This window comes from Melozone crissalis, unplaced genomic scaffold, assembly GCF_028551555.1.
Source record: "Melozone crissalis strain CALT ecotype California unplaced genomic scaffold, PUWL_Pcris_2 ptg000057l_1, whole genome shotgun sequence".
Lineage (NCBI taxonomy): Eukaryota > Metazoa > Chordata > Aves > Passeriformes > Passerellidae > Melozone > Melozone crissalis.
In genome coordinates, this window is record NW_026535835.1 from 6,285,986 (window position 1) to 6,567,691 (window position 281,706).

At 48.2% G+C, this 281,706-nt stretch overlaps 9 protein-coding genes and 1 non-coding gene across 13 annotated transcripts; 5 read left to right on the forward strand and 5 right to left on the reverse strand.

Annotated features, from left to right (window-relative positions):
• Positions 1-890: 890 nt before the first annotated feature.
• MMP28 (matrix metallopeptidase 28) lies at positions 891-19,024 on the forward strand. The gene is made up of 8 exons (XM_054287354.1): positions 891-980; positions 10,474-10,553; positions 12,087-12,232; positions 14,346-14,567; positions 15,736-15,981; positions 16,392-16,541; positions 16,959-17,126; positions 18,630-19,024. The coding sequence occupies exons 1-8, from the start codon at positions 891-893 to the stop codon at positions 19,022-19,024; spliced, it is 1,497 nt and encodes a 498-aa protein (XP_054143329.1).
• A 2,986-nt stretch (positions 19,025-22,010) lies between these two features.
• Positions 22,011-26,956, forward strand: GAS2L2 (growth arrest specific 2 like 2). Its single transcript, XM_054287503.1, has 9 exons — positions 22,011-22,232; positions 22,308-22,677; positions 23,277-23,518; positions 24,163-24,270; positions 24,821-24,917; positions 25,219-25,465; positions 25,630-25,806; positions 25,879-26,553; positions 26,635-26,956. The coding sequence occupies exons 2-9, from the start codon at positions 22,320-22,322 to the stop codon at positions 26,954-26,956; spliced, it is 2,226 nt and encodes a 741-aa protein (XP_054143478.1). The 5' UTR covers positions 22,011-22,232; positions 22,308-22,319.
• A 3,456-nt stretch (positions 26,957-30,412) lies between these two features.
• On the reverse strand, positions 30,413-38,527 carry RASL10B (RAS like family 10 member B). Of its 2 annotated transcripts, none has more exons than XM_054287204.1 (4): positions 37,965-38,527; positions 34,678-35,004; positions 32,039-32,163; positions 30,413-30,683 (listed from the first exon to the last, which is right to left on the reverse strand). In XM_054287204.1, the coding sequence occupies exons 2-4, from the start codon at positions 34,891-34,893 to the stop codon at positions 30,413-30,415; spliced, it is 612 nt and encodes a 203-aa protein (XP_054143179.1). In that variant the 5' UTR covers positions 34,894-35,004; positions 37,965-38,527. The 2 variants fall into 2 exon arrangements, with proteins under 2 accessions (XP_054143179.1, XP_054143180.1); XM_054287205.1 differs by lacking the exon at positions 37,965-38,527 and adding an exon at positions 37,192-37,237.
• A 1,556-nt stretch (positions 38,528-40,083) lies between these two features.
• On the reverse strand, positions 40,084-121,072 carry AP2B1 (adaptor related protein complex 2 subunit beta 1). 2 transcript variants are annotated; one of them, XM_054287090.1, is made up of 22 exons: positions 121,016-121,072; positions 116,737-116,794; positions 114,280-114,385; positions 112,232-112,367; positions 109,879-110,124; positions 97,706-97,896; positions 95,615-95,836; positions 94,485-94,605; positions 92,313-92,408; positions 87,439-87,554; positions 85,858-86,023; positions 85,340-85,438; positions 82,285-82,544; positions 77,634-77,826; positions 68,418-68,459; positions 66,584-66,727; positions 65,159-65,304; positions 62,618-62,747; positions 53,352-53,436; positions 52,352-52,438; positions 43,935-44,089; positions 40,084-42,239 (listed from the first exon to the last, which is right to left on the reverse strand). In XM_054287090.1, exons 2-22 carry the CDS (start codon positions 116,771-116,773, stop codon positions 42,165-42,167), a joined length of 2,853 nt encoding a protein of 950 aa, XP_054143065.1. In that variant the 5' UTR covers positions 116,774-116,794; positions 121,016-121,072; the 3' UTR covers positions 40,084-42,164. The 2 variants fall into 2 exon arrangements, with proteins under 2 accessions (XP_054143065.1, XP_054143066.1); XM_054287091.1 differs by lacking the exon at positions 121,016-121,072 and adding an exon at positions 120,959-120,989.
• A 155-nt stretch (positions 121,073-121,227) lies between these two features.
• PEX12 (peroxisomal biogenesis factor 12) lies at positions 121,228-125,881 on the forward strand. Its single transcript, XM_054287265.1, has 3 exons — positions 121,228-121,353; positions 121,706-122,250; positions 124,067-125,881. The coding sequence occupies exons 1-3, from the start codon at positions 121,228-121,230 to the stop codon at positions 124,464-124,466; spliced, it is 1,071 nt and encodes a 356-aa protein (XP_054143240.1). The 3' UTR covers positions 124,467-125,881.
• Positions 125,882-127,526: 1,645 nt separating this feature from the next.
• On the reverse strand, positions 127,527-127,623 carry LOC128944322 (Z30 small nucleolar RNA). The gene has a single exon (XR_008483797.1). It is a non-coding gene; the product is annotated as a Z30 small nucleolar RNA (small nucleolar RNA).
• A 2,182-nt stretch (positions 127,624-129,805) lies between these two features.
• On the reverse strand, positions 129,806-139,664 carry UNC45B (unc-45 myosin chaperone B). Its single transcript, XM_054287281.1, has 19 exons — positions 139,503-139,664; positions 139,197-139,233; positions 138,752-138,927; positions 138,082-138,171; positions 137,492-137,659; positions 137,101-137,269; positions 136,666-136,836; positions 135,669-135,840; positions 135,131-135,431; positions 134,866-134,960; positions 134,068-134,209; positions 133,498-133,638; positions 133,196-133,323; positions 132,708-132,774; positions 132,285-132,398; positions 132,081-132,196; positions 131,637-131,754; positions 131,390-131,545; positions 129,806-130,286 (listed from the first exon to the last, which is right to left on the reverse strand). The coding sequence occupies exons 1-19, from the start codon at positions 139,662-139,664 to the stop codon at positions 130,020-130,022; spliced, it is 2,790 nt and encodes a 929-aa protein (XP_054143256.1). The 3' UTR covers positions 129,806-130,019.
• Positions 139,665-142,689: 3,025 nt separating this feature from the next.
• Positions 142,690-150,274, forward strand: RAD51D (RAD51 paralog D). The gene is made up of 10 exons (XM_054287088.1): positions 142,690-142,798; positions 143,459-143,520; positions 143,670-143,788; positions 144,016-144,097; positions 144,579-144,713; positions 145,744-145,839; positions 146,023-146,113; positions 146,883-146,953; positions 147,587-147,754; positions 149,328-150,274. Exons 1-10 carry the CDS (start codon positions 142,717-142,719, stop codon positions 149,403-149,405), a joined length of 984 nt encoding a protein of 327 aa, XP_054143063.1. The 5' UTR covers positions 142,690-142,716; the 3' UTR covers positions 149,406-150,274.
• A 2,172-nt stretch (positions 150,275-152,446) lies between these two features.
• RFFL (ring finger and FYVE like domain containing E3 ubiquitin protein ligase) lies at positions 152,447-181,566 on the forward strand. Of its 2 annotated transcripts, XM_054287086.1 has the most exons (8): positions 152,447-152,530; positions 156,177-156,260; positions 171,035-171,219; positions 175,619-176,023; positions 177,512-177,583; positions 177,919-178,126; positions 179,320-179,343; positions 180,397-181,566. In XM_054287086.1, the coding sequence occupies exons 3-8, from the start codon at positions 171,040-171,042 to the stop codon at positions 180,576-180,578; spliced, it is 1,071 nt and encodes a 356-aa protein (XP_054143061.1). In that variant the 5' UTR covers positions 152,447-152,530; positions 156,177-156,260; positions 171,035-171,039; the 3' UTR covers positions 180,579-181,566. The 2 variants fall into 2 exon arrangements, with proteins under 2 accessions (XP_054143061.1, XP_054143062.1); XM_054287087.1 differs by lacking the exons at positions 152,447-152,530; positions 156,177-156,260 and adding an exon at positions 165,075-165,437.
• Positions 181,567-183,018: 1,452 nt separating this feature from the next.
• LIG3 (DNA ligase 3) lies at positions 183,019-197,643 on the reverse strand. The gene is made up of 20 exons (XM_054287130.1): positions 197,573-197,643; positions 196,767-197,314; positions 196,170-196,286; positions 195,204-195,401; positions 194,679-194,830; positions 193,662-193,828; positions 192,963-193,040; positions 192,701-192,869; positions 191,884-192,039; positions 191,352-191,483; positions 190,535-190,614; positions 190,034-190,121; positions 189,035-189,112; positions 188,660-188,783; positions 188,237-188,379; positions 187,408-187,482; positions 186,151-186,297; positions 185,023-185,197; positions 184,285-184,376; positions 183,019-183,613 (listed from the first exon to the last, which is right to left on the reverse strand). Exons 2-20 carry the CDS (start codon positions 197,293-197,295, stop codon positions 183,374-183,376), a joined length of 2,940 nt encoding a protein of 979 aa, XP_054143105.1. The 5' UTR covers positions 197,296-197,314; positions 197,573-197,643; the 3' UTR covers positions 183,019-183,373.
• Positions 197,644-281,706: the final 84,063 nt, after the last annotated feature.

Here is a 281,706-nt window from a genome sequence, read left to right on the forward strand (position 1 = left end):
AAACATCCTTTTGCTTTAGTCAAATTAAAACAAAATAGTCAAACAAAACACTGCTGTGAGTAAACAGAGCTGTTGACTTGTCACTGCAGCCCTCAACATCATCAGCTCTGGGTGAGCTGCAGGAGAGCTGTGACACTGATGTGCAGCAAACTCCTCCTGGCTCATGGGCCACCATGTCCTGTACCTAGGAGGGAAATTTAAGCGGAAAGAGTGCAAACCACAACCCTGAGTGTGTAAAACACAACCCTGAGTGTGCAACCCACAACTCTGAGTGTGTAACCCACAACCCTGAGGGTGTAAACCACACAACCTTAAGTGTGTAAACCACAATACTGAGGGTGTAAACTACAACCCTGAGGGTGTAAATCACAGCCCAGAGTGTGTAACCCACAACCCTGAGTGTGTAACCCACAACCCTGAGGGTGTAAATCACAACCCGGAGTGTGTGGTTATCGTGTAGAGCCCGAGAGAACACTGCTCTGATGTGTGGATTTTGCCAGGGCCCTGAGGAGGTACTGTACTCCTGGCCCAGCCTTCCGTGCTCCTGAGCTGTGCTGGGCCACGGATGAACACAGGCTCAGGAAAAGCTGGAATTGCTTTCTCCTCTTTCCACAGCTTCCAGCCGTGCAGAGCCACCGTCCCACCTGGCTGAAGGGGACACGCACGGGCAGGGGATGCTCCGGGGAACAGGGCACAGGGGACAGGGGACAGGGCTCATCCCCCGGAGGGTGGCACAGGAGGCTCCCCCGGGCAGGGCCAGCCCCCGGGCTCGGTGCTGCAGCGGAGCCCGGCCCTCGGCCGGAGCCGGGGCTGGGGCCGCCCCCGGGGCCGGAGCCGGGGCCGGGGCGGGGAGAGGCGGCCGGGGCGGCGGCGGAGGGAGCGGAGCGGGGATGGCAGCGCCGCTGCGGGCGGCCCTGGCGCTGGGGCTGCTGGCGGCCGCTCAGCCCGCACCGGCCCCGGCACAGCGGCGGCAGGCGGAGGTACGGCCGGCACCGGGGCTGCTACCGGCACCGGCACCGGGGAGGGCGGGAGCGCGTCCGGGCTGGGCGTCCCCCGCGGGTGCGCGTGTTCCTGGTGTCCGTGTCTCTGGTGTGCCCCTGGCCCCGTGCCCCCGGTGTGCGTGTCCCGTGTGGTCGTGGCAGAGCTGTGCGTGTCCCCGGTGTCTGTGTCCCTGGTGTGCCCATGTCCCCGGTGTGAGTGTCCCCGGTGTGCCTGTCCCCTGGTGTGTGTGTCCTGTGTGGCTGTGTCCCTGGTGTGTGTGTCCCTTATGTGCCCACATCCCCGTCCCCGTGCCCCGACTGCGCCTGTCCCCACTGAGTCCATGCCCCAGGCGTGCCCATGACCCTATGCCTGTGCCATAGGTGTGCCCACGCTCTAGATGTGACTGTCCCTGGTGTACCCACATCCCTGTGCCCCAGCTGTGACTGTCCCCACTGAGTCCATGCCCCAGGCGTGCCCGTGTCCCTGTGCCTGTGCCATAGGTGTGCCCACGCTCTAGAGGTGACTGTCCCTGGTGTGCCCATGCCATAGGTGTGTGCATATCCCTGTGTGCCATGGGTGTGTCTTAGCCCTGAGTGTGCATGTCCCTGGTGTGCCAGTGTCATAGGTGTGGCCGTGTCCCAGGTGTCACTGTGTCCCTGGTGTGCCCGTGTCCCTGGTGTGCCTGTGTCATAGGTGTGGCCATGCCCCAGGTGTCGTTCTGTCCCTGGTGTGCCCATGTCTCTGGTGTGCCTGTGTCATAGGTGTGGCTGTGCCCCAGATGTCACTGTGTCCCTGGTGTGTCCATGACCCTGGTGTGCCCGTGCCCCAGATGTCACTATGTCCCTGGTGTGCCTGTGTCCCTCATATGTCCATGCCCCAGGTGTCACTGCGTCCTTGGTGTGCCCGTGCCATAGGTATGAGTGTGTCCCCAAGGTCCATCCCCAGCACAGGTGAGTGTCCCTGAGCTCGTGACCCCTGTGCCAGCCCCTGTGCCCTGGGCACAGCAGTGTGTGTGGCACAGGTGTGTGGCTGTGCCAGCTGGGGATGGATGGGGCTGTGCCACAGGCTGGTATTGGAATGCCAGGGTGTGTGGCCACCTGTGCTGTGTGGAGCTGTGGCAGAGAGTCACAGACTGGCTTGGGTTAGAATGGACATAAAACTCATCCCATTCCACCCCTGCCATGGGCAGGGACACTTCCACTAGCCCAGGTTGCTCCAGCCTGGCCTGGGACACTTCCAGGGATCCAGGGGCAGCCACAGCTGCTCTGGGCACCCTGTGCCAGGGCCTCAGCACCCTCACAGGGAAGAATTCCTTCCCAAATCTAATCTAAGTCTGGCCTATTTCAGCTCAAAGCCATTCCTCCTTGTCCTGTCTGTGCTTGCCCTTGCCCAAATTCCCTCTCCAGCTCTCTGGGAGCCCCTTTAGGCTCTGCATGGGCTCTGTGTGTCCCTGGAGCTTCTCTTGTGCAGGATGAGCAGCCCCAGCTCTCCCAGCCCTGTCCAGGTGTCCCCACAGGTGATGTGCAGCTGCAATCCTCCCCATCTCCCAGCATTTCATCCCCAGGAGAGGACAAAACCCAGTCCTTCCCCTGCCTGCCTCTGCCCATCACCTGTTTGGATTTCTCTGTTTGTCCTGCTGTCATTGTCACCCCGTGCCACCATCCATTCCTGTTTGTTTTGGGAGGACGAGGTATGAGATCTGGCTGGTGAACGATGGTTCATATTGGGGATTTTTTTGTTGTTTAGGCCTCGATCCAGTGTACATTTGTACAAATGCTTAATTTTCAACCCCAGCCAGCAAGTTCTGGTGAATTAGTTGGGGTTTTGAGCCCATGCTCTGAGAGGAAAAGGGCACAGGAATGCTCAGAGGTTTGTTTTGATGTGCAGGCTCTTTCTGCTGGGAGATGCTGCTCCAGAGAGGTCATTAATAGCTGTGATTTTCCCACTGTGCACAAACCTCAGCCCAGGAAACCAATAATTCAAAATTCACTTTAAAAGGAAACCAACTGATTGTGAAAAACTGGTTTAACAACCCAAACTGCCTTTCCACCCCTCATCGGTGACTTCTGAGCTCTTTTCCCTTGAAGTTTCAGAGCAGATCCCAGGATTGTGGCAGATCCCTCCTGAGAGAGTTCTGGGCAAGGCACTTTCCTGTCTCCCTGCCTCAGTTTCCCCAAGGGGATGTGCTGGGCTGCCCAGGGGCTTTGGGACAACACACACACAATGGAAATGCAGAGAATGGGCTGTGGAACTCGTCTAAATAAACTGAGCAGTTAATTTTCTCTCAGGAGGAAGCTGAAATTCTCACATAACATCAAATAGTTCTGGTGATTTGTGGCTTTCAGAGCACTTCCAGGCTTTGCTTCTAAAGCTTGGCTTTTTTTTTTTTTTTTGTTAATTCTTTTTAAAAAGCCACAGTTAGCAACAATATGTTGTGTAAACTTAGATGCATAAGACTGTCAAATGTCCAGTTGTGTGCTTTTCCTGGCTGGTTTCCATGTTTTCACTGCATCTGTACCAATTGCAGTTAAACAAACCCCAAAAAACCCCAAAAAAAAACACCCCATAAAACCAAACCAAAACAAAAAAAAACCACATTAAAAAATAAGGAAAATTCAAAAATTTAATTTGAAACATTTGTATGTGAAATCATCTTATCATCCACAGATAAGAGAGGGCCCAGTGCAAGAGAGCACATTGTTTGGCAAAGCTGGGTCTGGCTGGGCTGTGCTCAGACAGCAGCTGGAGGGTGGGAATGCCCAAAATTCCCTGATCCCGAGGGAATTGTGTAAAACACCCGGGGCATGTGAGATCCCAGCCCATGGTGGGAGTGAGGGGCTGGACAAAGGACAATGAAATCCCTGCAGAGATTCATGTGAGAAGCTCCAGGTGACATAAAAACTGAGGAGCATTTTGATAAAAACTGAATGGGAACAGAGAGCTGGGCTAACAGATTGAATAATTGTCATTTTGGAATTTTTTTTTCCAATTTTTTCACCCCTGTCCTGCCCTTCTCCTTCCCATCTTGCAGTATCTGGATGCTTCCAGATATGTTCTGATATATTTGATATTCTTCCCCTTATCAAACCAAGGTCTCAGATTTTGGGCTGGGAGATGCTCCGGCATCTCTGAGCTGCTTTAGGAGCAGGATGCTGCTGGGATGAAGGATGATGAGCACAGCTGGGTGCAGGGAGGCTCCTGGCACCACACAGACCCTGTGGGGCACAGAGCATCCCATATCTCCTTCTGAAACAAGGAGGAGAAATCCTCCTTCCTGTAAAAAATCCCTGCTGTGCAGCCTCAGCATGAAGGGAGGGAGGTGGAGATGAGGAGGAATTCTCCTCTGAGGCATGGCCGGGCTCTGCATCCCCCGATCCCGCGTCCCGGAGCCGCGGGTGCGGATGTGGGGAGCGGCCCCGGGTGCCCCGGGCATCCCCGGTGTGATTTCCACGCCGTGAGTCACCAAAGGCAGCACGAACAGCTCCGCCTTTCTTCCCGCTGCTGCCCCAAAACAATCCCCGCTTGTTCGGGCAAACCTCGCCCGCCGGGCAGGGGCCGGGGCCTTCTCCAGCTTTTTCCTTTCCTTTCCTTTCCCCTTTCCTTTCCTTTCCTTTCCTTTCCTTTCCTTTCCTTTCCTTTCCTTTCCTTTCCTTTCCTTTCCCCTTTCCTTTCCCCTTTCCCTTCCCTTCCCTTCCCTTCCCTTCCCTTCCCTTCCCTTCCCTTCCCTTCCCTTCCCTTCCCTTCCCTTCCCTTTTTCTCTCCCCTTTTCCTTCCACCTTTTCCTTCCCCCTTTCCCTTTCCTTTCCCTCCTCAGACACCACAGCACAGCCAAGCTGTGTGACAAACTGGTTTGTCAGCCCCTCTGGTATTCACAGGGGAAGGTTTGGCCAAGCCAGGTGTTCTTCCCTGGTTTCCCCAAGAGTTTTGGGTCACATTCAGCAGTTTTGGTGCTGCAGCCCATCAGGTTTGGGGTGCTGGGGCAGAGCTGCCATCTGCTTCCCAACGAGTTAGCACTGATCCATGGATTGGTTTGGGTTGGAAGGGCCTTAAATCTCCTCTCATTCCACCCCTGCCACACCTTCCATTAGACCAAGTTGCTCCAAGCCACATCCAAGCTGTTGGTGAAACCAGGAGGGGTTTTAGCTAGGCCAGGCTTGCTGCTTCTCACCTTTAGAAGATTGAGAGTTAAAATAAATGGAGTTTAGAAGATCCCAACTCCACATCTTTAGTGGCAAGTGGATTATTTGCTGCTAAAAAGTAGATTTTAGGAGTGGTGGGCAGGGCAGGAGGTTCCTCCAGGACACAGCAGGGGAATATCCCAGCAGCCAGGGATGGGATGGGATGGGATGGGATGCTTGGGGCTTTCACCACGCTCCATCCTCAGTGCAGGGAATCAGCTGAGATTTCCCTGATCCATCTCCAGTGTGGGGAATCAGCTGAGATTTCCCTCATCCATCCTAGTGCAGGGAATCAGCTGAGATTTCCCTGCCCATCCCCAGTATGGGGAATCAGCTGAGGGCTGAGGTTTCCCTGCCTTTCCATCGGGAGCCCTGCCAGGCTCTGTGCTGGCTAATGCCCCTTCTCGTGTGTCCATAGATGCAATATTTATAGAGATACTTACACACACACTTAAACAAAGGCGGCGCGGGGGCTCTGCCTGAGGCTTTGCAGGGATGAGCAGCAGCAAATGAGCGTTTTTAATTGCTGTGCCATCTCCTGGAGGCAGCAGGGAGCCCATGGGCAGGAGGAGCTGCTGCTCCCTCTGTGACCACGCCAAAACACACCAGGAGCCAGTTCTGCCTCTGTGTGTGCTGGGGGAAACTGAGGCTGAAAAGCAGGAGCTCTGTGCCCCTTTGGGCCTTGAGATGATGTGGGATGAGCCTGGGGATGCTGGAACCAGGGTTTGGGATCCACCTGGTTTCAAACAAAAGACTTTAAAGGTGCAGAGTGTAGTGGCACTGCCTGTAACCATGTCACAAAACGCCTGTGTCAGATTAAGTCTTTTTCTGACCCAGAGATGGAGTAACTGAGAGGCGTTTTAAAATTTTTTATTTATTCTTTATTCTATTTTATTCTATATTCTATTTTTTAAAATTCTATTTATTCTCAGTCTCATGAGAAGAGTGAGACAATACAGATGTTACAACCCACCCCATCACAATCAGAAGCCAACTATTTCTCAATCACAATACATTATAAGCAATTCTTGGCCTGGCCTTTGGCAGGGTGGGATCCCCTCCCTGCCCTGCCGGGGATGGAGGGGAGGGATGGGGTTTGTACCCAGCAGAGCAGGGGGAGCACGGTCAGCAGGAGCTGTGCGAGGTTTCTCCGGTTCTCAGGGGCTGGAAAGCAGCCACAGCTGCAGGGGAGGAGCCGATCCTGCTGTCTCGGCACTCTCCTTATCCCGGCTTCCAGTCAGAGTTAATTGTGTTTGCTGCTGGCTGAATTCCACCCGGGATGCCTGTGGTGGAGGGCAAGGTGTTTCCTTGGCTTTGGCCAAGGCAGAGATGATTTCAGGGTTGTAACAGGCTCCACATCAGAGCCCTGAGATGGGAAGGGTCCCTCTGTGTCCCCCAGCCTCCTCCCGCTGTCCCCAGAGGTTCTCTGCTCCATCCCTGCTTCCCAAGCAGCCAAACCCCTGCTCCTCTCCCTCCCTCGTGCACAGCGGGAGCTGGGCATATTTCACGTTAATGCTTCTCTTGGTTTCCTGCTGTTTTTCTTTTCCCATTGTATGGAATAGCGCATTTCCCCGTCTGGGGCGGGAGGGAGGGGGTGTTCCCAGCACTTTGCATTGCAGCCTCTGGAGAGGTTTGGATGGGCTGGGGCCAGATTGCAGCCTGGCTGGGCTCTGGGGGGCTCTGCAGGGCTGGGGGATGTGACAGCGTTCACAAGGATGAGGGAAGGGACGAGGATCTGACTCCATGTTTCAGAAGGCTTGGTTTATTATTGTATGATATATATCATATTAAAACTGTACTAAAATCATAGAAGAAAAGGTCTCATCAGAATAGAATAGAAAGGAATGATAACAAAGGTTTGTGGCTCAGAGAGCCTGAGCCAGCTGACTGTGATTGGCCATTAATTAGAAACAACCCACATGGGCCAATCACAGATGCACCTGTTGCATTTCACAGCAGCAGATAATCATTGTTTGCATTTTGTTCCTGAGGCCTCTCAGCTTCTCAGGAGGAAAAATCCTAAGGAAAGGATTTTTCATAAAAGATGTCTATGACACTGGGAGCCTTCAGCACTGGTTTGGGCACAGGATGCTGTGGCAAGGGGCTCTTGGGTTCCCCTGGATCCCAAAAACTCCCTGGATTTGTATGCTCTGTGTTGGATAAATACCTGACAGAGATCAGCACATCCCTCTCCTGCAGCTCTGTGTTTCCAGGACCACCATCACCCTTAGCTGACAGCAGATGTGTCTAGAGAACACAATAGAATTTCTCCTGATGGTTTTGCAGCCAGAGAGTCGGTGCCTGTGTGTGAGAACCTCAATGTGGCACAGGCCAGAAACCACAGAGAAAATGCTGCTTTGCTTGGGCTTGCAAAGCTCAGGGAGCTCTGGGCAGGAGTGATAAAGCCAATAGTGGCCTCTGTGCCTTCTGGTGCTGCTCAAGAGCAGCTGCTGGGACAGGGTTGCTTTTTTCACTGTGCACCCTGACGTGTCCAGATGGGGTTTCAAGCCTCCATGAGATCATGGTGAGGAAAAAGCATTTTCATGCTTTAATAGTGGGATTATGTTGGGTTACAGGCAAGGAAGGAGCTTCAGGTTGTGCTGAGTGAATGCAGAATTGTGTTAGACAAGGTTCAGACTGTGCTATGAGAGCCAGGACTTCCCATCCAGGTGTTCAGTCCACATTTATCTGCACTGATGTCACCTCTGGCATCTTCACCCTGTAACTGGTGATTCACCCTGTAACTGGTGATTTTGTGCTTCTGGAGGAGGACTTTAAGAAAATACAAGCACGGGGGAAAAGGATGAGATCCCTTCTCCTCTCCAGATACTCTCAGAGGGCTCCAAGCCATTCCATGCTCAGGATGTTCCTCCATTCCTGCATGCCCATCCTGAGCTGCTGCTGGGTTTTGCTCCTGTGAGGGTGGGTTATCCCAGTGTGGCTGGGGAATGGCAAGTCCAGGCTGGATGGTAAAGCCTGGGCAAAGGTGTTGTGGCTTCTCCTGACAAACAAGTCACTGCTCTCTGTGACCGTGCTCACAGGGGTTCTTGGATGAGGGAAGAGATGAGGATCTGACTCCATGTTTCAGAAGGCTTGATTCATTATTTTATGATATATATTACATTAAAACTGTACTAAAAAAATAGGAGAAAAGATTTCATCAGAAGGCTGGCTAAGAATAGAATAGCAAAGAATGATAAAAAATGTTTGTGGCTCGGCTCTCTGTCTGAACAAGCTCACTGTGATTGGCCATTAATTACAAACATGGGCCAATCCCAGATCCACCTGTTGCATCCCACAGCAGCAGACAATCATTGTTTACATTTTGTTCCTGAGGTCTCTCAGCCTCTCAGGAGGAAAAATCCTAAGGAAAGGATTTTCCATAACAGATGTCTGTGACAGGTCTCCCAGCCAGTGTGGCACTGTCCTGATTTACCCTGACCCACTGTGAGGTGTCTGGGTGACCCTGGCCACGCTCAGGCTCCTCCTGCTGCAGCCTGGCACTGCTGGGACGAGCTGCTGGTGCCTCCAGCTGAGACAAGGCAGCTTTGGTGGGAAAAACATCCAAAATTCTTTGTGTGGGGCTGGGTAAAGAGCGTGTCCAGGCAGGAATGTGTGCTGGGGCTCTGCCAGAGGGGGATGCTCCAGGTAGAGGGGGTGTAAAGGAGGAGATGGAGCTGGAGGAGATGGAACTGGAGGAGATGAAATGGAGGAGATGAAATGGAGGAGATGAAATGGAGGAGATGAGGGCTGCAGAGCACACGTGGCTGTGCAGTGACGTGCTTGGGGATGACATGAGGGTGACTGTTCATGGCAAGCAGGAGGTTTGGGCAGGAGGAGGAGAGGGAGAGGCCCTGGCACAGCTCGGGGCTGCCACATCCACAGAGCATTCCTGCTCCCTGCCTGGTGACAGGGCCCTGGCAGAGCTGCTGCCTCCTCTGCAGGGAATTAAAGGAGAGCTGGGTCACCACAGTCAGGAGCAGCACTGAGAGGAGATCACCACTCCAACCCCTTCCCTTTCCCAGCCCCGAGATGAACTGGAAGGGAAACAGCTTTAAAACCACCCCGAGGGCCCCAGCCCTGCTATCCGGGCCATCCCTGGCATTCCCGGTGCTCATGGGATGCAGAGAGGGGAATCCGCCACTTTCACTTTTTATTATTATTATTCATTGCCGTAACTCGGGCTCTGCTGCACTAACAGGATGCTGGGCAGCTTGTTTGTGTCCCGCAGACATCCCTGGCGGCGGGCGTGGAGCATTCCCGTGTGACCCCGGCTATTAACTCCTCCAAAAAGCAGCCCGAGCCGTTTATTTTCTTTAACATACAATTTAAGCGCTGGAGCGAGTTCAGAGAGGCAATCTCCGTCCGTGTCGGCGGCCGATAAGGAGAAGAATGGTTTGGCAAAGCAAATTGCACCCTGAGCATCCCCACTTTGCAGCAGCACATCCTGGTGGGGATGGGGATGCTGAGCCTGACCCCGGCTCACCCTGCCCTACTCGTGGCCATTCTGGCTTTGTTTGGATCCCTGCCTGGAGCCGGGGCGATCAGAGCTGAGGGTTTGGTCGCCTCTGGCTGCGGATGGGACGGCAGCAGAGGATTTTGATCTCTGTATTTCCTCCTACGCTTCCATCGTGGCCAAAAACCCCGAGAGCCAAATGAAATGATGGGGAGGAGACACACGGGAACGTGTATGGGCACGGCTGCTTGAGATGCAGAGCTCCCAGGAGCAAAACAAGTGGGCAGTTTGGGTTTGCAGCACTCAGCTCCTTTTTCCCCCTCTTCCCAAGCCAACACGTGCTCTGAGCTGCACCTTTCCCATTTTTTCTTGCAGCTCTTCCTGAGAAATACAGCTGCTCCAGGGAGTCACACAATTTACCTGCAGTGATGTCACCACTGGTGATTCACCCTGTAACTGGTGATTTTGTGCTTCTGGAGGAGAACTTTAAGAAAATACAAGCACGGGGGAAAGGATGAGATCCCTTCTCCTCTCCAGATACTCTCAGAGGGCTCCAAGCCATTCCATGCTCAGGATGCTCCTCCATCCCTGCTGCCCATCCTGAGCTGCTGCTGGGTTTTGCTCCTGGTACCCCCTGTAAAAATGGGAATATCCCAGTGTGACTGGGGAATGGCAGGTCCAGGCTGGATGGTGAAGCCTGGGCAGAGGTGTTGTGGCTTCTGCTGACAAACAAACCAATGCAAACCAAAACAAGCGGGAAGTTTGGGTTTGCAGCACTCTTTGCCACTTCATCTCCTTTCCCCATCTTCCCAAACCAACACATGCTCTGAGTTACACCTTTCCCATTTTTTCTTGCAGCTCTTCCTGGAGAAATACGGCTATTTCAGGGAGCAGGGGGCCAGCACACACAGCCCAGCCGAGTTCAGCAAGGCGCTGAGGTAGGAGCCTTTTATCCATCCAACGTTGCCCTCCAACCTCGGAGCCTTTTACCCAACACTGCCCTCCAACCTTGGAGCCTTTTACCCAACACTGCCTTCCAACCTTCGTCTGCAGGGATGCTGCCAACACCCCGAGGGTTTTTTTTTACAGCCAGAGGGGCCTTTTTGCAGCTGGAGGCTCTGTGTCTCACAGTGCACAGCCCGTGTTTTTTGGAGAGGCGGGTCCATGCCTGGTTCCCCAGCTGGTGCTGGCTGTTGGCACCCGGCTCTCGCTGCTTTATTCGCCTTTTATGGCCCTGAGCTCGCCTGTGATAAAATCTGTGGGAGGCCGAGCTTGGGGAGGGCTGGGAGATGTCAGAGGGGGAGAGCTGCCAGCTCCTGCCTGGGCTTCTCCTAAGGACATCACCTCTGGGAGCTTCCCGGGCTTGACCCTGTGCAAAGCCAAATGCAAAGTTAAATGTGAAAGGCAAAAAACTGGGGTTAAAAATGGGAAAAGGCATTTTTAGGCTCCATTTTTAGGCTTCTCTGCCCTGCTAGGAGGTGACTTACAGGTCAGCTGTGCTTGCAGAGCCAAATCCTTCTTGTTTTACCAGCTGGGTGAAGTTCCGATGCCGGGGTGTGAAGCTTGTGGGGTGAAAATCCTGGCTTGGGTCAAACCCCCAGCACAAACACACCCAAACCCCAGCAGAAACACACCCAAACCCTGGCACCAACATACCCACACCTCTGGCACAAACACATCCATACCCTGGCACAAATATACCCAAACCCCCAGCACCAACGCACCCAAACCCCTGGCACCAACATCTCCAAATCCCCAGCACAAAAATACCCAAACCCCCGGCACCAACATCCTCAAACCCCAGCACCAACATACCCAAACCCCCAGCACACACACATCCAAAAAACCTGGTACAAACATCCCCAAACCCCCAGCACCAACACACCCAAACCCCAGCACAAACTTACCCCAAACCCTGGCACCAACACACCCAAACCCCTGGCACCAACATCCTCAAACCCCCAGCACCAACATACCAAAACCCCCAGCACAAACACATCCAAAAAACCTGGTACAAACACACCCAAACCCCTGGCACAAACGTACCCACACCTCTGGCACCAACATCCCTAAACCCCAGCACAAACACACCCAAACCCTGGCACCAACATCCCCAAACTCCCAGCACCAACATACCCAAACTCCTGGTACCAACACACCCAAATCCCAGCACAAACATACCCAAAACCCTGGCGCAAAAATACCCAAACCCTCAGCACAAACATACCCACACCTCTGGCACAAACATCCCCCCAACCTTTGTCACAAACACACCCAAACCCCCAGCACAAACATCCCCAAACCCTCAGCACCAACATACCCAAACCCCTGGTACAAACACACCCAAACCCTTGGCACTTACATACCCAAACACCCAGCACAAACATCCCCCCAATCCTTGGCACAAACACCCCCAAACCCCACCACGGCGGGTCTGGATGTGGCTGCTGACACCCCTATTCCTCCTGCAGGGATTTCCAGCGTGTGACCCACCTCCCTGCCAGCGGGGTGCTGGATGCCCCCACCCTCCATCAGATGGCCCTGCCCAGGTGTGGCACGGATGACGGGCACGGCCGCGCTGCCCCCGCCCGGCGCCGCCGGCGCTCGGCACAGCACGGTGAGCACCGGGGGGCTCCGGGGGGGTTTGGGGTCTGGGATGCTCGGGTTTCCCATCCTGGACTCGTGGGGAAGCTGCTGTGGGTGGGAGGTGCAGGCCCACAGGCACAGCATCCAGCCCAGGACTCGCTTGGAGGTTGTTTTTAAAGCAGTGATTAGAGATTCAGCTCCCAATTGGGGAATTCGCCTCTCTTGGGGTGGTTTTACTGCTTCTGTGGGAGCCAGGAGATCTCCCAGAGAGCACTCAGGTCACCATGGCCCCACACTCAGCTGGGCTGGCATGATATGCAGAGCATGAGCTGGCACACAGTGAAGTTATCTCCAGGTTTTGCTGACCTTTGGGACTCCTAATGCCTCTTAGGGGCACAGCAGTACCCAAAAACCTGCCAGCACTTGGCTGCCTGACCCAAGAGTCATTTCACCCATGTTAAGGGGTTTAACTCTGCTCCAAGCATCCTTCTGTGTGTCCAGGGCTGGGCCTCTTGTCCCCTGTGAGCTCTCTTTGGGCTTGCAGATGAGTAACTGGATTCCTGGAGAGCGAGAGGGCCAGCTGTGCTCAGGACATGGGAAAAATGAAAGGGAGATTAAGAACAGGCTCTGTGCCGTGTCAGGCTGTCTGTGCATCTGGCAGGGCTGGCCATGCACAGCCCCAGGAGAGAGCCCTGTCATGCTCCTCCAGGCTCTAGATTTCCTCCCAAAGCCCCAGCATGTGTCCCTTGCAGGAGCCATCCTGTGCCCAGGGCATGTGGGCAGTGAGCAGAGCAGGAAGGGCATAGAGCAGGAGGTGGGCAAACAGGAGCAGCCAGTGCCCTGTGGCTCATGGGGCTCCTTTTTGGGCATCAAAAAAGTGGCTGGGTGGCAGGAGATGCCCAATGGCTCAAGGATAGGGCAGGAAAGGGCTCAGTGTGGTTATTGCTGTGGTGATCTGATGTCACAGGCAGTGGGGATGGGACAGCACCACATCTGTACCCAAGGGCTGGGTGGGAACAGGGGGTGCCTGCAGATCTGGAGGAAGGCTGGGCTGTTTATCCTGCTTGGAGCAGGAACCCCTGGCAGCTGAGCCAGCTCAGTGCTTTGTTATCCCCTCATCCCAGCAGGATCTCCCCTGTGTCCCTCATCCTGCTGGCTTGGGGCACACCCAGAGCCCAGCACGGGGCAAAGCCAAGCTCTCCTCTTCCCAGGAGCCAGCCTTGCCCATCCTCCTCTGGTGGTGGATGTTCTGCCCCTGTGGAGAGAAGGATGGGATGCCAGGCTTTGTTTTAGGGCTGCTTTTAGAAAAGGCTCTGTGCCATGTCAGGCTGTCTGCTGCCAGCTGTGTTCCCCCTGTTTCCCTGCACATCTGGAGCAGAGGCAGAGGCTGGAGCCTGTCCCCACTCCCACGCCTCAGCACCAGCTCTGGCACCCACATCCCCCCAGCGCCCCACGGCTTTTTCCTGCTCCCTCCAGATAAATGTAATCCCAGGGCTCTGGGGTCCCAAACCCCAGCACCAACACGCCCAAACCCCCAGCATCAACATACCCAAACCCTGGCACAAACATACCCAAACCCCCAGCACAAACATACCCCAAACCCTGGCACAAACATACCCAAACCCCCAGCACAAACATACCCAAAATCCTGGCTCAGGTGAAATCCCCAGCACAAACACCCCCAAACCCCCAGCAGAAACACACCCAAACCCCTGGCACCAACACACCCAAACCCTGGCACAAACATCCCCAACCTCCCAGCACCAACAGACCCAAACCCCCAGCACAAACATACCCCAAACCCCCAGCATCAACACACCCAAACCCCTGGCACCAACACACCCAAACCCTGGCACAAACATCCCCAACCTCCCAGCACCAACAGACCCAAACCCCCAGCACAAACATACCCCAAACCCCCAGCATCAACACACCCAAACCCCTGGCACCAACATCCCCAAACCCTGGCACAAACATCCCCAACGTCCCAGCACCAACACCCCCAAACCCCCAGCACAAACATACCCCAAATCCTGGCACCAACATACCCAAACCCTGGCACCCTTTTAAGGAAGCAATGTGGCACAGATGGAGCCCTGCTCACCCTTTCTCCCTGCCACGGGGGTGGCCTTGTCCCCGCACAGGAGGGCGGTGGCCGAAGCGGCAGCTGACGTACCGCGTGGTGAACCGGCCGCCGTACCTGCCGCAGCACGGCGTGCGCCTGGCCGTGCGCGCCGCCTTCCAGCTCTGGAGCAACGTGTCCTCCCTGCTCTTCTGGGAGGCACAGGATGGTCCCGCCGACATCCGCCTCACCTTCTTCCATGGCGACCACAACGATGGACTCAACAACGCCTTCGATGGGCCAGGTGCTGGTCGCTTCCCCCTCGTAAGCTGCTCTTTGGAACGTGGGGTCTTCCCCCAAAGGGAGGAGGGATGGGGGTGGTGGAGGCTCTGCAGTGTCTCCAGCCCAGCTTGTACCAGTTTGGTGTCTGATTTGGGGTCTGAGTTGCTGTCTGATCTGGGGAATCCCCTCCCAACTCCTCAACTGAGGTCTGCCAGCAAGGCGGCTGAGATGTTCCTCAAGGAGCCCCACAACACCCTCCAAACATGGGCTCCTCCAAAAACAACTAAAACTGAGTCACATTTGGGCAAACCAAATCTGCATGTTGTGGCAATGTTCCTCGCTCAGGGCTCACCCAATGTGGAATTTTCTTGACTTGGTGTCACCAGTTGTGGGAATTTGCAGGCAACCCCGACATGAGAAGAGAATATTGACTCCATGTTTCAGAAGGCTGATTTATTATTTTATGATATATATTATTGTGGCAGACGTCTTTTATGAAAAATCCTTTTGCTAGGATTTTTTGTCCTGAGAAGCTGTGAGGCCTCAGGAACAAAATGTAAACATTGATTGTCTGCTGCTGTGGAATGTAACAGGTGGATCTGTGATTGGCCCATGTTGGTTGTTTCTAATTAATGGCAGAGAGCCCAAGCCACAAGCCTTTGTTATCATTCCTTCTTTTTCTATTCTTAGCTAGCCTTCTGATGAAATACTTTCTTCTGTTATTTTAGTATAGTTTTAATATAATATATATCGTAAAATAATAAATCAAACCTTCTGAAACATGGAGTCAGATCCTCATCTCTTCCCTCATCCTCAGATCCCTGTGAACACGGTCACATATTATATTAAAAGAAAATGATATATTAAAAGTATACTAAAAGAATAGAAGAAAGGATTTCATCAGAAGGTTAGAAAACAAAGGTTAGAAAAACAAAGGAATGGAATGATAACAAAATCTTGTGACTGACCAGAGAATCTGAGCCAGCTGACTGTGTTGGCCATTAATTAAAAACAACCACATGAGACCAATCACAGATGCACCTGTTGCATTCCACAGCAGCAGATAATCAATGTTTACATTTAATTTCTGAGGCCTCTCAGCTTCTTAGGAGAAAAAAAATCCTATCAAAAGGATTGTTCATAGAACGCCATGGTGACATTGCGGTCCCTGCCGGCTCTCGTGTCCCCAGGAGGTGCCCTGGCCCACGCCTTCCTGCCCCGGCGAGGAGAAGCTCACTTTGACAGCGCTGAGCGCTGGTCCCTGCACAGTGGCAAGGGGAGGAACCTGTTCGTCGTGGTGGCCCACGAGGTGGGGCACACGCTGGGGCTGCAGCACTCGCCCGTCAAGAGCGCCCTCATGTCACCCTACTACAAGAAGCTCAGCAAGGATTTTGTCCTCAGCTGGGATGACATCTTGGCCATACAGAGTTTGTACGGTGAGCCTGGCTTCTCTGAGCATCCCTGCGTTCCTCCAGGGTTGTTCTCTGGGGTTCTCTGGGTTCCTCCAGGGTTGTTCTCTGGGGTGAGGAGTGAGCAGTACGAATGGGAGCAGGTCCCTGAAAGGGGAGAGGACTGCTGACACATGGGCTCCATTCCTGTGGTGGCTGGGAGGAAAATGCAGGAGAGGTGGGACAGGTGCCAGGGCCTCCAGGGCAGGGAAGGTTGGGTTTGCTGCCCACTTGTCTGCTGGTGCATGTTTTTTTGGGGTGCCCAGGGATTTTTGTCACTATCATGGAATAAGAACGAGACATTGGGACAAGGGGTCTTGGGAGTCCCAGCCCTGTGCTTTGGGAAAATTTGTTTCTCTGCTCCTCCTCTGGACTCATCACCCCTTGTTCCGTCCCAGGAAAGCCCTCCAAGGGCTCGGCCATCCAGCTCCCAGGAAAGGTCTTCACTCACTTCCAGGACTGGAACACGGACCTTTACAGCAGGGACCGGCAGCAGAGGAGCCTCAGCACCTACTACTGCCACTCCTTCTTCGATGCCATAACCTCTGGTGGGTGCTGGCCAGTGTAACCCCCTCCCAAACCTGCACCCCACCCCTTGTTCCCGTGCTGCTGCAGCTCCCAGGGGAGGGAAAGCTGGGTTTGACTGGTCCACAGCCCCTGGCACTGGTGGTGTCACTGATGCACAGTGAAGCAGTGCACATTGAGGGCACAGCGATGTGCCAGAAACAGGGAAAACGCCCCAAAACCTGGGCCATGGAAAGGATTAATCACTGCAGGAGCTCAGCTGTGCAAGATAAGCCTTGAGCTGTGGTTAGACTTTATCCTTTCATGCCTGGAGGGGAGAAAATGGATTCTGGAAGGTGGAAGGGCAGGGGGAAGCATCCAAACCCCAAAGCACGGGGAGGAGATGGGATCTGGGTAGAAGGGAAGGGTTGTTCAGTAACATTTCTCCCTCTGCCTCACAGATGGGGATCACAACCTCTACATCTTCAAGGGCAGCCACTACTGGGTGGTGTCGGGCAGTGGCAACGCCAGTGAGCCCCAGGCTCTGCAGCCGCGCTGGCCCGGCCTGCCCGCCGGCATCGACGCCTGCACCTGGTCCCAGAGCACGGGCAAGTTCTACTTCTTCAAAGGTGGGTGAGGGCGCAGGGGGCTCCCCTCGGGGCTGCCACTGCTCCTGCCTGCAGGGTGGAGGTCCAGGCTTGGCTGGGGTCGCACAGTTCTTGTTTGTGTGAGCTGGGGCGTTGCTGCGCCCTGGGTGTGCAAAGCCCTGGGCTGGGTGCCCTGTCGTGGGTGAGCCACGTGGCCCTGGCAGCCACAGCACCGCCTCGTGCCTCAGTTTCCCCATCAGGAGAGCACTCACTGGTGTGTCAAAGCAAATCCAGGTGCAGTGGTGAGTGTTGGGGAGAAACTGCTCCCCAAAACACGAGGGGCAGGGGAGTGCGTGGGGGTTTCATGGGGCACTGGATCCCTGGGCTGTGCCTGGGGCTGAGCTGCCCTGGGAACTGGGATACCATCCATGAGCTGCACCAGGAGTTGGGATGCCATCCATGAGCTGCCCTGGGAGCTGGGATCTCATCCCTAAACTGACCTGGGAGCTAGGATACCATTCCTAAATTGCCTCAGTAGCTGGGATACCACCCATGAGATGCCCAGCAGCCAGATGGGGAGAGGAAGGTCAAACCAGGCAGCCTGGCTGCCAGGGTCAGCCCCAGCTTTAATGGGAAGCAGTCCCTGGCTGCTCAGAAAAGGGGCTTTGTGCTGCAGCTGGGTGAGAGCCAAAGCCCCTCTGCCTCCCCAGCCCTGCTGCTCCCTCTGTCCTCCCCAGGGCTGTGCCTTGTGAGCAGAAAGGGGCTTTTGTCTGCCCTGTTGTGGGGACAGGGTGCTGTGGGGACAGCCAAGCCGCCAGTCCCCATCACAATTCCTGCTGCAGGGCTGGGCTTGGATGCCCCAGCTCCAGCTGGATCTGTTTCTGTCTGTCCCATTCGCTGTGCAAGGCCAGGGGGGAGGCTTGCCATAAGCAGCATGGTGGTGGCCTTGCTCTGTCCCTGTGGTCCCTTTCCATGCCTTCAAACCCCTGAGCTGCCGTGCCTCAGTTTCCCCTGTGATGGTGTTCACAGGAGTCTGAGGATGAGGATGAGGGAAGAGACTCCATGTTTCAGGAGGCTTGATTTATTATTTTATGATATATATTATATTAAAACTATACTAAAAGAATAGGAGAAAAGGTTTCATCAGAGGGCTAGCTAAGAATAGAAAAAGAAGGAATGATAACAAAGGTTTGTGGCTTGGACAGAGAGTCAGAGCCAGCTGACTGTGATTGGCCATTTATTAGAAACAACCACATGAGACCAATCACAGACGCACCTGTTGCATTCCACAGCAGCAGATAATCAATGTTTACATTTTGTTCCTGAGGCCTCCCAGCTTCTCAGGACAAAAAACCCTAAGGAAAGGATTTTCCATAAAAGATATCTGTGACATTCCCCCCAGCCTGCTCCTTGGGGCAGCCCCGCAGTGCTCACCAGCGGCATGGATGTCACTGACATGTGGTCCTGTGGCCGAGTCTGGCCACATCTGCAGCTCAGGCTGGCAGGGTCCCCTCTGGGCTGTGCTCTGACCCTCCTGTCCCGCAGGTGGCCGCTGCTGGCGCTACGCTGGCTCCCAGCTGGACGCGGGATTCCCCCGCAAATGCAGCGCCCTGGGGCTGCCCCGGCACCCGGACACCGCGCTCTACTTCCCGCAGCTCCGGCGCCTCGTCCTCTTCAAGGGGCCCAAGTACTTCGTGCTGGGCGAGGATCCCATGGCCGTGGAGCCCTACTACCCCCGGAGCCTGCGGGACTGGGCAGGGCTGCCCCCGGGCACCGCCGGCGCCCTCGCCCACCGCGACCGCGCCCTCTACTTCTTCAGGGACGATCGGTTCTGGAAATTCGACCAGGACAAGCTGCGGGTGGTGGCCACCGGCAAATGGGCCACGCAGCTGGCCTGGATGGGCTGCTGGGATGCCGACAGTGAGCAGGTGCTGTTCTGAGAAAAGGGGGTCTGGACCTGGATCCCTCTGTGCGTGACTCTGGTTCCTGTCTGATGGTTGGGCAGGGACCGGCTGCACACTGGAGCCTTGGGATGGTGGAGCAGTGACCCAGCAGAGCTGGGATGGAGCTGGGACAGAGCCAGGTGTGCCACAGCCAGATGTGCCCATAGCCAGATGTGCCACGGGCCGGTGTGCCATGGCCAGGTGTGCCATGGCCAGGTGACCTGCAGGCTTCAGGACTGTATTTTTTATAATACCACGGGAAAAAAAATGTATCAGCCATGGAGACTGCAAACACATCCATTTCTGTTCATTTTCAGGATGTGTGCCACAGCCAGGTGACCTGAAGGCTTTGGGACTGTATTTTTTATACCAAGAAAAAAAATGTATCAGCCATGGAGACTGCAAACACATTTTTGTTCACTTTCAGGATATTGTTACACACGTTTTTCAAACCAGGACCGGGGTTTGATGATACTTTTTGATATATTTGTTGATATCTGTCATTTTCACACAGTCAGGCAGAGAAGTTTCTCGTTGCTGATTGATTTGGGGTTTGGATGGTTTTCAACAACAGACTGAGAACATCTCCTGCTTAAAACTAAAAGAAAGGAGACATTTGGACAAAAAATTTGGATCCATGTGGAGCTTTGCCCCTGCTGTTTGTTGAGACCCTGGGGTATGGAGGGTTGGGGATGCTTTGCTGGGCTGTGCTCACATCCAGCTGGAGACACCAGCACAGGGGATTTTGGGGCTGAAAGCAGCAGGGTTTGGTGTAGGAGAGAAAAGGGGGGCTCAGCTGAGCTGCTGGCCACAGGCAGCAGGAGCTTGGGCTTTGGGTGGGTTTGGGGTGCCTGGTGGGCTCTCCTGGGTTGTGCCCACCTGGCAGCCCTCACTGTGTGCCTGAGCTCCGCTGCCTCTGCAAGGGACAGGATCAGGGAATTTCTGCCTCCCTGGGCCCCACCCGGGTGAACGGGGGTGACAAATGGCTGTGGGAGGAGGGGAAGAGGAGAGGTGAGCAGGACAGAGGGACGTGTCTGTGCATGCAGGCTGCAGGGACAGTGTGGCTGCACATTCCTCATTCCTTCCCCAAGGCAGGCTCTCCACCTGGAAACGCCTCTGGCTCCTGGGCAGGGTCACCAGTTTGCAAAGGGCCAGGGTGTCCCAGGGCTGGGGATGGAGCTCAGCTTCCCAGGGCTGGGATTCTGAGCCATTGCTGCTGGGCAAGCCAGGGCTCAGCTTTATTAAATGATTGATTGAAGCCATTTGTGCAGTGGTTCTGCCAGAGCTCAGAGCCCAGCCCTGCTCTGGTCCTGCTGTGCTGTCAGGGTGCTGTACTGGGTGCTCTCCTGATGCCAGCAGCTTCAAGGATTCCTCTTTCCCTCATTTTTGCCATTTCTAGACTTCCTCTGCAAAGCAGGGCTTGCCCTAAGCAGGGCAAGGGGTTTCAGTGGTACCCAGTGCCAGCTGAGCTGTGGGTTTGGCAGGATGGGGAGCCAGCATCCTCCCATTCTCCATCACACTTGTGCTGAGCCCTTCATGTGCAGACACACACACAGGGGCTTCATCTGCCCAAAACCTCAGGGGACTTTCCACATTTCCAGAGAAACTCACATTTCCATAGGAACTGAATGACAATCAGGTGACGTGGCCTGCGGGGAGTCCCAAGGGCTTGGAGACCTGACAGCAAATAAAACCAACCTCTGGATGTGTGGTGTTGGGGTTTGTGCTTGTTTTCCTGTCACACTTCGCGTTTGGGTTGGGTTTTTTAAAGCAAATCTCCAGTTTCCTGACAGGGCTGTGTTTCAGATGCCTGTGGGTGTTTGGGGTTGGAGAGGGGGATGCTGGATTTGGCCTCAGCTTTCATGCTGGCAGGATCAAAGAGGGGAGGTGGATCCCACTGAAAACTCACTGATGGTGATGAAAGCATGGAAATTCTCCTTCTTACTTCAACCCCAAATTACTGAGGATTTTTCCATGCTTTGGAATGTGTTAATAGGTTTTTTCCCCAGGCTGAATTCATTCATTATCCCTTTTCCTGTCCCCTTAGGAGAAAGCCAGGCATCCCCTGTGCTGTGCGACTGGAGGATGGGACTAAAATCCTCTCCCTTTTTGGGTTTTCCATCTCTTCCCTGGCCTGCTGCCATGTGTTTCCTGGGGCTGTGTTTTGTGGGATGTTTTGGGGCCCTGTGATGCTGCAGAGGCAGCCGGGGTCACTTTACTGTGTCCCATCACTCTGGGGGGGGTCTGGGGGAGCTGAACTCACACCCTGAGCCTTTCACCCACTCCCCTGGGTGCCCTGGATGGAAATCCAGCTCCTCAAGGGTTCTTTTCTCCTGCTGGGCACATCAGACTCCCCCAGCCTGCCTCACATTCCCCAGACAGAATAGCTGGGATTCCTGCATTCCCTGCCCCAGAATGACCCCGGCTGGACACTGAGCTGCACTGGCATCAGCAGGGACAGGATGGGTCCCCACCACAGCAAGGAGCCCCACAAAGCCCAGGAGAGGCTCTGCTTTGTCCCCGAGGTGTGAACACTGCCCTGGTAGATTTGTTTGGGTTTTGCAGAGGTACCTGGGTGCTGTGGCAGCTCTGCAAGGCCTGGCCTAGGGGGGGAGTGTCCCACATTCCCAGAGGTGCCCACTCATGGGCAGCTCTTTCCTTAAAGCCCCAACTCCTGGAGCCACTCCATCCCTGCAGGAGCTTTTCCCAAACTCCTCGCTGCTGTGGGCAGTGGGGGAAGGAGTTTGGGAAGGAGCACAGAGCAGGGAAAGCCCAAAGGTGGGTGTGAAAATGAACCCTCCTCACCTTGAGGTCGCCCTGAAGATGCACCTTGTGGCCCTCCTGTGCTGGAGGTGGGTGTAGGGGTTTTGGGAAGGGGGAAAATCCCCCTCGTGTGGCTGGGAGCATCTTGGGTGCTGAGGAGCTGCTCTCCAACTCCTTCCTGCCCTGGAGCCAGGACCTTTGGGGGAAAACCCACCCCTGGCGTGGCTGGGGAGGAGCAGGGCTGTGAGAGAGCAGCGGGTGCTGAAGGGTTAACAGGGAGTGTTTGCAGCCAGTCCCTGGTCACCAAGGAGAAGCCATCAGCGCTTGGGAAGGAAACAAAACACCCAGCAGGGCGATTTCCTCTCCCCAGCACCACTGCAGGGCTCGGGGCGCCAGCAGGACACTGCCACCACCCCAGGTGGCAGGGAGCAAGAGGCACCAGGTGAGTGTGGCTGCCGGGGAGGTGACAGGGACAGCACAGGGACAGCCACGTCCCCACCATCCTTCTCCCTCCCAGTCTTATGGCAGAATGTGGGGCACCCCGGGCACGGGGACACGCAGCATCCGTCCCTACCAGTCCAGCGGGCAGTACCTGTATGCCATGAAGGAGGACCTGGCAGAGTGGCTGAAGGAGCTCCATGGCCTTGACATCGAGGTGGGCACCTTCCTGGAGGTGCTGGAGACAGGGGCTGTGCTCTGCTCCCACGCCAACCACGTCACCCAGGTGGCAGGGGAGTTTGCCCAGGTGTGCCCCGAGGTGGCCAAGCACCTCCACCTGCCCTCTGCCGGTGTCACCTGCAACCTCACAGCACAGCCTGGCACCTTCCAGGCCAGGGACAACGTCTCCAACTTCATCCAGTGGTGCAGGAAGGAGATGGGGATCAAAGGTAGGATGCCAGGCCCCAGCTGTCCCATTTCTCTGTGTTTCGCCGTGTGTCCCCCAAACCCAGCGCCACCCCAGCATGGGACAGCACTGTGTGCAGGCATCCCTGAGCTGGCATCCCTTGTGCAAGGTCCTCCAGGCTTGGCAGCAGCTTTGCAGGGTGCTGGCACATGGCTGGAGGGTTTGCTTGGGTGTAAATAGGCACAGGAGGAATGGCAAAGGAAAGGGTGGATGGCACAGATGATGCCAGGCATGGCATGATCCCAGCCCTAAGGACAGCAGGAGAAGTCCTGGCTCCGAGCAAAGCATCTGTCACCCTGTCCTACCCCCATGGATGCCCAGGGAGGGGAGTGGCACAGACTAAGACATCCTCAGGGCTCCCAGGCACTGAGTTTTGTGCCTTTGGGATGCCATGAAACAGCTGCAGATGCCCAAAAGGAAAAGCTCTTCCTCCTGTATCCCTTATCCCAGCTCTTGTTGAACCCAGCCGTATTCCTGGTGGGATGGCTCCAGTGAGGAGCACCCTTTGGGTGGGTTTTGCCTCCATCTGTGCCCCCCATCTGCTCTGTCCCCATCCCCATGTGGATGCCCTGCCCTGCCCAGATGTGCTGATGTTCGAGACAGAGGACCTGGTGCTGAGGAAGAACGAGAAGAACTTTGTGCTGTGCCTGCTGGAGCTGGCCCGCCACGCCTCGCGCTTCGGGGTGCGCGCCCCGACCCTGGTGCAGATGGAGGAGGAGATCGAGGAGGAGCTCCGGCAGGAGATGGAGCTGCCTCCCCCAGAGCCCAGCCTGCCCTGGGCACCCAGGAGGGCACCACGGGACCTGCAGAACCTCGACCTGATGGTGCCAGGGGCAGGGGGGCATGGGGATGGATGGGCATGGGAATGGATGGGGAGGAGCATGGGGATGGATGCAGGTAGGAATGGGGATGGATGGAGATGGAGATGGGCATGGAGATGGATAGGGATGGGATGGGATTGGGGGGGGGCATGGGGATGGACATGGAGATCAATGGGGATGGCTATGGAAATGGATGAGAATGGGCATGGAGATGGATGGAAATGGAAATGGAAATGGAAATGGAAATGGAAATGGAAATGGAAATGGAAATGGAAATGGAAATGGATGGGGGTGGGGATGGGCATGGAGATGGATTAGGATGGCATGGGGATGGATGGAATGGGATGGGGATGGATGGGATGGGATGGGGATGGATGGGGAGGAGCATGGAGATGGATGGGGATGGATGAGGATGGGCATGGGCATGGAGATGGGCATGGAGATGGATGGGCATGGGCATGGAGGTGGAAGGGGAGGGACATGGAGAGAGATTGGATGGGCATGGAGATGGATAGGGATGGAATAGGGGGGCATGGGGATGGGCATGGGGATGGATGGGGCTGGGCATGGAGGTTGATGGGGATGGCATGGCACCTCAGGACCTTTCCCAGCAGCCCTGATGGAGGACCCATCCCTGCCACCCTCAGGTGCAGCACCTGGTGAGCCGCTGTACCTGCCCTGTGCAGTTCCCCATGATCAAGATCTCCGAAGGGAAATACCGAGTGGGGGACTCTGACAGCCTCATCTTTGTGCGGGTGAGCCTGCTCCACCCCTGCTCTTGGGGGAAAAACATCAGGAATTCTGCTCTGCTGCCATGACCCCATTTCCACAATCCTCCAAAAAGGGTCTGTGGGGGAGTTTTGATCACTATTCTCAAAGCAGGGGAGCTCAGCCCTGTCACAGATGTTGGTATGGATTTAACCATCCATTTGTGTGGGACAAACCCTGACACCCCACAGAGCCACAGCCTGCTCCCACCCAGCTGTGGGAGCACTGGGATGCTCTGAATCCATCCCCAAGCCTGGCCAACGAACTCAGCACACCACAAGGGACAGGGATTTTCCAAAAGGATCCCTCATCCTCCTTGTGGTGACAAAATAAACCTGTCGGGATGGCCGCAGGAGCTGAGCCAGGGACGCAGCCGCCCTTTGGGACACCTGGTGGCACTTAGTGCCAGCCACAGTCGCCCTTTGGGGACACTTGGTAGCACTTGGGGCCAGCCCATAACTCTCGAAGCCCGGCCGGGGGTGCCACCCCCAGGCTGCTGCCGGTGTCCCCTGTCACGGACATTCCCGATGTCCCCAGATCCTGCGGGAGCACGTCATGGTGCGGGTCGGGGGCGGCTGGGACACGCTGGAGCATTACCTGGACAAGCACGACCCGTGTCGCTGCACGTCGCTCTGTGAGTCCCCGCTTCCCCAAACCCCGCGGCTGGCTTAGGATGGGGTCTGTGCCTGGTCTCGATGCTTCTCGGAGGCTTTGGTACAGCCTTGCCGAGAAATATCGGGTTTTGGGGACTTTCTTCGGTTTTGGTGGCCACTAGAGGTCATGGAAGACTTCAGGATGGAGCCGCACCCCCAAAGCCGCTTTGCAGGGAGCACAGGCCCCCTCGGGGGGCTGGATGCTGACCCACGGCTGGGTGCGCTTCCCCGCGGGTGGGTGCATGGCACGGGGGCGCTGAGCCCCCCTCGCTGTCCCCGCAGCTCACAAACAAGGCCGGAAGGGCCGGAGCCCGCAGCAGCAGGTGCAGCACGAGGTGCGGCTGTGCCCGGCCGCCCGCAGCCCCCAGCCCGCCCTGCTGCTCATCAGCCGCTCCCAGAGCCCCCTGCCCGCCGTGCCCTGGGGGGGCCGCGTCCCCCCTGCCGCCCCCTCCCCGGAGCGCTGGGGTCGCCAGACCGGTGCCAGCCCTCAAACGGAGCCGGCACAGCCCCGGAGGGTCCCCTCGGGCAGGTAAGTGCTGCAGAGATGCTTCGTGCCCCAAACTACCTGGATTCAGAGCAGGTTTTGGAGCATCTTTGGAATTTTTTCACCTCTCCCGTCTGGAGGTGCCCAGCACCAGGTGGGACGGGGGGATGCAGCAGCTCCCGGCCCCTCTCTGCGGTCTGTCCCTGCAGGATGCGGGAGCCACCCGCTGTCCCCTTGGGGAGGCAGCCGCCACCATCCCGCTCACCGGCCCGATCCGGCTCCCCTGGGCTCGGAGCTCGGGGCCGGGCACCCACCCCGTCCCGGCTGAGCGCCCCGAACGGCGCGGGGGTGCCCAGGGCATGGCAAGGGACCAGCCCGGGGACATCATCCAGCCTGGGGACATCATCCAGCCTGGGGACATCCAGGCCGGGGACACCATCCATCCCGGGGACATCCACCCCTGTGGCACCGGCACGGGGCAGGCCCGCAGCTCCCAGCCCACGGACGGCACCGGCAGCTCCGAGGAGCGCCCAGCAAGGAGGAAAATCATCTGTGCGGGCTGCCAGGCCGCAGGAAACGGGGACAGCCACAGTCCGTGCCCCCAGTCCCCTCAACGTCCGTGCCCCCAGTCCTCCAAAGGTCTGCGCCCCCTCCTCGCACCGGGATGCTCCAGGAGACCCCCGGAGCCTGAAGAGCTCACAGGAAGGGAGGCAGGGAGCCCTGGGCCGGGGCCGACAGCCCTCACCCCGGAATTGCTCCAGCCAAGCCCCAAAACCGAACAGCAGCGTTAAACCCCCCCTCAAAGCCAGCCCGGCCCCCCGGCCCCCCACCCCTCAGGGCCGTTCTGCGGGGGGGTGCAGGGTCTGCGGTGCTGGGGACAGTCCCCAGGGGACAGGACAGCGCCACCCAGCCCCGAGCACAAGGGCTGGGGGCTCTGAGGGACCTCGGGGGGCACAGGATGGGGCCGAAGGGTTCCGGGGGTGCTGCGGGCACACGCAGCCCCCCGGCTATGCCAGAGTGCTGGAGGAGCTGTCCCGCGGCCCGCAGCCCCTGCGCCCCGTGGGGATGTGGGGCCAGGGCCCCAAAACTGCCCCAGGAGCTGCCCCGGAGCTCCCGGCCCCGGGGGGGACAGAGCGGCCGGGAATGGGGGGCCAGACCCCATCCCAAGGGGAGGCAGGGGGGCCGGGAATGGGAGGCCAGACCCCATCCCAAAGGGAGGCAGGGGGGCCGGGAATGGGGGGCCAGACCCCCCGGGCCAGCACCGCCGCCAAGCCCCGGCGCTGCCTGAAGAAGCCCGAGCGGGTGCCCTCCATCTACAAGCTGAAGCTGCGGCCCAAGGTGCGGCCCCGGCGGGACCACAGGCCGGGCAAGCGCCCGTCGCGCATCCCCACCCCGCTGGGGCAGCGCCCCCGGGGCCAGCGGCGACCCCCGGGCGCCCCCCGAGCCCCCCAGAGCGGCCGCGCCCGCCCCGAGCCCTCCCCGGGGGACAGCGGCACCGGGCTGAGCGAGGATGAGGAGGAGGAGTCGTGGGTCTGAGCCCAGCCCGAGGCACGGACAGACCGACGGACGGACGGACGGACAGAGCCCTCCCTCCGAGGGTGGGAGCGATGCTGCAGCTGAAGATGGAGCAGAACCATCCCCGGTGGGATTGCTCCCACACAACCCGGGGGGTTCCACCTCATTTTCACCGCTGCACCCCTTCCTTCCCAATGGATTTATTTTTCTGGTAATCCTGCTAAACAGGCTCTTCTGTACTGGAAAAATCCAGCCCCAAATCGATGCTTTCTGCAGGGGGAAGGGTTTAGCCACACCTGAAGAGGGGACACCCAATCCTTGACACCCATATAAAGCATCTCACACCTCAGTGCTCCCCATTGGCACCGGTGAGCCCCGTGTCTGACAGCTCCAAAAGCCTCCATGAGTGCTGGGGGGTCACAGGAGGGACCCTGTGGTGGCTGTGGTCCCCTCTCAGTGCTGGACGTCACCAAAACTCTCCAAATTAGGGTCACAGCAGGCACTGCTGCATCCCGAGCCCCCAGCAATGCTGTTTGTGCAATAGAAATGTGCCAAAACTCCATTTCCACTTCTTTTCTGTGTGGGTGGGTGGGTGGGGAGGGATGATAATCCTAATGTGGGCACAGCAATCGTCCCCCTGAGAGCCCCACAATGCCCAGGAGAGTCTCATTTTCCACGAGAGGATGGAGCCAGCCCCGCTTCCCTGCAGAGGAGCTGCAAATGTGAGCGCTGGCACTCGGGGGAACGCAAAACCTGCTGGCAAAAACACTCCTGAGGCCGGTACAGAACAAGGGGACAGACCTGATTTTTAATTCAATTTCAAAGAAGGAGGTGCAGGGCGTCACAGGCGGTGCAGACACCTCGGGAATCTCCAACAAGGAGCCCAGGGGGTAAAGGGAAGCCAAGTCCAGGCTTGGGATGCTCAGTGGGGCAGGAGGAGGAGGAGGAGGAGGAGAGGGGAGCATCCTTGGTGAACCCAGCATCACCCCCAGGAGCACAGGGCACAGAGCTGGCACTGCCCTGGGCACAGCAGTGGGGACATCCCAGCTTGTGCCAGGCCCAGGCTGCTCTCAGCAGGACCAGGGAGGCGTTGGGTGAGTGGTAAATCTGTAGTAAGGTGTGAGTAGGGCCACAGGGTGCTCGTGCTCCAATCCCTGTGCCTGGACAACTGGGATCTCCCTGCCTGCACCCCCCACCCCTTCCTGGGCTCTGGGGAGAGGAGCTCTGTGTAGCCCTCGCTCTTCCAGGAGCTGGGAAATGCTGTGGAAGCAGTGAGAGTTGTTGTTATTACTAATATAACTTCCTCTGTCTATAAAGTACAATAGAATATAACAATTATATTTATAACCTTTTTTTTTCTTCTTTTTTTTTCTTCAAAATACTAAATAGATGCTATAAAAACCTGTAACTAATTGTGCTATAAACTGCAGGCTACAGGGTTTTAACAAACAATGTATTGGCTTAGTCGTTGATATGTGTACGTGTGAGCACTTTAGAAATGCTTTATTATTATTAGCATTTACCAAGGAATTTCCTTCTCAGACAAATTTGGAGGGGTAAAGCTCTAGCCAGAGATCGGTAAGTGGACTTAGATGTGTTAATAAATCCTGTCAGGATGAGCTTGGACAGGGAGCCAGGTTTGCCATGAAGGCGAGGGACGGTGACAAGTGCCACTGCCCTTCCTGGCTGAGATGGACTCGTGTCCCCCCATTGCCTTTCCTAATTTTTTCCCTTTTTTTGTTTTAAATTTTGGAGCGAGGGGTTTGATTCCCCAAGCAGGGAGGGAGGAGCAGGATGCACGCCCAGCCCTGGCACAGGGATGGGGTGGTCAGAGGCACTGGAGCTCAGCTGGAGCTGCCTTTAGTGGGAAGCAATTCCAAGAGCACAGTGGAGCTGCGCTGGACACCGGGCTGTGGTGCCAGAGGGGATGGGTGTCCTGTTCTGATGAACCCTTCCAGCTCCTTGTGGCAGCAGGAATCACGGGGATGGATTTGCTGGAGCGTGGATCAGACTCAGATCCTGCCTCAGCAGGTGAGGATGGTGTTTCCCTGCGTCTCACAGGGACCAGCCATGGAGAAACCACGACCCTCTCGGCCTCTTGCTCTGCCTCCACCCCCCCATCACCATTTCCTAGCAGGGGCTGCCCTTTGCCAGCCCGCCCTGCAGGGCAGCACGCAGGCGAGCTGCGGCTCTGGTGCAAACACAAACCACAAGATTAAAAAATAATAATTAAACAATTAAAAAAAATAATTAAAAAAAAAAAAAACAACATGGAGGACTTAGCTATTAGGGATATGCAGAGAGAAAAAAAAAAAAAACAAAGCAGGAATTCAGCTGGAAGTGCTGCTCCAGCTCCCTTTTGCTGCCGAGGCAGCATCCTTGTGGGAAAACCCAGCCTGGTGGCACTGCCGGGGGCACAGGGGGCACAGGGGGGTGCCCACCTGCCTGGGACACCCCGGGGGCTGGGGTGCAGAGCTGGTCACCTGCTGAGCCCAGGAGCAGAGGTAGCAGAGGGGTGACCTGCCCCGCAAGGAGCGTTCCCGGGTTATTTGGTGCTCACAGCCTTCCTGTGCTGGGGCTGTGCTGGGGCAGAGGGGGGCTCAGAGCCCTGGGAAGGCAGAATCCAGCTCCTGGGGGTGTCAGGAGCAGGATTGGGATTTACTTTTTCCCCCTTTTTTTGCTTTCATCCAGAATATCCACCTGGAGATCTGACCTGACCAAACCAAAAGACAGCGCATGTAGCCCGGCTGCTCTGCCCTCCGTGGGGAGAAACCCCACAAGGGGAAAAGCAGAACTCCTGTTTCCCTGTGCCCCGGAGACAGAAACACCCCCAGAGCACCGGGATACAGGTGCTGGATAATTCCCTTCCAGGAGCAGGTGATGAGGCAGCACCAGGAGCTGCCCCTGTGCTGCCAGGGCAGGAACTGGCAAGGATGAAGGGACAGCCAAAAATTTGGGCACCTCCTCCACCCTCCAGTGGCACGTACAGCCCCCTGGGATGGCTTTGGCCTCAAGCTCTGCAGGCTCGCAGAGAGCTCAGGGCCATCCCTCACCCCTCACTGTCCCCCTGCACCCCCTGTCCCCAAATGTCACCTCAGCAAGCCCGGAGGTGGCTCCAGCACAGCTCCCACTGCCCGGGGAGCAGAACCATCCCTGGGTTTGCGGGGTCCTGGGCAGGGGGAGCTCACAGGATGGTGCAGCAGAACCATCCCCAAATTTGGGCAGTCCTAGGGTCCCTGGCAGGGGTCTCCTCACATGATGGTGCAGCAGAACCATCCCCAAATTTGGGCAGCCCTGGCAGGGGTCTCACAGGATGATGCAGCAGAACCATCCTTAATTTTGGGCAGCCCCTGGACAGGGATCTCACAGGATGGTGCAGCAGAACCATCCCAGGGTTCGGGGTGCCCCTGGGCAGGGGTCCCTGGGCTCACATGATGGTGCAGCAGAACCATCCCCGATTTTGGGGGGTCCCTGGGCTCACATGATGGTGCAGCGGTTCCTGCGCAGCGCGCCCTGGAAGCGGATGGTGGTGTGGACGTGCTTGCAGCGGGCACAGCCCACGCTCTTGAGGAGCTCGCTGAAGAGCAGCAGGATGTGCCAGTTGTACTTGGCCGAGCACTCGATGTAGCCGCACTTCCACGTCTTCTTCACCAGGTTGGAGACGTTCCAGCGCGGGATGACCCGGCCCCGCTGCAGGTCCCGCTTGTTGCCCACGATGATGATGGGCGTCTCCGAGGTGCCGATGACCCTGGGGAAGGCGGGCAGTGAGGGAGGATGGCAGGGAGGGACACAGAGGGACAGCCCACAGAGCTCAACCCGTCATCCCCAAAGGGCTCCTGGCTGTGCCTTGCCTTGTCCCCTCGTCCCTCTCCGTGTCCAGCCACCCCCCATGTGGGAATCTACAAAATCAGAGGGTTTTGGGAAAGCTGCACAAGGCAGGGCTCAGAGACAGCAGAACTGTGATTAGAGCTAAGCAGCAGCCTTGAGATTGGTCAGCAGAAAAGTTATTTAAACTGTAGAAAAGCAAGGACAAATACAACAATGGTCTGTGTATTAACGCTTGTCTAGAATAACTTTCTAAGCTATTTACATAAACTATTTATATAAACTTTTCTGGAAAGCTAAACCTTCCAGAAAAGTTTATCTAGCAAGATATTAGGAAGTCTGAAGCTTAATAATAGAGTTTTGTGCATTGTGTTTTAAAGCTTACAAGTAGGTCTTGTATTCAAAATAAGCAAGCATTGTTTAACCAAAGGTACATGGATACATGGATAGAACTACTGTCAATATGCTTTTGCTCTGTGTGATTGGTCAAAAAATTATAAAGTAAATTGTAACATTAAGTTCTTAGTTTTCTGCTTGAGATGGGAGCTGCTGGCATCTTCCCATTGTCATAACCAAGTAATGAGGCTGATGCTGGAAAATCAAACAGCTCAAGGCACGTTCCAGCAGTCCTGTCCCATTGGTGATTTGTACACAGCCCCCAGCTGGTGACACCCCCATGGCCCCTGCAGCTGCTCACCCAGGGCTCAGCCACAGGGGACACCTGCCTGGCTCATTAATGCACAAATCAACAGCCAGAATCAAAGCCAGATCCCAGCCAGGCTCCTCAGAGCTCTGCCAGCCTTAACCCTGTTTCTTCTCTCTTGGAGTGAGAGTGAGAGGTGTGGAAAGTGAAGTGAAGTGAAGTGAAGTGAAGTGAAGTGAAGTGAAGTGAAGTGAAGTGAAGTGAAGTGAAAGGTGTAGGATGTGCCGCACGTGTGGAATCTTATTGAGGGCAGCTAATCCTCTTTTCTTGGGAATTCTGTCAGGAATGAGGCAGGGATTTCCTCAGAGCCTTTGCTGGGCATTTTGCAGCTAGTTTTGGGGCTGGCAGCAGAGAATCCTCCAGCCCTCCCTGGGTTCCATGGAGCAGGACAGGGAGCAGCTGTACCAGGAATCCTGGGTTCAGAGGAGCCTGCCTGGGCTCCTGCTCCTCTCTTGGTGTTTGGGCTCCCATCCCTGCCAAAGGGGCTTTGTGCCTGTCTGGTATCTCCTCTCTGATGCCAGGATGTGCCCCCCTGGTGCAGAACTCCCTTGCCACCACCCCGGAGCCATCCGTACCTCGTTTCCAGGATCTGCTGGCGGATGGTTTTGATGTACTCGAAGCTGTCAAAGCAGCAGATGTCATAGACCAGGATGTAGGCATGGACACTCCGGAGCCCCCTGCAGCACACGTCTGCCCACTCCTGCAGGGGCACACAGGGGTCAGTCCTGGCTCTGGGCCTGGGGGATGCCCTGCCTTGCCCTGTTCTGGGGGCTGCACATTGCCCCAGCACCCCTCTCTGCTCTGCCCTGACCCCTCTGTGTGTGCCCCACAGCTCTGCAGCCTCCAGAGATCCCTTATTTCCCCTGTCAGCCCAGGGGAGAGGTAACAGGATTTATCAGCCCCAATTCCACTCCTGAGGGAGGATTGCAGCCTAATTCCAGCCCAGAGCTGAGCTGGGAGTGGGGTTGGATGCAGCCCCCTACCCTGGGAGTAAAAGCTTCATCCTCCAGAGCTGCTAATTAGCTGTGCTAATTAGTGATGCACCCTGGTTTTTGGGGCAGGGCGGGTGAGGAGGATGCTGAGCCCCATCTGAGGGTGATGCAGCAGCAGCTCTGTGGGTCACAGGGGGAAGGTGACAGCAGCTCTGTCTGGTGGGGACACGGGGACAGAAGAGGAGCAGAGGCTGCTGAGGAACTGAGTGTGTGAGAGCAAGATGTGGATCCAGGGCAGAGGCAGGCAGGGGTGGCCTCTCTACAGCCAAAATCTGGAGCTGGAAGAAATTAATGCTGTTAGGAAACCCTTGGGTTTCTGGGAACAACCGGATTTTTTTTTTTTTTCATGTCATGAGCGAAAATCTGCCTCACTTCAGGCACTTTCCCATCTCAGATGGGACTGGGAATGGCAGCCCCTGCAGGCAGCACTGCAAAACCCTCCTGGGTGCCTCTGGAGAGGAGAGAGACTCTCCAGGGAGGAAAGGCATCACTTGTCCCTGAGCAAACCCCCTCAGAGCCATGAATCAGCCCTTCCCGTGTTTATATCAGAATGAGGAGGGGAAAGGGGAGTTTTGGGATGTGGGTTGAGCTGGCAGGGCACAGAGGGACACAGCCCCTCCCTGCCCGCCCAGGGGAGATGCTGGAGAGACCCTGGGGCTCAGGGATGCAGGAGGATGGAGCAGCAGCCTCGGGGCTCCCTCTGAGCCCTGATACACCAGGGAGACAAGGAACTGCAGCTATTTCACCGTGCTGGGGGCAGCTGTGCCGTGTCAGGGTGGTTTTCCTCAGCAGTGCAGGTCTCCTGGGATGTTTGAGTGTTGCACTGCAGGAGCAGCACGTCAGAGAGGCACTGGCTCCTGCTCCCCTTGCAGGACAGCACTGCAGGGATGCTGCTCCTGGCACGGAGCTGAGTCTAGGATGTTTCCCTGCAGACAGAGCTTTATCCCTCTCCTTTCCCCTCAGAGCCACCCCTCTGATCACCCTCTGTTCCCTGGAAACCTCCATCTGCTCCCACTGGCACCTCCTCTGGGGTGCAGCAAGGCAGGGAGTTAATGGAGTGTGTGAGCATTGGCTGCTGTGTCAATAAATTACCCTTTGCTATTTCGGGCTCTTTCTCACGCTGACCTTTCCTTCCCTGCGCTCACCCATTAATTTTTAAACCTTCTCCTCGCCCCTGGAGTGCTCATTTCACCTCCTGCCTGATGGTACAGGTGCTCTTGGAGCACTACATGGCCCCTGTGACCCTGGCGCTGCTGGGGACAGGGACACTGTCACTGATTGAGGTGGCCTCACTGGTGGCACTGCCCTGCAGCCACAGCTGGGAACCTGCAGCTCCTTTCCCCACAGTGCTGACCCAACCTGTGCCCCTGGGGCTATGGCATGAGCTTAACATCCTATTTTCCTCACTAAATCCACCCAGAAGTTGTTGGCGCTGGTGGCAATGCTTTCCGACCCCACACTGCTTTTTGGGGGGGTTTGGAAGCACCTGAGGGGGTAGAGGGGGAGCTGGTGGGTTCAGAGCTCCAGAACAAGCCCAGGCAATGCTGGAGGGGACAATGGCCACTCCCAGGAGGGGACAGGCTCTGCCTGCCTTGGGCAGTGGGTGCATCAGGGCTCCAGGAACCCCTGGTGTCACCCACATGTTCTGCTGTTGGTCTGACACTGGGTCAGGCATAGTGGGGTATCTAATCGAAGTCTGGGCCCTGGCTTTCGTGCAGTTCAATTAATCATTGTTCTAAGATGTTCTTTGATGGGGAGGGGCTTTATTGGCATCTTGGGCTTGTGACAGCTCAGTTGCTTTTTAACCTTAGCTACTTGGATAGCATGTGAGCACTCTTTATGCTGTTATAAGGTTAATTTGGGTCTCCTGTATGACCACAGGATTTACCAACCCTAGATTTGCTATGGCTCAGTCAAGGACTGGATCCCAGTGCTCCAGGATCCCAGCTGTGGGCAATGCCAGAGCCACATCCTTGGAGTGGGATGCCACCTCTCTTGTGTTTGCTGTCACAAAAATTTAGAGCACACTTTATCCTGGATCTGCTCAGCAGGATCCATGAGGACATAACCCCTCATTTAGCAACTAAACCTTGACACCGAGAGAGAGAAACATCCCCCAAAAAGGCAGAGCTGCAACCCCACAGATTCCAACAGCAAAACCCCACCAACAGGGGGATCACCCAGACCCGCAGAGGTGGAGGCGCCCTGGGGTGCCCCTGTACCTGCAGGGTGTTGACAGGGAAGGCGGTGATGGGGGGAAAGTCCATGATCTGCAGGTCGTGCACGTGGCCGTTCATGACCACGGCGGGCAGGTAGACGCGGCGGGCCGTGGTGGGCACGCACACCTCGCTGAACTCGTTGTACAGGAACTGCCGGACTATGGCGCTCTTGCCCACGCCCTGCGCTCCCAGCACGGCGATCTTGAAGGTTGCCACCATCCCGCCGCGCTCCGGCCCCGGTGCTGCCCCCGCGGTGCCGAGGCTGCATATTCCCGGGCAGGGGGCCTCAGCCCCATTCAGGATGCATTTCCCCGCCGGGGCTCCCCGTCACTGCAAGGCCAAGGAGAAGCTGGTCAGCTCTGAGAGATCTCTCTGGGTGTTTACTCCAGCAGGAGCTGGCAATGTACCCAGGGGCTTTGGCATTGCAGGACCTCAGGGTTCTCCTTGGAGCGTCCCGCCCCAGCAGCCAAGGAGAGGCAGGATTCCAGGATTTATTCCAGGAATAAAGTGGACTTTATTCCAGGAAGGTTCTCACAGGCACATTCAGCCCTTCCAGCTCCACAACAAGGAAAGGCTCTGTCTTTGCTCAGGGTCCCAGGCTGTGCTGGGCCACTGTCACCAGCTGTCCCTTCCCGGTGCTGTCCCAAGCTGGAGAATCCATCTTCCCTGGGTTTGGACAGCTGGAATTACCTTTAGCGGGCGGGGGGACATCGCTGAGCGCCTGCGAGCGACAGCTTGAGCGTTTCCTCTCAGCCTTGGAGCGGCTGGGGAATTAACTTGATGGGGACTCATTCAGCAGCCAGCTGACAGGGTGAGCCCGGAGCCACCCCGGGGCAGGGCCCACGTTTGGGGGACACGGGGGGATAACCCACACACAGGGACGTGGGAGCTGAGCCTGAGCAGCCCAAACACCGCTGGCACCAGGAGCTGTGATGGGGACGGGTGAGGGATGGGCCCCACTTTCGCTGGCTCCCATCCCTGGGAAGCAGCTGGTGCTTCATCCCAAAGCGTGGATGCTTTGACCAATTTCTGATGCTCTGGCCCATTTTCCCTGCACCATCCCCGAAGCGCAGGGCAGCAAAGTGTCAGGTTCAAGCACTCTGTTGTGGCTGTTTGATGGAGATTATTTACCCCAGGGGGAGCCTGGGCACAGCGGTTCCCATTGCTGGGTGCTGGAGTGGCCGAGCTCCCCGGGATCCCTTCCCTGGGCCATGGCTCACACCACACTCACCTTCCTCACGCCAGGACCAAGGACCCTGTCCCCTCGTGCTGCTGGCACTGTCCCCGGGGTGCTGTCCCTGTCCCCGGGGTGCTGCCTGTCCCCAGCCCCGTAGTGGGGATATTTCTGTGCCAGATGCAGGGAAATGGGGGGTGCAGGAGCCCCCAGGCCCGACCCTGCCAGGGCTTTTCTCTGCCAGCACACAGCACTGTCACTGCAGGTCCCGGGGGCCACCCTGCTGCAGGGACAGCCCTGTCCCCACAAACCCTTCCTCCTCTGCGGGGCCGGAGCGTGATGGAGCCTCACAACTGGAAACCAGAGCCTCGCTGGAACTGGGGCACGGGCTGAGCCCGCTGTGCCCCAGCCCGAACCTCACTGCCCTCTGTGCTGGCCCGCGGGGACACTGCACCCCAAAAACATCACAGCCCGACCTGGTGGTGCCCGGCCCTACAGGCGGCTGCTGTGGGAAACTGAGGCACAGCGGGGGGACCCTTCGGGGCACCGCACGGAGAGGAGGTGGGGCAGGGACCGTCCCCGGTCCTCGGGCGCTCAGCACCGGGCTCAGGCCGGGCTCCGCGGGCTGCAGGGCCGGGCGGGGGCTCCAGGGGGCTCCGGGAAGGGCGGCCCCGGGCCCCGCAGCGACCTTGGCCACGCTGCCACGCCTGGGGCACTGCAAGGAGCGACCCCTGAGCCCCGCAGGGCGGGGACAGCGTCCTGCACCCCACATCCCGCACCCCACATCCCTCACCGCACATCCCTCATCCTGCACCCCACATCCCGCACCCCACATCCCGCATCCCACATACCTCACTCCCTATCCTTCACCCCACATCCTTCACCCCACATCCTTCACTGCATATCCCTCATCCCACATCACTCACCCCACATCCCTCACACCACATCCCTCACCCCACATCCCGCACCCCACATCCCTCACACCACATCCCTCACACCACATTCCACACCGCACATCCCTCACCCCACATCCCTCATCCTGCACCCCACATCCCTCACCTCACATCACTCACCCCATATCTCGCACTCCCTGCATCCAGACCCTCGCGGGGATGCTCCGGCCGCGCTGGGCAGCGCAGCACCCCCGGCCCGCGGCGTCGCTGGGGCTGGAGGGGATCGGGGGATGCCGAGGGGGGACGACACCCGCACCCCCGTTCCGGCGGGGGAAGGGGAGCGGAGAGCCCCGGCGCTCAACTTTCCCCCTTGTCCCCTCATGCCATCCACCCCTGCCCTGACCAGCGGTAACTTTGCCCCCGTCCTGCCCTTCCCGGCCGATCCCGTACCTGGCAGCGGCGGCCCGGGCCGGCGGCGCCCCGGCGGGCGGCGGAGCCATGCGGCGAGCCCGGCTGCAGAGCCCCGGCCCGGCCCGGCCCCCGCCCGGCGCGGCCACACCGGGGGGAGCGGAGAGCCCGGCCGGGGCACGGCGGGGGGAGCCGGGCAGGGATGGAGGCGGTGGGATGGCGGGGATGCCCGGGCGGGAGGCGGGCAGCGCCCGGGGAGCGATGGAGGGAGGCAGGCAGAGCTCAGGCAGGGATGCGGGCAGCGCCCGGCGAGGGAAGGAGGCTCTGCCCAGGCAGGGATGCGGAGGATGCCCGGGAAGGATGCGGGCAGTGCCCTGGAGGGAAGGAGGCAGCACCCGGGAAAGGCGGCAGGGAATGCACAGAGCGAGCCGCAGGAATCCAGCAGAGACACCGGCTTCTCCCGGGGCTCTGGGGAGGCGCCGATGGGAAAAGACCCTCCCATGTCCCCCCTGCAGTGTGCTGGGTGCAGCGGCGTCACCCCTTCCCTCCCCGGCGGCTCCGGGCTCTCATGCCCGCCCCGGACGGGTCCCCCGGGCCGGAGCCCCTCGGAGCAGGAGGGCAGGAGCCCTCCCGGGGACTCTTTCCCTCCTCCTCCGGCTGCCCGCTGTGCTCCGGGCACATCGCTTCATCTCCGGGGCCGGGGGCTGCTCTGTGCCCGCGGGTCCCTGAGCCCAGCTGCCCGCAGAGCCCCCCAAAGGAGGGACATTTCTGTTGCAGTGCCTGCGTTTTTGGGTCACCCCGCACGGAGCCTTTACCTGCGTGCTGGACAGAGGGAAGACGCTGCCTGCACCTCCAGGACCATGGTCCAGGCCCCCGGGACACGCTGCCGATGGAGTCCCTGCGCCCCTCTGCTGCTCGGAACAGCCCCAAAGGCCACCCGGGCTGGCTGTGACAGCGGCGAGCACCGAGGTGTCTGCACAGGGCTGGCGGCGATCGCACGGGCTCGGCCGGCTCCCCCCAGCCTCGTCAGCACCTTCGGCTGGGAGAAAACATCATCTCCGGGCTGAGGAGGGGGTGCAGGGGCAAACACAGCGCCACATCCCTCCTGGGGACAAGGGGACAGCACACACAGCCCCGCGGCTGGGGGCACAAGGACACTGGCACAGCCTCGGCACAGGCAAAGGGGGTCACAGCCCCGGCAGGGATCGGGGCGTTATTTCCCTGCAGAGATGCTCAGAGATGCAGATATCTGTCTGTCCCTGGGGTTCCCAGCAGCCCCGGACGCTGCTCCCCATCCCCGCACGGCCACGGAGCAGCGCCGAGCCCCGGAATGTCTCGGGCGGAGCGCAGGGACCGCGCTGCACATGAACTCTCCCGCACGATCCAGGCTCCAGCCTCGCGGCTATTTTTAGCGGTTCCCTCCGAGATGCTCTTCAGTTGCAGTTTAATGTGTGAAATTTAATATACGAGGAGCTGGGGGGAGGGGAGTGGGGCTGGATCCCGGCACGTCCCTGCTGGCTGCGAGGTTTATCCCAGTCTGAGCAACACGAGTGCAAGGCAAACCTCAAATCATCCATCCAAGAGTTCCTGTGTGTGCTGATGTGCAGGTGGCAGAGCTGGTGGCTGTGGTCAGCTCCTGCCTTAGCCAGATCCAAAATCCTCCCCTGAGTTCCCACAGCCCATCATGGGCGCAGGGATTGCTGGCACGGAGCAGGATGGGTGTGAGGCCAGTGGGAGCACAGGGATTTTGGGGAGCCCACCCAGCACAGCAGGATTTGCCCCAGCTCCAGCCAGAGCAGCCAGGAACAGCTCAGGAGGTCCCTGTCCCACCGTGTGGCCTCAGGAACAGGGAAAGCTGTGAGGACCAATCCCCCCTGGCAGCTCCCAGCTCAGGGAGCATCACCTGTGTCCCCTGAGCCCCAGGGGTGACACTGCTGATGACAAACCCAGCTCCCAGGGGGTTGGTGGGAAATCCACAGCAAATCTGCAAACCCACAGCAGCAGCAAAACCCAGTTTGTTCTCGAGGCAGACCAGTGAGGGAGGATGAAACCTTCCCTTTGCCACAGGACAGCAGCAGACAGGGCAGAGCCCTGAGATCCCACAGCAGGCTTTGCTCCTGTGGGGCCAAATGCTGCTCCAGGCCCATCCCCTGCAGGGAATGACGATCCCATCCCAAACCAGGGATGCAGGAAGGGACACAACAGCAAGATCAGGGACCCCAAGCCAGCCTGTCATTGCTGTTACCTGACACGTGCACCTGCTCCTAACACAAAACCACCCCAGAGCAGGGCCACACTGGCTGATGTGGTACCTGCCCTCCACAGAGGATGCAAGTTTCCAAAAATCCAGGGGCTGCTCAGCCAAGGCTGGGCAGGGTGAGGGAAAAGGCTGCCCTAATGCAGAGCAACACTCCCCAAACTTGCTGTGTGTTCTGCTGGATTTCTGGCCACTTCAGGTACTGAGCTTGGCTCTGGCCTGGCACAGAGGTTTTGTAGCCCAACCGATCTTGCTGGAGATGAAGAAATGGCAAAGCCCTCTGAAAAACAGCACCAGTGCAAAGCAATCCAAACACATCACTGACTCCCAGGATTTTACCATTTCACCACAGGGAAAACAGGTCACACCACACACAGCCCCCCTGGAGCCCCAAAAGGGCTAAATGGGTACATCCATCTTCTGTTCCTCATCTGAATCTGTCCCTGCTGCCCTCTTAGATGAGGAGAAGCAGCTGTTGGAGCACCAAGGAAACTTGCTGCCTCCTCCTCCTGCAAGCCCCAATTTAGGGGGTCTGTGCTGTAGAAGTGCCTGGTGGAAATAGAAGCCTGGTGAGCAAAATCTCCTTCCCAGCAAATGCAGCCTCCAGCCCTGGGCAGAGCCAGCATCAGGGGAATGGCTCCTCTCCCCATTCCCACAGAGCCACACGCAGCCAGAACCTCGTGGAAATGACTTTATTGACACGGAGGGCAGGGAAAGCCTGAAGAGCAACACGAACGGGAACACTCCAACGAGCAGGGGTGGAGGGAACGGCACCGGCCCCGCCCGGGCTGGCACACCCACCCCAAAAGCTGGGAAGGAATTTGGCAAGGGAAGGGGGCGCTCAGCAACCCCTCCCCACGTCCAAGCTGTGCTCTCCTCCCTGCCCCACACAGCATCAGGATTCCTTAATTGCTCTGTTAATGATTTTTACACCCCACCCGCAGGGCTCGGAGCAAATCCCCTCCCAGCACGCTGGGCAAGGCTCAAGGGCTGGGCTGCTCCAGCTCTGCCCCACTTTCCTCCCCCCAGCCAGAGCCCAGGGGTTCCTACACAGGCACACACCTTCCTCAGGGTCCTCTGAGGCTGGAGCCTCTCCCAGGACACTGTGACCTTTTCCCAGCACCGGGTTCTTGGCTGCAGCCAGTGCCAAAGCCCTGATGAACGATCTCCCACCGTGAAACATTTACTGACTCTGAAAGTGGCGTCTAAAAGGACAACAGGGGGGGTTGCTACACACAAGAGCTTTGTTAGGTGGGGTGGAGATGTCCAAGCATGCTGGGGAGGGAGAGGCTGGTCTGGAGTGGGGTTTGGATTAAGCAGGACAAGCTATGGATGGAGCAGGGACATGCAAGGAGCTTTGCTTTCACTGCTGGTGCTGCAGCACTGAGTGGTTGCAATGGGGTGACTCCACAGCTGTGGAATGGAAGGGAAACAATCCTGGCTCTAAGGGACAGCTTGGAAAACAGGGGCCAGGGCATGGGGCTGCTTGGGACTCAGAGCAGGGACCTGGCTGGCTCTGGCCACTGTGCTGGGCACAAAGAGTGGAGCTGCCAAAGGGAGAAACCCTTCCATGGCCTGCTCCACCCAGCCCAGCTGAAGCTGAGCGCCCCAGGCAGGCAGGGAGCAAACAGTGCCAGGCCCAAAGCATCTCCCACCATGCCCAGCCTGGGCTTTGGGGGCAGCAGGGAGAGCCACTGCACTCCCCTGGCATCCTGGGGCACCGCCAGCAGCAGCCCCTCTCCGTGGGGGCCTGGCTGATGCTGCAGCCCCACGGGGGAAGTGGCAGTGCCACATGTGGAATTGCCAGGGCCAGTGCTGGGAGAGGGGGGCACAGCTCAGGGATGGCTGAGGAGGCAGCTTGGCCTCAGCAGGCACAGAAAGAACGGGAGGCAGAGGGGCTGCACATGGGTGAGGATGCAGAGACCACACCTGGAGCCTTTTGCTCTAAGAACAGGCTCATTTCCTTCATTTCATCACCCCTGCCCTGTTACCCATCCAGGCCTGCAGCTCCTCCCCACACTAAAGCAGCCTCAAATCACCAGCTGATGAGGCAGGGAGATGGCTGGAATGAAAACACCATAGAAGCCAGCACAAGAGTAATAAAAACCCCTTCTTAGGGCTCCCTTCCCCTCCTAGGACCCCACTGATGGCTCTGTTCCTAATTCCCCGAGGCTGTGCTCACCCTGCTAGAGCCCCACGTCCCTGCAGGGCTCCCAAGACTTCCTTGCAATCACCTTCCCTTTAAGCCAATTACAATAGAAAAACTCAAAAAAAAAAAAAAGTATAAAAATATAAAATAAAGTGCAGTGTTATGTTTTCGACACTTTTGCCTTGTTTTAATCAGCAGACGTGTGGTTTTTGCTCGGTGTTTTTTTCGTTTTTCCAATGAGCAGTTATTTTACAAAATCCAAACTACACCTAAAGCCATTTAGAAAACACTGAACATTGGCACAAAATGGGAGAGAAGCCCACGAGAACGGATGAGTGAGGGGCGAGGGGCACATGGGAGTAGTCTGAAGCAGTGGTTACAAACTCCATGGACGCTAAAAATACCAAAGGGGTTTGTTCCCTATCATCATTAGCACGTGGATACTAATTGCTACCTTGTTTAATCAGTGCCTTTGACTGCAATCCTACACATGAATACAGCTGCTTCCAGTTAGGAGTGCTCTTCCCTGCGCTGGCGGTGAAGGAGGCTCTGGGGACCCCTTTTCCCCCCTCCTCCTTCTGCAGGGTGAGGCACAGGCTCCACCTCCTGTTAGTTTTTCAAGATGGCATCGTAGGCCTGGTAGATGTACTGGGACACTTCTGGAGCTCGGCATTTCAGGGAGAGCTGTGGAAAGGAGAGGAGAGGTTAGTGCTGGAGTTCCTGCCACAAGGGAATGGTTGGACATGGCTGCTGACAATCACACTGAATATTTGTCCTGCTTTCTTCATCATTAACCCCAAAGTGCCCTTTCAGAGCTTGCTGAAAGCAGGAGGAAAACAAAAGCAAACTCCCATTCTCACCAAATGTAGGCGGCCCCACAAGGCAGGAAGAAAAAGGGGACATGGTCCCAAACTGAGACAAGGGACCTGCGCTTGTGGCTGCAAATCACAGCACTAAACCCAAGGGCTTCTAAAGATCTCCTGCTCAGTCCTGATGGACACAAACTTGGCTGTCACTCCTCTCTAAAGCAAAGATCAGGCTGAGACCAGGCTTGCAGCGTCAAACCTTGTGCAAACACTCTAAATCACCTTCCAACGCTCACATCCGCCCCGCAGCTCCCCAGACCACACATTTCTCTTGGAACTCCTGGCACAGCTTCCAACAGGAGATAAATCCTCTAATAGCAGAGACACACAGGTCCCTCAGAAGGGCAGAGAAGTCAAAGACAAGAGTCACAGGGGTGCATGAAGCAGGACAGAGAGCACCTTCCCCCCAGCCCCGGGCTGGTGCCAGCACAGGGCCACAGACAGCCGGGAACACGGCGGGGCATAAATCTCCCCTTGTCTGTAAGGGGGGGAAGGGCTCCCTGGCAGTGCTTCCTTGCTAATATCTCTTGGCTTTATCTCTGGGTAACCTTGGCAAGTCACTGCCCATTGCTGAGCAGGCACTGGCCCAGCTCACTGGTGACAGAGCAGGGGAATTCTGGTGCTCCTCACTTTGCCCATGTTAAGCATCCTCACGCCCCCCCCAGGCAAATTAACAGCATCTCCCTCAGCACAGAGCCAGCAGGGAGGGAGGTGTCATTGTCACATTTTCTGGAAAAATCCCTTTGCCAGGATTTCTTCTCCTGGGAAGCTGAGAAGCCTCAGAGAAAAACGAAAACAACAATTATCTGATTCACTTCTCCTGTGTTTGCTGCTTTGGAATATGGTTTGGACACTGTTTACCAATTGGTAATTGATTGGTTTCATGTGAATTGTTTTAACTTAATGACCAATCACAGCCAGGCTGTGTTGAGACTGGAGAGAGTCATGAGTTTTCATTATAATTCTTTGTAGCCTTCTGTCTGTATCCTTTCTCTATTCTTTAGTATAGTATAGCTAATATAGTATAGTATAATATAGTATAAATAATAAAATAATAAATTATAATATAATAAATACTATAATAAATATAGAATAAAAATATAATATACTGTTAAATAAATACACTAATAAATATAGCATAATAAAGTATAAATAATAAAATAATAAAAAAATAAAATAATAATATATGGTATGACATAATGTAATATAATATACCTTATAATATAATATACAATATACAATATACAGTATATTCTATATTCTATAATATATATGTTATATATTAGACATTATATATTATATATTATATATTATATATTATATATTATATATTATATATTATATATATTATATAATTGCCTTCTAGAAGCAAACATGGTAGTCAGATTGATCATTTTCCTCCTTCATCCTGGGCGCCCAGTGAACACCCCAGGGAGGAAGGGCAGGCAGGAAGGGCTCAGGGTGTGTGTGAGCAGCAGGAGCCCAGGCTGTGCCCTGCCCTGAGGGCTCTCACCGTGTAGTTGGGGTTCCCGGGCTGGATGCGCAGCTCAGCCAGGATCCAGATGCCATTGGTGAGCTTCAGGGACTGGTAGAGCATGTCCTGCCCCTCCACGTTCCTCTTGGCAATGGTGTAGACGTTGTTGTTCTGCAGCTTGCTGGAGACAGTGTCTACGGAGGGAAGGGAGGAGAAAAAAGGCAGCTGTTAGTTCAGATCCATCATCTGCAGAGACAGGAGAGCCCTGGGGAGCATTCCCAGGATGCAAGGGCACAGGGAAATGCTGGCTGCTTCCCCGGGGACAGGAGCACACGTGACACAAGGAGAAAAACATTCCAGTTCTCTCCACGGACCCACCTCATTCCCTCCAGGCTGTGATCTCCTGGTATTTGCCCATTTTACAGGGCTCTCACTGCCCTGGGTCACTCAGGACTTGATCAAGGTGAGACTTCAAAGGCTGCTCAGAGAGGAAGAGAACTCTGCTTTCTCCACAACCCCCATCCACCTACAGGCTTCTGACTTCCAAAAAGTCAGAAGATGAAGGTGGAAAAGAACAAAGATCACAGCCTGAGGCGTGCTCAGGTTCTGAGCTTGTGTCCCAGCCACAAGAGCTCCCTCCTACTTTGCTCACACACAGACACTTCTGGCCAAATCAATGCCCTACAAGGCAGTAAAAATCCTCTCCCTTTTTAAAAAAGTAATTACTTGAAAGGGTAAACCATCCCCCAGGCACTGTCTCCAGACATCACAGGGCTGTGGTGTGGTTTTAACACACAGCCTGACCTCAGCCCTTGCACATGAGGTGTGATTTCAGCTGCACACCTGGATGGGTGTCATTGTCACACACATTATTTCTAAGGGACTTTTTGAGGAAACCAGAACAGGGACATCCACAGAATACAGAGCAGCCCTGGATGCCAAGGGATTCCTCAGCACAGAGCAAACATCAGGCTGTGGATGCGTGTAAAGGGGCACAGGCACACTTTGGGTGGAAGATCCTGATAAGCATCATTGGCAAATTCCCATTTCTGGTGCTCAACAGGAGAAATTTAACTCCCTGCAGGGGCAGGTGGAACATTTTATCTGTGCTGGGTCATTCAGAGCAGGCTGGGTCATTTATGACAAAAAAATGAGGGACAGAAACAGCCTTAAACCACCTTGCACTGAAAGGCCAGAGACTGGAAATGTGGAATCCACCTAAGAAGCACAGGGAGCAGAACAAAGTGACCACGCAGCTCTAATCCATCCATGGGGTGCCAGAGCTGACAGTGGACACCAGTCTGTGCTGAGGGACTGGACAGAGGACAGAGAGCCTGTTCATGCACCAGGGAATGGTGGGAGGAGCAAGAAAAAGGCAAATCCACCCCTGATGCAGACACTGGGATCCACTGCCTCTCCCCAGGGCACCTGGACCCTCTGTGCCCCCCTTTGCTCCCCAGAGCAGCTCCCTGCAGGCCCAGGATGGTTCAGGCATGCAGCCACCCAGACACACTCGGATTTAGGCTTCCTCTCTTCCCCAGTTACTATGGAAACTGGCTGATATATGTAACTAATGAGATCTTTTGCTTAAAACCCCTCATTGCCTGTCTCCTCCTCCCACCCATACTCCTCCTCCCCACAATAAACTCAGCCAGACTTGGGAAATGGGCAGTGCAGAGCAGTCCCCTGCTCACAGGGAGCGTGGCTGGGATTAATCCATGCTGCAAGGACATCACCCACCAGCAGTGAAGCCCCAATTCCCACATTCTCATGCTCCCAAGGCATCCACAGGAGCCTCCAGGCCTTTGGGAAGGCACAGAGCCCAACACAAGCACAGGCTCAGACAGGACATCCTTGTCTGAGAGGGTTGCTGGTATTAAATGGGATGTTTTGGACTCATTTTGACAGGCTGTGGTTAAACCTCACCCGTCTGGAAGGTGGAACTGCTGGCAAGGACTTTCTCCAGCAAGCCTGACACCTGCCACAGCAGCCTCCCCTCTGCTGGGAGGTGCTGTCAGAGTAAAGGCATTCCCTGGGGAGCAGGGCTGCAGGATTGGAATGAGAAGCTGCAATTTTGGCTGCTACCCCATACAGGGGTGATGGCAGAGCAGGGAAGCTGTGTCTAGGGAGCTCAGCAGGTGAGACACAGCCACAGAGCAGCTGCTCTCACACCAAAATCTTCATGTGGTGCCTCCTCTTGCCATGGAAACACCCCAGCCTCTGCTGAGGGGCAGATTCCAGAGCAGGAACGTGCTTGTAGGGGGATACAGGGAGGGAAAGTGAGGCAGGGCAAACCCTAGGAAGGTTTTTTACAATTTTCTGCTCCCCTGACCTCAGTTATCCTCCAAAGAGCACAAAAAGCCCCACCAAAAGATGCCCTGCCCCAGCCAGAGCAATGGTGAGCAGCTGGAGCTGATGCTTGGCTTGCCTGACCCTCCTGCCCCCAATCTGAGCACAGATTTGGGGAGAGCTGAGCCCCTCTCCCCCCAGGTAGCAGCTCCCATCCCTCCTGTGCTCTGGAGTATCAGCAATTTGGATTTTGGAGATCATCAGAGTTGCTAAGCAACAGTGGCAGGCTGGGGCTGGCTGAAGGCAGGACCGCTAATGCCATGTGACAGCACAGCCTTTATTAAAAAAAAAAAAAAAAAAAAAAAAATCAAAGAAACCCAGGCAGATCTTGCTGGGAGCAGGGAGGCCAGGGAGGCAGGAGCAGGGCTGGGTGACTCTGGGGACTCTGCAAAGCAGCACAAGGCACAGCTGGCCTTGCACTGCAACTTTCTTTTGTCTCAAGGTTTGTTCTCAGAACCCTCCTGAAGCACAAGGGAAGGACAAGGGAAGGGAGGTTTGGCCATCCCCAAGGCCAGGGAAGCCTCTGACACCAGCCCAGCTTTCAGGGCTGGTTTGTTTGGTTTGTTTTCCTTGTATTTTCCTTTCTGAACAGAATTTTGTGACCTCAGTCCCTCAGCCAAGCAGTGCACATGGAAACACAGGGAGGAGCAACTCAACAGCTCACAGGGTCTCCTTCTTTGCACTGAAGAGATCCAATACCTTTTTAACAGCACTTTTCTCCTGGGTAAAGCAAAGGATGAGCTCAAATCTTCTGCCCTACAGTGTAAGAACTTCACATCTGAGCTCAGAGAGCCAAGATGAGCACCTGGCAGGGGTGTGCACCAAGGAGAGGCACAACTCAGAGCCAACACTGACCACACACCTTGTCTGACCTCTGTGGCAATCTGCAGCAAGCACTGCATAGCAGAAAGTACAATTTAATGCTTTTATTTGATGCTGTGATAGCCCACAACACCCCTGTGCCATTTCTAGCAGCACCTGAATGGTTCTGAGCATCCAGCCAAGAACTGCATTCAAATACCAAGCACAGGCTGATCCAGTGGGGAGGCACTTGGGGCAATGTTCTGACACCACATTCATTTCCAGGACATGTAATATGCACCAGTTCTGTAATTTATTAAACTATCAGCTACAGGATTTGCACATTCAGAATAAAACAACATACCATGCAAGCTTGTGTGATTTCCCCCCAGGTTTTTTCATCAAAATAAAATCCAATTTACCTTTTTTCTGGCATTAGCAAATTATCTGGGGGAGAAAAACCAAAGTGACCACTGCATACCAATAAAGCCATGTTCAACTCAAAACAAGAAAGGTACCAAATTGTGCACCAGTGATAAACAAAACCAAAATTCCTGTGCTGAACAGCACAGCAAGTGATGGAATACCATTAAATGGGAGGAAATCTCCATGTGCAAGTCAGCTCATCCTCTTTCACTCTGTGGGTTTGGGTAAGCAGTGTTTAGGAAAAAGGAAACCATTTAGCTCATCTGATTTGCATATCCTAATGTAGGGATCCTTTAGAATTTAGTCAAACTTAGCATGTTGAAAAAATCTCAGTGTAAACAAGGCAAACTGAGCTTCAGTGCATGCTCAGTTACAGGGGAAACCTCAGCTGCACCAACAGCACCCAGAATATGTGAGCTGTAACAGTTAAGCAATCTATTTTCATGCACTAGATTCATGTATTTTCATTAAAAAAACCCCCAAATCAATTAATTTAGCACTGGATTAATAAGAGATGAGAATGCTGGGCTATAACCACGACCTTGTGTTTTCATTATTTCTGAATGAGGTTTTCTCAAGGGAACTTTCCCAACCTCTTCCTAAGAGGCTGATGCACAGAACAGATTAATTCGAGACGTGCAGGGCATCCCAAGCACACCTTGGCCCCATGGCACAGCTCCAGAGGGACTTGCTCCTCCACAGCCCTCAGGAACAGCCTCAGGGCAGGTCCATCTCTCACCACTGGGAACCTGAGCCCCAAATCCAGATCTAAGCACTCATCTCTCCCTGAGTCACTGGGGAATGGTGGAAGTACCTTCAAAGGTCCAGGATTTGCTTTTTTTTTGGAAGCAAAGATGGTGGAGACACAGATCAGCTCACAGATCAGACCCCACTTCCACTTACAGGTACCTGCTCCTCATCCCACAGCCTGGCACCTTATCCTTGGCTTCCCTTGCCCTGCTCTGGGCTACCTGCAGCAGCCAAGACTTTCTGGTTGCTCAGTGCTTTGGGATGAGCTTTTTTTGCCATCCCTGTTGCAAGCCACCAAAGCTCCAACCAATCCTATTTGGCTTGTGGGCACAGGATGGGTTTTTTACCCACAAAGGCCTGGGAGCACAGACTGCCACAGAAGCTTCTCTGCTGTCTGTCTGTGTTTATCTCCTTTTGTTTGAAGGAGGAAAAGCAATAACCTGGAGAGGAGTCTGCAGTTTGCACAGGAGGTGCTGTCAGGTGACTGTTGCACTGTGACAGACAGCTCTGGATGTACAAGGAACTCACACACTGCTTTTCTGACAGATCAAATCCCAGCCCCCAAAAAATCCCTGTTTCAAGCCTAACTCACTTCAGAGCAGTTCCTGAGCTCACAGCAGCATCCTGGCTCTTTCCTGCTCTTCCCTCTCCTCATTTCTTTCAGGTACATCCCAACCTCTTGGTTGCACACACGTGCTGTCATGTCTGTCACATTGCACATCAGCTTCTTCATCACCCACTCTTGTAATTCCCCAGCTCCACTAAGCAGCATTCTTCATTTTCACCTTCATTTCCTTATTTTTCACCTCCTTGATTAGTCCTGCCTCAGTTCAGACACTTTCTAGACAGCCTCAAATGGGTCCATTGCCTGCATCTCCCAAGATTCCTGCCATTCCCTCAGTAAAATCTAAATAGGAAATAAGTTCTGGGTGTTTAGAGAGAAAGAAACTCAAATTTCAGTTTCTCCACTGAGGAAGAGCAGCACCTCTTGCTTGACTGCTCTGCAGGGCCTCCAGGATGGCTGCACAGAACTTCAGCCCTGCTCCTCATACAGTACAGCAGATGTGATAATTCATGAAAGGAAAGGCTGTTTGCAGCTGGGAGGAGGAGAGCTGGGAGAAGGAGAATGGGAGAAGGAAAGCTGGAGAAGAACTGGAGAAGGGGAGAATGGGAAAAGGAGAGCTGGAGAAGGAAAGCTGGGAGAAGGAGAGCTGGGAGAAGGAGAAATGGGAGAAGGAGAAATGGGAGAAAGGGAGAATGGGAAAAGGAGAGCTGGGAAAAGGAGAGCTGGAGAAGAAGAGCTGGGAAAAGGAGAGCTGAGAGTAGGAAAGCTGGGAGTAGGAAAACTGGGAGGAGAGCTGGGAGAAGGAGAGCTGAGAGGAGAACTGAGAGAAGGAGAGCTGAGAATAGAAAAGCTGGGAGAAAGAGAGCTGAGAGAAGGAGAGCTGGGAGAAGGAGAGCTGAGAGAAGGAGAGCTGGGAGAAGGAGAGCTGGGAGAAGGAAAGTCAGGCCCTGAGGGTGCAGGGATCACTCCTGCCCAGCCTCTGCCAGCCCAGCTGCTCCACAGGGCTCTGAGTGGCTGTGGAGCTGTGTGAGGGCCCTGCTCTGGGAGCTGGGTATTTTTAGCTCCAGCTGCACTCACGTCACGGGGCTGGGATCAGCCAGGCTGAGGCATGAATGGTGTCTCAGCACTCACCACCTGGTGGGTGGGCTCAGGCTGGGCATGAATGACTGAGCCCAGCAGATCCCAGCAGGGAGAACAGCTCACTCCAAGGATCCAGCAGTGCTCCTGAGCTGTTCCCTGTGCACAAACCCAGCCTCTCCTCAGGTCTGGTGAGGAGCTGCTGGGATCTGCAGAGTTTTGTGCAGCTCTGCCACGAGTGCATTGCAAACCTGCAAAGACACCACAAGCACTGACAGCCCAAACTGAGAGCTTTATTGTGGTTACACATTTCCTGCAGGAACAGGAACCAGCCCTTCCTCCACAAGGATCAAGTTCCTAAACATTTTATGTGCAAACTTGCCTTTTTTTTGGAAGAATGGGTAGTCTTAAGCCTATTTTTAGTGTATTTAAACAATCAAAATTGTGAATCTTGAAAAATCATCACCCTACTGATGCACATGGCCAGGCACACACCCTTGCTCTGGTGTAAACTAGAAGATGGGCTCAGCTCCTGCCAGATTTCACCCAGCCTATTCTGCCTCTGCCCTAGTGTCTCACTTGCCATGCTGTGAGAAGCCTGCACCCCTGAGGATGCTGCAATTCCACACTCCATGGGTTTTGGATTTGGCTGATCCTTGTGCAAGCAAGGCTTGGTGCTCTTAGGATGGTCTGAGCTAGAGGAGGTTACTGCCTGGAGGAAATCAAGGTGAGCAGGCTGAGTCAGGGCTGCACTGGTTAACAAAAAAATAGAAAATATAGAAAAAATACAAGGGGGCTCAGGTAAGCACACAAGATTTCCCTGGTTTTCCCTCCTGCAAGCTCCTGGCTTGCTCCAGGCTCAAGCCCAGGTGGTCAAGGAGGATTGAAGAGGGAGGAGGTGAGGGCAGCAGAAACAGAAGCCTCAGTGGCTGGAAGTGTTTGGAATCTGTTTATGGGGTGAGACTCACTTTCTGCCAAAGAGGCTGCAGCTCCTGGCAGCTCCTGGCAGGTCCTGATCACCCCAAGGGATGGGCTGTGCTCTGGAGAGGCTCTGCAGCCACGCTCCTGCCTGGGAGAGGCTGCAGATCCCACTGAGAGGAACTGCCTGGTGCTCCCTGCTCTCCCTGACAGATGGAAACTTGTCCTCCTGAGCATCCCAGGCCTGGCTGAGCAGTCTGGCCCTGAGCTGGCAAACCCTTCTGCAATGGGGAGCATTCTGGCACTCCAAATTCCACAACATCTTCTTCCAGAGGGAAGAGGGGGAGGCCAGGCTGCAGGATTGCCGATCTTCCCGGCCACATCCCCTTCCAGGCAGCACCTCAACATCAAAATGAGCAGCTTCCAGGGCTCTTTATCTCCAATCAGTGTTTCTGATTGGAGATAAAGAGTCCTGGATGCAGCCAGGGCATGGCCAGGGCAGAAGGCAGCAGCAGCAGCAGCTCTGCAGTGCAGGGGGAGGCAATGCCAAGCTCAGTCAGGAGCAGAGGGAGGACTGGGGGAGGCACAGAGGTTTTTCTCATTTCAAACCCCACAGTGAAATCAAGTCATAAGGTCCAACAGCTGCTATTTTTCCCCTCCTCTTGCGTGCTCCAGCTTTTATATTCCAAAATAGTAATAATTATGAGTACAAAGAGACCCATGGTTTCTGTCTGCTATTGAAGCACGAGGGTGTTCATTGTGTAATAGCAGGCATGGGAGAATAAAAAGGTTACAGGGTTGGTAATCAATAGGGACACTTCTTTCATCTGTGAAACAGAGCAGTTTTTGGTAGAATCACTTGGCTCCTGTCCAGAACCTCCAGAACAGGAGCAGAGCTGCTGAGCTGGCCCCATTCCACCCTTTTACACTCCCTTATCCTTCAGCAGTAGTAAGGTCACACGTACAAGATGCTCACAGAGGAAACTCTACAGCCAAACAAACTGAACAGGACCAAACATGATGAAAATGCATCAATATCTCAGCTAACACCAGCACACCCTTCCCACCTGGCCTGTCCTCCTCAAACACCCAACACCCTGCAGTGTCTGTAGGGTTAAATCTTGCACGACAGAAAAGAAGAAAGAAGCTGCCAAAAGGTAGAGTGAGTGGCTCAGGGTGATGCAGCAGGGCTGGAACACTTTGATCACAACTCACAGCAGCAGGACAGGGTTGCTGAACAGCCCCAACACCACATTCAGCTCCATTTAAAGAGCAGCTTTGCAGGGAAGCAAAGTATAAAAGGGAAAACAAGAATACAAGGTCCAGAATGAAAGGAAGAAACAGACTGGTCAAATCAAAGACTTGGGATTTTTAGATATGCTTTTATGGGGACCCAGCAAAAGTTTTTTGACTGAAACAAGCCCTAGGATCCCAGGCTGTGCTATTCACAAGTGCAATACTTACATCTTCATCAGCCATCAGCTTATTTTACTAAGGTGATATTAATAAGGTGATTTTTAATGGCAATACATCAAAAGTGCTCCCAGCATGGCAGAATGAAGCCACTCACCAGCATTCAGGTGACAGTCTTTAATCTGGAACTGAAGCTCATTTTCATTTGGAATATCCTTCCATGTTGCAAGGAAGACCTGGCGCTCTAGAAACAAAAAAATCCCCTCAGCACTGTGGGATCCTCACAGGACCCCAGCATTAATTAACACACCACAGAATATTCCAAAGCAGACACACCAAAGGGCTTTTGGGAACTTTTTTCCCTGCTGGGGACAGATTTGTTCCTGGATTTACCTCAGACTCTTTGTAAAAGCAGCAAAGCTTTGATGGATTTTGGCCTCCCCCAAAAGAGGAATAGTCTTTGCCATATGAGCTGTTTACAAGCCAAGAATATGCAGGATTTGACAAGAAGGAAGGAGATCCACATATTTAGGATTATGTTAGTGAAAGCTGCTTTTCTAGCAACTTCCAGCCAATTCAAACAAAACTTTTATAATAAAGGTGACTAGGAATACAAAAATTCCAGTGAAAATGGTGACTAGGAATACAAATAAAGTGTGCAAAAGTTATTTGTGACAGCTGATTCCTGCATGACTACAGCTGTTTGCAAGGTGACATTTGATGTCATTCCTGAAGCCAGTGATGCAGTTTGGGAGGAATAAAGGTGACTAGGAATACAATAAAGGTGACTAGGAATACAAAAATTACAGTGAAAATGGTATGGGGGTGAATCCTAGACCCATTCAAGTGAATCAAACCATCAAAAAACCCCAAAACTACAACAGATCCAACCCAAACAAATACAAAAAAAAAAAAAAAATAATAATCAGCTTCAAAGAAAACAGATCCACCTGGCTGAGAGAATGAGAGGAGGGGACTTGGGTTCTGCAGCTGGAGGACAACGGGGACAAGGACAACAGGGACAACCAGACCAGACCTGCTGAGATGCAGTGGTTTGAAGGTCAAGGCACAGGTGAAACAGAGCCAGGAGGCACCTGCAGCTCCAGCTGGGCACAGCCTGGATGAAAGAGGCTCAGCACACACCCCAAAGCACTCACCCATTTTGCCATCCTCCACGAAGAGCACGTTGAGAGGGATGAGGCAGCTGAAGTAAAAGACATCAATGTTGTTCTTCACAGCCACCTGTCACAGAGAAAACAGGGAGGTTAAAGAGTCTCTCTCAGCTGGAAAAGCAAAGGGATCACACACAGTCTCACCACCCTGGAGTGCTCTCTCTGAGCAGAGGCCAGCTCTGAATGGGATGTACTGAGCTCCTGGGCTGTTTCAGACAAGGACCAGTCCCCTGCTCCATTTTCACTGAAAGCTGCCCAAACTTCTCCTGTGAACCTTTCATTGTGCTGCTTCAGAGCCAGCTCCACTCAGGGGCTCACAGCAGCATCCTGGCTATTTCCTGCCTCTCCCTCTCCTCATTTCTTTCAGGTACATCCCAACCTCTTGGTTGCACACACCTGCTACCATGTCTGTCACATTGCACATCAGCTTCTTCATCACCCACTCTTGTAATTCCCCAGCTCCAAACCCCTGAGCAGTATTCTTCATTTTCACCTTCATTTCCTTATTTTTCACCTGTTTGATTACTCCTGTCTCAGTCCGGACACTTTCTAGAAAGCCTCAAATGAATCCATTGCCTGCATCTTCCTTGCAGCATCTCCCAAGATTCCTGCCTTTCCCTCAGTAAAATCTAAATAGGGAATATGTGCTGGGTATTGATTCCTGGAAGAAGAAAGCCCTGCTAGAGAGCGATCAGGTAAAAAAAAACATCACTTGACAAAAGACTTAATTCTCAGTGTCATTAAACTCCACCAGCCAGGGAGTTTGCCCTTATCTGCTTTGCCTTTATCACACACACTTGCCATGTTCCCCACTAATCTCTGCTAACAGCCTTCCCCAGGCTGGGACAAGCAGGAGCAAATGGGAGGACTGAGAGGGGCAGTGTCACAGCACAGCTCAGGAAAAGGCTCCTCTGGGCTTTATTTCCATGCCTCTCATGCTCTCCCCACGTCAGCCCACACAGTTGGAGGCTGTCATGGGAGCACAGCTCAGCAGACACCTGCCTTAGCTGCAAGAAAGGAATCTTAAACCTTGTAAGAAAGACCCAGAATTGAGGCTGTGTGGGGAATTTCAGGAGCCATCTGAGCTCCCACTTTGTTTGAAAACCCCCAGAGGGAGTTCTCCAATTGTGCCACCCTGAAACACAAACCAGACCATGCTAAATGCTGAGCCAAAGGAATAAATTTGCTGCTACAAAGATTTATGGCAAGACAAACTTCATTGACATTAATAATTACATATATTGATGTCCTACTGGGAAAATCTATTGTCCTATAGGGGTAATTTTAGAAGGACACCCACAAATGTTGGTAAAAAACAACTGTGGATAGACAAGGAAGGGGAATAAAGCAATCAGCTGATGAAAGATGCATGCAAGCCAGAGACAAGTGGAAGGAGATCAAGCTCCCAAACAAACTCTTCTGGCAATTGTGAGTTCCCAGAAGTGCAAAGAACTGCAGAAAGGTAAACGTGACAATCTGTGGTGTTCCTACTTTTCAGCCATCACTAAAGGTAGCAGCTTATATTTAATTCCCCCAGTGCAAACCAGCTTAAGAAGGGATTAGTCTAAAGCCCACTAAAACCACACAAATGATGGTGCAACTGAGGAAAAACCTGGGATTGGTTCCCTGTAACAGGGACTTGCTCCATGCTCTGATTGCTGGCGTCAAGCTCACGAGTTGGAGTGCTCAGTGTTTGAACCAGAGGGGTAAAAGCAGATTGGTGGGTGGACTTCAGTGATTCACCACTGCAAAATATGATGGAACACATTGGGTGAGGAGCCAAAAATGCACTTCAGAGTCTGGGAGGGGAGAGCTGGGGGAGGGATAGCAGTGCAGCCATTCCAGATGCTGTGCTTGGATATAAGTCATGGAGATGAGCCAGGAGAGGGGAAATTTAGGCTAAATGTCTGGGAAAACCAACAGTGAGAATTATTAAGCAGCACTAAATTCCTCTGAGGATAAAAGAAGCTCCAGTGCTTGGACTTACAGTTAAAATCAGCCTTGACAATGCTCTCAATAAGAGGAACTGTAGGAAAACAACAAAGCATAGCAGGGACTACACTGCACGACCCAAGATCTTTTCCAAGTCTGATTTAATGATTAATTGCCTTGCCTTAGAACAACAGAGATTACTTAGCTTTTGTAGCTAATTGTTGTTGCCATACAACAGCAGTTTCTTACAAGAGGGGCTGGGAAGCAGCTCCCTCTCTCCAGTCACGGTTCTGGAGGCACACTCCAAATTAATATGCCAGCCCTGTCCCTGCAGTTATAAGGATGCTATAAAAAGGTATCTGCTGACCTGCTTCTCAACTCTGCAGAAACACACTGAGTAAGCTGCTTTGGCTATCTCTGGAGAGCTACCCAATTAAGATGCTCTGAAGTGCAATTTCTTCCCAGTAAAGAAAAATCAAGCCACATGGAAGCCTTCCTCCCAAACTGCATCACTGGCTTCAGGAATGACATCACAGTCACCTTGCAGGCAGCTGTAATCATGCAGGAATCAGCTGTCACAAATAACTTTTGCACACAGGGTGGAAAAAGCTCTCCTGAACCTATAGCACTGGGACATGAGTGAGGAGCTCCTCAAAATGAGCTTCTGTTGTTCACCACCACACACTTCCCCCAAACTGGGCTCCACAGGGTCTGGGCCAGCAAAAGACACCTGGATGGGGAAACTCACACAAGAAGAGGCCCCTGAGTTGGTAACAGCTTCCCAAGGTCATGCTCCACATCAGGAGCACCCAGTGCCACCTTACAGGCTACAAAAGCAGCACCTGCAAGAAGTTGAGCAGGTAACAACAGTGACTTTCCAAAAAAATCCAGTGCTCCTCAAGTGGGAACATTGTCCTGAGACAGGCAATGACATCTGATGTGACAGCAGGAGCTGAGAAGCCTCTCCAGGTTTGACATGCCTGTAAAGGAACCTCTGCTTGCATTCAATAAATTCTCCAGTCCAGACTAACTTTGCTCATGGCTCTGCTTTAACCTGCTGACCTGGACAAGACCTATTAAATCTCTAGCTAGACCTTTAGCTTCAGACATTTCAGAGTTGAAACAGAAGCATTTTTAATAAAAATGGCTTTCCATTTGTGATCTTTGAGAGAGGGGAAAATATATTAGTACCTTGTGAATTAAGTCAAGCAGCCTACAAAGCTCTGAGGGATAGAAGTCAAAAGGTGGCAGATTTTTGTGTGATGCCTGACTGTTGAAAAGGTGTGAGCCCACTAAAAATTGGCTCAGGGTTACAAATCACTGATGTCTTGCTCATGATCTGACTAGAGGAAGCAGCACCTCTAGAAATAACCCCTGGAATATATTTGCTCACCTTCCAGCATGAACACCCTTCTGAAGAGCTTTCCTGCAGTCCAGCCCTCTGCCAGCCCAGACATGGTATTTTGGGGAAGAAGCACCTCATAGGAACAATGTCAAGTTATTTTCTTCAACAGTGTAGGTTTCTGATGCTTTAAATCTCAGACTTGAGCAACAGAACTGACTTTGAAAGTCAAGTCTGAAAGCAACACAGATGCTTTCCATCAGCAGCAAGTACACAACATACCCACTTGGAATCCCATTAGCACCTACACTAAATTAAGGATTGACTTAAGTTGGGTTTTGCTTTAGAGCCTGGTAACAGCCAAACTGTTAAGGAAAGAACAAATCTCCTCTGCAGAGCCTTTTTTTACCTCACCAGGTCATGGCTTGCTCTGTGACAGTCTGCTGCTCTGCCCCAGGCAAAGCTGCTCCTCCACTTCATTTTGTGTGACAGCAAGGGTGTGGTGGTGTTCACAGGGGTCTGAGGATGAGGGAGGAGATGAGGATCTGACTCCATGTTTCAGAAGGCTTGATTTATTATTTTATGATATATATTATATTAAAACTATATTAAAATAATAGAAAAAAGGATTTCATCAGAAAGCTGGCTAAGAATAGAAAAGGAAGAATGATAACAAAAGCTTGTGGCTCGGACAAAGAGTCTAAGCTAGCTGACTGTGATTGTCCATTAATTAGAAATAAACAATTGAGACCAATCACAGATGCACCTGTTGCATTCCACAGCAGCAGATAATCAATGTTTACATTTTGTTCCTGAGGCCTCCCAGCTTCTCAGGAGAAAAAATCCTAAGGAAAGGATTTTTCATAAAATATGTCTGTGACAGGAAGGGCTCTCAGGATCCCAGAGGTGCCTGCAGCCACAGGTTTGTGCTTCTCCTCTCTGTGCTCTCCCCACAGGGCTGAGCCTGGAGCTGTGCAGGCACAGCAAGGGTTACACCAATGTCAGGGAACACAGAGTTACTGGGAGGGTTGTGCTCTCCTGTGCCTTGCTGCACTTCAAGTTCAAAATGTACAATTTATAAATGTGCTGCACCATGTGGCAGACGTGCTCTTAACCTCCAAACCAACAGCTTTCCACAGCTGAGTGAGGAACTGGCCACAGATGCCAAGCTGTGATCCAAGTCCTTAATTCAGAGTGCTCCCAGGAGGGTTCTTTGCTGAAATAAGACTCTCACAAGCAGAGACTGTTGAAGAATAACCCAGGCAACAAACCCAAGCAGCATCTTTCCCCATCTAGCTACCCACAGGTGTTATGTGGTGGCTGGTCAGGGATTCTCACCCATGGGCAGATATTGTGTCATTTATCAAGCAGGCTCTGGAGAGTGAACATCTGCTGGCTGGAATTGCTGCTCACAACGATTCCCATAGAGAGCTGGATGTGTGAAATCTGTCTGCAGGTTCTGAGTGCTGTGTTTGTGACCTGAGCTCCATTAACAGCTCTGATGAATGAGAGCTCCAGCAGTTCTGCATTGCCAGACACAGGAGTGTGGAGGAGCACAGGTGATGAGTTACAGCAGGAAGGACAAGCATCATCCACTGCATCAGCAACACTGATATTTCCTCAGTGAAGAAGCTGCACTGTCACCCTGTTTTTTTAAGATTTTCTAAGCCTTCTGATGTTGAAATTCTTGTAGTGAACTTTCTCACACGCTTTCTGTAAATAACTCCTTGTTTTGCATTCCTTTATGGAGGAGGAGAAAGTTGATGGACTGTTGGTCTGTCCAGTGTCATTGGAGAGGGGGCACTGTCACCCTCCAATCCACTGTCACTCTTGGAACACTATAAATGTTGAAGTCAGAAAATAAACTTCCCTTTTTTTCCTTCACCTTAAGAACAGGGGTGTGTGTTTGTGTTCTTTCATGTCCTATAGTGACACTGCACCTTCCTCCTCTGTCTCTGTAAAAAGGTTTTGCCAAACTAATTTCAAGCAATAAAAGTATCCTGCACATGACTTCTGTGTTTCCAAGTGCCCCTCCTCAGGGAGAAATGCAGCTGGCAGACCTTTCCCTTTCCACATTCAGATAATTTTACTGAATTAAATAAAAAAAAGTAGTTTGAAACATTCCAAATCATCCACTGCATCAGCAACACTGATATTTCCTCAGTGAAGAAGCTGCACCTTCCTCCTCTGTCTCTATAGAAAGGTCATGCCAAACTCATTTCAAGCAGCAAAAGTATCCTGCACCTCACCCTGCACAGACTTCTGTGTTTGCAAGTGTCCCTCCTCAGGAGAAATGCAGCTGGCATACCTTTCCCTTTCCCTTTATTTAATTCAGATAATTTTACTGAATTAAATAAAAAAAGCAGTTTGAAACATTCCAGATCATCCACTGCATTAACAACACTGATATTTCCTCAGTGAGGAAGCTGCACCTTCCTCTGTCTCTGTAAAAAGGTTTTGACAAACTCATTTCAAGCAGCAAAAGTATCCTGCACCTCACACTGCACACACTTCTGTGTTTCCAAGTGTCCCTCCTCAGGGAGAAATGCAGCTGGCAGACCTTTCCTTTCCACACTCAGATAATTTTACTGAATTAAATAATAAAAAAAGCAGTTTGAAACATTCCAGCTTTTTTCAGCTGCATGCTCTGTAGCGGCAGCAAGCAGGGCTGGCAGCTGCCAGCAGGATGTGACACACTGATGGTGCATTCACCCAAGAGAGTGGCTCCAGCCTCAGGCAGACTTGCTGCTGCTCCAGGAGTGCCTACAGCTCATTTTCACCTGCATTGTCTCCTGCAAGGGGCTATAATCTCACAGAAGAGATGATCAGATTTGTGCCATGACAGGCCAGGCCTGACTCTGAAACTCTGGCTGCAGGTTGGCCCCACTTCACCCATTTCCCAGGATCAGGGGAGCAATTCTTGTGTGCTCCAATGGGTGTTCCAATTTCACAGCATTTCCTAGCTGTTAAAAAGCCAATTATTAGGAACAGTGGATCTCTTTAGCATAGAAAAGCTTTCAGCCCAGGCATTTTCTAATTCCAAATTTGACTTGAAGAACTATCTGGAAAGACTTAACATTCCCACCAGTGCAAATCCCTGTTTTAGGAGGGTGAAGGTCTCACACATGTGGTGCCAAGGCCACCTCACCCAGCTGGCATGGCCCACATGTCACCAGCAGTGTCACCACCACTTTGGTTGTGAAAAAGCAACACTGAACAACTCCCAGAGGTGTCTCCATGGCCATCAAACACCCCGAAAGGTCAACAGAGCCTCTCATAGACCTTTGGGCAAGGGCTTGTTGTTATTTCTTGGTGCCATAAGCACCAGGCAGCCCCAAAAATGCAGACAAGGCACTGCAAAGGTGTCCCCCGCCAAAATTAAAAGCACACAAATACCTAAGTCAGATTTTCTGACTTAGGCACACTCCAAAGACAGCTTTCTAATCTGACAGAAGTGAAAAAGATGAATCAGAGAGCAGGGATTGGGGTTTGTTCAGCCCTACAGTGCTGTGTCCAGCCCAGCTTTACCCTGTGGATAAATCTCTGTTTGACTGGGGGTTAAAGCTGAGCCAACAAGTCATGGAAATGATCAGGATTATTTTGGGATGCAGGGGAGAAGCCTGGCATTCAGTATCACAAGATGCAAGGTGACTAGCAAACACAAGACTCTTCAGCTATATTTTACCTAAGTAAGCCACTGAAAATATTTCAGCCCTCTTCATCTTCTTGCAAAAATGTCTTTTTTGTTACCTTGTCAAATATTTTAGTTTCTCTCCATGATTACAAATGTCAAGATTAAGTGAGCTGTGTTGGGTGAAAGATTAGAAATGGTAATAAAAATAACCTGAACAAGACATGAATTCATTACTTCTGAAATAGTTGCCTAAGGAATGTACAACTAGTCTTTGAAGTGTATAATTAACATGACAAAAAGTTGAAAGCTATCAGTTTGGTTACTTCAGGACTTATTTTTCTTGTTACTAAAAACAAAAAACTCCCACCAGAATAGGAGATGAACATAAGGTCCTCAGGTTCAAACCAGCCCTACATCTGCTTCAATGTTCCCTAGCTGAGGAAAAAAAAAACCACATTAAGTAAATTCAACCTGATTAGTGTTTTGGTTGTTCAATGAACACAGGAACATTTGGATTCTCTACTCCTATATTATGCTGTAAATTGTTCCCTAAGTAGGTCACCAAGGCGATTTCTGAACGTTCCAAGACAAATCCTTTCTACATGAACCCACAAAACAAAACCAGAGCCTTGGCTGTCAGGGCATTGATAGATCTCCATCAAGCCCACTGCTGTCAGAAAAGTAAGGGGAGTGCTCTTTTTAACTTGGCATCTGCTACCATGATTCAACTCTTTGCAGAGAAATATACTATTACTCCATATGGCAGCTTCCCCAATTGTAAAAGGGCAGCCAACTTCTATGGCAATGAGAGCCTTAGCAAATTAACAACTGAGTCTGGCACTAATGAATGCTCCACTGTCTCAATAGAAAGTGGCTGGAGGTTTCCTCACATGTTTTCTCTGAGCTTTGTTCTAGCAGGAGATGCTACAAGAAACAAACTGTGTTCCAAGCCCTTGAGAGATTTAATAACCCAAATACTTCACTTCCCTCCTGATCAAAGGAAGCAGTGACTTGAGAGTGCCTTGTGCAGAGTCCCCAGTGCTGTGGAGGCCGACTGGGACTGTCACCTCCTCATTCCCCTCAGAGCAGGAGCCACATTTTACCACAGCTGACCCAAATGCCACCTCCTCAGCTTCATGACCTGGTTGCAGAAGGAATCCAGCTCTTCCAGAGGCTGGAAGGGCTCAGGAGGGTGGAAGGCAGGCCATGGAATTCATTCACTGTCTGCGCTCCTCCACTGCATGACTCTGCTTGGAGCCCGAGTGTGGGACTGCTCCTTTGAGTGCCAGAGCAGCTATTTCAAGCTGTTAGCCCCAAGACTCATCAATAAGTCATAAGGCCCAGAATGGAAGTCAAAAGAAGGGGGAAAAAACAGTTGCTGAGGCAGAATAAATAGTAACTTCCATTGCATCCTCTTAAACTAAAAAGAGAATGAGCTGCTTCACAATACTCCTCTCTATGGGCTGCTACACTGCAGGAACCCAACCCAGTTCCACCTCCTGGAGACCTGAGGTGAGAGAGGCAGCTGCAGTGCAAGGTAACTGCATTCTGGGATACTGGGAAAATCATCCTGGAGGACCCAGAGGTTATAAATATAAAAGTATTTAACTCCAGAGCAGAAGCAGGAGTTGCTGAGCTCCACTCCACAGCATGGCAGCAGTGGGGAGGAGCCTCCTGATGATTTCCAGACCACTGGAGACAGTCTCTGCTCCAAAGCAGAGGGGAACATCTCCCTGGATCTGTCCTGTCTTTATCAGATTGACAGCCCAATGTGATAAAGAGGCTCCCCCAGGGAGTGCTGTCCCTGCTATGCACCAACACCCCCATTAATGAAACATTAGCTGCTCACATCATTCCTCCTCTGCCTCTCCTGGAACACACACTTTGCCTTGGATGAAGCTGTCTGGGGCAGGGATGTGCCTTTGTGAAACACCCTGGAATTTAAGAGCACTGGAGAAATATTAATCACTCAGCAGCTGCCACCTTCCCTGCAATTCCTTTAATTGCCTCAGTTCTTACTGACAGCTCTCTGTCCCTGCTCCACCACAGGCACTTCCTCTGTTCAGACCTGCCCCAGTTCTCATGCCCAGTTTACAGAGCAGTGTTACTGCAAAAAAGCCCTTAATCTACACAGATGCAAGCAGTTTTTGAGAAGTCATAAAATTCAACAAGTTTCCATTTCAGTTTTTTCTGGGAGAAGCTTGGAAAAGGAAGAGCACTAAATTGTGGCCCAGATCCATGAGGTCTGACTGTTTACACATGGTATTGTGTGATTAGAGTCCTACCCACGTTGTTTTGGGCACCTGCTGAGCTCCGCCCTGCCCAGAACAAGACAATCCTTACCTGGAGGTTGTTCAGAGGCTCCATCTTCATGACTGGTCCCAGAGTGTTGAGGGGCAGGGAGACATCAATACTTTGGTTTGGCATCAGAGGTGTGTGAATGGCCAGGGGGGTGCTTGGGATGACTCCAAAGCTGGGCAGGAGAGAAACAGAGGTGATGAGAGCAGCCCTGCATTGTCCAAAATATAACGTTCATTTTGTCAAGCACCACCTGCCTCATCTTTCTACTACTCTCTGCTGAAGTTCCAGGGAGGGAACACAGCTCAAATGAGCAAAGTAGGACAAGGCATGGGAAACTCACTCATTTGCTGACAAATTCACCCTCCTGCCCCAGGGCCCAGCTCCTGGGAGCTCTCCCATCACCCACAGGGCACTGGTCTGTGTGCTGAGCAAGGAATGACCTGGACTCAGAGGCAGGTGCTGTTCCTCTGCTCCTGAGCTCTAGAGCACTGCAGCAGGGTGCATCACACACTGCATGGCTGCTGCAGTGGCACAGGGAGCTGCACAGCCAGCCAAGGAGGGACATGTGCCTTGGAACAGCACAGCACAACAAATGAATCAACACAACACATGCAGCTGCCTGCTCCTGAATGACAGCACCTGGCCCAGCTGCCTGCTTGGAGGCTCCTTCACACTGGGGATGTGTCCCAGCAATGTTTACTTGCCTGTTCAGTCCAAGGAACATTGAATTCCACACCTCTGCTGAGCATGGAGAAGAGGGAAAACATCCTACACTTAACACAACACTCCTCTACTACAGACCAGCTGCTCTCCAAAAGCAGATGGAAGCCTGGTGTTCTGGTGTCCACTCATAAATGCATTTCTCTCTAGCAGAATTCACATCAGCTCAGAGGTCTCAGGGTGTTTGCAGGATGGATAGGTGTGTGTTTTTATTTTATCCACTAAAAGCCTGATGCTGTCTCTGCACAGTCAGCCACATTTATCAGGTTTGTCATTCTTTCAGAAACCAATAAATGCCCCATTCTTGGTTCTCCTTAGTTTTCAGCTCTAGGAAGCTGAAATAGGAATATTCCTAGCAAGGGCTTAGCCACATCATTTGCCTTCTGCAGCCATTTCACTTGGAGGACACAAACCCTCCTGTTTTCCCCAGGACTCAGAGGGGAACCAAACTTGCAGTTGGTTACTAAGGGGCTGTGATATTACAGCACACCAGAGATTTAGCTTTCTTTTACTTTTTTTTAATGCTTTATCCCAAGACTGCAGTGAATACCATTAGCAGCAGTAGGAAAGGAGGGAAAAGCAATAGAAACTTCCCAATCACAAACCTTAATATTTACATTTAAAAAACCAGCCCTCTGCAGCTCTTTCTAATGCAGCAGGCACAGTGGAAAGCATTGACAGGAGAACAGCATTTGTAAAAGAGTAAATAAATTGTAGTAGGAGCTTGTGCTGCAAGATGAAAAACTGCTGGTTTATTGTACAGTATTTAAACTTTCTAGATCCTCAAAGCAGGTGTGGCTAAAATACAGCTTGATGTATGGGGGGAAAAAATAAAAATCACAAAATGCCTTTTGTTCCAGGCTAATTTGCATGAAACATTTGGATATAGCAGCTTAGCAAAACTCTCCAGAAAATATGGCAGTCCAGGGAGAACATTTACTAAGACTTATTTAGCATAATGACTTTTCTAAGTAAATCTTATTCGTCCCAAGAAATCCTGAATTTGCAGCAGTGAGATTAAAGAGATGGTTTCAGTGGATCTTCAGCAGAGAGAAGCCTTTTCCAGTGAAGTGATACTAAGGAATATAGAGAACATGTCAGTCACAAGGTACTCCTTGCAGTCTTGACAAGAAGTAGCCTGGTCCTTGCTGAAGCTAACACACAGTAAACCACAGGATAAGCTCTCTGGGAAGGATATTTGTGGGAAGACACCGTGGCTGTGCTGCCATGTCACGTCCTTTGGCTGAGATGGGTTTCCAAGAACAATCTGAATTCCATCAGCCAAGCTCTGAACTTTCAAGTGGCTGCTGCTTCTGACAGAATTGTTCTGCTGCCTATTACAGGGGGAACATGTGCCACAGGCTCCCAGCTTGCAGCTCCTTCAGTGACAAGCAGCTTTATTAAAGAGTCCTGTGCTTCCAGACAGTCTGAGGAGCAGCAGAGCAATTAAGTCAGGAGGCAGAGGCATCATGGGTTGATACTTGTGCAGCTCAGATCCTGCCTCTCTGTGCTCTTGCTTTGCCCAGGGCACTTACTGGCTATAAACTCACCAAGCTGCCTAACAGCTCATGAGGCTGCTGGAAAACTCCACTGAGGTGAAATGGGGCAGATGCTGTTTGAGAGCTGGGAGAAGGATGGCACTGTCTGCTGCCTGTTTCCTCTCAGATTCATCAGTCTGTGTTTTCAGCCCTTTCACACAACTTTGGTGTGATGGAGAGGTCAGGCTGTATCACCCAAGCTATTTCCATGACTGCATTATACACCTAAGCACAAGCCCTCCTTAAATTTAGCACTGTAGGCACAAACTCCTTTCCCAGGAGGATTCAATCTGTTGACCACAGAGCATTGCTAATTATTTCTTACCTGTTCTTATTGAACTGAATGGCAAAGTCAGTCATGTGCTGCAAAGCCTTATTGGTGAAGTTCATCTCCATGTAGATGTGTCCCTGCCTGTGGCTGAATGTGCCTGAGATCTCCAATCCTTTGGCTTTCACTGCAGGCAGCCAAACCTTGAACACAAGAGATGTCATTCAGCATGAGCAGCCTGGCCTGAAGATAACAAACAAGCAGAGTTTTCCAACAGAGCTCAGAAATCCACCTGGATTGGCACACTGAGCCCACAGAGGCTAAAGAAACACTGCAGGGAAGATGGGACATGGGTGTTGAAAGGATGGAGCTCAGCACTGAGGGATAAACTTGCTGCTCCTAATCCACATTTGTTCACAGCACCCATGGGAGAAATCAAATTACAACAGCAGTGGTGTGCACAAGAGCAGGGACAGCTTGTGTCCATCACAGCAGGATGAGACTCACCCAGTGTGCTGCTGGACTTCTCTGAGGGCTGGTTGGGCTATCAAACTAAAGTTTGAACCAAATAAAATCACAAGGCTGATACTATTATCTGTTGGGTTCTGGATTCCCAAATCACCTCTGTGGGAAAAACCCAGACTCAGATCTGAATGGTGCAAAATGAGCCAGTACTTAGCTCAAAACGACTGTAAAAAAATTGTAATTTACTGTATAAAAATTACTGCAAAAATTATATTTTACTGTATAAAAAATTATATATTTTTTAATATAAGGTGCAGTAATTGCAGGGACCAAAAATTTTGAGTACTGTCTGCAGTACCTCGAGATCCTCGATTTCAGAGGATGGTTTAAAATTATCCACCCATGGGGTGCTACTTGAGTGTTAATTTTTGTTTATTCTCTTTCAGGAGCCTGAGCTCCCTGTGGCTGCTCCACATCCAGTTTCCAGAACCATGTTCTGTGTCTCATGATCCCTCCCAACTCCATGTTTCAGCCAAAGCCTCTGTGATCTCTGTCACGGACATAACATTTCTCTGCATTCCACTGCAGCACCATCATGCCAACCACATGATTTTATCTCCACTGTCACGTTGGATTCCTCCAAATAAACAAACAAACCTGCTGGGAAAGTTGTTGCAAATTCTGTCTTGCCCTCAGTTTTCTGGGGAAGCTTGTTAAGAAGCAAGTCTGCAGGAAAGCTGCTCTGACACAGCTGAAAGTCTGGGATTTATCTAAGCCATTCTTTAGAGAAATGCTGCCACAGGTAAAATGAGGGAACTAAAATGCCAGGAAGTCTGTAACTAAAAATTAACATTAACATGTGGTTACTCTACTTGGGAGAAACCCAGGCCACCCCTAATGGGACTGAGTTAAGTTTTAGCACCAGAAACCCACAATAAATGGGCCAAGTGAGCAATGTCACATTTGTAGCTCAAGGGGAGGCAGGGAACTGGGGATAGTTTGCTTTTCCTTACGTACAGACTTGGGAGCCACATATCCTCCAGGAGCCATCCCCATGCCAGATGAGAGCTCAAAGAGGTCGTTGAGGCCACTGACCACTGCTGGGGTGGGAGAAGGGGCAAAGGTGGCTGGCACAGAGGAGGGAATGTAGGTCTGGCCCACCTGGAGGAGTCAAAAAGAACAGGCACTCATTAACATCACGTGTGAGCACTGCTTATTAAATAAACCATGAACTCGGGCAATATCCTAAATATTTTAAAGCCATTTGCAGCTTCCCCACTGATTTATCAATAGTGCTAAATTATGCATTTGAATTCCAAAGCTCTTGGCAGCTAATCCCTACACTCGGCTGTCACCTCAACCAAGCTTCCACATCATTTTTTATAGCTCCAGTTATCTATTCCCACTGTAGAGGAATCTTTCTTCTCCATATCTCCTCATAACACAACATGCTTTGTGGATCTACCCTACATAAACCCAGGGAGAGGAGCAAATTGCTTCAAACCTTCCCCCAGCTACGTCAGTCTTCAGGAATCTGCAAGATTTTGCATATCCAGAGATAGCAAGGGAGTCATGACCGTGTTGTGTACTCCCACCCAAAGCCAGAGCTCTGCATGCTCAGCACTCGGGCCCTAAAGGTTCATTACATGAAGCAGAGTCTGCCAGAGGAAAAACTTCCTGCAAGAAGGGCAATCATTCCCTCCCAGGACCTAAATGAGGGCATCAAAGCTGGAATATTAACCTTTAGGTGCCCAGCTTCAGATGGGACAGTCACACTCAAGTTACACTGCCAAATTCTCTTCCTGTGCTTGAGATCAGGATTTCCCTGCCAGCAGCCCAGAAACAGGCAGAGGGAGCAGGACAGAAATTCCTGCTGGGTTTTTGCTGGCCCAGGAGGGCAGAGACCCGGCTGTGTGGGTATGATCACCATGGGGAAGCACCTCCCATGTCCTGCTGTGGGCTGCCTGGCTGTACAGGAGTTCTGTGCCACCAGCTCTCCTCTGCCCTCGTGCTGAAGGAAGGAAGGAATGCCAGATTGGCAGGGAAAGGAGGAGAGAGAACGACTGCAGCCATAACAAGGGTCTCTGCAAAGCCCTCCCTCCAGAGCTGAGCTTGCTTTCCTCACTGAATTACTGGATCCAGAGTCCTGGGAAGAGGGATTGGAGCTTTCTAGGGGACACCACTTCTGGCTGTGGGTTGGAAGCACACTCCCTCCTGCCCACTGCATCTCCAAGCCATGTTTTATTCCCTTTCCACACTCTTCTGGAAAAGCTGCCATGAGCTTGAAGCCAAGGCTGCTTTAAGAGCAGGCTGAAACTGTCCCATGTCCTGGCAAGAGCTGTAGGCAGGAGGACACCCCCAAAGCACAGGCACAGAGGAGATGGCAGCACTGACCACACAGAGTAGGAGAACTCAGATCACTGGCCCTGATGTCCAAAAATCCTACATGGAGTTTGGGAGGAGAAAGCACTGAGGTCAGGCAAGTCTGTGGTGACACTGGGTTAGGGTTACAGACCTTTGTGAGTAGGGATAAACATCCTTGGCCTTTCAGCTGCTAAAGCAATTGCACAAGGATGAGGGTTAATGCTGCTGCTCCACCTAAAAGCTCTGAGGAAGAAGAGCTAAGCAGAGAGAGTGAACAGCTCTGGCCCTGGCTGCTCTCAGGAAAGCCCAGCTGGACTCAAATCAACATAGGTGGGGATCTGTGAGTTTCAGTTGCATTTCTCCATTTTCAAACACCTTCAGGGCTTTAAAAAGCACCTTCCAGCACGCAATGGGTGAGCTTACACTGAAAAACCCCTGAGCTTTGAGCAGCTTTGGAAATTGGGGAAAAAAATGGAATGGCACTTACTGCCGGGCTTCCTCCAATGCCCCCGCCAAGGTCACTGCCAAGCTGAAAGAGAGAAGGAGAGAGAGGAGAGGGAGAGGAGATCATTTCAGCCAAGTGTCAGCCAGCCAGCACAGATCACTCCTGCACAGGACAGATGGAAATGCAGTGCTGGGAAAGCTCAGGGAACAGAGGGGCTGCTTGCTGCTGTGGGAGCAGAGTTACCTAGAGAATGCTGCTATGTGAGCAGAGTTACCTGCATTTGCAGATGTTACACCTGACTTACTCCAGCCCTGGGCTTGGGCTCTTCAGCAAAGCCTGGAGTCTGGCAAGGAGCTCCCAGCTGCCTGCTCTGCTTGCTGAAAGGGTTTGGTTTGAGGATAACTACCCCATGCCTTCACTGTGATTAATAAGAATTAAATCCATCCCTTCTTGTGCCTGCTGTCTGCACCAAAACCTCCCTTCTCCACGTTTCATGCCTTGGTGCTCTCCCCTCCAGCAGGACCCAAGCAGCTCCACAAAACCCAGTGGGGTAACTGTGAAATGGCATAAAAATAAAACTGACAGGAAGGCTCACTTCCTGAAAGCTTTGGTTTTCCAGGGAACAGCCAGGAGGCACGGGCAAACACAATGCACCTTGGCTGTGTTCCTCAGACAGCAGCTCCTTTCAGCAATGAGGAGGAAAGAGAATGGGATCTGTGCTGCCTCTGACAACAGCTCAGAGAGGGGGGCTTTGAAGATGCTCCCCTCCCCCAGACAGGGAATAAACAGCTTCATCATCTACAGCAGAGACCTCACAGTGCACCAGGCTATCTCAGTTCCAATTTCTGCCAAGCTGCACAGTCACATCTGAAGTGACCCAAACAGCTCTCCAGAAACACTAAATCCTCTCTGGGGCTCTTCTGCAGCCCACCTAGAAGCTCTCCCCTCACAAGTTCCCTTTACAAAACATCCAGATCACATTTCCAGCGAGAAAGCCCATTTTTTAAACCTCCACATCACTCTGCATGCTCAGGAGAATTCAGAGATCAGGACAGGATCCAAGCCTTGGCTACAAACGCTGCTTGCAAATACAACATCACCACTGTGAACATTTAAAATGCACTTAACAGATAACCAGGAGGAAACAACACAGATCTGCAGAGGTCAATTCACTGCAGAGACGTCTCCAGCTTATCTGTGTCCCAGGCTTTGCTTCTGAAGACCAGGGTAATTTTTTTTGTCTAGAACAGGGGTTTTTTGGGGTCACATTCAGACAAGGAACATGACCTGACAACATCCACAGGGGATGATGCAGGGGGGAGGTAAGAGCCAGCCCCATTAGGAAAAGGCTGGGCTGGCAGACCAGAACATCAGAGATGGTTTCACTCTTCCATTTGATTAGGGTTTGGGGAGTTAGTCTGGAGTTAGTTTGCTTTTAAAAAAGCATGTGACCATCTGGGTCAAGGAAGGCTCTGGATATGTTGCTCAAGTAAGTGCTGGTGTGTCAGAATATTGAACAAATGCACCATATAGCTGAAGCAAAAGCTCCCAGGATTGCCTATGCTTAGAGCCAAAAAGGCTCTGACCTTTTTTCCCTCTGCACAAAAAACTTGGAAATTAACTTTGCTCAGATCCCCTCCAGCCTGTTGCCTGAGAGATCTCACAGCAAATGTGTTTTATGCTGGTCAAGAGACACCATAAAGCTTCACACCTCTCTCCATCAGAGCACAGATAAAAAGGATAAATTGCCCTGAGAAGAGCAGCAAAGGTGTAAGACAGTGACTTACCAGAAGATAACTAGCCTCCATAAAACCTGTAAAATGTGACAAATCCCTGTGCTTCCCTGGATCTCTCTCCTATTCCCAGGCACCTCTCCCTCCCCTGGTCCTCACAGGAGCAACATTAACCACTCCAAGTGGGTGTTAGGAAAGAACAAATCACACACAATTTGCTTTTTGTTAAGAGGCCTTAAGAGCTTTTTTCCTCTGTGGGACTCTACTTGAGGCCATGGTAGAAGCTGAGAGATTCCTCATCTTTTTCAACAGCCACCTCTCCACACAGCAGCCCAGGCTCTGGCTGTCCAGTTTTGCTTGGCTGACTTAAGAAATAACAGATAAAAGTGAGTGATTCCAAAATCAAAAGAAGGCTCAGTCAGAGACCAAAGGAAGCCAGCCAGAGGATGCAAATCCAATTAATATTGAGCTTATAAAATAAGGCTTATTACACTGTCAAGTCTCCCCCAGTGAAACAGTCTGACAGAGCAGAGTTTTGTTCTATTGACTGCTCTCTAATCCAAGCCATGGTTTAGATTAATATATCACATAATTTACATCTTGTTACTGGCTCACTGAGGAGTAATAAATGCAACTATTACACCTCATCCCTATTCATAGTCTTGCATGCAGATGAACTTCAAGCTTTATATTGACAGGCAGCAAAGTCTGGGGGAAGAGAAAGAACCCAGTTCATTGCCAGGTATTATTGTATGCACACAGGATTTCTGCTTCTGTTGTCTGCAGCAGCAGAAAGGCTGGTTTATCAAGCAGCAAGCATTTTACAAAGGGTATTATGGAAATGACTGAATAATTCTGCATAATCAAGCCAGATGTTAACCATTCTAGCATTTCCTACTACACTCATCAGAAGGAGCTGCAGGGTAGGAACCCAACCTCGAAGCAGCTCCTAAACTGATGGTGGCTGCAAGGGACAGGGAATGATATATTGGGGTTCCTTCAGCTATCCACAAGTCTTCCATTTTCCCTAAATGTCAGGCCTTGGGGGGGAAAGTAGAATGTGGATTTATTGCTTTAGTTAAGATTCCAGTTCTCATAAAAAGGAGGAAAAAAAAAACCCTGACTGGCTCAGAGAATTTACCAGGAGCCCCTGTGTGTTTTCAGACTGGACCCAACATCTCTTTTCCAAGGCAGGAAGCTCTGAGCTGCTGCAGCCCCTCTTTAGTGGCTGGAGGGCTCTGCAGAGCACAGCCTGAGCCTCTCCTGGCTCCTGAGCTCGGGCCCAAGCACTGCAGATGTGCTCCAGAGCTGCAGAAACAGAGCCAAGGAGCTGCAGCTCCTCCAGCTCCCTACAGGCAGAGCTGGCTCTGCCCTGACTGAAGAGAGAAGTTACAGGGGAAGTTAATAAAGAACTGATCAATTCCACATCAGATCTGAGCTGCACTTCCCATTGCAGCAGCACAAAGTCTCTTTTTCTGTTTTTCTTGCCTGTCACCTTTCCCATGGCAGCGATGCTTTCCCCGTTCAGGAACTGTAGGTCTGGTTTTCCTCCTGTGGGATGCCCAAATCATAACTTTATTCCAAACTCAGAGTGATGGAAGAGACTGTAACAGTGGTGTGTGTGTGAGTAAGAGGGAAGGAGGAAGACAGAGGGAACAGGAACCAATTACCCACGGAGTGTCCTCTCCCATCTGGAGTGACAGGCAGAGTGCAGAAGGAAAGAAACAGAGATTAGTCAGGCATGAAGTGCTGCTGAAGCAATTCCCCAGGACTGGCAGCTCTGGTTAACCATTTCCATGTGTCTCATGGGCAGACAGACAGGAGGACAGCCTGGATCTGCCTTACAGGAGAGTCAGGAACAGCCCCACAGAGGAGAGGACCATGTTAACACAGCTGCCAGCCACACTTACTGTGAAGGTGGGTGGACAAGGGCTGGCTCTTGATGGTCCAAGGGAGCTCATGGCACTGCAAACCCCTGATTCTGATCCCAAATTGGCAGCTTGGAGAGCACAAAGCCTCTGCTTCAGGATGAAGAGCTGCCAGCTTCAGGAGACGAGCAGAGGATGGACAGGGATAGCCTCAGCCCCCTGAGGCATGAAAGTTCTTCAAAGAGGAATTCTCTTTATTCCCTCCAAACCTATCCTGCCATAACAGCACCCAAGCAGCCACATGGGTTGAAAGAAGAGGCTGTACCAATAAAAGCAGTGCCAGCACCTTTTCCCAAACTGCATCAGCACCTTCCCTTTGCACAGGTTGGCTCGGCCGGTGCCGCAGCTGCTCTGCAGTTGGAGGCTCTGCCCTGCAATCCCAGCCCTGTGGAAGCAGTTATGCTGACTTATGAAGTGTAGCAGTGCTGGAGTTACTGCATTAGGAGGGTTTATTTGCATCTTAAGAGCAGCTTGTAATGAAGTGACTCTGCTCAAGTGTTCATGTGATCCTGAGGGGCTACAATCACTTTCTGCAAAATGACGTGAGGCTTCTGGAGCACCAAAAAATAACAGGGAGGGTGGAGCCAGGGACAAAAGCTTCAACAACCACTGCTCAGCAACTGCCTTGATTTGTGCCCACAGCATCATCAGGGCTTCCAGGGCAGCTGTGCATTTCCTGGACCATAATTCATGGCTTAACAGGGGACAATTGCCTTCGAGCTGCCTCACACCACAAGGCAGGAGTCAAGCAGCAGCTCGAGGTGCTGCCTGCACTCAGTAGGAGAGCAGCAAGGAGCACAAAGCATTTATCTAACAGGAATGGGGTGAGATGCTGAGAGCAGGGGCAGGCTAACCCTGTGAGAGAGCCCTGAGCTGCAGACAGACCATGCCTGGGCTGCAGGGATCTCACTGCAGACACACTGTGGCTCACACAGAGGCAGTTCAGTGCCTTGTCTGCTGCTGGTTTGTGTCTGTTGGCACACCAAGCCAGGATGGCAGAGCTCTCCAAACCAGGGACAGCTGTGTCAAAGCTGCTGGAGGACAGGTCACACTGCCAATACCACGGTCACCAGCTCCACTGCACTTGCTGCTAATGCTTTGTCCTGCTGAGAGATTTCCATCAGCAACCAAAGCTGAATCCCATCCATTTTCATTCTCCAAAGTGTAAAAAACAAGCTGCTCACAAAGCTCTAGCAGTCTTATGACTGCTACAACAGCTTTGAATCAGATATGAATGAGTGGCCCACCAAAATAGCTCCTTTCCCACACCAGCCCTGCCCCAGCAATGGATTTGTGTCCTTTGTCAGAAATCTTAGCAGATCCCTTTAGAGCTGATCAAACCTGCACAGCCCAGATGAAAGGAGTCACTCAGCTCCTTGTCAAAGGCTGGAGGAGCACTCTGGGGAAGGATCATCACATCCACTGCAGAAATGGATGTTGGGGCTGACCTGGCACAGCCACTCTCACACTGCAGTGCCAGGAAAAGGAAAATGAAGTAACTTTCCTGAGATTATACACAGCAAATCACTTGCAGAGCCAGGAGTGGAATGTGGCACCCCAGGGCACACAGAAGGTCACTTTGGGGCTTTTTTATAAAACATTGGTGAGTCTCTAATCAACCCCAACACTCCAGGGTGTTGTCCAGTGAGGCCAGGCTTTGAATTCTCCACTTGAAAGGAGTCAGTCAGGGAGGGAGGGACAGCAGCAGCCCCTGCTCACAGCCCTGAGGATGAGGCAGGCACTTCAGACTGCTGGAATAGAGATTTCCTCCCAGGCTGCTGAGCCTGAGGTGCCTGGAGCTCACCCCATCTCACTGCAGTAATGGGACACAGCCCTGAATGGTGTGGAACAGATCCTTGGGGTCAGACCCCCCTAAATCCATCCAGATTACAGAGAGGGGCACAGCCCCACCTGTGACAGCCCAAACCACTCTCAGTATTACAGAAAACTGTGGATATTCAGTGTTTATCCAGCAGCTTTTCAGTTTAGGACATAAATCAACCTGACCAGCTGCCAGTCTCGAATCAATAATATTCTTGTAGATGAGTGGCTAGAGCATTAAATAAAATCCTTACATAACAGACAATCCAAGCCTGTCCATTCCTGCAGATTTACTGCTCTGCCCTGGGGTTTCAAGCCAGCCTTTCTGGCTCCTGGCCACAGTGCCCTGCTCCCAGGAAGCACAATATGCACACAGAGCTCTCAGGCTCTGCGGATTTGCAAATAAATGAACACCCAGAAAGGTTTAAAGGTAAAAATGTCACATCAGCACAGACAGACATCCTGCAAAGCACTGCACCATTGCACAGGAGTTGGGTTAGTGACTGTAACCTGCATGAAATTCAGCCACTTGAGGGAAAACAGCATCAAACTCCAGCTCTTGGGATGAGCAGCTCTGCACCCAGCAATCTGCTCTCCCACATGTTTTATTTCTCCCCCATTAGTGACTCTGCTATGGCTACTTTACACTGTGGAGCTGGAGATCCCAAGCAGTTTTGTAAAGTGGGGTTAGTCACCATTTTATAGAAAAAGAAAATTGAGCAGAGAAGAACAAGATCTGCCCGTGGTGGCAAACAAGGGCCCAACCTGTTCCCTAGAAAAAGCTCTCCAGAAATCCTACAGCAAGTCTGCTCTGCTTATAAGCAATTCTCTGGTACCAAAGGCCCTTTTCCTCCTCTTTTTAATTGTTAACACATGCTCAGCATCTGTGCATGCATGTTACATTTAATGCCAATTACAGAACTCACTGTGGAGATAAAATAAGATTTACTCACTAAAGAAATTAACCTTGCAAGCAGCTGGAGTCTCACTAGTCATGGGCATAAATATCTGGCAGTGCTGAGGACAATTCAAATGAACAATATTAATTTGGTGTTTGTGCAGTTTTATACCATTCAGTCTATATTTAAATGCCTGGAAGAAAAATAAAAGCCCACAGTTTAAGGAATGGAAATAGAATGGCATTTTGCTAAGTTAAAGCTGCTGTTGGTCTTTCTGGGTCAGTCCCATTGGGACTCTCACTACAAGAACATCCCTCTGGTGAGACAAGGGGGCAGAAGAGGGGACCAGCAGATGACACTGAGTGGGTGTGACAAAGTGGCTGAGATCCTGCCAGCAGCCTCTTGCAGACCTGCAGCTGCCTCTGAGGCACTCACAGGACTGGGGCAATGTCACCATCACTGTGTGTGCCAGTCTGCCCAACAAAGCAGGGCAAGAAACGCATTAAAAAAAAAAGAAAAACTTAAGGAGTAACAAACAGGGAAATTTCAAAGCAGAACAATTCAGGTATTGCTGATCCCCCCAAGTGTTTTTGATCCCTGGATAAAGGTGAAGACCTCAGCCCTTTTCCAAGGGGCACACTGGGATGTGTCTCACCTCCTTCCCACTCACAGAAATCAGGCCTGTGGGATCTGCAGTTTGAGGCTGATTTTGGCATGTCACAAATGTGGTTTAATATCAGCCTGAGATCCAAGTGTCAATCCTCTTGGCAAGCCCTGCAGCCCAGGGCACTTCCCAGCAATTTGGGTAATACCAGGTTGGGGTTAACCCAGCTTGAGACTTGTTAAACACATGCCCACAGCAACAAACAAACACACAGCTCACATTCACTCACTAATTAAGCTTATTATCCTAGGCTCATTTAGGTTACAAAAGACCTCCACAGCATTCCACCAGCACTGCCAAGGCCACCACTAAACCATGTCCCCAAGTGCCACATCTACATGGTTTTTAAGAGATCCCAGCACTGACCTAGTGCCCATTCCAGGGCTTGAAAACCCTTTAGGTGAAGACAGATTTCCCAGTATTCAATTTAAACCTCCCTTGGCACAAGTAAAGGCCATTCCCTCTCATCCTGTCACTTGTTACCTGAGAAAAGAGACTGAACAAAGGAAGGAAAAGCTAGACCTTTGATAGAACAGCCCTCCAATAGAAGGCATCCACCTTCAAAAACCACACCAAAATTCAGACTTTTTTTAATGCTTCCCCATCTACTCAGCTGAGAGAGCACTGGCCATGCCCCAGGCACTGCTACTCCCCATCCAGACAGGATCATTTTGTCAGATCACACTCCATAACCCCACGGATGTGCTTAAGGCTTGAGAAAAATATTAAGTAAAAGCCTGCTACCATTTCAACTAACAGCTCCACTGCCAGAGCAGGTCGCTAAATTAAGCCCATTAATGCCAGCTGGGAGACAGCTCTTCTCCCAAAACCAAGTTTTACTTCTGCTGCGTCCATTTATTTGTGTGACACTAATGAGGAACAAAGGGTTACTGTGAGAGGCCTGCAAGGCAGCAGAGAGGGATTGATGTGCAAACCCTGCTGTGATGCCCAGGCAGCAGCACCTTCTGCAATGCCTTCATTCCCGATCTCCCAGTGCCAGGTTTTGAGAGGCAGAGCAGGGAAAGGCTGCAGAGCTCACTGCTCTGCTCTGCCTGCTCTCCCAGCTTGACCATTGTGCTAATCCCCAGTAAGAGCAGTGTCCCTGCCAGCCAAGGACCTGTGGTTAGAGAGTGCAGAGCCCACAGCACCTCTGTGAGGGCCAGTGCCATTAAGGGTTAAATTGTTTCCAGCTCATTAGGCCATAAAGCACTGGAGCTGGAAATGTGTTTAACATTTGCTTTAGTAAGCTTATGGTGGTTTAAAAAAATATGTATTTGACTAATAAGGATTTGTTGAATTGGAGGATTGGTTCATCCAGCTGCCTCCTACCTCTGTTATTCAGAGCTTGACTCAGGCAGAGATAACCCAGCCCAACCCATCACAAACCAAACCTCAAGCAACCCAAACCCACTCCAAGTCTGAGAAACACTCAACTGTGCCCCTGAGGCAGTCTTACTTGATTTACATGGTGCAAATACACCTAGGAGAGCTTCTTCCCCCTGTGGGAAGCCAGCAGGGAGCTGGGCATGTACTGTGACCCTTAGAGCCAGCACTCCCCACTGCTTCAAAGCACAGCTCTGAGCTCTGCCCTGCTCTGTGATTTTCTCCCTGCAGCTCATGCCCAGCTCCCTCCCCAGAGCAGAGGGGAGCTGGGACTGCTCCCACTGCAGCCTGACCCTGTCAGTGCCAGGGCAGGTGCCTGCTGAGCAGCTCTGGCACAGGGAGGAGTGCACAGAGAGCTCCCTCTTGACCCCACAGCAATTAAAATGTCACTGATGTTAAACCAGGGCGTGCTCTGGAGAATACACAAATGGGAGGACACAGGGTTACAGCCTGAGAGATTCAGCACTGAAATTCAGGAGGGCTGGGAATTGGGTGGCATAAATGGCTTCTTGAAAGGGAGCCTGATTCAGATAGAAAGCAGTGAAACACTTTTACATCCTTAAAGCAACTTTCTGGTTTTCTTCTACAGACAGAAAAAGCACAGAACAAATAGATCCACTGACCATGGGGATTCTACAGCATGCAGCAACATTCATTGTAGAGCAGGAAAAGCCTGCTGAAAGTTGGTACAATAACTCTGGTTAAATCCTCCTGGAGTTCCAGGACTCAGCTTGGCTCACTGAGCATTAAAAGCACAAATGACCAAGGCTTTGCAGAGATAAGCACAGCTCAAATCATCTCCCATCATCTAAAGAGGACGTGCTGCTTACCAAGCTGTCCAGCCCTCCTCCCAGGAGGTCCACAGCACCCATCTGCATGTTGGTCACTTGGGGCACGTTCACAGGGGGCCCCAGGTCCAGGTTGAGGAGGTCCCCCAGGAGGTCACCCTGGGATGGGATGACCTGTGGCTGCTCCAGGTTTGTGGTGGTGGTGGTGCCCACGGGGCTGTCACCAGCATCAGTGCTGTGGGGGGAGAACAAGAAGCAGAAAAGAGAAATATCAGTCAGCTCTGGTCTCCAGGTTAGGTTCCAGCATGGGGAGACACAGCAAGAGGTGGCTCAGCAGCAGAATCCAGGGAAAAGGTGGTGCCAGCAGCTGCTGGGGCCACTGTCCTGTACCAGGCACTTGGCTCTTCACCACTTTGAGCACAAAGATTTTCCCTGCACTGGTTTGCAGGATGTGGTTTGGATGTGGTTTTCAGCTCAGCAAAGGGAATCTTGCAAGGAGTGAATCCTGCCCACCCTGAGAATCAGAGACCCACTCCAAAACAAAGAGCTATGGGTACCCCATGGGCTACAGAACTGAAAATAACCATTTCCTACCTCAGAATAAACCTAAAGAGATGAGTTACAGCCCATTGGGTCTGAGGATGACATGAAAACACAGGGGAAAATAAATAATCCAGATTTTCTGAGAGATCTAACACTGATAAAACCCTTGAGCCCTTACTCTAGCCAGTGCAAACTCCAGCATTTCCCTCACATCTAGATTAATCACCTTCTCCTGACCAGCAGCAAGGTCCATCAGTCTTTCCTAATTGAAAAACTCAATCTAAAATTGATTCCTCCCTCATATCAATAATTTCCTTTCCTCTGAGTTAGCAGGCATGCTAATTACTAGTCTAGAAACACTCATTATACAGCTTCCAAAATTTATCATCATATGCAGTCTGGCTACCTTTTATATCTTTTATATCCCCTTGTCACTGAATTTGATAACAAGGAGAAGGTAAAAAATAACTGCAGAACTCACTACAATGTATTTATTCCCTAAATCCATAGATGCTCATATTTTAGATAATTAAAATTTTATATCCTGTTTCCAGCAGGAGCTGATAAAATGATTTTTAGCTCATGTTACTGCAGCCAGCAGTGATTACCCACAATTGCTGTGGGAATTAGTGTCCTGACAAGGTGTTTAACTCTGGGGCTGTTCTGCAAGCACTGCAGCTTCTGATTGTGAGTAGCCAAAATTCTCTTATCCTCATTCAGCTGTTGAGGGGAAAGATTCAGTGACAGAGCATAAGCTGCTCCCAGTGCCAGTGCCAGGAGGAAAAGATGGAGCACAAGGAGTGCAGGGTGAATTAGTTACCAGGCAGCAGCAGGAAGGCTTGAAAGCTTCTTTGCATTAAAAGCTTTGGAGCCCCAATAGCACTAATATTAGCTGTCCTTTCTGCTGCTGCCTTCAGAGTGCTGAGTGAGCTGAAGTGCTCACTGAAGCCATCCTGAGGAGAGAGGAGGTGACTGTGATCCATCCACTCCCACCCGCAGGCTGGGAACAGGAACAGCCTCTCTGGGAGAGGCACACCACAAACCACTCTGCTCCTTCCCAGGATATCATCCCTCACACACTCCACCCCTTCAACACTTACTCATCCTTCTCCTGATGGAGACACAGAAATCCCTCCGTGTCTTGTGTAACTGCTGCTGCCCCAAAGCCCAACAAGAAATGAGGAAAGGACAAAGCTCAGTCGGTTTGCTTGAAAAAAGCAAAACCCCAGACTTCCATTTGTAAAGAATCTCTTTGAAGAGAATCCTATAAACAACTTTGCATTTTCTTAGAAAGAAAAGAAATTCGTGTGGGTTAAATATGGAAAGAAAAGAAATTCATGTGGGTTAAATAGGGAAAGAAAAGAAATTCACGTGGGTTAAAAAGGGAAAGAAAAGAAATTCACGTGGGTTAAAAAGGGAAAGAAAAGAAATTCACGTGGGTTAAAAAGGGCAAGAATATGTGGGTTAAAAAGGTCAAAAAGACTTGATACAAGCTTTCCCCTTTAAAGTGTTGGGTTTGGCCATGGGAATTGGAGATTTGGCCCTGTGAGTTCAGCCTCCAGCAGTTCCCAGATGTTGGGGTCACAAGGGATGCACAGCCTGAACCAGAATCAAAAATTTGAGTCACAAGGGATGCACAGCCTGAACCAGAATCAAAAATTTTCTGCAGCCACCTGTGAAACAGGGAAATAGAGACTCCTGTCCAAGTCTAATCAGATTTGCTTCTCCCAGGAGCCCTGTGAACATCTTCCCAAATTTCCCAGCTGGATTATGGCTGAGCAGGGGTGGTGGGAGCCACCACAGGAGGAAACACTGCCAAGCCATCAGATTTCTCCCCACCCTCAGGATGCATCTGCAGCTCTGTGACACTTGGGCTTGCTGGAGAGGCAGGAACATTTCACCATCTGTGAGCTGTTCAATGGGTCTTCCCATCAGCTGAGAGCTGCAACAAACCTGCCCTACAGGGCTCTGGATGGAAAATGAATGAATCAAAATGCCAGGCGGGGTGTTCTGCCAACCAAAACTCCTCTGGGTTTATACCCAGGGAAGCACCACTGAAGGCAGTGCTGTCCTGACCCTCTTAAACCATATTTACTATGGACATCTCCCCATTCCCATCAGTCTCTACACAAGGATCAGCCACCAGAATGGCCACTGAAATGCAGAAAATCACCTTATCTCATTGTTTGGAATTATCTTTCACTGGGCACTCTTAACTTGCCTTAAACTGATGCAGAAAACCCCAATATTGGGGCCTCCTGAGGTGAGCTCCCACCAGAGAAGCCTGGTGTGCCATTAACTAACCCCACTCATTTTTAAATTTATCACTGCATCAGCATGATCAGTGTGCAGCACGCTCTGCTGAGCATCCCTCAGACCTTCCCCCAGCTTGCACTGCTGACTGAGGCCTGGGGGTTTGTTTTTTGAGGTTTTTTTAAGCAATGGTTTTTGCCAAAATCAGAAAATGCTTAAGGTCAGCAGACTGAGCACGAGCAATGAGAGCCCAGCACAGAGACACTACATGCAAGAAGATGATAAACTGCTCCTTCAAAAAGCTGAATTCTCTGAGCTAAATCCCCTAAAATGCTATTTGTTGTTGTGAAATGGAACAGGAAGGCTGTTAACACCACAAACCAGCTCATTTTGGGACAAATCTTTGATTAGGAGAGGTAGGAAAGTGGCCACTGCTTTTCCTGCCCAACTGGTACATTTGTACTTGCTGATTCTAGGTCAGTACAGCCAGACTTGATTTCAGGCAGGGAGAAAACAACTCAGCTTCCCAAAGCCAGCCACCACAGAAATAGCTTGAGTTGCTAAGAATAGCAGAGAAGTGGTGTCAGAAAATAGAAAAGAAGCAGCATCGCACACTGATTTATCAGTGCAACAGCAAAAATAGCACTCCAAATGTCACTTTGGGAATATTATTAAGAGGTAAGCCTGGCTACTCTGCCTCTTGCTGCAAAATACACTCATTTTTGTAATTAATACCATTAGTGCAAATAGCAAACTGCTCACCTGAATGAGGGACCATGGGAACAGGCCCAGCAGCACCATAGGACTGAGGGAATGAGGCACTGCTGCTCTTGCAGAACTCACCTGCTGCCAGAACTGTGATCCAGGGAGGCACAGAAGCACCAGGCAGGGAGCCAAAGCATCTCCCCACCTCACAAAGGTCAGACAGACCATGTCAGTCTACCCATCTTTTTTGGAGCCCCAACAGGCTTAGATGGCTTTTGCACTTCCCTTGCTTTACAGGCACCAAGTGAGAAAGGGAGTTTTACCAATCCTGCTCCATTTCATGTTGCAGCAGTGAAAGATCCCTGTAATTCCTGTTCCAGGAAAGTGATGCTGCATTCCAGGAGAGAGGCTCATAAAGCTGAGCTGTTGCTGAAGCAAAGCTCCTACAAAATCTTCTTCTGAAACATGCCTGCTCTCACTCTAGTCCTCTTTGCTCCAGTCATCCAAAGCTTCTGCTCTTCTACCCAAATTCATGTCAAGAGCACTTATAATTAATGTCTTCTCAAAAAACATCCCAGCTTCTCCTCACACAGGAACTTTGATACTTCCTGTGTCTTATAACCCAGGAACTTGGACACTCCATAGCCAGGATGGTCGCAGAAAACTTTTATAAAAAATCCTTTCCTTAAGATTTTTTCCTCCTGAGAAGCTGTGAGGCCTCAGGAACAAAATGTAAACATTGATTATCTGCTGCTGTGGAATGCAACAGGTGCATCTGGGATTGGTCTCAAAGAGTTGTTTGTAATTAATGGCCACTCACAGCCCAGCTAGCTCGGCTCTCTGTCCGAGCCACAAACCTTTGTTATTCATTCCTTTCTATTCTTAGCTTAGCTAGCCTTCTGATGAGATTCTTTTCTTCTATTTTTTAGTATAGTTTTAATGTAATATATATCATAAAATAATAAATCAAGCCCTCTGAAACATGGAGTCAGATCCTCATCTCTTCCCTCAACATAAGACTCCTGTGAACACCGTCACACAGGATTCCATTCTGCAATGAAACAGCTCCTTGAACGACCTGCAAACTATCAACAAAATCCCTCTAGGATCTTCTAAAAGATCTTGGCATCTTTTGGACTGTTTGCTAGAAAGAAACCACCCAACCCCTGATCCCCAGGCTGCCAGAGCTCACCTGCCATGGTGGATGGGCAGGTGCTTGCGGTGGATGCCGTGGCTGCCCTCCACGAAAGCGTTGGGTGGTTTGTGGTACACAGAAGCCAGAGACCCAATGTGGCAGATCAGCTCATCCAGCAGGGTTGGCTCAATGAGATCAGTCTCCTCAGAAATCAGGGGCTTTTCCGAGAGCACCACTTCCTTGGCAGTCACTGGATCCGTGGAAAGGAGGCGCCAGTAGATGTAGCCACGATCCCGCAGGTCGGGGTTGTCAGAATCCTGAGACAGAGCAATGCATCACTCACAGGTCTCAAATCAACTCAGGCCTGTAATCATTTCATTCTTCTGGATTAAAAATCCCCAACCAGCCAGCAGCCATAGCCACCAATTTCAACATGATGTTACAAACTGCTTGTTGAGATGAACATCTTAAAATTAAAAATGAGAACCAAAGCATTGATGCCTGGCTTCCTTCTCAGCTGGTCAGGGAGGAGAAATTTACACAAAATTTACAGGATTTCCACCCCACAATTGCCCCAAACCACAGAGCTGCCAACTCCATCCAAACTTTCCTGCCACAAAGTATTAGAAGAAATCCACAGAAAAGAGTGACAATGACTGGTGCACACTAAGAGCAGACACTCAACAATGCATAATGATCCAAGATTCCTGGAAATATGACTTACCCAAGGCATTGCTGGACAAAAAAGATGCTGCAGAACCACATCTTAATAAGCCATATTCTTTATAGCAAAAGAGATCTTAATTTATCCTGCCTTTTAGTTATCTAATGAAGTATGGAGAGATGCTAATGATACACACTTAGGGTACTTCATCAGTTCTCCAGCTGTCAATAATACCCTTGTTTTATTGCAGATACTTTTGCCTCTGCATGAAGTGCTAATTATTTCTCTCCTCTTTGAGCAGCTCTACCCAGAGCAGCAAAGTGAGTGGGGATGGTTTGCTGATCATGTTCTGTAGAGAGGGAGGTGCTGTGGTTTTATGTTGTAGCGAACTGTTCATGGAAACAAGAGCTCAGGTTTTTAATCTTCATTTCAGCAGAAATGTTAGAGGTTTTTTCCCCTGATAAAATTCCAGCAAAATATTGTACACCTCACTAGTCTTTCCTTGGCATTTCTTTTTCTCTTCTGTGCTCTCACTGCTGCCCTGTTAGAATCTGCATCTGCCATCTGCCTCAAGACATTCTCAAACCTCTTCTTGGAATGAGACTGAGCTCAGCTCATTTTGCTTGTAAGGACCTAAATTAATCTCTCTGTTGTCTCACACATTATCTCTGCAGAGCTGGTTGTGTTTGATGGGAGAATTGTGGACTCTTTACACTTTAACAATCCCTCCCAGACTGTGCACTCAGGATCAGGCAGGGTTTCTGCAAGGGCACACATGAAAGGCTATTCTCTCCTACTTGCAGGCACCTACAGATTCAAGGCTGACTGTTTCTTCTCACAGCCAAAAAACACATTGGAAACTGGTAAACCTACTGCAAAAAGAGGCTCAAATCTCTCCCAATTTCTCTCCCAATTCTGCTCTCTCTGGGGGCTGCATAGACACCTGTGGAGCAACACAATGAACTCTGGCTAGCTCAGCTCCCCACCCATGCATCAGCAATGGGGATGCAGAGGTCTGAGACCTCAATTCCTGTGTTTCTGCCAGCCCCAGCTGCTCCACTGCTATTTTTACCAGAGCTGGTTCCTGCTACAGTCACACCTGCAGTCTGCTGTGCACACAAGCCCTGAGACACTCAAAGTGCAACAATACCTAAGCTGGGGAAAGAAACACACATGTAATTACTCTCCCACTCAAGTGAAAAACACTATCTCTACCTAGAAATCAGACCTTGAAGCATAAGGTTTTTCAATGTTTCACAGCCAGTTATCCTACATTGACTTATTATTCATATAAAATACAAAAAGCCAGACTGAATCAACATTGGTGACAAACAGAGAAACAAACCCAGACGCCTGTTACATTCTGAGGGTGCCATTAAATGTTTTGTGAGTCAGCACAGTGGGTTTTAGCACTTAGTACCTTTCTTCTGTTGGCTCAGGAAAATGCTACAGAATGCCCTTGGCCCACTCCTCTCTGAAGAGCAGCTCAGATCCTGCCTAACAGCAGGTTTTGAACAAGAAAATCAGGTCATGGGTTTGTTGCTGCTGACCAATGCAACTCCCCAAAGGAATGAATAAAAGTTTTAAGTGCAGCAAATCCACAGCAATGATTTCTTGCAGCAAAGAGGATCAAAAAGGGCAGCTGATGATTGACTCCAGGTTTTCTGCTCAGAAACAATCACAGCCCATTCAGCTGGCAGACTATTTTTATCACTTGACACAGCAGGTCTGGAGAGGAGCTGTTTTTTTTGGGCACTTTATCCCAATCATTGCAGCCAAGGAGTACAAGAAGATCAGCTGAGCTCTTACCCACCCCTGGCACCAGGACATCACCTCTGTCCTCTGGAACTACAGCAGTTGTGTCTGCCAGCTCAAGCCCAGCCTTGCCTACAGTGATCTGAGCTCATAACTCAGCATCTCATGCATAATGAATCCATGATCTTAACCCACTGCTACAGCCTCCAGCAAAGCTGCCACATTGGCTGACAGCGTCCAAGTACAAAGGCAAAAACCCCAAAATTCAGTTCTTTCTTTTTCATAGCACTGCTTAAAGTTTGCTCTTCTCAGAACAAAGTCTTTGCCAGGCTCTTTGCCTCTGTTATAGCTCCAGATGTTTCACTGCAAGCCACCTTCAAGGAGAAAGAATTTTAGTTTCTTGATAATTCTACACTGTCCCTAACTTTCCATTTAGTGAGTGAATGGGGAAGGAATTCAGATAAAGCAAGAGCTAAGAAGGAGAAAGCAGATTCCAGATGGTAACAGGCACAGAGCAGCTTTTAAATAGAGTCTCTTTGGGAGAGAAGGGAACACCCTTGAATCTGATCTAGAGGTTGAATATTTCTTGGGGGGATTTCTTGCAAAGCTGCCTGGCCTGGCAGCTGGGAGACATCACAGAGCAGCCCAGCAGAGTGTCTGCAGGGCTCTGGGTCACTGGGTACCTTGGCTTACCTGTGTGGCCAGGCTGAGCACCTGCTGGACCAGCTCCTGTGTCTCAGAAGGCTTTTTCAAGAACAGCTTCACTATTGCAGTCAGCAGAGTGAGCTGCACCTAAGAGAGAGGGGCACAGGAGAGATTAGAAATTCCTTTACTGATATTAAACACGGCTTCAGTTTCCTCACAGCATGACACTGCTCTTTGCCAGTGAAACCCAGTATAATCAGATTCAAACCCTTGCCTGTTGCAAAACACTTTCACAGAGAAGTCCCTGAGCAGCAGGCTGAGGTTTGTGTAACATCCCCAGTACAGCCATCCCCCCAAGAAATATGCAACCTTTGGAATCCCCTCTTGTGCTTCCAACATGGGAATTTTTGGAGACACGGACAACAAAGCAAAACTGCAGATTCCCAGGAGTTTTAGTATAGCCCAATATTGAAGCTTTTATTGACAGGTATTATCTGCCCACTGCAATAACATTTACTGTCCATCCCATAAACACACTGCAGATAAAATGCACATTGCAACTTTACCTGAGTGCTTTCATCATGGAAACCCTCCAGGAAACTCTCCAGCAGCTCATCTGCATTGTCAATTCTCTCAGCATATTCACCCACGATCCAGATCATGGCAGCTCTGGCATCTGGCTCATCCAGGGAATCCAGGTTCTCACACAGAGTGGCAATGATGCTCTCATACCTGGTTTGTCACAGTACAGGTGGATTACTGGGGTGAACTGGACTTGTTTCACTTCATTTCTGCCCACATCATTCTGCAGAGAATCCTGCACTGAAGTCCTGTGTTTCTACACAACAAGCAGCATTTTCATTCATCTTTTTTTTCCCTCCAGAGATCTCAAAGGATCTCTGCAGTTTAATCCATCAGCAAGACCACCCAGATGTGGAGTTCAAGATAAAGCTGCCTTCTGTTCTGTTTGCTAATGGGAATATTTGATCCAACAGTTCAAACCATGAGTCTGAATCAGATCCTGCTGCCTTGCTGGAGGCTCCAGCCTGGCAACTCTAAACTGGGTATTGCACTCCCCCCAAGGCTTTATTGTAAACCAGACAATATCCCACAATAATTTAGCTTCCCCTATTCTCGTGTCTGGGTATGCCCACAAGCAGAGAATTGCTGAGGCTAACAGCAGAAATTGTCAGGGAAACCTGCAGATGTCCCAGATTATTTTTTAGGTGCTCATGAAGTCTCTGCTGAAAAACACTGCTGCAGTTCTGAGGCTGAGGAGACAAAATCCTACTGCAGAACCAAGAGAAGCTGAGTTCTGCCCAAGCCAGAGGGAACACTTGGTGGGAAGAGCCAGAAATGCTTTGTTCAGCACAACCTGACTGGACCTGCGACCATGGGAGCCATGAACTTTGACAGCCCTGTGAGGACATATCACAGACATCTTTTCATTAAAATCTTTTCGTTAGGATTTTTTCCTTTTCTGAGAAGCTGTGGCCTCAGCAACAAAATGTAAACAATGATTATCTGCTGCTGTGGAATGCATCAAGTGGATCTGTGATTGGTCTCGGGTGGATGTTTGGATTTACTGACCACTCACGGCAGAGCTGGGTCTCACCCTCTGCTGAGACACAGACCTTTGTTATTCAGTCTTTTTCTATTCTTAGCTTAGCTAGCTTTCTGAGAACTTTTCTTTCTCTTCTTTTTAGTATAGTCATAATGTAACATATATCATAAAATAATAAATCAAGCCTTCTGAACATGAGGTCAACATTCTCGTCTCTCTCTTCATCCTGCAACCCTTGTGACCACTGTGACAAGGACACTTGTACACTTCATGGATTTCTAGAGGAGATTAAAACCAGGACACCCTGATGCTGTAAACCTGGCCAAATTTTCCTTCTGCCATTCCCTGCAAGAGCTTTCCTGGCTTTTGATCCAGCCTTCAATACGGAGTGGTGGGGAAGGAAAACCTTTCAATTCAAACTAACAGCAAGCCAGGCTGACACCTCACCTAGAGCCTCCCACCAAACCAGGAGTGGGATCACTGCTTCCACCTTTGCTCCAGAGCCCTGCTGAGCTGAGAGCTGCTCTATTCTGACGATGGCAGCCAAGAGCTTCCAGAAAACCCTGAGGAGTTTTCCACCTACTTGTTGGGGTACTTGCGGAAGATGTCCCTGATGACCACGATGGCCTCCTGCACCACGTAGTTCACCTTGGTCTGGATGAGGTCCAGCAGGGTGCTCACACAGCGCTCTGCAGATTGCTGGAGACAGCAGAAAAACACAATTTAAATAGCTGAAGAAACACTCCAGCTCCCACAGCACTCACTGAGGAATGTGGTGTGTGTATAAGAAAAGGCACAGAGGAGAAGAGCTGCAAACTCTGCCCAGAAATGAACTACAGGGGAACAAAAGGTTGTTACAGTGGGGACACCAGCTGGCTCCAGCTCCTCTAGAAAGTCAGATAAGTAATTATGCCAGCAGAAAGTTGGGTCACCACACAAGAGAGCTTGGGAACATCACCTACACTGCTCTTTGTACCACCCTGGGGCTGGTACAGGCCACTGAATGAACTCTCTGATTCCCATGCCAGGCAATCAGAGCTGGGAAGTTCTGACAGGGACTGCAGGAAAGCTTCTAGCAAAGCCAGAAGGCAGAGAAAACAGTGCTGTCAAAACCAGCAGCAACAGGTTCAGTATTTTTGGGGTGAGGTCACTAACAACATGTAAAATGCACAGCTAAAAATAAAAATTCAGCTGCTCCTAATGCAGCTTTCAATTAATTAGTTCAATTCACAGGCACTGCAAGATAACAAGGACTGGACACTGTCATGCTCCAGGAACCAGGAGTGGAGATAAAGGCAGATAATTCAGGGAGGTCTATTCCCAAACAGCACAGTGAGACAGGACATCACAGGAGCAACCAACTCCAGCAGCAGAGCCTCAAATAAGGGCAGTGATTTGGTTATTAGCAGAGCACACATGAAGCCTCATTACACAGCTGGTGATTAATGTGAGAAGCAGACTGCTCCCAACACTGCCTTCAGAACACTCATAAAGGATTCAGGCTGGAGACAAACGCTGTGGGGCACAAACAACAGCAATGTAGGTGGATTTTTCAATTCCAGTGAGTTAACAGCTCCCTCAACTTACAGAGCACTTAAAGGCCGGGCAGGAGGAGGAGGAGTGAAATGGCATTTTAGTCACAGCAATCAGCTCTTTGAGAATGGGCAAAAATCTCAAGGACAAACCTCAGGAATTTGGGTCAGAGACTAAAACCTTCTGGCAGCTTCCTGCCCTCCTGGGTACCTCACACAGGGCTGTCAGCACAAACAGGCTGACATGAGGATCAGCCAAGGCAGGATCAACACAAACCAGCACTTGTCCTGTCTTTGCAAACTGGCAGAAGTCATAAAACTCTCCCCTGAAATTCACAGCAAACAGAAGAAAAATCCAATACAATTGGTGTCAGAGAGGCATCACATAAAAATGGGTGATTGCTGTAATATTCTTTTATGATACCTCTCCCTGCTTAGCTCAGCTTTATGGCTACTGTGGCACTACAGGGGCACTGAATGGCAACCTGACCATGTCCTGCTCTGATCCTTCTGCTCCAGAAGGGATTTGAGGCTGTGACCTGGAAGACACTTCCAGTTCATGGGGACTGACCATAGACCTGGCTCCACACACTGACCTGGCTCACAGTGGGAGCCCTGCTCAAAGCCCTTGCAAGAGAGATGCTTCAGAACTTCAAATTTCACCTCTTCATCTCAGTAACTTCCATCTGATATTTTACCAAGTGACCTGATGGGGTAAATCTGTGCCACATCCATCTACACATCTTCTGAAAGATGCCTGTTCTCTAGTCCTCCTTGCACCAGTCATCCAAAGCTTCTGCTGTTCTACCCAAATTCATGTCAAGAGCACTTATAATTAATGTCTTCTCAAAAAACATCCCAGCTTCTCCTCACACAGGAACTTTGTTATTTCCTGTGTCTTCTGACCCAGGAACTTGGACACTCCATAGCCAGGATGGTCGCAGACAACTTTTATAAAAAATCCTTTCCTTAGGATTTTTCCTCCTGAGAAGCTGAGAGGCCTCAGGAACAAAATGTAAACATTGATTATCTGCTGCTGTGGAATGCAACAGGTGGATCTTTGACTGACCCATCCTGGATGTTTCTACAGCAGAATCTACAGCACCAGCCACTGCTGGCAACAAGCACTGCAGTCCTGTCAGAGCCTGCAACTAACAGAGCTTTAAGAGCTGTACAATTCAAGGAAAAGCAAATTAAAGTTCAGTTTTCTTTTCTTTAGATGCTTTGAAGCATGATTTTTTTCCAGGAAAAGCACAACATCCACTTTGAAATACACAGCAATGTTTTTTAGCCAAAGAGTCCCTTGGAAAGTGAGCAGTGGTGGGCACATGCCCAGAAGAGCAGTCCCTCTAACAGAAACCATCTCAGCTCACCCCATCCCTTGTAAACACACAGCTGTTTGAAGGTGGACATCCTTGGGGACAGCAGAGCTCTGCAAACTGATGAAAGGATGCCCCAACTCAAACAGCTTTCAAGTTGGAGTGAGGAAGGACAAGCAACCAATGTCAAAATTGCTTTGTTTTTCTGCAGGAACCAAATGAAAGCCCACAAGATTATTGAAGTAGCACATATCACACTCAGCCACAAGCCTCAATGATTTCTAAGAACCAGGCTGCTGGCAGAATCTCTTGGAAACGAGACAAATAACCCTGTAAGATGGCTCCTTCTGCTTCTCCTTTGCTCCAGAGGAACCCCCATCTTTACTGCATCCACTTCATTTCCTTTTCCCATGGGAGTGGTACTTGTTTTCCTAAAAACCAAAGCATGGAATGATGGTTTCTTGTGATGTTGCCACTGGAGCAAACCAATTCACAAGGCAGACAAGTGTAGCTACACCAGAGTTTGCTGTAGATAAATCCAAGTTAACTCTGAGCTCAGCTAGCAATAATCCAGCAATATCCATGCAAAATGTTCTGATATTCCCCAAAACAATATGACTGCTCAAGCCTGGGCAAAATCTTGTTATTCATTGTGGGTGTTGGTTCCATATCCCAAACCAGCACCAGGAGCAAAGGAACACCACATTTGCTTTGTGGTGCACCTCTCAGCAGACACATTTATTTCTGTCTCACTCTCCTGGGAGTGACAATTAGACAAAAGATAGGATCCCTAAAGGCAGAACTGGGGTGCTCTGTGAATCCTCATTCATCAACAGCTCCCACTGGCTGTGTCCTCTGTCAAAAATCAGATTTCTGAGCTTTGGGAACTTGGACACTGATGGCTGTGAGGATGCTGTCCCATTAGTCATAATTCACAGTGTAAACAGCTTCTAGTAAACACAGATGCACTGGGGACAGGGATTAACCTAGGGATGAGGAATAATTGTCATGAGTTGTCCTATGTATCTCTTTAAATCTGGTTCTTGTCAGAGCAGGAAACAGACCTCACCCTTAGCAGCAGCAGTGCCAAAAATCAAGGTTAAAATGGCCAATGGAGAGGCACAACTACAATTATAGGGTCACTGGGACATTATTACTAGTCCTTTGCTTATCAAATATGAGTGTTGTGGTATCAGGGATGGGGAAAAATGTTGGGGATGAGGGCAGGAAAGAGTAAAAACATCTAAAACCACCTTGATGCTGCAGGAATACACCACCCTCCCTGCAACTAGGACAGGCACAGGGCCAAATCCAAGTGAGAAAGTCCCTGCTGAGAACTAAAACAAATTCCCACCCTGCCAGCACAGCACTGCTACAAAAAGCACTGTCACCAGCTCCTTTTAAACTTCTCTGTAGCCATTTCCATGCTCAGGGGGGTTTTCTACAGTCACTGCTGTGGCTCCTGCCTGGATGCAGCATGGAAGGAGTGCTCTGGTATTTTGAAGTGCAGACATAAAATAGAAGCAGCAGCCCCTGCTCCATGGGGCCATGCTTCAAAGAAAGCCCCTGGCAGTGACAAACCTTTGAGAGCTGAAGGAAGGAGGAGAGAGCTGCACAAAGGGGCAGTTGATTCTCTCCAGAGGACAGAAGTTGGTGTCCACTGTGCACAGGCTTGCAGCAGTTTAGCTGAAACAAGAGAATGCTGTGCACTGACACCACACTAAGCCAGGCATGATTAGGTTATTATTTAAATCTGCTGTCAGGCAATGCTCATGGGAACACACTTGAGCAAAAGCTAAATGAGCTCAGCTGAAATTAGAGCACTTTATGTGACATTTTGCACTCAGTCATCAGTTTACTGAAAAGTACCAACACCACAGCACAAATCTTCCCCCTCTTCACAGGATTTCTGAGCTCCTGACAGGCATTTCAGATTCACTTACAGTGAAATTAACAGACACATCACTAAAAAAACAATATTCTATTACGAGCACTTAGGTGGATGTTCCACAGGCAGAGGACATTTCAGACTTGTTTTGGAAAACTGCAGAGGTTCCTGGGAATTTGTTTGCATAAGCATTGAGGTAAAAGAGAGCACACTCCAAATGAAGTTTACAAGTTATAGGGATGGATTTATGTAAGTAGAGTCACTCTGTTTGTATAAATTGCATTTAAGTGCCCCAAATCTCTGCAATTCTCTGTTCTGTTCTTCTGAAATGGAGGGGAGGGATGACACAAAATGCTTCATAATTCTGAGTTTCTCCATACAATACCTTCTTCTTCCCCCTTCAAAAGGTCAGCCCACAGCTATTAAAGGATTTGGATGGATAATGGTCATTGTTCCACTAAAGCAAATACAGTAAAATATTCCATCAAGGATGAATGACCTGCCTTGCTCTGCCTGCAGGATGAGAGGAGCACGCACCCTCCCATGATGTCCTTATAGCTCACACCCAGCTCAGTGCTGCTCTGCCCATAACCAGGATGTATCCAAGCCACTTGAGGGCCACCACTGGAATTGCAGCAGCATGGAAATGAGGTGGCAAAGCCTAGCATTGTTTCTGAAGACAGGGAACCAGAGAGAAGCCCCAGGGTGAGATACTTGCCTCCACCTTGATGGCACAGCGGCCGATGGCGCGCACGGCCTTGCGCACGAAGTCCACATCCACCTCGGTGGCGTATTCCTTCAGCTCTGCCAGGACCTGAGGGGACACCACAGCACTGTCAGGCCCTGGGGGCACTCAGAAAGCAGCCCACCCTCACAGGTGATGCTGCTTGGGCACCAGAAGATGAGCAAGATATCCTTTCACAGCTACCACACACATCCAGCCAAACTCTGCCATCAGCCCACTGGTTTGGTTATACTGGTGATTAATCCAAACTGCGGTGGGTTACACTTGGTGTAGGCTGCACTAAGTCAAAAGGTGGCCTGGTCTTGATTATTTTCAACCCCTCTGAACAAGAGCTGAGGAAAAATCACCCCTGCCGAACTTAGAGGTTTCTATTTCTTCCTACACTGAAAAGACATTTGTTGCATGCAAAGCTCTCAGCAACAACCATTTCTGTGTGCTGAGATGAACCTTTGGATCCCTGGTGAATCCAAACAGAAGATGCAGAGGAGATCTGAGGACACTCTGGAACATCTATACACAGATTAATAACAGCATGAAGATACTTCCCCTTGTAAAACTAAGATTTATTGCTTTGTCTCAGTGTTTTTGCTAATGGAAACCGATGAAGGGCTAAGCCCAGGATCTGCTGGGATCATACAGACCTTTAACTAAAAAGCTTTGTCTTAAATCACTTAGCTTACAAAAAAATTATTTCAAGAAAAGACCATATGTAATTTATATTCCCTCAAAAGCTCAATTTATTTCAGTTTCTCATGCCAAACATGACATCAGGGATTTAATCGTGATGTCACAAATAGATGGTGAGGGAGAGGGGAGCAGCACAAAGCCAGACAGTCCTTTGAAAAATCTCTCATCCAAGCAAATTGCTCAGAAGAATGACAAGATAAAGAGGCCATGAAGGGCCAGACTGCAGACAGATAAATCTGCAAGGAGGAGACAGGACATCTGTGTTTTGAAGTTTTATTATTTCCTTGGATGATCTACAGTGCACAGCACTTGGAGCACCTGCCTTTAGCAGCTGATGCTTCCCAAACACTGCCCAAGGCTGGAACCATCCTGGTGCCCTGGTCCAGGATGGGCACAGGGATGGAGAATCTCCCCAAGAAGCACAGGAAGATGTGGGTGGAAGCTGCTCCCAGGTCTCATTCCAGGACATATTCCTTCTAAACCTTGTGCTGTTTTATGAATGCCTCCTCAGAAGCTGGAGAGATTCATTCATTAGTCTGCAGATCTCAGACTGCCCTCCAGACACCACTGGCTTTCATGCAAACAGCCCATATTATTGGAGCATTATAAATTCAAATTGGTGTGTGGAGCCTACCAACAGTAAAGAGAAAATTCTGAATATGTTCACATAGAAACTGATTTTTAAAATATTTTCCATGCCCCCCAGCATAAAAAGGGCATGAATTACCTTGCTCAGTTCCAAAAACCATCAGGAGAGAGCTGAAGGAGCTGCTTCAAAATGTCACATGAAATGAAATTGTTCTGTGACAATTAGGACAGGACAATAATAGCACTGACCAGAGGCATTAATCATTCTGCATTAGTGTTAGGCCTCATAGCCAGGGGTGCACTTCCTCCAAGGAAGGGATTTGCATTAAACCAACATCAAATACAAGAAGAATCTACACTGCAAAGTGAATCTCAATTCAGTTCAGCTTCAGCTTTGTGCTATTCCCATTCTGGAAGCAAGTTAAGCAAAAGCAGGATTTTTTTAGCTCTGAAGAGTGCCTGTGCAAGCGTTATAACAATTTCACTAACTTGAAATTCACACTTCAATAATGTTTGGCCTTTCTGAATGCCTCCCTTACAGGCACACCCCTCTCACTTGAAACAAGGCTCTCATTCCAACCTCAGCACTGGCAGTGACTCATTTGACAGGATTCACGAGTTCTCCTCCTGGAATTGTCATCAGTGAAACAAGATCCACCTCACGGTCACGACGCATCCACGCCACGCTATTAACATTTAAATTCTGGGGGAAACTCCACCACCAACCATTAGAGAACTCACAGAGCACTCCACCAGGCACAGTGATGCCTACAAGTGATGCTGACTCCAGGGGTGGCTGCAAACACCCTCACACAAGGAGCAGGGCAGGGATTTCCCCTCCCAGAGCACAGCAGGAGTGCCCCAGCTGACCTGGGCAATGTTTGCTTGTGAGGCCAGGCGGATCATGATGTCCAGTTTCTCCAGTTTGACATAGATGGGGTCGTTATACTTCACAAAAAACACTTTGATCTCCTGCTTCAGGATTTCAGGCCTGCAGGGAACATAATGTTGTCACTCAAGAGTGGTAAAAAATCCAAACTGTTTTAACAACAGGCATCTTTTCTTTAGAAATCTCCCCAAATATCCATAAGAAACAGAATGGTGCCATTTTGCCCTGGTTGACCAGGGAGGTCATGGACTCCCCATCCTGGAAGTGTTCAAGACCAGGCTGGACATGGCTCTCAGTAATTTGGAATGTGGAACATGCAGAGGAAGCTGGAACTGGATGATCTTTAAGGTCCCTTTCAAGCCAAACCATTCTCTGACTCTGATTTCATGCCTGGGATGTGCAAACACCAATTCAAAGAAAGAGGTCTGGTCAAAAAGATTATTTAGATACAAAAATGCATAATTCAAGTCTTTCAACAGCCATATCTCTGCTTCCTCTATTTGAGCTGCTGAACCAGCCACGACAGGCAGTGAACAACAATATTTTCAGTGAAAGAACAGCATCCTTATCTTAATGCAAAACCTACAAATTCATTTCCACTTTCACTTCAAGATGCCAGTGCACAGTAACTCTGCCCTAATATAATCACAAAGAGCTATCCAAGCTATCTCACCTTTCCAGCAAGGATCAGCAGCAATAAAACATGAACATGGGAGCAAAGTGGTGGGAAAAAGCCCAAGCCACTGTGCACCAGGATGTCACCAGCCTGGTGGCTGTGTGCTGAGCAGAGTAACACAGGCACACTGAGATCCTGCAGGTCACTGTGAACTGCTCCTGTTTGCCATTTTGATTTATAGAGGCCAATTCTGAGTGCTCATAAAGAGAAGGTGAAGAGAGCAGGTAAAGAAATACTGCATGAAACTGGTATTCCTTACAAGCATGCTGTAAAGGAAATCAGTTCAGGTTGCCAGAGTCATGAGAGTGTTTAACCTGGCTCTTAAGGGATCTGAGCCTGAATTAAAAGAAATTCTGTGCATGTGGCAGTATCTGGAGATCTGAGATAATCAGATGGCCTTTGACAACACAGGAATCAAACCCCCTGAGCTTTTACCTCTTCTGCACAATCAAGTTGATGTTCCTCAGGGCAACATACTGAACTTCAGGCTCTCCAGACAGCAGGGTCACCAGAGGAGGGGCAAGTTTCTTCAGCAGCATGTTGTAATAATCAGAGTCCTTGGGAAGGAGCTCCAGGAACTTCATCAGGACCTTCACTGCTGACAGCACCACTGCTGAGTTGGCGTGAGACAGCCGGGGGGTGACCCGCTCACAGATGCTGGGGACAGAGGCACAAAAAAGGGTTCAAATGGATTTCAGGGTGCCAAATGTTTCAAATCTGAATTTAGGAGATGGCACATTGCTTCTCAGACGCTGCTTGGATTTGGTTTTGTTCACAATGAATGGGCAAAGTCTTGTTTTTCTGAATGCAGCAGGAAACAAACAGGGGCTTCTCTGACAGCTTCAAGTTTCTCTCCTGCCACAGTCAGCTCAGGAACAATTCCACACTTCCTGTTTTTTCCTGGTGGTATTTTCTATTTGTGTGATCTTGTCTATCACTTATAAACATAACTTTAACAAAAACAGCTACTGGAAAAACACTTTAGCCTCCATATAACCATTCAGAAGTGATACACGCTTCTGGCTTGCTTGGGGGGTTGCTGTCATTTCAACAGAAAAAGATTTCTGTTCCTCTGAATACACAAGAAAAGAGTGACCTAAATATCCTCCCAAATCCCACTTGCCATAATGGATCCTGTAATCAAACTGCATCCTAAACAGCCCATCCCAGAAAGAAAGGAAGTTTGGGTTCATATGGTCTTTCTTAAAGCATCTGTCAAGTTTCTTCCCACTCCCTCCTGCATGTTGCTAACCCAGAACAAACTCATTCCCATCTGTGCCTCCTGAAGTTTCCTTGCCTGCAAGATCTGATTTCAGCCATGCTGGAAGGGAAGCAGCACAGCTCAGTGAGGAGCAGAGAAATCCAAATCAGGTTTGGGGCACCCTCAGCTGCCTCTACCCAAGGTCACCTGCATGTCCCAGCTGCTTCCTCTCTCTGTGCCTCAGTTTCCCCATGCACAGGGGAGTGATATTTTGCTGGAAAGGAGGGTGGCTTTCCCAGTGCTGTCTGACTCCAGGAAATCAACTCCACACAAAGGAGCAAAAGGATAAATCACTCTTCAGAGGAACTGGGACATGTTCACAGGTGCTCAGAGCAGTGGTTCCTCTGACAGAGCTGGGATAACACCAAGCTCACACCCTGGAGAGCTCTGCAGGTTTCTAGCACTCATTAAGAGCTGTTTCTGGCACAGAAGCAGAACACAAAGGGAAAAAAAAAGCCCAGCAAGACTACTGGGAGGCTTCTTAGAAACAGTGCATCAAAAAAAAAAAGAGTCAATGAAGAAACCCATCAAACTGGCCAGGATTTTGTACGTGGGCTTGTGATCCTTCCTCCCCCTCCATCCCCACATCAGCTGCATTAAATACATCATCTCAGAGTCTCCCTGTTCCAAGTTACTTTTCTGGCTGAATCCTTGTTTTCTTGGGAACACAATCTGGCTTTTTGTGATTCTGGAGACAGATGAGGGAGAGGCTTGAAGTGCACAAACTAACAGCCCACTACCCAAACCCTAAAGTCTTTCTATTTAGGTTTAGTCAGTGCAGTTAAAGGTAAAAGCACAAAGGTGAATTTGGAACAATAAGGAAGATCATTTCTTACCTTTATTTTCACTTTATCATATCACAGACTAGTTTTCAGTTGGAAAATATTCCAGACCTGCAGTACTTTGGAAATCCACAAACCTGTAAAGGTTTGTTGCCTTTCAAAGCAGCAAAACCAAACAGGAAAGCTCTGCTTTAAAGCAGAAAATCCTCCAAACAGTGCTTCCACTGTTACAGGTTTGGTCTTGGGCTGATCCCTTCTTACTACTGCCAGTCCCCACAAGAACCAGCCATTTAAACAGAAAATAAAATACAAAAAGATAAACAGAGAAAATGGCTCTGCAGAAGGAAGGAGCAGGCTTCCAGAATCAGACCAGCTAGAAAAAGTAGTTTTGCTTTTAAATCTAGTTTATCAAGTCTTATTTGTGCTGCCACGGTGCCCTGCTACCAGAAGTCCTCCCCCAAGTGCCACCAAAAGCCACCGCACCTCTGAGCCTCCCGGTCATCCTTGGGGTTGTAGTTGGACAGACAGTCCAGGATGAAGATCTGCCCCCACTCTGTGCACTCATTTAAGGCTGTCAGCAGCTTGTTGATGTTCTGAGGGTTCAGATCCAGCAGGTTGCTGTTGGGGTGGGACTCGCTGATCTCTGACAGGGCGGCCACGGCGTTCGCCACCACCTGCGGGGAGAAGAGCTCCTTGTTAGCAGAGCAGGAGGGGCTGGGCAGGATTGATCCAGGGCTGGGGACACACAGGGGACAAACTGGAGCTCCATCAGCTGCCACAGCAGTTAGCTGAGCCTTCTGGGACGCAGCACAACCTGCAGAGCCCAAAGCTCCACTGGGAGGAATAGGAACCCAGGGCAAGGACATCACGAGAGACTTTGTGGCACCCACAGGGAACAGCAGCACCCTGCAGGCTCCACATCCTCCCCCAGCTCCAGGGGATGCTCAGCTTCACAGTCAGGGTCCCCAAACCTCCAGCTGCCCTATTTATTCAGGAATGTGTGCCTCTTGCCCATTTTCCCCACGGCACATGGCTTAGCAGTGATCCAGAAATGAGCTGGCAGGTGCCTGGCAGCCTCCAGCTCTGCAGCAGCACTGGCAGGTCACACAGTTTGAGAGCAAACAAACCATTTCTCTAAAATGGGCAACTCCTGCTAAATTTTTAATAAGCCATATTTCAATTTTCAGTCCCCAGAACATCCTTTTGCTTTATGGAGCCATGGTAAAGCAAGCACTCCAGCACAACTCATCCCTGAAAATATTCCTGCTGAATTTAGGACTATATAAGGTCTCCTCTTTTCTAAGCACAGATGAAATGAAGCACAGAGAGGAGGTCCAGGGTCCAGATTGACACAAACAGAAGTGGGAGTGCAGCATAAATTCCATACTAATGGAATTTCTAATTTTTAATTTCTAATTCCATACTCAAATTCAACAGACTCCATAGGAAGATTTTTTTTTTTAATAGAACTGCAGAATATAGAGACAAAATAGAAAATCTGCAGATGAAACTAAAGTCTTATTTGTTTAACTAACATGAAAAGGGATTTAAGATGAGTTTGACACAGAAAACTGAAATCCCCTATGAGAAGGTAATTTCAGGACATTTTACAATGTACATCATGTCAGGCCAACTCCCAGCAAATATCTGCTCCAATGAAGATTTATGGTGTTATTTTCTACGAGATTAAGGCAAAGAAACATCTTATCTAAAATCATCTGATTGTCTGGATGGCTAAAGATGCTTTTGATGCAGTACAATGGAAACAAGAACAGCACAACCAGAACTTTCCCTGCTTTGTTCCCATCTCTGCTTGTCATTAAACCAATATATTCCAAAGTCATTGCACAGGCACAGTAATGTTGATTGTTCTGCATTTCACACCTAGAGGTCAGAGATAGGATTCTGATCCAAGATTTTATGAATTTCATTAGTTGAATGAGCCTTCTGTCACCAAAATCATTAGCAATCAGTGCTGCTGTCTTCTTGTACTGTTTTAAAGAGGAACTTAGTAAGATAGGCTGCTTATCCTCCTCATTATTTAATTTGCCTAATTCCTGAATGGTTAATGTGACACAGCATAAAACTGAAGTAAAAGACTTTTATTATCATTGTATTTTTGAAGTTACCAGTGAAGACAAATCACAAAAAACACTTGAAAGTTCAAAACCCTTATGAAAAAGTACTTATAAAATGACAGTATTTTGGAGAAAAAATTTTGAATTGACAAAAAAATTTACATAGCCAAAGCATCAGAGAAAGGGACCTGTCAGTCATACAGAGGGACAGGAGCTCTGGCAACTGCACTCACACTGCCAGGCAGTAATTGATAAATTAGTAACTAATAGAGAATTTTAGAACAGAACTGAGACTGGAGAAGAACTCCAAAATAATTTAATTCTACCATTAACCCAGCACTGCCAAGCCCACCACTGAATCATGTCCCCAGGTGCCATATTCAGATGTTTTTGGGCACTTCCAGGATATCCTAAACCCTGTGCTTCTATTTCCTTCCTTGCTCCATGGAGTCTCTCCCTGTGTTTGCCATGGATGCACAGAAATGCTGCTCCCATGGGTGGAGAGCAGCAGCTCCAACCCAGAGACCAAATTACGAATGAGATTTTGCTCTCAGCATCTTTTTGGGTCCCTGTCAGCAAAAAAATGCAAGTGTCCAGCTCAGAGCTGAGGATGGGACAGCAGGTGACAATCCACTCATAATTCCATTGAAAGCATCCATGAGGAAGTGGCAGAAGGGCTTGGGGACATGGGCTGTGGTCTCTGAGTGTCAGAAAAAGGACTGGGAGGGGTTCTGGTGGCAGCTCAGTCCTGCCAGAGGAGCTGGGATCTACAATCCACAGTCCACAATTAAAGCTGGTCCTCACCTCCCACCTCAGCACCAGTGACAAGGAGATAATTGAAGTAAAGGGGATAAGGGAAAGGTGGGGAATAAATGCAAACTTTAAACAATATTTATTAAAAAAAAAGGACTTGCTGGCTATTTGCACTGAACATATTGATGTGTTCTGGTGTTGTGCTATGCCAACAACAACAATCAGCATCTTCAAGGCTTTTCACACAGCCCCAGCAGAGCTGAAAGGCAAACAGCTCTCAGGAAGCAGTCCAACACAAACACTGGCTGCAGCACACAGCCTCACCTCTTCCCTGGCACTGCCACTGCCTCAGGCAGCCACAGGAACACAGAGCACAGTTCCAGCACACAGCTCCTGCCCTGCCAGCTGCTCCCACCGAGTCAGAGCTCAGGTCAAGGACTGAAGCGTCCCCCACTAAGAGTTCTCACCCAGGTATGGCAAAAATCCATAAAGAACCACTCAGTACCAATTCTGCTGTTCCATCACCTGCTAATCCACTGGGTGCTTTGGCACTCATGGAAGTGCCACTGGAAATATTTAAAAAGATGTTTTCTGGCCAAAAAATTTTTTTAAAAAATCTGCAACATCAAAGCTGAACCTTAAGTCTTCAGCTGGGTTAACACTTCTTCCTTAACACAGCAGTACAACATCAGGAAGCCCAACTACATTAAACAGCAAGAACAAAGTGATCAGTTACAAGAAGTAATTTTCTCTTTAAAATAAAAAATTATAGAATTGCTGAGGGACATAAAAGTAAGATAAAGCTTTACAAATGGCATAGGACCAAGGAACTAGACAAGTTTCACACGCTGACTGCAAAAACCCCTGAGTTTCTTTAGCAAACAAAGTATTCTTTGCTTTTCAAAACAGGCCCCATGTTTATTTTGATGAGAAACCAACCACTTGTATACTTTATCCCATAGACTGGAAGAAGCAGACTTAAAGTACATAAAACTAACAGCTGGTGTAGTCTTGAGTTCTCAAAAATAATAAAAAAACCAGAAGTCAACAGTAGCCACAGAAATGTGAGCATAAACAGCTAATGAACAGAAAAAGCTTTAAAATTCCAAGTTAACTCCACTGGAAAATGCCTAATTTGACTCACAATTAAGAATACCAACTTTAAGCTAAGAGCTACCAAATGATGATCTGCCTAAAAATCCCCCAGAAAATAAAAATGCAGAGCAGATTGAAGAATTAATAACAATTAATAATAATAACAGGTCCCTGGCTTGCTGATGTAAATCAGTTTACCCTGGGTACACAATGACATTATTCAAATGCAGCCACAGCAACATCCCTTTGGAGCATGGGATGAGCTGAATGACAATAAACCTCCTTTTGGCTGGGGGAATTTTGACAAATTTGGAGGAATTTATTGGAATTACCCAATACATTTAGGTTCTTGGAGAAGCGTGATTGGGATGAGGATAATCAAAATCTCCCATGCTCTTATTAAAAACTAAAAATAAAATAAAAAAAAAGAAACCAAGCCCAAACATCTACACTTAAATCCACATCACAGCTTTAAGAAGAAGCCAACAATTTTAAATCCACCTCCAGACAAACTCCCTCTGCAGCCAGGCAGACCAGAGCCGACCTCCAGGGAAGCTGCAGAGGTAGGAGCACTGTGATTTCCAAGTGATTCCTTCTGGCAGCTCAAACCTTCAGCTCACAGCAAATGGCACCAAACAGCACCAGGGAGGGAAGGGGGTGGCTGAAAACCTGCATGTCTGCCTGGCAGCCCACACAGCAAAGCTTTGCAGGGGCTGGGGGGACAGGAGGGAAGCTCGGCACATCCAGAACGCCAACTAGTCAAAGCAATCAGATTATTTCCCCAGCATCCCAAGCTAATTGGAAATTAAACCAAGTGTGTAATGGAGCTAATGAAATACAATGTTCTGCTGCTTGAAACAGGAACCTCTGGCTTGCCATGCCGCTAAAGTGAAGCGGAAATGAAGAAAAAGAGGAAAAATGAAGGGGCTCAGAGAAGGTGCTGAGGGAAAGCAGCGCTCCCTCCACAGCTGGAGGCTCCTGCCCTCAAGGGAGCCAGGCTGCAGGAGATGATTCTGAGGTGCTGCCATTTCAGAGAGCACTCTGGGCTGGCAGGGTGCATCTGTGCCATCAAGCACAGGCTACCAGCTGGGAGATGCAGAGCAGCCATGGATGGGTGTCTCACAGGGCCACTCATTTTTATGAGCATGCTGCGTGCCCACAATGTCCCTACCAGGTGCTCTCCAGAGAACAAGACCCCTCATCCTGTTCACATCATCACTTTTATCTCCAAGCCCTCCTTACTCTGCTTCCCTAGGAACAGGAACCATTCCCTAGCCCCAGGAACCATTAACATTTCTTACTTTACAAAATAATTCTTCCCTGTGAGGGTGGTGAAGCCCTGAGAAGCTGTGGCTGCCCCATCCCTGGGAGTGCTGAATGGGGCTTGGAGCAATATGGGACAGTGAAAGGTGTCCCTGACCATGGCAGGGGATGGAACAAATTGAACATTAAGGTCCCTCCCAACCCAAACCCTTTTGTGATTCAATAATTCTATGAAATGGCTCAACCCTGCAAGTCAGAGAGCCCTCATGAGCCTCTCACACTGTCAATGCCTGTTTATATGTACAGATATAAATTAAAGACTCACACATCCCCAGCTCCTGATCACATCCCAAAAACTGCCTGGGTGGGGAAGACCTCCTGGCTTGCTTTTTGCAAGTGGGCTGAATTTTTATGCAAGGCAAGTTAAGTGTTTTACTTCCCACGGTGTGCTTGCCCTAACTGGGTTTTTTTTTTTTTTTTCTGCACTTCCCAGCAGAAAAATGGCACTTTGTGGCAGACTGGAACATCACTCCTGCTCTCATATCCTTGCAAAAATCAGGATGTGTGAGCTGTAAGGCAGGAAAACAAGCTTTCCCCAGCTGTTGAAACTCTTGGGGTAGGTGGGCAAGAAGCTGCTCCATCACAAGGAGCTTCTTGGCAGAGCTGAGCCCTCAGTGCAGGAAATTAAATTCCATGAGAAGACACAGAGGGTCTGCAGCTCCCTGTTTCCCTTCCAGAAATCACTGTGGTGTGATCCCAGTCTGGATCAGGCACCTACCAGACACATCAGAAAGGTTTTGCTTTATTTTTTGCAATTTTCCTTGCAGAGGTTCTCGCTGGCACCATCCAGTGGCAAATGGGCTGCCTCTGATCTGAGCTGAGAAAAAAGGGCCAGCTAAGCACCAAATTCCTTACAGAGCCCTAAAAAGGGGGGTACAGAGTTACAAAACATCACAATCACAACATTATCTGACAAATGGTATTTGTCAATAGCTGCAAGTGTCTGTTCCAATAACATGTAGGCACATGTCAACAAAATTCCCAGCAAACTGATGGATGTTAGAGATCCTGGAATGATCTGTTCAGCAAGACTAATACTTTGGAAATTAGGCACATGCTGGTGGCTGTAATTGGAAGGAGACAAGTCTCTGATAGATGAATTTGTCAATTAAGATTTATAAAATGAGAGATCTGGGAAGATAAACTCTGGAGCCATGGAAGTTCACAAATTACCAAACTCCTCACCTCTCTGCCAGCACTGAAAACACAGGGGAAAAAAAAAAATCACATCTTTGAGGGAAGATGCTCAAGAGCTGAATCCTTCATTCCACAAACCAACCAACAAAAACTCAAGTCCCACATGCATGCCTGAAATTCCCTCAGACCTCTTTAGGATGAAAACACCTGCTCCAGTGAGTGAGATTCCCCTGCAGGAGCTCATTCCAAATCCAAAGCTGGTTTCAGCAGCACAACAAGGGGCTCAGAGTGGGAAACCAGAAGCTGTGCCACCATCACAGGTGGCAGCTCTCCCTTTCTGCCTCTTTAAGTCTTTGCTGTGCCTGCTGCCACACACACAGCTGGTTTCTGCAGTGCCAGGCAATCCCCCACATTTCCTGTCTCTGGCATCTCACACACATGAACACAGCCTCTGTTCAGACAGGCTCCTCCACAGCTTCTCCCCATCTCTCTCCCATCTTGCTGCTGCTTTTGGCTGCACAGTTTACCAGAAGTGTTGCTTTTCCTTCTGGACAGCCTCACGGAAACAGCACAAGCACCCATTAGAGAGCTCCAAAGTGCCACCATCACCACTCCCCAAGAGCCCCAAGCAATGTTCTCATTCACTGCAACACATCCATCACTGGGTAAAAGAAATTCCACCCACAAATGCCATCAAGTGTCTCCCAGAAGGAAATATTATCTCTACTTGCAACACAAACATTATAAAAAAACCCCAAACCACACACAGGATCAATTCAGGCATGGCTGGAGGACTTCAAGACCCAGCCTGCATCTGCAGTGCTTGGTTTGAAAAGAAGAGGGATATTTTTTTGCCCACAGGACAGAAAGGGAATCCTGGAGCAGCCCCAGGTTGATGAGATGCTGCAGAGCTCCCAGCAATATTCAGCTCCACACTGGGATGTGGATTGTCAAATCCTTACAACCTTCATGAGCAGGAATCATGAATTCATCCAGCAGTGACAGCTCACTCCTCCCACCAGAAGAAAACAGCAGCTGCAGAGGGAAAACACAGGGCTGGGATTGTCCCCATGGGGAACAAGTGACCTCCTGTGCCCAGGGAGAAGGTGCTGTTCCACTCCCTGCTGGATAAGATAATTCCCACATCCCTGACTGCTTCCCACAAAATCCTTCTGGGACTCAGGGGATCACCAGCTTCTCACCAAGGAGTTCTTTTCTCAGCTTTAATAGAAAGAGAAGGATAAAACTCCTGCAGAGGACAGGCCCAGGAGGCAAAAGCTCTTTTTTGTTTCTAAACAGGCTCATTCCTCAGGACACCAGCTCAGAGACATTCTGCTTGCTAGCTAGTAGGAAAAATATAAAGGAAGATAATCTTCCTCCATAGGGTCATGCAGGCAGCTCCCACACACCCAGTGAAGTTCTGGCAGGGAAGGAACCCACATCCCTTGCAGGCAGAGCAGGAGAACACTCTGATTTATCTCTACAGGGTTTTAGTCTCATCTGTGAGCTGTGGAAACTCAATATTGCTGGAGGGAATCTGGATTAGATCAAGCTGGACCTCACCATCTCCACTGTCAGATCTCAGATTCCCTTCTCAGTGTTAAATGTTAAAAACCTCCCAGCTACAAAAAGAGTTTAATTATACTCCACACACTTGGTGCATTTTAATCAATTATGTGATCTCAGCTTACTCTGTGCTGAGTCCCAAGAATGTTTCTCCCAATAAATTGTGATGTAGAGGGTGTAAAACACAGCACAAAAAGTCTGTGCAGTCCACAAAAATAGAACAGCCACACCTGAAAAACCTTGGATCCAGCATGAGGAAGGAGAAATGCTGCAGGAAGGAATTAAAAACCTAGAAAATAGCAGGGAGAAGGTGACTCCAGTTAACTTAAGCCATGTAGATAACAGAGACTGGCAGGGAATCTATTCCATGGGCTAAAAGTTACTTTAGAAGGTCAAGGATTGAAAATATTTGGAGAGAAAGGTTGTTCCATTCAAATGTTAAGGTTTTAGATGGATTTCCTCTCATGTTTTTCTGCTAATATTTACATTCCTGAAGAAAATCAAGTGCAGGGATAAAAAAAAATAAACCAGGAGGGAAGTAGTTACAAAATAAAGTGTCTAAAGATAGTCAGCTTTGGTTCTGCTTTCAGCTGCTGCCATCTCGTGGTCTGCTCTCCCTCTCCTGGGCTCAGCACTTCCAGTGCTCCAAGGAGGAGCAGTCATTGCAAGGCCAGAACAAGACAGCAGCAGGAAAAAAATAACAAAATAAGGTTTTTCCATGAGTTCAGAGAAGCTCTGGCCACCAGTGGGTGTGAAACACTCCCACCTCTCTCCCCTCACTGTTACCCATTGCTGGCTGTGAATGGTGTTCTGCAGTAACAGGGCACAAAAACCTCATTTTGGAAGCATTTTTTGTTAGAACATGAGGATTATAGGAGAAGAGGCTTCTGAGTTGCATTTCACCCAGGTTACCAGCAAGACAGGTGCTGAGGGCTCAGCAAGTGCAGCAGCCCAAGGCAGCCAGGCCTCAGCTTTACATTCCTCCAGTCCTGCTTCTGCTGATCTTCACATGCAGAAATGCAGGGTGAAAAAAGGAGGATTTGCCTTAAGACAGCTCTGGGATGAAATGAGGGCTCCCCTTCTATGGAAAGATCCTCTTCAGCAGGATCCCAACTGGAAAAGGGCAGCCACAGGCACTTCAGAGCCTGTGAAAATGAGATTAAAGACTTCTCCACAATCAAACTTGTGCAGGGCAACTGAACCCTGCCCTGGTAAAGGGTTTTGGGCCATGGCCTGCACAACACAACTCAGACAACTCTGCTGTCATGGCAAAAGCCACCAGCCCATCTCACCAGATACACCCCTATCAATATATCTGCACTTAGAATTTTGAATTAATTCACCCAGGGGATGCACCTGCATAGAAAATCACCTCACGTGAACTAAGGAAACATCCTGGCAACAAAAATAAAACAGATAAAGGGGAAAGAACCTTGGCTGTGCACCTACAGTACCTCAATGCCCTGAATATCCCCAAAGGCTGCTGCTTTATTAACACAGAATAATGCCATTAATCGAAAAATATAAGGAAAAAAAGAGAACAAACCCAAAATGTTTCTGAGAAGGTCACCTCCAACTTAGACATCCTTATGATGAAGGTGAGCCCAGAGAAATATGCACCCTGATCCCTGCACAATTATGAGGCAATTAGTGAACCACAGATGGAGATGTTCCTCCACCAACACCCAGCTCAAATGCTTAGAGCTTGCTCATGTGCTAGAGGCAACCAATTCCAAAGCCATAATAAAACCCTTCTTGAAGACTATTTTTCAGCTGCAGCCTTTTTTAGCTCCTGCTCAAAATCCCCATTTCTCAGAAGAGAGAACAAGTGTGGATTTCCCATCTCAAGAATTCTGCTTCATTAAGTGTCTAATGTCGCCCATTTCCACAAGCCATCAAAAGAGGAGAAACATTTATAATATAAATATGAATGAGTTTGGCTAACAGGTTGCAATGATTGAGATGCACCATTTACAGAGGAATAGGATCCATCAGAAAAGATCCATCTGTATCCATTCCTTCCAGCAATCTTTGCTTTTTGATAGGCAGTACTGATACACACATTTCACTTAAAAAGACCTTCCAGGCAGGACTGCATTCCAAGGAAAACTAACTTAATAAATATCAACTTGCACACAAATATCACTTATTTGGCAAACACAATTCAAGGTCATCAGGAAGTTTCACATGGAGAAAGCAATGAGGTGGATGGTTTGACCAGGAAGGTGAACCTTAATTAGGGGTGGATAATTCCTGTACTTTTGAGGGAGCCACTGTGCCACAAAGAAAGGAAATTCCAAGAGGATCAACTTAACTAAAAGTTTGGTTAAGTTGAAATTTCTACTAAAATTTTTTTTCTTCTAAAATTTCTTTTCCTGTTCTACTAAAATCACAACAGATTAAATATTGTATTAAATCACCAGCTCTAAGAGCCTCAAGCCTTTGATAAAATCTCTCCCCATGCACCCTTAAAATGAAGAAATATTATGCCCCATCTACAGTAAAACCTGGGAAACAGAACAGCAGCTACAGAATCCTCTCCAAGCCTGCAGACCTGAAAACACACCCCAGGCCTCTTCTTCCTCAGCACTCCTCCAAAGTGCATTTTCCTGCTGTGAACCCTCAGTTTTGCAAGGAGCAGTAAGTACAGCATGAAGCAGGTACAGTGACCCTGCACAGCTGCCCCAGCCCACCCTCATTACCACCCAGGAGCTCAGGAGTTTTCCTGATGTTTTATTAAGAAGCCCTGTGCTACATTTGGAGGTTTATTCAGCAAATGGAACACACACTGCCCTTTATTTTTCCTCTTCTCACCATTCATTTAAGCCTATGTTAAGTTAATGCACTTTTAAAATACACATCTATGCTCTCCTGTCAGCCAGTGGCTCATTGACCAAACCACTGAGATCAACAAGCACAAAGGGCAAGAAAATCTTGTTATTTCTCCTGAAGCAGCACATCTTTTCAGCCAGAGCTCTTCACCTCATCTCCATGTGGCTGCAATCAGAATAAAACCAGAGCTGGAAGCAAGGCTGGGAGAAGAGGAGGTTCTGTCCCTGACCCCCTCTGCTGCCTGGGAGCTGCTGAACACCAGGGAACATTGAAGTGGAGCTAAAGGAGCCCAAGCCAGTCCCTTCAGAGGCTGCAAGGCACACCCCCCACACTGAACTGCAACAGCAGGTGTTTCTCTACCAGCCTCAGAGCTGCCTGGACAAAGAAAGCACCTTCAAGTAGTCATCAATATTCACACAGAAGCCTGGCATAAGGAAAAAAAAATAAATCAGGGAGGCAGATAAAAAGAACAGCTTGTAAAAGAGCTGGATATCAGAGAAAAGAAGTGTCTGTATCTCCTGAGAGACACCACCACTCAGACTGCTGCCTGTGACAGTCAGACACCTCGAGTTTTACTGCCTCTACAGAGTCCTACAAAGAGCAATCAGCAGCCTTCACTCTCCTGCTAAAGGGGATGGCACCTTATCACCTGCACTTGGTTTATCTCAGGTGCCCAAAGACTACAGCAGGACAAATTCTGTGGTTTGACTCATGCACCACTGAAAGAGCTGCTAAACCTGCCCTAATAATGTGAGATTATTTCTTTAACCAGAGTCCATTCTCTAAAAGAGCTAAAAAAGTAGCAGTCACATTCTTAAACTCTGATTTAAGCTGAGCTGCAGAAGTTTTCTTCCCTGCTAAGGGTCAGGCTGATATTGTTATGCTGCCTGGATTCCAGCAGGAAACAGAATTCAATGAAAGGATGATGCAGTGGGACACTTCAGTTCCTTGGCCACCACCTTTTAGTCACAAAATAATAGCAGGAGACACCTGGCTTGGAAGTGGACCCTCCATCAAGCATAATTAAATGCTGATTTAGTAGGTAATTCACTCATGTGAAATTCCTGGTCATGATCTCCACCTCTCCTCTGACAACTCATTTAACTTTATTAAAAACATTAGCATTGATTTTCTCCACTCATTACAAGCCAATGAATTTATCTGCATTAGCAAATTAATTCATCCAAACTCTTATTCCAAGAAGAGCCAAAGCCTGCAGGAAAGCAAGAGCTACAAGCTGTCACCAAGGCAGCAGCATCACATAATTCTTGCTCTTATGACTCGCCTGGCCAAGAAGTTAAAACAGGCAAAAGCCCAAACAGATCAAATAACAGAAGATACTCCCTGTTTTCTGAGGCAACAAGTGTTCTCTAACCAAAATCATCACAGAACCTTTCACATTTGTGATTTCCAAACAACACAAACTCAAGCATGTGGCACTCACATTCTCTGAACATGATTCCTTCACTCAGGGCTCTTCTCCTGGGAAACTGAAAGGCAGTGAGAGGCCTCAGAGAAAAGGAAAACAATTCTTATCTCATTTGCTTCTCCTGTGTTGTGCTCATGTGTTTGAATATTGTTTACCCACAGGTGATTGCTTGATTGGATTCTGGTGTGAAGTTGTTTTGACTCTTTGGCCAATCAGGGACTCTGGAAAGAGTCGTGAGTTTTCATTATTATCTTTTTAGCATTCAGTAAGTATCCTTTCTGTATTCTTTAGTATAGTATAGTATTCTTTAATATAATATAGTATAATAAAGTAATAAATTAGCCTTCTGAGAACATGGAGTCAGAGGCATCTGAGAACATGGAGTAAGATGCATCCCTGTAAATGGAAATTTACAATAAAGCACCGTGCTGGGAACACCTTACCATGGGATTGGAGTCTGCAATCAGATCCCGCAGGGAATCCAGGAACCCTTGGTCCTCCACCATCTGGGCATTGATGTCGTGGAGCTTGGCCACACAGACAGCTGCAGTTTTCCTCACGTAGGGGTCCTCATCCTTCAGGCACTTGCGCAGGGGCTCGCACAGGTACTCGGTGATTTTGTCCACGCGGATGCAGCCCATGGTGCGCACGGCCAGCGCACGGATCAGGGGGTTTGGGTCCTCACAGTCCTGCAGCACAACACAAAAACATCTGCAGCACATCTGCACCACAACACAAACACAGCTGCAGCAGCAGATTCCCTGCAGCCAGGCTGCTCTTACTTAAGCAGCATCTCTCTGATTGCACGCTAAGTGTCAGAACCCAGGAAATTCCTCTGACCTTGACACCCTGGCCAGGGGCTCAGAGCCCAAGACCCCTGTGCCTTTGATTCAGCCCTTGGAAAAAACAATTACCAACCTTTATAGGAAGAATTACAAGTCAATAAAGTTTAAGTAGAATAATAGTTAGTTTGTCACAGAGTGGAAAATAGATCTTTGAGGTTTTTAGAATGGGAGCTCGGGGTCCCAAGATGGAGGCATTTGGGTGTGCCTTGTCCTTTTTTCTTGTTCTTCCTAGTCTCCATGTTTTGGGTGATGTTGGTATTTTTAGATGAGTTTAGAGTAGAAGCTCACTGTCTAACACAGGTGATAGGTATTGGGAAATTATTGTAAATATTGTACACATAGTTTTCAGTATAAAAACTTAACACCAGTGTGCTCAACCCAACCTGCCAGACAGACCTTGGAGGGTCAGAGAAAGAATTTTATAGATAAGAAACAATAAACAACCTTGAGAACAAGAACAGAAGAATCCTGACTCCTTCTTTGACTGCTGGGCTGGGAAAAGTCTTTCTAACACATCTCAGAGTCACTCTGACCAGCAGAGATTCCAAGAGCTGAGAGCCAGGCAATTGTTTCAGATCAGGGATAAAAGGGCACTTGTTGCTTCACAGAAATATTTCACTCTGTCTCGAGATGTTTCCTGTCCCTTCATTCTCCCAGCAAAGCTGGAGAGGCAGCTGTCAGCACCCAAAATCTCACCACAGACAAATTTACTGATTTCCAACCTTTCTGGTTTAAAGGAGCAAGAAATAAAATGGGGAAAACCAACAACTAAGCACAATGCAACAGTCATCAAGGCCCATTTCTTAAAGGCCAAACACAAACATCCCTTAAGTTACAACACATGGAGCACTAAGCAAAAGCTACTCCAGAGGTGCCTTGCTAAATAGGAAAAAGAAAAGGCAGACAGGAATGCAACATTTCCTACTCCAAGCCTACATAATTTTCCATGCATCCAATCCATCTACAGCTCCTCCAAAATCAGCCTGTAAAAGGATGGCTACAGAATGACCTACAAAAGCATTTACCTTGCACTGTTCAAATTTCCTGCAGCTGAAAAACCAATTTAAAGCCTGCAAGAGAAAAGTGACACATCCTACCAGTGCATTCCCCACCTTGAACTGGGAAGTGCTGAGTTGGTGCAGACCAATGTCAGCACTTGCTCTTCACTAACATCTGTCCCTCAAGCTGCCAAAAGGGACACCAGGCTTCCCTCTGCAGGGTGGGAGATCGAAAATATCCTTTTATAACTCTATTCTAACAGAATTGCACTTTAAAGGCAGACAATATTCTTTCCAGAGAAGAAGACAGGCACATACTCTCTGGCCAGAAGAGCAGATCTCTCAGTTTAGGTCTCTTCACCTCCTTCTGCCTCAAGAACCACAAAAGAAACTTTGGAATTCAATCCCATTCCCAAGTGTCAAGTTATAACACTCAAACTTCTTCTAAGCACTGGGTTTTACCTTGCACAACATGGGACTGGAATAACATTTCCTAGATAAGGAGAGGCAACCTGACAAGAGAACTAAAGGCAAGCCAGCAATCAGGCTGTTGTTTTTCCAGTGAACTGTCTCTCAGTTTCACCAGAGATAAAGGTTTGCCACACAGAGCACAGCTGGAACATTTAAACAGGAAGTTTGATATTCATGTTTCAGATACTACAAAGGCTGGAAGATGAAACAGATAAAATCTGTTTTCCAGTACCAGAAGTTGGTAAAACAACAGAAGCAGCTTTCCCTGGAGCAGGTTCACTCACAGCCACTCACAGGGCTGCTAAAGTCATCTCCTCTGCAATAACCAGAAGGAACAACTGAGAAAGGACTCAGATCTGGTGGATTCAGCACTCTCCTCTATGAGCCCAGCCCCAAAGCAGAGATAAAGCTCCCAAAGGACAAAGATGTGCTGGCAGGCAGTGTGCTGGCCCCTTTCCTGATGTGCCAGGGGAGCAGGTTACCTTCACAAAGCTGTTGACAGCCATGATGGCCATGTCTGGCTGGCTTTTGGCATAGTTCATCAGGTACAGGTAGACCAGCTTCTTCAGCTCCAGGTTGTCAGTCTGCATGCAGTTGACAACATCAGGGAACAGAGAGCTGGATACACAACACAAGGATGGAATCAGAGAATTGTTTAGGTTAGGAAGTGCCAGCAGTTCCCCCAGCACTGCCACAACCATGTCCCCAAGTGCAACATCTGAACACCTTCCAAAACTCTCCCAGGGATGGTGACTCCACCTCTGCCTGTTTCAATCCCATCTGAACCTCCCTGGCACAACTGGAGGTGATTTCCTCTCATTGTCACCTGGGAGAAGGGACTGACCCCAGCTGCACCCTCCTGGCAGGGAGTTCAGAGGGTGAGAACACCCCCCTTGAGCCTCCTTTTCTCCAGACTGAGCCCCCCACCAAAGCTGCTCCTCATCAGAGCTGTGCTCCAGTCCATCCCCTCCTCTGGACATGCTCCAGCCCCCCAATGTCCTTCTTGCCATGAGGGGCCCCAAACTGAGCCCAGGATTTGAGGAGTGGCCTGAGCAGTGCCCAGCACAGAGGGACAATCACTGCCCTGCTCCTGCTGCCCACACTGCTCCTGATACAGGCAGGTGCCATTGGCTCTCTTGGCACACAGCAGCTCATGTTCAGCCACATGTGACCAGCACCCCTGATCCTTTTCCATCTTTCCAGCAGCTCTTCCTCATGCCTGGAGTGTTCCATGGGTTGCTGTGACCTGACCTCACTGAGCCTCAGCCTGCCCAGATCCCCCCTGCAGAGCATTCCTGCCCTCCAGCACATCCACACTCCCACCCACAAAATAAAACCCAGAGGTCGCAGGGCCTGCAAAGAGGACAGTAACAATATCAAGGAAGCCAGAGAAGCAGGAGTTCCACTTTAAGCACTCTGCTGTTTAATGAAAGGTCACCTTCCCCTTCAAAGCAGTTTGCAATGGCTTTTAATAATAATTTAATTCTCTTCTACAGCTTTAACACAGGAGGAGGTGAAAATGCCATTTCCTACATATGAACTAAGGAGTTCACCAAACAAGGAAATCCTGCCATACCAGGTCTGGAAATGAACCCACAAGAGGAAAAATGTTGCTTTAAAATGTTTTGGTCATGCAGGACACTTATGAAGAACCAAATTCCAGACTAGCAAAGTCCAGAGTGGTCAGAAGCTTAAACACTGACAAGCTGGGCTTCACTCAAATGTCAAGCAGCCATCTGCAAACAGCACTGCAGAATAACACAGGAAGTTACACAAAGATTCTGCAGCTCCCAGGTTTGCTGTGGGGATCTGAAGGTGATGGGTAAATGCTGCTGGCAGAAAACATTAGGGTTTTTTTTTCCCCTTTCAGTTTATATGTTCCTTCATTCTATGATGAAGTCATGATGCTGAATTTGCAAGCTCATATTGATTTCCGTGGCAACAGACCAGGCTGCTGTGAATTCAGAATCCCTGACTGAATCCACAATCCCTGACTGAATCCACAATCCCTGACTGAATCCAGCATCACTGACTGAATCCAGAATCCCTGACTCTCTGCTGGGCTCCAGGAACAGGAGGGAGAAAGGCAGAAAGCATTCATCTTAACAGGTTGTTCTGCTTCTCTCAGAAAACAGTATTGGGGACAGTGAATGCCAGTGTCCTTCAGCTGCAGTAAGACACAGGTTCAATTTTAACATCAGCCATTTTAAAATGCAGCTTAAATTTATGCTGTGCCAGATAAGGCTAAGAAAAACTTGGAATTATCTTGGTAACATTAAAACCCAGGACAGCAAGCAGCAAGAAAACATCACCTAAAGTGTCATACAAAATGGCTGAATTCTGGGTATGCTTTAAATAAAAAAGGCTTTATCCACACTGAAAACAGTTGTTTCTCTTGCTTTCAGTGCCAGCAAGGAGTTTGAGACACCTGTGACTGAGGCACAGCCGTCCTCAGCTGTTCCAGGGACATGTGTCACCACAGCTGAGTCCCAGGACAAGCTGAGCTGCCACAGGTACAAACTGCTTTTACCTGACATCCTTCCCCACAGTCATGGCTGCAATAACCTTCTTTACAGCTTCTTTCCTCTTCTCTTTCTTTTCATTGTTGAGCTCAGCCTTCAATTCAAAAATCTCTCCTGGCAGAAGAAAAAAAAAACCAACAGATTAAACCTCTCAGGAGAAGAAAAGGGTCTTGTTTTAGGAGTAATTCAAGAGTGAATTTTTGCTTTCTTGGCCTTTTATGGGAATCATAAAACTGGCCCAGCTGCACTTGGAGGCTGTCAGACCTTGTGCAGAACATGGTTCACTGAGAAGCAAAGCTGCAACACTCAAGGGACTGATATGACTCCACCTTGCAAAGGAAAATGCCACAAACAAGAACCAAGCTGTGTGTGGCAGCTCTCCCACCTCCAGGACACCAAATCACATCCCTGGAGCATCTGTTTCTCTGAGGCAACCATTACATAACCAGCATGAAAAGATACTTGGAGATGCCAAATTCGTGCCTGTAAGAAACAAACTAAGCTAGGAATTTTGCCCAGACTTTTTTAAGTTTTGCTCATCATTGAAAGCTTCCTCAGAAAGCTGGAGTGGAGCCCAAATGCTGTGGGTTCCTGAAACAGGACAGCATGTGTTTAGTCCAGTGGAAAAAAGCTCAAAAGACAGAGCTACCACTAAGAAAAGCTGCATGTAACACAGCTTGTCCGGATTCCAAGGCTCCCAAAGCAGCATGAATTCCTCCAGATATGGCTGGGTGGAAAGCCAGGTCAGGCTGGGTCACCAAAGTGGCAATCAAGTTATAAAATAAAAAACAACATGTGCAAAAGGCTGTTTATCAGGCTTGTTCCAGACAGAGCCAGTGGTGTGAGAAGGATAATGCTCCCAACAGACAGACAGACAGCTTTCCTCAGGAAGGACAGCCAGCAGCATTCCCACTGGGAGCCACAGCCTGAGCACATGATAAAATATCCAAATATCCCTGACAAGCTCTAGCACCAAATTTCCATTCCTACACTTGCTCAGAGCAGCAGCACTAATTAAAATCTGACACACAGAGACTGCCAGGGACTCCAAAAAAGAAGAGAAGCTGCAGCAGTGCAGAGACCACTCGTCATCCCTCCTGCCTGAGGAAGAGCCTGGCATTACTCACCCAGAGCTCCTGCCCTGGAGCAGAGAGAGCTGAGGCAGCTCCAGCTCTCCCCCAGCCCAGACTGGCTCCCTGCAGCCAGCCCACAAAAACCTGCCTTCAGCTCTGAACTTGCAGAGCTGCTCCTCTGAAAGATGTCAACTGCATTAGGTTCATTTATGAGCTCATTGTGAGGCTTAATGACACATAAATACATCAACAGTGTGGGTTTTTGCACTGGCAGGCATTCAGAGGGAGCACTGAGCCATTTTGCAAAGGAGAGGTTAATGCAAACCATATTCCACATCTGCTGGAGAATGATCAGGCTTAAATTGCACTCAGCAACAGGGTTTTATTCAAGAACTGGTTAGAAAATCTGCCTGGGACAGCCTCAGCAGAACAAGCCTGTGATGGCATTCACAGGGGTCTTATGTTGAAAGAAGAGATGAGGATTTTGACTCCATGTTTCAGAAGGCTTGATTTATTATTTTATAATATATATTACATTAAAACGATACTAAAAGAATAGAAGAAAAGGTTTAATCTCAGAAGGTTAGCTAAGCTAAGAATAGAAAGGAATGATAACAAAGGTTTGTGGCTTGGACAGAGAGTCTGAGCCAGCTGACTGTGATTGGCCATTAATTAGAAACAACCACATGAGACCAATCACAGATGCACCTGTTGCATTCCACAGCAGCAAATAATAAATGTTTACATTTTGTTCCTGAGGCCTCTCAGCTTCTCAGGAGGAAAAACTCCTAAGGAAAGGATTTTCATGAAAAGATGTCTGTGACACAAGTCCTGCCCTGAAGCAGCTGAATGAGTAAAGTGAGCCCAAAAAGCCTTTCCAGGATTCCCATTTTTAAGGGCAGCAGCTTGTCCTGAGGTGAGGTAACCACCACACCTGCAGTAAAGGCAGAGGAAAGTCAAACAGTGCACCTGCAGCTTTGGAGAAAATGGAAGCAGGAAAATCCATAATGTTTGCTTGATGTATATATCCAAAATATTAAATTCCTTATATCAACCTAATCCTGTGATGCCCAAATTAACACCATCCCTAGTCTGGCACTTGTTGGCCCATAACCAGAACTTTGTCTCTGCACTCAAATCCCATTGCTTTGCTTTCTGCTTCTTGAAAGAGCAGCAATTTGGGTCATTTTGTGAATCACAAAAACGTGTAATACCCCAGTTTTGTCTTTTGTCACCATGTGACCTACTTTGGAAGTTTCTCCCTGGATGATTAAGAAGAGAAACAGGGACAGAGCTACCAGAAAAGCACAAGTTCTCCTGCATGCAGTTAAAAAAGCTGTGTAAAAATAACCACCCACCACCTCCAATCCACTGCAGCAGCTCAACACCAACCTTTTTTATTGGTCGTGAAGTATTTGGAGTCCGTCATGGTTCCAGCTCCTTAAAACACCTGAGAATATGAGGAATAAAAAAAGAACAAATCAGCTCCAAATGCAGTTTGGTGGCAACAGCCAGTTTGTGAGGCAGGAACTCAAGCAAGGATGGTTGGTGAGGGAAGGAGGAAGCAAAAGCTTCACATCCACAGGCACGAGTTCCCCAATCTTCATCCTGCACCTGCTGCTGGTTTTACTTGGCAAACACAGGGATTTAAATGGCTTGCTAAAAACACAACAGTGCTGCTCAGCCCAGCTTCCTAAATTCTCAGTCTCAGCAGGCAAAAGGTATTTTTTGAACTCCTTATAACCAGCAGATGCTGGCGTGCTGTGCAGCTGCCTTTCCTGGGTACACAGATTCATTTTCCAAGGAAAAGCACATCCAGTGTCTCGCCTGGCAGGGAGAAGTGCATGTTTCAGACAAAGGAAACTGTCATCTCATCTCCCCCTAACGATATCTGCCTGTGCTGCATCTCATGGAAGGCACAATTAACCCCACTTGCAACACCCACCCCCAGGCCTTTCATTCCTTTCCCTCCTTTTGTTCCCTGCAGATGCAAAACAGTGTTTTTTTCTGAAAAGAGAAACCATTACTTTTCAGTTTTCTCAAGCCTGAAATTGAAATATTTCTCTGCCAAGATCTGACATCCCACCTCTGAGACACACGCACACAGCTCATTATTTCTGTGCTGCTCTGCTTTTTTGGTTTTTTTTTTTTTTTGTGGACAGGATGGAAAAATGCTGTTGGAGCAGCAAATGCTCAGCAGAGCCACAAGAGTGGTCTCACCAGTACCACAGAACTAAATTAATGCCTTGGAATACAGGTATTACCCAAACACATGTGGATATCCATCATTTTATTCTTACAATTGCTAGCGCTGTGATAAATAGGAAACAATTTTCAAAACAAGCAGAGGAGTGGGCACTTTTACTGCTTTTGATGAAAGGCTGTATCAATGCTAGGAACTATGACCCTAAAACCATCTCAAAAAGGATTTGATCATTTCTTTCCTCCTTTTTTTATCTTTTTGGCCCCAATTCCCCTTTTCTTACACATCCTTCCACGACCTCAAAGGCTGCCAGCAAAGCAGTAAATCATGTTCCCTAAATGCTGCCTGTCTTGCCTCTAAGCCCTGCAGGTCTTGCTGGCTCAGCAGCAAAAGGACCAGCACAGCTCTGAACTCCAGGGCTGCCCAGCAGTGCAATCAAACTGTTCTTCCTTAACCCTTTCCTCCCTCATCCCTTCACCAGCCCCAATGCCATCACCTTTCCATGTTCCCACATCCACCTGGACACGCCAGCAGTTCAATTCCCAGCAGTGCCCCAATTTCCACCCTTTTTTTCATGGATCATCCTGTCCAGCTGCCAAACATCTGCATGAGGATCAACCTGTTGCTTTTCCCAGTTGCCTTGTGCTGCTGCCTGCCCTGTTTCCACCTCATCCAGTTAGGCTGAATGACTGGGTTTGCTTTGATTTCTCTCCCTTTCTGCTCCTGCCAAGCCTGGAGACAGCTCTGGAAACACACTCCTCGTGCAGAGGAGGTTTTAACCTCCTTCCAAAACAGGGAAAGCCACAATGAGTGCAATTTTCCCAGCAAAAAAAAAAAAAAAAAAAATCTCACAGCCCCTCCCTGAAAGCAGAGGCTACTGTGGAGCTTGTTTTGTAATTAAAATCAGACTCTGTGTTCAGCTGCAACATTATTGCTGACAGAGGCCCTCGGGTTTGAGCTCAGCTTAAAAGGAAGACTTAAATAAAATGTTTTTCTCTGCCAGAGAGTTTGGCACAGGGCCATGCACAAAGCACTGAACGCGGCCTCGATGTTCTTTGTTTGCATTATGTGGGGATTTGTCAGCCAGGGTCACATCTCAGCTGAGCCACTCTAATACAGCTTTAACTGGGGCCACAGCAGCAGATTAGGGAGAAAATGGAAGGGGGGAGGAAAAAACCCAACCCAAACATTACAAACATCAGCCCAGCTGAATAAAGCTACACACAGAGAGGAAGGAACCCTGCTGGATTTCAGAGATGGTCATTAAACCCCAAGGGCAGCACATTATGTTGTTTTTCTCCTTTCAGATATTGTTGTTTTTCTCCTTTCATTTACTTGGAAACGTGAAAAATCCTAGAAACACTCAGGCAGGGCCAAGCACAGCTCATGCCTCCTCTGATGGAGGTAAATGAGAGCTGCCTTAGGTGAATAACCAACCTGCCCTACTCCATGTGCAGCACAGGAAAAAGCTGCTTTTCTCACCAGCACACAGATTGCTGCTTCATGTGTGTCAGAGCTTGCTTTGCACACTGTTCAGAGACAGCCTGCCAGCAGCACTGGGCATTATCTCATCACCAACAACCTCAGTGTGCTTCACAGCAAATGGAAGCAGATATTTCAAACACTGCACAAAATGCCAGCTCCTTGTAAATCTAAAACCAAGGAGAGCCAAGGGAAATTAGAACATCATGAACAGCTTTGTATTTTCAGAAGAAAAATCTGCTTTAGACTGCCCCCTCCTCACTAGAGATGGAAACAGGTAAGAGGTGCTCAGAGCTGACAGCAAAAGGCTCCTCCTGATCCAACCCCAGCAAATGAGGAGAGATGAGAGGGAGGAATGGCTCCAGAAAGCTCCAGCAATGCTCAGTGCTACCAACAGTGGCTTGACATTTCACTGCAGACTGAACCAAAGCAGGAAAAGCCTCCTCAGCCCAAACCCACACAGAAAACCTGACCCTGTGTCTGAGCAACACCTGCCTGACCCCACACACCACTCCAGTCAGCCTGAGCTGCTCCCCAGCACTGATCCCACACAGGAGGGGGGCAGGTTTAAGGGCCATGGGATTAAGGCAAGCTCCTGGACACTGAAACCATCAATCCCTAAATCTCCCCAGTGATCCCTGGTTTAGCTCCAGTGGAAATGGTGCCACCCATTTTTCCTGGAAAGCCTCTCAAGGAGCTGTGTGACAGCCCAAGCGTGGCCCAGGGCCACTGGAGAGCCAGGGAGACAAACAGAACAATGGAACGTGGATGGCAGAGGGAGAGCTGAGCCTGCAGCCCTGAACTTGTGCTGGCACGAGGATTTTGTTCCCATCCTGGGGACCAAACATCCCCATTCCATGGGAGCCCCATCCCAGCCCCTCCCACACCTCCAGCAGGACTCCCAGCACCCACCCACCCTCCACTGGCACCCCAGTACCGCCCTCAAGCCCCCTGCCCACCAGCCCTTCCTCCTCAGCACCACTTCCCAGATCTCTCCCAGTATCCCCCAGTCACAGCAGCATTCCCCACAAATCCCAGTTCCCCTCCCCAGCACTCCCAGTCCCTCTCAGCACCCAGCCCTAATCCCTGCCTGCCCCCACCAGTATCCCAGCACCTTGCCATGCTCATTCCCATCCCACCAAAGCCCATCCCAGTCCAATCCATCAACCCAAACCAGTGTCTCCTTCCAGGACCCACTGACCCCACCGCTCTCACCCCTCCATCTCCTCTGCAACCACCTGCCCAGTCTTCCCAGTGGCCTCTTCCAGTACATCACCAGAGCCACTCCCAGTGCCTCACCAGTGATTCTCCCCCCCATCCCAGTTCCCCTCTCCCAGTGCCCCTTCCCATCTTATCCCAGGTGTCCCTCCCAGTGCACCTCACCTCTCCCAGTGCCCCTCACCTCCTCCCAGTTCCCCCTCCCACCTTATCCCAGGTGTCCCTCACAGTATCCCCTCCCACCCTATCCCAGTTCCCTTTTCCAGTATCCCTCACCTCTCCCAGAGCCTTCTCCCAGAGCCCCTCACCTCCTCCTAGTGCCCCCTCCCACCCTATGCCAGATGTCCCTCCCATTGCCCCTTCCCACCTTATCCCAGTTCCCCCTCCCAATTCCCCCTCGGTGCCCCCTCCCACTCTATCCCAGTTGCCTTTTCCAGTGCCCCTCACCTCTCCCAGTTCCCCTTCCCACCCACACCAGTCCCCCCACCCCTCCTCTCCCCTCCCAGCCCCTCCCATCATCCCCCAGCCCTCCCTGAGCAGTTTCTCTCCCCTCCCTATCCCAGTTCCTCACACCTCCTCCCGCTATCCCCTCCCAGCGCCCTCCCCGCCCTATGGCGGCACCCCAGCACTGCCCTCACCTCTCCCAGCGCCCCCTCAGCCCCTCCCAACTCCCTGCCCGCCCTGTCGCAGTGCGCCGCCGCTGACCCTCACCGCTCCCGTGTCCCTCCCGCGCCCTCAGCCCCGGCCCCACTCACGGACCGGACTCACCGCTGCGGGGGCGGCGGCGGAACCGGAAGCGGCGGGGCCGGGCGGACTTGGATCAGCGAGATCGAACCCTCCCCGCCCAGAGCGGCCGCGCCCCGCTACCATAGAGCGGCTGCAGCGGGCGGAGCGCCGGCGGGCCGCGCTTCCGGGGGGCGGGGCGGGGCAGGGCAGAGGCGCCCCCTAGCGGCGGGGCGGTGTGGCGGTGTGGCGGTGTCATGGCGGAGGTGGGCGCTCACCTCACGGCCGCCCCGGCCGGGGAGGAGCGGCCGTCCGTGTTCGAGGCGGTGGCCCAGGACAGCCTGATGGCCGCCGTGAAACCCGCCCTGCAGCACCTGGTCAAGGTGAGGGTGAAGGGAGAGGAGGGGGGCTGGTGTGTAACTCCGGGGCACTCGCAGGCAGCGGGACATTTGGGAGCCACCTGGGTTGTTTGAGAATTAGAGGCGTCGTTTATTTCTGCTGTGATTTATAATTTAGCATTTTACTGCACTTTCAGCTCCTTCCCTGTGAGGGTGGGGAGGCCCTGGCGCAGAGAAGCTGTGGCTGCCCCATCCCTGAGCGTGTTCAAATCCAAATTGGACGGGGCTTGGAGCACAGGGACAGTAAAAAATGTCAGGCTGGAACCACATAATTTTTAATGCTCCTTCCAACCCAAACCGCTCTGATTCCTCCTGTTTTGTGTCCCTTTTGCAACAGGTGCTTGCCGAGTCCAACCCTACCCGGTACGGTTTCCTCTGGCGGTGGTTTGATGAGATTTACGTTCTTCTGGATTTGCTGCTGCAGCAGCACTACCTGGCCAGGTGCAGCGCCTCCTTCTCGGAGAACTTCTACAGCATGAAGAGGATCCCCATGGGAAGCGGCAGACAGCGACCTCTGGCCACAGCTGGCCTGCCAAAGAGGCACCACTGGAAATCTCTGCTCCTGCTGGTTCTTGTTCCTTACCTGAAAGGAAAGCTGGAGAAACTGGTGTCCAGCCTGAGGGAGGAGGATGAGTACTCCATCCACCCTCCCTCGTCATCCTGGAAGCGCTTCTACAGAGCCTTTCTAGCTGCTTACCCCTATGTAAACATGACCTGGGAGGGCTGGTTTCTTATCCAGCAGCTGTGCTACATCCTGGGCAAGGCTGAGCATCATTCCCCCATGCTGAAGCTGGCTGGTGTCCGCCTGGTCAGGCTGACTGCAGAGGATATCCAAGCCCTGGAGAAGAAATGGGCTGAAAGCACCTCAAGTCAAACACACAGGTATGGCAGAACCTGGCTCAGGTGTTGCCCTCCAGGGTGTTCCATGGGTGTGTAAATTTAGAGGTGATGCTGCAAGGAAAAGTGCCTTGTTCTCCAAAAATTCAAATTGAAAGTTCACAAAATGTGCTCCAAAAGGGTGTATTGAGAGCGAAAATAAGGAAACCAGTAGCAGGGATTAGCTTGAAACTATTTTTTGGTAATAAAATTTCAGACTTTGGGGGTGTTTTTGGGCATGCAAACCTTTATTCTGTTCAGTCTTGCCCTGCACTTTTCCAGCAAAGGAGGGGCAGCAGTTGCAGCAATGTTGCTGAAAGGATTGAAACTTATTTCTTTGATTTTCCTAAGCAGCAGCTGGTCATGGCCACACTGAATACCCTGTGAAATGGTGACCTGGAGTGAAACACCCTGTGCTCCAGGATCCTTTAATCCAAATTCTTCTGATTTAAACTTCTGAAAAAAACAGGATTTTGGATCTTCCTTAAAATAAAAAAAGAATCTGAAAGATCCTAATAAGTGCAAACATGGGACCAACTTAGCATGAAGGAGCTGTGTGAAGCTGTCACTCCCCAGATGCTCTTCCCCATGGTTTCTAGATGGATAAATGTGCAGTAGTAACCATCTTGGATCTTCCTTAAAATAAAAATCTGAAACATCGTAAGAAGTGCAAAAATGGGACACAGTGACCAACTAACTTAGCATTAAGGAGCTGTATGAAGCTGTCACTCCTCAGCTCTTCCCCATGGTTTCTAGATAGGTAAATGTGCAGTAGTAACCATCTTGGATCTTTCTTAAAGTAAAAAAAAAGAATCTGAAACATCCTAATAACTGCAAACATGGGACACTAATTAGGATAACTAATTTAGGATTACAGAGGTGTATGAAGCAGTCACTCTCCAGGTGCTTTTCCCCATGGCTTCTAGGTGTGCAGTAGTAACCATCTTGGATTTTCCTTAAAGTAAGAAAGAGAATCTGAAGCATCCTAATAAGGGCAAACATGGGACCAACTTAGCATGAAGGAGCTGTATGAAGCAGTCACTCCCGAGGTGCTTTTCCCCACAGTTTCTAATGGATAAATGTGCAGTAGTAACCATCTTGGATCTTCCTTAAAATAAAAAAAGAATCTGAAATATCCTAATAAGTGCAAACATGGGACACTAACTTAATGTTAGTTAGCTCCTTAATGTTAGTTAGCTCCCTAACTAACTTAATGTTAGCTCCTTAATGCTAACTCAGCATTAAGGAGCTGTGTGAAGCTGTCACTCCCCAGGTGCTCTTCCCCATGGTTTCTAGATAGGTAAATGTGCAGTAGCAACCATCTTGGATCTTCCTTAAAGTAAAAAAAAAGAATCTGAAGCATCCTAATAACAAACATGGGACACAGTGACCAACTAACTCAGCACTAAGGAGCTGTATGAAGCTGTCACTCCCCAGGTGCTCTTCCCCATGGTTTCTAGATAGGTAAATGTGCAGTAGCAACCATCTTGGATCTTCCTTAAAATAAAAAAAGAATCTGAAACATCCTAATAAGGGCAAACATGGGACCAACTTAGCATGAAGGAGCTGTATGAAGCTGTCACTCCCGAGGTGCTTTTCCCCATGGTTTCTAGATGGATAAATGTGCAGTAGTAACCATCTTCCTTAAAATAAAAAAAGAATCTGAAACGTCCTAATAAGTGCAAATATGGGACACAGTGACCAACTAACTCAGCATTAAGGAGCTGTGTGAAGCTGTCACTGCCAAGGTGCTCTTCCCCATGGTTTCTAGATGGATGAATGTGCAGCAGTAACCATCTCTCCCTGTTTCTCTCTGCTGCAGCTTTGCCTCACGAGTGCAGTCAGCCCTGAGGAGAGCTCTGGGCGCCGTCGCCGTCTCGCTGTCCACCGGCCTGTCCGTCAGCGTCTTCTTCCTGCAGTTCCTGGACTGGTGGTACTCCTCAGAAAACCAGGAGACCATCAAGTCCCTGACAGCCCTCCCCACGCCCCCACCCCCTGTGCACCTGGATCACGAGCCCAGCTCAGCCGTGCTGCCCAGCCTGAAGTCCGTGTGCCCCCTGTGCCGCAAGGTGCGCGTCAACGCCACGGCCCTGGCCACGTCCGGCTTCGTGTTCTGCTACCGCTGTGCCCACGGCTTTGTGAAGGCTCACCAGCGCTGCCCGCTCACGGGCTATGCCACAGAGCTGCAGCACCTGGTCAAACTCTACTCCCCTGAGAGCTGAAGGGCTGCCAGGAGCCTCCAGCAGCTCTGTGGGCATCCCATGGAAGGCTTCGGACAGCTCCTGGGTGAGCTGCGCAGCGCTCGCTGGTTCATCAGCTTTGCTGCCTTTGCACGCTCTGGCAATGCTCTGCCCTTTGTTGATGAGCTGTTCAAACATCCTGGCAGCTGCAGAGGTATCACACAGCCCCAGCCTGTCAGCCAGCACAGAAATGCCTTAAAGGACCAGCTGAAAGGGAGGAAACGTTGATTTGGATAAGAGGAATGCAAATGTGTGGATTAAAAACCAGCACTGGTGCTGCTGGAGGGCGTGAGCCAGCAAATTAAAGAGGTAGGGAAATTCTCCAGGCAGGTTTTTCTTCCCTGGCCCTTGTGCTGCCCAGGGTGAGCTCTGGCTTTGCCAGAGGTGGAGACAGGCTTAAACCTCTGCTCTTCAGCCTCCTGCATTTTCAGGCTCTTCACCTTGGAATTGAGAACATCACCCTCCTAATTCCCATCAACGGTTCTAAATTAAGACTTTTGACTCTTTAAGGGAACATGATGGACAAGAGGAATGTGACATTTTCTGCACAAGAGAGAAAATGACAAACCAGATTAAAACAAACTCCTAATTGATGAGAATGGTTTATTGTTAAATAAGTTTTTGCATTAATTATTATCTGCTTTTATAAAGCAAAATTCTTTCTTGATTGAGAACCTAATTTAATTCTTTTCTGGTTATTGGAAAAACAGTTTGCTCCTCTGGGGCCTCTATTTACATAAGAGAAACAAGACTAAAGCTGCTTTCATCTTTCCATGTGATGGTGGTGGATGTAAGATTAGCATTTTGTAGGCTGAGAATCTTTAATGTCTGAGCATTACATTGCAATTATTCCAGTCCCAGCCATGTAACACATTCATATCAGAACAAAACATCCTTGCACTGAACACAGGAGGGAAGAAAAGCTGTGTGACATGGCTGGCTCTTGCTTGACACCTGATTTTTCAGATGAAAGGCTGTTTTCCTGACTCTAGGGAGCAGCAGTGCTCCAGATATCACAGTGACAGTGCTTAGAGAATACAAGAGCAAAGTTTCTGCACAAAGTCCAAACCCCACTCTGGTCTTTCCAGATTAAGAGATTTAATTTAACATTTAATCCACTGAACCAGGCATCTCATTTTAGCTCTGCTTCAGAAGATAAAAATCTCCAATATCCTCCTTCACCTGCAAGCAAGAGAGTAAGGTTATTGAATAATGTGGGAAAATGCAGTAATTTGAACCTTCCCCAAACCCCTAATAAATGAGATTTGTTCCTGATGCTTTATTATCTCTGTACACCTCCCTGACCCTTCTACCTGTGCCCCTGTGGAATAATAATAATAAAAACTGTCTCATTTCTCTCTTCTCCAGTAAAATGGAGTCCATGAAGATACTCCTCTTTCATTAGAGGGCAATTAGAACACACATCTTACTGGAAGACAAATCACATCAAAGTGTGAGATTTTCTGAGGTTCCAAATCACTTTTTACTTTTCGTTAATGTCCTGGTGACTCCAGTGCAACAGCTCATTTAAATAAGCATTTGACTGATGATTCCTTTTCAGGATAGGTTTATTTTCCTTTTATCCTTCCTGTACTTTCCAAGTTATTTGCCTGCTGCTCAGGGAGAGGCTGGGCAGGGGTGGGACACTCACCCCCAGCTCTGCAGGGCTCTTGGGGAGGTTCATCCTCCCTCTAATGCAGGATTCACTAACACACAACAGTTATTTCATCCCACACTGCTCCAGGGCCTCTCCAGCTCCTTCTCCCAGGATTAATGCCTCTCCCTCTCCCCAAAAAGCCCACCAGATGCCCACCTGCCAGGCCCTGGCTGCTTTCCACTCCTGCACAACCCCCTGTCCCTGCCAAACTTGGGTTTGGCCACCTCCAGGACCTGCACAGAACCACCCACATTGAATCCTCCCAGTTCTAAGCAGCTGTAATTACTCTTTCACACAATAAATTGTCCTGCAAAGCTTAGCTGAGTAACAAGCATCAAACCCACCATCTGACAGGCTCAGCAGTTACCTGGCAGATTTTGTGTGATCCTGGAGATGACTGCAGGATGCCAACTTGGAATTGACTCCTTTGAAACCTCCTGTCCTTAGCAGCCAATTGATACTCATTGTCAGGTTTCTTACTCTAAAACTAAGCTACAAAAACAATTTGGGTTATAGAAAAAATCCCATTTATCTGCTTTTTAACTGTGTTCTTAAAACCACAATGGGCTAAAGATTGACAAGAGAAGTTTTTTTTCAGGGAGCACCAACTTTATCAAAGCAACCTTTGGACTTTTTCATCAACATTAACAGCAGCACTGGAGTTGTTCAGTATCTACTACCAGGACTTGACTTTGCAAGTCTTTTAAAAATTCTTTAGTAAACCTAAGGCACATTCACAGCTCATCAAGGCAGTATTCAAAAGTTAGAGCATGAAGCAACTGAGTTTTTGCTATTTCCTTAACAGAAACAAAGTAGCTTCTCCTGTTAAGGGAAAACCACTAAAACATACTCCTAGGTGTATATTCCCCATGGATGCTTCTTTCTTCACAGGAAGAGAGAAATCAATATAAAGATGTCATCAGCACCTGGAAAAGAAAAAAAAAAAAACAAAACTGAATTAGAGAATAGCATCATCTCTTTTCTTAGGTCCTTCCCTCAACGCCAAAGGGGTTGCACTTCATGGAGAGTATTCCAAAAATACTCCTGGCTCCCTGCTGGCAAGCACTAAATGAGAATACAGCTGAATGAACTGCTAATGAGCTTCTACAGGACAGACAGCTCAGAGTCTGCACTGCACTAACACAGGAGACACAGTGGCAGAGGATCTGGAGTTTGTAATCCATGGCACACACAGGAGATAAACCCACATCCTCCCCTCCCTGCAAACTCACATAATGCTGCAACAACGAGTATTTGGGTTATTTTTCAAATCAAGGCTTCTTCTACTGTTAAACTGCTAAAAATTTTTAGAATTTCTTTTTTTAGGGGGCATCAAAGTTTCAAGAACAGCAAAGCTGTTCCCTGCAGACGAGCTTGGCCTAAAGTAGCTCAGAGAGAAGATTAGGTGATCATGCCCTGGTCAGAGCGGAGACACGGAGTCTCGGCAATACCAGTTCAGACTATACTTCGCTCATCATTGCTGCTGGGCAAATCTATTTGCCTCCAACAAGGAGCTCGCTCCCAAGCCAGGGCCTGGGAGGCTTCCTCCTCCCTAGGAGGATGAAGCACATGGAGCAGAGGAGCACAGGGATGGAGGTGATATTCCTTCTACAGCCGAGCAGAAGATGGGGAAGGCAGGTCACAAACTGGCATGCGAAGGTCAGCACAGCAGTACTAGGCAAATTCAAGAGGAAAAAACGTGTCATACCTTTAAATGCTGCTGAAGTCAGTGTCTCTCCAAGGCTCTAGAGGCCTGTCTGGATCCCTCCCTTCCCTCATGCCCCACGTTTACACTCTCTTCCCATCTCCTTCGCTGTACCCTCCCCACCAGGTCCCTGCAGCTCTTCAGTGCCCAGTTCCTCTGCCCGTGCCCATCCTATATCCCCCCGAGCTCCCCGATATCCTCCCGCATCTTACTAAACCGCACATGCCTTACACCTCGGCCGGGTACGGGCTCCTCAGACCCCAGAGCCTCTTCCGCGTCCCCTCACCCTCCGTGTCCCCACCCCCGCACACTCCGAGCCCTCAGCTGCCCCACCGCGGTCCCGCATCCCCCCGTATCCCGTATCCCATATCCCAAATCCCATATCCCGTGTCCCCTGTTCCCCTCACGCCGCTCCGCTCCCGCAGGCCCGGCCACACCGGGGCGGAGCCGCCCCCTCGCCCCGCCCATCCGCTGGTAACAACCAATCACAACGCGCGGCTCTGCCGGTAGGAGCCAATAGGATTGCGCGTTAGAGGAGCTGGGGGCGGTGCGAGCGTTTCCCGCCCTGAGGAAGCCTGAGCGGGGCTGAGGGAGCGGGTGGTCCCTGATAGTGTAAAACTCGTGTTCAGCCGATGTTTTTCTGAAAGAAATGCCAATAAATGGCTTTTCCAGAAGTTATTTCCCCAGTCAACTTCAGCAACAGTCAGTCAGTAGAACCTAGTTGCTCCAAAGAGAGGCTTTAGCAGGAGAAGGGAAACTTTGCCCTTCAATACCAATGGCATTTTGTCTTGGGGTCAGAGATGCTGGTTCGGTAAACCTGCATAGAGGCAATGGAAAGTACTTTCGAAAGCCAGATTCAAAAGCCCTAAAAATGGGTATCCAAAATGAAAGGCTGGCAGAAAACAAACCATATTTCCCACCACAGAATGTGGCTCCCTCAGTTTGGAAGAACAGCCAGCTCGTATCACCCAGCTGTGATTATAAAGCACCAGTGATTTAACTGAACCTGATTCCATTCATTGAATACAACTGGAATCACCCCCCAAATAAATATGCTTTTAGCTTATCAAACCTGTTAGCCTAAAATTTTCAATATTTTCCAAATTCAGGACACTAGAGACACTTTAAATTTTTTTCCCCCTTAACATGCAAGAAAAGACTATCCTCAGGGTTCTTTTCATAACCCAAAACCTCAACATTTCATCATGCCTATTGTGAACATCACTAATATTTAGTATGATCAGAAATATTTTAATGTGTTTGAATGAATATTCAAATAATTACTGAGTAAGATTATATTTATTACATGTTTAGGGACTTTTCCCCAGGAACTAAAACAACAGTCTGTGATTTTTGTGTTGTCCATAGCCTGCGTTAAGAATCTGTGCTTGAATGAAAATATTTATGTAATAAAGTTTAATGTGATGATGAGTGGTGGATTGCTTCTCATTATGCTTTTTTCATAAATGGGATATTTTCAATGTTCCTTGTGCCTTGATGTGACACCTTTGTGACTCTGCTACATTTGGGAGTTTACAAGGAGTGAAAATTCAATCTGTGTTACCAATTACTCCATTTTTCCAGATGTGGTGCAAGACTTGCCTTAAATTCTCCTTTAGCTTAATAAAATCAGAACAGGAATTCCATATGGAACAAAGCAGTGAATTTATTAAGAGTTCACCCACCATCCTCACACTTTGGCACACATCTGCCAATAAATGAACAAAAAAGCACACAGCTAAAATCCTATTTTCTGACTACAGAATAGAAGGCACTTAACCCTCCCTGTCCCACCATTGCTGGGAATTCCAGAAGTACCAGGAGCTGGAGGTGGTGGCAGAACAAATTTCAGCTTTGTTGAGTTTCCTTCCAGCAGCCTCCTGACATGTCTCCAACACAACCAACTCTTTTACAGCTGAAGCTTTCATCATTATCAGCTGAATGGGGGCAGAGAAAGGATTTACACCATCTGGGAATTACTCAGATGGACACATCCCAAATTTCCCAGGCAAATTCCCTCCTTTTCCTCATACACCTTATGACCCTCCAAAGCTGTCCCCAAACTATTCAGTGCCTTGACAATAGCACCAGATTCTCCTCATGGCTCTCACTTTTCTGTATTTCTCCATTTTTTCCCCCCACACTCAGCCTTTTTTTGGTGCTTTTAATTCCCTCACGCCTGAGAGAGAGGTTTGATCAGCTCGTAATCCATGCACTTGGTGAGGCAATCGCGTGCCACATTTATGATGTGCTGCTTCTTGGGGTGATCCTCCTGCTTCCCCACGTAGGTCAGGATTTCCAGGAGCTCTGACTCCACCAGCTTCTTGGCCAGCTCTTTGTCAGAGCTGATCAAGTTGAAGGCAATGACCAGTCCTCGGTGCTGGACCTCCATGTTGTCATGCAAGCAGAGCCTCTGCAGGATTTCAAGCCACTGGGTGGTCTGCAAAGGAAGGAGAGATCATTAGTACTGATCTGAAAAATATCTCAACAAGGAACATGACTTAGGCTTCCTTCAGTGGAAGGAAGAGCAGTACTCATGTCACTTATGGTATTTTTAACTAAGGAAACCTGACTCCAAACATTTTAACCCAATTTTTCTTACACCTAAGTCAGAATCTTCCACAGCACTGGGACTGTGATGGTGTTCACAGGGGTCTGAGGATGAGGGAAGAGATGAGGATCTGACTCCATGTTTCAGAAGGCTCGATTTATTATTTTATGATATATATTATATTAAAACTATACTAAAAGAATAGAAGAAAGGATTTCATCAGAAGGCTAGCTAAGAATAGAAAAAGAAGGATTTAATAACAAAGGCTTGTGTCCTGGACAGAGAGTTTGACCCAGCTGACTGTGATTGGCCATTAATCAGAAACAACCACATGAGAACAATCACAGATGCACCTGTTGCATTCCACAGCAGCAGATAACCATTGTTTACATATTGTTTCTGAGGCCTCCCAGCTTCTCAGGAGAAAAAATCCTAAGGAAAGGATTTTTCATAAAATGTGTCTGTGACACTGGGACAACATGGAATATGTTTCATATTCATTCTGCTGCATAATCTCTTTGAAAGGAATTTGACCAGAGTCTTGACACAGCTGAGATGACCAGGACACTCCCCCACCCCAACCTTCTTGAGTTTCTCTGTTGGCTTAATTAATCATTTTATTTTAATGATCTCCAGAGTCCAATCATGTGTGCAACAAGATAGGGTTCAGGAGTTCTCAGGCACAGCTCTTCAGACCCTCAGCCATGCAGGCTCTGGGTGCTCAGGGCCTACAGATCTGTGCAGGGAAGGGACATCCTTTGGGATCTCTGAAGCTCAGCAGGTTATCAATCAAGCTCTTCTCATTTCCATGGGGAACAAAGTTTGGGTTTCAGGTTATTTACCAAAGCATGCACACCCAGGTCCCGGCTTCTCTAGGTTCCTCAGTATTGAACTAGTAAACTACATCTTCCTTTGGAGAGACTTAAAATCTGAGCCAGGACCCTTGCAGGGTACATCCCACACACTGCCCACAACCAGAGCTGTGTCCTCACCACTTGAGTCATCTTCGAGCAGAGTTTCTTTTGTGCTGCTGTCAGCATGGCCAGGGCTCCTGCTGCTGCAACCTGAACCTTCTCATCATCCTCACCACACAGCAACACCACCAACTTCAACCGGTCATTGCCATCGGCCACAAACCGCTCCTGAACCTAAAAACACCCAGAGGTAGCACAGTTAGGGACAGCTCCTCACAGGACAGGGGCATGCAGTCAGCTTGGACATGCCCAGGGGGGATTTTACCTCCTTGTTGACCACCAAGTTGCACATGCACTCAGTGGCTGCCTGTCGGAGTTGGTCGTGGTTCTCAAACATGTAGTTTTCGATATCTGGCAAAGCCTTCTCTTTGATTATCTTCAACCTGTGGCAAAGAGCAATAAAACCCCCACATTATAGGTCAAGCAGTAACCAGCTTATCAAATATTAACTGCAGGGAAGGCCTTGAAACAAATCAGTGTCTGGAGCTCATGATGTGGTTCATTCCCTGTCTAATGCAGATGAAATTCATGTCTTTGCTGTTTCTAGAGGAAAATAAGCCACTCTCTTTTCCTATTTCATCAATCTTTTAGCTCTGAGACCTTTGTAGCTCTGCCAAAGTTAGCTCAAACTGACCAGTCTTCATAGTCCAACAAATAACTCACATTCACTCCTGGGGAAGGAGGAAGGTTAAAAAGCAGTAAAGCTCACCTGAGTTTATCACTTCTTCCTGAAAAGTTTGTGAGACCTAACAGAGCCTCGTAGTTCTGGAGGCCATCTCTCTCTGTGTTCAGCAGGCTGACAAGGGGCCTCACCACCTCATACACCTGGAAGAGAAGGCTTGCATTAACAATTTTCATTTGCTAAAGGAAGTTTCAATTATTTTGTTTTTATTATTATTATTTTTAAGCTTACTCTCTCCCCCGGGAATGCAATGTCTGGATTGGAGATAGCAGCAATTTTTGCCAGAGCATGAGAAGCCTTTATCTTGCCAACATCTGTGCCTTCCACAGCCAGAGGTATCAGGGCCTGGAGACACACAGGAAAAACCATTCAGTGTTCTAAGAAGATTTACAAGACTGCCTTAACAGAGTAAACCAAATTAAAAATATCCCATAGCCCTCTGTGGTGCCTTGCTTTTGTTCTCAAACAGGCACCACAAGCTCACTCCAAGAACATAACTTCTTTGGAGCCTTGCAGAGATGGGACTGCAGTGTCAGTGTGGCCCCGGGGAGCACAACTTGTGCTCTTCTGTCACTGTCCCTCACCAAGGACACACCCCAGGCTCCCAGCAGGCATTAACAGCACATCAGGAACTGTGAACATGAAAGCAATCACCTTCCCACCACCTTGAGCAACAATGGTCCCGCGGTCCTTGGGGTCTTCACACAAGGCAAGGAACACCCTGCAGGGGCACAGAACACTCAGTGAGGCAGCCATGGGGACAGCAGCAGCCAACAGCCCTCATGGAACGAGGCTGAGGTTTTGCAGGAGTGCCAGTGCCACCAGGTAAATTCCAGGTGCTTAAACCCTTGCACACAGCACTCTATGAGGAAGCAACAAATGGCAGGGTAAGAAGTTTTCAGGTCTGTAAAATGAACTCTATTCCAGCCAGAACCAATACAGAGATCTCAAAAATGCATTCCAGCAAGGCAGCGTGAAGGTCAGAACATGAATTTTTATGACATTTTTATGAACAAAAACTTTGGCTTTAAATCTTTGCTTCCCAGGCTCCCCCACAGGCAGAATGCCCCAGCCCAGGTGTCCATCCCTATGGCACAGGGGCTGCCCAGCACTCCCAGCTCCCAGCACTGCAGTGAAGGCACCTGGCAATGAGCTCCTTGCTCTGGTCAGTCAAAATGGCACTGTCAGCCTTCACCATGCAGGCCAAGGCAGAGACAACCCCAGCCTTCAGCAACCGCTTCACCCGCTTCACCACAAAATCCTTCTTGTCCTGAGGAGGGAATATTGGGAAAGGGTTAGCCCTTGGCAGCTGCCATTCTGCCACCCAACAGCCTGCTTGGACAGCAAACAACTTCAGTCTGGAGGCAGGAGACATGAAATCTGTGACAATGGATACACCAAAGAAAGTCTTTCTGAACAGCATCTCCAGCTGGACACAACCCACCTTTGGATGCTCCTCAGGCACATGCTGCTTGGAGAATTTTGCCAGCTGCACCAGCTCTGGGACCAGCTCCTTGGTATCATAGCTGTTGGTACAGTTCACCAGTGCAGAAGCCACAGAATACAAGATTGTTTTGTCACTTGCCTGCAGAGGAAAATAAAGCTTGTGTGAGGGTGAGGAGGGCACAGCAGGGAAACAGGTCCCTGTGGACTGCCAGGATGGTGTTTTCACTAGTGGAAATGTTTTTACCTTTATACCCAGCTTCATAGCCCATGAAAGTTTTCACGGTCAAACAAGGTGTTGGACATCATCAGGTGCTGTCAACACCTTGCTGCCTTTGGTTTTCATGCATTTGCTGACAGTGAAGGAAGGAGCAACCTCCCTCAGCCCAGGGAAAAGAGCAGGATGGTGCCCTGAGATGTCTCTGGGGCACAGGCAGATCCAAAGTTCTGCTGAACCAGAGGTGAGGGGTTGGGGTGCCAGCTCCTTCTGTCTGGGGCACAGTGTAGGGCTGGAGAGTTGGGAGAACTTGGTGCTACCAAAGGAATGAGGGAACAAGGAAAGGAGATGGACCTTGGCTAATTCAAACATAGCTTTCAGGGCTGGCTCATCTTCAACAAAGTCATCTTTCACATCTGCATCGAGGGTGAGGTAGGAGAGCCCTTCCACAGCCCATTTCCTGGTGCGGGCATCGATGCTGGTGTTGCACAACCACCTGCAATAGAGAAAAACACTGACATTTCTATCTTGGGAGCCAGAGCTAACTTATTTGGAAAAAGAGGGAGGAAAAACAGATATTGAGACTGATTCAAGCCCAAATATGTCCTCAGGTTCTGCTGCAGCTCCTCAGACTGGGGATGCTTCCCCTTGAGACATGACCTTCCTCCCCATGGCCCAACTTGTGGAATGTAAATGCTGCAGGGAATGACAGACCAGGACAGCTACTGAGCACTGCTTTGCCTTTTCCATCCCATGAAACACGAGACGCCTGCAGGAATGACCACCCATTCAGTCACTTCCTAACTTGAGCCCACCTCCTTGCTTACTCCACATGGCAAATTCACCTTCAGAGGGGACTTGTGCATATTCAAAGTAAGCATTAATCAGGCTGTGCCACTCTGGCAAAGAGGGAGGCACCAGGTCTGGTGTGTCCCATGGGCAGTGAGGGAGGGAGAAGGCTCCTCTAGGTATTGAGGCAGGAGGAGCACATGGCTGCTTCAGGCACAGAGGAGCCCAATGGCTCTGGGGGCACTGTCAGCTGGCAGGCAGCACAGGAAATGAAGGCAATGTGTGGGCAGGATCTCGTGGGAGAGGAACATACTGTGCTTTGCAAAGATTGGAATAACTGAAGGAAGAAGGGAAGTCACTCACTTTCGGCACTGCTTGGCTAACTTCTCCGTGGAGCCCTCAGCAAACTGCCGCAGGCCATAGTCCGTGCCTCCTGCTGAGCCCAGCTTGCAGAGACCCTGAGGAGGACAAAAAGGATGTACCAGTGAGAAAGGCTCATTAATCCTCTTGTGTTGCTGCCCTAAAACAGCCTAAGCCCATCTCTCATCCCCAAAACCTCCCTCCTCTCCCAAATCTGGGATTAAGCTGCCGAGTGTGGCAGGCAATAGAGGCAGGGCTGCATCCTCACCACCAGAGCTCGGATTTTGATCTTCTCATTCTTGGTCTTCTTGTAGATCTCCTTCAGCAGTGTCACCCCATTGGTGATGATGAAGGTGGCTCTGCTCAGCTTGGTGGAAGCGTGGATGAGAGCTTCCACAGCCACCAGCTGGTCAATCTCCCTCTCGGAGCCACACAGGGCAACCATCATCTCCATCACTCCCTTCATGCCAAGCAGCTTGTTGCCCAAGTCAAAGGGGCCTTGCAGAACACCAGACACAATCTGGACAGCGTGGAGTGTCTTATCCATGTCTTGTGGGTCGATTTTGCTCCTACATGGGATAGAGTATTGTACAGTAGTGGGGAGTGGATGTTCTCCCTCAGCCGTGCTGCTGAATCACGTTGGATATTTGGGCGTGCAAATTCCTGCAGAGCTGTGATCCAGCAGGATCCCAAGCAAGTCATAACCTCCCAAAACCCCAATTTTGAATACAAGCAGACTTCAAGTGCCTGATCTCACCCTCAGGAAGCCCTGCTCCTGCCCTCTGGGCCAGCTCAGCCCGACTCACTTGATGTACTCCTCGCAGATCAGCCGGTAGTTGTCCCGCTCCGGGTCGCAGCGCAGGTCATCATAGAGCTTATTTAGGAGGACAGAGGCAGTCAGCTGGGTGTTCTCTGTCAGTGGCAGGCAGTCAGGCATCTCAGGAATCTGGCCCACCACTTTCAGTATCTTTTTTAAGCCTGGAAACAATAGAGTGATATGGTTGTCAGAGGGGAGAGCGTCTGTGCAAAATTCAAGATACCATTTGTTACTTTCTTGCTGTGGAATAGCCAGCTTGGATGGTTTTCAATTATTTTGCAGCCTAATCGCATAAGCAAAAAAGACACTCAGATATTTAGTGGGGAGGAGCTTCTGCTGGTGAGATTACAGGTTTGCAGCATCAGGCTTTTTTCCAGTTCTCAGAGTGAGATAAGCAGAACTGCATTAGGCCCCTGGCTGGATCTGTTATTTTTGTCAGGAGACATTAAACATACTGACCTCCAAGGCTGGAGGCTCTGACTGAGGAAAACCCAGCCACCTTCAAGTGATTCTGCATGACTTAACTCACCTTTTGCTGAATTATTATTAAATAACTTCCATCAAAATGGTAACACATGCATGCATTGGAATTACTATAGAAACACACAGCACACATTTTCCTCACCCCCATCCAGCTTTACAATTGATCAATTTATGGGTCCACCAAGCTCAGCAGATGCTTATCTCATCCTGTCTAAAGCAGACAATTTATCCAAACCAAATCCTCCTAACATTAGCAATTACATTGGAGAAACTAACCAGAGATGTTAGGTAGTCCTTCAGAAACTCAAAAATTCTTGTTCTCATACACAGTTGATTTTCTCTTAGTACTGTTCCCTGCTAATAAGTCTAACTTTGCTCCAGGCTTGCATGCACCAAAAAAAGCCATAGAGGATTTATTTTATAGGAAGTTCTCCAGGTATTCAGGCAAGAACACACAGCTCCACATCTCCCAGATCAGAACGGAATGGAGGGCAAGGACTCACCGTTGTCGATGACAAAGATGCTCCTGCTGTTGTCATGGTCTTTCAGGTCCTTCCTTGGTATGTTCTTGTTGAGGAGGTTGAGGGCTCGGTCTCGCCCTTGCCCAGACACTTTCTTACTGACCAGCATATCCAGCAAATGCATCGTGATCATCCTCAGATCCTTCTTGGTGTCTACAAGGAAGCAAAACAGTAGCAGCCAGTTACAAGAAGTTACCTCTGCAGGCAGGTGAGCTCAGTCAAAACCACTCAAAGCCACTGTGGGGCTGGAACAGAAGTATTTAAGCTGCCCATGAGGATGAGAGCTGTGTGCAGATTGTCCTCATGTGCAGCTGAAGGATAAAATCCCCACTTCAGCAAGGAATAAGGAGGAATCCCAGGAGCAGAGCCCTCCCTGCTGGGCCCAGACGGAATGAAGAGCAGGTGATGTGCTGTTACCTAGCACTAGAGCCTCCTCCTTGCCGTGGTGCTCCTCCTTCCCCTGGCCCATCAGGCAGTCGGTGATGGTCTGCAGGAGGTTGCAGACAGCCAGGGAGATTTCTTCATTGTCCACCGACATCCACATGCAGATGCTGTCGATGCCCAGGTAATGGAGAATGGCAGTGGCCTGGCCCCAGGAAGGAGAGAGCAGGACAGTGTTAGCAAAGGCCTTTCCTCCCTGTGTCCTCTAGGCTCAGCTAGGACAAAGAAATTATTTTCCTCAGTGAATCCTGACTCACTACAAGTCAGAGTTTTAATCTTTTCCTACTGCTCACAAACAACACAAACTATTTCAATTTCCCCCTCCCCAGATGCAAAAGCAGTGAAGGTCCAAGCACCCTGTCCTTACCCGAGCCTTATGTCCTGTGCACATTCCTGAAAGTGTCCTCACGGCTGCCAGGATCAGCTCAGGGTTTTTGGTTTCTATCAGCTGCAGCAGCAAGTTGACCCCATTATTCTGGAAAATCCTCTCAGCACCTGCTTCCTCCCGCCCCAGGACTATGAGGTTGTTTGCAGCCTAGGTGGGAGGCAGAAGAACCAGGGGTCAGTGGCACAGCCCAGCCTCCAGAACATCTCTGGGAGATCCTGGTGGGAACCATGTCCTGACAGATGCAGCAGATCAGCTCAGACCCCACCAGAGACTTGATCCAGGTGCTCTGCTCTGCCCAAGAAGAGTGGGTCACTGCTTGGAAGGAACATCTGGAGGGTGGCAGGACCTCAGCAGAAGTCCAGACTGATCCCACCTTTGGTATTTTGGGAAGTTGGGCCACCTTCCCTCAGCACAGGGGTGATTTTCCCTCTCTCTGAGTGCAGTTCACCTTCCAGCTCCTTCCCTCATCCTCCATCCAGGGAAGGTGGGGAAGGGAACGCAGGGCTCTGCTCCCTGGAGCAGCCTCTGACATCAAACAGCCATTTTGCCAAGTCCAGGGCAGTTCTCACCTTTTCTCGCTTCTCTTTGTCGCTGTTCTCATCCAGCAGGATCTCAAACATCTTCTGCACCCTCGAGTCTGTGGAGAACTGAATGCGCAGCTGCGCCAAGAGGGAGAGCACAGAGCATCAGGAGGAGAAAACTGAGGAGCAGCTTTCCTTTTTCACTTCAAGAGTACTCCCTCCCCTCAAACCACAGGCAGAGATTTAATGCACAATTTAATGCACAATTTAAGCTGAATAACAGGAGATAGAATTTCTCAGCAATTAGCATCCATTACCAATCTCATGGGCACAGGCAGTGCCAGCCCTAAACCTTGATTTCTGACATTTCACAGGAGGTAGTGGTGCAAGGATTTCCTCACAGAACCCCTGTAAAGGTAACTGTGGCAACGTGGCAAGTGCCAGACCCAGCCCAAAGCTTGTCCAGACCCTTGCCAGGACCTTTCCAAGACTCAGGACCAGGCCAGCCTCAGGAGGGAGCTGCCACACTTTTTAATTTAACCATTCAACCCAACCCTCAGATTTACACACCTCAAGTATGAACTTCCAGTCAATGGAGCCTATTTATCCCCCTATACTGCCACAAATTTCCAGTCTGACCAACAATCCATTGATGCAACCCAGAGCAAGGATTTCCCACCCCTGGTCTGTGATCAAGCACTGTTCCCCTGGCATTTACCTTCTCCTGGATGTTGGCCCCCAGTCTCCTCAGGGTCTCCTGGAAGTTTTTGTTGCGGGGTTCGAGGGTTGCACATTTCTGGGCATCTTTGAATGCTTGGTCTAACTTGCCCAGTTTCTCCAGGGCCTGGCTGCGCCGGTACAAGGCTTTGATATCCGAGGCATTGATGTCAATAGCTGGGAAAGGGATCCAAACACCAGGCATCAGAGCTTGCTGCTTGCAAGTGGCCTGTGCAAACTGTGATTTGCTTTGTTGTTAGCATCAAGCAGTGCTTGATTAACACTGATTGGACCAGCACACCAAATTAGAACATCACTTGAACTTCCAGGAATTCCCTGGTGGCCTCAGCACTTGGGTGCTAGTGGACATCAAGGAATAAGGCCACAGATGTGAGAGCAGGCTGAGCAAGTGTGTTCAGCTCTCCTCATAACAGCCCCCTCCTTACCTCTAGATGCATCCGAGGCTGCCTTGGCATATTCCTCCTGTTAAACCAGAAGGGAGGGATTTGTTAGGCATGGAATAGCAGGGCAAATCCCCATTACTGATGGACATTGGGACCTCTCTGCTCCCATTTCCCAGGGGGACGCCCCAGTGAAGCTCCAGCACAAGAACATTTCATTTCAGACCAGCTGGAAACCCTCTTTATTGAATAAATGGACAAACCACCCTGTCCAGAGCCAGTTGGTGCCCTTGGCTGCCCTCCTGCTCCTCTCCCCTTGAGCACTGCCCAGGAGAGGGGAGCTGCTCTCACCTTTTTGAGGAAACAGGCTGCCCTGTTCCTGTACAGCACCGCCTGCAGCGCCTTGTCCTTGTTGAGCTTTATGGCTTGAGTGTAGCTTTGAAGGGCTTTCTCATAGTCACTGGCCTGAAAATATTTATTCCCCTCCTCTTTCAGCTGAATGGGATCCTCCATCTGGAGAGCTTGAAGGAAAAACATCAATTTGTGGCCCATTTTCAACTGCCTGGGTCGCCTGCCTACTCCCCCAAGCTGAGTTCCACCATGAGACTGACATGTAATTAACACACATTAATAAAAGCAGCTTACCAGGATGAAGAGTTTTGAAAATGATGACGTAAATTGCTCTTCAAGGTTGTGACTTCTCAGAAGCTTTCCCCACCACTGTAGATCCTTAGGAGTCAATTTAAAAAAAAAGAAAAGAAAAACAGCAACAAAAAAAGGAATTAAATCTGCCAGCACTATGGAGAGCCCGTGTGGCTCAGGAAAGAGCTCACTTCCCACTCCAAGTTTGGGCAGGACCTGGCAGCTCCTGCTGCCTGTCAGCGTCACCTGTCACCACAGCCTGTCCCCTCCTTGTCCCCTCGTGCTTTATACGCCTGGGGAGGGCTGGGAGCCAGGCCCAGCTCGGGGGGCACCTGGCTGCAGGCAGGCAGCACCCCTCTGCAGCAAGAGGGAATCCTCTCCCACCTGGCAGGGCAAATCCCAGCTCCCCTCTGCCTGCAGGGCTGCAGAGGGTGTGGGGAGCAGCAAGGGGGAGGTTCATGCCAAAAAAGCCCACGGCTGGGATGGCTGACCCCTGTCACAGTGCTCAGACCCTTTTCCCTTTCTATTTAGGGAAGCATGAGACAGCTGAGCCTCGGGGACAAGTGGCCCCAGGCCAGCAGCTGCAGCAGTGCCCAGCACCTTCCAGAACTCCCTGGGATAAGAAGCTGACTGACACCCAGCGCTGCCTCCCCCTCCTTGCAGGGCATTTGGGAGCCCATCCCACTGAAATCCCACCGAAATCCCACCCCAGTCTGGAGCTGCCACCCACCCCACACGTGGTCATTCAGCAACACACTGACAGGGGCTAACTGGAACATACTGGAAGTGCTGTGATGAGTGGCTCAATTTGAGTGGCACCAGGAGACAGAGCAGCACTGATCTCCAAGAGAACTGAGCCTTTCAACCCAGCGGTCACAATCAGGAATTCTGCTTTTTGATTTATCTCCCCACAAACACAGGCCTTGCCTTCCCCAGTGTACCTGCCAGCATCCCAGCTATAAAGCAAAGAGGAGAACTGGCAGGATGGGGAAATGACTGAGGAGACCAAAACACTGCCAGGAGCAAAAATATCGTCTTTAATTGTGTGATCTGTGTTGTGGCTTGTGGCTCTTACACAGCAAGAATGAGCACAGAACTTCCCTGTCCAGGGCTCCTGTTTTATTCACCCAGCACCAGCAGCACTGCCTGGTCCTCTGGGCAAGAGGTGATCCCAAATTAATAAATCCCTTCATAGCAAATCAACACCACAGCTGCAGGCAGCTCCATCCAGAGCAGCTTCCACATCTATACCTGTTGGAGAATATGTCCAAGGTACAAGGACAACAGCTGTGGAAAGTGCAAGATGCCATCCCTGCCTTGGACAGGCTCAGTGCAGCGGCTTTTCCAGCATTCATTTGAATTAACACACCAGAAACTGCTTGCAACACGGCTTTAGGTGCTGGGCAAGGCTCAGCTGGCTGGAGTATCAGTACTCGTGGGCTACAGCACTGCCTTTCTCACATCAGCCAGAGTACAGCTCCATTGTCACAAGCTGCAGCACTGCAGGTAAACTGAGTCACAAAAATCAAAGGGTGTATTGTTGGGTGCTGCTGCTGAGAGCTGAGAGTGCAGGGCAGGCTCAGCAGCGAGTGCCGAGAGCCCTCTTCAGGCTGGAAAGAAAAACATAATAACAACAAATACCCCAAAAATAGCTTTCCAAGGAGAAATTCAAGCCTCCAAGGCAGCCAGGGAGGGACACACAGCTCCCAACACCTGCAGGGCAGCAAAGCCCCCCAGCCCTTCGTGCGCCTTCATTTCCCAGTGGGTTGATGAGCCTGGACAAAGCCAGTCCTGGGAATGTCACAGATCCGGCATGGTTTGAGTGGGAAGGGACCTCAGCGCTCTGCTGATCCCCGGGATGGGGAACCAGAGCAAGATGGGACAGCCGGGCCGGGGATGGGGAACACCAGAGGGACGAGACAGCCGGAACAGGTACGGGGAACCGGAGCGGGATGGAACAGCCGGGACGGGGAAAGGGAACCGGAGCGGGATGGGATAGCCGGAGCGGGGATGGGGAACATCAGAGGGATGAGACAGCCGGGACAGGTACGGGGAACTGGAGCGGGATGGGACAGCCAGAGCGGGGAAAGGGAACCGGAGCGGGATGGGACAGCCGGGACGGGGAAAGGAAACTCCAGCGGGATGGAACAGCCGGGACGGGGAAAGGGAACCGGAGCGGGATGGGACAGCCGGAGCGGGGATGGGGAACTGGAGGGGGTCAGGACTGCCGGACCGGGGAAGGGAACCGGAATAGAATGGGAAAGCCGGGCCGGGGAAGGGAACCGGAACGGGATGGGGAAAGGAAATCCCAGCGGGGTGGGACAGCCGAGACGGGGACGGGGAACCAGAATGGGATGGGACAGCCGGGACGGGGATGGGGAACCGGAGCGGGATGGGACAGTGGGGACGGGGATGGGGAACCGGAGCGGGATGGGACAGCCGGGACGGGGCAGGGGAACCGGAGAGGGTCAGGACAGCCGTGCCGGGGAAGAGCAGCGGCCCCGGCCCTTCCGCCGGCGGCAGGAAGCAGGAAGGGAGCGGGCAGGGCTGCGGGAGCCCGGGCGGTGGGTGACCATCGTGGGGCTCTGATGGAGGTGGCTCGGGATGCAGGGTCCCCTTGCCCCCGGAGGGAGTCCCCCCGCTCTGTGCTACCCCATCCCCAGCGCAGAGATGTCTCCGTGCAGGATTTTGGGCTGTTTGTCCCCAAAATATTAATTACCCACCCATCCCAAACACAGCTTGGGTGGCTTCTCCCCGGCTTGGGGGGCAGGGGCCATCCGTGGCTCAGTGTTGGAGCTGGCAGTGCAGGGTTGAGGGTTGGAGTTGATGATAATAGATATCTTTTACAGCCTTAATGATGCTATGAATCCCACTCTCCATCTCCTCCGCAGGGCTCTGCTCTTGTCCCTCCCTCCCCGTGGAGATGGTGGTGCTGCGGGCTGGGCTCTGCCCTGGCCTCACTGAGGACATGATCCAGCTTCTCAGGGACAATGGCATCAGGACGGGTAACAGGGTGGCATCGGGGGCTCGGCTTGGGGAACATCATCCCCTGTGTGTTTGGTGGAGCTGTGCCATCCCACGTCCTGGGAGGGTGGTGATGGTGGAATATCCTTCTGTGTCCTCCTTGCTGGATTTCTTCTGGGTCCTCCTGGGTGGATACTGTGAGTAAGGGCTTCTCCAAAGAGCAGGAGAGTGTAAGGATGTGGTAAGAGATCCCTGCAGAGGCTTATTGAGGATTGATCAATTCTGGCTTTTTTATGGTATTTCAGGAGGGTTTGTGCAGTTTTCCCTCTGAAAAATGCCCAGCTTCTTGGAATGCTGCACCCTGGGTATCTCCTGCCCTTAGAGGGGAAGGAAAATGTGCTGGACACCTCTTGAGCAAAACAGGGAAAATTTTTACCAGCTTATCTCTCTGCTCTGCTTTGCAAGAAACAATTTGTGATGAGTGATGGGGAATCTCAGAGGACAAACTCCTCCACTCACAGTGTTGACAGAGGATCAGCTTTTTGGGATCAGCTGCCTTGTCCCTGCACAATCCCACAGCTCCCCAGAGGGCACAGCCACTTTGCTTGTTGGTGCAGGTTTTGTCTAAGCTGGTTGTCTCCTGGTGTTTGCAGTCTGACCATGTTTGCCTTCCAACCTCTTGTCCTTTGTATTATTTGCAGTGGTGGACTTTGTGTCGTCAGACCTGGAGGATGTTGCCCAAAAGTGTTCCCTGTCTTACAAGGTAGAAGGTTCTACTCCTAACTCCTGGTGCATTAACCAGGGAGCTCAGAGCTGTTTGGACAAGGATGGGCTTGGTCCTGGGAAGGTTTGGGGGCTTTTCTGCAGCAGCTGGGCTGTTGATCACATTTCCAGACGTGCCTCTGCCCCCAGGCGCTGGTCGCAGTCAGACGTGTGCTCCTGGCCCAGTTCTCTGCCTTCCCTGCCAACGGAGCTGACCTCTACGAGGAGCTCAAGAGCTCCACTGCCATCCTGCCCACTGGCAGCCCAAGGTGGGCACCTCACCCACCCACCAGCTCTGCCTGGGGCTGGCTTTGCTGCACAAGGCTGTGGTTGCCAGCACAAGTTGTGAATTTCATTCTCCAAACCATACCCATGGGCTTGTGTGCATTTGGGAAGGGGACTTTAAGCACAAATATCTGGGGACTGCTGCCTGCTGGTGCCCCTGCCATGCTGGCTGAAGGGGTGTTGGTAATCCCACCTTGTGTCCATCCCACAGCCTGGACCAGCTGCTGGACTCAGGGCTGTACACGGGGGAAGTGATGGAGCTCATGGGAGCACCGGGCACTGGGAAGACACAGGTGAGTGGGTGGGTGGAGGACAGGGGAGTGTTGCAGACATCCTTTATGAAAAATCCTTTCTTTAGGATTTTTCCTCTTGAGAAGCTGAGATGCCTCAAGCACAAAATGTAAACATTGATTATCTGCTGCTGTAGAATGCAACAGGTGCATCTGTGATTGGCCCATGTTGGATGTTTCTAATTAATGGCCAGTCACAGCCCAGCTGGCTCAGACAGAGAGCCCAAGCCACAAACCTTTGTTATCATTCTTTGCTATTCTATTCTTAGCTAGCCTTCTGATGAAACCTTTCTTCTATTGTTTTAGTATAGTTTTAATGTAATATAGATCATAAAATAATAAATCAGCCTTCTGAAACATGGAGTCAGATCCTCATCTCTTCCCTCAACCTGGGACCCCTGTGAACACCGTCACAGGGGAGAGGACATGGGGTGAAGATGTCCCACATGTGAGGGCTGGCTGACACCCTGTCTCTGTCCCCCAGGTGTGCCTGGGCATTGCAGCCAGTGTGTCCCTGGGGCTCAAGCAGCACGTTCTGTTTCTCGACTCCACGGGAGGTTTCACTGCCTCCCGTCTCTACCAGATGCTCCAAGCCCAGACAGAGGATGAGGAAGAGCAGGCAAGTTCCCCTGGAGCTTGCTGTGAAACTCATTTTGCTCATTTGCCTGCCAGAAACCCCAGAGATGCTTTGTCTGTCCAGCTCTGCCTCTGTCCTCATGGGCTTTTTTGAGTCCAAACATTTCCTTCCATGGTCTGGTGGGTGCCATGCTCAGGACAGACTCTGCTCTTTGTTATTTTTCTTGGGAGAAGGGAGGGACTTACAGGACTCGCAGGACTTTGCTCCCTGAGCTCAATCCATGTTGCAGTGGGGGCAGTGGTGTTAATGGGGTGGAGGCAAATGTGGAAGAATAATGGTCTGTGGCATGGTGTGAGTGCAGAGAGCTGGGGCCGGAGGAATAGGACAAGTCCTGGAGCAGGAGGAATAGGATAAATCCTGGGGCAGGAGGAATAGGATAAATATGGGGGCAGGAGGAATAGGATAAATATGGGGGCAGGAGGAATAGGATAAATCCTGGGGCAGAAGAAATAGGAAAAATCCTAGGGCAGAAGGAATAGAATAAATCATGGGGCAAGAGGAATAGGACAAATCCTGGGGCAGGAGGAACAGGATAAATCCTGGGGTAGGAGGAATAGGATAAATCCTGGGGCAGGAGGAACAGGATAAATCCTGGGGCAGGAGGAACAGGATAAATCTTGGGGCAGGAGGAATAGGATAAATCCTGGGGCAGGAGGAATAGGATAAATCCTGGGCCAGGAGGAACAGGATAAATCCTGGGGCAGGAGAAACAGGATAAATCCTGGGGCAGGAGGAACAGGATAAATCCTGGGGCAGGAGGAATAAGATAAATCTTGGGGCAGGAGGAACAGGATAAATTCTGGAGCTGGAGGAATAGGATAAATCCTGGGCCAGGAGGAATAGGATAAATCCTGGGGCAGAAGAAATAGGATAAATCCTGAGGCAGGAGGAATAGGACGAATCCTGGAGCTGGAGGAATAGGATAAATCCTGGGACAGGAGGAATGGGATAAATCCTGGGGCAGGAGGAACAGGAGAAATCCTGGCAAACTGAGGCTGTGTTTGTGCTGCAGCTGGAGGCTCTGCAGCGGGTGCAGGTACAGCGTGTGTTCAACATCTACGAGGTGCTGAGAGCCTTGCAGGAGCTGAGGGATCGCCTCTCCCAGCAGGTAGGAGCGAGCCCTGGGGCCCCTCTCCCCTCCCCAGAGCTGCAGCGAGGGCAGCAGGGCTTGTGTGCCTGACAGGAGACTCCAGATTGCCTCATCCTGGGCATGTTGGAGCCTCTGTGCAGCTCACAGCCTCCAGGACTGCTGGATTTGTGACTCCACCTTGCACCTGGGGCCTCCTTGCAGGTGCTGAGCTCCGTGGGACCTCTCAAGGTGGTGGTGCTGGACTCGGTGTCGGCTGTGATTTACCCTCTGCTGGGTGGCAGGCAGTCAGAGGGTGAGCTGGGGCGCTGGGTGGGCTGTGCTTGGAATGGGGCTGGGGCAGGACAGATCTGGATGCGACTGTGATTTACCCTCTGCTGGGTGAGCTGGGGCACTGGGTGAGCTGTTCTTGAAATGGAGACTAGGACAGGACAGATCTGGATGCGACTGTTCCCAGTTTTTCCCTTGGGATTGGATAAAAGGGAAATGTTTGCAGTGTTAGCAGCAAACACTCCAGCTGGTGTCAACACTCATGGCAGTGGTCTGAAACCCATCCTGGAGGGTTTCACTGGACTCTCTGCCCATAAATGGGGAGGCACTGGACTCTCTGCCCATAAATGAAAACTTCTCTTACAGTGTCAGAAATACATCATGGCACAGTTTGCAGAGCTCCTCTGAGGCTCTTTCTCCCAGAAAGGACCATAAATACCAAGGAGCCCTCTCAAACAGCTCCCAGAGGGTCTTGCACAGCTGGGTGGCAGCCAGTGCTGTCACAGGAGGTCCCCTCACAGCTGTGGGCTGTAGGAAATGCAGCTGTGAGTTGGGGAGATGGGTCCTGTGCTTGCTAAATCAACCTGGCCTGCTTTGTCTGGAGCTCCTGGTGCTTTTGTAAGATTTTTGACCTTCTTCTAAGGTAGGAAAGGATGGGGAATGGTCCAGTGAAGGTGTCCATGAACACAAGTGCTGGCCCTGAATCCAGTGCTGATGCAAATCCAGATATCAGCTGCTTCTGGGTGCCCTTTGTGGGCTGATCCCTGACAGCCAAATGCTTTGTCCTGCTCCAGGTCTGGCCCTCATGATGCAGCTCTCCAGGGAGCTGAAGACCCTGGCCAGGGAGTTCAGCCTTGCTGTTGTGGTGAGTGTTGCTGTGCTTTGTCCTTCCTGTGCTGGAGTGTGGCAAGGAGCCACGGGGAGGCTCTGGAGCCTGTGGGAGGGGGAACCAGAGGCCTGAACCCCCAGTGCCCTGCTCCCTGACATCCCTGCTGCCTGCAGATCTCTTGTTCCAAGCATGGGGCAGGACCTGGGCTGACCTGCTGCCTCCTGCTCTTGCTGTCCTCAGCCATTCACTGTGTTGAGCAGGGCAGAGTTAAGTCCAGGCAGGTTGAAAGGCTGGTTGTGTTTATTTTTGATACAACATCATTCATTTAAGGGGCTGGCCAGCTTCCTGGGTAACCTCTTGGTCACCTTGCAGGAGCTGCAGGGCATTGCATCATCCCACAGGAGCTGCCAAGGGCCCTGCTCTAGCCTTGAACAGCTCTTGGCCAGTGCACCAGAGAGGTGGTGGGACCACAATTGATGTGTCTGAGCAGGGAAGGACACACCAGAAGATGGTGGGTGGTCTGCTGAGCCTGGCACTCTTTCTTCTTGTCATGGTGATAGCCTTGGTACCTTCCTTGAGAGAGATACCAGGCTTTCCTTATCCTCAGGAAGCCTTCACTGGCTCACAAGAACAGCACAAAAATGTCTTTTCTACGTGTTTGTGCTGCAGGTGACCAACCAGGTGACAAGGGACAGCAACAGTGGCCCACTGAAGCCAGCCCTTGGCCGCTCCTGGAGTTTCGTGCCCAGCACCCGGGTGCTGCTGGAGAGCAGAGAGGGGCCCTGGGAGAGATCCAGCACACAGCGGGCAGCTTCCCTGGCAAAGTCACCCCGGCAGGTGAGGCTGCCTCCATCCATGAATCCGTCCATGAATCCATCCACGAATCCATCCTTCCATCCATCCTTCCATCCATCCATCCATCCATCCATCCTTCCATCCATCCATTCGTGAATCCATTAATCCATCCATGAATCCATCCATGAATCCATGAATCCATCCATGCCTCCATCCATCTATCCATGCCTCCGTCCATCCATCCATCCATGAATCCATCCACGAATCCACCCATGAATCCATGTATCCATCCATGCCTTCATCCATGCCTCCATCCATCCATCCTTCATCCATCCATCCATCCATCCATCCATCCATGAATCCATCCATTCGTGAATCCATTAATCCATCCATGAATCCATGAATCCATCCATGCCTCCATCCATGCATCCCTCATCCATCCCTCATCCATCCATCCATCCATCCATCCATGAGTCCTGACACAGCTTGGCCCTGATTGGCCAAAGAGTGAAAACAACTCCCAGCAGGATCCAATGGAACAATCACCTGTGGGTAAACAATCTCCAAACACATTCCACATGAGCACAGCCCAGGAGAAGCAAATGAGATAAGAATTCTTTTCATTTTCTCTGAGGCTTCTCAGCTTTCCAGGAGAAAAACCCTGGGTGAAGGGAATTTTTTCAGAGAATGTGAATGGCACAGGGCACCACTTCCAGTTCAGGTCACTGTGTTGTGGTTGGTTTCACTCTCCTGATGGTGTGTGGGCAGTGGGGGTCCTGTGGAAATGGCTCTGACACCTTCAGAGGTGACTTCAGCTTGAGGCCTGCCTGTGCACAGGCAGCACGATACAGGGGCCTCCTCCAGCCAGGTCTTATCAGCTCTTGGAGATCTGTATCACACCTGAGACAGCTCAGCCACCTCAGATGGCATAAAATCAGCAGGATGGCTTCTGTGACTGTGCTGGAAACAGAAAAGTTTTAATAAAAGGCAAAATAACCAAGCTCTTTACAGAGAAAACACAAGACAGGGGCAAGAGGCTCTTGCTCCTGGTAAAACACCCACAAAAGTGATTATTTCCTTTTGTTCTCTTCTTTTTCTAGTAAATTGTTTAGGTGGGATTTTTTGGCTCTTGTCCAATTGGCTATCCTTAAGTTGGAGGTGAAATCCCCAAGGTCCTATGAGGTGCCTTTTTACCTAATTGAGGAGAGAAACTTCTGAGCTTTTTCCCTTTTTAAGGAGACAAAGGATAATTTGGTCACTCCATCAACAGAGGGCACATTCCCACCTCAGCGCTGCCTGAGCCTCCTGGCTCTGAGCCTGCTCTGCTGCTTGATCCAAACAGATTTGGGTTTGGTGGTGTGCTAGGCAGTGAGATGCATCCTGGGTGTGCTAAATGCTGGTGTGTCTGGGGATGTCTCAGAGCAAGATGCCCTTTCTTGGCTAAGTTGCATTGTCTATTTGCATCTCTGCATTCAGCAGACCCAGTTAAAACGGGCACCAGCAGCAGGCAATCCTCAGGGGGGGTTAACTGGGACTTTTGGCTCTGAGACAGGAGATGGGGTGATGTAGAGTGCAGCAGTGTGGGGATTAAGCTTTGCTCTGCTCCTCCTTGCAGCCAACAGGGATCCAGGTGGAGCTGGACATTGGGGACGTGTTGGACCCGAGCCTGGTGACACCCACAGAGGGGCTCTGATGGGCTGGAACAGCAAATGCCGCAAGGTTCAAGAGAGCTGCACCAGAGCAGGCAAGCACTGAAGGTTTTACAAGCTGGCTGAGAGTCCTGCGGCCCTGGGAAGGACCAACAAGAAAAATCTCTTGTTCTTCTGCCCTGTGGAAAAATGAAATGTGGAGTTCCTGGAGACCTGGACAGTCAGGGCAGGTCCTGTGCTCTGCTGCAGGTTTCTCTTCACCCCCAGAGAGCTCAGGTGGTGTTTGGGATCTGCTTGTCCCTGCACAACCCCACAACTCCCTGTCCTGGTTTAATTCCCCCCTGGTTCCCTGCCCTCAGGAGTTCTGATCATCCTTGGGCCCACAGTGGGCTTGGTTCAGAAATAAAAGACAAAAAAAAAAAGCTGTTGCTCATTGCTGTGGTTGTTGAGAGCTGGAATTCAGTTAATGACAGCTGCTCTGAGCTTAATTAAAATGTTGAGCAGGCCTGGGCTGCTGATGAGCAGGGACTTAATGAGATGCTTGATCTTCCTTTCTCCCCAGAGGAACCCTGTGGGGACCTGCTGGTGTTTGTGGGGCACAGCTGGGCTGTGCAAAGGCTTCCTGGTAACTGATGGAGGTTCTGATCTGGCTCAGCTCAAGCAGATGGGTCCTGCCTGGCACCAGCTGGATGCTCAAGGACCTACTCAATTGCATGTGGTGATGTTTAAAATAATCTTGCCCTGCTCCAGTGCTTCCCAGCTGCTCTTGTGTGCTCTTGGCAACCTTTCCTGAGGAGAGGGGAGGCTGGATGTGGAGTTTCCTCTTGATCCCAGATGTCTCAGATGCCCCCAGTTTAAGAAACTCCTTGGCAGGTGAGCTGAGCCATGGTTTGCACTTCAAGGCAGCTGATGGAGAATTTGGGGGCTGGGGTTAATTAGGGCATGCTCATTAAGCTAATCACACAGCAGCACAGCTGCTGGAGCCCTCTAAGGCTGTGCTTGGCATATTAAATACATATTTCTTACTGAAAACTTTTTAAATTGTGTATTTATTTGCATTTCTGGGCTCTCCAGGCTCAAGAGGGGGAGGTTTGGCTGTAGGGATTGCAGCCTGGTGGTTGGGCTGAGGAGGAAGAGGATGATTTTCCTGTCTGCTGGAGACTGTACTGATGTGGCTGGAATTTAAAAGCAGAAATTTACCTTATTAGCTAATTTCTTGTTGGTTAATTCCTTGCCAGCTCCTGCTTTGGAGCTGTGGATGAAGGGGTGGTGCACACACATTTTAATTCCTAATTTATCTCTCTACCTCAGGTTCTGCAGGGGAAGCAAAGCTCTTGTGGGGCAGGGAAGAGCCAAATAGAAACCTCTGGGGTTATATTTGAACCAAGAGACCTTTCCAGATGTTTCCTTCCCCTCACCAGCAGGATGAGAAGAGGAACAAAATGCTCTGAACCCTCGTTAGAGACAGCATGAGACCAACCACGTGTGCATCTTCCCTGTGATCCCTGAGAGATCCAGGAGGGATTCCAGCCTTGTCCTCAGTCACCAGGGAGCCACAGGGAGGTGACCCAACAGGCACAGTGCCAGTGTGGCAGGACAGGTGATGGAGTGAGCTCTGGGCTCCTGCAGAGCTGCCCACCCCAGCTTCCATTGCCATAATCCTGATTTTCTCTCCCAATCCAGCTAATTGCAGCTGTGGGAGTTTTTTTCCCTTTTGGGAAACATTTGGGGCCTGGCTGGGTTTTGTGTGGGAGCTTTTCTGCTCCCAGGTGTGCTCTGAGGTCACAGGGGTGTGCTGAATTTCTGTCACTGTGGCTGCTGGCTGTTTCACAGTGTGGGGACAGCAGGAGAATTCTGAGAATCTCTTTCCCCATCTGGAAAAACCTGACTTCCTGCTCAGGCTGATTTGCCCTGAATTTGCATAGTAAAATCAGGCTTGAAGGAGTTTCTGACCTAAATATCCTCATTCAGCCTTTCCCCTCCGTGCTCAGACAGGCCCTCCTGCAGCTCTGTAATGCAGAGCTCAGGATGTTCTTTTTCCCTGCCCTTCCCAATGCCCAAAACAGCGGGAAAACATCTGGAAAGGCTTGGAGCAGGGCAGGGAATCCCATCCCATCCCAGGGCAGGCAGGGCACCTCTCACTCCAAGTAGCAGGAAGGCCTTTTGGCACTAAGGGCATATTTGTCCTTTTGTAAGTACTTTTCTAGATATAAAAACATATTTATGTATATATTTGTATATAAAATACACATATAAATGTGTGTTTACATGAATTGTGTGCATGTGTGTGTATGGGCTGTGTGTTCATGTCTCTGTGAGTCTGTATCTCAGTGTAAGAGGACAGGAGTCTCAAGCTGTGCCAAGGGAGGCTCAGGACATTAGGAGGAAGAAAAGGTGATTATGAGATGTTCTCCATGCTGATTGATTCTGTGATCTCTCAGTGTATTCTCCCTTCCCGTGTGTACCCAAGGGACACCCCCAGCGCACAGGAACCCCGCAGTGTCCCTTCTTTCTTCCTTCTTCTTTTTCTTCTTTCTTTTTCTTCTTTCTTCTCTCTTCTTTTTCTTCTTTCTTCTTCTACTTCTTGTACTTCTTTTTTCTTCTTCTACTTCTTCTTTCTTCTTCTTCTACTTCCTTCTTCTTCCTTTTCTTCCTTCTCCTTTCTCCTCCTTCTTCTTTCTTTTCTTCCTTCTCCTTTCTTCTTTCTCCTTCCTCTTCTTCCTTTTCTTTCTTTTCTTCCTTCTCCTTTCTTCTTTCTTTTCTTCCTTCTCCTTTCTCCTTCTTCTTTCTTTTCTTCCTTCTCCTTTTTCTTCTTTCTTTTCTTCCTTCTCCTTTCTCCTTCTTTTCTCCCTTCTTCTTCTTCTTTCTTCTTCTACTTCTTTCTTCTTCTACTTATTTCTTCTTCTACTTCCTTTTTCTTCCTTCTTCTTCTTCCTCTTCTTCCTCCCACCTGCCCGCGGCGGGTCTCGAACTCGCGGTTCCCGCACCGCAGAGTCCTCCCGGCCGCCAGGGGGCGCCGCTGCCCAGCCCGGCTGCCCTGGGGCCGCTCCGCGCCCCGCGGGCAGTTGCCATAGCGCCGCCGCCGCCGAGCGCAGGCACCGGGACGGGACCGCCCGCTCCAGGCCCGCCGGCCCCACCGCCACCCGGGACGCGGCGCCTCAGGGGCGAGGTGAGGCGGCTGCGGCGCTGCTGGGCTCGGGGGGCCGCAGGTGTGAGGGGAGTGCGAGGCTGTGAGGGCTCGGCGGGGCTGACAGCGTGGTGGGGGGAGCGGGCAGGTTCGGGGTGTGTGTGTGGAGCTCCGGGGTGCAGAGGGGGCTGGCGGGTTTGGGGGCAGTGTTTGAAGGTTTTGGGGTGTGGGGCAGTGAGGACACTGCTGGGGTTGCGGGTGTGTGTGAGGGTTTTAGGGTGTGGGGCAATGGGGCTGCCAGGGTAGAGAAGGGTGGATGGGGTAGGGGAAGGGGGGCAGGTGAATGTGGGGTCCATGAGATGTCACTGAGGATTATTTAGGAGCTGTTATGGCTCTGGGTTTTTGGTGAGTGTAGGGGAACAGGGGGAATGGGGCTGCTGCAGCACCTGGGTTTTGTTTTGGGGTGATGGGCTCCCTCACAGGGTTTCCCTAATGAGGGGGTGTGGGACTCTGGTGCAGCCTCTTTTTTCATGTTTAAGAGTGGTGATGAGTAACTCTTCCCTTCCTGAGTTCTGCTCCCAAAGGGCCTCTCTGGGGTTTAGAAGGTTATTCTGCTCAAATTGCTGTGAGAGCTGAGGAATTCTGGATAAGCACCAGCCTTCTGTAGAGCTCTCTGCTTAAATGATTGTCTCTCTGCATTTTAGCATGCCCAAAGTGTAACTTGGTGTTAAGGACCCAAATAATTTCCTTCTCTGCTCAAAACTGGGGGCGTGCTGCAAAGTGAAAGCTGAGCAAGTCCTTCCTTTGCTGCAGAAAGCAAAAGTTGTTGAGAAAATAAAAGTCCTCGAGTGTCCTTCTGAGCAGTTTGTTCCTGTAAGCAGGTCAAGGTGTTTCCTGTGGGGGAAATATTGACTCATCCTCGGGTTTCTCAGCAGTATTTTGGTGTCTGCAGGTTAATAAATGTCAGCTCTGCAGCGAGAGCAGAGCCTGGGTCTCCTCAGGTGAAAAGGCTGAGGATGAACAGGCTCAGTGTTTGACCCTGTGATAAAGAAGCAGAAAAAGCTCAGGTGTTTTCCAGCCCTGCAAGGACAGCTGGGCGTGCTCAGCCAGGCACAGCATTACAGGTAGATAGGAAGGGTTTAATTTTCTGCTCCTTGCATTAAGCTGTGCTCAGGGTAATGTTTAATTGGCTGAGGCAGAAGGGGTTTATTTGTGTGTTTCAGTTGAGCTCACTTCCTCCTCTCTGACACACAGCCTGTCTGCTGTGGGGAGCACAGGATGCCAGCTCAGATCTTGGTTTGGGGAGCTGCTCCACAGCAGTGCAGGGACCTGGGGCACTTTCCTGGCCTTTCTGACCTCACTGTGGAGCTGGTGAAGAGCTTGGTGGATCTTCAAGGAGCTTTTTTAGCTCTCCATATGATTAGGATGAGAGATGATGGGTGCATTTTAAGTTGGTATTTTATTGGGTATTTTATTGTTTTTACACTCTGGTGGGGTGTATTTCAACCCTTGGAAACTCAGATTTTAAGGTAGATGATCATTAAGGCATGTACATGATTGCATAAGCAAAAAGAGTCTTAATCCTTTGTTTTCCCACTGTCCCCTCATTTTTCCAGAATTGAAAAATGGAGCAGAAAGCTGTGATGAGCTTTAAATGTTTCCTACAATTCCAAATCCTTGGTTTTTCTATGTCCACCCATCAAATACTGAATTTCCTTGACTCCTTTGTGCTCCACAGCAGTGCAGGGACCTGGGGCACTTTCCTGGCCTTTCTGACCTTACTGTGGAGCTGGTGAAGAGCTTGGTGGATCTTCAAGGAGCTTTTTTTTTTAATGTTATTAGGATGGGAGGTGATGGGTGCATTTTAAGTTTGTATTTTATTGTGTTTACACTCTGCTGGGTTGTATTTCAACACTTCCAAGCTCAGATTTTGAGATAGATGATCATTAGGGCATGTACATGACTGCATGAACAAAAAGTTTTAATCCTTTGTTTTCCCACTGTCCCCTCATTTTTCCAGAATTGAAAAATGGAGCAGAAAGCTGTGATGAGCTTTAAATGTTTCCTACAATTCCAGATCCTTGGTTAACCTACCTCCACCCACCAAATATTGAATTTCCTTAACTCTTTTATGCCCACAGTGATGGAGAGGGGGATCTTACAGTCCTCTGTAATCACAGTTGTTTTTGGTGGCACAATTGGGTCTAATGAACCAACACAATCACCTCTGGCTGTTGTTTCCCATTTGGGGCTGGGAATCCTGGAGCAGACTTACCCAGCTCAGCACTCTGTGCCTGCACATCCACTCAGCTGCAGCCACTGAGCTTTTAATTAAAGGCTGATTGCCCTGGCAGTGGTGCTCATGGGTTAATGCTTAATTGCAGAGGTTTTTGCTGAATTTGGGATAGTTTTGGAGTCATCACATAGGTGCTGTGTTTAATTGTAGGGTAGAAAAAGTAGGATGGCTTGCAGTGAGGCTCAGCCTTTCTCACTGGCAGGTACCTGTGATTTGGCTCCTGAAATGAGAGCTGAATGCCCTGCTCTGCACTGAGAGCACAAAGGAATCGCAGATGTGAGTTTTTGGGAGGTTAGTGGTCACTAGTTGAGTTTATGACTGAATCTGTCTTCTTCACATCTTCAGTTTTCTGTTTACTGCTGTTTACTTTAGTGTGGGTTTGTGTTGTTTTGTTTGTTTGTTAAATGGTGTAATTTTCACTTCTTGTGCAACTTTGCACCACAGTTTGTTGTTAGCAACAACAGAGATTGTAAACTCTTCAATTAGGCTGCAGCAGAGCTGAGCTGAGCTGCCAGTGCTGTTATTAAACCTGCAGCTTGGACTTGGAACCAGTTTTTGCCTGGAGGGGTGGGAGCAGATTTCCATGGGGTGCCTGCTCAGAGGGGCAGGGGAGCTGGGCAGGCTGTGTGTGAGCCAGCCCTGCAGTTTGTGTCCTCAGGTCTGCCTGGGGATGCTCTCCTCATCACCTGGGCTGTGCTGGTTTCACTGTAAGAAAAATGGTGTTTAATTAGGGTTAGGCTGCTTTCCTATCCTTTCCAGTGGGTTTTCATGTGGAATCACAGAGTGGGTTCCATAGAATCCACTATTCTATTCCTCCTCACAGAGTGGGAGGACCTTAAGGATCACCTAATTAAAGATCCCCTGGCTCCATCTCATCTCCAAACTTTCTGACCAGTGCTGATCTGAAGATAAGAAATCAAAATACACTGAACTTGTGCTTAATGAAACACACTGTGATCAGCAGGATAATGAGAGCTGCAGAGAACTGTGTGCATGTGGGCCTTTTTTGGGCACAGCTGGGCAGGGAGAGGGGACCTTGGGCACTTCAGAGGAATTGGTTCCTCTCTCCAGTCCCTGATGCTGGAGTGGTGCAGCCCGAGCCCTGCTGAGGTCTGTGCTGCTGCTGCTCCCTGCCTGTGCCTTGTGCTCTGCACTGCCATGGATTCACCTGGTGCAGATTTCCCCCAGCCCTGCCCTGATGCCCATGGTGAACCCCCAGCCTGGCTCCTGCTCCCCAGAGTGATTCCAGTCATTATCCCTGACAATCCCTCTCTGTGCTTTCCCACCCTGCTTCCCTCCCCTTCCCAGGAACTGTCCTTGCCAAACCCAGGGTTGGGAGTGTGAACTTCCCTGAGCAGGCGTCAGTGAGTGAGTGCAATCTCTGTTTCACAGGTGGGGACAATCCAATCGTGTCACTGCTGGGCTGATGTCAGGACCAGGACTCACCTGCATGCAAAGGTTTCTAAGCCCCTGCTGGTAGGTGCCTCTAAAGTTGATTATTTAGTGTTCAGGGTTGAAAAATTACGTTCTTCTTTAGGAAACCAAGGGTATGACAGTAAAATCAAGAATTCAGGTTTTGTATTAGGTTTTTCCTTCTTTCTCAGCTGGTTTCCTCAGAAGTGAGATGGCTCATTCTAACCTCTGAAAGGCCTTTTTGGCTTGTTCCATTTCTGCTCCCATAAGGGACTTTCTTTAGAGAGAATTGTTCTGAGTTGCTGTTAATTCTTCTCAGTGCCTGTAAAATCTACAACTTCTTCACTTTAATTGCTCTTGAGGTTTTCGGTTTACTCAAAAATATTAACCAGGCTTCTTTCTCTAATGCCCTTGGGCTCCTCTGCCAAATAGTCTTAGAATAGGAATTTCCACATTTTATTTTGGTGGAGATTAAAATATTCATTAAACATCAGTTTTTTTTTAATGCTGCCACCTTTTTATTTATATTCAGAAGGTTGTGGGATGTGCTTATAAGGATGTACTTAAGGAGCATATGCTTTGAATCTTTTAGTTTAGCCTGATGTTAAGTGAGATTTGAAACTCATTAAATGTAATTTAAATTTAAAATCCTCTCTTTTGGGAGCAGCTTGTTGCGTGGTAACCTCTGCTGCAAGAAGGATGGTTCCTCTGGGCATGATCTATTCTATATATACACATGGGTGACTTCAAATTGTCACAAGTGGCATCACTGAATCCGCACCATTGAGTTTTTATTGCTTTGGCTTTTGCCCAAATGAGTCAGGAACTGCATCCCACAGAATTCCAGACTTTTTGTTGATGTCAAAATACCTTGCTCAGAGCAAAATGGCTGCCAGGTGTCCTTCCCCCAGAGACTTGGCTTGCTGGCATCACTGAGAGGAGCAATTCCTGTGTTTGAGGCCATCCTCCATGGGGTTGCATCATGCTTTAATAGCTTGGCTTCCATGGAAGTGTTGGTGGTTCCCAGGACTTTGCCTGGGCCATGGAAAGCTGCTTTTCTACTTGGAAAACTTCCCAGCACTGCTGTCCCTGGGCATGGAGGGGGATAAGCAGCAGCTTCATGCTCTGCTGGTGAATAATAAAATAAATAAATATATATATACATAAAAAATATTATATATATAATATATAAAAATATATTATATAATATTTGTAATATATATTATATAATATATATTATATATATTACATATATTATATATTATATATAATTGTATATATAATATATATAATTATGTATTTTATATAATATATATTATATATATGATATATAATATATATAATATATATATACACACACATACACACACACACACACACATATATATATATATATATATATGCATATAATAAATTATATATTTATAATATGAAATAATCATGGCCAGACTGGGAGCACAACTGGTGCTGCAGCTCTGAGGCAGTGAGCAACTCCTCCTCTGTGGGATTGCCTTTGGATTTGTTTTATATGTATCTTAAAAAGGAGCTTTTATTTATCTGCTGGAATAGATTTCTTTATAGACACTTGAATTTGATAATCTGGGGAAAAACAGGCCTCTGTTCCTGAATGGTTTTTAAAATGACAAATAAATGGTTAAAAGAAGGGAAATCTCTGTTTAGATTAACAAAATAACTTTTTTCTTACTGAATCCATGAACCTCTTCCTACATATATGCCCAGCAGTCTGGTCTAGCAGCAGAGATGGATAGAATGTCAAGCTTGATAGATTGTTGGAGCTGGTTTTTGGTAGTTAAACAATAATGGAGCTGTTGTGTGCTTGCAGGGAAACACTGAGCTCTGTGTGCAGACTGCAGCCTGGAGAAAGTTCCAATTGTTCCAGAGAAGGGAGAGTTCTAAAATGCAGCTTCTGTGGCTGCTGGCACAGCTGGCCAGACCCCTGCCTGTCCTGAGGCCCTTGCACAAGCACTGCAGGAGAGTTTGGAAACTGTTTATTTTTCAGATTCCAAGTAAAATGTAGATTTCCAAGTCCCCTGTGACTGTATAATGCAAAGAGCAGAAATCTCAGCTGGTTTTTATGTAGGGGCTGTTCCAGGCTCTTGGAGCTCAGGGCCAGGTTCCTGCCAGTCAGGCAGAGGCTGAGATTGCACAATCCATGCCTGGTGTATCAGAGATGGAAAAGCTGATCAGTTGTTGCAGGGGATCATGGAATTCCTTGTCAGCTCAGCCACACCTGATCTGTCACTGTGCATCTCCTTGTGCAGGGTGCTCTGGGGTGGGAGGGGCAAGATTTTGTCTCTAATGCAGAAGAGAAACATGAATTTAATAAAAATAAAGCCCAAACCATCAGTGCCCTATTTTGCAAGCTGCTTTTCTATTCCTGCTGTTATTTATACTATTTTTTACTTGTTCCTTTGACCTGAATACTGATCACAGATAGATTTTTGCAATGGAAATACCTCAGGAATTCATTCTGAGTGAAAGAATTCCTGGAAAGAGCTGAAATATGTTGTTCAGCTCACTGCCAGGCTTCAGGGGTAACTTGGGATGCCTACAAGGTGTGCAGCTGGAATTCAAAGCACCTATAAAATGACTGCTTGTGGATGGCAAAATAACACACTTAGAAACAAAACACTTGCAGCATTTCTTTTTATCTTCCTTCAGAGGCACCTTAAACCTGCAAATAACCTTATCTGATCACCCTGATACCATCTCTGAACCGTGTCATGGGTGAAAACCTATTTCAGGCTTTCAGCTGTGTGTGTTTTAGAGAGAACACACAACACATTTAATGCAGTTTTGCTGTTTTTGTCCCTTAGCATTGCATGATTTCAGTTTGTTCAGCTCTTGCTGTGGTAAAGGCCATTTCTATCAGGTTTTCAAACAATGTGTTCAGCTGCAAATAATGAAGCCTTTTCATGCAGCAGAATGTAGGGCAGAGCCGAGGCTGGGCCATGAAAGGCTTCACTTTGTCTGAGGGAAGTAAGATGATCATTCTTGGAATGAGGCCTGTCTCCCTCAGTGCTGCTCTGCCCAAAGCCACACTCACTTGGTAAAACATTGTTCTGGAGGCCTGAGTTTGCTTTTTTACTTCTGCATGTGGCTCTTAATAACATCACCTAAAGCTTTCAGTGCTCTGGTAGGAATAAGAGATGCAGGCTTGACATTAAATCTAATTCATGGTGGTATTTCCTAAAAATTCCCCTAATGAAAAAAAAATGTGAAGAAAATGGTATAAACTGTTACTGTCCACTTAATCAGCCTTAATCCTTGATATTGGACAAAACAATCTAAATGTATTGACAAAACCTTCTAAAGAAAAGGCTTTTTTTACAACATGTACAAAAGATTTGAGATTTAAAATCCTTGATGTTTTCCTGGCCAGCAGTTTGACAGCATTCTGCCTCCTTCACACCTTATCTTAATTCTGAAGAATATTGGTCTTTTTTGTTTTGTAGTGTTTTTTATAAAGGCCACATTTGTAAGTAAAACTTTTATTTTTAAGTTGAAATTCCCCTTTAAGTAAAACCAAGCTTCTTTATTCTGCATGTTTGCCATAATTTTCATTGTGAACTGGGAAAGACTTCAAACAAACAAACAAAAAAAAGCCACAAAAAAATGAACAAGACTTGCATTGTCTTTTGCACTTATGTCAAACTTGAATTTGGCTCAAAATCATCTTGGTTTGTCCTGTTTTTTTTTTTTTTTTTTTTTAATATTCTGTGTTGTAAAATTGTTAGGATGCTCTGCAGAATTGCAAGGAGGTTTTTCACTCACATTTCTTCCCTGAAGTGCCTCACTTCTATGAGCTCTGCAGTTCTCTGAAAGTATTTAATTCCATTATGAATACAATACTGCTTTAAAGAAATGAAATATTGATTCCATTCCCTGATGGGGCATTATCTGTATTTTGTTTATGGAAAACTCAAGCACAGAGAACTGAAGTGGCCCAGATTCAGAGCTGCAAACAGAAACTAAAAATCCTCACCCTGAATTGTCCCACATTATTTATTTCATTACTAATCTGAAAATAACTGTCCAATGATATTTTTTGGAGTCTGGAGTTTAATTTTTTTTTTTTTTTTAAATAGGAATGTGTGGTATCTGATTTTGTGTAATCAAAAATAGGTCAGTTTCTGCTGAACTATTGAACTGAGGAAAGTAGAGTTTAAAAGAGAAGAAAGGTCATGCAGATGTTATCAGGTCAGTGGTGGAAAAGATTGTGTCATAGGGAACTTCTTACTGGCAGCAATCCTGTCTGGCTGTGCTGAAATGCCAGATAAATTGTTGTTTGTTTGGGATCTGAGGGCAGAAATGAAGATATTTTGAGGTTTTATTTAATAAATAAGTATTCTGTGTTGTTAGAGGCCTGTGTGAAAGTACAAGACAGCTTAGTATGTTCCCAGCCTCCATGATAGTTGGTCTGGTTTTATTCTTCATGCCCCAGCACCAGGGTTTAGTCTAATATGAAAATCTTCTCTGTCATTTTATGAAGCAAAAGAAACCCAGAAGGAAAGAAATGCTCCTGCCAGTTACAGAGGAGCAAAATGAAAATGTGCTGGTGCATGTGTACTGTAAAAGTTGAAGAAAAAACCCCAAGAGAAGGTGAATTTAAAAACCCAACCAAAACTGAGTAGATTTATTGGTTTCTAAACTCCAGTGATTTCTGGAGCGCTGACTCACGATGTCTGAATGTCTGGCCTTGCCAGAAGCTTGCACTGAAATGTGACCCTGCTGCCTTGGGCCATATATGGGAAATGTCCCCTGTGTGCCACAGGTGGGGAATCCAGGAGCTTCCAGGCTGAAGCTTTCCTTTCCTGCTGTGCCCTCAGATTTCTGTGAAATTCCATCCTCTGGGTTGGGTCCCACTGGGGTTCCACATTCAGCACTTTCTGTTTGACCCCATGAATTGGGTGGGTTTGGGTGAGCTCTGCCATCACAGAGTGCCCCTCCTGCCCCTCTTGGTGCTGCACACAGCTGATTAAAAGGCTTAAAAAAGGATTAAATAACTTAAATGTTCTGCCATAACTGATGTATAGAGATGTGGCAATAAAGGAGAATTGCCTTTTTTTGGATCATGGCTTCAGTTCCCAGAGACAAATATTTACTTGAATGGTTTGTGAGCTCTTGCAGAATCTCCTCAGGATGTGCCCCCTCAACTCAGCAACCAAAACCATGGGACCAGATGGCTGTTGGGTTTGTTCATGTTTCTGTTTGAATGAAGGCCAGATTTCAGGCTGCTTTGTTTTGCATTTCTCAGTCCTTAATGCTCTGCAGAGATTGAGGCTGGATGGAGAGAGGCACAGCAGTCAAACAAGGATGGTGGTGAAGGAGCCCATGCAGAACCTTCCAGCCCTAGAAACAAACCCTGCAGATGGCTGGAAATGGACTTTTCCACAACATCTGTCCCATGAATGCTGTAGAGAGTTTGTGCTTGTCCTGCTGTCACACGCTGGGTGCTGAGGTTTGAACTTTCCCTCAGTTTTCAAGCTTTTCTCCTGGGCTGCATGCAAGCAATTCTGAATTTCAGATGTTTCCATGCTAAATGAGATTGGCACAGGAATAATATTTATGGAAATGCTTTAAGAGTACAACTTCAAAGTCCCTCTCAAAGTTCCACCTGTATTAACTTCCTTCACATGAGAGTGGGGTGTTTTCCCTTGTCCACAGATAAGGTGACTAAACCATAAACAAACTCACTTTTTTATTGTGCTATCTTTTGTTATCTCAGGAACAAAACCAGTCCTCAGGTTTGTACTCAACATCCTGGACCTTTTTTTAACTGCTGACTAATTTCTAAGTATTTCTGCAGCCTGGGAGGGCAGAACTTCCCACAATGTGTGTCAGATGTGATGTGTGAGCTGCTCTGTGTACGTGTGTGCTGAAGGAGAAGATCTGCAGCTGCATTTTCTTCTATTTCAGCCCCTAGTTTGGATTTGAATTCAGATTAATTTGGAATAGGCATAGCTATGAAATGAGTCTGCAGTGTTTGTACTTGTTATGATGTGCCTCAGTTATATACATCCAGATCTGTTTCAGTCCAGCCAAATAAAAATTATCTTTTTTCAGGCTCCAGTTAAATAGGTTAGAGGTTGCCTGCCAGTCTGCACAGAGCTGTGGTGCATCCACTCCTACTGCACGTACACCTTTCCACTTGTATGAATTCCATGGGGTTTTGGCTCATTTTCTACCAGAATGTACAAAAGATTTGAATTAGGAATCTGGAATAAGGTGGGGAGAAGAGTAGGTTTGGCATGTGAGGAGTTTGGACACTATATTTTGATTTTGGAGGGGTGAAATTTACTGAAGTTTACTGGTTAAAAATAAACCCATAGCTTGGCATGACAAGTAATTTCCAGGATTTCCAACTGATGTTGTAATTTATCAGCAAACACTCTGAATTTTGGGTGACTGAGACACAGTGATAGCCCAGGGTCTGTGGAGCTTTAGGGCCAATTGCAATCCCAGTTTCAGGGAAATTTACTGTAATTCTTGTCCAACCCCAAACTTGAGGAGCTGTATCTGGGATAATGCACCTCTCTCTTCTCCTTTCAAACTCCCCCATATGCTTGTGCTTCATTCCAGAGCTGAACTGTGTGTGAATATGTAATTTATGCAGTTATCATAATGAACAAAATGTAATTGTGCCAGGGATTCCAATGGGAATAGCTTGATCTCTTTTTACCTGAAGTAGGGAACTCGAGATGTGATAAAAATACAAATTTATATCCTTTCCCCTCCCCTTCTTTCTCCAGCTCCCTGAATTCCCCCATTTAGGAGAAGGGTATCATTAAACCATCTGCCAGTGGTTGCCTTCTCCCATGTGAAATCACCTTCCAGCAGAGGGGATTCCAGGCTGCTCCCTGGTTCAGCTGTGGATCTGCTCCTGTTTGTTTGCAATACCCAAACACTGAAGTCACTGGGTCCACAGCAGTGTTTTTGCAGCACAGCAGAAACTTATTTTCAGCAAGTTTCTATTCTGGGCATTGTAAAATGTGCTGAGAGAGGGAGGTATTTGTGGTGTGAGAGGAGGAGGAGGAGGAAGAGGAGGAAGACTCCCTGAAAAGCTCCTGCTGTGCCTTTGGAGCCTCTTTGTGACTTCCAGGTGGGCACAGATCCAGGAAACCTCCCCAGCTGTCATGGAAGAGTGGTTGAGGTGGGTTTTGAGATGAAATCTGGATGGGATGGACCCTTCCTGGAGTAGGGCTGGTCAGGGAAGCTGCACAGTTATTGAAATATTCAGGTTTTCATTGAGAATTTATTGCTGTCTATTGGAATTACAGTTTTAGCAGTGACCCATGCAGCTGAATCCAGGAAAACCTGTGAGGAAGGGAATGAACAGAGAGAAAAATCCAGCATGGAGCTTTTTCTCCATGTGAAAAGCACTGGTTGAGTTGAGAGGGGATAGTCCAGGATTCCTGGACTGCTCCTTGCTGACATTTTGGTGGAGAGCTTCCACTTTCAGTGACACTTTTGGGTGTGAGACTGAGGATAGAGACACATCCAGCCATGCAGGATGCTGGGAATGGTGACAAAACAGCACTCTGGAATCTTGCTTCTCCAGAGTGTCCTTTCTTCTCCTTCTCACTTGGGTCATGCTATAATTACAACTGACTTAATTCAGCCTTGCTGATGAATATCAAACCAGTGGGAAAGAGCACAGCAACTTTTGGAATTGTTCAGCAAAGAGGAGAGTGGAAGGGAGATAAGCCCAAGGTCACAGTGTGTCCCTTGGGAACAGGTATGGGACTATGGAATTGAGATAGACTGGGTAAAAAAAAATTTTTCTAAATTATTCTTTTTAGAAATCCATAATGATTTCATTAATGACTTTGTTTTGGTTTCTGTTAACTTGCTGGGAGAATGTCACTGACTTGCAAAAGAAAAAGGCAGTTGGCTTTCCATCTTGGCAGATGTCTCGGGACATAATTACAGTTAATAGCAAAAAGAAATTTTTATCTAAATATTTATCAATATATAAAATGCAACTTTGGGTCAAAATAAACAGTTTATATTAAAATAATACCCAGGTATCCAGTTCCTTACAAAACAGGATTTCCAAGCTTATCATGTTAAAATGGGGAAATTTGGTGTTGTGCCACAGAGGAGAGGGAAAGTGGGTGAGAGTTGAGTTTGCAATTCCAGGTGCAAAGCTGGGAGTCAAGTGAGAAGGTGTCTGTTTTGGAATTAACTTTCTCTCAATGCTCTATAAATCCCACAGCTTTCTATAACCATTTTCTCCATTTCAAATGGCAGTTGCAGCTCTCTGGTTTCAAAGAGCTGCTTGAAGCTGAGATCTTTGTGGTTGTAGCAGTGCTGGTGGGATTTCAGGTGGAGATCTGTGTGTAAACCTCCTGAACATCATCAGGTGTTGCTGGCAGTGCTGATAAGCTCTGCTACAGCTGCAAAATGCTCTTGGAATACCTGCTGGATTTTTGTCATAAGAACTCATAATTTTCCTCTCAGCTAAGCCAGTTTTCCAAGGGCTTACCTGGCAAATGTAAACCAGGTTAGAGCAGCATAAAAGGGGCTTTGTCCGCACCATGGTTTCCTCTGTGCCACGCAAGTGGGAGGTGATTTTTGGTGCTTCTCTGGGCTCAGCAGCAGCTGAAGGCGTTTCAGCAGAGCTGTGTGGCCCCATTCCAGCTTTTTCCTGCTCTGCCTTGCACCCTGCCCCAGCAGGCTGCCCTGTTTACTCTCTGCTCAATGGATGTCACTTCCTTCATTGAAATGCTGGTGCGTGGCCAGGTCCCTTCCCCTGGGCTCGCAGCGATCCAGCTGTGCCACGCTCGGGGGCTGCTCCTGCCTGCATGCTGGGGATCTGCTGAGCCACACACACACACAGGAGGCTTTGGGAGGCATCTCCAGGGTGCAGAGCACAGGTGCAGCTGTGTTGAGGAGGGGCTGAAGATGGATTGTTGCTGCTGGGCACGGGCTGGGCCTCCAATTCCAGCCAGGGACTGCGTGGGGAAGGTGTAGCAGCGTCTGGAATGGGGTGCCAGTGCCAGCCTGCTCTGGGCAGCCTCTGGACGTGAGGGTGTGGGTGCTGTTCAAGGGCACCCCCTGATGTGCACTCCTGGATGAACAGGATCACAGCCAAAGGGACACAGAAATCCTGGACTCCCTGCTCTGTGTGGACTGACCTGAGCTCTCTGCCTTTGTAGCTGACCAAGGTCCCACCTGAAGAGTTCTAAACTGACATCAGAGTTGCTGATCAGACTGGTGAGCAATTCAATATTTGTCTTTGTTGCATATTTAGATGATTATAGATGGGAAATGTCTCCAGGCTTTTGGAAGGCACAGCACAAAATGGAAAAGTGTTTCCTCCTTCCATGACACAATTTCTTGTGTCTCCCCCACCTTAGCTGTGATCCGGTGCTGGTATTTATTTACTCATTTTTTCAAGGTGTGCATGCTGTCACCTTGGGCAGGTAAGATAGTACCTTTACTCATAAACATATTTTTTTCTCATCTCTACATAAAAATCTGACAGTTTCTGTCCAGTTATTTTATACAGTAAATTAGATGTACATTCCTTATGACAGATTTGTGTTCCATCTCTTCCTTTTCTCCTGCTCTGTACTGGTTGAGACACCACGTCTGCAAATGTCATGCTCAGACTGGCAGCCTGCTTCCTTCCCTTGTCCCTTCTGCAAATGCCTCATTTGCTGACTTTTCCAGCTGTCCCAACATATGGCTGCTCCCATTTATCATAATTCAGGTCTGTGCCTGGAACAAAGGCTGATAAAAATAATGCTTTGTGCATAAGTGGCATTTGAGCAGATTATTCTATAGCTCTGTTATCAAGCAAATACTGTTTTTTTTGACCTTACTATGAATTCAGTTTGGAAGTGGGAGGTCATTAGGGAAACTAATTTTAGCAAGGCATTTCTTATCAGTGCAGGTTTGTTGAAATAAAAAAAAAGTAGTAAATTGTAACAATGAGCAATTGTGCAACACTATTAATGGGTCACCAAGGTGGTTAACTCATTAAATACTTCAACCATTTCAAACAATGAAATCTGATCCATTTTGCAGGGATTAATAACAAAAAAAGTAATTTTAAAAGAGACCTATCAATACATTAGTGTTTTAAAGCCACACTGCCTTTTTCTGGCCTCCTGAACCTTGATTTTCAAGCTACTGGAAGTGGCAGGAATGAATGATTTTGTGCTCAGCATTATCCCAGGGTTGGTGTGTGGTGTTGAAATTGTCTCACTGGTGTTGTGGAGGAGTGTTCTGGTTTGAAAAGGAAGTGAGTTTTTTGGGAGGTTTTCGTTCTGAGTTCTGTGTATTTCTTTTCTATAGTTGTAGGTTAATGAAGTTTCTTTTGCCTTTATTCCTAAGTTGTGCCTGCTTTGCTCTACTCCTGGTCACATCTCACAGCAGACACCAGGGAGAATATATTTTCATGGGGCCCCTGGCATCACAAGGACACAGAGTCTGTGTTGGTGTGGAGCCTCTGCAGCTGCTCCTGCAGGTCCTGAAGGCTGCAGAAGGTTCTGGATGGGAAGGAAAGGAGGATGTCTGTCCATGGGTGAGGGCAGAGAGGAGCTGGGTGGTTCAGGGAGCTCAGGGGGTGAGCAGAGGAGGTGTGAGGCAGCTGTGGGGCTGCTGAGCAAACAGCCCTGCAGGGAAGCTGGCCCTGGCAGAGCTGCTCTCTTGCATCTCCCTCCCTTTTTGGCACCCAGCTCCATCTGCAGTGGCCTCAGGGGTCATCAGCCCTGCTGTTCCAGTGGTTAGAGGCCTCTCAGGAGCAGAACTACTTGCTGCTGTGGTTTCTTCTTGTGGGGGAGTGGAATCAGCTGCTCCTGGGAGCTCAGTTGCTTTTGATCCCTTGATGGAAGTGTCTCCTTGGTGCTGCTGCATTCCAGCTGCTGAATTCCTGAGCAGTCACGACAAGGAGCCAGGCCCAGTCCTTGAGAGCTTTATTGTACAGAGCTGGAAGCTCATTGATTCTGAGATGTTCCTTGGCTTGTTCTAGTCCCTTGTTGTTTGTACCCTTAGGAAAATAAAGGCAGATTTTATATTCAAACATAAACCACAGTTTCCCTCTGCAGCCACAGCCCAGCCTTTGATGAAATCCATTTATTATACATGCATAATAATGTGTAATAATTGTGTAATAACTCCTGCGTGGAGGCTGTGATCCCTGATACTCCAGCTAGCAAGGTTAGGGCAGTGATATTGCATATGGAGTGAGAACCTGAGTTCAAACACTTTTTTAAATGAAGATGGGAAGTATAAGAATCCAGGCCTGCATTATGAATTCTGTCTTCAACTATGTATGGGAGGAAAACTTTGACATCACTGGTATTTCCTTCAGAATTAAATTAATACAGAACTCTTGGCATTGTGTAGAACATGTTAATGAACTGGTGATGAAATGAATTTCACTCTCCTGTTTAAATCCAGTCAAAAGAGTCATGGCATATATAAAAAAGAAATAATCAAATCAATAAAAGCAGTCCAGCAGAGCATGGTGGAGTGCTGGCACCACTTTGTCCATGGGAAGCACCTCCCTGCCATTTACTGGATTTCTTCTGGCTTTCCTTGAAGCAACCGAAGAGAGAAGATGAAACAGCCCCTTCCCAGGGTGCTGACTGCCACGTGGGTGGATGTGTTTGCAGGTCCAGCACAGGCTGTTTGATCTGGTGTCTCCACCCTTGGTGAAACTCCCTCTGCCTTTGCCCTGGCAGATGCTCCAAGCACAACGTGCACTCAGCATTTAGGGCAGGTGGTTTTTGGCTGCCAGCAGTCACTGTTGGGCCCCTGCCATGGAGCTTCCAGTTTGCCAAACCCAGCTCAAGCAGTTGTTTCTGTGGCTCCATGAGGCAGTGCAGGCACCTTGTCCAAGGATAATGCTGCTATCAGTAGTGGCTGTAATGTCAGCTGTGCCAGTAAGTCCACATCTTTGATTCAAGATGTTCCTGAAATCCATGCTGTCATTAAGTTTTCCAAGCTGTCACACTGTTATTAGCCAAGTTACTGGAAGTATTTTCCCAACCCTGAAGCACAACACACAAGTAGCTCTTTCCACTGGGTGTTCTTTTATCTGGGCATTAATTTGTCACTTTGGTGTAGCTCTGGAGCTCCTTGGGTGCAGAACAGCAACTCCTTTGCAGGGAATTGACAGGATTTAGACAGGGCAGGACTCTCTGGTTCTGACCCTCAGACTGCCACATCTGTACCATCCATCCATCCATCCATCCATCCATCCAGGAAATGAGCAGTTCCTGGGCTGTGCTGACCACCTACCTCCAGATGGGTAAGAGAATAAATAAGGGAATAATTTTGCTGTAACAAACATTGTAAGAGTTATTAAGGAAATTATCATCCTGAAATTCCACTGAGGCATTCTGCTTGTAACTTGGAGTTCTCTGTCAGTGGCAGTGCTCATTTCCTTGGCTCTAAAGCTGATCCTGTCCAGAACAGTGGAAAATCAGCTGCTGAATCTTACCTGTATTTCTTGCTGCTGTAGGCAGCTGCAGAAGTGTTTTACATTTGTGCTCCTTTTTATATCTTTGGAAAAATGTTATGGATCAGAGGACAGTCCTGGTTGTTGTTTGTTTATGGGCATTTCCCCTCTGTGCTTTTGCAGTTCAGCAGGATTAAGGTTCTTCTAAAGCAACATCTGAGCTTTTTGTTGGCCTTTTCATTCCTGGCAATCACAGAGCCACAACCCCAGCTGAATGCTGAGCTCTGTCTTGTTTTATCCCAGTTTGTGCACTGCCTTGTGTTTTTCTTCCCAATGTTTGACGTGTTGCAATGTTCCAGAGTGAATTAGTAGGCTGTCATTTTCTAGGAAAACAAAGTTTTTGGGGGCAGGCAGTAGCATTTGTGTATTCTGTTATCGTGGGTGGCCTTCAGCTTGCAGGGGTCCTTGAAACAGGAAGGGAGCTGAACTCTGGATGCAGTTTTCCACTGCTCTGGAGGCTCTGAATGCTTGTTGGACTGTGCAGCTTTCATGTTGTTTAGATTTGTGATTCCTCAGAACAAATTGAACCTCCCAAAGAACGTGATTTCAAGTAGAAATTCTGTATTTTTGCAAAAGGAAGGCTCTGTTAACTGAGTGGGACAGAGAGCTGGAAATGAACATGCAGAGAGAAAAAGGATAATTGTTTCTTTTATCTTTGCCATCTGAAGTGTGTGTTTGATTGCAGGGCAAAGCTAATAGAGATGAATGATAGATTATTTCTGTTGGTGCAGTGCTTTTCTCTGTGTATTTATTGGGATCTCCTTGCCAGCCTAAGTGCAATCCACACTATTTATTGAGACCTGGTGTCATTTCCGGTGCAGCAATGAGCAATCAGCCCCACCACGAATCCATGGTGTGAATGTGTAGGTTTGGATTTAAACTCTGCAATGTGCTGAGCCTGCAGGGAGGGCTCCTGGCTCAGCTCACAGTGTGGGCTTTGAAAAGCATCTCTGCAGGACAGCAGGGACTCTGAGCAGCCAAATTCAGCCAGGTTCTGAAAGGATCAGAGATGCCACTAAAGCAACACATACTGGAACAGCACCAGAGGGCAAAAGCTTCTCCAATTCAAGTACATCAGCCTCAAAGTTTCAGCACAGCTTAAAAAAAGAATTATTATACCCAGTAACCTTTAGGATTCCCTTCCCAGCCCCATTCCCCTGGGAATCTGGAATTTCACTGAGTACCAAGCAGTGAATTGGCTGTGCAGCTGAGAGATGTTCTATTTCCAGAAGTTTATAAAATCAAGCACTTGCTGAGCACTATCAGTGAGGGAGCTGATTTTTAAGACATAAAAGAAACAGTTGAGGAACTCCCATGTGAGAGCAGAAATGCAGAGGAGGCAATTTGTATTCAGTTTAGCCCTAAGTGATGACACATGGTGTGTGCTCCAGAAACTGAATGCCCAGATGAATTCAGATTTCTTTGTAAACTCCCAAAAGCAAGTTTATAGCAGTGTATTTCTGGAATATTGCAGCAGAGGTGGTCTGAGAAGACTTTGGAACTGAGCATTTTGCACTGGACTGTGTTAGGATTTTTGGTAAGAGTGTGTGTGTGTGTATATTGTGTATATTTTACATATAAAATTACATATATGTATATTTTACATATAAAATTTATAAAATAAAATTTTACATATAAAATTTGCAAATAAAATTGACTTGAAAAAAATAAACAAATAATTTTATGTTTCAGCTGCAGTTGTTTTCTCAAGCAAGTTACCAAAGCCAGTATTTGATTTTCTTGCATTACTGGCATTGAGCTGCTGTGTGATGGTTCAGCCTTGTAATGCTGTAAATTCAGCCTAGAAGTGCAGTGTGTGAAATCAGTGGCTTGTTTGTCCTTGCTTTTATTTTTATCTTTTTGGGTTTGTAGCTGTAAATCTGTAGAGGGATTTAGAATAAAGCTGAGGAATAGCCATCCTGCTGCTGATTTTATTTAACTGTTCTGTGCTATATAATTTGAGCATTTGTGTTCTTTTCCTGATGCATTATTACATCCTGTATTGCAGCTTATGTGAAACAGAAACAGCCTGTTAGAGCAAACTCAGAATCTGATATAGCCAAGTGGAACATAAAATTTATCTTATCTTCTTTGTAGTCTCTTAACTCTATGAAGTTCCAGTAATAAACTTCTTTTGATCTTTATTTGTCCCTTTTCACCGAGGCTGCATCATGCTGGACCGAGCGTGTGGGCTTTGTGTGCACTTGTCAGAGGAAGGATCAGCACTGACAAACACACTGTTAAAAATGAACCAGGGCTGGGCACTGACCTGCACTTGCTGCTTTGCTGTCCCCTCAGCTGCCAGGCTGTGTCCCAGCCCCTGACAGTGTTTTCCTGGCAGGTACTATGTGGGCAAGCTGCTGTAACTGGTTCTGTGTGGATGGCTCCCCTGAGGAGATGCCGCCGGCGCCGGCAGCCCGGGCCCAGGCCTACTCCAACCCTGGCTACAGCTCCTTCCCCTCTCCCACGGCCTCTGAGCAGAGCTGCAAAGCCTGTGGGGTGCACTTCGACAGCTCCTCCAGCAAGGTGAGTGCTCAGCCTGCCTTCATCCACCTGCAGACACACATCCGATACACAAATCCTCTGCACATCCCATGTGGGAGGAGACAGCTCACCTTGGCGCTTTGTGTTCAGTCATTTTCTCACAATTAATGTGTTTAAGTTTTTCTAAGCCTTCTGATGTTTACATTCTTGTAAGGAACTTTCTCACACACTTTATGTAAACAACTCATTGTTTTGCATTCTTTTATGGAGGAGGAGAAATTTATTGGGCTGTTGGTTTGTCCAGTGTCATTGGAGAGGTGGCACTGTCACCCTCCAATCCATTGTCACTTCTGGAAATCTATAAATGTTGGAGTCAGAATAAAACTTTCCCTCTTTTTTACCTTGGACAGTCCAGTGTCCACATTGTTTCGTTTCGTGTCCTAGAGTGACAAATGTGACTGGAAATCCTTCAGCAGATTTCCTCAATGAGAAGGCCAAACTGCTGATAATCACTTGAAGAAGCATTAATTTGAGCATAAGTTATTAAATATCTTATTTAAAAGCACTAATGTCCTTTAAAAATAAATATTGTGGCAAGAAGTTTTATAATGTTTGTGCTTTCAGTAAAGGAAGATCTTCCTGCCTGTTTTCCAAACAATTGTTGCTCAAACTAAAAGCCAGTGAAAATTTTGAGGGTGTGTGTAGAACTGCTGAGCAAAAATAGCCCCAGACAAAACCCAGATCAATTTTATCTTACTTGTAAACTTGATTTGTGGGTGTATAAATGCCAAAATAATTGGTACCACAAGACTTAATTTGACAGCAAACCCTGCCTGGGGCATTATTTGGACATGGTGGGTCCTTTCATGCTGCTTGGAAATGTTCCCGTGAGGAAAATTGTTCTGTGTCCACACTCTGTGGCTTCAGAAGTGTCTGATCTATAGTTACTGAACTTAAGGATATGAGAATTTAAAAATAATGGTGAATTCTGGCCACAGCCCTGTTAGATTATATGGGAAAGTTTATAAATTGATTTTTATTTCTGCATGAGGACACACATCTGAGGAATGGTGGGGCTTGGCAGAGCTGCTGCTTTCTGCTCCCAGGGCAGCAGGGTGTTGATGCATTTTTGCACTGAGGAGTGCAGTTACTTCAGGAATCAAACCCTGCTGATAAATTGTGGGGTGTGTGAGTGAGCTGAGGCTGCTCCTGGTGCTGGGTCAGCTCCCTGCTCATGGCTCTGTAATTTTGTCTTTGACACTGTCCTCATTCAGCCACATGTCCTCACAAACACTTGTGGAGAGTTACCCTGGACTCAGCACTTGCTGTTGGGCATGGTTGCCAATAGTGGATGAAGATAATTGTGAAATGAAACCATTTCAGGCAGCTGTGGGCTCAGCAGCACAAGCACAGCCCTGTTTGCCCCAGGATCTCCTAAATACCTGTTCTGTGTGAGCTGCCCTCAGAGCAGTGTCTTGTTCAGAGCCATCAGTGCTCCAGCTGAGCTCTCTGACCGGGGAGGGAATGCTCTGATGCACAAATTGTAGAGGATCTACTAAAGCTGTTGAAAACATTCCTGCCCTCAGCAGCTTCCCCCTTTTCCTGTGGGATCTGCTGTCTGTACCTGTGCTTGTGTCCAGCTGCTCCTGCTCCAGGCTGTCAGGGAAATCAAAGTTTATATTCTGTATTCCAAAGGGGGCTCCCCAACCTCCTCCCACCTTCCTGCTGCCCAGCTCCTCAGCACTGATCTCTGGGGGTGACTGGAGCCCCCTGCTGCAGGTGGGGATGCTGGAACAGCTGAGGAGGGGCTGCCAGAGCTCACCCCTGAGCTCTCTGGGGTAATAAAAACATCCCTTGGAACAGCCTGGTGTGTTTGTGAGCCATGGGAACTCCTCAGTGCTGTTGCTATGGAGGGGGCAGTGTGTGAAATCTCACTGTGCTGCAAGGACAGCATGGAAAGCTGCATTCTCTCCTGGGAGAGCAGCGCCTTGGAACTGCAGTGATCAGTTCATGTTTATTCTAAAAATACAAGGGATAAAAATTAATTCCTTCTGCACTGGTGGCCATAAGGATAGCCTAAATTGCTTTAAAAAAACCCAAACCAAACAAACCAACAAAAAAAAAAAAAAAAAACCCCACATAAAGCATTTGAGGGCTGTCTGACCATCCTGTCAGTGAGCAGCAGGCAGATGTGGCCTGACCTTTTAGGAAAGTTTTAATGTGCAACAACATTTGAAACTAATCCTTCTGAAGAACACAGTGCCCTGAATTAATGCCCTTTCAGTGAAGTGTAAGAGCTGCTTGATGCTGAGATGTAGCCAAAATATCCATGTTTAAACACTTGCTGTTCAGATACAGCCTGGGGAGGCTTTTTTCTTTCTCTGAAGATAAATCCTAGTGCTGAGCTGCTAAGTCAGAGACATGCCTGGGTTTATTTTCCCTTCCCAAATGCATCCTTTGATAGCTGAGGCAGGATTACTGTTAATTGCAAGAACATGTTTGATAGGAGAGCCCTTGTGCTGTGTTTGCTTTGTGGTACCTCAAGGTGGGAGTGCTCAAGGAGGGATTTTCTGGCTGGTGGAAAGTCCTTGGCAATCCAGGGGCTCCCTTTGGAGCCTGCAGGCCATGGGGAGGCTTCCCCTGCCACAGAAAATGGGGCTGCTTCAGAGTTTTGGGTTATTTTGTGCAGTTTTTGTGTTGTTGGGGTTTTTAAATCTCACTTCATCTGATTGCTGCCATGTCAGAGAAGGGGGATTCACAGGGAAGTGTCACAGGGTTATTTTCCACTTCTCTGCCTTTGTGGATTTGTTTTGTTCCCCTGCTCTAGGCACACACAGCCATCAGTTCCTGTCTCTGCCCTAAAAAGTCCCCAAGGAGCAGGATTGCTCCTGCAATCACAGGGTCACAAAAAGTCAATTACATATTAATTTTTTTATGGTGATGAAGTTAAGGAAAACTCTTCCAAGCTGGATGTTCTGTGGAAATTGCACTTCCTGCCTTGCTTTGTGATTGGTGAAAGTTGCTTTTCCTTGGCAGGCCCCCAAACAGCAGTTTTGAGATAAGGTTTCAAGAGTTTCTCTCTGTGGTAGAAATGTTAAAGTCTTTAAATGCTTGAGCAGGAAATTGGGATTCTTTCCAGTTAGTGTCACTGTGAGTGTAGTGCAGGCTCTAAATGAGAGGCCTGGGAGTGTTAACTGGGGAGCAGGGAGGGTTTCAGCCTGAAAAGGGCATCAGAAAGAGCTTTTGTGAGCAAGTAGTGTATTTACACCTGTAAAACATCTGCTTTCTTTTAGCTGGGAAGTAAAAGATGTTCTTCAATCACTACAGAAGTTCATAAACCAGTTTTTTTGTCCTTGAGTTTGTATTTATTACTTCAACTCCACCTGTGTGTTTTCCCTTGCACAGCTCTGAAGGATCAGGATGTCAGAATTCCACAGAGGTGCTTGGCTCCTCTGACACTGGCATTTTTAACAGCACTGAAAACACTTCTCTCTTCCCTCAGGACTTTTTAACAGGCACATAATGTGGCTGTTCTGCTGCTCTTCCTATTGGAAAATGTAGGATTTGCCTTTGCAAAGGGTTGAGCAGTCAAGTTCTGCAGAAGTCAGCATGGGGACTGTGAGTGCTTGGAACTTTGAAAATCAAGCCCTGAGTGACAAGATCAGAACCAGTATCAAATTTAACAACAGAATTCAGTCTGTAAAGTTTTTAACTATCTGGGGCATAACATTTCCAAAACTTCCAACACTTTCTGTCCAGCACTAACTGATATAAAGTGTGCATATTGTTTTCAAAATAAGCTATTTTTGTATAAACAAATGTCAGTTTTTTTGATGTCTGTGAGACGTTGCTGTTCCCTGTTCCTCTTATAGTGCAGCCAAGATTAATTCAGTGATTGCAGCAAATTGGAGGGGAAAAAAAGGAGGGAGGAACATCATTTATAGCAGGTATTTATGAAAGAGAAATGTTTTTAAGTAGTTCCTTCAATGTTGGAACTTCTTAATGCAGAGAGCAATGTGCACAACTACCTGGAATTCAGAGTGTGCACAACTAACTGGAATTCACTCAAGTCTGCTGCCTCAATTTCCTCTGCCTTAAACTGCATGAGCAGGTGCAGAAAATTCCTGTTGTGTGAGGGAATCTTGTCAGGATATCACATTTCATTCTGGGTAAATGGAGTGGGAAAGGGGCTTCTCTAAGACTCAGTGATTGCTCAGGGATCAATCCTTTTTCTCCTCCAGGAACTTGGGTGACCACTGGGCACTTTTTCATGGATTGGAGGTTTGATTGTGCTTTGAACATGGGTGACCCCTGGGCAGTTTTCATGGATTGAGGTTTTGATTGTGCTTTAGGAGCAGCTGCTGCTTCCTTGCTGCCTATGGCACTGTGTGCTGCTGGCACAGGGCAGGGCTGGCTCTGACTCTTCCCCTCTCTCTCCCAGCACATCTGCTTGGACTGTAAGAAGAATTTTTGCACGTCCTGCTCAAACCAGGCCGAGGGTGGGCCCCTGCTCTGCCACCTGTGCCAGCGCTTCCGAGCCACGGCTTTTCAGCGGGAGGAGCTGATCAAGATGAAGGTGAAGGATCTGAGAGATTATTTGGCCCTCCATGAGATTTCCACAGAGTTCTGTCGTGAAAAGGAGGACCTGGTATTCCTGATCCTTGGCCAGCAGCCTGCAATTACCCAGGAAGATCAGATAAGAACAAACACATTTAATACCAGTGCCCGTGAACAGCAAGACTTTGTGAGTCACCCCCCAGCCAGCCTGGCCTCTCCTACCTCACACGATGAGTCCTCAGTGTCTGCAGATCCCATCTCAAGTTCAGAAGCTCAGGAACACCAACAGGTACAATCTCTGGCCAGAACCATCTTTTGCAAACTCATTCATCTCCATTTTTGGATTAGCTACTAGGATGTTGCATGTGGTTTTGCTGTGTAAAGCTGTGACTTGCTGTCGCTGACTTTGATGTGCTGTTCATTATAGAATTTAATTTGGTGGGCAGTGCTGAGTATCTCAAGCATTCACTCTCAGAACATCACCACTGCTCTGGGATGTGTTTTCTCTGGTGCTATGATCCACACTTCCACAAGATGCTCCTGTGACCGCTTCCTTTGGTACTTGATGGTTTCTGGCACGTGTTTGTAGGTGTAATTAAATTGTTGATTCTGTTCTTTAATTCCTGTGCCAGATAACAAGGACAGGCTAAAGCAGGAGCTGGTCAGAGCTGATGGGGGCTGGGTGAGGTTTTTGGTGTCTCCTGCACTCAGATCAATGGAAGACAAACCCTGAGTCTGTTGCCAAGTCTTGGTTTATGATGAACCTGCAGTTCTGATGAACCTCGGCAGGGGCATTTGAGTTTAATTATTTTTTATTGACCTTGCTTTGTTTGTTTTTCTGCTCTCTGCTAAAGGAAAGTTTACTCAGTGTTTGACATCTGCTCCTTGTCCTGTTACAAAGTTAATGGGTGTATTCAGTTTCCTGTGGGCCAGAGCTGTGAAAATGTGTGTACCTTCTGCTTCCTCAGCAGATTCATCTAGTTCAAAAGAAGAGTTCTCCTGGGAGAATGGCTTTTACAAATCATTAAAAGGCATTTTCATTCCCTGTTTTTCTGGATATTGCCATTCCAGTTTTTACCAGCTCTGCTCTCTTCCCTCACTGCCCCATGATCCATTTCAGCTGCTTGTCCTGACTTGCATGACATGGTGCTGCAGTTCAGGCTCTTTGATCCTGATTGTTATTCTTGGGCTCTGTAAATATTAACAAGTCCCCGCTTGGATAAGTGGGACGGTAACATTACAGCCTCTTTGTCAGTAGGAAAGCAGAGCGAGCAGTGGCTGCTGGGGGTGAGTCAGCTGAAATTACACTGCTCATTTGATCAAGAGTTCAAAGAACTGCCCAGCCTTTCTCCTCCAGCCCTGTCACTGCTGCTCCCTCACTGTCTCTGCCCACTCCAGACCCCAGCTGAGGAGATTTTGCCTGGTTCCTGTGAGATCTGAGCTGTCAGAGGAGGCTTCTGCAGAACCTTGCCCTGAGAGCTCTGACATCCCACCAGAGCACAGTGTGACCCTCAGGGAAGGACTGCACATACACAATTACAAATTTGTGTATAAATCTCCTCCTGATCCAGCCTGGAGTTCTGTACTGGGGCTTTAAAGCTTCAGCAAGTGTTACTTTGTGTGAGTGCTGCCCAGGGAAAACCCTCTGTGAGTGTGCCTGGCTTGTGCCTTGTCCTGCCTGTGTCCTTCCAGAGCTCAGGGGCTGCAGGGACCCTGTCCTGGAGCTGATTTCCCTCCAGAGCCCCACAGCTGGTGAAAGCTTCATTTCCTCTTGCAGGCCAATGGTCACGTGCCTCCAAGCCCAGCTGAGAATGCAGCAGAAGAAGCAGCAGCAGAGGATGAGATACAGGTTGGTGTGTCCTGGGATTGACGGCAGGGAATACCAGCTTACCTGGGCTGGGTTTGTTAGCAGACTTGAACACTGAGAATGACCAAACCCAATCAACCCCTTCTGTGGCATCATCTTGTCCTCCACATACACAAAGAACTGGTGTCACTTGGACACCATGGCAGGAATTATTAACTTCTATCTCAAGATTTGTGTTTCTGGTAGATGAATTCAGAGTAGCCACTTCTCTGTACACCCAAACCCGAATCCCCGCTAGCACACATGCTGGCAGTTGATTTTAATCACAGTTCAGGGTGCTGAGGGCATGAATAATGAGTCCCTGTGTGCTCCCCCAGTCCAGTGACTCCGAGGATAACCTGGTGCTGGGCAGGAAGGCCTCCCTGTCTGACCTGAGCAGCGTCGGGGACATCAACGCGCTCTCGGTGCGGCAGCTGAAGGAAATCCTCGCCCGCAACTTCGTCAACTACAAAGGCTGCTGTGAGAAATGGGAGCTGCTGGAGAGGGTCACTCGCCTCTACAGAGAGAAGGACCTTCAGCATCTAGGTGAGAGACAGCAAACATGGGCCTGTTGTCCAGGCTTTGCCTTTTCATGGACAGCTGTGGAAGGAAATAGAGCTTAGCTGACGTTTCTGGTGCAGCAGAGCGAGGAGGAAGGGGGGGAGTGTTTTGTACAGAGTGAAAGGAGCTGAGCTCTGCTCACCACTTCCTCTTGCACAGAGCTCTGGAAGCCCTGCAGCAGCAGCAGCACAAGGGCTGTGCATCCTTCACCCTTGGTGTTGTGCATCCTTCACCCTTGGTGTTGAGCATCCTTCACCCTTGGTGTTGTGCATGTCCCCAGCAGATCCCACTGGGCACTGCCTCACCCTCACAGCACCTGGTGTGTGACTGTACATGACTGGATATGCTGAGCTCTTATCTCTTGGCTCGTGGTACCTGGCAAAGCCAGCAGGGAAATGCCCTGCCCAGGCAGGAAACTGCCACCAAAGAGCAGCTGGGAGATGCAGGGCATGTGCTCAGAGCAGTGGCTCCCAGGGCTGCCCTGCTGGGGGTGGCTGGGGTTTCACTCTCTTATCACCAGAGTGCTCCTGGGCCTGCACAGGTGGCTGTGAGGGGACACAGAGGTGTAGAGAATGTATCTGGCTTGATTTTCCAGGTGCCAGTTTGCACTTGGATGGGATTTCTTAAAAAAAACCCCACATATTTGTAAATTACTTACAAGAGAAACTTGAATACTTTGTTTCTCAGTGCTGTCCGAAGTAGTGTTGTTTTCTTAAACACATCTCTCTAGGCTTTGTCTTGTATGAATGATCCAAGATTTAAGACAGCAGCTTTGGAGTTACATTCTTTCATTACCTTGTGCTTTTGATGCAAGGTATCCTTTTCTTTCACTCTGTACCTGTGTTCAATCCCTTGGTGATTGTGTAACAGCAGAGGAGCTGGCACAAGGGACTGCTGCAGGTGCAGTGCTGGGAAGCCAAACTCTGCACACATTCCAAGGCTGTCTTAAAAATTGAGACATCCCTTTGGATCCCTTATCTCTGGGAAGCTTTAACTGTTCTGTAAGCTCAGTGTCAGAGAAGGTTCTTGTCAGTTGTTGAACCTGTCCTGATCAGAGCCCAGGCTGAGCCTCCCATGGTGATCAGCAAAAGCACTTTTGGTTTAGCAACTCCCTCGGGGTTTTCAGCCCCTGCCTGGTACCACTTCTCTCACCAAATCTCTCTCTTCTTCTGTTGCAGTTTTGGACACCGACGATCAAGCTGGTGAGTGAGATCCTCAATCATGGAGTTGTTTATTGGGAAAACCCCTCCAAGATCCAGTCCAACCAGTGGTGCCAAGGCCACCCCTAAACCATGTCCCCAAATGCCACATCTGCATGGCATTTAACTCCCCCCAGGGTTGTTTATGCCCTGAGCAGGCTGTTCCAGAACTTGACAACCTTTTTGAAAATTGGTGTCAGGAGAAATTTCTATCTAAACCTCCCTGGCACAACTTGAGGTCATTTCCTCTTGTGCTGTTATTGGGAAGAGAGACCCCTGTTGCTTCATTTGCCTCATCACTGAGAATCTCAGAGTTTTTTGTTTACATCTCACAGAAATTACTGTGTAAAAGCTAAAACTTCTCCTTGCCAGCTGATGAAGCAGCCACAAGGGCAATTCCTTTGCAGCCTCGTCCCTTAGGGAATCCCTTCAGCAGAGCCAAGTGAGATTGCACAAACCACCCCACCTCCCTTTGTCTGATCCCTGGGTGCTCTCTTGTCCAGAGCTTGACAACCTTTTTGAAAATTAGTATCAAGAGAAATTTCTATCTAAACCTCCCTGGCACAACTTGAGGTCATTTCCTCTTGTGCTGTTACTTGAGAAGAGAGACCCCTGTTGCTTCATTTGCCTCATCACTGAGAATCTCAGTGGTTTTTGTTTCCATCTCACAGATGGAAACAAAAATTACCGTGTAAAACATTAACAACAAACATTTTACTGTGTAAAACATTGGAGAGAAACATTACTGTGTAAAAGCTAAAACTGTTGCTCCTTGCCAGCTGATGGAGCAGCAATTCCTTTGCACCTTGTCCCTTAGGGAATCCCTTCAGCAGAGCCAAGTGGGATTGCACAAACTGAAAACTCAGTGTTTTTTGTTTCCATCTCACAGAAACTACTGTATAAAACCTAAAACTTTGCTCCTTGGCAGCTGATGGAGCAGCCACAAGGGCAATCCCTTTGTCCCTCAGGGAATCCCTCCAGCAGAGCCAAGTGGGATTGCACAAACCCACCCCCCCTCCCTTTGTCTGACCCGTGGGTGCTGTGCTGTCCCCTCAGGTGGTGCGGGCCCCCCCAGCACCGAGGACAACCTGTGCAGGATCTGCATGGACGCTGCCATCGACTGCGTGCTGCTGGAGTGCGGGCACATGGTGACGTGCACCAAGTGCGGGAAGCGCATGAGCGAGTGCCCCATCTGCCGGCAGTACGTGATCCGCGCCGTGCACGTCTTCAGGACTTAGCGCGGCTCTGGGCTCGGGGCTGCCGTGCCTTAAAGCCTCCGTGCTCTTAGGGAAAGGGCCAACATCCCTGCCAACAGCTACCCCGGAGATTAGCGCGGACCCTGCTGCCAGAGAGGGAAGGAGGAAGCCTGGGGAAAGTGCTCTGCTCAAGCCGTGCCCCACTCTGCTCATCCCACCATCGTGCTTTACACCACAGTGCCTGGACTCCTCGGAGCTCATTGCCAGCAATCATTAACCACCTCCATCCTAGGATAATTTGAGGACAGATGGATGCCCAGCTTTCCACCAGGAAGATCAGCTCCAGAGGCTTTGTATTTTCCTCTGAATAATAAAAGCGAACTGGGGTCTCAACAAGTGTCCTTTGTTTTGCTGCTCAGGCTCTGCCCAGCAACAACTTGATTTGCGAAGGTTGAAATGTCACTGTGCTTGTTAATTTTATTTTTAATTTAATGTAAAATTGTTATGCTTGCAGGACAGGCAGACCATCCCTGCTTTCCCTAATTCCTAGTGCAATTGTGGAAAATGTGTAATTTTTTATCAAGGTTGTCATTGTATTATTGAAAACTGCTGGGGAGGGAGGCTGGGAAGGCTCAGCCTTGCCCTGTGTGCTGGGTTTTGTTTCTGTGCCAGAGGGAGGTTTCTGGTTTGGTTTTGTGACTTTGATTTCACAGCACGTGCCAGAGGTGGGGCTCAACCTGAACTGCCCCCACCTGCTGAGGGAGCTGCAAACCCAAGGCTTGAGCCTTCCCCAGGGTTTGGTGAGGAAAGCACAGAGCTGCAGAGTAGTGAGGACTCCACTGCTGCACAATCATATTTAAGGACAGGTGACTTTTTCTTTTTTTTAGAAGGGAATCATGGAAGAAAGCCTTTGTCTCCCTTGGACCCATGAGCAATCTCCACTGCAGATCAGCTTCCCCCTCTTCCCCAGGGCTCAGTTTGACAGGTCTGTTACCTTCCACTGCTTACCAAAGCAGTTTTGTCCTTTCTGCTGGGGTGGGTGGGGGAAGACTGTGGCCTGATCCCTGACAGCTCCTGGGCAGTGTGTTCAGCTGGAGGAATCTGGCAGTTCCTCCTGGAGGTGATTTTAACTGGTGCATTTTCCCCTCAGTGGCCTGCAGGCACCCAGGGCTCCAGTGCTGCCCTCAGTGTCCCTCAGCATGGATGGCACTGTGCCCAGGCTGTCCTGCTGCTCAGGACAGGGGCTGGCTCTGTGTGCCAGCCTGGCTGCCAGCAGAGAACAGCACAGAGCCAGGGGGGCTCCTGGGGCACTGCAGTGCAGCTGCAGGGACTCACCAGAGCTGCTGGGCAGTGATGGCAGCAGCACAGGCACCTGTGTGCCCTGCACAGGGACACTCCAGCAGCAGCAGCTCTGAGTGCAGGGTCTTTGTGTACTGCAGCCAAAGCAGCACCTGGGGTGAGACATCCGTGGCTCAGGGGGCAGCAGGAGAGCCAGGGATGTCTCACTGAGGGGGTCTCAGAACTCCACAGAACTGCAGCAGCTGCTGCACTGACTGAACTCAGCATTCTGAGCCCTACCTCTGTCCCAGGTCAGGCTGTTCTTTAATCTCTGACTTAAGGTGTAACAGATCCAGCAGGAGAACACAGTGAACAAGTCAGTGCAGAGAAAAGGGCAGCTAAGGAGTGACTCTGCTCTGCAGAGAGAGCACAGGGACCTCCAAGAGCTGCAGAAATACACAACGTGCTGAACAGCCTCATTTAGGAAATCCACTGTGAAAATTCATGTTGTCATATTTTTCAATAAACTCAGGGCTGGGGGAATTCAGCAGGAAGAAGATGATTCCCCCATGGATAGATGTACTTTTCCTTGTACAGGATAAGCTTATTGTCTACAGCAGTCAAATCAAGCTGCAGATCAATGCCTGAGATTTTAGGGATGAGAAGATCCACCCGCCCTGTGACTCCAAAATGTGCTTTGTGAAGGGAGGACTCTTCTTGTTTCCCTTGTAAAAATGGATTCTCTACTTATGGATATGAGTGAGTTGTTTTTAAAGGAAAATCAAAACCTGGAGGAAACTGATTAATGATCCAAAGGAATATAATATTCTGAACTAATAAAGTAAATGGAAATATTTATGTGCTTTATGTACACTGTACATTGTTTAAAGATTTTAAAACTTAATATTCTACTTGAAAGGGCATGTTATTCACTATTAAATCCTCTGGTACTATGACAGTTCAACCTACTAGTTTTGGTACAGAAGTTTGGTTTATAATTTTATAATAAAGTTGAATTGTGATTTAGTTATCTTTGTTTCTGAATCTGTTACAAGCAGAGATCCTACAGCTACTGCTGAACCTCAGCCAGCAATTGGGATCCCAGGTGCTGAAATGCTGTTAGTGGGGGGTACAGAGGAGGTGGAGGGGAAAAAAAATTACCTGACAGCACCAATGACCTTGGCAGCACAGCCAAGAGTCCCATGGAGCTGCTGCTCTGTTCTCCTGAGCAGGAAGAGAAGAACCTTTGGAAAATAAGTCCTGACAGCAAAGGAGAAGCTGCTTCAGTTTTATTTATCTATAAAAATACCCAATCTTTAAAAACCCAAGGAGACTAAACCAGCACCTGGATAAGGGTGGTGGTCTACAAGTATGGGCAGGAAAATGGGATTCAGCAGTGACATTTCTTCAGAGAACTTTTTAAATTCATTCCATAGGGCTGCTCTGGATCTCTGTAGCTACTGAGGGCACTCCTGTCTATGCACCCCTCCCCGGAGGGAGGGATCTCCCGTTCCCTCCCCTCCCATTCCCAGCTGTGTGTGCCAGCACCGCCCCCTGTGCTAGCAGGGCGCCACCAGCCTGCGCTTCCTGATGCACTCCCAGATCCACCTGGGCGTCACCCGCTGTGCCCCGGGGTTGTCATCGATGTCCCCACCAAGCACGTGGGTGGCCGAGGCCGTGTCGAACTCCTCCACCAGGTCCCCGTCGAAGGCGATGAAGTAGCGGCGGATCCGCGCAAAGTCCGGCACCGAGGGCGCCAGGTACAACTTCACCCCCGTGAAAATGTCCAGCAGGGGCTGCTGGGGGAGGAAACACAGCTTGGGGAAAACACTCCTTGGAATGGAAATGGACACAGGCATTGGAATGGAAGTGAACAGACATTCCTTGGAATGGGAATGGACACAGGCATTCCTTGGAATGGGAACGGACACAGGCATTCCTTGGAATGGGAATGGACACAGGCAGTCCTTGGAATGGAAGAATACATCACAGACATATTTTATGAAAGATCTTTTTGTTAGGATCTTTTCTCCTGAGAAGCTGAGAGGCCTCAGAAATGAAATGTAAACATTGATTATCTGCTGCTGTGGAATGCAACAGGTGCATCTGTGATTGGTCTCATTGGTTGTTTTTAATTAATGGCCAATCACAGTCCAGCTGTCTCAGACTCTCTGGTCAGTCACAAGATTTTATTATCATACCTTTTCTATTCCTTGCTAACCTTGTGATGAAATCCTTTCTTCTATTGTTTTCGTATAGTTTTACTATATAGTTTTCTTTTAATATAATATATATAATAAAATAATAAATCAGCCTTCTGGACATGGAGTCAAGATTCTCCTCTCTTCCCTCATCCTGGGACCCCTGTGAACACTGTCACAGACAGGCATTCCTTGGGATGGAAGTGGACAAACCCCAACTGCCCCAGCCCCACCCTGCTGTGGCCACTGTCCTGCCCCTCTGTCTGTACCTTTTTTCCATTGTCCTCCATCTCAGATGCTTTTCTCTTCTCCCCTCGTCTCTCCTCGGATTTTTGAGGGGATTCAATGACTCCTTTGCTGTCTGAAAACAAAAATTTGGTTCATGCATGTGCTCTGTCCAGATCCTGGTTGTGTATTAATGTTGGAGGAAAGAGTAAAGAGCAGAAGGGGAAAGTTTTCTCCCCTCTTTCTGGAAAATACACTAACTACTCTCACTAGTGAGACACATTTTTCTACTGGAAATGGTGTGGGGCAGCCTCTTGCCCCATTCCCAGGCTGCTGCTGCCACCTGTCCTCCATGCTGTCACCTCTCTGTCCTCTGTGACACTGCTCAGCAATCTGCTTCATGTTCCAGCTCAATTCACAGGAAATCACCTCCAGCCACGTGTCCCTTTACACACATGAATTCCATCCAAATCAAATCAAACACTGGCTCATGGCCAACAATCTCACACCAAAGGGCTGTGACCTGCACAGATGGGAGCAGTGAACACCACCCTGCACAGCATCACCAGAGCTGTTTCCATCCCTCTTTTCCCAATCCCAGGACATCTCAGAGCTGTGGCTACTCCATTCCTACACGGCCAAGCCAAGGATCTGAACAGCTTTGCCCACTATCCCTGAGATCCATGGGAAAGGTGGGATCATCCAGCCTCTCACACAAGGCAAGGGCCCAGAGGACACAGCCCCAGGCTCCCTCCTGAAAGCACCAGCACCTTACACCTTACCTTCTGCCTTCTGGGCTTTTGCAGGTGACTTGCTTGGGGGACTCTTAATACTGCTGTGAGGTGTGGAAGACCTGGAATTACCATCGTTCTCTCCACTGCTGCCAGCTGTGGACTCATCTTCCTCCCCAGCTGTAACACTGAAATCAGCCTTCTCCTTGGAGAGCTGGTACAGCTCCTGCCCAGAGAAACAGCACAGATCATGTCTGACACTGGAGATGAGCTGTGATGCACAGGCTGCTCTGGTGTTCTCCCCCTGCAGTGTTTGCTCAAAAGCCTTTTCTTCCTGTACCCCTGTGCAGTCATTTTCCTGTCACCTCTGTCCCAGCTCCCTGCATTCCACCCCTCTCCTGGCATTAAGGAGGAGCTAAATCCACATCCACATCATCTGCAACAGAGCAAGAGCCTGAAGGACGAGCAGTGCCCAGTGCTCACTGTGGGAAGGGCCCAGCTGCAGAGGAGTTTGTTCCTCTCTCCTCCCCATGGGATCCTGGCAGGCCCTGGGGGTGCATCACTCCTGCTTTCCACGGCACAGCAGCCCTGGCAGCTGCTGCCAGCCCCAAACTGCAGCACAGAGCTCCCCCAAGGCTGGCACTGAGGTGGCTGCAGCCCAGGGGTTCTGGCCAGTGCCACTTGGCCCCTGTGCTCCAGGGTACCCACAGGCACTTCCCAAATGCCTCTCCCAGCCTCAGCAAGTGATGGGAAACTGAGCATGGAGAGAACAAAGGGCTGCCCAAGGAGGTGGTGGAGTCACTGTCCAAAAGCCTGGATGTGGCACTCAGTGCCATGGTTTAGCTGCTGAGGAGGTGTTAGGTCACAGGTTGGGTTTGATGATCTCAGGTCTTTTCCAACAGAACTCTGTTGGAAAAGAGTTCTGTGATTCTGTGGTCACCTCTGAGGAAGGCAATTCCTCACCCTGCCACAGGAGCTGATGGAACCAATGCCTGCAGAGACTTCTCTGACAGGGCACAGCAACACAACAGCTCAAGGGGCCTGAGAGCCTCCAGCAAAACAACCCAGCCCGAGCCTGGCATGAAGGGAAAAGGGAGGTGTCACGACAGGCAGGAGGTGCCTTCAGTGCATGCTGTGATCTGCCTGGTGCCAGGAGCTGCAGGGCCCCTGCTGACCCACCTTGAGCTGCTGCAGGTTGGTGGCTGTCTGCCAGTCCTTGTCATCGCGGATGCGCGTGCAGCGCGGGAAGCGGATGGAGATCCCGTCAGCCGTGTGCGCCTCGGCCTTGGAGAACTCGGCCCCCGTGATCTCCCACACCGGGGCCTTCTGAACACAGGGAGGGAGGGAGGGAGGGAGGGAGCTGTGTCACACCCTGTGCTCCCTCAGGAGCTGTGTCACACCCTGTGCTCCCTCAGGGGCCATGTCACACCCCTGTGCTCCCTCAGGAGCTGTGCCACACCCTGTGCTCCCTCAGGAGCCGTGTCACACCCCTGTGCTCCCTCAGGGGCCGTGTCACACCCCTGTGCTCCCTCAGGGGCCGTGTCACACCCTGTGCTCCCTCAGGGGCCATGTCACACCCCTGTGCTCCCTCAGGAGCTGTGTCACACCCTGTGCTCCCTCAGGGGCCGTGTCACACCCTGTGCTCCCTCAGGGGCCGTGTCACACCCTGTGCTCCCTCAGGGGCCATGTCACACCCCTGTGCTCTCTCAGGAGCTGTGCCACACCCTGTGCTCCCTCAGGAGCCGTGTCACACCCCTGTGCTCCCTCAGGAGCTGTGTCACACCCTGTGCTCCCTCAGGAGCCGTGTCACACCCCTGTGCTCCCTCAGGGGCCGTGTCACACCCTGTGCTCCCTCAGGAGCTGTGTCACACCCCTGTGCTCCCTCAGGGGCCATGTCACACCCCTGTGCTCCCTTCAGGAGCCATGTCACACCCTGTGCTCCCTCAGAGCCAGCTCAGAGTGCCTCATCCCCACTCACTCTCCATCTACACAAAGCGACCTTCCTGGTCACCTTCATTGTTAAAACCACTTTTTCTCTAAGCCTTCACTAACACAAAATGCCAATTTCTAAGCACACCTTCTCCTTCAGCCATACTGACATTCCCAACAGCAACTTTTGGGTTGCAGTTGTGTTTCAACCCTTTTAAGTCAGGTTTCTCATATCTCAAATTTAAAGCAAGCTCACTTCTGGAAGGGATTTAATGCACAAGAATATTTCCCAAAACTGCTGCAGGTGTGATTTCTTCATGAAGCTCTTAGCCTCAAATGCACCTGCAAGATTGAGAGATAAAAACTTGTGCTTAATCTCCCATTCCAAGTATGAAGATTTATTTTGTAACACAGACAACTTCTAAGTTGTCCTTCTAAAGGATTTATAGAAGACTGCAGAATAGGGCTGGGAAATGTTAAATGTGAAATGATTATGAGAGCACTTACCTTTGGATCTGGGACAATGAAGTCTGGGTAGTAGATTTTGTTGATTTTTAGCCACCTTGGAATTTTACTAGGATCCTATTCATTAAAAGCACAAAATTCACATTATTGACACTTATCATCATATACAAACCTAATTTTACAACAGAAACTGCTGAAACACAACCTAGAAATAGATCAGCACAGAGGTAATACATTGTCTTTGCATGGATGGAACTTGCACTGATCTGCAGCCATTTCTCTCATCTAGAAAATCATAAATATTGCCTGAAACATAGCCCTCAATTCCTGTCATTCTGTGCATGAAACAAGAACAGTTGATCCAATTGTGATTCATGTAAAACTATCCTTTTTTTTGTTTTTTTTTTTTCAAGATTCTACAGCCTTGATGCAAATGGCCTTCAGGATCTCAAGGCAATATTAAAATTCAGCTCTCTGTTGATTTTTCAAGTCTTGAAAAGCAAGATAAATCACTGACAGAAGTCTTAACTCCAACCCCAGGTTATGGAGCCACCAGACCAGAGTCTGACTGAGCACTTCCCTCCCACAGCCCCATCTAGTGACTGCCTTTGCCAATCACATCATGCCCAAAAATCCAGATAAAAAATTGGGATCCTCCCAACAAAACCTTGTCCTAGCAGGAAACAGATGATGCCTGGCTTCCCACTCAGTGTCTGGGTACAGATCCCAGCAGTGCCTCCTCCAGGAGCTGGCTGCTCTGACTCCTCACTTGTGGCTGATGAGCTTTAACTCTGATTCATTCCTGGCAGGGCACTCCCAGCCTGCAGTGCAGCTGAGCCCTTGGCTGAGCACGCCCTGGCTCCCCTCTCACCTTGCTGATCTTCACCATGTCCAGCTCTGTCTGCAGACGTGCCAGGGTGGCGTCATCGTGGCCACCAGAGCACTTGGTCACCGTGCACCACTTCTCACTCTTGGGGTCATAGCAGCCCATGAGGAAGATGGACATCATCCCACCTGCACAGGACAAGACACAGCTTTTCTGAGCCAAAATCCTTCTGTGGCTTTGGGGTTTGGGCTTGTGATGGCTGCAGGGCCACTGACAAAGCTGAGCAGAACCCTTGTACTGGGAAACAGCCCAGCCCAACACCTCCAGCTCTGGAGCCACAGCAAGGACAGGATGGGCTGCAGCAGATAACCACTGCTCCAGCCACCCTCATTCTGGAGGCCTGAACAGGAAAACTTTGGGAGTTCCTTGAGCAGACAGAGCTCTGATTTAAACCAACTCCAGACCTACCTTTGCTGCCTTGCCCATAGAAAGCCCCCAGCACCACCAGGTCAGCAGTGTCAGCCATTGCCCCCTCGTTGAGATAATCCTTCTTCACCTTCAGCCAGTGGCGTTTTCCTGGCTCATAATTACCCTGTGCAAACGAAGGCAGAGCCCCCTCAGAGAGAGCACCTGGGGGGCAGCAGCTCCTCAGACAGCCCTGAGCCCTCTACCCAGCTCAGCAGCTCCTGAGCACAGCAGGAGCAGCAGCTTGGACTGAGTCAGCACTGAGAGGAACCCAGAGATGTTTCTGGAATGCTCAGGTGTGATTCTGCTGTCTCAGAGCTGACTGCTGTCATTCCCAAATTCCCAGCTGACACCAGTACAGAGTGAAGGGGAACTTGCCTTCAAATCCTTCAGCACCAGCCCTTCCAGCCCCTCCCTGATGACCCGGGTGATCATGTCTGCCAGATCTGAAGCTTTCTGCAAAGGAGAGGGACCATGGTTAGCTCAGGATTATAAAAAGGGCTCAGCTCTTCAGGCTTTGTGTTTGGAGCAGTGGGGCACTAAACCCAAAGCAGCTGCAGAGAGAGGAAGAGGCACTTTGCCAAATTTTCCAAAGAGGATCCTGTACATGGATCCTGTAAATGGATACATCTTCTCTTTGCAGCACACTCAGTGACTAAGCTGGGACTATGTCCCAAAAAGAGAGGGTTTATGTCCCAAAAAGAGAGGGTTTGTCTGATTAAAAAATACCCCTCAGAGATGTGGCTGCCCCACTGGCTGTGTCCCAGGATGTCCCAAGTCAGATTTGTTCAGCCAGCAGTGCCTGCTTCCTTCTCCATCCAACTGCCTTGGGACCTATGAACCACCTTCTGCTCAAAATGTCCAAGCATTCTCCACATTCTTGTCCAAGCCAAGGTGCCACAGAAATCAGCAGCAATGGGGAAAAATAATGGGACATCAGGCTTGTGCATAGTCAAAGGAAAATCCCAGCATGCTGCTGCCCAAATGCAGATTTTAGCAGCCAGGATGTCTCATGGCTGTGTGGCACTTGAAGCTGCCAGTTTGGGAAATCTGGCTCCCTTCAATCAGGCTGCAGTCACAGCTCTGCACTGCACAGCACACACTGAGTGACAGCAGGACTTAATTCCTCCTAACAGGGTCAGAGTGACAATGGCTACAAAATCATTAACAAGCCAGGAAACCTGAGGCATGCAAGTTAAGATTAAACTGAAGGGGTTGGGGACAGGAAAAGATGGAAATACAACATTGGCTCAAGAAGTCTTCCACACAGAGCAGAAGGAGAACCATTCTGCCAGGGTGAATTTGCAGAGTTAATAATAAAAAAAAGCCAAGTGCTGGAGGAGCAGGGTCAGGGTTGCAGGGGCACTCTGGACTCACTGTGACATGTTTCATCTCTGAGAACAGGATCCTGTTGGGGATCTCCACCATGTTGTCGTGGAGGAACTTGCGCCGTTCACAGAGGGGCCTGGAGCAGGGCATGGACAGTGAGGGACAGGCAGCAATCCCAACAGGAACAGTGAAAAAAGCTGCTGAAGTCATTAAATCATCCTAGAGAGCTCCAGAGAGGACACCTAGTTTTTACTTTTACTTTTACTTTACTTTACAGGATCCTATCACATCCTGGAGGAAATTCCAGTGCTAACAGTGTGTTTAGAGGATGTGAGATGAGCAGCTGAGATGCAGCTGATCCCAATATTTTGGAGAGCAAGAGGAGCTGCACAAAAGAACTCTTGGCACAGCAAGGTCCCTCCCATGCTGCCCTGATTTCCCAGTGAGTGCCCAGTCTGACAGACCAGGTGAACTGGTCTGTCTGCATTAGTGGGGATTTCCAGTTCATCCCAGGAAACCAGCCCAGCCACTCTCCCCTGGCAGCCATACCTGTCCATCAGGCTGATGTCATTGAAGTAGATGCAGTCAAACACAAACAGGCAAACGTTGGCATCCTGGAAAGCAGCTTTCTGAAAAACAATTAAAACAGTTCTGCAGTCACAGCAAACAGTTTTAGCAAAGTAATAAAATGATGGATTTTTATCTCTGCAATATTTTATGTATTATAAGCTTATGCCTCCTCTAAAAGAAGCATTCTGAGAATTCAGATTTACACTGAATGAGTCCAAGCACAAGCTGAGAACATAAAAAAATGTTCATTTCATAGGAATGGAAAATAATGCTAAAAATATTAATGGTTTTGGGCAATGTAACATCTGTCACTACTGCTGCAAAAAACCCACCACATTTCTACATACAGCAGATTAATGGATACTTTTAACTAAAGCACTTATAGTTTAATTTTTATTTTCCTGTCCTTTTCCTCACCCCCATTCAGCCTAGACACAAGCACTCCATAACATTTGCATGGAATAATCGCTGCATCCCTGTGGGTCCCCCAGGCTGCCATACATTGCTCAAGCCATGAGAAACAATGACAGAATTGTAACATTTTCCAAAGATTTTTTTAGTATTATTGAAATTAAGTTCTGTTAATGTCCTGCCAGGGATCAGGTTAATACCAAATCTACTATATTAGAGTAGTAGCTTTTCAATGTCAGCCTTCTCAATAATCTTATTTTTTTTCCCCAGATGCTCTAACAAGCACCAGAGCTCTGAAATTATCCTGTGATAACAGATTGTGTTTAAGTCAGCAGTGTAACAGCCTCCAAACACAAAAACCATTTTTATTTAATTTTGTTTTTACCTTGTGCACACCAAGAGTCCCAAAAGGAAGTGGCTTGCCAGTTTTATTGTCAATCAGGAGAACTTCAGAATCCAGAATCATACTTTGCCCACCAGGGAAAGCCTGGGGGATGAAATCCTTGAAATGGGCTACCTTGGGAAAAGAAGAAAAAAAAAAAAGGAAAATAACTGGCTGAAGAGAGGGATTCACTGCAATGCAAGTGTTTTCTCCATAAGTATATGAGGCACATCTGCACTTCTATGGTACCCACAAATAGAAAAATGAGGCTTTAATAAACAGAATCAAGTCACCCAACTGGCAGCAAGGTTCCCAAAATGCAGTGCATAGAGAGGATTCTACAGCAGACAGATGAAATTTAATTCCAAGCTTTTAATGTGCACCAGAATTAAATTATTACAGTTTTAGGTGTCACTTTTCCACATTCTACAAATAAATAAATCAGGAATGAGAAGGAATCCTCCTTGCCTATAGAAGGAAATATTGGGAATGCAGAGGAGCTGGCAGGAGGGGTGGGGCAGTGCCCAGTGCTTACTTTGTGGGGGAGCACAGGCTTGAGGCTCCTGCTGAAGTAGCTGAAGTGATCCCCGTTCTTGTGCACCTGCACGCGCTCGCCGTCGTACTTGATCTCGGCGTACATCCCGTTGGGACACTTCTTCATGGCGTACTCGATGGACTTGCAGGCCTCAGCCTGGGGACACAGGGGACAAACCCCAGGTGACACATGGAAAATAAAGCTACTCTTACCCAAGTTCATGAATGAGCTACAATGAGTCCCCTTGTAGAGGTTTTTGTCCAGAATCTCTGTTAGCGAGTCCAAGTTTTCCTTAATTATTCACTTGCTAATATCTGCATATGCCCAGATAATTACAGCTTTTCAGTGCTTATCCCTTCCAAAAGCTTTAAAATGTGCACTGTGCCTTCTGTAGGAGTGTGCTCAGCCCACAAGTAAATATTTAACTCTGCTTTGTTCACACAAAAAGCCAGACTTATTTGATTCTCTAATCCACTGGAAAGCTTACACTCTTTCCAGAGAAAGGATCAACTTCTGCAATGAGAGCAAACAAATACAAAAGACTGAGAGCAAGGCAAGGTTTTAGTTTGGCAGTTACTGAGTATATTGAATACTTGGCCTGGTGGTAGGAGATGCTTTCTAAACTGGAATTAAACAACCCTGAACACTGCACAGCCACTACCCTGGCTCCTGACTCTCCCAGGTGGGGATTAAACAACCCTGAGCCCTGCACAGAGCCAGCCCACACTGCACAGAGCCAGCCCACACTGCCCTGGCTCCTGACTCTCCCAGGTGGGGTCTCTGTCCCTGCCTGGCTGCCAGGAGAGGCCCAACCTACCAGCATGGGCTGCACTGGGGTCATGAGTGAGGCCTGCACGCTCAAGGTCTTCTTGAGCCCTGGCACCTTCTCTGCCTCCTGCTGGTTCTGCAGCACCCTCTCCACCACGTCCTGCAGGTTCCTCGAGGCCTTGAATGCCTCGTAGGCGTTGGGATCCAGAGCGTCCAACCTGCAAAGCACACAGAGAGGGGGAGCATGGATCAGCCCCAGGGCTGCTGCTGCCGCCTCAGGAAACGAGCTTTTCTGGGTTCCTGTCACTTACACGTGCTTTGCTCCAGCATTCATTTTCAAGTCATGCTTAATTAGCCTGATGATGCACTTCAGGTCGTTGCCTGTACACCTGAAGAAGACAAGATTCAGCAAAGGTGTGAACTGAACTTTGCAGCTGAAAGAAACTCATCCAGATCTCTTTAAAAAAAGGCCCCCCCTTTGCAGAGGGTTTAACCAATCATGTTAATAGTGACACCTCAGAGACACAAGGGAATATCCAAAAAGCTTTCCAGCATCTTGATGCCAACATTAACTCTGCCTCAGTATTGATGTACCTTCCAAAATTTACTTAATTAACGCATCAAGAGTAAGTAATCGGAAAATCCTCAGCCTCACATCAACACAAACTGAGCCAGACCAAAAATCTTTGTCTAAATTACTTGAAGGCTTTTCCCAACATGCTTAAGAACAGCAACTTAATTAACAGCTAAGCACCATTAGGGTGTTGTTGAAAATCATTTGTTTGATTGAAGTGTCCTGACAGGCAGGGACAAAGTTCTCTAGCATGAACAAGCAGCCATAAAAGCTCTCCACTGCTGTCAAAGTGTCTCAACCACACCACTAACAGCAGCTTACAGATGCTAATTAAGTTCAGTTTCAGTGGCTCATGATTCATTTTTCACCCACTCCAGCTTGTAGAGAACCACTCCAGTGTCTGGGCAAACCTTCAGAGGTTGATTCCTTCCCTCACCTGCGACTGATCTGCTGCAGGACACTCTGCTGGTCATCCTCCTTGGTGAGCTTGGACAGCTGCATGAGGAACTCATCCACCTCCTGGATGGTCAGGAGGCTCTTGGCTGCTGGAGGACAGGTCTTGCTCTGCTCGAAGAAGATCCGGATGGTCTCAGAAACATCTCCCTGTCTCCAGAAACAAAACCAGGGTGTGGATGAGAGGCATGGCCAGAGAATGGGGGTGCCACTGGGAATTCTGCATGGTTCTAGCGAGGATTGCACCAAGAAATTGGAATCAAACACTTAAGGAAGCTGCCACGACACGTAAAGCTGCTCAGCTGTTTAATTTGCCAAGAAAGGTAATTAAGAGTACCAGCATCATCTCATGGCTCTATTTTTCACTGCTGCAGCAGCACGGACCCTTTATATCCTCAGGATAAATCCACCTGTAAATCCAAGGACATGGACAGGCTAGTGATGTCACTAGAAGGCAGTACACAGCAAGGCAATGAACAGAGATGAAAAAATTACCATTATTATCTAATTCACCCCTTTTCTGCACCTTGCAGTGAATCACAGGGTGCACAGTCAATCACAGGGACTCACTGCACCTGCAATTGCAGCAGCTTAATTGTAATAACCAACTGCAGCTGTCAGTGACAGGTCTGTTAATTGAACCCCAGGTTTTGATGTGTGATGGTACAAAAAAAGGAATATAACTCAGTTCTGTAGGAATGTGCCAGACAAAGGAATTTAGACAAACAGATGCACCCCACCTCACCTAGATAATTTTAGTCTTGCTTTCTAAAGCTTTGCCAGGTGAATTCTTATCCTGCTTTCCATTTAAACATGATTTTCTACAGGTTCCAGATGGCAGAAAATGCTATGAAAACTGCTAAAGCCAAGGAAAACCAAAATAAATCACCAGCTCCCATTCTAACAGTCAAGCTAAGGAGAAAAAAACTAAACTATTACAGAATTTCCATAAGCAAAGAGCTGAACAGCAGAAATTAGGAGAGCAGCTGTCTGCACTCACCTGCTCCAGGTCCCGCACCATTTCTTCCTGGTTGCAGTTAAAAATCCTGCTGAACAGCTTTACAATCTGCTTATCATTCAAGTTGTAAACTATTTTAATGACACCTGGTAACAGCATCTTAATGGTCAGGTATACATCACCATGAAAACCATCTGGAAAAAAAAAAAATAAAAGCACATTATAACAGTTGTAACAGTAAGGATTTGTTTTCATGTCCAGGCTCTGGTTGGTTGTGTCCATTTGCATAATCTTGGGGATAAACGCCACAGGTGGGGCTTGGAATTCTTAGGGGAAATAGCCACAATTTGCTTCTAAATTGGGCATCTACAACACCTGAGTGAGACATTTTTATGTGAATTTGATATTTGAAGAGCTCACTTTTCAAAGTTTACCTCCACAGCTCAGAAACCACCGCAGCACAAGGCTGGGACCACACACAACAACCAGCTTTGAATCCCCCCTTTCCTTTTGAGACTTTGAAAAGCTGATTGTGAGAGAGCTGAGAATTCCCAGGGGGATCCATACCTCCTGCAGATCCCTTCCTGAGGAAGTCCTGGATGATCTGGGTTTTGACGTTGTAGCTCGGTTTCTCGGCCACCATGGCGCAGAGCTTGCGGAACTCACGCAGCAGGCAGTCCTTGTGCTGGGGGTCACACCTGGCTGCAGACAGGCTCGGCTTCTGGGCACACTTGGTAGGAGAATCTTCTGAATTCTTTGGCTTGGCTGCATCAGACACATCACAAGTTGTTTTTGTAACAACGTGGAGTAAATGTTGATGTTAGCTCTGCCTGGCAAGGTGGGAACAATCCCAGTGTGCTGGCAAAGCTTCAGAGCTGAAATTTATGACTTTTCTAAAAACCTTCCAAATATTTTTACCCTTCACATTACACTAGAATTTCCTAGATCTTAATTCTACTAGAAAAATATGACTAAACCATGGTGAAAATTAATGCCTCCTTGCAGATTCCTCTGTTTTATCAATTTTTACGGGAATACATCCCCATCCCTTTTGTCTCCAAACACCAATCTGATGTCTGTGGCTCTGGGCAGTCTGGAGCTCCAGGTGTGTGTCAGGTCACTCAGAGCTCACAGATGAATTGTCCTGCTAGCAGTTGCTCCTCAGGACAAGTTTCCCTTTCCATGAACACAACTGAGAATCCCTCAGCAGTTTTTTTTTCCAGATTTTGAGCTCCACATGGGATAACTTTAGCCTACATCTTTAGTTTAGCTGCAATGAGCCAATGGATACAGGGAGTTGGAGTCAGCCTGACAATGTGGGTCATGGCAGACCTTTTGTCTCCTTGGGAAAACTGGAAATCTAAATATCTTTCAGTATGTTCTTTCAAGCACTGACAGCTTTGGACAAACCAGAAACAAAAATCCCTAAATCATCTATAGATAAAAATCTACCAATCTGAGCCAAGCTAAAACCCCTTTTGATGCTGAGATTAAAACAAATTGATTTCCCAGAACCAGTTTCTTAATTCTTACCAGAGAATCCAGAGAATTTCTTTGGTGGATCTTTCGTGGTCAGCTGTCCTGTGGCAGTGAGTTTTGCCTGCACTATCACCTTTTTCTTTGGAGTGCCTCCAGTCTTGGAATTGGCTTCTGGAAAGCAGAAAAGTTCAAAGAGACAGCCAGGAATAATCTCATACATCCCTCACCATATTATGTAGCTTACAAAGCAAAAAGCCTTAAAAGAAATAGGAATTGGAGGGGAAAAAACCCAGATGTTTATCAGATAACAGAAGTTAGAACAGTATGTAATATATTAAAGAGCACAGAAAAGGTGGAAATGGAAAATAACTGATGCTTCCTCATGGGTTTTATTTGCCCATGAATTAAATCACCTGGGCCTTGTCCATAATCAGTTGTGACAAAAGAATCAAGGACAGTCACTGTAAAGTGACCATTTTTCCCCTTTCCTACAGAGCTGAGACAGGGATTGGAACAGCACCACTCACTTTGTCCCTAAGCCACATAAATAAATCCATGACGATTTCATGGCACAGGTAAAGGTGGGTGACAGCCTTAGGTATAACTTGAAAATAAGGAGAAAAGCGATCCTGGCACTGCCCCATGCCTCACCTGAGATGTACTTGTTGATTGTTTCTTTCTCCTCATCCTGCAGCTCTTCCCACCCCTCCAAGTCTGTGATGTCTTCGATTTTCTTAGTGGTGGCCCGGGCCTTGTCCAGCTTCTCAAAGATGCACTTGACATGGTACCACTCCTTCATGTCCCCTCCGGACTCGGTGAAAGGATTTGGAACAATCTTCCCAATGCGCACCATCCCCTTCACGATCTTCTCCTTGCACTTCTTGCAGCCCGCGGTGCCTCGCTTGGCATAGTCCACGCAGTACCGCTGCTCCGCCATGTCCCCGACAGCCGCGCAGGCTGAGCGCAGCCAGCTGCCCAACACCAGCGACAGGGGGAACGCGGGCTGCGGGGACGGCACAGGGACAGGCTGGGACAGCAGCTGGCACCAGCACCCGCGGCTGGCTCCGGCACGGCGGGACAGCGGCCTGGGCGCGGGGAGCTGCGGGCGAGGGCAGAACAGCGCTGTGCCCCAGCCGAGAGCGCGGGCAGCGTGTGACAGCGTCCTGCCGCCCGTGGGCATCCAGTCCGTGCGGAGGGTGCTGCGAGCGACACAGGGACACTGAGCACCCTCTGCCCGGCCCAGCCCTCAGCCTCCCCCCCGGCACCCGCTCCGCAGCGGCCTCCATGGCCCCCGCTCCGCTGCCCCATACCCCGCGCCCTCACGGCCCCCTCATCGCTCCCAGGCCCGCTCCCGCTCCAGCCTCCCCCCGAGGCCGCTTTCCCGCCCTGCCCGCCCTGGCCCGACCACCGGCTCCCCCCCGCCGCAGCAGGCCCCAGGTCGACCCTCCGCCGCTTACCGAGCTCCTCACGGTGCCGCCATCTCGTCCCCTGTCCCGTCCGGACACCGGGACCCCCCCCCAGCCCCTCAGGCCGGGGCCGCCGCCTCAGCCGCCGCCGGTACACGAGAGCGCCAGCCCGGCTTCCGTAGGGCCACGCGCGCGCGCGGCGCACCGGGCCCCGCCCCTTCCTGCCCGAACAGCGGCTGAGAGGGCGGGAGCGCTCAGGCCACGCCCCCTCGGGCAGCCTAGCCCCGCCCCCAGCACGCGCCGGGGGCGTTTTCCCGCCTCGGGCGCGGCTGGGGCGGCACCGGGAGCGCGCCCGCGGCCAGGGAGGGTCCGTGCCCTGAGGCGGCACCGGGAGCGCGCCCGCGGCCAGGGAGGGTCCGTGTCCTGAGGCGGCACCGGGACCGCGCCCGGGGCCGGGGAAGGATCGTGCCCTGAGGCGGCACCGGGAGCACGCCCGGGGCCGGGGAAGGACCGTGCCCTGGGGCAGCCCCTGGAGCGTGCCCGGGGCCAGGGCGGGTCCGTGCCCTGAGACAGTGCTGGGACAACATCTGAGGCGAGGGAAGGTCCGTGCCCTTGGGCAGGACTGGGAGCAGAGGTGGCACCGGGTCCTCGCCCTGGGACAATGGAGAGCTCCCCGTCTGTGAGGCGATGGAGGGACTGTGCCCTGCGGTAGCCCCTGCTCTGTGCCATGGGGCAATGGGGGTTCTGCACCCTGAGGCAATGCAGGGTCTCTGCCCTCAGGCAGTCCCAGATCCGTGCCCTGAGGCGATGGTTGATCCCCACCTGTGGTGACTCCACCGCAGCAGTGTGCCCTGCCCCGAGGTGATGATGTATTCCCGACCTCCCAAAGAGGGCTTTTCCTGAGCACTGCAGCAAGGTGGCTCAGCAAGAGTGCTCACCAACAGCTTAGAGGTGTTCTTGGATCACCTGGCCATAGAAATGGTCCCTCCAAGCGTTCTAAAACTGTTTGTGCACTGTGCCACTGCCTTATCCCCAGCCTCATAAAGCTGCCCCTTCAAGAGTGCTGTGCCACGTTGGTGCAGGTTTGAGATGCTGGCATGTAACCCCACTTTTCTCTTCACAGAGAAAAGCAAGGCACAATTCTTCCCAAGAATATTTCTGGGATTCACATTCTCTGAACCTCAGAGAAAGAAAACACAATTCTTATCTTATTTGCTGTGCCTGTGTTTGTGCAAAATGTAATATGGAGAATGTAATATGGAGATTGTTTATCCTAAGTCATGGTGTTTTGTTTCCTTGGCTTATCAGGGCCAAGTGTGTGTCTGAGTCAGGACTGTTGGGTGACAGTCATGAGATTCAGAGCAGTTATGTGCAGAGTAGATTCAGTTTTAGATGTACAGAATAATAAAGTAATTAATTAGCCTTCCGATATCAATGGAGTCAGATGCATCATTCTCTCCTCATCCCTGAAAATTCAATACTGCCATGTCACCTGGGCCCTCAATACCTGCACAGGCCTGCAGTGCTGCCCTGTAACCTCCTGAAATTGTCCTTTGCACTGTGTTTGTGTGGGTTTGAGGTGCCGCTGCACCACCCCAGGCTCCTGAGCACAGCCCTTCATCCCAGTCCAGGTAACACACACCTGCAGCTGGCTCTCTGCTGGTGCCACCTACCCCTGTTCCTGTGATGGAATTGCTGTTGTGCTGTGCCAGGAGGCTGCTGGGGAGGCTGGGATGGATGCAGCACACAGCTCCACTGGATTCCTGCCTTCATCCATGAAGAGGATGCTGCGTGGGTTGACATGGCCAAGTCTCTGACCTGCTTTGCTGTACCTCAAAGACAGAGAAATAAGGTACAGGATTTGCTTCCCCAGCCACATATCTGTCTTTTTGTTGGCCTCCAGCTGGCTGCAAAGCAAGCCACAGGCAGTCTTCTCTTTTTCCCAGCACATCAAACAAACCACACTGTTTGGAGCTGGGAGTGAGTGCAACAATTGTGTCTGGTCACAGAACTGGGATGAAATCTGACATAGGCATTGCTGATCACTGGGACCTGGCTGTGAACAGACAGTCTGCATTCATTTGTGATATTTCACATTGCAATATTTACTCACAGACAATGCATTAATTCAATCCATGATCTCAGGATGGAAATGCACCTTCAAGATGAAAAATCACAGGCCAGAAGTGGAGGAAACCCCAAAACCAGAGACAGAAACAATCTCCCCCAACCAAATTCAACTGGGAGCTTTGAGTCACAGAAGAGGAATTGCAGAAAGATTCACAGAGGTCTTCCTGCTATGGACTTTATGTGGCAGGCACCAGACCACCACCACACTCCAGATTTTTGGCTAAGTGCATTCAGCTCCAAAACCATGCATTTGGCTGACTTAAAATAAAATTTTAATGTGATCTGATATTTAGTAGTTCATATTGCTTTGAGAAATGAGCAATGGCTGGGTGCAACAGATTGTTTGAACACTGAGATTTTAGAGGGGAAGAAAACAAAACCCAGCTAAAGATGAGGTGTAAGATGCTGTGATGTGCAGTGTTCAGACAGAGCCTGCTAGGAGCACAGAGTTCACGGTGAGATCTCCCATTCATTGGTGAAAGAGATGGAAAGGCAAGGGCTGCTACTGCAGCACATCATGATAAAGTTAAAATAATATATAATAAATAATAAAATATAATAAATAATAATATGTAAAAAATAATAATATATAATAAACAATAATATGTAATAAATAATAATATGTAACAAATAAGGCAGCTGAGCAACCTGGCAGTGGTGGGATCTGCTGCCCTAACTCTGTGTAAAAGTCAGCTAAATGAGCTAAACTAATTTTAGCAGATGACTAAGGGCAGAGCCTTCAGTCAGCAGAGAAACATTTCAGAGGCCCCAGTGAGGGTGAGATGGATTGCTCCTGGCCCTTTTCAGCCTGCAGGGGTTTGGGTGGCAGCAGGGCCAGGAGGGGAGTGGAGGCTGCCCCTCTGCAGAGTGCTGCAGGGACTGGAGATGGATGGCCCGGCAGTGAGAGATGCAGCGAGCACAGGCAGGTGGCAGAAGGCTGCCACGAGAAACTGGGAGTTTTAGATAAATTTCCTCTCTGAGAAAAACACACACACAACTGCTGTTTGGTTGTTTTGGAGAGGCCTGGGAATAGCAGCAGCAAAGCTGGTGCGCTGTTAATGCCAGCTCTCCTCCTCTTGAGCAGGAGGTGAAGACTCTGCAGCCTGGAGCGTTAATTCTGCTGATTTTCTAATGTGGCTCCAAAGGAATTGGTGGAAAATTGAATCATGCTTCTTCATAGAATCCCAGAATGGTTTGGGTTGGAAAGGACCTTAAAACTCATCCCAGGTTGCTCCAAGCCCTGTCCAACCCAGCCTGGAATGCTTCCAGGGATGGGGCAGCCACAGCTTCTCTGTGCACCCTGTGCCAGGGCCTCCCCACCCTCACAGGGAACAATTTTTTCCCAATATCTGCTGTAAATCTACCCTCTTTCAGTTTGATCTTGTCATCTTTTTGTTGGCTAACAGCTCTGAGATGGCATTTAAGAAGTGATAAGAAATTTCAAATGGCCTGATTTTGGTCATTGCTCCTAAATGTTCCCTGCAAGCACTTTGTTCCCCTGAAATTGCAATGTGAATGCACTGTTCTTATTGTGGGTGAAAAAGTTTGCAAAGGGAATAATTAAAATTACTTTGGGTTTTAGAGTCTTGTTGAAATAAACTCCTCCAGCTCCCCCTTTGGCCACATGTACCTTCCAACAGCTGTGAGCAGAACAATATATCCAGTGAATGTATCCACAAAACCACAGGACACTGAGTTCAGTGAGGGAAAACCAGGAGACAAATCAGGGAGAAATCACTGCTGGAGTCTCCCTTGGTAGCAAATACTGGAATTGCTGAGCTGAGCCTCTTTTCATAATGTGCTCTCTATGTAAAAGGCAGCAGTGACAGAGCAGCAGAGAGCCCCCAGGAAAGCAGAACTCTGTTTTAAGTAGTTTATTCCGCTAATACCAAGAAGATAATGCCCAAAAAGTCAGATTTAAATGTTTAAGTCTGTCCTTGCTTAAGTAAAGAGGCCATCAGGAGTTCTGTCAGGAATTAAGATATATGTGAAAGCAAAATAATGGTCTCAAGTTTTGCTTTTAGGGTTTTTCCTCAGTGTTAAGAAGCAAAAAAACCCAAATGTAGCTTCATCTTAAACTAGGGTTGGAAATAGTTCATAAAAAAAGGTTCACCTTGTCCACATCATCTACGGATATCTTAAATTAATGGAATTTGAACTAAAATTAAAGTTTCCTTGCAAGACTTCTGTCGGAGTTATATTCCAATGAATCCAATCTTCTTGGTATTGAGAAAATGTCTGGAATCTCACTAAAATCAAATAAAAGGAGGGAGATATTTAGAATTTTAATAACCCCAATGAACAAATATATCTCCTTCTCTGCCTGCTAAAGAAGATACTGAATCTGTACATGTGGTTTTATTAAAATACAAGCGATAAGAGAAATGGAAAAGATTATAGGAAACAGACATATATACACAAAATACATTTGGCAAAAAGGGAAGGCATGTCAGTTAAATAACAGATCAAGAAGTCATGTAAAATGGATTTGTGGAGCTTAGTATTAGTCACTGATTTGCATTTATGTTCATGGGTGAGTCTGACTTTAGGAAGGGCTTGGAAAGGAGAAGCTCCATGGTCCAGTCTGAAGGGATTTGCATTGTTTTGGTTGGAGATGTGGCTTGAAAGGCTTCCTTCTGCCTTGTGTGGGGGTGAAAAGTTGGAGCTGGGTATAACAGGAATTAAATCTCTTACAAGCCTCTTTCTGCTCCCTCAGTTTGGTGGGGAAAGGGGAGAATATAACCTGTTGTCAGTTTAAAAAATAATTTGCTGTTCTTCATGTCCCAGCTCTGGGAACAGTGAGAGGGACTGGATGCGATCTAAGGTGTAACAGTGAAAATCTGAGGAAATCTCAGAGGAACAGCTGTTCCCTGCTGCAGGGCATGGACCAGGTGTTCCCAAAGAGATTCACCTTTCCTTCCCTCCTGTTCTGCTCTCCAGGGCCTGCCGTGATTCAGCGCCTGTGACACAGAGCCACGGAGCTCCTCTGCATCCCTGCTCCCATTGCAGTGACATCCCTGCCTAGGGCAGTGACAAAAAGATGACAATGAATGTGGTGTTATCCTAAAATTGGTCTCTGCAGCCCTCTGTGGAGGAGACAGTTTTGGAATGTGAACTTTGTCCTTTCGTCCAAACATGGCATAAGTCTGTCTCTGCCCTCCCTCTCACCACATCTCAGCTGTCTTTTTGAGGAAAAATTTTGACATTTGCTGCATGGACATTAGGAATATCAGAGTGCAGAAAAACAAATGGGGAATTTGTCATTTCTAGTGCAGATTGCCCAAAGAGTCATTTAACAGCCACCAAAATAAAAATGTGTCAGATATTTCCATAGGCACCGAGGAGATGCTCATGCTCATTTGCTATTAATACTAATGAGAAGTGAGTGTCCAAATCACTTGGACAGGTTTTGGAAAATCTCAGCTAGATGCATGTCTTCCTGGAGGAAATTACATTTGACAGGAGGCTTCTGATGCAGGGAGAAGAAGGGCATTGGAGGCCACGCTCTGAATTCTTTCTATTTCAGTTCGGGAATCTGCCAAACGTGTGTTAGACACAGAGCTGGTACCTGCACCTAATAGAATATCCTTTATTTCTCTGCTTGCTGCATATGCTGTTAAATTAGATAGAGGTATTTGCAAGGTGAATGACAAGTGTAATTGGCTATAAATGCTCCATTTAGAGAGATTGCAAACTATGTTTAAGTTACACCCAAGTGCACCTGTACTTGAGATGCAAAGTCATTCAGCTCCCACAGCACCTTCATTATAACCATACTTCATCCTCCCACACAAATAGATTCTCAGGAAAATAATTTCTCCCCAAATGTGCATCTGCTGCGAATTATCCTGGCATCATTACACATGCCAGGGTAGGGAACACAAATCTTATCCTCTGGGGTGGTGCTGATTGAAAGATGACACCTAATTTTGGAAAACAAAGGAAATTTAAAATAAAAGCTTGGCAGATATTTTTTCAGGGGAGTTTGTTTCAGAGCATTTCCCAAATTAATTTGTCGTTTCTGTTTGCCAGAAGAGGATTTTTTTCAAAATTTTAATTGAAAATTTTAGCTGTGAATACTTTAAAATTAAATTGAAAGCACAGTTGATTATTTTTAAATGACCTTGTCAGGCAAGGTCACTTAAAAAATTCACATTATAAAGTTCAATTTCATTCAACTGTGGTTTCAATTTCACTTAAAAAAAATCAACTGTTGCTAAAACCAGAGATCATTCTGATACCATTCTTTGACACATCCGAAATAATTTCAGAAAATCATTGATGTTTTCAGGACAGACTATAAAAGATTTTTTGTTTTTATTTTGGAAAGTCTTCAAGGCTATTAAAAGGCTATTTTTAAATGCAAACAGCATTTTATTAAAACACTTTCAGTCCTGCAAAAGAACACTTGTGACCAGGAAGAAAATGATGCAATTAACCAGTGCCTACCTTGCATTGTCCCCTTGGATCTGGGCTTGGCTGTGGGGTCCAAATCCTTGTTTATTCTCTTAACAGCCAGGAACCTTACAGGCTTCAAATTCCCAATTTCTCCTCTCTGTTTGTTCCTTGTTCTAAGTGGCAGCTGGGTATGACTGGAGAACACACAGGGCCGAGCAGCTTTAACTTCTTTTTGTGTCCCGGAGAATCTCTGTTCCTCAGTACAAAGCACTGTGCACTTTCCCCAGGTCCTTTCAAGCCACATCTGTCATATCTGCACTCCACAGCTGTGCTCTGGCCTGGTGTCACACATCCAAAGTGAAATGAAAGGAACTCCTGCACAAATCCAATATTGGTTGTGCCCTGCTGCCTGCAGTGTGGGGCTGAGCTGTGCCTGATTGCAGATCTAATCTCACCCTGATACCTGAGGAGCAATAATGACACTGCTCCATTTGGTCCTGCCCAGGGAAGCTGAGGGATCTTTTTAGCTAAATGATATATTAGCTAAATTAAATATTAGCATTTCTTGGGCTTTCCACAGCCCAAGACCACGTTTTGGGAGGCAAATGGAAATTCAGTTACGAGGTGACTTCTGCAGACCCCAGCTCCTGGGCTTGGCTCTTCAGCATATTTTGGAATTGTCGTCTCTGGGTTTTAACAGAGCTCAGGAGGCACAGACAAACCTCTGCTTGGAGGGAAATTCTGCTTTTTAATGTCACAGGACCTTTCTTGCTTTAGTGCTAAACTGTGTTATTTCTCTTTGACTCTTCCCTGAAGTAGTTCTGTGATGTTCCCCTTTGCTGCGCTGAGGGCTGGATGTGTAATTAGTGACTTGTGTGACTCCCAAAAGCTGCAGACTAAACCTTAATGCAACCTTCACGTTGATCACCCTGCCACATCACTTGAAAGCACTTCTGATCAAGGAACTGCAGTTCTCCGAGCCAATTCCACATTGGAGATGGCTTTTATTGGGGAGACTGGATGTTTAAAAAAAATTAAACCGGTCCTCATTAGAAACTGGAGACATAAAAGTCTCCAGAGCCAGCCTGTGAGTGCCACTGCAGAGCTGTTTATGCAGCTATTTATGCAGGGAATAGCTCCCCTGGGATGGGCTATTTGCTGTTGCTTCTGCTCAAAGAGATGCCAGTGCTGGAACCAGGGCTTGGGGTTCCGGCAGGAGCCACTCCTAATGACGGCAAAGTGCTGCCCTTCCCTCTCTGGAGGGTGCAGGGGCTGTCACATGGCCTCTGTCTCACTCGTGTCACCCCGGGGCATGGGAAATGGGATATGCACAAAGCCAAAGTGAATGCAGAACCTCTGACCTATCTGCAAATGTTTCTTCCGGGGCTGTTTGTTTCTGTAATTCCTCAGAGCACGTTGTGGGAGGCTGATTTGTGGCTGCCTGGGTTATCTTATCCCTGTCCTTTCAGTGAAATGGAGCTCCTCTTCCTTCTGAAGGGTTTTGGGGATGAACTGAGGAGCTGCCACTCGGCCTCTGTGTGTCCCCAGCCAAATAACTCCACATTCACTCTGTTGCTGTCAGGACCACCAGGTCCTTCCCTGCAGGGGGAAAAATCAGGGCCCAGCCTGTCCCTGTCTATGGGGTGCTGCTGTTCCATGTAGAGGGGCTTTGCTGAACTTAGGAGGGGTCAGCAGGAACCTTTCTCCAGAGAACTGAGCCCCCTTGGCAAAGCCCAGGCTTCCCTTCCCTTCCCTTCCCTTCCCTTCCCTTCCCTTCCCTTCCCTTCCCTTCCCTTCCCTTCCCTCAGATTTCCCCCTTTGTTAATCCAAATCTGGATTCTCGTTGCAATTGCACAGGAGTGAAAACAGCAGCACATTGAAACAAATACATTTAAAACACCTTTTTAAAGAACTTTTGTGCCTTGGTTGCCATCTGCTGTTGGTGTTTTGGGGAAACCCCTCTGTGTGCACCATCCCCTGCACACACAGGGTCACATTTCCTGTCTGCCCCACCTGCTGCAGGTGAAACACAGTTAACCCAATTAAGGTTCTCATGCTGTTCTAAACACCTGGTTCTTTGCCTGGAGAGAGGGGTTTGGTTGTGCTCAGGGAATTCTGTTCCTGAAGACATTTACCCCTCCGGATGGGAATGCTGAGTGGTGGTGTTGTGTGGTCCCACATCTGTCTGATCAGTGTTTTCTCTAAGCCAGCTCTAATTGTCTTATCTAGATCAAGATTTTTCCCTCCTCACTTCCAGGGGTATTTTTAGACTGGTTGGTAAATTAGTGCTATGTCACGACCCCAGAAAAGCTCTTGGCTTGGAGGGAAGGAAGGGGGATGGGATCTGCCTTGTGAAGGGCTGACAGCTCTTTGGGGGTGCTTGGATCTATTCCACACTAATGAGAGTTTCTTATCTGACTGAACTGCAACTTTGCTTAACTGCTGTCCTCTTTTGAAAACCTGTGTGTTAAATTACAGAGAGACAATAGTTCCTAAAAGGCACTCCCCTAACCTTAGTTTCTTCACTAAATTGGATGAATCCAGTGAAATGTCTCTGGGAAACAAATCTTTTCTAAGCCTGCACTTTATTCTTCTTAACCTCTGTGCCCTAAACAATTTCTGAGACAAGATGAATGCCAGCCTGTGATGATCATTGTACATATATTCCACTTAAGCATTCACTTGGCTGATAGCCTGGAATAAGTCACTGTTGGGGGTTAAACAACTTCTGGGGCTATAGATGGGACCTCATTATGCAAAGTGAGGAGAGTTATCATCTCTGGAAGCAGCTGTGCAGCTGCTGTGCTCACTCCACAGAAAGTACAAGAGCTGAGGTTACCTGCTGCTGGAACCTCTCAGTTGAAACCTGAAACAAGTGGGGTAACCTCTCTCCCACGGGGACCTTCCACACTTTGCCTTGGTTTTGCTAATTTAGGATGCCATTTTCTGCTAGGAAATGTAGGAAAGGAAGGTTTCCACTCCCTGTAAGGATTATGTCGTTGCCTTGAGATGCTTTGAATTACAAATGCTGCCTTAAATCTGGTCAGGAATAAGGCACTGCTGAGAACCACACCAAGGCTTTGACAAACCTTTCAAATCAGAGGCTTTCCATTTGAATTTCAGATGAGCCCAAGGCTCTGGAGCACCAGAAGGCAGTGCCTAAACACGTGAGGTGAATGATCCTGCCTTGGTACTTCTCTGGGATAACCAGCATGGCTGTTTCCCTAGGAGTGTGTTCCCAGTGTACTCTCCATTACCTGGTATCACTGAACCAGCTTTGGAAACTCTCATCTGTTTTAGGAGTGTTCTGAACTCAAAATTTATTTGGATTCAGGATCCAGAGCTTTAGCAGACCCTGCTATGAGCCGTCAAAAAATACTTGATTTGAAGTAACAGAACCAAGAAAATCAACCAAAAGCAGTTGTTCTATTAATTCATTAAATAATCTTACTAGATTTCTGTTGCTGATAGGAAGTTTCTTTCCAAAGACGGATAAAAAGTGTGCCCAACCAAGTTTATCCTCATGTGGGACTGGGAGAGAAATCTGGATTGTTGGTTTGGACTTCCACAGTAAGGGGGAGCTGCTTTGTCACGTTCAAAAGAACCAGAAAATGATTAAAGATTCTAAACTTTAATGCTGAATACTTGAATGTCTGTGTCCTAGAAAAATCACTAAGCCAAGTAATTTCTTTTTGGACCCATTTGGAATGCTGAGGTCTACAGGCTGGATTTTGAAATCTCAGTGAAATGCATAAAGTCAGCTTAGATTAAGAATTTAACTCACCTGCACTGTGAGCTTAGAGTTGGCTGGGATGAATAATGAAATGATTGGATCACTCTTCCCACACAACAAGTGACACTCTCATGTCTGTGCTTGGAATTCAGAGTGGAATAGGAAACTTTGGAAAAGGAAAAAAGGAAACTTTTTTAGCTGAGCTTTGGTCTGCTTTGACTCTCTGCATTTCTCTGCGAGCTGTCTTCCTTCTGAATTAATTTGAATTCCCAGTAGATCTCCAAGCTGGTTGAGTTGTGGCATCCTGGGCTTGCTTTCAGATATCCATGTGTTGGATTAAGCCCTTTTCTGACAGATGGGGCAACTGAGAGGTGTTTTAAAAACTTTTATTCCATTTTCAGTCTCATGAGAAGGGTGAGACAATACAGGTGTTATAATTCACACCATCACAATCAGAAGGCAACAATTTTTTAATTACAATCCATTAAAAGCATTTCTTGGCCTATCAGCTTTAGCCACACCATGCTGTAAATGCCTTAAAGCCAATAATGTAAAATTACCCCTCCTGGGTACTACTACAATGTATTTTTCATAATTCTATTTCTCTAAAGTATCCAGTCTGATTTGCAAGGCCATGCTTTGAAACTTGTTTCTAGTTCCATTTCTGTCTCTCCTGTGCTGCAGTTCCTGTGTTGGGCTGCTCCCTCCTCCTCTGCATGCAGTGTGAGCCCTGAAAAGCCATTGACCAAATGCTTGCAGGCAGTGCCAGGCTCTCTCAGGACTGGTGTGGAGCAGAATGTCACTGTGTGCTCAGGGCTCTGCTCATAAACACGCTGAGCTGTGTGCTGGAAAAGGAGGATTCATTCTCTGATGGATTGCTCAGTGCCTGCATGTAAATAGACACGTGGAGAGTGCTGCCAGGACCCTCCAAAGGGTTCTGTAAAGTCAGGGATCTTTCCCTGCAAATCCTGGGACTCTCCTGCAGATGGAGTGGCTGCCAGGGCTGTTTCTGTTTTCCACCCTCAATGGGATCCTGCTGCAAATCCTCCTTAGCCTGTCCTTGCTTTAGGGCAAAACCCTGTTTAATCAAGGTGTCCTTTACCCCTTTTAGAACCCTTCAGAGGTTCCTACTTGCTTCTCACCTGTCCCTGGAGCTGCTGCATAACTGAAATCATCAAGTTGTTCTTGCAAACTGTTCCCCCATTTCACTTTAATACTTCCAAGAATTACTGGGCCTCGTAATATTGATCTATTCACTTCCTATCCTTTTACAGCTGCCTATATAATTTCTGATCCTTAAATCTGACAACTGTGTCCCCAAGATGACTGTTCTTAATGTTTAAATGATTGCTACCTCCCATCAAAACAATCTAGCATTAAAACTGGAAATACAGTGCAAAAGCAGTAAAATGGTGTGTCTGTGGATTAATTTCTGACTACTCTCTCAGTATAAAACCAATGTCTGGAATATAACTTGATTTTAAACTCAAAGTAGATCAAAGCTCTCTGAGCATGAACAAGAAATCACCTGGAAACAGTGCAACTACAAGGAAAAGTGCCCAAATTTTGTACATTTCATGTATCTGAAATGGCATTGAAAGAATTATCTCAGAAAGAAGGAGGGGTTTATGCTTTTATGTAGATATCAAAGACACAGAGGATTCCAAGAGTGCTAGAAAGAGCAATTAATGCACCAGGTCTTTCAGTAATGCCATTTCTTCTCTGTTGAGCAATACAGTGTTTACACATTATTTTAAATTTTCTTAGTGGATCTGTGTTTCCATGCTAAAGCATTGTATATAATTTGGAGATACAACTCCCATAAATGCAAAGAAAATTTCCCAGCTCCCTCTCCTGCCTGCTCTGCAGACCACCAAAGAAACTACTAATGCAATTTTAATTTATAGCTCTACCTTTTCCTCAAGCTCTGGGACAAAGATTCCCTGAAGTGCTTTACAACAGAGGTCAGGCTGCATTTCCAACAGAGCTGTGAGGAGTTTCTGCTCTGTAATATAAACCCCACACTCTCCATCTCCACAGCCTGATCCAGCTGGGTGGGAGGATGTGCACATCACATCTTTATAGGAGTGGTAGATGCTTTGGACAGCAAAATTTCCAATTTTCTGCATTTTTTTCCCCTGCAGAGCCATCCCTCCCATATGGGAGGCGCCTTAAACAACAGCCCAAGCTGCTTGCCATGATAAGGAGCCCTCTGCCAGGGCTGTGCTCCACTAAAACTCCCATAGCCTCTCTCCCTCCATCTATTAACAGCTACAGCCTCTCCCAGTGCACTTCCCAGAGCTACTGGCTTTTGGCTTGACATGTTTGTCCATTTCTTTGTTAGCTCACCCTGCAGAGAGACCCTGATGCAGCCCTGGCTGTTTGCTCAGGCTTCTCAGAGCAAATGTCAAGTGGTTTGGAACTGGCTGTCTTTTAAGTAATAGTAAAACAGGTGTGAAAATCAAATGCAGCAGCTTTTGAATCTGGGCAGCTTCCTGAGCTAAATTTCCATGCTCTGAGGCAGGTGCATTTTTAGCAGTGTTCCTGTTTAGCTGCTAGTCAAATCTCCAGACAGTTCTGTGATAAATACCTGCCAGTCCTGCATCTATCATCCCAAATATGCTTGGATTGTTTGCTTGTGCAGATGGAGCGTGTTGGGTGTTTGCATTTGGTTCAGACCACATATGTTACTTGTCTGATGCTTATATTCTATGCAAAGAAATGAGATTTGAATTCCATTTGTATTTCCATGGTACCTTTTCCCAATTCCTTCTTTTCCTCCCAAGATGCATGACCTCTATACAATTCCATTTTCCCTCTGTTTTCACTCCCTTTCACCAAAGGTGCACCACCTGTGCAGAGAAATGTTTCAAGGACAGAAAAGTGAGGCACTGTAATTCACAATTTTAAATGGAATTCAGTGCAATGTCTGGAGAATCACATACTGAGGTGTCTTTCTTCAGATCAAGGTGAATTTTTAGTGAACAATCTGGAATGTGTCTGGCTCACCTAGTGGGGCCAGGTGTTACAGTAACACTGAGATTTTGGAAACTGAAATGCTGAGACAATAGTGGGAGTTGTTCACTGCAAGTCAGTCCCAAAAAGTGTAACTTTGTTACATAAAATGTTATAAAAACCTCTTTTCTAAGTGCTTAATGATTTTGGGAGCTTAAGCTCACACCATGCTGAGTTTACCAACAATCTTTTGATTAATCTCTTTCAGGCGAAGCACTGATAGGTAAAGCTGAGAAACATGCAACAGGCAGATCTCAGATTTAGGATTGATGGTCTAAAATCTGTCAGGGCAGGAAGGTGCCCTGTTTGTGCAGTATAAACACAATGCTCAGCTTTTCCAGAGGAGGGCTCAGTGGGCATTTCTGTAATACAAAGAAGAATGAATTTTACAGGTTCTCCCTTACAACAAAAAGGAGTTCACGGAAATTTATCAAATGTCAGGTGAGTGATTCAGCTTGGAAAAGCTGGTTCAGAAGGCTGCAGCTTTAAAGCAGAGCCAGTGTGCCAAACACAGCTCTGCTGGCAGATTTCAGTGACCCTGCCTGAAACTTCAGCTCCTGGTGGCCACTGAAGTTCTGCAGGGAGCAAACTCTGCCTGCACGACAGCTTTGCAGTGTGGCAGAGAAGCCAACTTCAGAAAAGCTCCTCCACTTGCCACCTACTCTCCTTTCCACTGCTGCAGCTTTCCTGGCAGGGTTTCCAGGGGAGCAGTGTGACAGGGTTGTGCACACAGCAGCACTAACAGGGCTCTTGTCCCACTGCAGGGCTTTTTTTGCACCCCATTTTGGCATCCTGGCAAGGGCAGACACTGAACCTCAGTCACCCACTTGTCTGAACTACTCCTGCAAAGCTCTTCTTAGGGCAAACTGGCAAAATAAAATCCTCTCTTGTTTCTCAGCTACCTTATAGACACTGTGTTGTTGGGGCTGCCCTGGTGTTGTCAATCTTGTTTGAAGCAAAACATGAAAAATTGTTTTTGCCTTGCTGCTGAGGGGGCTGCAGGATAGAAAAGGACAATTCAGCAACTTGTCTCCTGCCTTCCATGTGTAACCTGCCTCTTGGAAAGCTGCTGGAAGTGCCAGAGTGGTGTTAAACCATTATTCTCAGCCATTATTTCTTCCTTGTCCTGGTGGTAGGAGAAGCTTTTGCAAGAATTTGCCACTTGAGCTTTCAATTTGCAAGAACAGAAATACTTTTATATAAGATATATAAAAACCTTTATATGAGGAGGGAAGGGAACCTGCACTCACCTTCTGATGGGAGGAATTTGCCCTTCCAGCAGCCTTGCCTGGGCTCTTATAACAAGATAATTATCTGAGTGCTGTACTTCAGTTGTGGCCACTTGCTGCCTCTTCAGATTTTATCTTCTTCCTTTTGAATTTTTTCCCCCCTATCTCTCCTTAACGTTTTAGAGAAGATTTTAATTTCTTTGTTAGCCTGAGAATGAGGAATGGCACAGAAGGAGTTGGTAGCAGAGAGGAAAGCAGGGCTCTGGTCACATCTTTCATCAGATGAGTTTCAGGTGCTGAGCAGTAATGTGGTGTCAAAATACCGAGCAGTGGAGCATTAGGAGGATGTATCTCAATTTGTTTCAATCCTCTGGAAGCTGAAAGGAAATCCCCTACTACTTCAGATCCCATCATGAAATAATGGCATTTTCCTCTTCTGCCTCCCTCCCTGCTCCCTGGGGGAGAGATCATGCAGGATTTAGATAACCTCCATTCACGTGGCATAATGATATTGTAAGGGAGAAGATTTTTGAAACAAGCAGCAGGCAGGCCTGGGATCAGACTCAGCTCGCTCTCCTTGTGTTGATGGGTGGTTCTGTTTTTGGAGAACTGCTCCTCATTTCTGCTGATTTCCCTACTCAGTTCAGCTCCCTCAGGGCCTGTGATGTCCAGTTTTCCCATTCCCTTGGTTCCTGGCTTCTGAAATGAGGAGGGAGAGAGAGAAGAGCAGCATGACTGTGCGACCGTGCTCACAGGGGTCTGAGGATGAGGGAAGAGACGAGGATCTGACTCCATGTTTCAGAAGGCTTGATTTATTATTTTATGATATATGCTACATTAAAACTATACTAAAAGAATAGAAGAAAGGATTTCATCAGAAGGCTAGCTAAGAATAGAATGGGAAGGAATGATAACAAAGGTTTGTGGCTCGGCTCTCTGTCTGAGCCAGCTGACCGTGATTGGCCATTAATTACAAACAACCACATGAAACCAATCACAGATCCACTGTTGCATTCCACAGCAGCAGATAATCAATGTTCACATTTTGTTCCTGAGGCCTCTTAGCTTCTCAGGAGAAAAAATCCTAAAGAAAGGATTTTCCATAAAAGATGTCTGTGACATGACTGGGTGCCCTGACAGGTTCTCAGCCCCAGGAGCTGGGAGAGAGCCCTGTGTGAGTGTGGGAACCCTGAGCTCTGTTCCTCTCTGTGACCATTCCTTCCTAGATTTCCTGCTCCCGGTCCTGGGCACTATCTCCTGTCCTCCTGGACTCTTGCTCCCTGACCTCACTGCTCAGCACATAAAATGCCCTTCTCTCACAGCCTGTTCTCTCTCCTGCTTCCCTGGATGTGTCCAGGAAGGAAAATCAGGCTCTCCTGGGTTTGTGAGGCTGGCAGATGAGCCTGCCGTGCTCTGGGCAAGAAGAAGAAGAAGTTCCTTTTGATTAAAGCTGGGCTGTGTTGGTAAACCAGCAGTGGATGAGGGACAGCTTTTGAAACATTTGGATCCTCCAGGACTAGATAAGCATAATTGAGTATTTGGAATTAGCAAAACTGCAAGGATCAAAGCAATCTCCTGGATGGATAACTAGATCAAAGGAGAGACTTTAAAGGAGAAAACATGGATGTTAAGTTCTTCATCTGCACTCTATAAATACAAGATGCCAGCGGTAAAGAGGATATAGGAATAAAGGGAGCTTTTGCACATTTCTCAGCAGGAAATAATTTAGTGTCTGACTAGTTTGATTTTAAATTATGATAAAATAACAGGCACAAAACTCCAGCACAAACAAGGTTCTCCTTTTAAAAGCTAAGTCTGAATCCTTATTAGGATATAGGATAAAATCATAACTTCTTCCATAAATTTACATAAAAGAGCAATATCTTGTTTCTGCTTGAAGAACACAAGTTACCTGAATACACAACAAACTGCAACATAACCAAAAATCTATCAAGGACTGTTACTTGGTCTCCATTTAAATCACTCCCTGACACCCAGATAGAATCAGAGAATACAGATTTCTCTCCAAGCACAAGGGGCCCAGCAAAGCACATGACAGATTGGAAACGTGACTGCTGCTTGTTTTGTGTGTGGCTGCTCGAAGAATGTGGCATTCTGGATGAAAAAATCGAGATGAGAATCTGCCAGATTTGCCTTATCTTTCCAAGGGGAAGATGCTGGCTTTTAATATTGGTTGGTCTTATCTCAAGCAGCCTGTGGATGTGGTTGTCCTGCTTGTGGATTGCCTGTGGTGCTTTGAGCAGGGTGTTTGTCCTGCCTGTGATGTGAGCAGGGTGTTTGTCCTGGTTATGGTATGAGCAGGGTGTTTGTCCTGCCTGTGATGTGAGCAGGTTGTTTGTCCTGCTTGCAGGGTGTTTGTCCTGCCTGTGATGTGAGCAGGCTGTTTGTCCTGCCTGTGATGCTTTGAGCAGGGTGTTTGTCCTGTTTGTGATGTGAGCAGGGTGTTTGTCCTGCTTGCAGGGTGTTTGTCCTGCCTGTGATGCTTTGAGCAGGGTGTTTGTCCTGCTTGTGATGCTCTGAGCAGAGTGTTTGTCCTGCTGTGATGTTTGTCCTGCCTGTGATGCTCTGAGCAGGCTGTTTGTCCTGCCTGTGATGCTTTGAGCAGGGTGTTTGTCCTGTTTGTGATGTGAGCAGGGTGTTTGTCCTGCTTGCAGGGTGTTTGTCCTGTCTGTGATGCTCTGAGCAGGATGTTTGTCCTGCCTGTGATTCTCTGAGCAGGGTGGAACTGGGATGAGAGCTGATCTGCAGCCTCAGGAGTGCCTGCAGAGTCCCTGGGCTGTGGAATGAATTCTCCTGTCACATCCTGGGGGATTGAACTCCCACGCTGACATGTGCTTCCTGCTGCAAGGAGTGCTAATGAACAAATACTTCTGCAGTTAAATGAGGTGTTTCAGAGGCTTGTAAAATCAGCTTTCTGGGAGGAGAAAATGAGCCGAGCAGTGCTTTGTGCAAGAAGGAAGTGCAAATGGCACATGTCTGCATGCTCAGCCTGTCACCCTTACCTGCTGTGTGTGTGGATCTGGGGGTATTTAAGGGATTAGAAACTCTGAGGATACCAGTGATGGACTGGACTGGAGGTTCTGACCCCTCAGGGCTACCCCATAAGGATGTGAAAATCCCCTGACAGTGAGGAGCTGGGTTTTAGGGATAAGATTGACTTAACTTTAGTGAAGAGGCATTTAGAACAGCATTAATGTTGCCTCTTGCTACCACTGAATTCCCTGCCTGAGGCTTTCCTTCATTACACTTTGGATGGGAGACAGGAAAGGAGCATCCAAAAGAACAGCCAGCACTGCCATGCTTGGCTCCTCTTCTTTTCTGAGCAGATAAAGCTGTGAGGAAAGAAAACATCCTTTATTGTGCTCTGCTCTTTCTCCAAATTCTGTGATCAGTTAACTGCCAAGCATTTTCCAATCCAACCAAATCAATTTGCAACCTTTCCCTAATACTATCAGGTAATCTGCAAGCTGTTTGCTCCCTGCCTTCTTGGAAGGGCCATTAATACACAGGATAATGGATACCTCAGGGAAGCCAGACATTAAGTTAATAATTAATGTTTACAGAGGCCTTGAGGCAACTGAGCGCATTTACCTCCATGAGGATATTGAAATTGCATTACTGTAATTTCAGCTATCTCCCCATAGCTGGCAATCAGAGTTGGGCTGGAGCCTGGCTCCAGATGAGCTGTTCTTAGCCTGGATTGCAATAAATGAAGTGTTCCTGGGAACTGCTGGGCTTCCCATGCTGTTCTGTAGTTTGTGCTGATGCTGAGGGAGGGATGTGGGATTAATCCCTCCTGACAGGCTCCTGTGGGCTCTGCTGGATGTGCTGTGGGCGCTGAGTGCAGGGGGACCAGGCTGGTGTCAGTGAAGTGCTGATCCTGCTCTGGATTCTGAGGACACCACAGGGAGTTTGTACAAGCCCCAAAGAGCCTCTGTGAGTGGAAAGGGTGGATCCTAAAGGGATATGCAACCCAAAGCCCAGCCCTGATCTTCAGCCAGCCAGGGAGGGGGTATTCACTGGAGATATCTCACAGACATGATGAATTCAGAACAGCCTTAATCCAGTCAAGGTCTGGGATATGATGGATCAGGCTCTACCTATAAACCTGAGGAGCTGGGATTTTGGTTGGCAGGTCTTGAGGAGCAGTGTGCATGTTTTACCTCTGCAGGCCACAAATTATTGTGTGTGTTCCTTGAAGAACCTCCCCTTTCCATAGGTTTGTCTCTTTTCTTCCCTTCTTTCTGCACATTCTGCAGTTTGATCCATTCCCTCCAGAAGCCCTGGCTCCACTTGGTCCCATACCCAGTGTATGTTCCCTGTTCTCTCAGCCCATGTGTCTGCTGCCTCTGAGGTTTATTTTCTATGCTCATTTTGTCCCATTTCTCTCAGAATCTGTTTTCCTGTAGAGATTTCTCCTATTCCACAGCCAAGCTATATCTGTTTGGGCTCAGAGTGCTGGGCTGGGGCTGGAGCTGACCCTGCTGCTGCTTCAGGACAACACTGAGCACATCCTTGTGCTGGGACAGTCCTGGGGCATTTGGGCACAAAGGCTTTAGCACAAACATCCTCACATGTCAGGGAAAACTGGGTTGGGTATAAGTCACATTTGTTGGCCCCAATTCCATGTTTGGACAAATTTTTACCAAGTACTGGAATGTTTAAAATAGCATTAAACAAATCTCCCCTTCAATTTATGAGTGTTCATCTCTGAAGACTCTTCCTGGGAAATGTATTTAATTCCTAAAGTCATTTTTTCCACTCAGAACCTCTTCACTTTGGGCAGGTGAACAGCTATGCTGAGCTGCTTGTCTTTCATCCAGCCTCCTGAAGAGAGGTCTTATCTGGCTGCAAGGTGTAATTTGTTTGAAACTGTCCTCACTCATCAATCCCAATGATGTTAGCTCAGTGCTTAAGCCAGTCCCTTTATTAAGTTCCAGGGGTTTTGTATTCCACAATCCAATTGTGCATTATTGATAAAGTCTTGAGCAGGGGGATTACTTGAGCCATGAGCTCTCTGGTACATTAGTCACACCTGAGGCTGTGTTTTTCAGAGGGATTTGTGCTCTCCTATTCAGGCCTGCCTGGTTCTCCTGTTCCTCTGAGGTTCCTGACTCCAGCAGAACTGCAGGATCACAGCAGGGAGGTGACAATGACAACAGGACAAGCAGGGCTGTGACTGTGGTGGTGTTCACAGGGGTGCCAGGATGAGGGAAGAGAAGAGAATCTTGACTCAGAAGGCTGATTTATTATTTTATGATATATATTCTATTAAAAGAAAATGATATATTAAAACTATACTAAAAAAATAGAAGAAAGGATTTCATACTAAAAGAATAGAAGAAAGGATTTCATCAGAAGACTTGAAAGTAATAGAAAAGAATGATAATAAAATCTTATGACTGACCAGAGAGTCCGAGACAGCTAGACTGTGATTGGCCATTAATTAAAAATAACCACATGAGACCAATCAAAGATGCACCTGTTGCATTCCACAGCAGCAGATAATCATTGTTTACATTTCATTTCTGAGGCCTCTCAGCTTCTCAGGAGAAAAGATCCGAAAGGATTTTTCATAAAATATGTCCGTGACGTGTGACCTGATGTGTGACTCCTAAATGACACATTTTCCCTATGGAAAATGTGATTTCCATGGGAATGGAAATCATTCAATGGCTGTGATTTTCACATATCTGTTATTTATAAGTCTAAGAAAATGGGAAAACAGATCTTTTCCCCCCAGATTTCAGCAAAATTATCATAAAGGCATTGAAGCTGGTGAGAGCCTTAATCTGCCAGCTGACTTGTAGGTGTGTGTGTGTTGGTTAAAGCCAGGTTATGTGCAGCCTGTCACCTTTCCAGCAGGGTAGGGCATCCTTCTGGAACCATCTCTGCCATTACAGACCTGCTCACAAAACAGCATCAGCCAGAAAATGGAAACCAAATCAAAGCACTTGTTGTCTTTGTTTGCAGAAGAAAAGAGACCTTTCTTTCTGCAACAAATTTATGTCCTGGGTTTTCCGTGACTACTTGATATATTCTTTAACCACTGTAGAACTGCCAGAAACAAGGTATTTACAGCCCCACTGTGCAACTCAAAATAGACTTGAAACTGAGTTGGTTCTCTCCTCTGAGGGTTTCTCAGCGTGGTTTGCAAAACTGTGCAGTGAAGTGTGACCTGTGCTGGCCGCTTTTGCTCTCCCTGCCTCATGTATCATCGCTTGGGCAGGCCGGTGATGATGGAGGGGTGGTGCTCAGAGGATGTGCTCCTGCAGGGGATGTTAAAGCACATTTTACAGCCACACTCCCCTCCCTGTTCATGTTTCCTGTCACACACTCATTGCTGCAGTATTGCCTTCCAGGCACACCATAAAGGCTGGAATAAAAACGTCCCCTCTGTTCTTCCTTCAGGCTCTTTCCTCTCCTGTCAGTGAAGGGGGAAAAGACGAAATAAAATAATTTTAAAATTGCATTTTTCTGTGCAATGTCTCATCAAGGCACAGCTTCTTTTTAGAAACCATGGGGAAGGGTGGGGTTGGTGCGACAGGAGAGCTTCCCACTTCACTTGGGGGGGCATCTGTCACTGACATATTTCCTGAAAAATACCTTTGCCAGGATTTTTCTCCTGAGAAGCTGAGAGGTCTCAGAAACGAAATATAAACAATAATTATCTGCTGGCTGTGGAATGTGGTTTGGAGATGGTTTACCAACAGGTGCATCTTTGATTGGTCTCATGTGGACTGTTTTTACTTGATGACCAATCACAGCCAGCTGTGTTGGGCTCGCTGAGTCTGTCATGGGTTTTTTATTATTCATTCCTTTCTAGCCTTCTGATGTCTCTTTTCTCTTTCTTTAATGTAGTTTTAGTATATAATTTTCATAATATGATATGATGTAATAGAATGTAATAGAATGTAATGTAATAGAATGTAATAGAATGTAATATAATATAATATAATATAATATAATATAATATAATATAATATATCAGCCTTCTGAAACATGGAGTCAAGATTCTCATCTTCCCTTGTCCTTGGGACCCACAACACCACAACAATTAATAACCACAGGCATCTTCTGAGCTGATCCAGCAGAGCTGTGGACTCAGAGTGTGGTGAGCCCCAGAGAATGGGATGCCGGGGTGCTGGCTGCCCACCCTGGGGGCTGATCCCAGCTGCCCCACATGTTCTCCATGAATCTCTGCCCTGGAAACTCCTGCAGGTCCCCTGTGAACTCCTGGAGCTGTGTTATCTGGAGCTGTGACAGGCTGGCATTGCTGTCACAATTCACATGCTAAAAGGCCTTTTACTCCCCCTCCCTACTCAGCCTCTGTTATGGAGGGCTGGCTTTATAAACCTTATTAGAGGCTCGTCTCTCAAAGCCCTTGGGGGCTATTTGGCTTGATAAAACACCACATAAATTGGAGTGGCTGTTGATTTTGGAGCCCTTCTTACGAGACAATTGTGTTTCCAATTAGGGATTTCCTTCTCTTACATGCACAACATGTTGTTTTTTGTTTTTTTTTCCTTTGCAAGATGGCTTAAAATGCCTGCCATGTGCTGATAAGCTCTGTGCTAGACCTTTTGTCTTCTCCTGCTGCATGTGTGCAGGTCAGTGTGCACAATGAGGTAGATGCAACTCCCCAAATCCACGGCCAGCCGATCCAGGACAGTGTTTGTTCTGCCTCCCCAGGAGCTGTGGGCATGTACAGAACATTCAGCCGTTCAGATGCTTGCTGAACACTGCCAAAAGTGGAATTATTTGGTTTATAGGTGGCCTCAGGAGGGTGAGAGGGTGGATTAGCAAGGCAGGAGTGCTGGCAGAGGGCAGTGCCAGCTGGCTCTTGTGGGCATGGGGGCTCCTTGGGAAGAAGTTTGGCCATGGGGGGATCCTACAGAGCCAGGGGAGCAGGAGCAGTACACCTCTCATCAGAAATAACTGCAGGATCACAATGAGATTTCTGGTTGCCCTTTCTTCATTTCCATCATTAATTGCACTTGATCATAATGGAGCTGCAGAGATCCCCCCATCCCCTTACCACAAAAGGCTACAAGAGAAATAAAAAAAGTCAATCTTATCACAGGATATAACCTCTTAGGATAACATGAGTTGCCACTGAAGTGATTTTTTTGTCTGTTAAAAGCCTACAACTGCCCAGGAAGCAGGCCTTGCTGATGCTTGCAACTTTTGAAGGGTTGAGGAGAGGTGGGTAATGTTCTGATCCCTTTTAAAAAAGAGCAGGAGATAAAGTTTACTCTAGAGTCTGTAACATGCTCCAGCACTCTTGTCCTCTGGTAGTGGCCTGTGCTAAAAGCACATCAATAAAATTGCTGATGCTGCTGGTGAGTAACAAGATAATTACCAAGGATGGGGAGGGGAACAGAACTAAAAATCTGAAATGGTAGTTAATGCCTTTCCCATTAAGTTACCAGCCTTAAATACATGGCTTACTGCATCTCTAACTTTCACTGCTATAAAATGGGACAAATTGCAGACTTAAGAGATCATTAGAAAAATACACAACGGCTTTATCTTCGTGAATAAAAGTGATGCAGCACAGAGCTTTTTCTTCTGTGGGTAGGCAGATGCAAGTCAAGACAAGGAGGACCCTGTTCCCTGGTGGTTTTTAAGATCAGCAAATCCAAAGGTTTGTGCTGTCTGTGTGGTTAAAGCTGTGTCTTAACCTCCTTGATGTAAATAGTTCTTAGGATAAAAGATGAAGCTCTTCCGAGAATATTTTGCCGTTCCCTGGTGACAAATCAAGGAAATGTTTTGTGCTGATTAAGTCACTGTCAGCAGGTCAGCCATCTCGGGGAGCTGATTTAGAAGCCTCTCAAATAAATCACCTCTCCTTCTCACCCCTGCCCATCCCGCACTGAGCTCTGTCCCTGCCCTGGAGGTGCAGATGGGGCTCAGAGTGCTGGAACCTCTGCTGTGACCCTGCCCTCACCTCTGGGTGAGCTCCAGCAGCAGAACCTGCAGAGCCGCTGTCTCCCAGCTCCTCTGCAGAGCAGCTCCTGCAGCAGAATGGAAAGGGAAGAAAATGTCTGTGGTATTTTTGGGGTCCCCCGTCAGAGGAGGAATGATGAATCTGACTCCATGTTCTTAGGAGGATATTATATTATATTATATTATATTACATTACATTACATTACATTACATTACATTACATTATATTATATTATATTAGTAGAATAATAGTGAAGTTATCAGGGGGTGAAAAAGTAGATTTTGGGGTTTCTGGTATGGGGGTTCAGGGGGCAAGATGGAGGAATCTGGGTATGTCCAGCCTTTCTGCTTCTTCTTCTTGGCCTCCATCTTCTGCTGTGATGTTGGCACTTTTGAATTGGTTTAGAGTAGAGGCTCACTGTCTAACATAGGTGATAGGTATTGGAAAGGAATTGTAAATATTGCACACGTAGTTTTTAGTATGAAGACATAACACTGCCCCGGGGGCAGGCAGAGTGCCTGGAACTGTCCTGCTGGACGGACCTCAGCAGGGCAGGAGAAAATTTTTTATAGATAAGATACAATAAACAACCTTGAGACTGAGAAATTAAGAGCCCTGACTCATTCTTCAAGCACCGGGCTGGGAAAAGAGACTTTTAACATTTCTTGGGGTCACTCTGACCAGCCAGAGATCCTGACACTCAGGCAGCACCAGGAGAGGGAAGGGTGAAGAAAGGACCTGTCAGAGACTGGGGGGGGGTTTATTACAAGACATTAACCAAGCAGAAATTCTTTTATCATCATTAATGTTCTCAGCCCAAAGCTGATCAGACCCAGGAGCTTTAGACCAGATCAGGGCTCTGGATCATCTGGCCATTACAGCTTTTGATCCTGAGCCAATTTCATCCTATCTCTTTGGCTAACAGGAATCTGAGAGGCTTTTGCTCTGTTTTCAGAGCGGATGAGATGCATCACCAGTGCTCCAGCTTTCCTTTTCTCCCATTTCCTAAACCAATAAATATTTCTCATAGATGGGCCTAATGGTCTAAGCATAACCTGGCAGCTCATGAAATATTTCCCTGCTTTAATCAGAATCCTGAAGCAAACAAGGAGGGAAATAAAAAGCCAATAATATGCTTGGTTGTGTGCACAAAAGTAGAATGAAATATATGAAGCTGGTAATGGCTCTGCTGTCACATCTTAAAAACATTTGCTTTGACTTGCATAAGTGTCAATTCAACCTGCACTTGACACATTATACCATGGATAAAGCTGCTGGCTTTTAAAATCAGGTCTTTAAATGAACGTAGAGATACTCTAAGTAGCTACTCTGTATTGTTGGGTAATGATGTATGTAGCACAGAAAGCTTTTTCTCTAAAAGCACAACTTTTAGCCTGCAATTTTTTTTTTCTGCTTTGTCTCTGCATTAGGGAAGGAGCCCAGGAGCTCCTTGATGATTAAAGGTCACAACAAGCTGGACCCCTTGGCCATTTGCTGGGGAGGTTTGTTCAGCCAGACTGGCTGGGAGGAGAGTAGAGGAGCTGGGGGCTCTGTCCTGGGGGAACAACTGCAAATCTGTTAAACTGTTCACTGAACAGGTGCTTAGATCTCCTGAAAAGCAAATTTCACTCCCTACCCCAAGCCCATGGTCATAGAAATCTGGTGCTCTTACCCAGGAATATCTTTTAATTTCTCCACTGGGATTCAAATTGACTAGCAGCCTCCTAGCACGCAGAGAATTTTCTTAACTCTCTCCCCAAGATGACTGAGCCAAACAAAGCTGTGACTGTGTTCACAGGGGTCTGAGGATGAGGGAAGAGATGAGGATCTGAATCCATGTTTCAGAAGGCTTGATTTATTATTTTATCATATATATTACATTAAAACTATACTAAAAGAATAGAAGAAAAGGTTTCATCAGAAGGCTAGATAAGAATAGCAAAAGAAAGAATGAAAATAAAGGTTTGTGGATCGGACAGAGAGTCCGAGCCAGCTGACTGTGATTGGCCACTAATTAGAAACAACCACATGAGACCAATCACAGATGCACCTGTTGCATTCTACAGCAGCAGATAATCATTGTTTACATTTTGTTCCTGAGGCCTCCCAGCTTCTCAGGAGGAAAAATCCTACGGAAAGGATTTTTCATAAAAGATGTCTGTCACACAAAGCCTCCTGTCTTCATCCCCCACCCTGTCTGCCCTCTTTACCTGCCATCCTCCACCATTGCCTCCTTTTGCTCCTGAACCTTCTGCATTTCCTTTCTGCCATCAAATCTGATGGATCAACAGAATTTTTCTCACACTGAGGTCACATCAGTCCTAGGCTTGTGCATGGTTTTGTGCTAGCCCTTTCTCTGTTTTCATGAGAGCATGTGGTAGGCCTAAGATCCCACCTAAATTCACCACTGGCCCTTCTCGGGCTCTGCTGCTCATTTCATTCATTTGCCCCCTGCTAAGTTTTTCCTTTATCCCTTCCTAGAACTTTTTAGGTTTTCTAGTCCCCTTCCCATTCCACTCCCTCAGCATAACAAGAAGTGGTCTCTGTGCTGATGCTCCACGGCCATTTCTGCTCTTGCATTGCCCCTCCACTCCCCTGAGGCCCTCCTGGAGGAACAATCCTCCTTCCAGAGGAGCTCCACAGCTTCATTCCAGCTCCTTCCAGAGGAGCTCCAGGCCTTCATTCCAGCTCCTTCCAGAGGAGCTCCAGGCCTTCATTCCAGCTCCTGCCTGGAGCTCCCACAGCTTCAGGCCTTCATTCCAGCTCCTTCCAGAGGAGCTCCAGACATTCATTCCAGCTCCTTCCTGGAAGTACCACAGCTCCAGGCCTTCATTCCAGCTCCTTCCAGAGGAGCTCCAGATGTTCATTCCAGTTCCTTCCAGACGAGCTCCCACAGCTCCAGGCCTTCATTTCAGCTCCTTCCAGAAGAGCTCCAGGCCTTCATTCCAGCTCCTTCCTGCAGCTCCCACAGCTCCAGGCCTTCCAGCACTCCCCTTTGAGCCACCTCTGCTTCCCTTCTCTCTGGGCTGCAGAAATCCCACTAAAGGGCACTTGAGTGCTGTGTCCTTTGTGTCCACACCTGTCAGGGTCACAGAATCCACATCCATGTCCATCTGTACTATCCCAGATTCCCTCCTGAGCAAAAACTCCAGGCAGGGAGCTGCAAGTTAATGCACCTTGCTCTGGGCAAGGCAGCTTACCTTTCAGCTGCTTCTCACGACTTCACAGCCTCTAATTTTCTTGTCCTACCGCCTTGAACTTTATTTACTCAGGGGACAATTGTAGGAGATGGCTTTGAGTGTTTCTCAAACACCGAAACAGCAAGAGCTGGGCTGGAATGTGTGAATTGCTGAGAGCCTTAAGTGACAGCTGCTGTACTTGTGACCCTTGGGTGAGGAAATTAGAGGCTATGAAACCTCTGGAAAGGCTTTCTGCCACATTATTTACTTTGCCCAGGCTCCCTGAGGCTCACTCAGAAATGTGCTTCTGAGCACTGCTCAGTGCTCACATATTTACAGTGCAATGGAGTTAAAGGCACTGGGGATTTGCCTCGCTGCTGGAAAAGCTGGGTGGGAAGCCAGGCTGCCTTGAAGGCTTTTTTAAACAGGATTAGAGCTTTTCAAACTCGAGAATAGGAATGGGAGGGCTTTTGCCACGCTGTTTGATCAGTGGGAAGGGGTTTCCATGCCCCGGATTAGCTGTTATCCCGCTCAGGGCCAGCCAGCCTCATGACGTGTGGGAGGATAAACAGATCTGGACTTTTCCAGGGATATTTTTTTCTCTGTTGGCAGTTTTAGGATTTCCAAACTGTCTCCTCTCCCCTCAGAGAGGGCAGCAGTCAGTCCCTGGATAAAAAAAGAGGTACCAAGTTCAGAGAGGCTTTAAACAGGAATTTTGTCTTCATGAACCAGTCCTCCTCCCTCTGCAGATTTCTGCATCTTCTTGGAGGGCTCCAGCCCTGCAGGTAACTTTTATCATTTCCCCATGGATGCAGAGGATATTTCTTTTTCCAAATCCTGGGGAGCGTATTCTTTTCCTCCATGCTGAGAAATGTCTTTGCACTCAGCATCACGTTCCAGCCTCCTTGGGAAGAAGCTTTCCTTGGAGAATGTTCTGGTAACCAAATTTCAGAGTCAAAGCCTTTCTGAACATCAAGGTGGTGTTTCAGTCTTTTTCCAAATCAGCTCTATGGGAGTGAGTTTGGGAAATTCCTGGTGCCATATTTAAAAAATAAATAAAATCTGGGAGGTGGAGGCTGATTCCCTGCCCTGCCAGTGGCTCTGTGACCTTGGATAAGTCCTGATCATAATGGAGGTGGCTGATATGTGAGTTTGAAATGTTTTTGTCAACAAAAAGTGATTACATAGGCATAGGGAAAAAAAAAATAAATAAGTGATCCAGGAAATTTTGTATTTTTTTTTTATCTACCAGTACCTGGAAGAAAAAAAAAATATTCAAGGAAACTTGGCTGGAGTCCCTATTCACTTAATCCTTTTCTCCTTGACAAATGCTGCAGATTCTGTATGCTGGAGGATATTCTTCAAGAGAAGCCTGGCTGCTAGTACATTAAGAGGCAATTTAATATTGAATGCACACTGAAGAAGCAGAGCTCTTGACTAGAAAGCAAACAGGACCAGAAAGGGGATACAAATAAACAGAGCAAGCACCAACCTTTTCCCAAGCCTCACCTTAAATTCCCTTTTAAATAAAGGTAAAGCTGATTCCAGCATTTCCTGCTTGAGGAACTCCTGCTACTTTATCACTGTGGAGATGCAAAACAAGCTGAGCTCTGGTGTGTTGCTGACATCCTCAAAAACAATCCTCAGGTGCTCTGGTGTGTTTCTAACACCCCTATTGTCACAGGTCCTCCTCCTCCTCCTCTTCCTCTCAGGACAAGCACAGCTGGGTGGGATTTTTGCTGTCCTGCAAAGCCAAATGCCTCAGGTTTTCCCCATTATTTTCTGCTGCCTAATTCATACAGGGATAGCCGTATTTTAAATATGTTTTTATTATTTATTTTATTATTTATTATTATAATTTATAATTATAATTTTATTATTTAAAATATTATATTTTAATTTATATTAATATAGGAATAGCTGGGATTTGCTGGTTTTTTTTTTAGAGCACCTATTTCCTGTGAGGTGGTTTTCAAACAGCTTGGGGTGAGGGCAGAGTTTGCAGCACAAATATCGGATTTTTGTCCTGGGAGGCTGAGAAGATGCAGAGAAAAAGGAAAACAATAATTATCTGATTTGCTTCTCCTGTGCTTTGCTGCTTGGAATGTGTTTGGAGATTGTTTACCCACAAGTGATTGTTTCATTGGATTCTGGTGGGAGTTGTTTTGACTCTTTGGCCAATCAGGGCCAAGCTGTCTTGGGATTTTGGAGAGAGTAACGAGTTTTCATTATTATCTTTTTAGCATTCTGTAAGTATCGTTTCTGTATTCTTTAGTATAGTATAGTATAGTATTCTTTAATATAATATAGTATAATAAAATAATAAATTAACCTTCTGATAAGTTGGAGTCAGATTCATCATTCCTTCCTTCATCTGGGGGGAACCCAAGTAAAATAGGCTGTGTTTGGCATTTTTGGGCTCTGTAAAGTGCAAGAGGGCTGTGTCCCACCCAAAGTTGTGTTCCAGCACAGCAGACCCTCAGGACACAGTGAGATTTGAGTAAGTTCAGCAGTGAATGTCACAATGTGAGGGCTGGGGACAGCTTCTGCCTTCTCTGTGGCACTGCAGCTGCCTTGAGCTTTTCCCTCTGTTCCCATTTCTCTACCTGTTCCCTGTCCCTCCGTTGTTAGTCTGCAGCTGAGAAAGGGTGGACAAGCTTGGGGAGACACAGGATCAACCTCTGCCTGTGATGGGAACAGGTAGAGAAATGGGTCTCCCCTCCAGAATTCCTTCAGTGCCAGGAAACTCCTGTGAGGAAAGTGCCTTTCCCTCTCTCCCCCTGCCTGGGAGCAGGAACAAATTACCCCACCGTGCTCTGTGGGTTTAACTTCATTACAGAAAGTGTTGCTGCTGAAAGCCAATGTCCTTCACAGGTGCTTGGGGAGAAAAATGCCTCTGGAATAGCCCATCTGGTGCTGGGTTTTGATTAGTTCCCTCTCCCCTGTCCCTGCCCTCATTACTGGAAATGCCCAGCTGCTGTTCACAGTCCATTCCCATAATAATGCCGCTGCTTCATCAGGGGCAGCCTCCACCTAGGAGAAAGCAAAGAGGCATTTTTTAACCTTCTGTGAAGATGGAGAAGGAGGAAATCATGGTGGGAAATGGTGTTTGGGTTCAGAGGAGGGTTTGGGAAGGGAGGAGTGTTGTTCTGTTGTGGTGGTGTTCGCAGGGGTCCCAGGAAGAGGGAAGAGATGAGGATCAGACTCCATATTCAGAAGGTTGATTTATTATTTTATGATATTTATTATATTAAAACTATACTAAAAGAATAGAAGAAAGGATTTCATCAGAAGGCTAGCTAAGAATAGAAAAGGAATGATAACAAAATCCTGTGACTGAGATAGTCTGAGCCAGCTGGACTGTGATTGGCCATTAATTAAAAACAACCACATGAGACCAATCACAGATTCACCTGTTGCATTCCACAGCAGCAGATAATCATTGTTTACATTTTGTTCCTGAGGCTTCACAGCTTCACAGGAAAAAAAACCCTAAGGAAAGGATTTTTCATAAAAGTTGTCTGTGACATTCTGTCAGGGTGATGGGCCAGCAGGTTTAGAGCAAAACCACTGAGATAAAACCACTGCCTTTGGTCACACACATGCCCCACATCAGTGTCCTCTGCCTGGACAGAACTCCTCAGCTGTTCTGGGGACATGACATGACCTCTTCCTCAACTAAATATAGTGCTGACCTTGAAAAAAAACCCTTATAGCAGATATTTGAAAGCCACTTAGATGGGCCAGCAGTGATTTTGAAACCAGCAGAAGTGAAGATATGACTAAGAGAGAGCTAAACGAAGAAATTAGTCGCCCTGCAAAACACTCTGCAAAATCAGCTGTCAGTTAAATTGCTGCTTTCTTTGCTTGTGTTCCAAAATTGCAGTTTCTTCCTGCTCACTCCTCATGCTCTCAGCAAGACCAGACCATGCCCTTTTGTTTGGCACTGTGACCTTTTATCCCTGGCCTCTGTCTTGAAACATAAATTGCACTGTCTGGACAATAAATATGTCTCTTGGTCAAGCAGAGCTTCACTGTAGAGGGAAGGAAACAGCAAATTGTGGGGAGATATTTCTGTTTGTTTTATCCTGATTTGCTGCTCTTTTGGATAGTTCATAGAGACAGCTTGGCCTCTTCTTTCCTGCATGAATTACCAATAAAATAAAAGGGACTTTTCCCTGTGTCCTTAATGTCTTTTGTTCTTATTCCACAGCAGAAGTGAGTGTCTTTCAGGAGCCTTGTTCCCTTTACAGATAAGTTATCAGTACCACTCGCATCTCAGGCACTCAGCAGCATGGACAATAGACTCGTTGGTAGTTCCAAAAGCAGCTTCTCCAGTTGATTTAATGTCTTTGTGGAGAAGGCAACAGAGACAGAACTGGTGAGGAGCCATTGGAGTCAAATTGTGCTTGTCAGGAAAACAAGCTGTATTTCTCTCCCACTGTGTCATCATTCCTTGGTTTATGAGGAGCTCTCTGAGCTGGCTCTCCCTTGCCTGGCTGGCAGGAATCTTTATTTCACTTTCTCCCTGGCTCTCCCCTTTGCTGCTCAGCCCTTGCTAATGCTCCACAGCTGCTTTAGGGCTGCACATCCCCTCCCACCTGGACCTCAGCACAGATTTTTTTAAGCTCTGTTGAAGATTGCAATGCAAGATGTTTTCCATTACCATCTGTATGGCAGATTGCCTTTGTCAAGTGGGCAGCTTGCCTTATCTCTCTCTTTGAGTGACCACAGTCACACCTCCCTCAGGAGGGGACATCTGCTGATAACAGCCATTGAATGTCCCTGCATGGCTGATAAGAACTACAGCATCCCATTGGGAGATGTGAGCCCAGAGGGAGGAGCCAAGCATTCCTACATGGATATAATCTGGAGGTTCTGGAACACCAGCATGGCTTCTCCACTGGATTCCCCAGAGGAACAGCAGCTGCGTCTCCTTCCACTGGATCTTCAGATGAAGAATCCATCCTTCTCTACAGGATCCCTGCTCCAGCAGAACCACCCCTGATGCTGCAGGAGGGCTGAGCCACAATTCCAATGGGACTGCCGCCAACACCCTGACCCACAGGGTGTCAGGTTGGGCTCTGACTCCGCCAGTGTTGTTCTGGTGTACTGCATTGTTTATTTTATCCTTTTACTTTTTCTTTTCCTTATTAAAGAACTGTTAGTTCCTGCTCGCATTTTTTTTGCCTGAGAGCCCCTTAATTTAAAATTTATAGCAATTCAGAGGGGTGGGGAGGGTTTACATTCTCCATTTCAGGGGAAGCTCCTGCCTTCCTTAGCAGACTCCTGTCTCTCCAAACCAAGACAGCTCTAGCAGCCAGATGTGCCACGCAAAGCTGGATTTCAGCTGCTGCTGTGTCCAAGGGAGAGCCCTGCCACTCTTGTTCCCTTGCAGCAGAGTGATCCTCAGGCCAGCCAGATGTGGGTGCCACACAATTGCAATGGCACCAGCCTGAGGTGTGTGGCTGTTCCACTCCCAAACCCATCATCAGCCCCCTCCCAAGGCCAGGAGCTTCTTTGGAGGCTTCTCTGCAATCCACCACCACCTCCATGCCCCCCAGTGCTTCCTCATGGATTTCAAAGCCCATTCTGGGCACTTTCTCCAGGCAGGATTAGTGCGGGGAGAGGAGCAGCCTCAGCCAGGCAATGTCCCTGTGAGGACACAAAGCCCAGTTCCTGCTGTGGTGAAGGTTCAGCTCTGCCTTCAGCCCATGCTGGGGATCCGGGGCTCTCAGGATTGCCCCAGCAAGGCAAAGGCAGCTCCAAGGAAAGCCATTGGTGATGAGGGTGTAGAAGGAGAAAGTTTGGCTTGATAAAATCCTGGCATGTTCAGCTTTTTCCATAACAGGCTGGATGAAGGACCAGGAGTACCCCTGGCAGGTCTCTTGATGCATTTAGAACCTCCATCAAGGGATTTCCTGCATTTCTTGCAGATGGGCCATGTTTCTGGCTGGGCAGAGGCAGCTGCACTGCCAGCCAGAGGAAATCTCCTCTTTTGGAGCGCTGTGATGTCATTACACAATGGGCAGGTCAGAGGGACAAGAGTGTGTGTGGACAGCAGCTGGGATGTGCTGGAAAGGAGAGCAGAGCAAATATTTGAGAGAGTTGTTCTCTAACACAGCCTCTCAGGGCCAGGGCTGGCACTTACCTTGAGTGCTGCAGGGTTCAAGTTTATTCATTGTCAAGCTAATCCAGCCAAGAGAAGAAGATCTGGGATATGTGAAAATTTAAAAAATCAGCCATTATTTTCTAAAGGAGCCTGCAAACTTGTTACACGATTAGGTGTACAAAAAGGCTGAGATCCTTTCCAGCTAAAAATCAGTAGAACCACCACTCATCAGGGGAGAAAACTTTCTTTTATTCCTGCCTTACTTTCCACAGCTGCTGTCCTGTGGCCAGCTGGTGATAAATTTGATAAATTCCAGGTCCTGGTGTGCCAGCTCCCATATCTGAATCCACATCATGCTCTGGGAGGGGTCAGTGGGGCAGGGAAAGGACAGCAGGAGGAGTGGAAGGAAGGAGCTCACCTGCTCCTTAATAATTTTAGAACAGAAAGAGTGATGAAGTTCTGGAATGGTCTGCACAGGGAGGTGGTGTGTGGCATTCACATTTTCTGAAAAATCCCTTCACCCAGGGTTTTTCTCCTGGGGAGCTGAGAAGCCTCAGGGAAAAGGGAAACAATTCTTATCTCATTTGCTTCTCCTGTGTTGTGCTCATGTGGAATGTGTTTGGGGATTGTTTACCCACAGGTGATTGTTCCATTGGATTCTGCTGGGAGTTGTTTTCACTCTTTGGGCAATCAGGGCCAAGCTGTGTTGGGACTCTGGAGAAAGTGATGAGTTTTCATTATTATCTTTTAGCATTGTGTAAGTATCCTTTCTGTATTCTTTAGTATAGTATAGTATTCTTTTAATGTAATATAGTATTATAAAATAATAAATTAGCCTTCTGAGAACATGGACTAAGATTCATCATTCCTTCCTTTGTCTGGGGAGAACCCAAGTACAATAGGCTGTGTTTGGCACTTTTCATCATTCTTCCCTGCCATGGGGGTCCCCACAAATACAAAAGTGGTGGAGTCCCCATCCCTGGGTGTGTTTAACAAAGCCTGGATGTGGCACTGGGTGCCAGGGTTTAGTTGAGGTGCTGAGGCTGGGTTGGACTCCATGATCTCGAAGGTCTCTTCCAACCTGGTGATTCTGTGAATTTTGTGAATTCTGTGAACTGCCAGAAACCACCAGGAAATCCCAATTCCTCCCAGGCAGCTCCACCTGGGAGCTCTGCTCACTGCCCAGGGGTTTCCCAGGAGGATGCAGCTCCTGGCACTCTCTGTCCCTGTTTGATGGCTGTCACTGCAGTGAAACAAATCTCCTTGTTTTGGTTCCCTGACCTTCAGCAGCCAAATCACTGACTGGCATTTCCTACTCTCCCTCTTCCCTGCTCTGGCAATAACTGTGTGCACATAAAAGCTTAGGGAATGCTAATCAGGATAAATGTAATGGTGTTTCTAGCCCTGTGAACACATGCTTTATGACTATTGTGGGGTTTGAGGGCTTTTTTTTTGGTGGTTTTTGTTTTCCAGAAAGAAAAAGATCCCACAGGGTTTTTGTTCACGTAATTGTGTTGAGCAAATCTGAAATATTTGAAAGCTTTTAAGTGCCTGTTATATATACATCCAAGGTTTGTCTTGGAACATGCTAGGTTGCAATAGACATTTTCCAATTAAGTGAAACAGCAGTGAGGATAATGGGTTTATGGAAATGGAAGAGCCATGCTGGAGGGAGATGGAAAGCCAGAAAGCATTAATCTTAATAGGATACTTTTTCTTTTTTAGCTTTGCTTTTTTTTCTAAAAACTTTTTTAAAAATTTCCCTAGGCATGTTCCTGGTTCTGCAGTGGCACGTTCTGTATCTAGAGAATCTCTTCCCCTTTTTTCCCCTCATTTACTCCAAATTACTCCTTTTTTTTTTTTTTTATCCTTTCTTTCCAAGAAATCATCTGCACTCCCCTTTCTCCAGTGATGGAGGCTGGTGCACACATCCAGTCATCTGTCACTTTAACTGAGCATGCAGTGAGGCAATGGGAATTCACAGCCTTCTGCTCTGCAAGGCACAGCATCCCTCCAAAGAGCCAAACCCTCCCTCCTCCCTCTGCCTCCCAGGAAAAACCTCTGGGACAGCTCTGGGCTCTGCTCCAGGCCTGCAGCCCAGTCACCTTGGGCCAGGCTCCTCCCTTCTCCAGGGTGAGTAAATGCCTTTTCCAAGAGGATTCCCGGTGGGATGAGCAGGATCCAGGGTGGGATCAGTGCCTAGAGTATTTCTGATTTTTGGGCAGTGCCTTGCTGAGCAGTCTGAGCAGCCCAGTGGGTGCTGAGCCTGGTCAGGATGGTGATGCTGAGCTCTGCTTTCCCTCTTTGGGGAATGAGAGGAGGGTGGGAGCAAAGGGGAATTTGGGAGGAACATGGGGGGAACCGAGGGTCAAACCATAATCTCAACTTATAAAAAATAACCAACTTTACATCAAAACCTGTACAAAACACACAATGCTGCAAGAAATCAAGACTCAGTCCCCAGCCAAATCTGCTGGCAGCAACTGGAGCTTGAAGAAAGGAGGCAACCTGTGGGTTGTGCATGACACATCATGCAGAGGGATGGCTGTGCCATCTCCCAGGAGGGGTGCTGGGCTTAACCCACCCCTTCCCTGTGCCTGGCACCCCTCCCACCATTCCCAGCCTGATCTGTGACACATTCCCATGCCAGCCCTCCCTCCTGGTTCACCCTCATTGTGTGAACACCAGTGAGATGCTGAATTTGGATCATCTCTGCAGGAACAACCTCCTTGAGTCTGGCATGGATGATTTTTACTCCCCTTCCTACCCCTGGCTGTAAAAGTGGGCTGTGTTTCTTTAAATCCACTCACTCCTTTACGACTGCTGCTTTGCAGGAAACAATGCTCAGATATTTAATCTGAAAAAAAAAGAAAAAAAGAAGAGAAAAAAGAAAGGGCTCAGGCTCTCTTACTGTATTTATCTCTGCCCAAATCAGAAGGGTTGGAGCCTTACTTAGACACCTCAAAGGTCTCCCTAGGAGTGGGTGCATTTCAATAGTGGATGAAGGGATATATATATATATATATATATATATATATATATATATATATATATATATATAAACCATTCAGGTTAGATAGGCTTCTGCATGGGAAGAGCCCCGAAGGAACCACATAATTCCACTCTATTGAGGCCCTAATGCTGCACCTGTCAAGGCAGTGTCAGCGTGATCTCAGAGCAGGGCACTGGGGAGAGAATATTGATCCCATCTGGATACAGAGTACAGCATCCTCTGCATCCTTTATGTCCAACACAGCAGTGCTTGCCCAGCCTCCCCCCCCTCCTCTAACAGCAAAATCTTTCATCCATGAGCCAAAGCAAAACGACTTCACCAGCTCTGATGTCCTGGGGAAATGTGCTGGGCCTCTGCCATGAGTGCAGAGCCTCCTTTCCACAGCCAGGAGCTTTCAGGCACTGAGCAGGATTAAGACAGGCAGCCCCAGGCTTTGCTGTGACCTTTGGGTATTTAAACACTCTTGGCCTGGCTTCGTGAATATGAGCAGGCTCCTGTCTGCTCCCCAGCCCTGCATGGATATAGTTGAAATAGCAGGTCTTAAATGGAAAAGTAAAAAATAGCACTGCAAGTGATAATCAGACTTTATGGCTTTATTTCCCCGAGATATTCCATTTCCCCTCTGTTTTCAAGCCCGTTTTTATGGTTCCTCTGGATGCAGTTTTTATCCAGCTCTAAAACCCCTGCATTTGTGTGTGCGTGTGATGGTTTGGGAGGCTTTCTCCAGGCTGTTTTCCCACTAGAGGGTACTCCTGCTACACCAACCATGCCCATGCCAGGCTGGACCTGGTTCACACTGCATCCTTCCCCTCCTGCTGCTCCCCTGCTCCAGCAGCCTCACATCTGCCTTGATTTGGTCTGTGCAAGGCCCCAAAAATGCTGGAGAGCCTCTCCTGTTTTTACCCCCATGGCTGCACAACCCTCTGTAATGTGAATTTTGGGGAATTTGAGCCCACTGGGGAGCTGAGGTTGGTGTGGAGACCCCCACACATCACAACATTTTGATTTGGAAATGCTCCCATGGCTAGGTGGTGCTGAGCCGAGGAGCAGAGTTTGGGCGCTCTTTTTAGGGTTTGCTGAGTTTTTAGGGTGAGTTTTTAGGGTTTGCTGTTGGGGTGAGGAAACAGAGATATTTTAGTGGTGCTGAGATGAGGGGTAGAATTTTTGTGCTCTTGTTTTTAGGGTTTGCTGAGTTTTTAGGGTGAGTTTTTAGGTGAGCTTTTAGGGTTTGCTGTTGGGGTGAGAAAACAGAGATATTTTTGTGATGCTGAGCTGAGGGACAAAGTTTGGGTGCTCTTTTTAGGGTTTGCTTTTGGGATGAGGAAAAAGAGACATTTGAGCCCACTTGGAGGACTGAGGTTGGTGTGGAGACCTCCACACACCACAATATTTTGATTTGGAAATGCTCCCATGGCTGAGCTGAGGGGTAGAGTTTGGGCCCTCTCTTTAGGGTTTGCTGAGTTTTTAGGGTGAGTTTTAGGTGAGTTTTTATGTGAGATTTTAGGGTTTGCTGTTGGGGTGAGGAAACAGAGACATTTTCCTCTTTTAGGCAGGAGATCAGACGCTGTGCTCCACTCTGTCCTTGAACTCTGCCTGTGTGTGGCTGTTGATGGATGGGAGGCTCCCCTAAGAGCAGATTTATTTGCCTTTCATGCTGTGACAGTGCCCAAGCAGCTTTGGGCAGGGCTGGAGCCCTCCTTTCCCCTGCATGCCTGAGTGCCCCTCTCCATTTGCAGCAGGCAGGATGCAGCACATGCAGTGCTGCTCTGGGGCTGCAGGCTCTGCAATGGCACAGCCAGCAGGATGCATTGGAGCTTTTCACCCCAGGAAAAGGTTCCTTGGCTGGGATGGAACTCTCAGTGTCCTGTCCTCTTCCCAGCTGCCTGCTCTGCAGGGATTTCCAGCCCTGCTCTGTCTCTCTGAGCATGCTGGTGCCTGTTCTCACTGATTAAATGAGCAGGCAGGAATTACAGTCAGCCATCCATCAGCACAGCCACGGCTCCCTTGACCCAGCCAGGAGGAAAGAGGTCAACATTTTTCTTTCCCAAGCCACTTCCAGCAGTGAAAAACCCAGTGAGAGCTGTCTGGCAGGGTGATTCTCCCTCCCGAAGGAACCAGCTGCACAAAGTGGTGTCGGCAGAGCAACCAGAGCCCCAACTCAGCACCAGGAGCTGGTTTGAAATGTTTTCTATTGTGGGGAGAATAAAAACATCGTCTTCTGCCTTGGGCTGGCATTTGGGGCCATAAATCCCTAATGGGGATCATGAAAGGGGATGTCACTGTCCCATGACATGGAGTGTCACTGTCTGTTGAAGATTGCAAGGCAAGATGTTTTCCATTACCATCTGTATGGCAGTTGTCTTTTGTCAAGGGGGCAGTTTGCCTTATCTCTCTCTCTGAGTGACCACATTCACACCTCCCTGGGGAGGGGACATCTGCTGATAACAGCCATTGAATGTCACTGCATGGCTGATAAGAACTACAGCATCCCATTGGGAGATGTGAGCCCAGAGGGAGGAGCCAAGCATTCCTACATGGATATAATCTGGAGGTTCTGGAACACCAGCATGGCTTCTCCACTGGATTCCCCAGAGGAACAGCAGCTGCCTCTTCTCCCACTGGATCTTCAGAGGAAGAATCCATCCTTCTCTACAGGATCCCTGCTCCAGCAGAACCACCCCGACACTGCAGGAGGGCTGAGCCACAATTCCAATGGGACTGCTGCCAACACCCTGACCCACAGGGTGTCAGGTTGGGCTCTGACTCTGTCAGTGTTGTTCTAGTTTACTGCATTGTTTATTTTATCCTTTTATTTCCTGCTCCCATATTTTTGCCTGAGAGCCCCTTAATTTAAAATTTATAGCAATTCAGAGGGGTGGGAAGGGTTTACATTCTCTGTTTCAGGGGAGGCTCCTGCCTTCCTTAGCAGACTCCTGTCTTTCCAAACCAAAACACTGTTCCATGACAGAGAATGTCACTGTCCCATCCAGTCTATCTCAGGTCTCTCCAGAGCAGCTCTGTGTATGAGCTGCCCACAGGTGTCTCCTGTGTGTGCTGCCCAACAGAGGGAGGAGTGGGAAGGAAGTTGGGGTGGCAATTAGGAAGGGGAAAAACAGAAAACAGAGCCTACAAAGGGGAGTAACTCACCACTGTGACTAACTGTTCCTCTTGGAAAACCCTGAGAAAGTAATCTCGCAGCTCAGAATTACAGTAAATGACAGACCTGGCTCAGCCTTGCTGCTGAGTGCTCGCAGCCTGCATTGATTTCTGAACCAGGCTATGGATTGCTGCCAGGCAATGAGCTGGCTGGTGGCTGAACCCTTACATCCTCCCTGGACCTGATCCCTGTCATTGTCCCAGTTCCCATCAGAGGCTGTCAGTCACTCCAGCTGAGTGCAGAATCTGTTTCACCCCCATGTAAATCCAGAAGAATTTCACTCTCACAACCCTCCCAAGCTTGCCTCGGGAGCTCCTTTTCCTCTGCCACTCCTGGTCATTATTCAGAATGTTCCTGAGAGCAGCAGAGCATCCTGGAGCTCTGCTGGAAGGAGCAATGTGGATGTCCTTCTGACATGCACACCACGGGCAGCCTGCTGAGCATCCCCACACCACTTTGCCCTTGTTCCTCCAGCTGGGAGCCCTTCAGGCTGGGAGAGGAATATCCCAGCCCACCTCTCTGAGAGGCTTCTCCTGAGAGCTGTTGTGCAAACAAAGGGCTGTTTGTTTGTTTGCTTGTTTGTGCAGCGTGCAGTAATTAGGATGTGCTGAACTCTGTGTCTGTCAGGACAGAGCCCTGCCTGAATCCTGGGGTCTCACAGCCCTGGCTCTTGGTGCTCAAAGCTGCTGCTTCTCATGCCCAGAGCTCCCTGATGGAGAGGTTTGGTGTGACCGTGTTCACAGGGGTCCCAGGATGAGGGAAGAGACGAGGATCTGACTCCATGTTTCAGAAGGCTTGATTTATTATTTTATGATATATATTACATTAAAACTATACTAAAAGAATAATATAGAAGAAAGGAATGAATAGTATGAAGAAAGGATTTCATCAGAAGGCTAGCTAAGTATAGAACAGAAAGGAATGATAACAAAGGTTTGCGGCTTGGACTCCCTGTCCCAGCCAACTGGACTGTGGTTGGCCATTAATTAGAAACAACCATATGAGACCAATCATAGATGCACCTGTTGCATTCCACAACAGCAGATAATCAATGTTTACATTTTGTTCCTGAGGCTTCTCAGCTTCTCAGAAGGAAAAACTCCTAAGGAGAGGATTTTTAATGAAAAGATGTCTGTGACAGGACATCAAAGAATAAGTTTAGGACTAGGGGATAATCATGGGAGAGCAGCACTTGGGGGTCTAAATCTAAATCCCAGAGGGTGGACAGATGCTGTAAGGAAATCCTCCTTAGGAAAAAGCACCTGAGGGAAGGGGGAATGAAACTGCTGGGGATGGATGCTGCACCTGCAGGGATGTTTGCTCCTGCTTGCTTTGGGGGCTGAGCCATGAGAGAAGGGGGAGCAGCCTCACAGATCCACCTTGGCAGCTCTGTCAGGACCTGTGCTTGTGCTTCCCTCCACGTGGGCTGAAATGGAATGAAATGAAATGAAATGAAATGAATTCCCCCAATCACCACAGAACAGCTCAAAAATGGAGCTGTGTCAAATCCAGCGTGTGCTGTGCCTGTGTCTGCAGAGCTGCTTGTTTGCCTGATGAAGGGGAAAAATAACGTGAAGCTGCAGATGAAACTGAGCTGAGAAAAAGGTTTAATTTCTTTTCTTCTCAGTCTCAGCCTTTCCAGGATCATTCCAGTAGGTGCCAGTCTCACCTTGTGGAGCAGGGGAGGATGGAAACTGCCAGTAATTCTTCACAGAAATATGAAAAAATACAGCACAAGAGGGGGTGGGTAGAGAAATGAAAGCCTATAGGAAGGAGCTCTGCTCTCTGGGATGCTCACTTCATCTCTTCCTCCCTACTCAGCAAAGTTTATCTTGGGCTCAGCAGCACGGACCAGTCTCCCCCTCCCCTTGTTCTTTAATTATGTGCAGTAAAGGAGAAGGTGTTGGGGGAAGGAAAGGGAAATGGGATATTGTGTTTGGATGCCCCAATGGGTAGAAAACTGCATGATTTCCAAATATGATAGTTAATGCTTAATCTGACAGGCTGTCTCTTATCAACAGGCTGGATGTGGCTCCCCATTCCATGATAATGGAATTCTGTATGGAGACCACAGGAGACCCAGTTCCATTCAATTAACTCACAAAACAGCAAAGCTCTGAAAGCATCTTTGTCTTCTCTTCTCCCCACCTCTTTCTCTCCCCTTTTTCTTTTTACCCTGAGAAAATGACAGAGTGAATATTTCCATTTTGTTTTGCAGAGGATTAGTACCAACTAATAGGATTAATATCCCAAGTTGTGTGGCAAATGGAACATTGTTAATAGGGCGATTATTAGAGAATTATATGGAGGGGCAAAAGAAAAAAATTAGAAGCAGTTGAAAGAGCAGCATCCCTGTGTTGGAGAGACTTCCATTTCTGTGCAATATCCAGCTGCTGACCTGCCTGTTCTGGGTCAGATTTCTTTATTTCTCAGGCTTGCTCTGCCTCTGGGATTGACTTCCTCATCAGCATGGGGCAGGAAGCAATTTCAGAGGCTGGAAATGCTGGATGCAGAGAGCATCTCCTCCAGTGACAGCTCCAGGGACCCTGGGGGGAAAAGGAAGGGGAAGGAGAGTCACCATTGCCCCTGGAATATCGGGGGTGTGAATGGGTTCTGCTCAGGGGGAACAGCTCCACCTCTCCCACTCTTGTCACAGACAACTTTTCATGAAAAATCCTTTCCTTGGGATTTTTCCTTCTGAGAAGCTGTGAGGCCTCAGGAACAGAATGTAAACATTGATTATCTGCTGCTGTGGAATGAAACAGGTGCATCTGTGATTGGCTCATGTTAGTTGTTTGTAATTAATGGCCAATCACAGTCAGCTGGCTCGGACAGAGAGTCTGAGATAGCCTTTGTTATCATCCTTTCTTTTTCTATTCTTAGCTAGCCTTCTGATGAATTCCTTTCTTCTATTCTTTTAGTATAGTTTTAATGTAATATATATCATAAAATAATAAATCAAGCCTTCTGAAACATGGAGTCAGATCCTCATCTCTTCCCTCATCCAAGAACCGCTGTGAACATGGTCACACACTCTGGTTTCATGGTTTTGCCCATGGGCTCTGTGGGTCTGAGGGGCTGTGTCCTCTGGGAAGGGTTGGTTTGGGCACTGGTGGCTCTGTAGGACATGCTGGAGAACTTTACATGGGTTTGGAGAACTTTACATGGGTTTGGAGAACTTTACATGGGATTGCAGAGCCAAACAGAACTGGCAAAAATCCCGTGGAGGCTGAGTGCCAGAGGTGAGCCGGTTGTGTGCCACTGCCAGCAGGTGTAGGGCAGGCTCCTGCTGCAAACCAAGGGTGGGAAGCCTCTACTAGGAAAGCACAGAGTCCTCGGGAAATTCAAGCACATTTTTTGTGTTCCCCAGGCCCTCGAGGAGGAACTCTTGGCAGACAGGTTGCAGCAGCAGCACAGTTGATGCATGGAGATTTTTTCTGACATCTGTCTGAGAGAGTCTCCTTATGCTCTGCATAAATCCATCTCTCCTGGGCCAGGAACCAGAGCCATCCACAGCCCTGGATGCTTCCTGCACAGGCCACTGGCACAAAGGGCTTCCTTTGCCTCACAGGTATTATTCCAAGCTGTGTTTCCAAGCCCCTGGAGGTATTTAGGCCTGCTCCTTGGAGGTGTTTGCTGTGGGAGGCTTTGTCTGAGCCACTGATAGGGATTTGTTCCCCTGAACTGGATCCCCATTACACCATGAGTCACTACTATTTATATCAGCTGTCGATCTCTCTCTCTCTCTGGCAGCTATTTCTGGCTACCTGCATTGTATTCAGGGGAGATTTAGCACCTTCTTTTTATTTTTTATTTCTTTCACTGAACCTGCTTTTAATTCTTTTTTCAAGCGTTGTTTTGTCGTGGTTTGTTTTTCAGCAGCTGGTGAGCTGTCTGCAGCTGAGCTGTCCTCACCTGCTGTTGTTCTGCTGGAAAAAAAAACGAATTTCCAGTGCTACTTTCAGCAGATTCAGCTTTGTCTGAAGGAGTGCTTTGCCTCAGAGTGAGAGTGTGGAGCCATCTAGAAATGAAAGGCTACAACGGGAACCGAAGCACTTTGCATCAAACAGGATTCTAAACGCTGTTGAACTGCAGTCCAGGGGAGCAGGTCTGCTTTGTTTATAGCCCTTGTTACCCTAGGAACTCTTCAAGCAAACAATGAGCAACCCATTCTTGCAAGCAGATAAAAAAGGACCGACCCCTTTTACTGCAAAGAGAAGGGAAATGGGCCATGAGAAGGGCTCAGCCACTTTGCACTGAGCAAAGTGGTAGCAGAGCTCAGAGTCCAACCAAAATCTCCTTTTTGGGTGCTGAGCTTTCTGCTCTGCTCTGGTTTCCCTCCCAAAAGTGCACACTCAGAATTTCCAGTCCATCACAATCAGTTAAAAACCCCACTCTCCCTCTGCTGTCTTTTATATTTTCCTTTTTCCCCCCACATCCCATTCAACCAAGAGAATCTCCTGCCTGCCTTGGGCTGTGTCTGGAGCAGATCAGAGGCTGAGCCTGGGAGCAGTTTGGAGGAACTTTGTGCACTTCCAAGAAGGAGAAGATGCTCTGGGAGCTGCTGGGAGCCTTCAGAGCACAGCTGGGTTTGTGTTGCACGAGGTAGGAGCACAATTGCATGGTTTGCAGCTGAAGGCAGGCACTGGGAAAACAGGAATATTCAGGATTGTGTGCCCTAATGCTGGCACACAGAGGCTGAGGAACCACATCTCAGCTGCTTTGAGGCAGGATATGCAGGACCAGCTGCAGAATAGAATAGAATAGAATAGAATAGAATAGAATAGAATAGAATATGCAGGAGGCAGGGGCACAATTTTCTGGTGAGTTCCCTGGTTTGCAGCTGAGGGCAGGCACTGGGAAAACAGGAATATTCAGGATTATGTGCCCTGATCCTGGCACACAGAGGCTGAGGAGCCACATCTCAACTGCTTTAAGGCAGGACATGCAGGACCAGCTGAATATAATATAATATAATATAATATAATATAATATAATATAATATAACATAACATAACATAACATATAACATAACATAACATAACATAACATAACATGCAGGAGGCAGGGGCACAATTCCCTGGTGAATTCCCAGGTTTGCAGCTGAGGGGAGGCACTGGGAAAACAGGAAAATTCAGAATTGGATGAATATTCAGGCAGGACATGCAGGAGCAGCAGGATGGGGTTTTACCTTCACCTATGTGAAAGGTAAAATCTACGTAATTTAAAGATGAGTTCCCTTATGCCAGGCCATGAAAAAAAAAAAAGTCTTCAGAACATCCCCAAGGTTTCCATTTAATTACCAATTGCAGCTGATTTCACAGAGCAATTTCTAAGCCTCCAGCAAGGCCTTGTGGCAGTTCTTTCATCTCTCAGGCTTATTGGAAAAAGCTGTATTAAACGTCTTTTAATCCTGTCTTGGATGCAGAACCTTTGATCACCTACAATTTTACACATCTGTGCTCAGGCTCACGTTCTTACGTACGTGCCTCCCCATCCAAAATGCTTTAAACTGTGTCAGTTGATTAGAAAAGTCTCTCCTGACTGATATAGAGCATCTTGCAAACCTGACTGAAACACCCTGAGAGCTGATGATCATCCCAAGGGCCTGGGTGATCCAAGGGGATGGTTTAGTATTGCTGGTGAATGTCAATTCCTCATTGCTCCATCTTCTCCTTCCTCAGAGAACAAGTTTCTGCAGGGGAAAGGAAGCAGTCAATGTCCTTGAATGGAAAAAGAGAGCTTCAGCCAGATTTGGGGTGAGATAATTTCATTTATCGATATAATATCTCAGTTGAGTGTGGGACGCAAGAAGGTGGGACATTCCCAAGAAGAATGAAACCCACACCCTAAACCCCAAGATTTCTGCAGTTCCCTGAGGGCAGGGCCAGCTGGAGCTTTGAACTGTGTCAGTTGATTAGAAAGTCTCTCCTGACTGATATAGAGCATCTTGCAAACTTAACTGAAACACCCTGAGAGCTGATGATCATCCCAAGGGTCTGGGTGATCCAAGGGGATGGTTTAGCATTGCTGCACAATGTCAACTCCTCGTTGCTCCATCTTCTCCTTCCTCAGAGAATAAGTTTCTGCAGGGGAAAGGAAGCAGTCAATGTCTTTGAATGGAAAAAGAGAGCTTTAGCCAGATTTGGGGTGAGATAATTTCATTTATATAATATATATAATGTTATAATATAACATTATAATATTATATATTATAATATAACATCTCACTTGAATGTGGGACACAAGAAGGTGGGACATTCCCAAGGAGATGCAGAAACCCACACCCTAAACCCCAAGATTTCTGCAGTTCCCTGAGGGCAGGGATGTCCCAGGTACAGGACACTGTGTCCCTCCTTCTCAAGGAGAACCTGATCTCTTTTCTGGGAGGAGCACAGTGGTGACAATACAAGATTCCACCTGGGATTCAACTGTTCATTCAGTTTTCACTGAAGATTTCACTGAATTCAACAATTCAGTGCTCCTGAGCATGGAAATGTTCCACAGGAGTTGTGTTACTACAGGACACAAAACAACACAATATAAACTCATTGCTTTTTTCAAGGTAAAAAAGGGACCTGTATTATTTTGACTCTAACATTTATAGATTTCCAAAAGTCACAGCGGATTTGGGATTCTGTTGAGTTGAAGTCCATGCAGAGACTGTAAGAGTCACTGGCCTGAAGATTTATCTTCTTAAAAAACAGAGTAGGGGAAAAGTTATTAGAGCCGTTCCCACCTTTGATATGTGTGAAATCTTTTAAAATCGAAAAATTTCAGTGGAAGATAGGGGAACTCTTTTGAAAACACAGTTCTTGCTTTTCAGTTAACTCTGAGTCTTCTTATCTCAATGATGAAGAATGGAGATAGCGATTCTCAGGGAATGCTGAATTTCACAATGGAGAAAAACGACAGTTCATCAGAAATGACAGTGCCACCTCTCCAATGACACTGGACAACCCAACAGCCCATCAAATTTCTCTTTATAAAAGAATGCAATCAATGAGTTATTTGCATAAAGCGTGTGAGAAGGTTTGTTATAAGAATGTAAACATCAGAAGGCTTAGACAATGTTAAAAAATCAGGGGTTGTGCCACTGGCCTGCCAGAAATCCCCACAACGCTCTGGTGGGGTTGTCTGCCTGGAAAAGGGGCAGGAGCTGTGCCCTGGAACTGCCAGTGTCAGAGTGGGGACATCTGCCTGCACCAACAGCTCTGCGAGGCCACCTGGGCAGGGACTCGAGTCGGCGATGCCCGAACATATGTTTGTTCCAATGCGACAAGGAACGCGAGTGTGGGGCCTGGGTGTGCTCAGTGGAGCAGGAACAATCTCTTTCCCAGCAAGTCATTATCTCCATGCTCTGAGAGGGAAGGGCTCTGTGGTCTGAGCAGCCAGAGCAGCTCAGCTCTGCGGGAAAGGCCGGCTCGGCTGCCAGATGGGGCAGCTCCAGCCTGCTGCTCTGCCAAGGCCAGCACGTTTTGCACTTTGCAGCTTTTTCCAGGGGGTTTCCAGGCTGTGGCAGAGCCCCTTTAGGTGTGTGCCCACCCCACGTCTCCTCAGGACTCTCCTTCTCAGAGTTACAGCAGGATTTGTTTTCTACTGCTCTTTTCACAGAATTCACAGAATTACAAGGTTGGAAGAGACCTTCAAGATCATCGAGTCCAACCCAGCCCCAGCACCTCAGCTACACCCTGGCACCCTGAAGCTGCATTTCTCTTCACAGAGTATTTAATACCCTTTTCCCAAGAGTATTTCTGGGATTCACGTTCTCTGAACCTCAGAGAAAAAACCCCAACAATTCTTATCTCATTTGCTGCTCCCGTGTTGTTCACAAGTGGAATGCATTGTGGAAAATAGTTTACCTGAAGGGAATTGATAATTGGGTTCTGGTGTGAGTGTTTTGATTTTGATTCACTGACCAATTGAATCCAGGTGTGTGTGTGTGGGGACTGTGGGCTGACGGTCATGAGATTCTGAATGGCAGATTCAGTTTAGATGTAGTGTAAATATATTATATTATATTATATTATATTATATTATATTATATTATATTATATTATATTATATATTATTACATTACATTACATTACATTGCATTACATTACATTACATTAATATATAAAATAATATAATATCTATAATCTAATAATATATTATATACACGGTATTGTAGTTTTATATTAATATAACATAACATAACATAACATAACATAACATAACATAATATAATATAATATAATATAATATAATATAATATAATATATAAATAGCCTTCTGATATCCATGGATTCAGATGCATCCTTTCTCCCCTTCTTTGGGGATGGCCTGCTTTACTACAGCACCCAGTGCCACATCCAGACTTTGTTAAACACACCCAGGGATGGTGACCTCCCTGGGTAGACCATTCCAGAACTTCTTCACCCTTTCTGTAATAAACTTCTTCCTAATATCCAACTTGTATTTCCCTTGACACAGATTCAGACTTTTTTTCAAGCTTGAGACTTTTCCTGAAGCCCTGGTGCTGCTGCTGTCCCCTCCCTTGGAAGGAGTGAATGTCTGCCCATGGTTCTTTGTCCTTTTGGGCAGTGGCAATGCCAGCAGGTCACCCATGAGCTCCTCTTCATGGGGGTTTGACAAGGGGGGGCTCATTCCCAAGGCTGATTCTTTCCCCTTGCTCTATCAGACAAGAGAGTGAATCCTAAAAGAGTCAGATGCAAGAGTGAGATGTGAAATCCAGCACTGGCACGCTCTCCAGGTCTGATGGAACTGTGATCTGATGTGTCAAATGCATTTGAGGGTCTCAGCTCTGTGACAGCTTGCTAATGACTCTGAGCTTCAGCAAGCTTTGACTGATCCCTCGGGGAGCTGGCAGAAAAAACTGCGGCAAAACTTTTTTATTTTTTTTCAATTTTCTTTTTTTTTTTGGAAACGTTTTTTCTCAAAATCAAAACATTGAATGGAAACATGTCTCTTCCAGCATCATTTTAAACTGGAATGTGTCAAAACAAATGCTTTCATTTTGATTTGAGTGAGACATTTATAATTTTTACTTTATCTCGCAATACGGAAACAACACATTTCCCATATTTTTATTTAGATCTTTGCTTTTTTTTTTTGGATAATTATCAGCAATGAGGAACCAACCACATGCTTCCAAAGCGAATTCTTGGCATTCCTTTTCAGAGATTTTCAATTTTTTGTTGGTTATGGAAGCAGATGTGGGTGTTCAGCCAGAACTACCAACAGGGCAGGGCAGAGCACAACTTCAGGTAGAAAAATCAGGAATTGGAGCCATCCAATGAGGCTTCTTGCTTATTTGATTTTTGCAACCTCTTCACTGCATTCAATCATTTGAGGCCCTAGAATTTCAAAACTTTGTGAATAAATAAATCATGGTTCTGTCTCACCCTGAGCTTGGTCAGACAGAGCCAAACCTTGTTCCTGTGCTCTGGAGGGCTCAGAGGGGCTGCTCTGGGCTGGAGGGAGCATTTCCCCTCTGTTTTCCTTGCCTTGAGCTAAAAATGCCTTGTGGGTGTTCTTTCCCCAAGGCTAATGGTGATTCTTGTCTTGCTTTAATTGCTTTTTAAACCTCCAGGTCCATCCCAGACAGAGCTGATCTCCGCGGTGCATTTGTCATTTTCCCAAATACCTTTTTAATTAAATTGGAGCAGAATGCTCCACTTTGTTGAGCTATCCATCTCTGCAAGTTCCTTCCTTCAGCTGGGCAGGCATTATCTTAATAATCACTGGCAAAATTTGGTGACTCTTCCTCTGGCTTTTGTGATTTGCAGGGAAATTTTCCTTGGGTGATTTGCAGGGAAATTTTCCTTTTCCTGGGCAGAGAGCCGCTCACACCAAGGTTACTCAGGCTGGATGAGGATGTGCTGCATGCATCCAGGGAGGGTTTTTGCAGGGCCTAGGTGTCACAGATACATTTCATGAAAAATCCTTTCCTTAGGATTTTTCCTCCTGAGAAGCTGGGAGGCCTCAGGAACAAAATGTAAACATTGATTATCTGCTGCTGTGGAATGCAACAGGTGCATCTGTGATTGGTCTCATGTGGTTGTTTCTAATTAATGGCCAATCACACTCAGCTGGCTTGGGCTCTCTGAGACAGAAGCTTTGTTATCATTCTTTGCATTCTATTCTCAGCCAGCCTTCTGATGAAACCTTTTCTTCTATTCTTTTGGTGTAGTTTTAATGTAATATATGTCATAAAATAATAAATCAAGCCTTCTGACACATGGAGTCAAATCCTCGTCTCTTCCCTCAACACAAGACCCCTGTGAACACCATCACACAATTCCACCTTCTCTGCCTGGAAAAGCAATGGGATGATGAACTCCCCACCTTGTCTGTGCCTTGAGTTCCAGCTGTGCAATCCTTCCTCAGGAAAGGGGTTGTGGATGTGTGTGATATGAGCAGCACGAGGCCCTGGGAATCTTATTACAGCTGCTGATGATGACTGAGCCAAAGCCAAAATGATTTGTTCTCCCCGAGCTCATTCCTGGGCATTTTCTCCTGGCACAGCGGCTACAGGAGTTGCTTTGACAGGTGAACTGAGCAGATTTGTTGCTGACAGTGAGAAAATGGAGGTGGTGCCCCACAGCAGAGCTTTGTAAACAGCTTTTGGGAGCTGCAGCGCTGTGTGACAGCTGGGATTTCCCTGTGATGGAGTGACTTTGATAGAGACAAGGCAGCTGTGGGCTGCTGGCTGGGCACATCTCACCTGCAGCTGAAGGCATCAGGTGGGAGCTGAGGGCCGGGGGCAGACAGGAGGACACAGATTGAAGTGAAAACTGCACCAAAACCCGTGGAAGGAGCTCCAGCGCCAAATTCTGCCCTGCTGCAGAGCCCAGAGGTCAGTGCTCACCCCCAGAGATGGAGGTTGACAAAGCACCCGTGTCTTTGTCCTCACATTTTAAGGCTGGAAAGCGGAATTTCCTCTTTTAAAATGCTGTGAGAATTGCACTTCAGGAAGTCTCCACTTGTCTCTGAACGTATCTGAAGGCACCTCTGGCCCCTGAGTGATGCTCGTTGGGGGCTATTTGCAAACTACAAATGACACGGGGCTGCTGTGGAACGTGCTTTGAGCTGTTTTATTTTTCAGCATCAGTTTTATTACATGATTATGACAATGGGAAGACGCCAGCAGCTCACATTCCAGGCAGTAGACTAGGAACTCAATGTTACAACTTATTTTATAAGCTTTTTGACTAATCACACAAAGTAAAAGCACAATAACAGTAGTTCTATCCAACCAGTATAAGCACATGTACCTTCGGTTAAACAATGCTTGCTTATTTTGAATACAATACCTGCTTTTAAGCCTTAAAATACAATGCACAGAGCTCCATTATTAAGCTTTAACCTTCCTAATATCTCCCTAGATAAACTTTCTGCAGCTTAGAGAGTTATTCTAGACAAGCATTAATACACAGACCATTGTTCTATTTGTCCTTGCTTTTCTACAGTTTAAATAATTTCTTTGCTGACCTATCTCATGGCTGCTGCTTAGCTCTAATCACAGTTCTACTGTCTTTAAAGCCTGCATCTCGCAGCTTTCCCAAAACCCTCTGATTTTGTAGATTCCCACGCCGAAGTTCAGGTTGATTCAATTTTCTTTTGTTGTTACCTAAGAAGAACTTGCATGTTCAACCTGGATGTGTCAGAACAATATTCTGGGACTCACCCAGGGAGAGGTTTTTCATCTTTGAGACATTCTCTTTTTGTCAAAGACAATTGGATCAGAGATGTTCAATTTTGTTGAGTTTTGGTTTTGAATTTTTTTTTTCTTTTTTTTTTTTTTTCACAACAGTTTTGTCTGGAAAAATGTCATTTTGATGAAACACAAATTGCTGAAGAAATCTTACCAATTTTGACAATTCTGCTTCGAAGGGAGCTGGGGAGGAATATCTTGAAAATGCTGGAGCTCCCAGTTATGACATTTTCTGAATGGAAAGGAGTTTTGATTTATTTCTTTTCCTCTTTTCAAAGTGACGTTTCAAAATGTGCTGTTTTGTGGGGGAACAAAATGGTTGAATTGAAGGCCTGGGAAAAAAAAAGGGAAATAAAATATTTGACTGATGCGAGGCAGTTTCTCAGCATTTTATTTTGCAACTCTGTTGGTTTTTCGGACAACACCAGATGATTTAAAATTGTTGGTTGTTCTGTTCTGATATCCAGACTCACAGATGTGTTTCTCAGTTGAGCCAATGATGTATGAACCACACTCAGGTTTGTGGTGATAAATTACCTGGTTTCATAGCTGAAAAATACCTGTTTTAATCCATTAACTGTAGAGAACAAAATACCCCAAGTCTCTCAATTCAAGGAACCATGCAAGGATCTTCCACTGCATGAATTATTCAGGAGCAGCGGTGGAAATGAAGCACCCATTACATTTACAAATATTCCACAAAGAGTTCAAGGCTGAGCAGGAATAGATCAGACAGCATTTATTGTAAAGCCTTGCTGAGTATTACTGGAGATGTAATTTCCTCTAGTAATTAACACAGGATCTGCAATCCAGCTTTGAAAAGGCGCCTGAACCTTTCCCTGTGAATTTAGGAACCATCTGAGTTATTCCATGCTCTAGGTGACTGGGAGCACTGAGCCTTTGTCTGAAATTAGTCCTCAGCAGTGGTGGATGATTAAAGAGGGTTCATTCCTTCAGGCTACCCGGGATTGATGTTTTCTATTAAAAAATGCACTGCTAAGGATTTGTGAAACGCACGGAGCCTCTCTGGGTGCGTGCCGCTGATTATGCAGATGTGCTTAAGCCATCAGATCGATGATAAACGATTTCTCCAAGTTGGATGGGGTGGCACGACCCACAGGGGATGGAGGGGGGGTTGTTATTTCTCTTCCCTTCCAAGAATCAGAGAGAATCATTTGTTAGCTAAGAACAGCCAGGTGCCCAAGGATCAGATGGCAAAGGCTGCTCTGTCTGCACAGGGAGCAGGGGGAGTTAATAGTGCTGCCCCTCCTCAGACCTCTTCATTTCTACTCCATTTCCTTGTCCTTTCCCCTGCTTTAAAATCCACTTTTTTATGGCTTCTGAGGCTGTGACTGGCTCTGAGTGCTGCCTGCTGGAAAAAAGTGGAAATTTGTTTTTTTGGGGGTTTTTTTTGGTGGTTTTTTGTGTGTGTGTGTGTTTTTTTTTTTTGTGCTTTTTTTTGGGGGGGGGTTTTAGTTTTTGGGGGTTTTTTGGTATTTTGGGTTGTTTTTTGGTTGGTTTTTTTTGGTTTTTTTTTGTTTGGTTGGTTTTTTTGTTTTCTTTTGGTTTTTTGGGTTTTTGGGGGTTTTTTTGTGTTTTTTTTTAGTTTTTTGGGGTTTTTTGTTTTTTGTGGGGTTTTTTTTGTTTGTTTTTTTTTTTGTTTTGTTTTTTGTTTTTGTTTTTTGTGGGTTTTTTTGGTGGGTTTTTTGTGGCTTTTTTGTTTGGATTTTTTTTAGTTTTTTGGGGGTTTTTTGTGTTGTTTTTTTGGTTGGGTTTTTTTGTTGTGTTTTTTTTTGTTTGGGTGTTTTTTAGGGTTTTTTGTTTTTTGTGTTGTTTTTAGGTTGTTTTTTGGGTTTTCGTTTGGGGGTTTTGTTGGGTTTTTTTGTTGTTGGTTTTTTTTTGTTTTTGTTTTTTTGGGGGGTTTTTGTTTTGGTTTTTTGTTTGGTTTTGTGTTTTTGGTTTTTTGTGGGTTTTTTTTGTTTTTATTTATTTGGTTGGTTTTTTGTGTGTTATTTTTTGGTTTTTTTCAGGTTTTTTTGAGGAATAATAGCCAGAGTTTGTTCCTGGTGGATGGAGTTCAAACATCTCTAGCACCATCCAGTCTTAAATCAGAGTTTAAAAAAAAAAAAGGCTTTTTTCTAATTACTCCCAGAACATTAATTCACTGCTGGAAATTGGGATTCTGTTGAGTTGAGGTCCATGCAGAGACTGTAAGAGTCACTGGCCTGAAGATTTATCTACTTAAAAAACAGAGTAGGGGAGAAGTTATTAGAGCTGTTCCCACCTTTGATATGTGTGAAATCTTTTAAAATCGAAAATTCCAGTGGGAGATAGGGGAACTCTTTTGAAAACACAGTTCTTACTTTTCAGTTAACTCTGAGTCTTCAGAGTTGAATGAAGATAGTGATTCTCAAGGAATGCTGAATTTCACAATGGAGAAAAACGACAGTTCATCAAAAATGACCCTTTACTGTAGGAATCCATTTCACTGGAGGTCTTCCTGGACTCTTTTGTGTCGGAAAAAATAACAATTAAATCTCTTCCCAACAGTTTTACCCTTTGAAAATTGGGTTTCTTTTGTAAACTTGAGAAATCTTACATCAGCCCGGCAAAACAATTTAGCAGTGTTCCCTCAGAAATAAAATACTTTGCAGGAATTCCTGTTGAGATGTGTGGTGTCGCATCAAAGGGGGATTAGAAAGCCTGAGAGACCTTGTCACTCTACAACTCCCTGAAAGGTGCCCGTGCTCAGGTTGGGCTGGGCTCTTTCTCCAGCAGCACTGACAGAACCAGAGCACACAGACTCAAGGGAAATACAGGTTGGATGTCAGGAAAAAGTTTTCTACAGAAAGAGTGATAAAGTTCTGGAATGGCTGCCTGGGGACGTGGTGGAGTCCCCATCCCTGGGTGTGTTTAACAAAGCCTGCATGTGGCACTGGGTGCCAGGGTTTAGCTGAGGGGTTGGGGCTGGGTTGGACTTGATGATTTTGAAGGTTTCTCCTGTGACAGCGTTCACAGGGGTCCTAGGATGAAGGAAGAGATGAGGATCTGACTCCATGTTTCAGAAGGCTTGATTTATTATTCTATGATACATATTACATTAAAACTATACTAAAAGAATAGAAGAAAAGGTTTCATCAGAAGGCTAGATAAGAATAGCAAAAGAAAGAATGAAAATAAAGGTTTGTGGATCAGAGAGAGAGTCCAAGCCAGCTGACTGTGATTGGCCATTAATTAGAAACAACAACATGAGGCCAATCACAGATGCACCTGTTGCATTCCACAGCAGCAGATAATCAATGTTTACATTTTGTTCCTGAGGCCTCCCAGCTTCTCAGGAGAAAAAATCCTAAGGAAAGGATTTTTCATAAAAGATGTCTGTGACACTCTCTCCCAACCCAGTGATTCTGGGATTCTGTGTGTGTGCTGGATCCTGCATCCAAACAGGGAGAACACCCAGAGAGGAGAGAGCAACAGGCACAGAAAAGCTCTGCTCAAGTGCTGGCACTGCCACCCTGGAGCAGCACGGGCTGCAGGAGCTGCTGCCACCTCCCTTCTCAGGGGCTGCTCCCCTTCCCTTCCCCTTCTGCAGGGACATCATCTGCTCTCCTGGGCTTCAGCTGCTTCTCAGCTCCACTTGCTAATGCTGAAGGACAGGGGAGACTCTGCTGCCAGGCTTGATACAAATATGCAATAATTTGCTTTTAATCAGTATTAACAGTGCTGAGATTACAAAGTCAGATCCGTTCATATCACAGCGTTGGGATAACGAGGAGAGATCAGTGCCATGTTGGTCAAATTCCTCCTTCCTAGCAAAGCATGGAGGCAATCTGAGCACAGCTCGTGCATGCAAAATCAAACCCAGCTTCTTGGGGAAACTCCTTCTCCAGCATCTTTGTCAGCATGTGGGTCTCAGTGTGCACAGGAGCTCTCAGGGCTCAGCTGTTTGCAGAGGGAACTGCCCCCTGTGTGCTGACAATTTGCTTCCATTAAAAGAATAAAAGCAGGCAATTAAATGAAGCAACACGCTGTTTTCCTAACTCTGGCAGGTGCTATCTGCTTGCACAGGTGGGCTCAGGGCTGCTCTTTGTCCCTTAATGGCTTTGATGAGTTTCCAAATCAAACGAGGATGGACAGGAACCCACAGAGATGCCTTTTGCATTTGCTCAGGGTGCAAACTCCTTGTTGGCATCTGCACCTTGCCCTGAGCTTGGTAGTTTGGAGCCCATCTTCAGGGTAAAACTGAGGATGTTTTAGCTTGGAGATGAGCTCCAAACCACTGGATGGGTGTGATTGTGGTTTTGTAGTGGATTTCTTTGGGATGGGATGGGATGGGATGGGATAGGATGGGATACGATGGGATGGGATGGGATGAATGGGTGACCTCCCTGCCCATCCACCACCAGGGTCTTTTCCCTGCTGAGACCCCCAGGAACCTGAGTGATTCTAAGCCCTGGTGCAGCTGCTGGCTCAGGGGAGCTGACTGAGCCTTTGCTGCTTCATTTTGACAGTTCAGACCCCCCTGTACAGACCCAAGCAGTGACAGGGGACAGGAACCTGCAGCCCTTTCTCCCACACTCCTCTGATCACTCTCTGACCATCTCTGCAATCAGAACCTGCAATTCACTGGCTAAAGAAGGATCTTGCCCCAATTTACTCCAGATTTTTTTGTTTCTTTGTTTAGTGGCCATCTCAGGTGTTTCAAATTATCAGGGCTGTGGCCTGCTGAGCACAGACCAGATCCCTCCTTTCCTTCTCTTTCCCTGCATTCCTCAGTGGTGCAGTGGGAAATTCACCCTCTTTGGGCCCTTCAGTGGTTTTTGGACTGAAATGGAACTGGCTATCGTGTCTAGGAGCCTCACAGATTTCTGCAAAAATATCCTTGTTGAAGAATTTCTGTCCTTTCACATCTGCCTCTGCATTTTTAGGATTTCACAAGCTGCCCTTCTTTTTCTTTTTACTGCCACATTTTTCTTGGGTTTAGCTAAGCTGTTGTTATTTTATTTGGGTTTTTTTGGTAAAGAATAACAGCTTTCTTCCTGAGATTTTTCCCTCTTTCCTCAGAAAATATTTATCATCTCTAGATATAAATAAACAGGATTTTAAAATTTTTTTTTGAAGTTCCAAGCTGGCTCCATCTCCCTGGAGCTGCTTGGTGACCCAGGTGTGATCCCAGCCTCTCCCATGCCCTGTCCTGCCTCTCCTCACAGCCAGGGCTGCTCCTCTCTCTTTACACAGTGAGTAACAAGATGTCTCAGCAAGGCATCAAAGCTTGTGCTGCGTGTTCAGACTCCAAATCCCTGCCAATAATGCAGAGATAGGAGAGGATTATAATGGTGCATAACAAATAACAAGGGTTTAGAGTGACTTAAGAACACTGTGCTCAGAAAAAAGAGGGATTGTTGGCAGGGGGAAGCCTGCAGGTATGAAGGAAAGGTTTTTATTTCATGTATTTGTAGCACTTGCAATAAGGAACTCTGGTGTGTGAGATGGGTTATTATAATAAAAGAAGTTATCCTGGATTTAGGAGCCCCTCTCACTCTGATGCCTCTGGGCTGTGGTCACTTTCTTCTTCCTCCAAAGGTGTCAAATTAGGAACAAATCCAAGGGGAACAAGCAGATTCTGGGGGTAAAGCAATGTGAAATCTGCTCCTTCTGCCTTTTTTCCCATTCTTTTCTCCTTGGAGCACCTCTCCCACACGGGCTGGGTTCCTGGGCCTAGGACAACAATCCCAAATATCCTGGTTGTGCTGAGCTGCCTCCCCATAGGAGCTCAGGTTTCCCTGAAAAGCCCTGGATCCTTCTGTCCCTTTCTTGCAGGCAGGGCCTGCTGCACTCAAAAATCAGTGTACAACAAGGCTGCTGCATGGGAAACAGGAGCCAGGTTGTCAGAACACGTTAGTGCTGCTTGGAGCTCCTGCCTACCTGACAAATCCCCCCCTTCCCTCTGAGATCCCACAAAGGGAGCTGCCAAATGCAAATGCCTTTTGTTTTGTGTTAAACAAAGCTGCCTTCTTTCTCCTCATGTTTTTGAGAAAATAGGGAGGAGGAACTTTGTTTTTTTTTTTGAAGAAGAAGGAAAACACAAAAACCAAAAAATGAGTAAATCTGAAACATCTAAGGGAGGTATTTACTGAAGCTGGCGCGTGGTTTGCTTTATGTGCTCCCTTTTTTTACAAGCTGAGACATCTGGATTTGTCTCATTTACCAGCTGAGAATGGCAGGCAGCAGCCGTGGAGGTGATTACACACAGGTTTAAAGCAAACAAGGAGAACAAACCAGTTGCTGTTTAAGTGCCATTTCCAAGCCAAAGGTGGCCCTGCTGTAAACACAGATTACTGTGGTGCAGACACTGTCACCAGCTGTCTCCTGGAGCAAGCCTGGCTTTGTGACACAGGCTGGGTTTTACTCACTGCCTTCCAAAAAAAAAAAAAAAAAAAAGTGACTTGTTTTCACTCTCCTGCTCCTAAATTCAACTGCAGGTTGATCTTTTCTGTCACAAAAAAACACGAGCGCACACACCGCTGCTGCTCTCAAGGTGAAGAAAGGGAAGTTTATTTTCTGAGTCCGACGTTTATAGATTTCCAAAAGTGACAGTGGATTAGAGGGTGAAAGTGTCACCTCTCTGTCACTGGACAAACCAACAGTCCATCAAATTTCTCCTCCTCCATAAAAGAATGCAAAACAATGAGTTATTTGCAGAAAGTGTGTGAGAAAGTTCCTTACAAGAATGTAAATGTGATGGTGTTCACAGGGGTTCTTGGATGAGGGAAGAGATGAGGATCTGACTCCATGTTTCAGAAGGCTTGATTTATTATTTTATGATATATATTACATTAAAACTATACTAAAAGAATAGAAGAAAAGGTTTTATCAGAAGGCTGGCTAAGAATAGAATAGCAAAGAATGATAACAAAGGTTTGTGTCTTGGATCGAGTCCGAGCCAGCTGACTGTGATTTGCCATTAATTACAAACAAACTAACATAAGCCAATCACAGATGCACCTGTTGCATTCCACAGCAGCAGATAATCATTGTTTACATTTTGTTCCTGTGGCCTCCCAGCTTCTTAGGAGGAAAAATCCTAAGGAAAGGATTTTTCATGAAAAGAGGTCTGCGACATGTAAATATAAAAACTTAAAAAATCAGGGCAACACTTTTCCAATTTTTAGGTGCAAGAACACTGAGGTCCAGCTCAGCTCCTCTGCCTTTGCCTGTCATTTTTTTGGGCTGTCTTTGCTGCAGTTTGGGGGTGCCCAGCACTGCAGCTGTGACAGTGACACTGCCCCAGAGGCACCCACTTATAGATGGAAGTGGCCCAGCTGCCTGCACAGATTAGACAGAAGCAAACAAGATTTGCCATCCCTGTAGATCCTCTGACACACAATGTTCACAAAGGGCAGGGTGTCAAAATGCTTTGGCTTGAAATAAGAGAAGGGGGAGGAAATTAAAAAAAAAAGGCAGAAAATGGGTCATAATGGAAAGCACTGGGAGGATGCTTTAGAGATGATAGAAAGTTTTGTGCTGCTCTGCTGGTTATTGTGTTGTGTTGTGGAAAGTTTCTGCACACTTTTAAATATTAAAAAGGCAAGTTGTGTAACTTTACCTCTGGACATGTATCTATTTCCATTGAGTGTGGAAAGAATCTCTTGTGTCCTGCACAGGGGGACTCAGGGACAGTCCCAAGTGGGCAGGTGTACAAAAGCCATTACCGGTAGCAGGACTCTAACTCACCTTCCTGAATCCAAAATCAACTTTCTATCCCAAACCCATAAAAACTTTTCATCCCAAATCCATAAAAAGTTTCCATCCCAAAGCAAAAACTTTTATCTTGTTCTATGTATATTATCATGTTTTAAAATATATATCAATATATAATGTATATAATATATATAATATATTTAAATATATTTTATATATTATATATAATTATATATATATACAATTAAATATATAATAATATACATTATATATATTATTATATATTTCTATATAAGTATATTATATAGAAATATAATAATAATATCTAAAATATATATAATATATTATATAATATATTATATATAATATATATTATATATTATATAATATATAAAATAGATTTTATATATATTTTTAAATATGTCTTTATAAATATATCTTTTATATATATTATTATATTTAAGTTTTCTACCATGTGAATTACACACTTTTATTCAAGCTACACACTTATAATCACAGTTCTATCATTCAATTTTGGAAGCTTCCTCCACAGCCCTGGTCAGATGCAGTTTTCTCTTGGGGGACAGCGCCTGTCAGCTCAAAAAGTCTAAAATTCTCAGCAGCCAGGGTTCCAGCAGGTTTGGCTGTTGAGTGGCTGTGTGCTTGCCTTTAGCAGGTTCCACAGGGGAGGCCAGAGCCCCTCAGCTGCTCCTCCAGCTTTTTTACATCCCCTCTTCCTGTCCAGGCTCCCCTTTCCCCCCCTAAAGCTGTCCTTTGTCTGGCAGAAAAGCCATTCAGCTGGCAGGAGATCTCTGCAGGCATTCTGAGGCTTGTCATCACTCTGTGTTCCAGCCAGGCAGCTTTTTGGCCATTGTTAGCTGGATCCACAGCTCAGCTCGTTTTCATCTCCATCCAAACCAGGAACTAAATCCAGAAGTGCAACTCCTCTGTTGATATCTCTGTGCTGTGGCAGGACCAGGCTGCCAGGTGCTCTGCTCTGTGCTCAGGGAGGGACTCCATTGTTCCACTGAGCTTGAAGCAAAGGCACACACAGAGAAGCCAGATTACTTGGGAGAGCTGGAAAATCAGCTTTGGTTTCCTAAGCCTCAATCCAATCTTTGATCCATCAGGCTGTGCTGCCTGGTAGTTTGAAACTGCTCACTTCTACCGGGGCTGAATCTGCCCCCCTGCTCTAAAATCTGAGGCTATTTGATGTCTGACTCCAAACTTTCAGTGCCTCAGGCCTCTCCTGAGGGTGCCTCTATTCCAGCAGCCCAGAGCCACTGGTTTGTAATTTTTTTGCACACATTTATTACCAGCCAGAGGAATCCACTCTGCTATCAGCTTCATGCTTCAAGGGCAAACATCCTAATTACTTTTGGGCTCCATGGAAGTGCCTCAATCACTGATTTATTTGCCAGTTACATGCCAAATCATCTTCCTTATCTGAACTGTTTGTATCTTATGGGATTGGGGTTGGTTTGAATTTGTTGGCATCGTTCTGTTCCATGGAAAGGCAATTTCTCACTTGGCATGGGCCCAGTGGTGAATGCCCACAAATTTCCTTAATAACTCTTGAAGAAAAGAACCTCTTAGAGATGCACAGCAGATCCCTGGTGCCCTGGGCAGTTTCCCTTCTCGTGGACTCCCAGTCTTGGGGAGTTTCAGGTAGGATAATCTCTGCAGTTCCACTTTGCTGGATGGAAGAGCTCGAGCAGCACCTTGTGTCCTGAAATGCTCCATGGATGCTTCAGGGGCTCTCTCCAGCAGCAGCATTTGGATCTGCCAAAAAGGTGAAACCTCCATGGTGGGGAAAGTCATCTGCTCCAGCGACATAATATTTTCTATATTCCATCTTCTGTTGTATTTTTGATAAGGTTTTAATAAACCTTTTAAATTTTTAGAAGTGAGCATTGTTTCTCACTATTGAGCCCCAGACATCCTTCATGGGAGGTGGGGACATGGCTGAGCTGAGACCCATCCAGCGGCACTCCCAGCTGCACCAGGTTTGCTCCCAGAATGTCTTCAGGGAGTGCTTAAAATCCTTTAAATCCTCACCCAGCATCCATCCATGCTGCAGTCTGAGGGACAGGTGTCTTGGTTTGGAAAGACAGGAGTCTGCTAAGGAAGGCAGGAGCCTCCCCTGAAATGGAGAATATAAACCCTCCCCACCCCTCCCAATTGCTATAAATTTTAAATTAAGGGGCTCTCAGGCAAAAAATATGGGAGCAGGAAATAACAGTTCTTTAATAGGGAAGAAAATAAAAGGATAAATAAACAATGCAGTAAACTAGAACAACACTGACAGTGTCAGAACCCAACCTGACACCCTGTGGGTCAGGGTGTTGGCAGCAGTCCCATTGGAATTGTGGCTCAGCCCTCCTGCAGTGTCAGGGGTGGTTCTGCTGGAGCAGGGATCCTGTAGAGAAGGATGGATTCTTCCTCTGAAGATCCAGTGGGAGAAGAGGCAGCTGCTGTTCCTCTGGGGAATCCAGTGGAGAAGCCATGCTGGTGTTCCAGAAGCTTCAGATTATATCCATGTAGGAATGCTTGGCTCCTCCCTCTGGGCTCACATCTCCCAATGGGATGCTGTAGCTCTTATCAGCCATGCAGGGACATTCAATGGCTGTTATCAGCAGATGTCCCCTCCTGAGGGAGGAGTGATTGTGGTCACTCAAAGAGAGAGATAAGGCAAACTGCCCACTTGACAAAGGCAATCTGCCATACAGATGGTAATTGAAAACATCTTGCATTGCAATCTTCAACACCAGGGCAACACAGCCCACCCCGCTCTCCATGGGGGAGAAGCCTGAGTGGGATTAAAGAAGGAAAAAGAGGTGTTGTCCTTTAAAGCAGGGTGAGGAGGATGGAGCTGAGCAGCTCCCAATGGCCCCCAATCAGCTGTGCAGTTCTGCTGGCAGAAAATTACCTTTTCCCTTGATAAGATGAGAAACAAGCCAACAGGAGAACACCCCCAGCATTAACAATCATAATCCTGAATTCACTCAGAGAGCACACTCTGATTTGAGCACGCTGAAATAATACTAGAACTTTTTTTAGGTTAATAATTAATTGCGTGTTTTTAATTAGAAATTACTGTTGCATCCACATAGACTCCTAGCACATTGCATCTTATTAAAGCTGTAATTGGAATACGTTATTTATTTGTTTCCTTTGTTAATGTTCATATTTCTGGCTCCTCAGGTCACTAGAGCTGTAAAAGCAACTTGTTTAAAATGAAATGCAGCAAACTCCCAACAGTAAATGTTGCTGTGTGTGATAGTAATTGTTCTTGTTGCTCCGTGTTCCAGCGTGGTGCTTTGGGATGCAGGGGATATTTATTTGGTGTCTGCTCCTGGCTCAGGCTCAGCCGCTCACCAGGCACTTCAGGAGGCTCTGGGCTTTTCCCCTATGGAGATCTGGGTGGGCTGTGCTGCCCTGGCCCTCAGACTGCAGCGTGGATGGATGATGGGTGAGGATTTAAAGGATTTACAGCACTCCCTGATGCCATTCTGGGAGCAAACCTAGTGCAGCTGGATGGGTCTGAGCTCAGCCATGTGCCCACCTCCCAGTGGGGGATGTTTGGGGCTCAGTTGTGAGAAATGATGCTCCCTTCCAATAATTAAAAGGGTTTATTAAAACCTTATCAAAAATACAACAGAAGACTGAATAGAGAAAATATGACAGTGCAAGGAGCAGAGGATTTTTCCTACCATGGAGGTTTCACCTTTTAACCCTCCAGCCCCTCCCAAAGTTCTGTCCATTGACTCCTTCTGCACTGTCCAGGGGTGGAGATCACTTTATTAAATCTTGATTTGACTCAGGTGTTGCCATAGTAACAAAATCCTCCCAAATGTCCCAAACCCAGGGCACCCCTGATAGCACCACAAGGGGGTAAAATATAACTATGAATCTATAAAACTTCTCTTAACAATATATACATGATATTTACCTTTTAATTGTGAGAGTCAACCATCACATTACTCATCCATCACACACTCCTGTCCTCCCAGTGGGAAGATTTCCTGTGCTCATCATCCTCACTGTTCCTTCTGCATCCCCTCCCCTGATTTCAGTTTCTGGAGATAATCCTGAATGAAGAGCAGACACTCTGCAGGGAAAGCTCAGCTTTGTGTCCTGCCAGGCTGGCTGCTGGAATGGAACAGCCTGGGAAGGACTTGTGTGGCTCAAAGCAGCTGCTGAGCTCAGCCCTGAGGATCAGGTGGATACAGTATGAAAATGAAGATAAGGAGCAGAGTTAGAGACCTCAACAGGCTTTGGAAAACTTTAGAGAAGTAAATCAGGATAAGTATGGCTGGGAAGGCTTCAGTGAGGGGCAGCCTGGTCTTCCAGGGAGTGATGGGCTGGAAACTCCTTTGGGTCGGTCCAGTAAAAGTCTGGGGGAAAAAAAATAACAGAGCTTATCTGAAAAAAACAGGTTCTCTCTGAGTTCCAAACCAAATTGCATTTCCTTCCACTTGTTCCATTTGTTTCATTATCCGCTGAGAGAATTGACTCAGAAATCCTGTGTTGTGTAAGAGATAATTCTGAGGACCCTTTGTAGCCTTTTAATCAAAAGTCTGCATGGAAGCTGACACCTCAAATCTGCCCTCATTAAGGCTGTTGAGAGATTACCAGTTGCAGGCCACCCAATTTGCCTGTAAATATTCAAGGAGCTGAGGTAAACTCCACAGATATGAAAAACCAGCGTGTCAAAGCAACAGCAAAACCTTTGGCAGCCCTTCAGATAATCTTTGGAACACCAGGATTTGAGCTGATTAGAAGAGAAAACCAAAGCAATTTGAGGAAGAGTCGGGGGGGTGGGGAGGAGAAAGGAGAAAATTTAGACAAGAGAATGCAATTACAGGCTTAAAAGGAATAATAAGCATCAATTAGCAGCAAGTATCTCTGCCTACAATGAAAGCCTTTTCTAATACATCCACGGTGGAATAGAGAAAGAGAAAAGACAGCTCCTTCAATGAATTGCAGCAGGGATCCCGAGATAAAGGGGAACAAATGCTGGGGAGATATTAAACAATTACTTAGCATCAGCTTTTTAGAAATTAAAAAGGTGGAGGCTGCTCTGAGCTGAGGAGCTTCCCAAAGAAACCAGATAAGGCTGGAGATGCCAGCTGATAATGGCACGTGGCTGATGCTGTGCAGAGAGCCTCTTGTGCTTGGCCAAGGAGCAGCTTCCAGGGAGAGGCACGGCAGGAGCAGGGAATGGAGCACAGGGCTGGGCAGGAGATGGGGAATGAGGTGCCAGCTCTGTGCTGGCACTGCCAGGCTGCCTGTGTGCCACTGCTGGTCACGTTCACATTCTCTGGAAAAATCCCTTTGCCCAGGGTTTTTCTCCTGGGAATCTGAGAGAGGCCTCAGAGAAAAGGGAAACAATTCTTATCTCATTTGCTTCTCCTGTGTTGCGCTCATGTGGAATGTGTTTGGAGATTGTTTACTCACAGGTGATTGTTCCATTGGATTCTGCTGTGAGCTGTTTTCACTCTTTGGCCAATCAGGGCCAAGCTGTGTCTGGACTCTGGAGAAACTCACAGGTTTTCATTATTATCTTTTAGCCTTCTGTCTGTATCCTTTCTGTATTCTTTAGTACAGTTTAGTATAGTATTTTTAATATAGTACAGTATCATTGTAGCCATGATATTTTCTGAAAAATCCTTTCCTTAGGATTTTTCCTCCTGAGAAGCTGTGAGGCCTCAGGAACAAAATGTAAACATTGATTATCTGCTGCTGTGGAATGCAACAGGTGCATCTGGGATTGGTCTCATGTTGTTGTTTCTAATTAATGGCCAATCACAATCAGCTGGCTCAGACTCTCTGTCCGAGACACAAGCCTTTGTTATCATTCTTTCTTTATCTATTCTTAGCTGGCCTTCTGATGAAATCCTTTCTTCTATTCTTTTAGTATAGTTTTAATGTAATATATATCACAAAATAATAAATCAAACTTTCTGAAACATGGAGTCAGATCCTCATCTCTTCCCTCATCCTCAGACCCCTGTGAACATGGTCACATATCATAAAATAATAAATCAGCCTTCTGACAACATGCAGTCAGATTCATCATTCCTCCCTGCCATGGGGGTCCCTGCAAACACAATAACTGCTTCCCATGGAAATGGGCCTGGGGAGAGGTTTGGATTGTCCATCTGCTTTTGCTGCTGGTGGTCCATGGTGGGTGATTGTGCTGCCTGCTCTGCCAGCCAGGATTCCACGCCTGGTTGTGCCTGGTGGGGAGCTGAGTGCTGGGCAGCTGTGCTGGGGAGTCCAGGCTTGGCATCCGTGGTGCAAGGAGGGCAGGGACAGGATTTAGTTGGCTTCAGCTCCCCTCAGCTGTGTCCATGTTCCTGGAACAGAGCTCTAATTGGATCATGCCAGTCATTCAGCCGAGCGTAGCTAATCCTTTTCTGTCTCTCTCCTCCTCTCCTGCCCCAAAATAATGGAGGCTGGGGCTGGGCCCAGGATTGTGGGGACTTGTTTTGTGTCTGGGACACTGATTTTTTAAGCTTTTGTTTAGATCTTGTCCAGCCCCTTTTTCTGAATGGCAGCATCTGGCAGAGCTCAGCTACATTTCCCACTTTGATCCCTTCTCTTCCTAGCAAAGGAGGGATCCCAGTGAGGAGCAGGGATGTGGGACCTGCTGCCAGCTCAGTTCATGTTCATTCTGCCAGACCACCTGCCCTGAGCTTCCCAGGACTTCCCAGCCCAAAAAGGATCCAGGATAACTGTGAGAAATTCAGAATTCTGCGGCATCCCCTGTGCGAGGGGATGCTCTGACTGCGGCATGTGAGCAGTTCTGATGGCAGGGGTGTGTGAGGAAGGGCTCTGGAGGGTGGGCAGGCTTCAGATTTCCAGCTCAAGAACTAGAAAGCACCAGGGGAAGCTTCCCCTTGTAGGTGACAGCATCAAAAGAAATGAAAGAAGGTTGGTGCTGCCACTGATAGTTCAGCTGAGGAACTCCTCGCTGCAGGATGGTTTATACAATATCAGGCAATGTCACACTGATTAATGGCAGAGAAATCTGCTTAGAGATACTAAAGACATGAAAGCACTGCCTGACTCTGAATGAGACACAGAAGTTGGAATCTGAGAAGCTGTTTGGGAGAAAATGGTATATTTGCTATTAATTCTCGTGCTGTTCCCAGATATCTCTTTTTGGCTGCTGTCAGAGGGAGCTACCCAGATATTTGGGCTGCTCCTCATCCTTGTGTGTTTTCCTGGTGCTGTGTTCTGGTGCTAACAGTCTCCCTGGGGCAGCAGTGGGATTCCAGAGCCCTTTTGGAAAAACCAGCTGAGTTTTAGCCTGTGTGGCTTTCCCTGCTGAGGCAGCTGGGATGATCCAGGCGCTCCTGACAGACAATGAAAGCCAGCACAGATCTCCCTCTCCAAAACACTGCAGTCATTTGGGTGACCTCAATGCAGGCATGATCCTGCTAGCATTAAATGGAGCTGAAAAATGTCTGTATTTCTGCTCAGCAGCAGCTATTTCCAGACTGGGAACAAGGCAAGGAACACCACTGATGCTTCAGCAGGCACATGAGCCATGTAACCCTTCATCCCCTCCTTCCCCAAAGGCCTGGCAGGTCTCTCCAATATTCCACAATTAGCAAAAACAAAAAAAGCAATCTCTCTATTTTTTGGTGATTCCCTGGCAAATTTAAAGTCATGGTGTGATCTGCCTCACTCTAATGTGAGCAGGGAGCCACTCACTCGACATCAGCAGCATCACCCAGATCAGTGCCTGTGATAATTTATTTGTGGGGAGTTTTGGAAGGAATTGGAGATGGGATTTTTGAGCCGATTTTTGATGATGTAGTTTATTTATTTTCATTTTTTTATATAGGTAAGAAGGGTGAGTTTGGTTTACATTGTTATAATATGGTTTAGAAGGTCACTAGACCTTTAGTTACAAGATTTTTCCAGGAGTTATTGATTTATAAAACACTGCTAATAAGGATATTTATGTTTTTGACTTAATTTTTAAATATTTTATTTTAAGGACTTATGTTATAGTGTAAGTTTTCTTTAGTTAATTATGTTTTGATATAAAGGCTGTATTAAGGCTATATTATGATTATATAAAGACTTATGTGGTATTTAATTTTTTTTGTAACTACTCAATTTTTTATACTTTTAACTTTAAAACTTTAAACTTTTTTATTTAGTTTAACGTGATTTTGTTTTAAACAATAAATTTATATTTTTGTTTTTAGTGCTTAAGTTTAGGATTGTGGTTAGGTTTAGAGTTAGGGTTGGGCAAGGGCTGGATTTCATTAGTATTAGGTTGGAGTTGGTTTTATTTAGGTTTAGGTGTTAGGGTTTGTTTTGTGCTGAAGTGTAAGGTTTTTTTTAGGATTAAGTTTGGAATTAGGATTAGACTTGGGTTTAGGCTTGGAGTTAGGTTTAGACTTGCATTAAGGTTGATTTAAGGTGAGGATTTTTTTGTTTATTGCATCCTGGAGGGATTTACTGAGCTGCACAATTCCCCTGTGCCAGCCCTGGGTCAGATCCAGAGCCAAAACTGAGCTTTTCCAGGGTTCCTGTGCTGGGATGTGCTTGGGAATTTATCAGAACTTGACTTCCAGGGGTGAATTTTCACTGTTCCGAGCTGGAGGTTTTCTCCTGTGGTGCCCAAGTGCTGAGATCACACAAGGATGTAGCAGGAGCAGGGTGGGAGGAGATCTCTGGAGCAAGAGGGAGATGGGGAAGGCAATGCTTCAGTGAGCTAATTCAAAGCTGGTTTTTAATTAAAAAATTAAAAAAAAAAAAAAGTGAAGAGAAAATGAGATAAAAGTGAAAGACAAGAAAAATCTCCTCAAGGCTGGACAGACCTATCATGCAAATAAGGATTTTAAGTGGAAAATTAAAAAAAAATATTACCAAGAAAGAGAAGAGAAGCAAGAAAGTAGCCAGCATAAAAATTAAGTTGCTGACTCAGTCCTGGAAAGAGTTCAGACAAGAACTCTTTTTTTTCCCAAATAGATTTTTTTCTGTAAATAATAGATGAAATAGGAACCAATAACAGCAAAAATGCCAGAGCTTGTGAGTGCTGAGTGCGCTTTCCCTCATTAAACCAATTTTTGAAGAGACATTTACAGGGAACACCCTGCCCCAGCAGCTGGGAATTTGCAGAGCACTTTGTAGCCACCTGTGGCTCAGGGTTTGCTGAGCTCCCTTTGCCTGTGTGTCAGCGGTTGGGAGGGACATGGAGAGGGACAGGACTGGTGGCACTGGAGTCCTCGTGCCCTGTGGATTATTGTATTTATTGTCAGGGAATGCCTGACAAAGGGAGGAATGATGAATCTGACTCCATGCTCTCAGAAGGCTAATTTATTACTTTATTATATTAAAGAATACTATACTATACTAAAGAATACAGAAAGGATACTTACACAATGCTAAAAAGATAATAATGAAAATTGGTGACTCTGGAAAGAGTCCTGCTTGGCCCTGATTGGCCAAAGAGTGAAAACAACTCACAGCAGAATCCCATGGAACAATCACCTGTGGGTAAACAATCTCCAAACACATTCCACATGTGAGAACAACACAGGAGAAGCAAATGAGATAAGAATTGTTTTCCTTTTCTCTGAGGCTTCTCAGCTTCCAAGTGCCAAGTCCTGCATTTTGGCCACAATAACCCCTGCAATGCTCTGGGCTGAGGGCAGTGTGGCTGTTTTCCTTTCCTTGTTTTCCTTTCCTTGTTTTCCTTTTCTCTGAGGCTTCTCAGCTTCCCAGGAGAAAAACCCTGGGTGAAGGGATTTTTTCAGAGAATGTGAATGGCACAGTGAATGTGGGAGCTGTGTCCATCTGCTGGAAGATAGGAGAGCTCTGCAGGGAGACCTGGAATGGTTGGATGGATGGGCAGAGTCCAGTAGGATGAAGTTTCGTAAATCCAAGTGCCCAGTCCTGCATTTTGGCCACAATATCCCCTGCAATGCTCTGGGCTGGGGAGAGTGTTCCCTTGTTTATCAACACACAGAAAAAGCCATTCCTGAGCACCCCACCCTCCTCTGCTGCCTTTTGCTGTGCAGTCACCTCAGGGGATCTGTGAGGCTCATCAGAGAGAATTCTCCAACAATTTCACCTCCCCACTTGGGCAGGGTGGGCGGGTGGCAGCTCTGATTGTGTGATTATTAGAATGCACTGCAAGTCACAGCAGCAAATGTCTGAGCCTTGCTGTACAGCAGCTCCAAACGTCCTCTGCTGCTCAGCAGCTTTTCCCAAAGACATGTGGGATGTGTTAATATGCACATTAAAGCCAAGGGTCACAGTATCACACACAGAGCTGGCCTTGGGGTGAAACTTCTTGTAGCTTGTGCCAGAAGTTGGGATTTATGATGAACTCCCCCATGAGCAAAAGATTAATGCAAACCTGTCTGCCTTGGCTGATGGTGGGAGTGTCTCTTGGATCTCAGCAGTTATGCCTACCAAAAATTATCTTTGATTTAAAATAAATGCTCAGATCACCTGTTTTTTTTTTCCTCACTAGGAAAAAAATGTAGAGGCTTAACAATTTTTGTAGTGCTGGATGAGACACCACAATGCCTTAAGCAACACCAGCTCTTGATCAGGTCTTTGGATGTGCAACAGCAAAAAGAAACTGGTGCCCTTCCAGGCTTTCCCCTCCTAATATAAATCACCTTTTCTTTTTTTTTTTTTTTTAATGTAAAAAAAAAAAGCCCCAGAATATTACCTTCTAGCCATTTTGCTTTGGGGAGATAAATCTGAGTGGAAGCCAATCCATCGAGGTGTGACATGAGCTATATTGCAGCCACAAACCATCTGGGACTGTTTGTTTTCCCAGGGTGTCCTGTTTGTGTCCAGGCTCCATGAGTTACTGGTACAGCACTGGCCATGGAGGGGGTGAACCCACTGCTGAAGACACAGCAAAAGCAATTTTCTTCCTGCTCCATCTGGGCAGTGAAGACAACTCGTTTTAATCTTTTCTTTCCAAGCGCTAATTAATCTTCTGATGGGAACGAGGACAATATTTGGCCTGGCATGGCGGGTGGTTACTCATGCAAATGAGCACCTTTGTTCCATCCACAGAGGACAGAGCTGAGCCCCCAGCTCAGACCTGGGGCCAGTGTCAGTGCAATGGCACAAAGGCACTGAGTCAATGCAGAGACACCTGTGCCGCAGACATCTTTTCATGAAAATCCTTTCCTTAGGATTTTTTCTTCCTGAGAAGCTGTGAGGCCTCAGGAACAAAATGTAAACATTGATTATCTGCTGCTGTGAAATGCAACAGGTGCATCTGTGATTGGCCCATGTGGTTGTTTCTAATTAATAGCCAATCACAGTCAGCTCGCTCAGACAGAGAGTGTGAGCCACAAACTTTTGTTATTCATTCCATTCTATTCTTAACTAGCCTTCTGAGATGAAACCTTTTCTTCTATTCTTTTAGTATAGTTTTAATGTAATATATCTCATAAAATAATAAATCAAGTCTTCTGAAACATGGAGTCAGATCCTTGTCTCTTCCCTTATCCTCAGACCCCTGTGAACACCATCACACACCTGGCCAGGTGTGAGAGCAAAAGCTGAATTCCAGCTGGGCCATTAGCGAGTGTTTTGCTGCAGCACTGAGCCAGCTGTGGATGCTCTGCTTTGATAAACCCTTAACTCAGACACCCTTAAAGCCAAAGAAGCAATAAAGTGAGAGCTAGGCACTGGTGGTTAATGAAGTGAGCTCCAGCGAGGAGGAATGTGTGTCAGGGCAGAGGCCCTGAGGAGGCAGTGACACATTTACCTCGGGAGAAGCAGGGGCTGGAGCCCAGGACCTGAGGATTCAGTAATTGAGAGTGTTTGAGCCCGCCTGGGGAGCTCTCCACAAATACAGTTGTCCACCTGGGTAGCTGAGGAGGATTAAAAATAGCCCAGCAAGATGTTGGCTTATCCCTGAGAGAACAGAATTAGTTGTCTGGAAAAGACAGAGCATATTAGAGGAGGATGAAAGGTGGGTGAGCACTGCTCTTTCTCTTCAGTTAAATTCCTGCCCTATCCCTGCAGGCTTTGGATGTAAGATCAGACCCTTTTTCCATCCAGCACTTACCCTCTCTAATGCAGAGTTAAGCACTGCCATCTATCCTCTGCCAGGATCTGAGAGCAGGACCCAGAGCTCACAGCCCTGCCCCAGCCCCTGGGCTCCTCTGCTGGGGCTTTTTGCTGATAATCTGAATCTGAGCAGCTGAATCACTGAGCAGGAGCTTGGGCTTGTGGATCTGAGGACAGTGGCCAGCCTGGTTGTCTCATGGGCTGTCAGAGGTGTTTGATTGCTGCTGTTTAATGTGGGTTTGCAGCTCTTCCAGCTGGGAATGTGGTGGGCAGGAGGGGCTGCCCTGGTGTTGTGTCCCCCTGGGGGATGCTGAGCTGGTCTCTCTTCCCCCAGGGTGCTCAGCCTTGGTTTAATGACTGCAGGGAACAGCAGCATTGCTGGACAGGGAACATTTCCCTCCATTTCTCACAGGGAATACGCCCAAATTCCACACACAGGTTCCTGCCCCACTCTGCCTCCTCAGCCTGAGCAGTTCAAACCTCTCACTAGGAACCCACCAGACCTTGGTTCCCTTGGTCCTCTCTGAGACACAGACGTTCCTCTCCCTCCAGGGAGTGCTTTTCTAAATATTTCTGTCTGTTCTGCAGAAATCATGGGGCTGGATGATTTTTTTCCCCACTTCTGTTTACTCTTCTATACTCCCCATTTTTAACTGTGACTCCTTGGTTTGCTGCCCCATTTCCCAGCCTGTGCCAGTGGCCTCTGCCCAGATAATTCAGTCCACACAGGATGTTCCAGCAGGATCAGGGATGCTCACTCTGTACACAAATGTCATTTTCACTGCCCATGAACCTGTTGAATGCTGAGCATTGGCTCCAATGTGGCAAAAGCTGTGAGGCAGCTCAGTCTGTAACAAGTGGCTCATTCTAAATTGGGATAATCATTAATAAACACCTATTAAATATTAGATTAAAATATGATTCCTTTGTTTGCTGATCTTCTTTATTGTTTCTTATTTGGTAGCTGCATTCAGGAATATTCACACGTGACTGCTTATGATGTTTTAATTGTCTTTGAATTGTTGTTTCGCAGCTCAGGTTGGAACCTGGGTAAAGTGTGCATAGGATCCTGGAAATCACTGCATCTAATGAGTGTCTGGCTCCTGCTGCAGAGTTACCTTTGCTTCTATTTGACTCTTTAATTGCCGGGAACAGCCGAACCTGGTTTCCTGCTGGCTGACTCTGAAGTCCTTCATCTTGTTAGGAGCAAAGAGAAATCACCAGCATGAAGCTGTGCTGTTAATATCCAAGGAATATGGCTAACCAGCTGCCATCAATCTTCATGCAAACCAGACATTCAGCCTTAAATTGCATCATCCTTAATGGAGTGATGCAGTTAAGCAAGCATCAAGTGGCCCCAGGGCAAAGATGTTTCAGATTCATTGAGTTATTCTTTTTTTTTTTTTTTGATCTGGCAAGGGGCAGGGCTTGGGTTTTGATAATTTGAGTCCTCCAGAAAGTGAGGGGAGGGGGTTGCACACCTGAGAGAGCTGCCCATGGCCTTGTGCTAGGCTGGCCTTGGCACCAAGCACCCCAGAGGAGCTGGGTGAGGAATTCTGCTCTTCCTTGCCCTGTTGTTGAAGATTGCAATGCAAGATGTTTTCAATTACCATCTGTATGGCAGATTGCCTTTGTCAAGTGGGCAGTTTGCCTTATCTCTCTCTTTGAGTGACCAGAGTCACACCTCCCTCAGGAGGGGACATTGCTGATAACAGCTATTGAATGTCCCTGCATGGCTGATAAGAACTTATAACATCCCATTGGGAGATGTGAGCCCAGAGGGAGGAGCCAAACATTCCTACATGGATATAATCTGGAGGTTCTGGAACACCAGCATGGCTTCTCCACTGGATTCCCCAGAGGAACAGCAGCTGCCTCTTCTCCCACTGGATCTTCAGAGGAAGAATCCATCCTTCTCTACAGGATCCCTGCTCCAGCAGAACCACCCCTGACACTGCAGTAGGGCTGCAGCCACAATTCCAATGGGACTGCCACCAACACCCTGACCCACAGGGTGTCAGGTTGCGTTCTGACTCTGTCAGTGTTGTTCTGGTGTACTGGATTGTTTATTTTATCCTTTTATTTTCTTCCCTATTAAAGAACTCTTATTTCCTGCTCCCATATTTTTGCCTGAGAGCCCCTTAATTTAAAATTTATAGCAATTTGTAGGGGTGGGGAGGGTTTCCATTCTCCATTTCAGGGGAGGCTCCTGCCTTCCTTAGCAGACTCTTGTCTTTCCAAACCAAGACACCTGGCTCTGCACAGAAGTTCAGCAGCATCAGGGATGCGTTCCTGTGGTTCCTGGCACACACAGGAGGGGTTCTGGCCTCGATGCTTTGATGGAGGGCTTGGCACTCTCTGCTGTGCTCGGAGCAGCTTGGCTGGTGTTGGCAGTACAAACAGGGCCCTTTCTCCCTGCAGCAGGGTAATAACTAGCCAGGGATCCCTCTGAGAGAAATCAATCTGTGGAAATCCCAGCTGAAACATGGAAGAGAGGATCTAAATTTAGCTGCAGCCTGCCTGGGGCTCCTGGGGCAGTTGCTCAAAAGTTGAGCCTGCAGCCTTTGGATAGGAGAGCAACACACTCTGTTGTACTTCCAGGTGCCTCTCCTGAGTCTTTGGGATCATGGATTTGTTTGGTAGTTGTTTTTTAAAAAAAACCAAAACAACAAAAGAGTTGTAGATACAAGGGAAGAGCAACGGTTTGTGCCTCACAGGGGCTGCAGCCTGCACAGCAACGTCAAACAAGGGCCTGGAGGAACAAAGCTCTTCTTATCCTCCCTTCACAGCTGGGTGACTGAGTTCTGTGAGATGAAGTGATTTGCCTGTGGTTGTGTGGCGAGTGGGGAGGCCAGGAATGGAGCTGGCATCTCAGGGGATGTGAGTTCACAGCCGGTTTCTCTCTGCAGCTCCAGACAAACCCCTGATTTCTCAGTGACCTGTTGTTTTGCCCTGGGCATTCCCCAGCAGAAGAATCAGCAGGTTGGCATCTCCACTGGAAACAAATCAGTACAGCTCCTGCTTGGCACTGACAGTGCTGAGTCTTTTTAAGAAAAAAAAATCAAATCCAGGCTTCCTTTAGACACTGCTTGTTGCTGTTTCTCAAGAGACAATTTGTGGATGCTACACTTAGGCCTGGAAGCAAACTGGAAACCTTGCTAAGTCACCAAAACAGCAAATTACAGCAGAACACCTTCCCGGGGCTGATAAAAGCTGCCAAGTACTCTCAGTCAGGAAAGCCAGCAGCACTGCAAATTGAATTCCTGGGGAAGAGCAACTGTGACCAGAGGAAATTGCTGCTGCTCACTGAGGATGGAATGGCTCTGGCTGCAACCTGAATTTGGTGGCATCAACCCCAACATCAGCACTAGGACAAAACTCCAGCAGGTTTTGCTCAGTGAGTTGAAAGCAATCCTTCCTTCATGGAGTGGTGGAAAGGACTCCAGATGAGCGAGAGGCACAAATAGAAAATACTTGCAGTGATTTTCTTGCCATTAAATGTTCTCTGGAAGGGGTCATTGTTATTGTTGCTGCTTCCCATCTAAACAAGAACACAGAGCCCTCCTTGACAGGGAGTTTAGCAGAGCTGGAGGGATTACGGGGTGTTACAATATCTCACTTTTTAAAAAGTTAATGTATTAGGGAAGTGTGAGTCTAGACACGTATTGCAAGACTGATTTAGGATCTTAAAGAGGATTCTGCCTTTCATTCTGGCTTTTATTAAAAGCTTTGTAGTACATCTTTAAAGAGCCACTAAAGCCACAGTGAAAACATAAAGGAGAAAATAATAGAAGCATAAAGATTTTTTTTTTAAATGGATTTCTTCCCCCATTTTCTCTCTTGCCCCTACTCAGAGTTGAAAGCCATTTGCATAAAAATATGATGTTCATTTCTTTTTCCCTTTAAAAACACAGCTCACTTCCTCTTTACTCTCTTCCCCTGAAAACTGGGGGTCACTGTGCAAGATTAATGCCAGACTGTGGAGCAGCAAAATGCCTCAAATTTGAAAGTTCATCCAAACTTATTCCAGCTGCAGAGTGGCTGAGATAGGAGCAAGCTGGGGGAATTGGGACAAGGTAACTGGCGCTCAGAAAGAGCTGGAATAGCTGCCAAAAGATGATGGACAAGGGAGCTGTGCAGATTTATGGAGGGCTGGTAAGAAAATGCCTGTAGGAACACAGATCTGCAAACCCTTGGAGAATGCAGTTATTTGTGTGGGCAGATCCAGCTAAGCTCCTGCTTAAGTAAAAGTTATTTCACCTCTAATTTTGGAAAGAAAAATAGCCTGGCACCCAACTTTTGGGATACTTGAGGTCTGCTTCTGCAGGGAAAGAAGAGGTTGATGTTCTTCCATCCTGAGATGGAAGAACATATGCTGTTCGCTTTCATTTTATCTTTTTTTCTCTCCCCAATCTCTTAACTTCTAATGGTCCTTTCAACTCCCAGGCACCCAAACCACTGAAAGCAGGACTGGCTGGCTTCAGGTGAGGAGGGAACAGCAGGAACAGATGGATTCCTCAGCACCAGAGCCTGGTTTCCATGCCAATGGAACCTGCTGACAGAGAACAAGGAGTCAAACTCTGCTGACAAAGGATGTGGGAGCTGCTGGCTGAAAATTTCCCGAGGCTCTGGTGATTCCAGGTGGCAGCCAAATGGAGCTGCTTTCTGTTCAGGAGGCGTTGGGGAAGGATGAAAGCTTGACAAGAAAGTCTCACAGATATGTGTGCTTAGCAGAAAGATTTTTGAATGTAGATGATGAAGAAGGAATAGAGATGGAAGCAAGTTTTGATATAGAAGAAAAGAATTGCTGAGCCAGTTTTGCTGGATAACCAAGAAGGCAAAGGGTGAGTTAGTTAGAAGGGGTTTTATGGCTTAGAGCAAAAAACCCACCCCAAACAAGAAGATGTTTTTACCAAGCAGGAAGATGGCACAGATAAACAAGTCAGCAGATGTTGCAAGTAGAAAAAAGGTCTCAGAATTTTCCCCTGCAACAAAACTGAGAAACAATTTCTAGCTTAAACTGTAATGTACTGACTTTTAGTGATTGGAGAACAGTAACATGAATATGGTAATTACAGTAGTTATGATAGGCTAGAGATAATAGTTAAGGTGTAGATTGGTTCTACTGTATGAAGATGCTGAGCAAAGAAAAGTATAAAATGCATTGTAACTAAAACCAAAGTATCAAATGCATTTATAACCTAAACTCAGGGTCTCCAGGCCTGCCTGCAGCTGGAGCTGACAGCTGTGGGCACAGCTCTGTCACCCACACCCTGGACTGCTGTAACACCTTGGATACAATAAACTGCATTTTGGAGACTGCCTGGAGTCCTGCATCCCTCATTTAGGCTCTTACAAGGAGAGATTTTGTGTTCTAAACACAGCCTAAGTGTTGGAACCCAGGAAATTCCTCTGACTGCCTTGGAGGACTCCAGACCCTGCCAAGGGGCTCAGAGCCCAAGAGCCCTGTGCCTTTGATTTAGTCCTTGGAAAAAACAATTACCAACCTTTATATGAAGAATTAAAAGTCAAGAGAGTTTAAGTAGAATGATAGTTAGTTTGTCACGGGGTGAAAATAGATTTTTGGGGTTTTTAGAATGGGGGTTCAGGAGGCAAGATGGAGGGATCTGGCTGTGCCCAGCCTTTCTACTTCTTCTTCTTGGCCTCCATCTTCTGCTGTGATGGTGGCACTTTTGGGTTGGTTTAGAGTAGAAGCTCACTGTCTAACATAGGTGATAGGTATTGGGAAGTTATGGTAAATAATGTACAGGTAGTTTTTAGCATAAAAGATAGCACCAGTGTGACTCAAGCCGACCTGCCAGACAGACCTTGGCGGGTCGGAGAAAGAATTTTATAGACAAAAAACAATAAACAACCTTGAGAACGAGAACAGAAAAATCCCGACTCCTTCTTTGATGGCTGGGCTGGGAAAAGAGGCTTGGATGTATCTCAGAGTCACTCTGGTCAGCAGAGAATCTGAGACATAAGTCTCTGAGCAAAGCTCCTGGCAGCTCTGCTGGAATGCAAACGCACCGCTGTCATCCACAGCTGTACCCAGCTCACCTGCCCCCAAAGAGGAGGAGGAAGGTGCCACAATTTGCATATCAATGAGATCAGACTGGGTTCCTCTGCAGTCATTAAGGTGGGCTTATTATCCTGTTTGTTCTTTGAGCAAAGCTGCTCACCCCATTGCTGCTCCACAGTTTGCCATGGAGATGTGGAAGGGGCTCACAGCTGCTCTGGGAGTCAGAAAGGGAAAGAAAAGCTGATGAGGTTTGCCTTTGCCCCTGAAAGGAGTTCCACCAAGGCTGTGGACACGAAAACCGAGGAGAAGAAAAGATAAAAGAGGGGCCTGCAGTTGAATTTTGGCAGAAAACAGTGTTGGACATCACCCTGCACCAATGAACATTATGTTGATTTATTGCGGCCAGTGAATAGGCATAAACTTTGTGAGAGGGTATAAAAAGACAGCATGCTGCTAAAATTAAAAAAAAAAAATTAAAAAAGAGAAGGCTTCTCAAATCCATGGTGTTCTGTTTGTTGTGACCATCTCAAGAAGGACATGGGGAGAATGCCTCTGCTCCTGGGTTCTCAGAAGGGATGGGGAGAGAGCCCCTGCAGCTTCTGCTCCCACTCAGGAGCTCAACCACACCTGGATTTGGCACCAGGAGGGTTTGCAGAGAGGGAAACTGAGGCAGGGAGTGAAAGAAAAGGTGCTGGGCTGGCAGAGCAGAGCAGGGCTGACACCACTGCCATGCTCAGAGGCTGCTCCTGCTTTCATTGTGGAGTTCTCTCTCTCCAGGCAGCCACTGAGGCTCAATCAAACACCCCCTTTCTTCACTCAGCCCTCAGTAGATCTGCCCCAGTTCTATGAATTTTGAAATCATTTCAACTTCCCACCAGCCTAGTGTGAGGTGCGGGATAAAATGCTGCAGAGTGGAGGATTTATATCATTTTACCCTCTGGAGGGGGTCCAGGAGTCAGCTGGATCAGTCTGCTAAAAGGGAGTTAAAAGACTCTGAGTGGTTTTCTGTCTTGCTTTGCTTTGGAACAATCCCTGGGAATCTCCAAATGCTCTATTAGCAGCATTTCAGCGTGTTTAGTGCTCAGAAATTACAGGTGACTCTGCTTTGCTCTGACAAATGCTGTGGGAGTGTGGGTCCTCCCCTCATGAATTATTCACACCAAAAAGTAGTTTCAAGCCAAACCTCAAAGTTCCCAGATTTGTTTTGATTTTTTTTTTTTATAAAATGCCTCCAATCAGCGGGCTGCTCTTAAAACATGGAATTTTCATGAAAATCAAGTTTCCCTGTCTAGAAAGAATAGTATTTTCTGTCACCAAAGGTGTTGCAGGAAATACAACAGGAGAACTCATGGGCACAGCAGGATTAGAACAAAAATATCCAGAAAAAGAGGAAACACATTCAAATATTTCTGCCTAGGGCTGTTAAAACTTTTGAATAGAATTTGTGTCCTCCTAATTGACCTCCTTCAAAACCAGAGAGGGAGAGCATCACCCCTGTGCCAGGGAGCTGTGTTAGGCTGGAGTAAAGCTGTGCCTGCAAAGTGTCTGCTCCTCTCAATAAAATATGTGCTTTCATTTCAGCAAGGGATCACAGCACAAAGTGCTAAGTGCTGTAAACACTTTGCAGCAAGACATTTCAGCAGCTGAAAACTGACTGCCTAGGTGGCTGCCGTTGATAAAAAAGCAAATGGAAAAGCAGCTGAGCTCAGCCAAGGCAGGATTGTGCTTTCTGTGGGGTTTTGGGCTCAGATCCCTCTGGGGTCACTGAGGGAGGGGTGGCTGCAGCTCAGGAGATGCTGGGATTTGTGTCTCTGAGTTATTTGTGTCTTTGAGCTCAGTCCTAGGCTTGGGGTCTCTCATCAGCCTGAAGTCTGATGGATTTCTTCTGTTCACTGTGGAATAATGTGAGTTCACCCCATGTTTATCACAGACCATGCGTGGTTTATGTGGCTTGGCTGGAGCAGGGTTCAGATTGTTCAGGCTCCACATCCTGCATGTCTGAACCTTCAGTGGATCCCATCCTGCATGTCTGAACCTTCAGTGGATCTCATCATCCCACGCCTACAATGGAGGTGATTTCTGTTCCTCCCTGGACACCTGCAGCACTGCCTCCTGTTCTCTCTTTGCTCTTTTCCCAGTGTTAGGAAAATTAACCCACAAACACCAGAGGTTTATGTCCAAAAAGGAGACAGAGGAGTCCTGGAACTTTATTCCAATAAAGGGAGAGGCCATGGGGCATTCCCCTGGGGTCTCTCCAATTTTTATCCCAATTTCCCAGCCACATTTCCCTTCTCTCTTTCCCCGTTGGCTGAGGTTCTTGAGAGGTTCAGACTTCCCAAAACACCTGATGCTAAAGATTTCCCTCTGATGTATAACCCTCCCTTTTAAGTTTTAATTCTTATGAAATTTAGGGCTTTTTCTTCCTCATTGTTTCTTTCATCTTTCGACATCTAATTTCATATATCAGCAAACCTAAAGTTTATTTGTAAAAGCAAATATCTTTTTCCATTCATCCATCATGGGAATCCTTCCATTTGTGTCTTTCATCTCCCAGTGCTGGTTTTATCTACCAGCAGACCCACAGCTTGTTTGTAAAGACAAATCCACCATCAATCCACCATCCCTCTCACCAACAATATTTTTCCTGCCCATTGCCTCTGGGTCCTTTCCAAACATCACCTTCCTCCAACAGAGAACAAGAGGGGAATGAACGTCCTTGTGCAGTCCTTTGGATGTGCCAGGGAGTAGAATCTGCCCTGAAACACCTCCTTGGTGTGGGGGCAGAGCCAGAGCCAGGGAGTGAAGTGGTTAAACAGCAGAAGGTTCTGCCAGGCAGTGGGGAAAACGTGGCTGATTCTCACCCTGAGTTGAAGTGCTAAAACTACCCAGCAAATACTTCAATAAATAGCAAGCTCATAAATAACTTGCAACATTACGCTTCATAATAAAGCAGTGACAAATGTTACATCTCTCTCCAGCGTGGATTAATGGTAATGGGGGTGGGAAGAAGGAGTGATGTCTGTGAGGTGGTATTAAAAATCACTTACATTTCACAGGTTCCCATAAAAGGGAGGCTTGTGCAAAACAATTAATCATGCATTATAAATGCAGCTTTTATTAAAGAAAAGCAAAAGCATAAATACAGCCAAGCCCTGAGGCACTTGTTCCTTGCAATAGTTAGTAAGTGTTTGGAAATATGAGCCAACACTTGGGACCCAGTTGAGCTCTGTTGTTATTGCTCTAAGAAAAGCTGGGATGCAGACGTGGCTTTGCTGCCTTATTTTTGTCTTTTTTACAGCCTGGCACAGGCTGCTCTGGATATCTACAGCTTTTCCTGTGCCTGGAAGTGCTTGAGGGCTGAGAACAGCCCAGCCAGGTCCTTGCATGGATTTGTCCTGGAGATGACCCCTGAAGAACGGAGTTATGGAGCCATCCCTGCTGCCCCTACAAGACTAAAACCTTGGCCAATGCCAATTAAAAACAACTGCCAGTGTCCCACCAAGGTAGCAGAGAGCAGAAAAAGGAGGAAAAAGTTGTTTTCCCATGGAGAGGTGTCCCAGTGGTTTCCCTATTGCGTCAGGAAAGGAGCTGTGTTGCAGTTCTGCAGTTCTGCTCTCCCAAATCTCAAGCCTAAGGAATGAGAACTTTGAGGGTCCTTTTTTTATTCCCCTTGGGTTTTTCTGCTCTTTCAAGCTTAAATCTGAGCACTGAAAGAGGGAAGTGGCAGAACTAGAAGGTGATGCAAGAGGAACATGAAGGGGTAGGGGGATTTTATGGCAGCACAGCAAGAGAGGTGATTTATTTTGTCCTTTGAGCACTTTCTCTTACAGGCTGCTAAAGAAAGCCCATTAAAGCTCCTGTGTGAGGCTCTGGTGAGATTCACTCCCTGGAAAGGACAGAGGTTTTACCATGGGGGGCCAGGAGTGGGGATGGCTCTGCTTTCATTAGCACAGCAGTGCCCTGAGCTCAAAGGGCTTCTGCTAAGTTAGCAGGGGCCTTGTTGCAATTAAAGTGCTCCTGTTTGTAACCACAGTCACTGTGGCTGGTTTGATTTCTGGGGGAGAGCCAGAAGACCACATCCAGGGTCCCAGATGCCAAACAGCAGCAGGGATTTCAGGGATTTCAGGGATCTGCACAGCCACCGACCTTCCCCAGCTCCATCTCTGCAAGGCCTTTCCTTGGGTTTCTCTCATTTCAGTGTCTAAAGTTCACCAGACACAACCAAAGTGTGGAGCTGGGATTCTGTGGGGTTCAGCAAGACCATTCCAGAGGGTGTTTTCCTGTATTTCTCCATGTGGGAGTTGGGAATTACCATCCCAGCTCATCTGTGTGTCTTGTGGCCTCTGAATTCTCCTGAACCAGGATTATATGGACTGGAATAAATACTGGGTAGGTTGCAAAAAAATCCCCTCTGGATTTGAAAGGTGTCAATTAGAAGGACACAAATTTTCTGTTCAAAAGGTTTAATAGACCTGGGCAGAAATATTTGAATGTGTTTCCTCTCTTTCTGGACATTTTTGTTTTAATCCTGCTGCGCCTGTCAGTTTGGTGGCAGCCCAGGAAATAATATTCATTCTGGAAAAGCATAAATCCTGCTTAAAATAATCCCACCCTGCTCAGATCCATCCTTTTGGCTGGCAGGCCATGGGTCAGCAATCTGCACAGCCACCAACCCTCCCCAGCTCCACCTGAACAAGGCCTTGGGTTTTCTCTTATTTTAGTGTCTAAAGTTCACCCCCAGACACAACCAAGATGAGGAGCTGGGACTCTGTGGGGTTCAGCAAGACCATTCCAGAGGGTGTTTTCCTGCATTTCTCCGTCTGGGAGTTGGGAATTACCGTCCCAACTCATCTGTGTGCTTTGCGGCCTCTGAATTCTCCTGAACCAGGATTACATTGACTGGAATAAATACTGGGTAAATTGCAAAAAAACCCCTCCTTTGTCAGTTTAGTGGCAGCCCAGGAAATAACATCCATTCTGGAAAAGCATAAATCCTGCTTAAAATAATCCCACCCTGCTCAGATCCATCCTTTTGCCTGGCAGGCCATGAGTCAGCAATCTGCACAGCCACCAAGCCTCCCCAGCTCCACCTGAGCAAGGCCTTGGGTTTCTCTAATTTCAGTGTGTAAAATTCACCAGCCAGGGGTGCTCCAACCCTCCCTCTGCTCCCTCCTGTGCCTGTGATTGCTCCAGGGTAGGTGGGACCTTCCAGGGGTGTTTTCACAGAGCAGCAGAGCTGTCCTGAGCTGTCACCCAGGCCGTTAAATATTTAATTTATCCATCATTTGAAGACTGGCTGTGATCAAATGGACAAAGGAGCTGCTATTCGGGGCTGCTTTGTTAATCAGAACAGCCCTGACAAGATCCTGGAAGGATTATTTTAATTTCCGTGGAGGTGCTCAGATGTGTCACCCTGGAAAGGGGACAGCTGTCAGCTGAGCAGAACATCCTCCTCTCTCTCTGGCAGTCCCCAGAGACCAGAGCTCACCTGGCCTGGCAGGGGATGCCACAAAAATTGGGGCCTTTTGGAGCAAAGCCTTGGAAACTCTGGGTCACCGTTGTGTGATTCTGGTGAAGAGGAATGGACGAGGAATTCCTGCATCCCTCAAGGATAAGCCTGATGGTTCCCCCTTTCATTTGGAGACAAGCCATTATCTAGAATGAGAACACAACTATCACTTAATGCTCAAGGAAAATGAACTTCCAGCAGTGAAACTGGATGTTGGTTTTCTTGTTCTGACTGAGTGCAGGGCACCAGAACCACTCTGTATCTTCTCTATTCCCTTGCATCTGCAGCCAAATATCAGCTGTCCCTTATCTTTCATCCCCTTCCATCTGAAAAACTACTTCTGTTCATCCTGGACTACCTCCAAACCTGCCTGAAGAGTCCCCAGGCCCCAGCATCAAATCCAGCTCTAATTGCTCTCCCAGAATCACAGAGTGAATCTTTTCCCCGCTCCTCATCAGCCTGCAATGACAGAGGTCAGAGATGCCTTCCTGCCCATCTGTTTTCTCCAGCTCCTGGGTGAAGTTCTCCTCTTTGTCCCCGCACTGTTTGACATTTGTGGGGCCACAAGTGTCTGAATGGAGCACAAATCACTGGAGTTACAGCATCTGGGACACGCAGGGGAGAGCAGGAACAGCACAGAAGTCACTCACTATGGGGCTCTCTCGGTGGTGAGAGATCTTCCAGCTGTCATTTCTTTTATTTCTGGCCCTAAATGCTGCCCAGGCCTCCCCTGCCTGTCAGCCTGCTTTGCCAACGCTGTAAATACTTCCCATTACCCATCCAAACCCCACTGCACCAGCTCTCCTGCTTATAAATCTCCCCAACTTTAATTCTTGCGTTTGTTTGGGGCAATTAGTTCTGCAGCTCTGCCCAGAGGTCAGAGGGAGTTAGCAGTGCTTTTCATCCTCTTTCCCCCTTCTTTTCTTCTGGCATTCCCTCTCCATGCTATTTTACCCAATTTTCTCTGCCCTATTTTCCTGAATTCGGATTCCTCTTTTCCCTCCCCATTTCTCATGGCAGTGCTGTCTCACTCCCCAGCTCACCCTGGGTGTTCCCAACCCTATTTGCTGATGGGTAACCCCAAACCCAGAGCCTGAGGGATGCCAATCACCCCCTTTCCTTGCTGGCTGTGCTGTTTGTGCCCACAGCTCCAATCTGCCTCCTCTCCTGATTGTTTCGAGCTCCTTCTTCATTTCCCTTCTGAAAAACCTCATGCCCACCAGGAAGAGGGTCCCAGCTGCTCTGCTGTCCTTTATCCCTCTGGAGCTGCTCTAGGGATGCTGTTCTAATTAAAATCTTCAAAGCAGGAAGCTGAGGAGAGCTGGGTGAACTCTGGGCACCTTTTCCCTGATGCCTCCTTTGTCCTCAGCTTCCACAGGCCGGGCCGAGAGTCCGTTCTGAGCATTTTACACAAGCACTGCCATTAGCCATAATGAGAATAAATGATACAAGAATGGAATCTTATTATACACTTTTTGATGAGGGCCCTTTCATCTGAAAGATTCCGAGGTGCTTTGCAAGGCTTCTGAGCACAGAAATCATTTTGCTCACTGAGGAAATTCAGGCAGCTCAGGAGCACCGTGTGGGGAACTGCTGGAAAACACACATTGAGCACGTGGGATGGTTCAGTAGGGGGAGCAAACATACTGGATTCCAACAAAATTGCTGCCTAAATTTAGGGGAAGAAGTAGGCTAGAATGCCTTTTATGTGGAGCATTAAACAGCTGCCCCTCGGCTAATACCTGTTGGAGTGAGACAGATATCAGATTTTATGATCAAGGCTGGTATTTCCTTAAAGGAGCTCAAATGCTTGACTGCCATTTAATTCTTGTTCCCAACTCCCTTTGATTCCTGTGAATCAACTCACCCTGGTTTCACATTCCACGGGGAGCAGGGAAGTTCTGCAGCTGTGATTTCCTGATTAACCCTGCCTGCAATGGGGATTCAGAGAGAGGAGCATCACTCCCTAAACAAGCCAAGTCACAAATATTTCTCTTCCTCCTCTAACTGTGGGTTTTGTTTCTCTTGAGATCTCCAGCCCAAGCACTGACCAACACCTGACCCTGCTTAGTTTATGAGAGGTCGACAAGATGAAAATCCAGAGCATGACATGGAAAGTATTTATCTCTTGTCAAGGAGAAAAACATCCACACAAACCCCTGACCTCCAGAGACACTCAGCTGCCTCCTGCTTATTCCCTTGGCTCTGTTTAGAGAAGC

Excerpts from the sequence above, each read along its gene's own strand:
- MMP28 (XM_054287354.1), top strand. The coding sequence starts at position 891 with ATGGCAGCGCCGCTGCGGGCGGCCCTGGCGCTGGGGCTGCTGGCGGCC. Across the intron at positions 14,568-15,735 it reads CAACGCCTTCGATGGGCCAG|GAGGTGCCCTGGCCCACGCC; the intron begins GTGCTGGTCGCT and ends TCGTGTCCCCAG. Across the intron at positions 16,542-16,958 it reads CTTCGATGCCATAACCTCTG|ATGGGGATCACAACCTCTAC; the intron begins GTGGGTGCTGGC and ends TCTGCCTCACAG.
- GAS2L2 (XM_054287503.1), top strand. The coding sequence starts at position 22,320 with ATGTGGGGCACCCCGGGCACGGGGACACGCAGCATCCGTCCCTACCAG. Across the intron at positions 22,678-23,276 it reads GAAGGAGATGGGGATCAAAG|ATGTGCTGATGTTCGAGACA; the intron begins GTAGGATGCCAG and ends TGCCCTGCCCAG. Across the intron at positions 24,918-25,218 it reads GTGTCGCTGCACGTCGCTCT|CTCACAAACAAGGCCGGAAG; the intron begins GTGAGTCCCCGC and ends CTGTCCCCGCAG.
- RASL10B (XM_054287204.1), bottom strand. The coding sequence starts at position 34,893 with ATGGTGGCAACCTTCAAGATCGCCGTGCTGGGAGCGCAGGGCGTGGGC. Across the intron at positions 32,164-34,677 it reads TCCCTGTCAACACCCTGCAG|GAGTGGGCAGACGTGTGCTG; the intron begins GTACAGGGGCAC and ends GTGCCCCTGCAG. Across the intron at positions 30,684-32,038 it reads CAGCAGATCCTGGAAACGAG|GGTCATCGGCACCTCGGAGA; the intron begins GTACGGATGGCT and ends CGCCTTCCCCAG.
- AP2B1 (XM_054287090.1), bottom strand. The coding sequence starts at position 116,773 with ATGACGGACTCCAAATACTTCACGACCAATAAAAAAG. Across the intron at positions 95,837-97,705 it reads GATGACCGGGAGGCTCAGAG|CATCTGTGAGCGGGTCACCC; the intron begins GTGCGGTGGCTT and ends CTCTGTCCCCAG. Across the intron at positions 82,545-85,339 it reads TGCTCAGCCTGGCCACACAG|GATTCTGACAACCCCGACCT; the intron begins GTAAGCCAAGGT and ends GCTCTGTCTCAG.
- PEX12 (XM_054287265.1), top strand. The coding sequence starts at position 121,228 with ATGGCGGAGGTGGGCGCTCACCTCACGGCCGCCCCGGCCGGGGAGGAG. Across the intron at positions 121,354-121,705 it reads CCCTGCAGCACCTGGTCAAG|GTGCTTGCCGAGTCCAACCC; the intron begins GTGAGGGTGAAG and ends CTTTTGCAACAG. Across the intron at positions 122,251-124,066 it reads ACCTCAAGTCAAACACACAG|CTTTGCCTCACGAGTGCAGT; the intron begins GTATGGCAGAAC and ends TCTCTGCTGCAG.
- UNC45B (XM_054287281.1), bottom strand. The coding sequence starts at position 139,664 with ATGGAGGATCCCATTCAGCTGAAAGAGGAGGGGAATAAATATTTTCAG. Across the intron at positions 137,270-137,491 it reads GCACAGGACATAAGGCTCGG|GCCACTGCCATTCTCCATTA; the intron begins GTAAGGACAGGG and ends TCCTGGGGCCAG. Across the intron at positions 132,197-132,284 it reads TTGCATTCCCGGGGGAGAGA|GTGTATGAGGTGGTGAGGCC; the intron begins GTAAGCTTAAAA and ends CTTCTCTTCCAG.
- RAD51D (XM_054287088.1), top strand. The coding sequence starts at position 142,717 with ATGGTGGTGCTGCGGGCTGGGCTCTGCCCTGGCCTCACTGAGGACATG. Across the intron at positions 144,098-144,578 it reads CGGGCACTGGGAAGACACAG|GTGTGCCTGGGCATTGCAGC; the intron begins GTGAGTGGGTGG and ends TCTGTCCCCCAG. Across the intron at positions 146,954-147,586 it reads AGTTCAGCCTTGCTGTTGTG|GTGACCAACCAGGTGACAAG; the intron begins GTGAGTGTTGCT and ends TTTGTGCTGCAG.
- RFFL (XM_054287086.1), top strand. The coding sequence starts at position 171,040 with ATGTGGGCAAGCTGCTGTAACTGGTTCTGTGTGGATGGCTCCCCTGAG. Across the intron at positions 171,220-175,618 it reads TCGACAGCTCCTCCAGCAAG|CACATCTGCTTGGACTGTAA; the intron begins GTGAGTGCTCAG and ends TCTCTCTCCCAG. Across the intron at positions 179,344-180,396 it reads GGACACCGACGATCAAGCTG|GTGGTGCGGGCCCCCCCAGC; the intron begins GTGAGTGAGATC and ends CTGTCCCCTCAG.
- LIG3 (XM_054287130.1), bottom strand. The coding sequence starts at position 197,295 with ATGCCCACGGGCGGCAGGACGCTGTCACACGCTGCCCGCGCTCTCGGC. Across the intron at positions 195,402-196,169 it reads GAAATTCTCTGGATTCTCTG|CCAAGCCAAAGAATTCAGAA; the intron begins GTAAGAATTAAG and ends TGTCTGATGCAG. Across the intron at positions 191,484-191,883 it reads AGCCTGTGCTCCCCCACAAA|GTAGCCCATTTCAAGGATTT; the intron begins GTAAGCACTGGG and ends TCTTTTCCCAAG.